This window comes from Thunnus thynnus, chromosome 12 (assembly GCF_963924715.1).
Source record: "Thunnus thynnus chromosome 12, fThuThy2.1, whole genome shotgun sequence".
NCBI classification, from domain to species: Eukaryota; Metazoa; Chordata; class Actinopteri; order Scombriformes; family Scombridae; genus Thunnus; species Thunnus thynnus.
Window position 1 is genome coordinate 7930306 of NC_089528.1, and position 259593 is coordinate 8189898.

At 40.4% G+C, this 259593-nt stretch overlaps 22 protein-coding genes and 1 long non-coding RNA gene across 37 annotated transcripts; 13 read left to right on the forward strand and 10 right to left on the reverse strand.

The window, feature by feature from the left end:
• Positions 1–1346: 1346 nt before the first annotated feature.
• Positions 1347–15742, reverse strand: mmp14b (matrix metallopeptidase 14b (membrane-inserted)). The gene is made up of 10 exons (XM_067605068.1): positions 15108–15742; positions 7311–7459; positions 7072–7194; positions 6439–6746; positions 5761–5922; positions 5264–5421; positions 5043–5181; positions 4743–4893; positions 3167–3282; positions 1347–3043 (listed from the first exon to the last, which is right to left on the reverse strand). The coding sequence occupies exons 1-10, from the start codon at positions 15204–15206 to the stop codon at positions 2541–2543; spliced, it is 1908 nt and encodes a 635-aa protein (XP_067461169.1). The 5' UTR covers positions 15207–15742; the 3' UTR covers positions 1347–2540.
• A 1068-nt stretch (positions 15743–16810) lies between these two features.
• sall2 (spalt-like transcription factor 2) lies at positions 16811–25320 on the reverse strand. The gene is made up of 3 exons (XM_067605069.1): positions 24668–25320; positions 18827–22707; positions 16811–18469 (listed from the first exon to the last, which is right to left on the reverse strand). Exons 1-3 carry the CDS (start codon positions 24741–24743, stop codon positions 18158–18160), a joined length of 4269 nt encoding a protein of 1422 aa, XP_067461170.1. The 5' UTR covers positions 24744–25320; the 3' UTR covers positions 16811–18157.
• Positions 25321–33728: 8408 nt separating this feature from the next.
• On the forward strand, positions 33729–41577 carry trim110 (tripartite motif containing 110). Its single transcript, XM_067605070.1, has 8 exons — positions 33729–35336; positions 36141–36677; positions 36770–36865; positions 37084–37317; positions 38580–38602; positions 38761–38906; positions 39245–39516; positions 39991–41577. The coding sequence occupies exons 2-8, from the start codon at positions 36189–36191 to the stop codon at positions 40258–40260; spliced, it is 1530 nt and encodes a 509-aa protein (XP_067461171.1). The 5' UTR covers positions 33729–35336; positions 36141–36188; the 3' UTR covers positions 40261–41577.
• cbln12 (cerebellin 12) lies at positions 41270–44629 on the forward strand. Its single transcript, XM_067605071.1, has 4 exons — positions 41270–41400; positions 42135–42921; positions 43630–43749; positions 43836–44629. Exons 2-4 carry the CDS (start codon positions 42649–42651, stop codon positions 44031–44033), a joined length of 591 nt encoding a protein of 196 aa, XP_067461172.1. The 5' UTR covers positions 41270–41400; positions 42135–42648; the 3' UTR covers positions 44034–44629.
• Positions 44630–45572: 943 nt separating this feature from the next.
• On the forward strand, positions 45573–64815 carry chd8 (chromodomain helicase DNA binding protein 8). Of its 7 annotated transcripts, none has more exons than XM_067605073.1 (40): positions 45573–46204; positions 47125–47187; positions 47272–48335; positions 48528–48839; positions 50040–50153; positions 50258–50757; positions 50867–50978; positions 51511–51717; positions 51891–51959; positions 52063–52118; positions 52221–52338; positions 52556–52639; positions 52803–52940; positions 53122–53243; positions 53514–53757; positions 53838–54014; positions 54215–54358; positions 54523–54621; positions 54911–55070; positions 56140–56350; positions 56541–56736; positions 56917–57087; positions 57227–57517; positions 57675–57895; positions 58075–58277; positions 58431–58587; positions 58684–58773; positions 58866–58969; positions 59176–59299; positions 59560–59635; positions 59835–60106; positions 60266–60498; positions 60810–61469; positions 61558–61664; positions 61794–62015; positions 62288–62383; positions 62498–62611; positions 62780–62881; positions 62963–63067; positions 63673–64815. In XM_067605073.1, the coding sequence occupies exons 3-40, from the start codon at positions 47373–47375 to the stop codon at positions 64042–64044; spliced, it is 7746 nt and encodes a 2581-aa protein (XP_067461174.1). In that variant the 5' UTR covers positions 45573–46204; positions 47125–47187; positions 47272–47372; the 3' UTR covers positions 64045–64815. The 7 variants fall into 7 exon arrangements, with proteins under 7 accessions (XP_067461174.1, XP_067461176.1, XP_067461177.1 ...); XM_067605075.1 differs by having other exon boundaries at positions 47275–48335; XM_067605076.1 differs by having other exon boundaries at positions 47125–47166.
• A 1346-nt stretch (positions 64816–66161) lies between these two features.
• Positions 66162–71968, forward strand: tox4a (TOX high mobility group box family member 4 a). The gene is made up of 9 exons (XM_067605080.1): positions 66162–66679; positions 66768–66833; positions 67262–67561; positions 67801–68046; positions 68134–68475; positions 68605–68685; positions 68770–69477; positions 70809–70951; positions 71068–71968. The coding sequence occupies exons 1-9, from the start codon at positions 66575–66577 to the stop codon at positions 71123–71125; spliced, it is 2049 nt and encodes a 682-aa protein (XP_067461181.1). The 5' UTR covers positions 66162–66574; the 3' UTR covers positions 71126–71968.
• A 508-nt stretch (positions 71969–72476) lies between these two features.
• On the reverse strand, positions 72477–78818 carry LOC137193729 (E3 ubiquitin/ISG15 ligase TRIM25-like). The gene is made up of 9 exons (XM_067605081.1): positions 78710–78818; positions 77370–77486; positions 76926–77198; positions 76481–76798; positions 75674–75763; positions 75433–75517; positions 75256–75345; positions 74761–74817; positions 72477–73414 (listed from the first exon to the last, which is right to left on the reverse strand). The coding sequence occupies exons 3-9, from the start codon at positions 77181–77183 to the stop codon at positions 72879–72881; spliced, it is 1434 nt and encodes a 477-aa protein (XP_067461182.1). The 5' UTR covers positions 77184–77198; positions 77370–77486; positions 78710–78818; the 3' UTR covers positions 72477–72878.
• Positions 78819–80226: 1408 nt separating this feature from the next.
• si:rp71-1g18.1 (uncharacterized protein LOC559922 homolog) lies at positions 80227–85018 on the reverse strand. Its single transcript, XM_067605082.1, has 4 exons — positions 84621–85018; positions 84042–84211; positions 83718–83808; positions 80227–82448 (listed from the first exon to the last, which is right to left on the reverse strand). The coding sequence occupies exons 1-4, from the start codon at positions 84868–84870 to the stop codon at positions 81508–81510; spliced, it is 1452 nt and encodes a 483-aa protein (XP_067461183.1). The 5' UTR covers positions 84871–85018; the 3' UTR covers positions 80227–81507.
• A 2994-nt stretch (positions 85019–88012) lies between these two features.
• LOC137193732 (calsequestrin-1-like) lies at positions 88013–97667 on the reverse strand. Its single transcript, XM_067605083.1, has 11 exons — positions 97234–97667; positions 93422–93515; positions 93067–93167; positions 92771–92882; positions 92415–92488; positions 90852–90982; positions 90205–90250; positions 90060–90114; positions 89765–89865; positions 89526–89600; positions 88013–89009 (listed from the first exon to the last, which is right to left on the reverse strand). The coding sequence occupies exons 1-11, from the start codon at positions 97468–97470 to the stop codon at positions 88713–88715; spliced, it is 1323 nt and encodes a 440-aa protein (XP_067461184.1). The 5' UTR covers positions 97471–97667; the 3' UTR covers positions 88013–88712.
• A 3368-nt stretch (positions 97668–101035) lies between these two features.
• Positions 101036–106214, forward strand: LOC137193734 (crystallin J1A-like). Its single transcript, XM_067605085.1, has 10 exons — positions 101036–101191; positions 101652–101718; positions 102033–102209; positions 102774–102872; positions 102959–103051; positions 103139–103295; positions 103737–103852; positions 104119–104196; positions 104355–104494; positions 104695–106214. Exons 2-10 carry the CDS (start codon positions 101652–101654, stop codon positions 104791–104793), a joined length of 1026 nt encoding a protein of 341 aa, XP_067461186.1. The 5' UTR covers positions 101036–101191; the 3' UTR covers positions 104794–106214.
• Positions 106215–106649: 435 nt separating this feature from the next.
• eif2b5 (eukaryotic translation initiation factor 2B, subunit 5 epsilon) lies at positions 106650–113654 on the forward strand. Its single transcript, XM_067605084.1, has 16 exons — positions 106650–106856; positions 107758–107882; positions 107971–108156; positions 108320–108497; positions 108933–109013; positions 109093–109170; positions 109278–109590; positions 109705–109850; positions 110623–110767; positions 110857–110958; positions 111060–111161; positions 111688–111778; positions 111874–111997; positions 112086–112211; positions 112404–112514; positions 113390–113654. The coding sequence occupies exons 1-16, from the start codon at positions 106665–106667 to the stop codon at positions 113450–113452; spliced, it is 2163 nt and encodes a 720-aa protein (XP_067461185.1). The 5' UTR covers positions 106650–106664; the 3' UTR covers positions 113453–113654.
• Positions 113655–113693: 39 nt separating this feature from the next.
• On the reverse strand, positions 113694–116990 carry mul3 (mitochondrial E3 ubiquitin protein ligase 3). Of its 2 annotated transcripts, none has more exons than XM_067605087.1 (5): positions 116905–116990; positions 116626–116749; positions 116434–116521; positions 116204–116324; positions 113694–116122 (listed from the first exon to the last, which is right to left on the reverse strand). In XM_067605087.1, the coding sequence occupies exons 2-5, from the start codon at positions 116740–116742 to the stop codon at positions 115636–115638; spliced, it is 813 nt and encodes a 270-aa protein (XP_067461188.1). In that variant the 5' UTR covers positions 116743–116749; positions 116905–116990; the 3' UTR covers positions 113694–115635. The 2 variants fall into 2 exon arrangements, with proteins under 2 accessions (XP_067461188.1, XP_067461189.1); XM_067605088.1 differs by having other exon boundaries at positions 116626–116744; positions 116905–116979.
• Positions 116991–124140: 7150 nt separating this feature from the next.
• LOC137193737 (vasoactive intestinal polypeptide receptor-like) lies at positions 124141–143089 on the forward strand. The gene is made up of 13 exons (XM_067605090.1): positions 124141–124375; positions 126034–126127; positions 127181–127291; positions 133654–133754; positions 133882–133979; positions 134956–135085; positions 137435–137588; positions 138617–138677; positions 139179–139245; positions 139326–139417; positions 139641–139770; positions 140210–140251; positions 140383–143089. The coding sequence occupies exons 1-13, from the start codon at positions 124316–124318 to the stop codon at positions 140572–140574; spliced, it is 1332 nt and encodes a 443-aa protein (XP_067461191.1). The 5' UTR covers positions 124141–124315; the 3' UTR covers positions 140575–143089.
• Positions 143090–143139: 50 nt separating this feature from the next.
• LOC137193736 (kelch-like protein 40a) lies at positions 143140–148557 on the reverse strand. The gene is made up of 6 exons (XM_067605089.1): positions 147282–148557; positions 146985–147145; positions 146145–146252; positions 145292–145477; positions 144915–145064; positions 143140–143526 (listed from the first exon to the last, which is right to left on the reverse strand). Exons 1-6 carry the CDS (start codon positions 148404–148406, stop codon positions 143415–143417), a joined length of 1842 nt encoding a protein of 613 aa, XP_067461190.1. The 5' UTR covers positions 148407–148557; the 3' UTR covers positions 143140–143414.
• Positions 148558–150920: 2363 nt separating this feature from the next.
• Positions 150921–158568, reverse strand: hhatla (hedgehog acyltransferase like, a). 2 transcript variants are annotated; one of them, XM_067605091.1, is made up of 13 exons: positions 158360–158568; positions 157113–157260; positions 155855–155922; positions 155618–155731; positions 155102–155122; positions 154675–154869; positions 154357–154566; positions 153802–153973; positions 153219–153363; positions 153066–153101; positions 152763–152964; positions 152497–152638; positions 150921–152204 (listed from the first exon to the last, which is right to left on the reverse strand). In XM_067605091.1, exons 2-13 carry the CDS (start codon positions 157216–157218, stop codon positions 152062–152064), a joined length of 1554 nt encoding a protein of 517 aa, XP_067461192.1. In that variant the 5' UTR covers positions 157219–157260; positions 158360–158568; the 3' UTR covers positions 150921–152061. The 2 variants fall into 2 exon arrangements, with proteins under 2 accessions (XP_067461192.1, XP_067461193.1); XM_067605092.1 differs by lacking the exon at positions 155102–155122 and having other exon boundaries at positions 158360–158567.
• Positions 158569–159468: 900 nt separating this feature from the next.
• On the forward strand, positions 159469–176240 carry LOC137193739 (CTD small phosphatase-like protein). Of its 2 annotated transcripts, XM_067605093.1 has the most exons (8): positions 159470–160481; positions 168622–168779; positions 169022–169054; positions 170179–170280; positions 171142–171198; positions 171674–171766; positions 172308–172493; positions 172942–176240. In XM_067605093.1, the coding sequence occupies exons 1-8, from the start codon at positions 160406–160408 to the stop codon at positions 173065–173067; spliced, it is 831 nt and encodes a 276-aa protein (XP_067461194.1). In that variant the 5' UTR covers positions 159470–160405; the 3' UTR covers positions 173068–176240. The 2 variants fall into 2 exon arrangements, with proteins under 2 accessions (XP_067461195.1, XP_067461194.1); XM_067605094.1 differs by lacking the exon at positions 169022–169054 and having other exon boundaries at positions 159469–160481.
• Positions 176241–178114: 1874 nt separating this feature from the next.
• plcd1b (phospholipase C, delta 1b) lies at positions 178115–187440 on the reverse strand. Of its 3 annotated transcripts, none has more exons than XM_067605098.1 (15): positions 187139–187440; positions 185508–185666; positions 184469–184697; positions 184188–184317; positions 183567–183795; positions 182642–182843; positions 181846–181990; positions 181590–181742; positions 181329–181481; positions 181059–181218; positions 180247–180363; positions 179930–180108; positions 179682–179814; positions 179005–179154; positions 178115–178795 (listed from the first exon to the last, which is right to left on the reverse strand). In XM_067605098.1, exons 1-15 carry the CDS (start codon positions 187167–187169, stop codon positions 178704–178706), a joined length of 2262 nt encoding a protein of 753 aa, XP_067461199.1. In that variant the 5' UTR covers positions 187170–187440; the 3' UTR covers positions 178115–178703. The 3 variants fall into 3 exon arrangements, with proteins under 3 accessions (XP_067461199.1, XP_067461198.1, XP_067461197.1); XM_067605097.1 differs by lacking the exon at positions 187139–187440 and adding an exon at positions 186037–186279 and having other exon boundaries at positions 181059–181215; XM_067605096.1 differs by lacking the exon at positions 187139–187440 and adding an exon at positions 186037–186277.
• Positions 187441–190500: 3060 nt separating this feature from the next.
• On the forward strand, positions 190501–203022 carry LOC137193742 (serine/threonine-protein kinase OSR1-like). 2 transcript variants are annotated; one of them, XM_067605103.1, is made up of 17 exons: positions 190502–190728; positions 191661–191773; positions 192850–192958; positions 194283–194424; positions 195284–195339; positions 195562–195671; positions 195765–195866; positions 196170–196303; positions 196451–196499; positions 196603–196668; positions 196916–197038; positions 197874–197909; positions 198077–198220; positions 198386–198491; positions 198577–198645; positions 199553–199617; positions 199710–203022. In XM_067605103.1, the coding sequence occupies exons 1-17, from the start codon at positions 190659–190661 to the stop codon at positions 199782–199784; spliced, it is 1569 nt and encodes a 522-aa protein (XP_067461204.1). In that variant the 5' UTR covers positions 190502–190658; the 3' UTR covers positions 199785–203022. The 2 variants fall into 2 exon arrangements, with proteins under 2 accessions (XP_067461203.1, XP_067461204.1); XM_067605102.1 differs by having other exon boundaries at positions 190501–190728; positions 195562–195866.
• Positions 203023–203394: 372 nt separating this feature from the next.
• Positions 203395–208221, forward strand: LOC137193743 (solute carrier family 22 member 13-like). Its single transcript, XM_067605105.1, has 10 exons — positions 203395–204010; positions 204087–204190; positions 204271–204425; positions 204558–204726; positions 204982–205102; positions 206205–206299; positions 206381–206595; positions 206687–206795; positions 207276–207482; positions 207663–208221. Exons 1-10 carry the CDS (start codon positions 203639–203641, stop codon positions 207733–207735), a joined length of 1620 nt encoding a protein of 539 aa, XP_067461206.1. The 5' UTR covers positions 203395–203638; the 3' UTR covers positions 207736–208221.
• A 462-nt stretch (positions 208222–208683) lies between these two features.
• On the forward strand, positions 208684–216151 carry LOC137193744 (solute carrier family 22 member 13-like). The gene is made up of 10 exons (XM_067605106.1): positions 208684–210205; positions 210303–210406; positions 210552–210706; positions 210992–211160; positions 211252–211372; positions 211807–211901; positions 212046–212260; positions 212675–212783; positions 213691–213897; positions 214724–216151. The coding sequence occupies exons 1-10, from the start codon at positions 209831–209833 to the stop codon at positions 214791–214793; spliced, it is 1620 nt and encodes a 539-aa protein (XP_067461207.1). The 5' UTR covers positions 208684–209830; the 3' UTR covers positions 214794–216151.
• A 2063-nt stretch (positions 216152–218214) lies between these two features.
• Positions 218215–219999, forward strand: LOC137193745 (uncharacterized). The gene is made up of 2 exons (XR_010930888.1): positions 218215–219257; positions 219366–219999. It is a non-coding gene; the product is annotated as an uncharacterized lncRNA (long non-coding RNA).
• Positions 220000–227317: 7318 nt separating this feature from the next.
• On the reverse strand, positions 227318–242595 carry xirp1 (xin actin binding repeat containing 1). 3 transcript variants are annotated; one of them, XM_067605101.1, is made up of 9 exons: positions 242512–242595; positions 241846–241990; positions 241190–241244; positions 240800–241105; positions 239691–239769; positions 235981–236132; positions 235709–235750; positions 230142–234605; positions 229603–229705 (listed from the first exon to the last, which is right to left on the reverse strand). In XM_067605101.1, the coding sequence occupies exons 2-9, from the start codon at positions 241959–241961 to the stop codon at positions 229703–229705; spliced, it is 5217 nt and encodes a 1738-aa protein (XP_067461202.1). In that variant the 5' UTR covers positions 241962–241990; positions 242512–242595; the 3' UTR covers positions 229603–229702. The 3 variants fall into 3 exon arrangements, with proteins under 3 accessions (XP_067461200.1, XP_067461201.1, XP_067461202.1); XM_067605099.1 differs by having other exon boundaries at positions 227318–234605; XM_067605100.1 differs by lacking the exons at positions 239691–239769; positions 240800–241105; positions 241190–241244; positions 241846–241990; positions 242512–242595 and adding an exon at positions 238370–238502 and having other exon boundaries at positions 227318–234605.
• Positions 242596–251540: 8945 nt separating this feature from the next.
• Positions 251541–258334, forward strand: LOC137193746 (cysteine/serine-rich nuclear protein 1-like). Its single transcript, XM_067605107.1, has 5 exons — positions 251541–251683; positions 254355–254554; positions 255551–255813; positions 255897–256199; positions 256611–258334. Exons 2-5 carry the CDS (start codon positions 254383–254385, stop codon positions 257574–257576), a joined length of 1704 nt encoding a protein of 567 aa, XP_067461208.1. The 5' UTR covers positions 251541–251683; positions 254355–254382; the 3' UTR covers positions 257577–258334.
• Positions 258335–259593: the final 1259 nt, after the last annotated feature.

Genomic DNA, 259593 nt, shown 5'->3' on the forward strand with positions numbered 1-259593 from the left:
CAGAAAACATCCCAATAGTGACCCAGTGCTAAATGTCTGACTTGTGTGCGGGTCACAGTGATGATGAGTTGAGCAAGGAAAACACGCTTGATCTGCAAAAACACATGATTCTTGCCTCACGTATAAGTTGTTGTGGCCTCGATTAAACAGATCCAAGCCCACTCCCATCCCCTACCCCCCCATTGCTGTATCCCGCTGTGCGTCTGGCCCTCATGATGCAGTTGGAATTCCAGATGTTGCTCATGGAATTCTGCTCCATCTCTGGCCTCCAAATGTGACTTAACCCTCCTCACTCCGCCTCCCCCCCACCCCCCCCACAAAAAGCCTCGTGACTGCTCTCCCCACCCCCAGCTCTTCAAAACACTGCAGGAAAGTGGAGACAAATGGGCGCCCTAAATCTTTTCAGCACAATAGGAAAATACCTCATCATTTTAATTGCATAAAACCCCATTGCTGTAATCATAACATATCATGGATTCGCTGACCCCCACCCACTCTCTTTCTCTCTTAGTCAAGTCATCTTTACAGTAAGTCTGATGTCTGTATGGCAGTTGTTCATTAGTGGGATCATTAAGGAGGAGGGAGACGCCTAAGCTCACTGTTTGAGCTTTTATTGGCTCATGGTGGAAGGGTGGGCACACATACACCGTGTATAATTCTCAAATAAAGGCATTTATAGCTGTGCAAAACATGCATGACAGCACACACACACACACACGCCTTTATTGCTCCACTTGTGAGGACCTGCATTGACCAGATTTACTGACTGAGCCCATGATGAAATCTTACATTTCTTCACTGTTTCTCTAATCCAACCTTTATCCCTCTAAGAAAAGGCGATGTCCTCACTTTGGATGATTTTTCTCCTCACCCTGCTCTACTGGAGGATCTCTGGTCCTTGTAAGTATGGAAATACTCAAGCACACACACACACATACTCCTTAACCGTAGTATAACTGAGATATGTTTTCCTGCTGTGCAGCAACGGGTTGACACAATCGTCTTCATCCCTGTTTCTACTTAAGCTTTGGATCCAGTCCGCGTTTTCCGACCCAGTTTCTAGCCTGCCAGTTTCCGAGCCCCAGTAACGCAGAGTGGTGCGGTCGGGGAACAAGAAACCTGGAGGTCCAGGAAGACTGGGGGAAGACCAGATGGAGGAGAGATATGATCAATAAGAGGGGTAAATTGAAGAGCCCAGCTGGGTTGTATGAAAGCAGGTAGGCCTAAGTTAAGATGTTGCAGCATTAAAGGAGGTGAGTGGTGCCACCAGCTCAAAGTATTGAGAGAAAGATGGCAGAGAAAAAGATGAAGTGAACGTCTACTAAGTGAAAATCAAAGCACAGAAATACTTTTGAAATTACTTTATTTTGTAGGAAAAGCTTAAAAAATAAGTAAATAAGGACACAGACACAATGTCAAGGAGAAAACTAGATCATTATCATTATCATCATCATCACTAGTATCATTATCATTGTTGTGCAACTACTTATAACCCCTGACTAGTAATGTAGCACCATGGTTTTAAAAACTGTAAACAAGTACAATGACAAAAAGGAGTCATTTTCAGATCTTCAATTTATTTTCATTTGAGATGGATTCAAGATAAAAAAAAAATAAGACAATCAAGTTTCAAGAATACATAACCCCCTTCCCCATTCACTGTCCCCACATATAAAATTAAGGCCACTTTCAAAACTGTATGTCACTGTCCAGCAGGACTTTTTAATGACAATGTACAAAAACACATTCTTTACACGGAGGACAACAACAATAATAGTAATAGTCATAATAATAATGACAACATCATTTATAATAATAATAATCACCATTAAAGACATTGATATAAAAAAAAGGAAACGACACAGCTGTATTTATTGCTTGACTCTGATGTGAGTGTATCATGCTTCAAAAGAACGTGGGCTAATGTTTTGTTTACCTTTTATGGTCCATACTGGCTCTGACGTGTTGCTTTACTGGAAGATTAAGAAACACAGTGACTCTGCCACTGTGGTTTTCAAATAATGTGTGCATCTGTGTGAGTTTATGTGAGTGTGTGCAAGATAACAAGAGGGGGGGGGGGGAGAACAAAGGATCAAACAACGCTGTTTGCTTACACGAAGGAACATGCTAGAATGGGCGTCGTGAAGATGCAGGTTTCGAAGCGGAAATTCACAAGGACACAAACACTGACCACTGACAAAAACTAAAAATAAGACATTGAAAAAGGCTAAAACAAACAGCAAAGAGCTGGCGTCAGTAACCACGAGGAGAGAGGCAGAGAGAGAAGGGAGAGAAAGTAAAAATGCAAGGACGGAGTGGTTGGGAGATAGAGCAAAAGGAATCTGGCAGTGGTAAGAATTTTTCTAAAAATGCATGTCTGGCGCTTTTCCTTCTGCTCTTTCCCCTTTTTTTTTTTTTTTTTTTTTTTGAAAATCTCTTTCTGTCCTGCTCAATTATCTGTGTTCAACATTACCTTCCACTTTTTTTTTTCTTTTTCTCTCCCTGTCTTTCTCTCCTCTCTTCCTCTCCTACTCCTCCGTCTACACCTTGTCCAGTAAAGATCGTTGGCAGTAGAGGAGTCGGCGTGGGGTACCGTACCGACGGAAAAATACCAAGGCTGCCAGGGTTGCAATCACACACACCAACAAGAAGAGCGGCACCACCACTGCCGCCGCTCCTGCGCTGCCACCTGCCCCTCCCTCCTCGTCAACTTCAATTATGATCACCTCTGTGTCCTCCTCCTTCTCCGTCTTTGTCTCCCTCTCCCTCTCTCTCTCCCTCTCCCTCTCCCTCTCTCTCTCTCTCTCCCTCTCCCTCTCTCTCTCTCTATCTCTAGTCCTGTCCTTATCCTCCCGCTCCTTGTCCTTCTCCTTCTCCTTGTCTTTGTCATGTCCGCCTCCACCTCTTCCTCCGTCTGTCTTGGGGTCTTCGTTGGGGCAGCCCATCCAGTCACGAAGGACTGATTTGGGGTATCCCGGCTCCACACGCATCATCTGGTTGTTGAACTTCCAGTACTTGTTGGCTTTGTAGAAGTAGGTGTACGCTGAGGAGTGAAACAAGGAAATGTCAGAAATAAACATGAACGCATAAAATAATCACATCTTAACATGTTAGAATGTAATCCAATCAATGAATAAGCAAGAAAGTTCGCACACACTACCCTTACCTTGATCTTTGCTCATGAAGGCTGCCCTGATGTTGTCAGGCACTCCCTGCCACACACTCACGGATTTTGGATAGCCACTGTCAACACTTCGCATGTCTTCATTGAAGCGATAATACCTAAACAAAGAATGAGAGAGAAAGGTGAAGGGAAGTAGAGCTAACGTGAGTTCAACACAGAACTGTAGACCTGAGATATGGACTTGATTCTGACTTAAACCAGACTTGGACTCCTGTGAGACTTCAGTTACTTCAGACTTGACATGAGACCAGAGAGCAAACGCTTTCAAGTGTCAAGTTTTGACCTGGCAAAATCCCCCAGAAAAAGACTTTGCATAGCCACACACCTCGAGTATTAAATTATTAGGCCCATGCATTTGGAAGGACTTGGCCTCAGTTATGCAAAAAACAGTTAACAGCACTTTGAAAGATAATATTCAAATGTAATGTCATTGGTCGGCAGAGACTTGACAGACTTGTGCTCTGACTTGCTCTTTGCAGATGAAGATTTGTGACTGAACTTGGACTTGTCTCAAATTACTTGAGACTTGACTTAAAAAGACTTGTCCCAAAGGACTTGAGTGTTGTTATTCTGACAGACTTGGGACTTGACTTGGACTAGTCTTGATTATTGAAGACTTGAGACTTGTTCTCATAAACTTAAGACTGATTTTTCCCCAGTTGTTTGAGACTTGATTTGGAACCGCCTTCAAGAACTTGAAATGTGACTTGAGACTTGTTCTAGCAGACTTCAGACATGACATCAGATTTTTTCTGGTAGACTAGACACTTGGACTTGTCTCTAATGACTTGTCACTCGACTTGAAACTGACAAATGTGAGACTTGACTTAGACTTGCCCTAAAGGACTTCAGACTTGTCTCAAAGGACTTTAAACGTGATTTGAAACTTGTTCTGACTTAAGACTTGACCTGAGACTTGCTCTAACAGTTTTGAGATTTGACTTAAGACTTGTTCCAACAGACTTGAGACTTGATTTGGACTTGACATTGAAAATTTGAGAGTTGTCTTGGACTTGCCTTAAAAGGCTTGAGACATAACTTGAGACTTGTTCTAACACTCTTGAGACTTGGATTTGACCCACAAAACATAAAAACCACTCTGCTTCAGCGTGCATGTTCCTGCTGAAGACTTGCACTTAGGCCATGTGTTTTCCCGAGTGTGTTTTTCTTCTCTTTTTTGTAATAAAAGCTTTTCTTGAAATGTCACTGACTTTTGTTTATGTGGGTGGCTGCCTACATTATGATAATCACTGACTGCCACGTTCTACCTTCCTTTTCATAACAAAGACTACGGTGTAACTACGGGGAAGCACAGCAAGCTTTCAAGTTCCCTAGAAGGTTTATTTTAATGTTTAAATGAGAAGCAGTTTCACAATTCAGGAAAGTAACTGAATCCAAGTGTGTCAACCTTATATGGTAATCATTAAAACATGTCTTTTCGTGAGGGTGACAAATAAATCTTTCCTTGAAATCATCAGTTTATAAACTTCAGCAAAGTGTCATCATGACATTTAAAACACACAAAAACACACACAGACACAGAGGACATATGACTAACTTGTTTGCTCGGAAGAAGAATGTCTGTCCGGTGGGGGTGTAGTAGAGAGCAGCGTCTATTCTGTCTTTGGGAAGCCCAGTGCCCATTTCCTGCAGATTCCTAGGGTAACCAGAATCCAGAATGGATTCACTGAACACCCAGTACCTGTCCCCTGTAGACATCCAGAGAAGTAGAGATCAAAAAGAGAGAATACATAGGGAACTGCAAAAAAAACAGCTGCTCGTCTGATGATGACTGCTATCCTTTTAAAATGGAAATCATGTAAATGTTTTTTTGTGAAAATACCAAAGCAAAACTTACCTTTAAAGAAAGCAAACTTCCCATCTTCCCTTTCAAAAGCGGCATTGATATGAGTGGGCATACCCCTCCAGAAGTGACCAATTGGCATGGGGTATCCATCCAACACATGGTTGTTACGCACTCGCCAGAACCATTTATCCTGAAAAGGAAAAACAAAAACAGATTACCAAAAGCTTCAGACAAACTCTTGTCAAAACTCCAGCGACGCCCACGATGTTTACCTTGAACACAAACATTTCTCCTCTGAGGATGGCAATGGTGTCGAAGTGTCCCTCACAGATGTTGGGGCCGAAGCGAGGCTTGTCTGGTGAATGGGTGGGCTGGGGGTTGTAAGGTGTATGAGGCTTGTCAGGAGGGGGCTGAGGGCCTGATCCAGACCCTATGGAAAGAAGGATAAGAAAATTCATTAGAAGATCTAATCCTAACTCTAGTTTTTAACTTTGACACATCTTCCAGTACTGGTCCTGTTAGATTAAATTAAACTCAATGATCCAGTATGGAGGTTGTTGTATTAGCAGACAACAGAGAGAAACAAACAGCAATCGTGGCGCAAGCTACATTTTCGGCAAAATTCAGTAAAGTTTAATATTCTGCATTCACCCTCCAAGTCTACAGTGGGTAAATGATTTCTACTATTGCTCCAAACACTTGCTAGTAAAACATGCAACCAGGAAATTAGGATTTTTTGATTTGGATAATAACTGTGTCGAGAACACACCGTAAAGTTGCTGAATGCCTCTGCGGTCGTCGTCAGGGAGTTGAAAGTTCTCTGTGTCCATCCACTGGTAGAAGGGAGCCATGATGGCTGAAGGGTCATTGGAGTGCTCCATACCCAGAGCATGGCCCAGTTCATGCACCGCCACCAGGAATATATCATTACCTGAAACCATGTCAACACCAAAACATCATTTAATATGATTTTTTTTTTTACTGAACAGGCAGTTTTGAGAGATTATACTGAATATACACAATTGTTTTTTAGATAGATCTTTATGTAGATATAGAAAACAAGGAAGTCATTGTGACTTTGAGTCACATTTTAAAGTGACTCAAAAGCACATGAATACTTGACCTGGCAGTGATTTAAAAATGTCATTTTCAGATCGTGTGAAGATGTGTTTGACTCAAAGAGCTGATTCTGCAAAACTATGTTTGCTGCAATCCAGAAATAAACACTTCTCCATTTCTGCAGTATCAACATACCCCGGGGCAATCACACCCTCAAACATACTGACACAAGACCGGACCTGTTGCTGCTATTTTGTTCACGACAACAAAATAAAGATTCCTGACTGCCAACACACAAAGAAACTTGTCATCAGGTTTAAATGAATTGCTAACTAAAGAAATCCCTTAGTTATCAAAATGTCAGTTCCAACATTCAACACAGCCTCACCCATCAGATTCCGGTTTCCAATCGTCCAGGGCTCAGCTGCATCAAAGTGGGTGTCTCCACCGATGCCATTCCCAGGGAAGTAGGCGTGTGCCAGGAAGCCTCCCTCACCATCGAACGGGCTGCTGTCGCCGTGGAAACCCTCGGCAAAGAAGATCATGATGTCGGCAAACTCCTCCACCTTGTCGCGTATGTGACTGTAGGGGATTTCCCGGAAACGGAGCGGGGTGACGCTCTCCCACACCTTGAAGGCCTTCCTGATGGCCTCGAAGGTCTCGAACTCGCCAACCTTTGGGGTGTAGTTCTGTATACTGAAGAGTGTGTAATTGTGTATGTGGGTGCACAGGGGTGGTGAGATAGGGAGAGACAAATTAGTTTGTGTGAGACAAGGAAGGTACTGGTTTTTATTTTCTTCTATTTACATCATCAATTGCTGGTATTAATTACTATTTATTTAGGCCTATAAAACCAATGCAGTTGTTCAATAGTTATCTCATTAATTTGGGTTTTCAAACATCAGTACATTTAGTACAAAGGTAGAATTGGGCAAAAAAATCATAGGTAAAATAGCCTTAGGTACTGTTCTATCATGTCCCTGTAGATGCAGCATGTTCACTTGGAGCGTTGCTGACTTACGAGAAAGTGATTTCATTCTTGTTCCACTTCAAGCCCTGGATGGCGTATCGCTTCCTCCTCAGGTTGGTCTTCAGCTCGGCACCAAACTTATCTGGCACACCGCAACGCGGTCGCTTCATGGCCCTGTCAGACACAAGACATACTTAGCTCACAACAAGGGACAAACTAGTAGCGTCAATCTGTTTGAGCCTGGCTGCATTTTCACTATGTGTATATAAAACAGTTTGTAGCTTCCTCACTCCATGGTCTTTGAGTCAAAGGTGCCGGTGACAGTGAGGCCGTAGAATCTCTGCATGGCGGCGATGGCTGAGGGCACAGAGTGAGGTGAGCGGAGGGCGTGAGTCCGCATGTCCCCTGGGGGCAGGTAACCATACTGCTGCAACCATGACTACAGAGGAAAGAAAAACAGTAATCAACGATGTGACTCATGAGAAATATTGCAAAATGATACCAAGGAAATTCCAGTTTCAGTATGGTGAAAGAAAAAGTTTAAATTAAAAACAGACACAGTACTCCATATCTACACTGATTGTTTGTTGTTCAACAAAATGAACCAAAGGAAAGGTACTATTTGGTCTGATTATCAGTTATGGGGACTAAAAGTCCAAGTATTAGGATATTTTTACACAACTGCAGCAAAAACACATTCCACATCGACAGAGAAAATAAGCTCTTAAATAATGTTTTTCTGTGTTTTGATATCTTGTAGCCAGCAGCAGCAACATTGTTTGAAGCACCTGGCATCTCTCCACTTAATGACTAAATACAAAAGCTATTCAACCATCAGCATTCAGCTCTCCAGTGAGCTAGTGGACTATGGTAATGAAACTAAGGTCAACATGAAACACTGTTGAGCTTGAGCCCAAATAACTTTACACAAAGACAGTTCAGGTTTTAACAAAAACCTTGCACAACAGAAACTCCACAAGGAAATTCCCTTCACAGAGTTAAAGATTAACAGCAGTTTCTACACTGAGTTTCTACTGATGCTGTTTGTCTTTCAGTGCAGAGTTATAATTGAATCCATCCCTGCTGTTCGAGTTTGTACATGATGAAAACATTTGTTTGAAGCGTTTCGAGCATATGCTCCAATGGTCACTGAGTTCTTCAGCCCTCCAGATCTCTCGGCCTCAGCTAGGCTTGACCTTACTTTCCCCTGGAAACCCATTTCACTGCAGTGCTGGTTTGACATCTGGACCGGTTCCAGTGGCTTTGCTCCGCACCTCTCCCACACTGCTTCTTCTAAACTCTTTCCCTCTCAAAGTAGAGCCGGGAAATAACACTGAGGGTATTGTGAGCACAGACTACTTTAATATACTGTTATACACAGTCACTTTTTGAGCTTTTCATGCATTTTTAGAACATGTTTTATGGTTTGGATATTCCGTGGCCCTGTCTGATAAAGGTTACATTGCACGCTAGGGCTTGATGTGACTTAAATTGATGTGATCTATTATTATAATTATTATTTGGTTTGGATGGTTTGGATTAAAAACCATAGGCACAGTGGGTGTATGTGCAGAGAAGGGGATTGAAAGTAGAGAGAGAGATAGGGAGTGTCCCAGGGTGAGTCTCAGGCCTTGGGCAACCTCAGCCAAAGTCTCCAGTCGAGTAGCAGCGTCAGTCAGTAATTTAACTGGGAATTTCTTCCTCATCGCATCCAAACCTCAAAGTCAAACTCTTCCCCCCACGTCCATGTCTCTGTCCTCGCTTCGTCACTCCACCCCTTCTCCTCTCTTCTCCCTCATCCCTCTCTTATGGAAAAGCCAGAGACTTGAGGATAAATACTTATGAACAACCACACCCAGAGCAGCTCAATTACTGCTCTTTAGCCTATCTGCTGCTGATAGTTGCTAGAAGGCAGAACATGCTTGACTGCTTTGTTTAACCATTTTCCCACTGAAAACGCACAGCACACAAAAATTTGCACATGGGCGTGTGCCGACATGCATTCTCTGACTCTGCACTCAGGTCTGTACGTTTATATTACACATGTATGGAAAGCCCTGATGCTCATCCAGCCTGGGTGAGTTTGGCCAGGAGTGAAAAGCAGAATGGCAGTTTAGGAGGCCCTTGAAGGTCTAATCTCTCCCTCTCTGTCTGTCTTTTGGAGACACGGAGGTCTAAGTGTTTAGACTTCACCTCTGAATGAGCCCTTTCTGGTTCTGACTCACCCATGGAGCTCCAGTGGACACATATAAAGACTCACTGTTTGCCACTGTTGCAGCACATCCACATGAGCGGGAAAGAGAGGAGGAAAGATGGGGGTTAGTTGGATCTAAAGGCTGTAATTAAGACTCATAATGAGACTCGGGCAGTTTGTGGATCCACTAATAATTATTAGTGTACGTTTCGCCTCTCCTGCAGTCAACATAACTGCCAATAATAGTCAAACACAGCCCCCGGCATCACAAACTGGGATGTAATTCACAGCTAATATAAGGAAAAGAGTGTTTAAGGCCTAATTTGACTGTGCTTTAAACCTTATTCTTCTCTTTCACACATTCACTGTTTTTTTTTTCTTCAGCTCAGTCAAAGGGCTGCTGTTGAGTGACACTGAACACTTGTTTTAGCTTTAAGGCTCCCACAACTCTTACATGGGTCCCTAAGGTGACTTGACAAAGTCTTATTCACCGTCGCACTCCGCTATTTTTGACCACACTAATGAGCTGAGTAACTGAAGCAGTAGCAGGAAGAGGAAATGGTCAGTATTTACAGTGGCAGGGGACATGACAGTCCAAGCTAACGCAGGCTTTTGATGTAGAATATATAAAACTTGCTGCATGGAAACATTTTTGGCTCCTTGTTTTTTAATGACACAAAGACGCAGAGCAAAGGTACTTTTAGTCTGGGATTTTGAGGTTTAAGGCACAGCTCGCCCACATGCAGTGATGTGAGTTTATTGTTTAATGGAAGATCTACAGGAATAAAGAAACGGTTGCTATGCATGTCAGGAGGCAGAGCGCTCGTTATGCATAGGATGAGAGGGAGAGGGAGGGATAGTGTTTCAGAAAAGAAAGAGAGTCAGTTGTTCCGTTTGGTGAGGGCCAGTGGAAAGAAACACTGGTCAACAGCGATGGGAGTCCAACTGAGGCATGCTGGGTATACAGCACGCACACGCACACACACACTGCTCCTAATTACACATCTACATCTGCACATCTGTCCAGAGAACTGCAGTTTTATGTCAGATGCCATAAACGTATGAAATTATTGCTCCCACTTCACTTATAGCTCGTTATTGGCTGTTAGCGTGTGACTGAGTGTGTGTGTGTGTGTGTGTGTGTGTGTGTGTGTGAGAGAGAGAGGGAATTTTGTTTTGAATTTGAGTTTTGAATTTGTGTTTAAGCGTTTTAAGTACAACACATTACAGCTTAACTTTTTTAAACCTTTTATTTGCCCGAGGCTATTGCTGATTTTTACTGTTGCAGGCATTTACAACCTCTCTGAATTCTCCATCCAGGAGCGTTTCAGCACACATGCAGAAATCTCTTTCACTGTGCATGTACGCGTACATGTGTGAGAGTGTAATCTCCAGCTGCTGTCTACTAAAACAACCATCCTCCAGCCAACAACAATAAGACCTGGTGACACAAGAAGAGTGGAAAAACGCTCATCGCTGCCAGTGTCTTTTGAGCAACAAATTAATCCTGAGCGAATCCTCCGATGCTGGCTTTTGTCTCTGATGAAAAAAAAAGTTTCCCCAAAGTCTGGCTCAATGCTCACTTCCTTTATGAACAGGAAATGAGGTAATGACTTTGCATATTACCATATTTCCTGTAACACCTCCTATCTTTCCTGAGGGACGCTGCCCTCAGGCCACCCACTGGTGATGATTAGGATGTGGCTTTGTCTAAAACCTGCGCACCCTTCCTTCCTTCTTTCTTATTTCCTTTGTTCCTCTTAATCAGAGATTCCAAACCAGGGACACATGTACCCCAGGGGGTACTTCTATAGTTGCAGCAAGGGTACAGCATGTGGAAATGACCTAAAATTAATGAATAAACTAAATGGCATCCATCCTCTGCTAATCCAAGAGTTAGAAGTACAAATGCTCGGTTTGTTGGTTTCAGTTTGCAAACTGACCTAAACATTGATAGTGTAATTGTTAGAATAAATTATTGTAACAATATCTGCTTTTAAATTGTTAAAAATGATAGTTAAACAACATTGAGTTTATAATCCCTTCCTAAGAACATGTTTGGAACATAACAGGTGGTGTCAATGATGGAGTGCAGTTGTGAAGGTATGTCTGACAAAAACTGGTGTAATGTTACCAGTTTAACCAATTCAAGTCCTCTTAAAGCAACACTTCTCATTAGGAGCAGAAGGGAAGAGACATACAGTACATTCATACATCTGTGCATGACAACTATGACTTACATCCTGTCCTATTCAACTGGATAACAGCTTCATTTTGCAGCTGTCCTTTTCCCAGATTGCATCACTTCCATCACCATAATGCCTTCCTTTCTGATCTGTAACAGTCTTCTCACTGTACTCTATGACTCGCTTTCATCCTCTCATGTCATGTCAATTTATCCTCCTTTGTAGTGAATGACCTCAGCTTGTACCCATTTCTGCATTTCTTTCTATGTGCATAAGAAAAGATCTGTTTGCGTGTGTGTGTGCGTGTGTGTGTTTGAGTCTGGTGGTTGCTGACACACCAAGGTGTTTAAGCGGTGAAGCATAAACCAGCTGCCCACTTCCTGTCTCTGCCACAGACCACAGGAAATGACTTCTGCGTCCATACAACCTCCAAGTGTTTATCTCACCAACACAGACACACTGACCAACATGCAGCCACTCACTAAATTAGACTTATTGTTAATTAAAACACAAACATCCCACTCATAGCGGAACTGAACACTGATAGATAATGGGGACATCTGGTTTTGTGGAGGCAACATATGAGATCACAAACACTTCTTAATCAAGTAAATAAAGAAGAAGTGGTTGCAACACTTATTACAATGTCATAAAAAACAGAGGAGTGAATCACTAAATGAATGCAAACTCGCTCAACCAACACACTGGTCAGGGCCGTCGCTGGGGCAAAAACTCAATAGCCTTTCCACTTAAAGGCCCAACCAGTACTTTTTGACCCTATAAATCTCAGGAATGCTGCTTATATAGCACTGAAAGTCCCACTTCCTCTGAGACAGACAGTTGGCATTTTCAATGCGGTTTGGTTGTTGAGTTATTAACTGTTCAATGGTCTTGATGTTGCTGTTCTTGGTGATGGAACACAAGTTTAACTCAAAATGAAAGTGAGTCAAACTATTTTCAAACCAGTAAAGCAAATAACTTGGTAATAACTTGCAAAATCATGTTACAACATTACGCTACATTAAACTTCACAGTTTAAAATCATTACGCTTTCAGATCATTTTCAGGCAAAAATCCTAACCTGTGTGACTACCTTTTTACTCTCTGGATGTGGTGATATATATATATATATATATATATATATATATATATATATATATATATATATATATATATATATATATATATATAATCACTTTATAGTGATTGCATCACCCTTCAGATGCACTTCAGCGCGTACATCAGTAAGTGAACGCATCACCATTCTTACTACTGAGAACAGTGGTACTTCAGTACACTGGTTTAAACTGTTAATTCAGTTTAATACAGTAGTATAGTAAGAGTAAAGTTAGGCCTATACAAGCACTGTTTATTAAATTAATTATTTGGAACAATCATCACTTCATGATTGTTTCTGTGGCTATCGCAGTCTTTCAGTAAGATTTTAACCAGGAAGTAATCGCAGCTGAGCTGATGACAGTGCTATCAGTCACCACTGATATTTAACTAAAAGCTACTGATTTGTTCAGTCACAATGTGAGTTCACTTTGAAAATTCAGTGTTAAAACTTCATTTGTTCACCTCTAATATTTTTAGGTTTTTCCTTTTATGGTAGCTTCTGGTTAAGCCACTAGCTTAGCTAGGTATGTGCTCCCCTGAGTACATATGAAAAAATACAAACTCTAACATATGTAATTTATGATTGTAATTCTACAATTTAATTTTAGATATAATAAACATATGTATTAGTTGAAAATATAGTCCTACAGTGTTTACAATATTGCTGATGTAAACAACCCTTTAATAGCATCAAAATATAAATAACTCTGATTTAATTGTTTTCTTGTGCAATACAATTGTAAATTGATCACTGGTTCTAATCCTGGGTTTTAAATTTTAGTGGTGGGCCTGCTCCTTTGTTTATATTTGAATCACAAATGCTGCCTTACAGTTGGCAGTCTAATGTAGGTCAATGGAACTCACTTTCTTCCACTAGCACAGCTGGAATTATAATTCAGAGTCCATCCGCAGGATACAATGATTAGAGAGACGTTTGGCGCCACCGTGTATGATCTAACAAAGTCATTCAGGCTGCGCTGTTCTGCGTGAATACATACAAACGTTCACACAGACACACACACACACACAGTATTTAATAATGATGCAATTCACACTGAAGGAAGCAGGTGTGAGGGGTATCCTAACAAAGTCACTTCCTGCAACATAAACAAAGAACTTCCTAAAACTGGCTGTAAGACTGGAAAACTGCTGATAATACAGAACAGATCCAACTGAACAAATCAGATCAGAACAGAAAAGAACAAAGTAGAACATAATATGACAGAACAGATCAGATCATAAAAATCTCTAAGCTAATTAAGCTCCTTAATCTACAACACTACTTAAGGCTGGTACTTCATCTTGGTGGGTTATTGGAAGTCTTTCATGTTAAGAGTTCAAACTGTGGTGAGTGTTTTTCCACAGCTGACTGTGGCTGAGATGCTGCAGAACCTCTCCGATTGTAAAACCCACCTCCCCCAGTCTGCTGAGCCATAACTCAGGACAGATGTCAACAATTACATCTCCCCATCCCTCTGAATATAACTGTACCCACAACTCTCAATCCCCCCTCCACTCCCACAAAAATTGCCTCCGCCTCTGCCCCAACCACAATACAAGCTCATGCATTTCTCCTCATTTGCTTTCTCTTGCTCTCCTTGCTTTTGCCCTCTCAGCATTTCTCAGTGTTTTGATGAGCGCTATCATCATTATGGGCTGCTTCCTCTTACCCAGGGTCAAAGCCCTTCCCATGTCTCTATGCCAACAACAGGCAACTGCTGAAATTATTATCCATCAGGATACACAGTTTTAAATAAGCTTTTATGGTTGTTGGTTTTGCATGAAACCAAACCAGTATATTATTATGTGCAGGACCATGAAAAACTGTTTTCTATCAGATCCTTCATGCTTGCATCTAGAGATACTCACCCATAATTAAAACCTTTCTATATATCCTCAACTCTTATGTATTTACATATCCTGTAAGAATTCTTAATCCTGTCTGTTTTACATTATCATTCTTCAAAGGTTACACTGTAGGAAAATGTTTGGATTTATTCATCACCAGTGAGTTTGTCCCTTAAATGTAGCTTTATTCCTCAACTCTGGATTTATTTATCTGGCTTTATTCCTCAACTCTGGATCTTGATTTATTCCACAAATCTGGATTAATTTATTTTACTTTATTCCTCTCTTCTGGGTTTTAAAATCTGTCTTTATTCCTCTAATCTGGCTTTATTTATCTCGCTTTATTCCTCTATTCTGGATTTTTAAAATCTGGCATTATTCCTCTATTCTGGATTCATTTATCTGACTTTATTCCTTAACTCTGGATTCATTTATCTCACTTTATTCCTCTATTCTGGAGTTTTGGAGTTCTGGGGTCTTTATTTCCCTAATATGGATTTATTTACTCCTTAACTCTGGATTTATGTGTGCTTTATTTCTTTATTTTGGATTAATTTATCTGGCTTTATTTCATAACTCTGGATTTATGTGTCGTGCTTTATTTCTTTGGATTCGTTTATCTGGCTTTATCACTCTTCTCTGTATTTTTTTCTCTAGCTTCCTCCTCTAGTCTAGATTAAGTCATCCGACAACCTTCAACACTTTTGGCTTAATTCTTCACCTCTGACTCAGTTACTCACCTCTGGATTGATTTGTCGCTCCGTCGCTCCTTGTGAACTCAGCGCCCACACCACCGCCAGGAGCAGCAGTCGGACAAGCGATTTCAGCCTTGGTGCCATCACTTGACTCTCCGAAAAAAAAAAAAACAATGAAAAACGCAGAGATCTCCCTGTAACAGTTCACGAAGTCTTCACTTTGCTATTTGTCAAAACATTATCTGTGGAAAAAAAACGTATCCCACGAAAATGAATTTCCGGGCGAGATCTACTTGGCGCAAAGCACAGAACGAGTTTCCAGATGATACGGAGCAGTGTGTCTCACTACTTGAGTAAGACTACTTAAAACATGAGAGGTGTTTGTTCAGTCTGTGCATTCTTTTCACGTTTTGGTGAATTTTTACCAAATTAGACGTTATTGGAAGCAGGAAGTCTGAAGGGGGGCTCTGAAGCTGGAGGCTGTGCGTATTTTAAGTCCAAATTCAAGATTACGTTTTGCTCCAGATGTTGCAGCCGACTTTGTTTTCATGAAGCAATCTTAACTCCTCGCTGTCTTTTCTTTCCTATCCTCCAGTCGGCTTATTTTGATCCCTCTCCTTTCTTTTCCCCCTCTCTCCTCGCTGCAGACGTGGTAGTTTGATACTCCCCGGAGAACTTCGCTGGAAAGTAGAGGGTTGTAAACCTCCCCCTCCTAAATCAGCCCGCCCCTCCGACATGGAGGGCTGGAATCAACTTGGTGACCTTGGCATCAGAATTGGCACCGTTAGCTCTTACCCTCAGGCAGAGATTAAATGCCTTAATGCTCCCTAAAATGCATGAAGCTGCAGGGAACAGGATGCAAAAACTATAATGAGTCAACAAATTACGCAGCTGTTAGGCCTGAGAGAATATAGCGTACAGTGATGCCATGGCGGATTTTAGAAAAAAGAATACTGGGATGATATTTCGTCAGTACATTGGAGAATTAATTATTTGTCTTTATGCCTTTAATGCAGTCATATATTTTATAGTTTAATTTGGGCTAATGATGATTGAAACGGACTCATCCCAATTCTTTGTGTTTTTATGCCTTTCCAAGCCTAAACTCAACAATAACCAAACATTGTTAAATGTTCTAGGTTTTAATCATCGAGCACTTATTACTAGTTTAATAGTCTGTTCTTAGATTTATGTATCATAAATTTAACAGATTAATACTCTTCTTTCACGCTGATTCTAAATCATACCCAAATAGGCCTGAACATATGGTAAAAATGTTTAAAAGGGGGAATTGCGCCCTCTAATGTACATACTGCACATACATTTAAACAGTTATCTGTGTCAGTTATATACAGTTATATGTCAGTTGAGGTATACAACCTCCCTTGATACCTTCATGATTCTGGTTTGCCATGGATTATTTTGCTTGCATGAGTCTTTCTGCTTTCTTCAAGAGGAAAATCTTTGCACTTTGGCTTAGTAAAATATGGGTCCCAAATCATTACTGTAGACTGCCACATGCACACAGCAGCTGGCTCTGTCCCCTGCATTGTGTTCATTTGGCAGCACTTGTTTGTTACTTGTAATGGCAACCACAGATTTCACATCATATAAGTCGAAGGGTGGCTGCTGTGGTCCTGATGCGCATTAGCAGCTATATACACATGCACAGAGAAACAAATTTATACATTCGTACCTGAGCAGAGTGACTGTTTAATTTTGAAGACTTGAGACACATGTTTCCCGTAACCTACAGCATGTGCTCCGCTGCTTTGTTGGCTATGGCTGAGAAAAGACAGCTGGCCTCCTCCACTCCCCTCAGCCTCTTGGTTGATGTGACACAAGAGAGGAGAGCTTTGATTGTCTTGGCAGGGAGCAGAGATCAGTGACATCTGTGTGAGAGGGATCATGGCATTTATGACCAGACACAAAAATGCCTGTATGCATTTATACACGCTATATTTATGGAAAGTAATATTAGTACATTTTGTTGTGCAAAATCCTCCCAAGCAAGACCAAGCAAGAATTTCTTTCCAAATGTGTTTTTAATATGGAGATACTTAAAGTACAGCTTACAACAAACAGACATAGACTTCTGATATATATAGTAACTTAAAGTATTAGTAACTTTAGTAACTGAAAGTGTGTTACAGATATTACTTTTGGACCAAACAACATTCATAATATTCACAAAGCTGAAGGTCAAAGGTCACATAAAGACCATGTCCTCACTGGGTTCACAAACACTGCAGCTGTGCTTCTGGTTTGACAGGACGATATAGTGAAAAGTAAATCACAATGACATGAGCGAGTAGTTTACCTGAACCACAAAATGGGAGACAAAAGACTTAATATTTCCCACAGAAACACATTCATATTGTTGGCCTTGTTTGCTATTGCAAAACAAAATTTCATCCTGCTTACCTCATTCATATCAGTTTCCTTTGTGACTGAAGGAACGAATTGTCTAGTTATAAAACAGACCTAAGTCGGGTAGCATGTGCAGATACATTTTCTTTTGGTTGTTTTGAGCCTCCTTTGGTGCCCACTGGGTTGGATTTGGTACATGGTACAACACAATGGTTTAGATCATGTTTAAATCATGACATACAATTATTTGAAACATTTTTTGTGTACTTTCTTGTTACTTGTTAGCTTTTAATATCAAATTTGTTCAAATGTGGTAAACCTTACCTATCTGCGCCTGATAAGTTGGAAAAAAAAAGTTATTTGACCCAGGTCTGATATGAAACACTGACACAAAAGGGATACTATTTTTTTGTTAGAATTTGCATCAAACTATTAACAACTCCAGCCAGACAACGTAGTGTCACAGCAATTACTGGACTCACTTTGTTACTTGAATATTTTTACCGTTATTTGTACAATAGCTGTCTCTTTTTTTAACACAAGACCAAGCTGATTGACTCACAACTTTCACATACAAACATATTACTTTGACTATCAAACTGACAGGCTACTTGAAATGTGTTAAGGAAGCAGTACTACGCAAAAGTCCATACTTTCCATACACCAAAAGGTGAACATTGATTGAAAACACCAGAACATCATTCAGCCAATCATGCTGACTTGAGTTATGGCCCTTCACTAGACTCTTCCGCAGCCTCCTCTGGAACTCTTGGATCCACCTGAGATCGAACGGGCGATTTTGCCGACCGTGCCGATTCATTCTCTCCTTTGCTGCCAGAGGTTGGGTCATCAGTTGACTCGGTACTGGTGTTGAGGAAGGCTTGGTACTGGTTCCAGAAACCTGCTGAGCTCCTGGTGGCAGGAATGTTCAAGGAAGTCGTAGATGTAGAAGAAGGAAGTTGGTCAGTGGAGGAACGACTACTCCGGGCTGGTGGACGCGTTGTTTTGGTCACTATACCATGGTGCTTCATGTGCCCCTGTGAATAAATAGAATTTTAAAAAATCATGTGTAAGAATAATTTTGATCTCAGTTATAACAACTATCAATTACACAGCAAACATATCCAAACATTTGTATTATTTCAGAGTAGTACCATACATACTACTGACCAAAAGAATCCAGTGGCTGTGCATTTTACTTTGTTTAAACATAATCCCTCTACACTAAAATACATTGAGATTGAACATGTGAAAACCTCCAGAAGGAGAAGGGACATCAATAGCATCACTCTTTGCTTTTTGAACCAGCACCTGTAGACATTTTATAAAAGTTAATGCTCTACACTCCATTTGTCCAAATTATTTTTACACCACATGAATGTCTTTTTCCTTACCTTCAGCCCACTGCGGCTAGCATACTCTTTTCCACATTCAGCACAGCAATAAGTTTTCTTCTCAGGGCGAGACATCGGAGATGGTAGAGTTGGGGCAAGGCTGATGGGAACATCTGGCACTTCACTTGAAGCAGATCCACTAATCTTCACTCCTTCCATTCGGTCTTCCCTTCCATATGAGCCAAAATTAAAGCTCTGACGTGTCTCCCTTACAAAAGTGGCAGCTCTATGTGATGCACCCCTTTCTTCAACACTGATAGTGTCTGCAGTCTCCAAAGTTGACGTCATTTTGGGATCTTCATCAGGCACAGTTGCTTGGTCTTGCTTTGGTGTTGCTGGTGGATGAGACTGATCTTTGTCTTCTTCCATGGGTTGTGGTGATTGAGGTCTGGGCGGGACTGAGTCTGATTCCAGGGTTGGTGTAGCAAGAGCATCAGGAACGTCTTGACTCAGGTTAGAGGAGGAAATAGTACTGGAACAGGTGTAAGCATGGGGGGCACCATGGGCAGGTGTGCTTTGTAAATTCTCCTGGTTTGATCTGGAAACAAGGAATGCATCAGAGCAGGTAGACACTTCATCCGCTCTGCAGTCCACTACCATAACATTAGGGGACACTGTGGATTTCGTAACAATGGAGGAAATAGGTGAGATGGATTCAGGAAGAGGGACATCAACAGTGGTTTGTTGTTCAACTTGATTATCTTCGCCAACAGGGGAAGCTTGATCTGTCTGCTGGGGGGCTGGCAAGGGGGCACTTACACAAAGGACTGGGGGGTCCACACTGCCTGGTGGTGGGGTCTGTGTGGTGGGATTCATAAAGGGGTCAGGACTAAGGTCAGAGGGGGGGATGAGGTCTGGGCTGGAGGACCCACACTTGCCGGGATTTTTGGTGTACTCAACCGATGTCATACTGCTAGAGACAGGGACTGAGCCAACTGCCGGAGTTTGAAATTGTGAACTTGGGGCTGGGCTCTTAGAGTGGCCAGCTTGAGGAGATGTTTTATTAGAGGCAGTATTTGAGTCAGTGGACTGGGATTGAGATTGTGACAAGGGTTTGGCATTAGATTCATCTGGTATTTCATGTGCAGAATCCTCTGTGCCATCTGGGGGCAGCTGTCCACCAAGGTGCATACGGATGTGGTGCTGAAGCACTAGGGCATTGGTGAACTTCCGCTGACACAGTGGGCAAGAGTTTTGCACACGTGCATTCGGGGGTCGGGCATGATGGGTGGCCAGATGTGACCGTAGGCTGCCTTTGGTAGAGAAGGATCGTCCACATATCTTACATGGAAAAGGGCGTTCTCCAAGGTGCGTTGCTTGGTGCAGACGGAGTGCTCTGGGACAGCTCAGCACCCGTAGACACATCCCACACTGATTGGTTGTCAGGTTACCAGCTGGACCTGTGATGCTCAGTGATGGTAACATGCCCCCCGCCATGGCACTTGCTCCATTGGCACTCATGCCCAGAGCAGCAATCATCTCACGGGTGAAGTTTGAAACAGAAGTGGTGACAAGAGTCGAGGATGGTGGGGACGCCATGACATAGGTGGCAGAAGTGCTGGTGTTTGTGAAACGATTGTTGGCTGAACTTGCTGAAGAGGTAGCAGTACTGCTGGATAACACCTCCAGCATAGAGGTGGCAGTAGAGGAGGAAGTCCATGGAGAAGTTGAACAGGAAGGTGCCTTCTCTAGCTTCTCCACCAACCTCTGCAGCTTGGAAGTTTCAGACGTAGGAGTGGAGTTAGCCATGGAGGAAGGCAGGGAGCATGGAGTGCTAGTGGGTGGACCTGGGACTTTAGGAAAGGAAGAGAAAGGGAAAGAGAGCTGAGAATGGCTGGAAGAAGCAATTTGGTGGGAGCTTGGAGTAGAGGGTAGCGGAGTGCGTAGCAACCCCAAGGCTGGATGGTTGTAGAGGGATGAATGTACAGCAGTGGTAGCAGAAGAAGTGGAGACGGATGGGAAAAGGAGCTTAGGCAGGTGGGCTAGCTGGGAGTAGGCTGCAGGAGAAAGCATGGGGCCATGAGGGGGAGTATTCTCATCAAAATGCTGTTGCTTGGTTCCCTTGAATAACCCTGTGATGGTGGAGGACGAAGACAAGGAAGGGTTGGAGAGGAGGGAGGTGGCCAGAGAAGAGGTGGAAGCTGAAGAGGAGGAGGACGAGTGGGAAGAGCCAGAGGCAATAGAGGCTGCAGCAGCTACAGCTGCAGCCCTATTGAGCTGCAGCAGAGAGTGGGAAATCAAAGCCAGATCCACACTAGGAGGTAGAGGTAGGGTAGAAGGGGTGGATCCCCCAGAAGCCCCCAGAGACAGCCCAGCGCTGGTACCACTGACCTCCAAATTATCTCCATATGGTTCATCTTCAGGTCTGCTTTTTCGCTTCTTCTGAATCATATTCATGCCAGTTGTACTACAACCACTGCTCACGGTCTGTCCCATATCTGATCCCCCAGTGGCACCTAATGCTACCCCAAACAAAGATGGTGGCAGGAGTGAAAGTGAGAGCTCTGGGTTTTGCTCACGGTGGCGTAAGAAATGCACCTTGAGATTGCCTCGTGTGGTGAAACGGCTGAGGCACACTGGACACTGGTAGGGCCGCTCCCCTGTGTGTGAGCGTAGATGTATCTGCAGGGCAGAGTCACTGCTGAACATTTTTCCACAAAAGCGGCAGGCATGGTGGAGACGGACAGTATTGTTGGAGCTGGATGTAGAGGAAGAGTCTGCTCCTCCAGAGACAGATTGCAGAGCATGTTGGGTGTTTGGGACAACAGATACTGATGTTGGGAGGGATGAGTTTAGGAAGGACAGGCCATTGTGCCCACTCACTGAAGTGGTATTTGGAGATTTCTCATGAAGATAACGGTTGGGCAGAGCTAAAGACAGGGCTAGCGGGTAGGTGGAAGAAGCCATTGAGATGGCAGCAGAGGAAGAGGTGGCAGGAGTTGAGGATTGAGAACTAACCCTCAGATAACCATGAGCCCCTGCAGTCCCTCCCGTGCCTTCCATCTGAGGCTTGTGGGGCTGCAGGATTTGAGACAAAGAACTGCTTGGCTTTGAGGGTTTGTTTGCTGCCTGAGAGGGGAGCAGGGAGGAGAAACACGCCAGGAGAGGAGCTGCAGAGGTGGAAGGCTGAGATGCACTTGGCTGGGTTGTTGGGCTGGCAGCCCTTTTGCTGCCTTCCAGACAGAGCTGAGGAAGGGGAGGGAGGAGATACTGGGAGGGTGTGTCTATAGTATAAGATGCTCCACCCAGGCGTAGTACCTGTCTACAGATCTCTTCTGTTATCTGCATCTGGTGGATCTGCCTTTGCTGCAGCACTCGCAACTCCTCTAGGATCAGGGCAATGCTCAGTTGGGCCCTAGAGGGTGCAGCTGAGGCTGATGTCACTCCTGGGCTGGGGGTGGGAGTAACAGGACTTGGGGGACCCTCAGGCACACGACTGGGGCTTCCGGGATGGGGTGGAGGACATAGGGAGGCAGAGGATGAAGAGGAGGAAGAAGAAGTGGTGGTGGTGGCTGACAGCCCTAATTTGGGAGAGGCCATGTGTGCACTTCGGGAAGGGTGGATGAGGGCACTTGCAGAAGATGCAGGTTTACAATCAGAAAGTCGAAGGGCAGGTGGATTTTGAGTTTGGGAAGAGAGAGAAAGGTAAGGGAAGTCAGGGGAGAGGGAGAGTTGTGGGTCTTTTAGGGGCTGGTGGGAGGGCTGGCTTGGTGAGCAGGACAGCAGTGGACCCTCAGTGGGTAGAGAGGGGGTCTGCAAGCCCTTGAAAGATAAGCGGAGAGCGAGGGGCAGCTGGGAGCTTTGAGGAGAGGAAGATGGAGAGCACAAGGGAGAATCCGGGATAAATGGATAGGAGTTTGACTTCACTGCCAAGTGGTCATCTAGGGAAATTGAAAGAAGAAAATCTGAATGTAATTTTATTATCATAAATCACGACAAAAAAAAGTCACGGTTTATTTTAAGGTCTACAATCTTTATTTATAAGATAGCTTAATTATAATCAACATTGTAGGACACATAGAAATAACTAACAAAAGTCAGTATTAAGATGTAGATGGTGTTATTAGGCGGCTACTTGATGTCTAGGAAATGATAGAGTTCAAGGATCTAAGAGGTGACTTTTAACATCTGGGTTTAATTTCAACCAGCTTATCATCCACCACTGCTTTCTTTTCCTCTTTGTCCTGTCTACCCTCATCAACTGCAGCCTCCCCACCACCGTGACCACACACACATACACACACACACATCATGCATGCAGACACACATGCTTCCACACACACATACGCAGAGATTCCACTGGTCTGCAAGAATACACTGCTCACCCGTAGAGGAGCCTACCTTGTTTCCAGGGCAACACGCACAAGACAATGGAGTTAACCCCCCCCCCCCAATAAAAAAGAAGCCACAGTCACACACCAAGACACTCTTCCATCCCTGCTTCTTTCTTTTTCTTTCTTCCTTCATTCAATCTTTCTTTTATCTCCTTAAGAGCCCTTCCCCCAGTAACCCAATGGGGTGCTAGGGGTCAGGTCCTGGTTGGGTACTGGACACTGTACTGGGTGCCTGATTGGCTAGCAGACTTGACCTTAAACACTGGGGTCGCATTCCTGATACGGTTTAGGGGCAGGCAGAGGAAGAGAGGTGGCGTGCAAAGAAAACAAACAGCCCGGCAGACAGACATGATGACTCACAGACTATCAACAAGCTAACGTAGGGCAGAAAAGTATCGAGGGACAGAGGTGAAAATGCACACACATAGCATATCTGTCAACACACAGGCACAAAAAAGGCTAACACTTTGTATGCAAAGGGTTGCTCATGCACACGTAGACACATATAGTACTTATTTCTGTTTGCTTGAAAGCTACAATTTTGTGACACAATGTGGCCCCTATTCCTGTAACTGGAGTGGACGGACAGACACAAATAGACACACAAGCATGCATGCACACACACACACACACACACACACACACACACACACACACACACATACACACACACTGTCAAATACACACACACACACACACACACACACTTCTTCATGGGTATGTTCATGCTCCAGTGCCCAGCAACAAAGCTCAAAGGGGACAATGAGGTCTAATGCTATTGCAGTTACAACACCTTATACAGTGCCTCGCAAAGTTTCCTTTTCCTTGACCTTCTCATGGTTAATCTTTACCAAATCCTTATCTTGGCTTTATAACACATTTCCAAATTCACCTTACATTCTTTTTTTCACAGATATTTCTCTGTGGATTTCTGTCCCTCTATTCTGGGTGGTCTGTGTCTTTGAACCTTAGAGTGAGGGGGAGTGAAGACACTTTGATTTTACAGGGCAGAGAAAGCAACTAATCACTGCAACCACAATGAAGGCCAATCATTTTAACATGCCCTCTTTCTCTTGAAGTGAAAATATAATATGCAACAAAACAAATTTTAAATTCAAATTAAACTGATTGAACTGTTGACCAATTCTGGCAAAAAACATTTACAAATATTTTTTTTGATTAAATGATTACCTCCTAATCAACAAAATTAAAAACAAGCCACAAGCCTATAATAGCCTATAATAATATTTCAGTTCAAATCCCAAACTGCTATTTTCCATATGAGGTTGGACAATTCATGCTAGATCAAAATTTACAATACAGTACAAAATGTATAATGATACAGTATGAGATATATCATCAAATCAGATATATCAGGCTACTATTCATTCATCCTCTGCATGTTGAAGAAAAGTGACTTCATTAGTGACTTTTAAAAGTCCCATCCAATCTTAATCGCATGATACTAAACAACCATTAATCTTTGGACATGTAGTCTATTTCTCACCATGCTCAAGTATCCGACAGGCACCGAGGGTCAAGCTCATAAGCTGCTGGGGTCGTTTCTGTTTCCGACGGGACATGCTTCTGCAGGACGGGACCGACGCAGGGGCGCACTGACCAACACACAACTTTTATTCTGTCTCCCTGCACACTGAAAAAAGTAAGTGTCTAAATAACTCAAATTGAAAAAAATGAAGAAAAACTAAAGTAGCCTATAATTTCCAAAAATATTACATTGGGTGCTCCGGGTCGATTAGTCATAATTAAGCGGATCCACGTTGGTGGCATTGTGGTGCAGAAAAAGAAAAACAGCACTAAAGTGCCAAAGAGGCATGTGTGACAGTTTCTCTCAACAAGTCTCCCTTTTCTCAAAAACTCACCGTTGGTCCTCCTTCTCTTCACACACACACACACACACACACACACACACACACACACACACACACACACACACACACACACACACACAGCTCACTTGTTCATCCACTACTTTGCATTCAAATGGCGAGTGAACACCCCTTCTTTTGAGCCAAGAGTCCACTGCCTCTCTTTAGTAAACCCTCATACATTGACGCTCAAGTTCATCACATAATGGCCCTTGTTGCTTATGCTTGCGATTAGTGATATGAAAAACTCAGGATGGCAGTCCTTTGGTAAGCCTTTACCTTATATATCTGCCTGTACGTAATAGGAGGAAACAGTGCGTGCAGGTGGGCGCATCAGCCAACCCTTCTCGGTTAAATGAATTCTGGTTAATTTCACATTTCACCAAAGCCTATAGTATGTCACAGGCCACATGGTCGCACATGAACACTACTCAAGGTGTGTATTTGCTATGTGGGATTGCATGATGCTCTCGCCGCCTCAACACACGCAGGCTCCTGTGTGAGCTCAGTCAACAACGCGGCTGAAATGAGGAGGAATTTGCAACAATGGCGTTGAGGGAGCACAGCTGAGTGAACATCACCCTCTCAGAGCCTCTCCAACACATAAGGCCACTGACTGGAGGCACAATGCTCCCTTTTCACCCTCATCCCGACTGCTTACCACGTGGAGAGAGGTAGGCTAGTGAAAGAAAGACACAGCCGGAGTGAGAAAGGAAATCATTTTTCACCCCGGGCCCTGTGACACCCCCCCAACACCCCTTCACCTCCCCTCTGTCTCTCTGAGGCTTGGATAGAATAATAAAATGCATCCGAGATTTGATGTAAAGTGTGAATGTTATAGTGCAGTCATCCAATCAGTTAATGACGTGAGTCTGAATTATTTAAAACATCTTCTTTTGTCGGACAGTGGAAGTCTTATTCATTCAACACTCTAATGCACAGTTTAACACCGGACTTATGTCCTTTCTATAGAGGGCCTGTGGACACTTTTGTCTATGCAAACCAAGCAGTGATTTCCGAACAATAACAATGATCGATAAGAAAAATCATTAGGCTATAAATGTATGCGTCACTGCGTAATCGATAATGTTTTGTCAGAGAAAAAGAAGTGTTAACTGTAATAGTTATCAAACAGTCAAAACAGAGAAAATCGTTGCTTTTTTTAAACCAGAAGTCTATTGTGCCAACAACGCATTCGTGTTTTTTCGTGCCATCTTGCCAACATGATCGCGTTATCGACGGTCGGACGTTTCTCAGAAATGTTTGGAAACAAGCGCAAAATAGATGCGCGTCCCCGCTACTGTACGGCGACCTGTTGCACGCCACGCGCGCTCCCACATCATAACAAGTTATGATTCATAAAATATTATGACTTCTCCAAAAAATACAGTCCCGGATGTGCATTTCCCCCACAGGCCGCTCGTCGCCGACACAACCCCTTTAATAATAACACAAAAACAACTTACCATGTTTGAAACGATGATTTTTGGCAGCGATATTGTGTAATGACAAGGGGGGAAAAAGCACCGGAGCTTATGTTGGGTAAGATCGGCTCCGTCTCTCAGCCGGGACACTGGCGCAGCATTTCCCTATTCACTCCCAGGGATGCGCAGTCGGACAGCCGCATTTTTTTCAATTATTTATCTCCGCCGCAAATCGCGTTTTTTTCTATCTTATGACAAAAGGGTTATTATGCCTGAATGTATTTACTCATAGTCCACTGGCAGTAGGAAAAGCAGGGGCGGTGCAGACAGCTGTAGTACTCGCTACAGGGGGAGGATTATTTTTCTTGGCCGTGCGTGCTCTTCCTCCTCTCTTTGTATTTGTCGGGGCCTGCTCCTGTCCGGCCTGTCTGCGCTCTCTGCGGTACTGTCTGTCTGTCTGTCTGGTTAGCTGGCTAGCTGTCTGTCTCCCTGTCTCTTATAATTAATGGCCCTCGCAGCCAGACGGTCCTCTGGGAAACAGGTTACCTCCACATTGGCTCTCAGTGTGCTGCTCACATAGGAGCGCAGGCCCGGTCACACACACTGAGTGATGGTGATTTAAGATTGGCACAGGTGTGGATGACTGTGGTTCCCGCCTTTGTCATAAAAATTCATATTTTTCATATTTTAATTAAAAATAGGTTATTTAGTTTCAGTGATAGCATTTTGTTGTAAAAGTTAGATTATTGGCATTGTTACCTGATATCCCAGTATAGCTGATGGGATGTCATTACACTCTTTAATGGTCTATTATGGGCCTTTGACTCTCAGTGAACAGGAAGCACATAGAGGTGCTCATAAATTATCTAACAGCCAACCAATGCAACCATCTCCACTGACAAAGACACGCATTTGGGCCACTTCACCATCTTAATTTGGTCATTTGGAGATAAAAATCTATAGAAACAAATCCATCAATCCAAATAAAATCCAATAGTAGCCTAGTCCTACATGGCATATTTCAACCTTATGTGTAACTATATAGTTTCTCTTGCATGTCTTAACGTGTGCTTTGTTGACTGGTGATCAAGTTGGCACTTACAGTATCATGGTTATAGTAGAAACCTCAAAGCACATGTTGTATAATTCATTTATTCATTCACTCACTCTGTTCCTGATGAACCACCATCTGTTACTGATAGGCTACAAACTATGAAGATATAGTAATGTAAACAGATGATATATTTAACCAAGATAATTCACCTCCTGGCTGCAGTACTGCTGATCTGTGTAGGGGTCTGCTAAAGCACCATTATGTCCCAGCTTCAGATTGTGACAGTATTTTGAGCAGGGTGTGTAGAAGGTCCACTGTGGCTGACAACACAACACTGAATTAGTCAGCTAATGATGGTGCTGTGGCCGGACAGTCTGTGTGGTTAGTGGTTACTTAACAAGATGTTCTGTTCTGTTCTCTTATTTTCCAAAACCACAAACGTCATGGATTAGGAAAAAATTAATTTGATGGCTCAGTATGATATCAGCTTTGGAATCAGGGGAATACAGGTTAAGGCTGAAGAAGAAAGCAACAACCTCAGTTTCTGCGCCGTACTGTACTGCCTGTGGGAATTCGTACATGTTCAGACTTTCTCAAGTGTGTGGTAGTGTTCGGGTACCATGTTGCTCATGTGTCATCTAGTTGCTCGAACAATTTCCCAGATTAACACTATTTTTTTTTCTTATCACCATCATACAGGTTAAGTATTGTGCTATCAATTCACAACCATGTCTCCTGGTAGCCCACACTGAAGCTGACAGGTGCTGTGGTTCATGTCTTACAATAATTATGCCACTAGGTGTCTCTCAGAGACAAAAGATTAGAGACACATTGCAATGAGGTTGAGCCCTGTGACATCATTTTAATAATAACATTCACTCCAAGTGTAGATAATGCACATATATTTAAAACAGGTAATAAAAACAGGTAAAAGGCAAATACATTTATATTCTATTTTACAGATCATGTCCTATAAAGACAGTGTCTTCAACTCAACTCAATACTCATAGGCATCTTCAGTTGGTCAGACAATGTGTGTGTGTGTGTGTATGTTTGTGTGTGTGTGTGAACCAGAACAGTAAAGTTGCAACTGAAAGATGCTAAAATGCTCTGTAGAGATGAGTTGGATGATAATAATTCAAGATCTTTATCATTTTACAAGACAAGGTTGCACATCGAAATGTAGTCTGTAGCCTCCAAATGCTACACACACAGAAAAAAATAAAATAAAATAATAATTGGTCTGTTCAGCTTTAATTTTAGTAACTTAATTATCTTACTTAACTTAACTTACCTTAACTTAGCTTTACATTAGTTAACTTTACTTATCTTAGCTTAACTGAATTTAACTTAAACTGTGCTTTACAGTCCTTATAATTCTATGCACTTATTAGTCAGCTATTATACACTGGGGTAGGTTTTGAATGGTTTAGTACACTTAAGAAATTTGTGTAGCATTACTGTTGTACTTGGAAAAGCACTGTTCTAATGTTTTGATGTTGGTCTTGACTTGAGCTACTCTGGTCTCTGGACTCTGACTTTGTGGACTTCGATGTTTCTTACTAGAAGTAATTACTGGGTTAACTGGATAATGGCACGGAAGAAAACAGTTTGACTTAAAAACCTGTTCCAGATTTGGAGTGGTTTAGTGTTTCTTTTTTCTCAGGACATTTTCCAGCTGACTTCCTATTTCCTACTTTGTGAGATAGACTTTGTAAGAATGGACAATTCTGGTTTGTGGTGTAATTCACAAATTCAGAAGCAGTTAGTGGTAGTGTGTGAGAAACAAATAACTCAGTCCAAGCAGAAATGCTACAGGTGTGATGAAAAACTCCTACATGCTCATTTTGTAGCCTTCAAGCTATAAAGCCGTATCTATCTGGGAAGTGTCTGTTAGCTTTTCCTGAAGCTCTTGAAGCTTCATCAGTGGTGTTCTGCAGCAGGCAAATGCTTCCATTGTGTCCTTTATGTCCCTCCTCATGAAAATATAGATTAAAGAGTCTATCATAGGACTAATGTAGACCAGGGCACTAGTCACAACAAGAGACCAATTCTTGACCAAGTCCCCTGCATCTGTGTCACCTTTGAGAGAGTAGTAAAGGTTCCTGAAACTGAAGGGGAAGAACAAAACTATATATGTCCCCAATACCAGACCCAGAACCCCCAAAACCCTCCTCCTGTTTTTCTTTTCACGTCTCATGGCTATACTCCTGCTGAGGGCTTTCCATGTGGCTGTGAAGAAACCCACAAGAAATGGAGCAGGGAGGAGGCAGATGATGGAGAATAGCAACAAGGAGACCCTTTTGTTGGTCAAGAAGACATAATCCAGAGAGCTGTAGGCCAGTGAGAGGGTCCACATGCAAACTGAGATCAGGATAGAAAACTTTGCATTGTTCTTTGTGTGGTACCACACTGGGAAAGCCACCAATAAATACCTCTCTGCAGAAATCAGCAGCATGAAACCCAAACTGGAGGTCAGGCCCAAGCGGACGAGCAGTCGTGCGATACAGCGGGCTCTGATGAAAGGCTGATAGGAAGCGTCAAAAAACCTACTTACGATAAAGACAATTGTGATCCCGATCTGAATTAGGTCTGACAGGAGCAAGTTTATGGCAAAGATTGGAGCTGCTGTTTCCTTCTTGAGTAGACACAGGAGAGCGTAGCCGGCAAGGCAGACTTCAGGTAATCCTACAAAGAATATGACCCAGTCCACCACAATGCCCATGATGTTTGTGTAGTAGAAAGAATCTTCACAATGGAGAAGTGAAGTATTTTGAGGTATCACAGTCATCTTGCTGTTGTTGGCAATCTGTGGAGCATCGACCTTGATGCTTTCAGCTGTGAAGTTATTCTTAGTAAAGTTGTAGTTTTTGCTGTTCTCTTTTATCAGTGTCCATCCATGGTAAGATAGCGTGACTGAGAGATTATCAGATATTACACTGTCACTTCCTCCAAACATCCTGACAAAAAAAAAAAAAGTAATAATCTCTAATAATCTCTAATAATCTGTGGGGTCAAATTCACAGGCTCATGTCATAGACTAAAAAGGACTAAATAAAAACACTGAAACATTTTATTTTTGTTATATCCATAAGATTATGCTTCCAAGTTAAATATTGGTATCTTTTTCCTTTTTACCACCAGGTATAAACTGATATTGCAAACTTAGAAGCCACCAAGAAAATGCCACATCAATTTTCATCAATTATTTCCCCAAGCTCTATGCTCTCACCTTTGCCTCTGTGTTTTCTTGCATTATTCCCAACTCTGTTTCCTGTTAGAGCAGTGTAGTTATACGCTGTCATTCAGTCATGCAGTCTGAAGTTTCAGTAACCTTTCAGCCACCTATTTCATGGAACAGGAATTATGCAAACCAGGAGTATCTCTCTAGGATAGAGATATTACCATATGAATATGTTGGAAAAGGCACGTCACGACCTATCCCATTGCGATAATATACAAAATAAATTCAAACAGGTGAGCAGGTGATGGAGACAGATGAGGCAGCAGTTTAAATTGTAACAAGATGTACTCACATCTCAATTAAAAAGGAAAAACTTTTTTTTTCAATTTTATTTGCCCAAAGGTTAAACATACACACAGACAGTATATACAAAATACACCTGAACAGTTAATGTAACCACATACAGTACATGCTTCCACACACAAATACAGAATAATACATTAAAGCAAGAAAATGCAATAAATGCTTAACTGTAGCTTTACAGTAGCACATGTAAAAAGAGTCAGAAAGTCAGTAATGTCTTTTAAACAACAGTATCTATGTAAAGACTAACATTAGCCACAGATAGCTACTGGTCATACCAGAGCAAGTAAGGCAAGAGTTGTATATTGTGTGTTATGTATTTATTTTTTCAAACATAATATGGTCTCACATTAAAACATTCATAATAAGGTACATTATAAGATATCATTGTTATAATACAAGCAACAAGTTAACTAGATAACATAATATAGTTGTTGTTAGGAATGTGGTCGGATCTTTCCCAGGTAATCTAGAAATGAACCTCAGATTACACTTAAACTTATTTCTTTGTCATATTAGCTAAAACATGTTTTTTTTCCCCACAAGTTGCTTTTTGTACTATTACATAAGTCCATATTTAAAAAGAAAGTTATTTACATTTCCATTGCCATCCATTCAGTTTAGCTTAGCATAAAGACTGGAAGCAGGGGGAAACAGCTAGCCTGGCTAGCCCCACCCTCCAGCATCTCTAAAGCTCAGTAATTAACACATTTTATTTTATTTGTTTAATCCGTATGAATACCGAACTGTAAAAACGATTAGCTGTGGTTTTACAGGGAGTTATGGACAGGATTATTTCGTGGTTAGGTAGGTTTTTCTTAGCTTTGGATAGAACTGGGCTAGCTTTTAAGCTAAGATAACTATTTCCTGATTCCAATCTACTTGCTGTTCAAACATATGAGGGGTATCAATACGCTTATTTCCCAGAATATAAAACTATTCCTTTAAAATAGAAAATAAAATAAAATAAAACTGTCTGGTCTATAAAAACATCTAAGATACCCATATTTGTGCTGACACTTTATAATACTTAAATTATATATACTATTATAATACTTAAAATTCAATACATTTTGCAGTATAAAACAATACAATTCAACAGCACCACAAACTTCATCCCACTAAATGACCATAAAGTTACAGTTGCACCAAAAATTGAAAATTATAACCTTCATGAATGTACTGCAAGACTGTTGTATTACACTACAATAGTCTTAGCTAAACTTACCTTATAAACCAACAACTGAGTGTATGAACAATGTTGTTTCACAATATTTAACATCAGTGCCAAAATAATCATAGTCATAGTCTAACTTGAATAAAAAGTATCCAATGCTGCAATAGATATAGGCCTATATGCTGCAATATACTGTACATCCCTTTATTAATTTAACTTCAGCTGCTGACACTACAGGTAGCTCCATGATGACTGAAGATCACAGTCATACTCAAACATATCGTCTCTCCCACACTGCTGCTCTCTCAGTCATGTAGAGACTTTCTTCTCATTGGACCTGTGCTCTTCATCCAACACTAGAAGAATATAAATATAAAGATGCACACACACACAAAATATTACATCTAATGTGTTTTTAAAATGAATAACCTCGGACTTTTCATATAAGACCAAATAACACAACAATTCTTCATCCTTTTTCAAGATTCTAGCCTTCCAGCTTTCCATAAAACATGTCTTCCTGATGTACAGAAACTCAGAGCTGAAGACATTAAAGTACTGAATATACTGTTTGATTGACAAGTGATGCCTGGAAGTATATTAGGCTACAACAGGACTTCATCCATGCTAGTGGCTCTGTAAGGCTGTTCTTAGTCATAGCGATGCTTTGAGCTAAATGCATGCTAACGTGCTAACACCAACAATGCTAAGCATGTATACTGTTTACCATATTCACCAGCTTATTCTAGCATGTTGAAAAAGTCAAGGCTCAGTAGGAAACCCCATTTGGAAACCATGAATGTCTGTGAAACATTTTGTGCCAATTCATCTATTCATCTCACACGATGAGTTAAGACCTGCTGGTGACACTAGAGGAAAAGTCAGGGAATCACCAAAGTTATTAGGATTCATGTCTGTAAAAACATTCATGGAAATCCATACAATTAGTCATTGAGATATTTAAATCTGAAACAAAGTGGTAGAGCCATGCTGCAAAATAAGAAACCAAGATTTTCGAAATGCACCACTTTAAATTAGCATATTTTATGAAGAAATGAAATACTCACTATATGGGGGTTCAGACATGCTGCTTGCCTTCTCTTTCCTGACTAGAATCCTCCCAATGCTCATCTCAAGTTCTTCATCTCCTTTAGCAAAAATCCTCAAAATCTCCCCAGGTGGTGACATGGTCTCTGCCGCAGTTTCCTCTTCCTCCCAGTTGTCTGTCTCACTTGCATTAAGACAGAGGACGCTGTTCTCCGCCACCTTCCACTTAATCTTTTCCAGAAGTCTTGTGACCTGAGCCGGATCATCTGCCTTTATGTTGAAGCTGTGGTACCTGTTGTTGCATTTCCTCACCAGCAACTGGAGAGTTCTGCCTCCACTTTCTATGGACTGCTCCACAGTGGTTTCTCCAATGCTGTCACACCAGCTGAAGAGTACAAGAGTGTGTCTCCAAACATCCAGAAGGCATCCATCGCCCCAGTTGGCTTTGTCTCCCCGTCCCAGCAGGACGCCCAGTCTCCCACCCAGGTTTTCCCAGGCAGGAACCAGCCAGCCAGCAAAAGCCTGATTTTCCGCTAAACAATAGGCCTACACCTCATCTGACAGTGAGATTAACAGAAAAAGTAGGAACTGGCTCTATTTACTGTCAAAAGATAAATACATGAGGTTTATCAAATCACTTCAATGATGAACCACTCACTGTGTAATTAAGATTACTCAGCATTTTCCACTTCAATACTCACACTTTTCATTTCTCTTGGGGTTTGCCAAAAAAGAAATTACCTTGAGGAAACTTTTAGTTTGTGATTCAACCTTGCTTGTTTTAGAAAAATGCTAGTGTTTGCACTACAGTAGGAATCCTCCTTGTTTACTATATAGTTATATTACTTTGACGCTTTGTGCACCCATTTTTTTTTAATCTTTCTGATCTGAAAAAGGTATGAGGAAAAACTGTCAAAGAAAAAGTACAAGCTCCTCCCTCTGGTATTCACATGGACAGTTGAAATAAACAAAATAGGCATCTATGAACCGCAAACCTGTGTTGAAGTGCAAATTATTTATTTACAGTATTTTTCCCCAAAACAGGGCTGATACCAGTACCAATACCAGTACCCTTAAAGTGACACCAATACCAATAGAGTACTTAATTTGATACATTTTTTTTCTACTTCATTCGATACCCATCATGTGATGGAAGCATTCAGTCATATTATCACCACAGACCTGTAGGGGTTGTAGCTGCTGTGGTAGTGGGCCAGTCACACATCGCATTAAAGAACGCTTGTGGTGATTGGCTGTGTGCAAAACTATACAAATAGCCATTTTTTTTCTAGATCTGGGTATAAAAGGATCAAATGCAGTTATCATTTGACTGCAGAAGTTCTGATACTACTTGGTACTGGGTTATTTTGGTTCATACCTTATTATTGAGGTATTGAGTACCGATACCCAGCCCCCTGCCCCAAAATAAAATAAACTCAGACATAAATCACATTCCTTGTTCCAGTTTTAGCACTTGATGGGTTATGATGAAGGAAAAATGTGAAGGAGAAATACTGGTTTATCAGGTATGTGAAATGCACTCATTTTGAACCTGTCAGTGAAATGGAAATTTACAATCAGAAAAGTTTTTTTTCCCCATACACACAGTCTGAATTCCCTTCATCTTGCAGTAATATTTGTTAAGTAGAACCAATGCCATACATTTCCATAAATAGGATCAACTAATGAGAAGAAGTTTAACTTGACAATATATAAAAAATGTAATGTGTTTCAGCCTTTTGCTCTAATAGAGCTGATGTCACTATTCAGCAGAAGAAAGTAAGACAAGCCCTCTGAGAACAATGGTTAATCTTTTAACTGTGACATTATTGGAAACCAGTTTACTTCAAAGTTACTTAATAAGTTTCCGTGCACCCCCCTCCCATCTCAGGGTCATGTGACCTCTCTGAATCCAGTGACATTGCTGAAGCAGACACTGCGAATCTGTTGGGATTAGCCTCCACAGTCAACATACTGACCAGACACAACACACACCCTCACCGATGGCCACTGCCCGCAAACACCAGCACATCAGTAGGTAAGGACACTTTTCTTCTATACCTTTCTCATTTACTTATTATTCTATTAAAATTCAGTTAATTTGAACATATATGAGTTGGTTAAAAGCAGAGCACATGTAGAGTAAATCAGGCCAATAAGCTGTCAAGGATGATCTCCTGATCCCTCCGCTGCAACAGCTTGGGACTGAGTCGAGTTAAAACTCATCAAGGGTCAGTGTTACAACCTAACTTACCGAGATAACCCTTACCCTTACTGAGATAACCAGAAAAGCATAGTTTTCTTTGATTATTTATCTACCGTAAACTATTGTTTACTGTGTGAATTCCTTAGTAAATATTTGACATGGAAGGAATTCTGCAGATGACCCTCTAAATTGTGTCTACAGAGAAATAAGTTTCATTTTGAGTAATTCAACTCTCATTTTTAGGCAGTAGTTTGTGGTGCTGGTGTATTGCTTAGACTATGAGCCGTCATTTTGTCCTCCTACTGCGAATTTTCCCAGTAATAGCGGTTAGTACGTTGTCAAGAATTCTATTCATAGAGCACAGGAGGCAAAAGCCCAGTAGAGGATTAGTGGTCTATAAGTGCACAGTTGGAGTGCAACAAGGACTTCCCACATGCCACCAGCTCAATACTTGTTGTGTCTTATTACCCTTCTGGGCATTAGTGCTTCTTACATGTAACAGGAGCACATAACTTGTGAAAATATTGTCTTTGTGGTTACATTTTTGGTTTACAGTTTTGTATGTGAATGTAATTTAATCAGTGTGCTTTTGATTCCTCTCCTCTGTATAAATCCTCTGTTTGAATGGTTGCGTAGTTAAGTAGCCTTGTGTGACACACATTAGGGACCTGTGATCCCCTCCCTATGGCATCCCTGGAGGAAGAGCTGACCTGCTCTGTTTGCAGAGATATCTTCAGCCAAGCACCCCCCCTGCCCTGCGGTCATAGCTTCTGCCCTGCCTGCATCCGTGAAGCCTGGAGCAACCCGGATGAGGGCAAGGGTCACTTTACCTGCCCCCAGTGCCAGGAGGAGCACGGCGAAGTGCTGTGTGACTGCTGCCCTCCCGAGGAAGATGAAGCATTGGCTCCCTTGGCTGTCAAGACTTGCCTGAGGTGTGAAGTGTCGTTGTGTGCTGAACACCTCCAGCCGCATTTGGAGAGACCGGCGTTTAGCACCCACTTGCTGGTGGATCCACTGGGGGACCTTTCTCAGCGAAGGTGCCCGACACACACAGAGATATTCCGCTACTACTGTGCCGATGAGAGGGCGTATTTGTGCGGTGACTGTCTGCTAGACGGAGCCCATGTTCAGCATAAAGTGAAGGCGCTGAGACAGGTGGAAGAGGATCTAAAGGTTAGTTGAAAAAAATATGCAGTATATATACAGTGTGTTTTTGTGTTTGTTTGAGCTTCAGTGTGGGGTTTCTTAAATATGTGTTTTCTCAGGTAATTCTGCAGACGCTGCTCCAAAAAGCAGAGGAGAAGCTGAAAGATGGAGAGCGAATCCTCAAAGAGCATGAAAATTTTGATTCCACCATGGCTGTGAGTAAAAATATTTAAACTGTGCAGATGAAATGCAACATAATGACTCTCAGTAGAAATTGGTCTTTATACGTCATCTGTGCAAGTTATGATCCGCAACGACTCAAAAATGTAAATCTTCAGATTCAGATTGACATTCCTATTCAGATTGATCAAATGGTTCGATTATCACTACTCACTCACTACACTGATCACCAATCACCAACTCCTGGTTGCAGGACTCTCTGAGGGAGGACAACACCCAGGTGGAGCGCCTGGGCTCAGACCTGCAGGTCCAGGTGAAGAATCTGGTGGTAGCCCTGAGGGAGATTACTAAGAAGGAGAGACAGCAGGTCACTGAACGTGTGTATGAGGACTACTTAAAGGTGAGAGAAGACTTGAGCGAGACGCTGAGCATCCAGCACTACCTGGCCTCACTGCTGGCAGAGACAGACCCCTTCCTGCTCATCTGGGTAAGACTTTGCTGAACAGAGAATCTGGTGAACATTACCAGTGTCAGATTTGTTGAGAGCTAGGTCACATGAATGAATACAATTTATGTATACAATGCAATGTATACAATGTATACAATTGTATTGCAATTAAATGTGATACAGAATTTCATGATCCCCAGAGGATCCTGATGACTTTCCTCTATTGCCATCATCAGGTCAAAATTTTAATTTGCCCAAGACTTTGGTTCATGTCCAAATACCTGCAAAACTGACATTCCCTTCAGTCTCAGCTGTACTTAGTGTTGTTGATTAGCAAAACTGGTGAACATGGGAAAGCTAGCTGTAGCATTTAGCTCAAAGCACCTCTGTGCATTAAGCTGCCAGTATGCTTCATCAGAACTGCTTGTCTGGCTTCAGTAATCCCCTCTCCTCACACATATCCAACATCGAAATTGGTGGAGGGCTGTGTCTGATTTAATTTTTGTAACTTGCCGAAACTGACAATGTGACATTTATGAGCCAGTTGGCCAGCTGTGTCTGGGTAAGAAAGGAGACAAGGATTGAACTTCTCTTTCTTGCTCTCTTTTGTCCTTGTTAAACAACAATTTCTGTCACTTTTTGTGTGAAAAAATGGGTGCAACACTACAATTACCTTCCAGTAGAAACTGTCTGAAATTGTCTGCCGTTATCTCTGTATTGACACAATATCATCTCCCCCCTCTTTATGATGGTCAGCTTTCCTCTCCGCCTTGTGGCCATTTGGAAAAGCTATAAATGCACTTGATCTCTGATGTGGTCGAACAATACATAGTACAAACTGAGATTGATCAAATTTGATTGACAGTTGCGAACAACTCACTGTCGTCAGATTCTCATTCAAAAGTGAACGTGACATCACCTTTTTTCCAGCTGAGCCCCGCCCACTTCAAACCAGTGAGAAGGGCACAGACAAAAGCACAAATACAGAAATCTCTCAAGTGTAATAACCAAACCTGCTCTAACTTTGGCACAAAATTGTGTGCTAATGCAGGATCTAATCACTCATAGTTAGAAGCTGACTGAGAAAATAGGTTTTTAGGGCCTTAAAACAGTCTATTATTAAAGCACAAAGCCAAGTGATCTTCTCAAAAAGGGGCAAAATGATTTTAGAAATAGCTGTGATAATGTTCTTCATGTATTTTACATTTTTAATCTTCCATGCTGTTCTTGATATAGAGATGTATAGATTGCCTTTCAGTGATAAATCACTGTATACATGACTTGTACTCCTCTTTCCTCAGGCCTTTCAATCAGATGATACAAAGTAAGTCCAGAACAAGTCAATGAAACTGTGTGAGGTTGTTCGGTGTGCTGATGTGAGGGATTGTTTCTATGTATGTGGGATGAATGTGTTTTTGTTTGGGTTTTTTTTCCTCATTAAAATGAGATCAGTTTCCTATGTGTTGTGTATTTGTATTGTAGGTTACTAGCAGACCTGAACAGCCCACTTTACACGCCTGATCCCGTCAGTCTGGACAGGAAGCACATCTTGGAGGACATAGAAAGCAAGTATCGAGAGTTCATCACCGCCACCCTCCGCTGTCTCAGTGACCTCAAGAGGGAGCTCTGTGAGTAGCAGATGGGTGATAAATGCCCACACTATTTATTTTACCTTTTTAACATCATCTTTCAAATTTGATCTGGCCTCACATAATTTAAGAATGATTTTTCTGACATCTGCTGATTTCATGTGGCAAAGAATGGTCTTCTATGTGTGGTAACTAGCACTGTGCAGATGCACGGATGCATTTCAGCAATACGTGGGTGTCAACTGGAAATATTTCTCAAGTTATAAAAAGCAAATAAAGCTGTTGTTATTTTTACAAGAGCTGCATCCTGCTGTAGGTTCTGCTTTACCCCCCACAAGTAACAACTTTTTTTTTTTTTTAATTTTCTCCTTATACAGTAACCAGTCCTTTGACTTTGGACACTAACACGGCCCATCCTCTTCTGAGCATCTCTGATGACCTGCGCTCAGTTACACGGGTTAAAAACCGCCTGCCTTGCGCTGCTCACCCCGACCGTTTCGACCACTGGCCACAAGTCCTCACGGCCCAGACCTTCTCAGCTGGGACTCACTACTGGGAGCTGCAGGCTGAGGGATTCTGGGATATCGGCGTCTCCTACAAAAGTATTGGACGGAAGGGGAAAGAAGGCAACGCCTTTGGGAACAACAAGGTATGTGTGCCACCCACATGGTTTAGCATTTTTAAGGTGGTGTATGTCACATTGTTTAGAAGTGATTTGTTGTTTTTGTTACCAGTGAGATGAATAGAAACCTACAGGTCAGTGTTTAGAACACATTTACCACCAGGTGTTGCTCTACATGGAAAAGTGATAAGTTTTATAAGTGTTTTTTTCTTTTTGACTCTACACTGCTCAAAAATACTGTAGTTCCCTTTAGCTGTTTTTCTGCCCTAAAACAAACTAATTCCATATTCTACAGATGCAGCCAAAATGTCCATAGATTAGATAGTTACATAAATGTTTTGAAATTGACATGGCACTGATATACTGATGTTGAATAGTTACATGTATAGTGTCCTTAAATATGATCAAACTGCCAACAGCACCCATCTTTATCTGCCACTGTAGGTTTCAACCTAAAAGAAAACATGTTCCTTGATTAAAATGCTTCTGTTAAATCTCCAGATGTCCTGGAGTTTGACGCAACAACATGACAGGAAGCTGGCTGCCTGGCACAACCGCAGGAAGATCCGCCTCACATACCAAATGACCGGCAACCGTGTTGCCGTAGCTGTGGACTACGGAGCAGGCACCATCACCTTCTCTGAGGTGGGGCCGTCTAACAACTTAACCCACCTCCACACTTTTTCGACCTTGTTCACTCAGCCGGTGTGCTTGGGCTTTGGACTTTACAAAGCTGAGCTCAACAGCCGCATCTCTATTGTAAAAGTCTGAGGTGAAATAAAGAAGGACCAAGGACACAACATTGATGAACACAGAGAAAGCCATGCCAAGACAAACTGGTGCTGATTTATTTCCCACCTCTTTAACCACACAAACCTGCGCTTGAACTTTTTTCATGAGCTTCTCTGATGTTTCTCTCCTGTCAGCTCTCAGGCTGAGCTCGTCTTCTCACTCAATAAAGAATCACCTAAAACTGTGATCAGGTGATACTGACATGGAAATGATTTCCAACAGGGAACAATGAAAATGGAGCTTTTAATGCATGATTATGAGTGGATCCTGGTGGGACAGCAGGACAATTGCAAGATTTTTACCTTTTATCTGCTATTTATTCAACAATTATTCAAAAATGTAAATGACTGACAACTAAAGATATTATTATTGTTGTTATGTAAAAGACGGTTGTGACTGTTAGCAACCGTTGATACCAGAAATTTTGAAATTTTGTCCGATGCTGTAAACAAGCCTACCTCAGCTTGACTGAAAGTTGTCCAGGTGTTCATGTGTGTCTACATTCTTCATCAGGCTGGTCAACACATGGACACTCTAGAGCAACTGATTCTTATAATCTGTTATTCCAACCCTTTAATATCTTATAAAAGAAGTTACCAAGTCACAGAGAGCACTGGCGCTGTAAATGTTTAAATTCACATGAAGGTGCACAAGCAACAAGCCGGAGCATTTGATCCCTTTTAACTCAGCTTGAAGCCACACAAGACACTTGTTTGATTAGATTTTAAAGAAAAAAGGAAAACAACTGCCACTCACTCGCCAACTTTGCTCTTTGAAGCGGCTCAGATACCCAATTATCTTCCTATTTTCTTTATGTCACTGTAAAGGTGAGTGGGCGGATGTAACAGAGAGAGTGAGAAAGAAGCAGGCGGAAAGGGGGCTGGCTGAGAGAGAGAGAGAGAGAGAGCGAGACACACAGAGAGAGAGCGAGACACAGAGAGAGAGAGAGAGAGAGAGAGATCATAGCATACTCTGGCTTGGTTACGATCTGACTGCTGTGAAATAATGTGATAAAGGAGCAAGAGAAAGAGGATTTTTGACCAGATTTTGGCACTCCAGCTGGGAGGAAACAGATCTTTTCACCTGATATGGAATACAAGATCGTTCAAATGGAAACAGGTGATAACTCATATTTTTATTCACTTATAACACTAGGATTGTACTGCACACTACAGCAAATAGATCATTTTAGGATACTTGTTTTAAGGTGTATAATAGATAATTTTGCATCAATGTGAATCATTTATTCAGTCAAAAACAGCTATATTTGTCTGTGTTGAAATAAGTTTCATTAAAGCTACAAATGAGATGTTTTTACACGTGCTGTCGCTCATCTTGATCAAAGACAAATGCCAAGTATTTAAACATTTACTGGACATCGCATGATTTTTAGAAATTGCTGATTAACATTTAATTTCAATTAGTCAAGATGACAGAAAAGCTACAAGATGAATGCAAAATCTGACATTTTTGTATGTGCAGCAACTCTACGTGCGTCTGTAAGTGTGAAACAAAAGCACAAGTGAGAGAGTGTGTCGTGTGTGTCGTGTGAGGAACTGCATGTAGAGCGGCGTCAGGTGGGAGGGGGGTATGTGTAAAAGACAGATGGTCACTCAGTGGAGTTGTTCCCCCACTCTCTCTCTCTTTCTCACTCCCTTCTGGGTCTCACATCCTTCCCTTGTCAGCGCTCCAAAATCTTACCTCATCTATCCCCCCTCCTCCTCCACCCACCCCCCACCTCTCCTTTGCATCTCTCACCATCATCCTCCTCTCCTTCACTTTAAAGTCTAACCTCAGACCCTCACTGACTTTGCTGTTCCTTATCTTTTCAAACTCCCTCTTCCCATCCCCAGATACTTCTCTTCTGCCTTCTTGTCAGGCTTTTTGCTGAAGAAATCAACTTGAAAAGTCCAAAAGGTCTATTTGTCATTGTCATTCTGGCCCCTTCTGACGCAGCAACTGACCAGCACGTAGTAAACTGAAGACATTTGGGATTTATGGGGGCAAACAAGACATCTTGACAGAAAAACAAAAAGGCAATGATTGACAGCTATGGCCAATGAACACTTCTGAGTATTGTCTGAATATTACGTGATTTTGAAACCCACCTGCTGGTTTTATTGCCGTATTGTATTGTACTTTGATGGTACAGGTCAAAACTGCATTAGTTGGAAAGGTTAGAACAGGTTTTCTGGTCTTTCTATTTAAACCCCACTTGTCAAGATTTGCTGTAATCAACTCTGCACTCAGAGAGCTGTTTGGACAATTTCTTTTACCGTAGCATGTTTATTTACATCTCAGGTTGTCCAAAGTGACACTTCTCCACAGTAGAATCAATCAGAGATATTTAACGTCTTAGCTTCAGTCATGCATCCGGGGTCAGAGCTCCCCATACTGCTGGGTGTGCTCCTGTTGTGGGGACCTCTGGGGTCCAGGGGGCAGAATGACACAGAGCCAATCATCCTTGAGGGGAAATGCTTGGTCGTGTGTGACTCCACACCTTCATCTGAGCCTGCTGGTAACGCCCTAGGCATGTCTGTCCGGTCCGGCAGCGGCCGGGTGGCCTTCTCCGCCAGCCGCCAGACCAACCATGAGCCCACAGACATGAGCAACCGCACCATGATCATCTACTTTGATAGTGTGAGTATATTACTGCTGATATGTGTCTTTAAATCAGGCTATTTTACAGTTTAACAAAAGCTTATTCTGGAGATGAGATGGCAAAATTAGTTCACACCAATATAAAAGTATACTGGAGTATCTGCTTGTTCCTGATAAATGTGAAAACTTTATTTAAGTTGGAAGACTCCCCTGTCCCCTTATTTCATCTCAGACCTCTCCCTAACTATTGAACAGAATGTCTTTTTACAGCTCCATTACAACTATGTAACAATGTCGATCAGTTTTCTCCAGACAACTGGTACAGAATAATCCTGGCATTTTGTCAGTCTTTAGCCAATAAGATGCACATATGATTAGACTGTTCTGACAGTAAGAAAAAATCATAATGAGGTAAATACTGAGCTTTGTGGACTATGCAGCTGTCTGTCCACAAAACCATTGGAACGTGATGCATGGGCTTCATTTTCATGGAAATTTTGGGCTTTTATGGAAATGGAAAATATGACTCAAAAGTCTGAGAGTCCATGGGGATAAAAACACCGTATGGTCTCCAAACGTCAGTGGATTTGCAAGTGACACAGAGTCGAGCAGGTGAAATCTTGGTTTTCACTCGTCTTCGAAGACTTTTTTTTTTTTTTGTTGCCATATCATTTATACTCCTTACAGATTCATGTCACATATCATCTTGCCTGTTTCATTCCTCTCCCTGTCATGCTGTCAATTCAGATCTTGGTGAACGTGGGAACTCACTTTGACCAAGAGAGCAGCGTCTTCCTGGCACCAAGAAGAGGGGTGTACAGCTTCAACTTCCATGTTGTAAAGGCTTACAACAGACAAACTATTCAGGTATGACAGCTCAGCTATGAAAGTTATATTTATGATTCCAGTGGATCAACATGCACACCCTTATCTCTTTATTTCCTCTCTTCTAGGTCAGCCTGATGGTGAATGGATGGCCGATGATTTCAGCTTTCGCTGGGGACCAGGATGTGACTAGAGAAGCTGCCACTAATGCCGGTCTGGTGATTATGGAAAAGGGGGACAAGGCCTACCTCAGATTGGAGAGAGGCAACCTGATGGGAGGCTGGAAGTACTCCACCTTCTCTGGGTTCCTGGTCTTCCCCTTGTGAGGGAGGTGGATGGAGAGCAGGTTGAAGTCTTGTAAGGGTGATATGAGGGAATTGGATGGAGCAGGAATGAGAATGGGTATAAGAAAAATGGGGAATAAAGTGGTAGGAGGAGAGAAAGGCTTCAATCTGTAACTCCTTATATAGCGCATGAAAGGATGTTTTTGTTTTTGCAAAAATGTAGAGAAAATTGTGCAAATTAAGATATTTCTCATCTGAGAGAAAAAGAAATGGCAGAAAGAGAGTAAAATATTGAATAAAAATAATTTGTCTGTGGATTTAATTTGCTGTTTCTGTGTATAAATATATATGTTGGGTTTGTATAAGAGATATTTAATTGTGACAAAATTATAAAGTAGCCATGTGCAATGTGGGCTTTTGTGCAAAGACTATGTGAAAACCTCTATTTTTTTTCTTTAATTCATAATGTTTGAAACACTGCTGTGCTCCACATGGCATCATGTGTAGCTTACAAACTTGCCAAACTTGCCCTTTATTCTGCTGTGTCTTATGACTGATGCTCCTCTATATGCCTGTTTGTCTCCTGCAACCAGATGTTTATTTACACAGAAATTTCTATTTAGGACAAAATATTAAAATAAAACCATCTAAAGTTCACTCAGTATTTCTTTTTTAATTGGTTTCCACAAATATATTATGAGACAATATTTTATGAATCAGTACTTCATCTGTAAACAAATCACGTTTTTGGCTCTATGCGATTTTGAAATAATTGACTTTACACTGTAATATGCTAGGGGTGTGACAGTTTAATCTGCTCATGCAAAACAGTATTTCGCCTCCCTCTCATGGTGGTCTACTCAGTGCCATGGCAGCTGTTTGTAAATATAGCTCTCACCAGCAGAGTTGGTGTTGGCATGGACCAAGCAAAGCAGCATGGGGCAGAGTATAAGTGTGGTGAATAGTGGATACTCTTCGCAGGGCCGCAGACAGATGGAGGCTCTGGCGAACAGGCCGGCTCATCTCTGCAGGGCTGCCATGGATAAAGTGTGGTGCACTGTCACATGTAGTCACTTACGCTTCTCTGGTTCATGACCACCATCTCTCTCTCTCTCTCTCCCTCCCTCTTTCTCTCATATACACTCCCACATAATCGGAATCATACCATTATGATTTTAGGACAAGCCTTTAAGTATTCGTTGGAAATAGATAACCAAGACAATAATTGTGTTGGTATATTCCTAAATTAATTTGTGTTTTATCAGTTTACCATACAGCATTGGGGCTGTACACAATGCACAAAGAGTGGAGGGAATAAGGGGGTTAACAGGGGCCTGTTTTTTGCTCAGGTGCCTCTATAGCAGGGTAATCTGACCATGTTTAGAATAAAAACTGAAAATGTAACAAATAAAACATTTATTTGTCACGAATAAAGCCATAACAGCTAATAATCATGTTTCAGTTTGGGGTCACTAGAGGGCACCAAATCACACACAAGTGAGTCACCCGTGCAAGCACGCCAATAATAATCACATTGGTACCCAGAGGAAAGCTGGCAATTAGGATCTAAAAACATAGTATGAAACGACTAAAATCCGTCAATGTGCTCACAGGAGGTGGATGTATATTTCTATGAAGTAACAGAGCAATATCACGAGGGGTCTCCATTCATTTTTATATCAATATGGACTAATTGTTGAGCTGCAGTCAGTGTAATAACACGGACGGTGTCATTCACAAATGGGCCTGTGGTGCTTGTGCCCTCCATTATACCTTCGAGATTATTGAAACACTCGTTTATTTTTTCTCCAGTCAGCTCTACAAGCCCTCGTGCTCTCTCATATATGAGCATATATCTCAGTTAAAAAAAAAAAAAAAAAGAAAAAAAAAAACATCGATGTTGAAGATCAACCCAAGTCAAATGAGCTCAGCTAGGCCGCATTTATTGTTTTCTCAACCCAACTACGGTACTCATCCCGCCCACAGTAGCGTCCGTATAACGTGACTGATAGCTGGTTCAGCCAATGAGATTGCCGTATGCTGCCGGCTGTGGAGATAACCGACCAATCAAAAAGGTTTGATAGCATTCGTAAGGAGGGGGCACGCTTTCTACGCTTTCTCTGGCAAGAATGTTAGTTCCTGCTCTTCCCTGGCCGTTTCCTGTAATCGTACAGTGTTGTGAGACGGAGAAAGCCATGTGTGTCGATGCAAAGGTAAATTTAGCACCCCGAAATTATTACTGAGAGACTTAAGGCAGTGGACATGATGGTTATTTACAGGTGTTTTTGCCGAAAAACAGACGCGGACCAACCGAAACAGCATTGCGGCCTAAGTCGTGTCTGAACGTTGACGGGGACGTGGTTATTGTGGCACGTTGCTTTGGTTTGGTCCGGTTTGTTGATGAGATTGAAGGAGTCCGGTAGGATGAATGGTTGGTAGTAAATGACAGAGAAGCGAGCTAGCGGCTCTAAAACACACAATACACCGTGTTTATGAGCCTGATGTGTTCGGAGCCACTCACGCTTTTGTAAGAGGCACATCTTGGTCGCGGTACAAGCTAATGCTAGCCGACGGGTTTTTGTGAGAAAGACTGCAATACGACCAGAGAGGAAAGCATCCTACCTCTCCAGCATCAGCACCCTTCTCATCTGACTTCACTACCAACTCTTTTCAGCTTTTCTGGTTTTATATATAACTGATAAAACTGCCTGCTTTTGTTTTTTTTAGTCATTTGTTTTTACCAGAATTAAACCTGTAACAGCACATTGATAGTTTGTCTGTACAAGGTGGCCACGAGTTAGTTGTTATATTCAGCCAAAACAAAATATGTGACAATGAAGTGAGTCTTTTAGTGTCCGTTAAACTTTTCTTCGCTTCGTTGCTGTTACATAAATTATTGGTATGATGTGAATTGACTCATAGAGAAAGTAAACTTGGTAAGAGCTCATAGCTCTTAAAAAGATGAATGTAAGTGTGTTTATATGAAAGTTGTGATTTAGGAAACTTAAGTGTGTTCTTTTCCATGCATTCAGAACTAAATTTAAATGAATAATGAGAGGTATACAGGGTTGCCTTATAGGGCCACTTTTGTAAAGCTTTCTGTTCTATTCTTTTTATCTTTGTACTCTTAAAGACCCTTGAACTGGCCATTGAATGAGACACACCAAACCTTCAGGTGTGAAACTGGCTGGAACTAGTAAGCAGTACAGCTTTTGTTCAAATAATGTCAAAGTCATGAAATTGTGCATCATTGACATCTGTGTTTCTCCTCTATTTCCAGCAGTTTGCTTAAATATTGAGAAGATCTGGACGACTACTATTTAGCTTCCATCTCGGAGTGTGTCTAACGTTGTGCCCGTCTCCCTGTGTGGAGGGGGCAAGATGGCAGATCCCATCATGGACCTCTTTGAGGACACACCCCTGTTTAACCTGGATGCCCTCCCGGATGACTCCTTTTCTCAGGGCTCCTCAGACCCTGTGGAGGAGGCACTTAAGCTGGCATTGGGCCAGGTGGACACACCAGCTGAGCCGGAGCCCACACCTGAGCTGACGGTCAGCGAAGGCCTTGGTGTTCCTGTAGCAGCCCCCGCCATCCCTGACCCTGCCCCGGTTCAAGTCCCCGCGCAGCAGCCGGTGCCAGTAGCGCCTGCTCAGACTGTTTCCATAGCTGCAGCTCCCACTGTAGTCCCTGCCCCTGTTGATACTGTACCTCAAATCCAAGCCCAGGCCACCATACCCATCGTCAGCAACGCAAGCGTGGTCACCAGTAGCACTGTCCTGCTGAGCTCACCTCTGACTGTTTCCACGTCCCCGGCCACCACCACCGCCCCCACACAGCAGCTCACACAGATAACTCACCAGCTCACTCCTCAGCAGTTAGCTGCCATCACACAGCAAGCTGGTGGTAAAATTGTCATTCTCAAAGGTCCCCAGGGTCAAGCCCAGGTGCTGCAGACTGTATCTGGAGCCGCAGGCCAGACCAGCGGAAAGGTCATCCGTGTGTTGTCTGGCACTCCTCTCAAACCTGGCATGTCCATATTACAGGGGGGAACAGTTTTGAACCAGGCGAGCCCAGGACAAAATCCAGTCAAGGTGGGTGCTGCAGGGGTGCAGCGGCTGCTACAGTCTCCCAACGGGCCAGTGAAACAGGTGCTGCTCACCTCCGTGCCCCAGCAGGTGCAGCAGACGCAAGGCCAGCAAGTTCAGGTGCAGATCCCAGCCCAAGCACAGATGACTCAAGGCCAGACTCAAGTCCAAGTCCAGCCCCAGGGCCAGGCTACTCCGATCCAGGTTCAAGCTCAAGGCCAGGTGCAGCTCCAGCCAGCCATGCAGGCACAAACACAGGTAAGCGCCACCTCCTCTGCCACCGCAGGCAGACCACAAGGTGTCACCATGACAGCTGCAGCACAACGGGTGATGTTTGGTGTGGTGTTATGGTTTTATATCAGGGTTGTAGCTGAGTTTCACAAGGTGTAAAATAAGGTCAGACTTTTCCTAACTGTCACAATGAGTCTAATTCTCTGTATATGATTCTAGGGTGGCGAAGCAAAACGGATCACTCTGGTTCTCCAGCAGCCCTCCCAGGCTGCCACTGCTGTGTCAGCGGGTCAAGCTGTTACAGCCCAGCCGCAGGTCACACAGGTTCAGACAGCCCAAGGGGGGCAACAGGCCCAAGCCCCAGCTAGACTAGTACTGGGTCAGCTCCCCGGGGGCAAACTGGTGCTCCAGGGAAGCCAGCTAGCAGCCCTGACCCAGGCCCGGGCTGCAGGCCAGGCTGGAGGGCAGCCCAAAGTCCTCACAATTCAGCTGCAGGTTCAGCAGCAGCCCAACCAACAAGGAGGAGTAAAGGTGAGAAAGTAATGTGTTACTGTTTGGATTAACCTGTTCCAGGTCATTTCTGAGGCACACTCTGTCTTGCTTTATTATTCTCTTGTTTGTGACAAATTTCTCTGAGCTCTGATATTCCCTTTTTTACATACTAATCTATGCTTGTCAAACATTGAACTGCCTGTTAGTTGGTAATGATGCAGTAAAAGGAGGCAACTGCTCTCCCAAGACTTTACTGCAAAGATGCAACACAAAGCATTTTGGGCTGCATCTCAGATTAAACCAATGCCCAGTAATATCACCAAACTGCCTTCCGCAATCTGACCCCCTGTGACACGATGCTGGTCACCAAAATTCCCCAGCTACCACAACAAATGTGTCTTTATGTGGCTAATATTTTAGTTGCTAACATTTGTGTTGGACTGGAGCAGTTGGTTCTACTTGTTTCAGATGTCCAATCACAATACTAAGCGATGACTACTAATGTATGGCCAGAACAGATCAGTCCAAATGATTTGATGATGAAAATTCCCACATTGGCTCTGCTAACTAGTAACCATGAGCAATTGATGTTAAAGCTAGATTCTTTGAATATCTGATGCAGTGTTTGGAGGGGGGGGCTCTCAACAAAGATGGAGATAAAGACGGCAGTAGAAATTGTGTTCCTTAGATCAGATTCAGCAGTTGAATGAATTATTGGCTTATCGGCTTTAAAAGTTACATGTCCTCAAAGTAATATTCCTTGTATCTTTGGATTTTTTTTTTTTTGCTAAATTGCTGATCTTAAAGTAATATGGCAGCAGTTTCAAAATATGCTTGTTTGCTATTTTACCTAGAGCTTGATGAAAAGATTAACATCAGCTTCATCTCTGTGCATCCAGAACAGAGATTGATCCAGGTTGTGTTTAGCCTGGCATGGCAGAAAGGCTTGATGCAGAGAGAAAAAAGTTAACCTATCTCTGTCAAAGGTGCTGTTAAAAAAACTGCAAAGCTGCATCCTGGGCTAATCTCCGCACTGGACACACAGTGATGAAATTCATATCACTCCTATCTGACTGTGGAGAAGATGCCAAACAAGCAGCTTTCCAAAAATGTCTTCTTGAAAATCCTGCCAAATTCCCAGATCACATAAATGCTTAACTGTGTTATCTAACCTGAAGTTAGCTTTTTAAGATCTTTCAAAAAGCAGATTGTGACCCGTCTCTTCTTTCACTCGTACAGTACCAACTGGTTTCAGGAGCTGGCAATACTGGCAGCCCCCAGGTGCTGCAGATCTCCCAAGGCCAAGGAGGACAGAGAGTTGCAGTGCCGCTCAAAATGCTTCTCCAGCCACAGGTAGACCTCTAGATGTGCATGGATATTTTCTATACATTAGAGAGAGACTAGAGTTTTATTTAAATACAATCCGACAAACTTAAAAAAACATTCTCCTCTCTCAGACAAGTGCAGCTTCTTCGGCTGGCGGAACAGTCTCAGTGGTGAAGGTCATCAACACGTCGACCGCAGGCCCTTCCACTACAACCACTCCATCCCAGGCCATCCGTATCACCAAGGCCCCTGGCGAGCCTGCCTCTGTGCGACGAGTGGAGATCCTGTGCAAACAAGAGAAGGCAAACCGTATTGTGGCTGAAGCTATTGCCCGAGCCAAAGCACGTGGCGAGAAGAACCTGCCCAGAGTCCTGAACCAGGATGAGCTTCCATCCACTCAGACCTCTCCAGAGATGGGGGGCACTTTGACTGTGGTGTCTGCTGCTAAGAAAAAGACCAGCGGAGGAGGGAGCAAGAAGAAAAGTCCTGTAGCTGGAGGGGTGACACCCAAAACCACAGGAGGGGCTGACAAAAAGAGCAAAGTGAAGACACCAGGAGGAACAGCCACAGTAGCTGGAGGCACAGTAATACCCGGGGCTGGGAACAAGAGCAAAAGCAAAACTAAGACAAAGTAAGTGATGCATGCTGGGAAAGGTAGTCTTGTAGAAAACTATATTTATCATCCTGTTGATGCTTATCTATCTCTTTGCCCTTCCTCTCTCCCTCCATCCTTCCGCCAGCACTATTACTCTAGTGGGGGCCAAGAAAAGAAAGAGGAATGCGTCCTCAGACCACTCTGATGGGGAGTTGAGCCCCGCCTCACCTGCTGCGCTGGAGGATGACATGACAATGGTACAAGAACATACATGGTCACACAATTAAGATCATTACACTTTTGGAAATTTCCCCCTGATCTTATTAATATTTAACGCAACAAATAACAGAGCATACAGCCATTTGTTTTGGAGGCTGATTGTCTTTTAAGCTCATCCTTTGTTAATACATGACAAGCTTTGATGTTTCTGCATAGCAATACATGCGGGTTGTATTCATTAGCAGCAAGTGTGTTCTTACCTTTGTAATGTCAAAACATTTCTAGTTTAACAAAGAATGGAAACGAGAAGGCTTTGTAGACTAGTTCTCCAGTGTAACCCTGCAGAAGCCAGTTTGGCAGGTAGTTGGCAAGGTCATTTTGGAGCCCTGTGAGAGTGTTTGCAGACTCCCATTTATCTGCTGGGACATGCTAATGGTTAGAAATCATGTTTCAATAAAAAAAGACCCTTCTCATTTTATGTAATTTGTCATGTGTGGATATATGGGTGTCTGCTGTTGCTTGAACGTAAGAGAGAAACAATTTTAACTGACACCTTTCTCCTCTGAGCAGAAGAGGCGCTCCAATCGTGTGGTGAAAAGGAAGAAGTACACAGAGGACTTGGATATCAAGATAACGGATGACGAGGATGAGCAGGAAGACGTAGATGTTACTACAACTGCGGTAGCCGTGGCGTCCATCAGTGGCGGAACAGCAGCGCAGCTAAAACAGGAAATGGAGTTGGATGGTGACGGACTGCCCAGCATGCAGTTCTTTGTGGTGAGAAACATAATTCTTTCTTCTGGGGTGAGATTGAATGAAGGACTATCATGAGATGGATGTTGGTTAGAATGGGTTGTTTAGTCATTTATACATGATTTTGTGTATTTGCATCAGATTGAAGGTGTGTATGTTTCAATCATTTTAAATGTATGATGTTTTTATTTTTACAGGAAAACCCAAGTGAAGAAGACGCCGCAATTGTAGACAAAGTTCTTTCTATGAGATTAACCAAGAAGGAAGTATGTTTATTCTATTTACATTATGTTCCAATGCTCTTCCTTAATTTATTTGATTTAATTCTGAGAATCATAAAAAAACAAAAAACTGTTTTTTCTCTTGAAGGTGTCCCAAGGCCAATACACCAATGTTGAGGAATTCTTTGTAAAATACAAGAACTAGTAAGTCTCAATATCTCAATCAATAACTTTGGCCATGGCACTTTTTTTTTAATTGCTTGAAGAGATGAGTACTCAACTAAAACATCACTCTTGTGTCCTCAGTTCATATTTACACTGTGAGTGGGCCACTTTGGAGCAGCTGGAGAAAGATAAGAGGATCCATCAAAAGATCAAGAGGTTCAAGACCAAGCACGCGCAGATGAGGCACCTGTTCCAGGAGGTGAGAGGGAAACACGGATTGAAACTTCAAATTTTTAAAAGCTTGATTGCAGAAAATGGCTCTGCAGTTTAACCACCACATGCACTTAAAGTTGTTCTACCTTAAGGTTTTTTAAGAGGATGTTTGAGTAGAACAGCACAATGAGGGTTCATACTGCTTTAGCTATTGTATAACTTTATACATATGGTATTTGTACTGACCCTGTGGTTCTTTTCAGGATGAGGAGCCATTCAATCCAGACTACATGGAGGTGGACAGGATCCTGGATGTATCCCATAGTGTGGACAAGGACAATGGCGAGGTGAGAGACCAGGCCTTTTACAACAGGATAAAGGAGATCAGCTGTTCTCTCTTGGCTATGTAGCTGAATTCTTGTGCATAATCTTAGAGAAATATGACCCATAGTAGCATGTTTGCAATAGTTAAATATTTGAGTTCATATTTCCCCCCCTCACTCCATCTAGCCTGTTATCTACTACCTGGTGAAGTGGTGCTCTCTGCCTTATGAAGACGCCACCTGGGAGCTGAAGGAGGATGTTGACGAGGGCAAGGTTGAAGAGTTCAGCAAAATCCAAGACCGACAACCTCGCCTGAAGAGAGCGGTGAGCGGTCAAGTGAAAGATAACCAGACGTAGTTTTTAATCACCTGTTTGTCTGCGCATTTTGAATCTAATGGGGGACAACTGGGGACCCTTGTGGCCTGTGTAACCTGACAAGCAGAGGTTTGTTTCCTGTGTCATCATGCATCCTATTCATTTTTTTCCCCCGTGTCCTTTTCATCAGGTGCGACCTCAAGCCAGTTCATGGAAGAAGTTGGAGGAGACCAGAGAGTACAAGAATGGCAACACTCTCAGAGAGTACCAGCTAGAGGGAGTCAACTGGCTGCTCTTCAACTGGTACAACAGGTATGTATCACACACATAAACGTACGTACGACACTTCATGGTCACATGTAGCAAAGTGCAAGAGCCACAGTCAAACAGCATGGTGCTGTGATTAAAGTAGTAGCAGTGGCAACTTTAGGATTGTAGCAGAGCACAATATGAGGTGGACAACATGAAGTAGGCATTGTGTCATCTATATTCTGGTAAAATCGAAAAGTCCACATTAAATGATGCTTTTTAATTGTTCCTCCCACTCTTCAGTACTCACACTTCCTGTTTCTTGTATCTCAGGCAGAACTGTATCCTGGCAGATGAGATGGGTCTGGGGAAGACCATCCAGTCCATCGCACTGCTGTCTGAGGTGTACGCTGCCGGCGTCCAAGGCCCCTTCCTGGTCATCGCTCCCCTCTCCACCATCACCAACTGGGAGAGGGAGTTCTCCACGTGGACCAGCATGAATGCCATCGTCTACCACGGCAGCCTGGCCAGCCGACAGATGATCCAGCAGTATGAGATGTACTGCAAGGATGAGAAGGTGGAGTTAATGATTGATTGTTGTTTGTTAACTTTAGTTACGTTGAACATGTGTAATGGAAATTGGCATTCTGTCTACAGGAACATTTGATCCCGGGTGCGTACAAGTTTGACGCCCTCATCACAACCTTTGAGATGGTTTTGTCTGACTGCCCGGAGCTGAGGGAGATCGCCTGGCGTTGTGTGATCATTGATGAGGCTCACCGCCTCAAGAATCGCAACTGCAAGCTGTTGGACAGCTTGAAGATGTTGGACCTGGTATGTTGATTGCAGCAGAATGTATACTTCAGAATAAAACTAATGATCAAATGTGCAAACATTTTGCTGAATAGTTAAGATCCTCCTCTCTGTTCTGTGCATCTTTCTCTTCCTGTTTTATAACTCTCCTCCTCCACTACTTCCTCTCCTCTCTCTTTGCATCTTCATTTTTTCATGTGTTCTGTGGTTTTTTTTCCCAGGAACACAAGGTGCTGTTGACGGGCACTCCTCTCCAGAACACTGTGGAGGAACTCTTCAGTTTGCTTCATTTCCTGGAGCCTACTCAGTTCCCCTCTGAGACTGAATTCCTCAGAGACTTTGGAGACCTCAAAACGGAGGAACAGGTACAAAATATACACTTATCTTGGCACTGATGAACTCAGATTCACACATGCCTATCAATCTGTTGTCTCTATGTCTTTAAATCTACACGACTCCTCTCATATCTGAACTTTTAACTTGTAATGTTCAGCTGTCACTGAGCATGTGCTTTGTATCGGCCCATCAGGTTCAGAAGCTGCAAGCCATCTTGAAACCCATGATGTTGCGAAGGCTCAAAGAGGATGTCGAGAAGAATTTGGCACCCAAACAGGAGACCATCATAGAGGTTTGTATAAATGGTGCATAATTCTCTGTAAAACTGTGCTATGTCTGGAGTTCTTCAGGACATAAATGAGATGACAGTTTGTCTTTCCCATCTTGCTAAAAGAGGATTGGAACACACTGATGGTCACCAGAACCGATGCATCAAGACAAATCTGAAAATGATACACACATATCAAAAGGCTTTAGAGGGCACCTTATTTCACAATAAATACTCAAAACACAAATACCTTTAACATACTGTGTGGTAAGATTTGTGGTGAATTGTAAAATCTGACTATTTTTCCTATCAGGTTGAGTTGACGGATGTCCAGAAGAAGTATTACCGGGCCATCCTGGAGAGGAACTTCAGTTTCCTCAGTTTAGGGGCAAACAGTAACAGCAATGTCCCCAACCTGCTCAACACTATGATGGAGCTGCGCAAGTGCTGCAACCACCCCTACCTCATCAATGGTATTGCATCTCAGTATTTACTCATGGTCTTCTTCAGCAATGTTAACTTTCAATTTATTGGCTGTGACCTCCTTCCTAAAGCATTAATGACAGTGGGTAGAAGATGTTTAGCTGCTTGTACTGAGCATCTTTGTGTCTGTGTTTTTGTTGTTATATTCAGGCTTAAATATGTACAGCTGTGCATGTATTTCCAAAAGTAACTGAATTGTGCTGTACTGTCCATATAATCTTTGGAACAGAGCAATTCCAGGAATGGTTGACAACAGTTTTTCGTAATGATGTATTTAGAGCCATTTCTCAGAATGAGCTGACATTAAATCAGAGGTTGAGTGTTCCTTTAAAGCTGCCTACACATAATAAGCAGTCTGAGCTGCACTCACTGCAGGTTTGGACAGTGCTGAGAGATCAACTTTCTAAGTCACTGCATCCTTTATCTGCTGTGTAACAAATTAATGCTGACAAAAAGCAATACACACTTACTTTTGAATTAACTAGTATATCTTTCTTTGGAAATGTTGGAGAGACAACCTTCATGATTAAAGCCTCTCGGTCAGCTAACATGATTGGATGTACTTTGAAAAGCCAGTGACCATGTAAAATCTGAGTGAGCGGAACGGATGTTGCTCAGTCTGTAGGAAAACAATGGCTAAAGTTGTAGCACAGTGATTCCTCTGGTGATCACATGTGAAAAGCCTAATCCAGACTTTTTACAGTAATGCATTATTCAGAGATAAATTAGATGTCATGCAGATTTGTTCTGGTACTTTTTGTTTTTGTCAGTTAACATTCAGCTTGACTGCTGTTAGGTGTAGCTACTTTTGAGAGACTAAGAGCTCAAACAATACACTTTATGATGACATGTTGTATCTGTGCCGCACTTCAGAAACATCAAAGTGAACTCTCAATGTCACTGTAATATTTTATACAAGCTGATGATGATGGGTTTCAGTAGCAAATGTGTATCACAATCCTGTGTAAGGCTCTTCAAGTGTTTAGTGCCATTCCTTCCTGTATCGGTAAAAGCTTGGATAGCATAATGAAATTATATCTGTTCCTCTGTCTTGTCCAGGCGCGGAGGAGAAGATCGTAGCGGAGTTGCGGGAGGTGTATGACCCCCTGGCCGCGGACTTCCATTTGCAGGCCCTGATTCGGTCGGCCGGCAAGCTGGTGCTACTGGACAAACTGCTGCCACGCCTCAAAGCTGGTGGCCACAAAGTGCTCATCTTCTCCCAGATGGTGCGCTGCTTAGACATTCTGGAGGACTACCTCATCAACAAAAGGTAGGAGGGTCCAGCTGTATTTGAATTTAAAACTGTAATTAACAATCAATATATATAATTATCTATTAAAGCCAAGTGCAATTGATGATTTAAAAAAAAAAAAAAAAAAACAACTTTACAAGTATTGGCATAATTGTCTTGAGCATATTACGTGGAGAAGTTAATGAGGTGTTTCAACTCATTTTTACAGATACCTTTATGAGCGAATTGATGGCAGGGTGCGTGGGAACTTACGACAGGCTGCCATCGATCGCTTTAGCAAGCCCGACTCAGACCGCTTTGTCTTCCTGCTGTGTACCCGTGCTGGCGGCCTGGGTATTAACCTCACTGCTGCCGACACCTGTGTTATATTTGACTCTGACTGGAACCCTCAGAATGACCTGCAGGTACAAGATTCAACTGTGCTAAATTAGGCCACAAGAACAACATGCATCTTTACATACACACAGCGTTTTTTACAGACTTATTCACATGTATGTTTTTACAATAAACAGCTCAACAATTTTTTTTTTTTAATGTTAGCAGCTGCATGTGATGCTCTTTTGACCCTTCTTTTCCTCTTTCAGGCTCAAGCACGGTGTCATCGTATTGGCCAGTCTAAGGCGGTCAAGGTCTACCGTCTGATCACCAGGAACTCGTATGAGAGGGAGATGCTGGATAAAGCAAGTCTCAAGCTTGGTCTGGACCGCGCTGTCCTGCAGAGCATGAGTGGCAACAAAGACAGCAACGTCAACGGGGTAAGAAAACCTACTAATCGTTAACTCATGAACTGCAAGGTCATGTTTTTAGCCTGGTCAATCATCTATTCTCAAAAAATTGTTCTCTTAATCCAGTTTGTACCTCTTGTGTAAATGACTTCCTGCTCACCTTCAACAGATCCAACAGTTCTCCAAGAAGGAGATCGAGGACTTGCTGAGGAAGGGTGCCTACGCAGCCATCATGGATGAGAATGATGAGGGCAGTCGCTTCTGCGAGGAGGACATTGACCAGATCCTTCAGCGAAGAGCCACCACCATCACCATCGAGAGCGAGGGCAAGGGCTCCACGTTCTCCAAGGCCAGCTTTGTGGCCTCTGAGAACCGTAATGACATTGCCCTCGATGACCCTGAATTCTGGCAGAAGTGGGCCAAGAAGGCTGACATAGACATGGACTCCATCAACCGAAAGGTAAATCTATGATGTTTATTTGTGAAGATCAACTTAGGGTTATTATGCATAATGTAGATTTTACTGGTGTTTGATCTAGTTCCTATATTAAATGTTATATATTGCTTGGAGTAATATTGAATTCACTACTATAAAAGAGTTACTCCTTCCCTCATAGAACACTCTGGTGATCGACACTCCCAGAGTACGTAAGCAGACCCGTCAGTATTCCAGTTTACGAGGTGAAGGAGGAGAACTGTCTGATCTGGACAGTGACGACGAGTATCCACCTGCCAATTCCAGACAGTCACGTTCTTCCCGGCGCTCCGACCGCCACAGCGGAGGTGGTTACGGCCGCACCGACTGTTTCCGGGTGGAAAAACACCTGCTTGTCTATGGGTATGTAGACTTTGTTAATAGTGAGTCACACCAGTTTTCTTACATCGTCGTTTTCTCAAGACTTAATATTTGTTTTAGCTTCCTCTTCTCCAAATCACATGCATCTTCCACCTAAACAATAAAATTGATTTAATGGGTTAAAGTCTGACTCTACATTTTTCACCCTTTTTCTTCTCCAGTTGGGGTCGCTGGAGGGACATCCTCTCCCACGCCAGGTGTAAGCGGCGTCTAAGCGAGCGTGACGTGGAGACGATCTGTCGTGTCATCTTGGTATTTTGTCTGCTCCATTACCGTGGAGATGAGAACATCAAGAGTTTCATCTGGGAGCTCATCACGCCGCCAGAGAATGGGCGTGAACCCCAAACACTACTTAACCACTCTGGTATGCAGCTGTGCATGGATTCGCTTGCATCTTAAATGCTACATGTGTGAATTAATGAAAGTCAGCCTTCTCAAACTACAGACATTTTAACTTGTGCAAGTGATATTTTCCATGGTTTATGTTGTTTGTTGACATTTTATTTTCTCTGCCCAGGTCTGTCCATCCCTGTTCCAAGAGGCAGGAAGGGTAAGAGGGTAAAAGCCCAGAGTACATTTGATGTACAGAAGGTGGAGTGGATCCGCAAGTACAACCCCGACACCCTGCTGCTTGATGACAGCTACCGCAAACACCTCAAGCACCAATGCAACAAGTCAGTGAAGGCCTCTCATCTTGTGTTTTTGCTATGTATGTCCATGTGTAATCTCATCCATGTATCTACGTTAAAACTCCTCCTCTCCTCCTTCAGGGTGTTGCTGAGGGTGCGTATGCTCTACTACCTGAAACAGGAGGTGATCGGCGAACATGCTGACTCTGTCCTGAAAGGGGCTGACATCAGGTATATAATACATTACATCAAGACAAGGCTCACTTTCTGAAAATCTCTGTAATATGCACTAACACACATTAAACCATGTTTTTTTTTCTCAGGGATGTTGATGTCTGGATGCCTGAGATGGAGCAGCAGGAGGTACCGGCAGCATGGTGGGATACTGAGGCAGACCGCTCACTGCTGGCGGGTGTATTTAAACATGGTAGGTAACGTTATAGGAGCAGGGTGAGGGCTTTTAATTCTTCTTCTTCTTGTCGGTGGTGGCCATGCTCACCACCACTGTCATATGTGATGCGTACACTATTTGTCAAGCCGCTCACATGGCCTTGCCTCAGATCTGGAAAATGTTTTTGCACAATCTGTAGAGCATGTCTTTGTATGTAACTGCTCTGTGTCTCTTGTTACTAGGTTATGAGATGTACACCACCATGCGTGCTGATCCCTGTCTCTGCTTCCTGGAGAGAGTTGGTCGGCCTGATGACAAAGCCATCGATGCCGAGCAGCACACTGGTGATGCCGAGCTTGGAGACGAGTGAGTGATGCTAACAGTGCCTTATTGTTTATTTCCTTTGTCCTTATTTACTACTTAACCTTATAACAAAAGTCGTAAATTGTTCAAATTGCAGACATTTTCACATTTATGCCAGTTCCAGACTTTGTCTTGTATGTCATTATAAGTTGAATTAAAATGGTCAACGTCTTAAATTTAAATTCATGACACATGCATGACATATACCGGACATGTCTCACCCTTTTCCTGCTTGATGATGATTTATTGTTTGTGTCATACAGAGCTGACTATGATAAATACTCAGAGGACCCTGAGTTCAAGCCTGCATCAAGACACGCCAAAGATCTTTACGAGGAGGTACGAATCTCAGCCACATTCAGTCAGCAGGGTTTTGTCAGCACTAGACTATTTGCATAGACATGGTGTAATATTTTGGAAATTATTTATCAGATCACTTGTACATGTTGCCATTACCTGTCTATAAATATGGCCTAGAGAGCAATGTAATAATCAGTTTCCATTCGATCTTGTTAATGCTGTTGTTGTCGTCCTCCAGCCTGACTCTATGAACGTGGACGATGAGATATCTGTTGAAGACAAGACAGGGCCGGTGATCACAGAAAGCATATCCAGCCAGAGTGGTGCGTGCGAATGGCCCTCCAGCTCATCGCTTACAGCGCGGTTACGGCGGCTGATCACAGCTTACCAGCGCAGCTACAGGCAGGAGCAGCTGAAGATTGAAGCTGAGGCAAAGGGTGACCGCAGGCGCAGGCGGTGCGAACAAGCCAGCAAGCTGAAGGAGATTGCACGGCAGGAGCGGCAGCAAAGGTATCCTGGCGTTACACTGTTTCTATAAAGGCTGTGTGTTCACACTCTGCCACCTATTCTAAGTTCACCGTATGCAAATTTCATGCCAAAAAGTGTGTGACCAGGTGATGCTCTCCATTCCAGCTCCAGTGTCAAAGAGTGTTGCTCTGTTTTTCACAGGTGGACACGTAGGGAGGAATGCGACTTCTACCGTGTGGTATCAACTTTTGGTGTAGAAAGGATGAAAAAGGAGCCAGGTCTTCCTGAGAGCGGAGAAGCTGATTTTGACTGGAACCGCTTCCGTACTTTTGCTCGTCTGGATAAAAAAACTGACGAGAGCCTCAGTCGATACTTCCGCTCTTTTGTTGCCATGTGCCGGAGGGTTTGTCATCTGCGTCCGGGCCGTAGTGAAGGTAACTACTGCTGCACCTTGTCAGTATAGGGTTGAATTATACTGTTTAACCGACAGTGACAGATGCTTCATTTTTGGTGATGTTGAATCCAACACTATGTTGGTAGGTGACTACAGTTTGTTCTTTTTACGCAAATTGATTTTAACCAGTGACTCCAATATTTAGGTATAGGTCTTTTTTGATAAATCCAGGTTTTGTATACTCTTAATATGTTCAATTACAGTTCTCCTTTTTTGGCAGTTTAATATAAGTGGAGCATGTTGACCGTACAGACACATAATTGTAACTGCTCTTACTCTGATCCTGTCCAGATACAGCAGAGACCCCCCAGACTGTGGCCCCCATCACTGAAGAGCGTGCCTCCCGTACACTTTACCGTATTAGCCTCCTGCGTCGCCTGCGTGAGCGAGTCTTGCCCCACCCCTCTCTGGAGGAACGCCTGTTGCTGGCCCCACCCAGCTCTGAGCTGCCCACTTGGTGGAATGTACCGGACCACGATCGTCAGCTGATGTTGGGCGCCGCGCTGCACGGTGTCAGCCGCACCGAGCTCTCCATCTTCTCAGACCCACAGTTCACCTTCAGTCAGGCCCGTGAAGAGTTCATCCAGAACCAGCAGGCCCCCCCACCACCTCCACCACTGGCGCAGCCCATCATGCCCCTCAGCCAACCAAAGACTGAGGAGGAAGTGCCCGGTGTGAAAGAGGAGGGACCTGAAGAGGTCGCCCACTTGCTTGGAGGTGAAATGGGTGTTACCCTGCAGAGCACGCCTTTGAGTCACCATGACGGCAAGGTGCGAGAGCCGGGCTGGAGCTTCAAGAGGAACCGGGCTAGGGGAGAACGAACAGAGGGAACAAAAGGCGGCGGAGAAGGAGGGTCGGATTCAGATTCAGATTCTGATTCAGGCTCATCGTCTTCTGAGCGATCAGGCAGCAGCGATGACAGCGGAGAGAGTGAGGAAGAGGGGGAAGGAGGTAAGCTGGCTGATAAAGAGAAAAAAACTCAACACTGCAAGTATGAAAACAAGTTTTAATTATTTTCCCTGTTTTGTCTCTTCTTCAGCAGGTATGAAGGTGTGTGACGTGGATGAAGATAACAGTTTACTCTCTATGACTCCATCTCAGGACGGCATTCCACCCCCGGATCCTCTCAGAGTGGATTGGCCCAAGGTAATTCATGTTCTTTTTACAGGATGTAAGTCTAGACTTGTGTAGGTGGCTTTGCCTAAAGGAGGAAACCATGTCTTGATCTTCTGGTGGTGAATGACTAACTTATGGGACTCTGTTTTTTTGTCTCAGGACCGTGTGTTGATCAACCGTTTGGACAGTTTGTGTACGCTGGTGCTGACTGGTCAGTGGCCCTCAGGTCGACGCTACGTGTCCGAGGCTCAGCTCAACCCCAGCTCAGAGCTGACGGGAGACGAGATGGCCTACACGAGGGTGATCCGTAAACCCACCGGCACACCTGGTGGCCCTGGGCCTGAGGGAGAAGACGGAGAGTTCACTGTCAAACTCCTCAAGGTGAGAATATACTGAACACTGGATTTGTAGGTCAGATTTTCTGTAGCAATTCTGTGAAAGATAATAATTGTTATACTTGGAAGCAAAACTAAATGTCACCCTTTAAAAAAAACTATGGGGAACTGAAAGTGAGTACATCTTAGAGGTTTTTAGTGCTACTTTTAGTACTGTTAAAATAATTTCATTTAGTGTTTAAAATCAAAAGTAGGCAGTATGAGATGCAGCTGCGGTGTGTACTTCATGGCTTAATTAGAGACCCCTCTGTCTCTCAGGAGGAGGGACTGAAGCTGACCTTCTCTAAGCAGGCCCTGATGCCAAATGGGTCAGGAGGAGAGAGCAGCAGCCGCAAGCGACGCAAGGACCAAGAGGTATTAGGTTTACATGTGTCTTTCGGTAGCACAGACACACTTGAATGCAATAACAAAACCACAGTGGATTTATTTTTCTAACTTTTTTCCGTCTGCCTCTTTTTTTTTTTTTAGTTATCAGACCCAGATGGACTCAATGATTCATTGGAGCGAACTCCTCGGCGCAGGGACCCTCCCACCTGGCTGAAGGAGAACCCAGACTATGAAGTGGAGGGAGACATGCTGGAGGTACTTTCATAACATTTATCGGTTATGGGATAGGACCAACTTTTCATCAAGTGTCAATTCATATTACCCTGGCTTGTAAACAGACATTTGTCTGAGGCTGATCAGGAAACAAAACATCAACAACTGAACTGTTTCTGCTTTATCACATCATTTGTTTTGTTTTCACAGCTTCTTGTGAACAGGAGCAAGAGGAAGAGGAGGAGGAGGGCGGATAAAGCCTTGACAGGCAGTGAGAAGGTCAAAATCATTAACATGAGGACAGGAAAGAAGGTGAGACTTGTAATTGGTATAATACACATTTTGATTGGACCTGTTGGCTGTGTGGTTGTTCAAACTGTTTCTCCGCTGCAGGTCGGAGCTGCTTTCTGTCCGATGCTGCAAGACCTGAGGGAATACCTGGAGGAGAATGCTGATAATGCTGTAGCACCCGACTGGTCTGAAACTGTTCGTAACTCTGTACGTACTCAAAACACTTCTTTGCCATGCAGTGTTTCTTCACTCTTCTTTCTAATCCTGTCTAGTAGAAAATGCTCTGCCTTTACATTTTGCATGAAAATGGACATTGGGCTGCGCGTCAGGCTTGAAGCTTTCTTGAAGCTGTCACTATCAAGAAAAAAGCTTTTGTGCAACAGGCTTGGCGGTGTCTTCAGTAGAGCAGCTGCCACCATGTTCAATGAGATGTAGCACAACAAAACCTTGTGCTCAGCAAGATCTGGCTATGAGAGCACAACGAGATCTTGTTGCCAGATCTCGTCGAACGTGGCGGGAGCTGCTCCACTGAAGGCATCACCAAGCCTAAAGGCCGATGTCTGGACTCATATCAGATTTAAAATCCACAGGAAAAGGCATAAATTAAAAGATCGATCTTGGACTTTGTGAATCAATATCAGAAAAATTAAATAAAGATTGATTTGAATTATCACTTTAAATATTGTTTCATTTCTCTTTAAGACCATGAAACTGCACCACAGCATCAGAAAATAGAAAAACTATGAAGAACACACAGTTCTTTTTTTACCCATCAACTTTCTCTGTCTAATAAAAAATGATCCTACTTGCAGGGCTTCCTGCCTGAGACTTTCTTCCACCGACTGCTGACCGAGCACTCGGAGATCCCTAAGAAAAGCCGGCGCCGCCATCACCACCACCACCATCACCACCATCATCACCACACTCCAGAGCCCACCCCTGAAGACCCCAACATGGACGGAGTTGAAGAGGAGACTCTGGTCTCAGATGGAGCCTACATGATGGATGAGGAGGACCTGGAGAACTCCCATCACTTCCTCACCAGTCCGGACTTTGATGTTAAAATGGAGGGTGGCGACAGCCTTTCCCAAGGTGACTATGACAGCTCGGATCAAGAAGCCCTATTGGACGATGTCATCATAGCACAGAAGGACTCTGACTCCTCATCTAGCTCAGAGGATTGACTGAACCCCCCAACACATCTGACTTAGTCCCCTTCTCAGAAATGAATTATGTTATTCCTCATCATTTATTTTTACCATATTATGTATCAAATTATGGATGAATGTGTTGTTTTGTTGCTACTTTTATTCATTTATTTTATATAGGATTTTTTTCCATGAAAGGAGCAGGTTTGCACCCATCTGTTTTCTTTTTCATCATTGAGAATCGTGTTCCATCTTTCTCTCCTTAGTCCTCCTCTCTAACCTCTGACAAAATGGCAAAAAGCTGAGCTTTCTTACTTCATGACTCGTCATTCTCCTCCTCTTCCTCCAAATCTATGAATTCCCATCACATTCCCAGCCGTGACCAAAAGGGGACTCCTGCTGTACAGATACCCTTTTCTTATCTAAGAACCTCAATACCAGTCCTCTTGCGCTACATGAAACTGGACATGTGTACTGAGCAGAGCCTGAATCCAGATCCCACAATCCCCTGATCTTGTTTGGTCATATCCTCTGTGTCCAGACGAGCCTGTGAACTACAAGGGGATCCAGTGTGTGGATGTACTGTTATTGTTTTCACTCTATGGGAGGGGCGGGGGTTGAGAGGGAGGGAGGGAGAGGGAAAGTGGCGTATTAGTTACTGAAGCAGTGCTAGGAGGATGGGTGTATTGTACAATGTAGAGCTGGTCAATTGTGTACTATGGTGCAAAGATGACAGCAATGAGTTACTATTCTTGTTTTATGATCTGACTGTATCTGTGATATGAATAACAGCAATCTACAGTGAAAGCAAGTTTGTGTGTATTATTGTGACTTTCACCAAGCAGGAGCGGTAAGGTTTGCTGTTTGGTTGTCTGTTTCTGTAATATTGTGTTAGAGCTTAAGTTTTTAAAATTTAGGCTTCAATTTTATCATCAACTACAAGTTGCAAACCTTACTGATTCATACTTCATAGGAACAGTACTACAAACAAATTTAGAATAAAGTTAAGGGAACAGAGGGGCCTGTCTTACAAAGCTACTGTTTCATTATGTATTTCATCACTTGATCTACCTTTTTTATTTGTAACCTTTCTGAAACATGGCAGCTGAGATGTTATTGATCTGTTTTTCTGAATTTTAGACTGAATTGGTATTAATCACTATACTTTTATGACAGCACATGTATATTAAAACCTAATTGGGGAGTGTAGTTAAATGCCAGAAAATAATTGTTTACTAGAAAATACAATAGTTGATACCCAGCGAGGCTAAATGTATAGAAAATGTAGTAAAGCAGTGGGGTTTAACTTCAACTTTAAGGTCTTTTATCTTTGGGGAAGGGTTGTGCCTTTATTCAAACGATGGGCCATGATAGGGATTTGTTTAAGTGTTTGTATACTGCACATCCTGAGAGGGGGTCCTACTGCCTGAAAGGCTTGACTCCGGGTAACACAATCCCACGTTTCACAAAAAAAAAAAAAAGATCATAATGATAAATTAAATGCTTTTGTTATTTGTTAGAAATGGCATGATACAACAAACTAAACCCTAAAGCTCGAGGTAAGACATTGTCCTCATAGTGCGATCCTGCTGGCGATGCAGATATTGCCGTTCATTCATATCCAAAGGTCCTCTAACCTGGTTTACGGCAGCCAGACTTTTATCAATTGAATGAAAATCCACGTCTTTAAAATCGCCACCCTTAAAAGTGTCGATCATTAGTTTAGAAATAAATTAAAATATTTTTTAAGTACCGTAACCCAATGAATACTGAGTTAAATGATTAAATATGTATGACACATGGCTCCGAGAGAGAATTGATTTGAACCGTGCTGCCTTCATGGCTTCTTTGTTTGCTCGTACTTCCCACATACAAAATAATTTAAGCATTTTTTCTCCATCTCTTTGGAAAAAATAACAAAGTAGATCATATATTGTAACAAACTACAAGAGTCATTTTAAACTACATGAAGATGCAAAAGAGCGCATGCAACATTGTGTTTGGCAGTTAAACAAACTGGCTAACAAAAAATAGGCAAAAATGTTGTGCACGCCATGTTTACGTACCTCCGTTGAGTAAGCACGGCTTTCTCGTCTGTTCACTGCTCACATTGACATTCAGTAGGTCACACCACGCGTTGGTATGGTTACTCAGTGGTTACAAGTGATGCTGGTACATTTTCCGACAGTCCTTGAACCCAGCAGTAGCTAATGTGCTCGGGTGCTTGCAATGAGCAGCTTTTGTTTTGGGCCTTCAGTAAACTATGCGCCCCGGGGGAGTTAATCGAAGCTAATACATAATACTTTGGCCACATTGTAATCATTTGGTTAACTGCTATCTGCCTAAAATCACCCCCATTATCCCAGTCCTTCCTAGGGCGTCAAAGCTAAGGTAACGTTAGCATCATCTCCTCGTCATGCTAGCCGGCAGCGATTAGCTAGTTAGCTCGATGCTAGCTGCTTTAGTCAGTGTTGGCCTAAATGGGTAGAAAACTAAGAAATTCCCCTTTTCAACTAACTACGTATACAACGTGTGGTATAGTTTGCTAAGAGGGAATTATTTCAAAATGGACCTTAATTTTTACTCGGACCTGTCGGACGGTTGTGCTCAAAATGTTGATTCGGAGTTTTTGGACACTCAAGCTTACGGTGGATACTCTGAGGAAAATAAGGTAAAACAAAGTTAAACCGGTATTTAATAGCAAAGCTTTTATGTGAAGTTTCACGTTAGTTAATTCAAAAACTAACGGTCTGTTTCAGTTTCCAGAGGGCAGCGACAGTTATCTGACTATTAGCGGACCGGGCCACCCTTTTCTGTCCGCCGAGGTGAGTTTCACGATTCAATATGTTTATTGTCACTCCAGTTATACAAGAATAATCGTGTGAAATACTGTGGCTGAGAGGCTCCAGTACAGAAAAACAGTAAATAAATGTATAAAAAACACATATTTTGAAAAATATGCACATTTAAAAAAAATCAAGGCACAAAAAGGTTGCATGTATAATCATTGGTCAGAATATTGCACAGAGGTTAGATTGCACTTTGTGTGTGTGTGTGTGTGTGTGTGTGTGTGTGTGTGTTATTTATTTAGTGGTCTTACAGCTGGAGGGGGTAAAAAAAAAACTGCTCCTCATTCATTATTCATCAGCTACACAGCAGTGCAGACAGTGTGAAACATCTTGATTATCTTCAGAAGTACACACACGTGTTTGAGTTACTGATCCTCAATCCTCCTCTCTTCCTCCAAATACAGCAGACATTTCATACTCCCAGTCTTGGGGATGAGGTTTTTGAGATCCCTCCCATCTCCCTTGACCCAGACCCATCCCTGAGCATCAGTGATGCCGTGTCCCACTTTGAGCTGTCTGACGGGTCAGATGGCACCGGGGGACCTCCAGGCTCCCGCAGCCTTGTCAGCAACCTGGTGGTGGAGGCTAACGACCCATCCTTTGCCTCCACCTTTGTGAACACTGGGTCCCAGGGATTGGAGCAGCTGAACCTCGGGGCCATGGGCCAGGCTGGAGGGGGAGCCCTGCTGAGCTCCTCTGCATTGGTAAGTGCTTCACCTGTGAACCCTCACATAGAATACTGATTGGTGTGGTCATATATTAGTTGTTGATGAACGCAGTTTAGAGTTGTTTGTAACTTTTTTTTGTTATTGCATTACTTGAATTATCTGTTACTTCAGGATTGACACAGTTGCTCCAAAAGTATCTGTGTGTCTCTATGACAACATTGTAAAAACATTTTCTCTAACCCTGCTCTCTTTCACCTCTTCTAATCCTTCTACAGGAACTGGGTAATACCAGTGGGTCACATTTTAGCAGTTCATCCCCCATGACCATTGATGTTCAACTTGGTGACATTGGTCACGGTCTGTTGGGAAGCAGTCAGCTCACTACTATTAACCAGTCAGAGCTAACAATGGGTCTCGGGGGTGAAAACATCGGACATCATTCAGGGACACCTGAGCAGCCGCTGTCAGCTACGCCGTCTCCAGCTGGCTCCCTACAGGATGAGGACATGGATGACTTTAAGGTGAGGGCTTAAACCTTACACGCATCACAGCCAGTTTCAAATAAATGCACGCAACTAAAACATGCTTTTCCCTCTCTCTTTGCTCAGAGGAGTGTGCTCGTAGACTCCCCCATGTCTCTCTCCTCCTCCTCCTCTGTCCTCTCCCACATGTCCTCCAACCAAGCTCTCCTGTCTTCTGTGTCACCGGCTACGGCGAGGAGGGGCGGGGGGAAGCCAGCCACATTGGCCTCGGTGAGTGGGGCAGTGGGCGCAAAGAAAGGAAGGAAGAAGAAAGACCCCAATGAGCCACAGAAGCCAGTTTCAGCGTATGCCCTGTTCTTCAGAGACACCCAGGCTGCCATCAAGGGCCAGAATCCCAACGCGTCGTTTGGTGAGGTGTCGAAGATTGTGGCCTCCATGTGGGACAGCCTGGCTGAGGAACAGAAACAGGTATATACACACATGTTTGCACATATAAATATTCTGTGTCAGTCTTGGGGGAGAAAAAGTAATTGTTGGTTGAAATGTACAGACAATTGGCGTCTATTTACAGCAGTGGTTCTTGTTTGTCTTCATTAGGTGTATAAGAGAAAGACAGAAGCAGCTAAAAAGGAGTATTTAAAAGCACTGGCAGCTTATAGAGCCAACCAGCTCTCACAGGTAAGATCATGTTGTTTTCTAAAGCAGTTAATGTGCTTTTCATTCATATTGCTTTTCTAATTTTTCCATCTGTCTTCACCACAGCCTGCCACTGAGGAGATGGACACGGCCCCTTCACCACCTCCACCAGTGGTCAACCCGACTCCTGCAGCCCTCCCCCCCGCAGGTCAACAGGCCATCCGCCCAGCTATCAACAACCTTGAAGAGAACACCATCACCAACATTTGCGCCTCCAACATCATCCTGGACGTCCCGGAGATGACCACACGTTCCCGCACAGGGGCAAACAAAACCACCACTACACCAGCAGCAGTCCTCCCAGCCCAGCCCATCACTAAGATTATAATCCCGAAGCACATGCTGCAGACGGGGGGCCAGGTGGTGACCGTCCTGCCCGGAGGGGTCCGCACTCTGCAGCCTGCGCTGGTGGTGTCGGGCGCCTCTCGTCAGCCACCACCACTGCAGCAGATGCAGAATGCGCCGCCTCCACCGCGACTCCAACAGATGGCACCAGCACCTCCACCCTTGCAGGCCAAGCCCCGAGAGGGGAGCACCACACCGGGCCTCCCTGTGTCTGTCACGGCCACACCTCCACCTCCACTCCAGATAAAAATAGTTCCAGCCTCCTTACCAGGAAAAGAAGCCCTGCCAATTATTGTCCCCACGACGGCGGCATCAGTGACTACATCTGGCCAATCTGCACCTGTTGTTGCAGTGCAGGTGGTGAATTCTGCCGACACATCAGGCAATCCCGACGAGGATGTAGTTGCAGAAGTGCTACCTTCAGAAGAGGTAAATGTTCCTCTTAATACATTTCTATTGTTTTTGGCAAGCTTAGCAGTAGGGCTATTTCTTTTCAAAAATTAAATAACTGACTTACTTTGATAAGATTTTTGGTTATTGACAGGATCTGCGATGTTTTGTTGTTTTTTGTTTTCTTTTAGGCTGGCTTATAATTTATTTTTAGACATAATCAATATGTTGTCATAGCAACAAATATCCAACATTCAGAAACGCAGATTTATTCAGTTACCTAGAGCTTGGGTTGCAACTAATAATTATCCATGACTGAGTAATCTACCTGTAATTTCTGGTATTGCTTTAAAATGTCAGCAAATACCAAAAAGTGCCAATCACGAGTTTCCAGAGCCCACAGTGATGTTTTAAAATGTTTCTTGTTCAACTAACAGTCCAAACTCAAAAAATATTCACTCAACTATCACAGAAGACTAAGAAAACCAGAAAATATTCACATTTGAGAAGCTGGAAGCAGTGAATGTTTGGCATTTTTACATAGAAGTGAGTAGTCGATCATCACAAACAGTAACAGATTAGTTATCTATTGATTAACTGACTAATTGTTTCAGCTCTAGCTGTGGCATGACCAAAGTTGAAGTTAAATCTTTACCATCTTCTTCTTTACAAATCAGGAGATGTTAAATGTGATCCATCTCCTTTGCCATTACAACAGTGCCTGTAAACTTTGGACTTTTGTTTTATGGATGTAATTAAGATGTTTTGAGGTAATTAAGTGTGCAGCGCCGTGATTTTAGATTACACATACTGACATGCTGAGATGGGAGACACTGTGCACACAAATACTGGTGCCAAGGTTTAACCAGTTTTCACCAGTTTCACAGCAGAGTGGCAAAAAGAAGGCCACTGTTGAAAACACTCACATGACATCTGGGGTGGTGAAAATTTGCTGTTCATTCAGCACATCATGTAAATTTATGGAGTTTCAGCAGTTTCAGTTTAGTAGTCACAAGGCTGTAACCACTAAAACTTGACTTGAAGGAGGGTGAAACAGTTATTTTGTGTTTTATATTTGTTTGCATGGACCAGATACATCTGTTAAGATTTGTTTTCATTTTGACATTGGATCTTATTCGCTTGATTAGAGCAAAAAAAAAATCTGAGTTACATCATCTGGTCTTCAGAGATGTGAAAGGAGCAAAACATGAAAGTCAAAGGTGTTGAATAGTTTTACAGGCTTTTTCTTTTCACTTGTGTTTGCTCCTTCACTTGTATGTCATCAGCACCTACTGTGACAAGCCTAGGTCAGTGTTCAGAAAGTCTTTGATATTAATTGTGCTTTTTCCAAATCTTTCCTAATCTTCCAGGATGAGATGGAGGTGAATGAGTGCAGTGAGACCAGCTCTGTGAAGAGCGTGTGTGTGAGGGCCGGCTGTAACAACCCAGCAGTTGAGAGTGACGACTGGGACAAAGAATACTGCAGCAACGAATGCGTGGCCACTCACTGCAGGTATGTACAGGTTTGACAGCTGCACATGCATCACAGTTAATGTATAATACATTTTCCAGCGGATATTTGAGAACTTTTCTAAACTAAGTATTTTCTGGTTTTTTTTTTTTTTTCAGAGATATATTCAAGGCTTGGTGCTCCATCAAGAATCAGACCATGGGGACAGTAAAATAAAGAGCAGCTTCCACCAGTCACTTCAAATGCTTGTTTTTAACTGGCGCTCAGTGTTACTAGATGACCAGATGACCAATGGAGGACAGAAACGTCAAAAATGCATTTCACTGAAGAAAAACCAAGTGTTATAGTTCTCACTATTTTGTACATGTACAGTACTGTAGGTTGGACATGGTTGCTGTTCAGGAGTTACGACAGAAATTCCCCGCTGGTATGTTTGGCATACAGACTATTCTAACAACAGAAATGTCCGCAGTGTGGATAATTATGTAGTGTTACGTTTGAGTATGTATACAGCTTTTATTCAGGCATCAAGGGACTTTGAGGCAGCTAGAGAGAAGAAAAACATCAGCACAATTAAGCAAGAAAGATGGCCAAGACGCCGGTGATCTCTGATTTTTTTTTTTTTTTTTTACTAAAGCCCACACAGGTCGATTTATACATGTTTACTGTAAATTATATCTTTGTAAAAGGCTGATACAGGCAAGCAAGGTCTGTTTCTCAAAGATCTGTGCTCTGATGAAGATGAAGATTTTAACATTTTGACAGCAGTTTAAGATTTCTGTCTGATTTGAAATCCATGCTTTGGATTTTTTTTGGTGTTTTCATGTTGTGTCAAGAGAAACTACAATTCCAACTCTATCTGCAGTTAGCTGAAAAACGCCTTAGTTTAAGTGGACAAACATTTGTATCACTGTATACCTGCTTTTTGTACTGAGGATAGTGGCCTTTCAAGGCTTAATTTTGCCTTCATTTTTTTTGTAAAACATTCTGTTCATTGTCAATTGTTAAAAAATGCTTGACTTTCATGTTTTCTTAATAAATGAGCAAAAAAATGCTCAATGTAGTGATTTGTCTTTTTGATATGTCCCTTAAAGTGAGACTATGTAACTTTTGAAAGAAGAAATAACTCATTCTTCCTCTGACTAATGAAAAGTTGGATTCAAAAGCTGTTATAGTTGTGTGTTTGCTGACTTTACGACTCTCTCTGCTGCTAATGTAAAGCTACATTTTGGTATTTAACATTATCTTGTGGCCAAAGTGTTCAGCAAAAGTTAACATTGTTTCACTTTAAAGCTCCTGAAAACTTGGTTTAAAATCTGTGAGAAGAGCACAGACAAAAACCTAAAAACAGAAAGCTCTGATGTGAAATAACCAAATCTGTGCTAAGATTGAGAAAATTAGTTTTTCAGGGCTGTAAAGTCCAGATTCAGGCTGTTCTCACTTCTTTCATCTCTGTGTGAAGAAAAGAGAAGCTGGAATGTTATTTGCTCCACATAGAGGTTAATCATTGAACACTGACCTATCAAGCTCAATGTTTCAACTCCTAAAACCAAGAAAAGCAGTTGGGCAAAGTCAAAGAGTTAAGACTCTTATGTGCAGATTTCTTTATGATTACAGCAGTAGATTACTGTAATGACAATCATATTTTTTTAAAAAGCCAACAAGAAAGCTGACAAGCTGGTAAATGCTATGTAGAAAATACAAATTTCACATTATGTACATGTAACATAATTCACATTTAACCTGAAATAAAGATCTACCATCAAAGACAAATCAGTTAATCACACACACACACACACACACACACAACATAAAAATATACCTGAGGCAAATGTTCCACTTTTTGGCTTTGGGCTACTCTCACCTCCACTTTCAGTGCAAATTAACATTAGTTCTTGTTGATCACCACTGGAGTAAAGGCAGTCTGGATCCAGTGTTAGCAGAATATTGTGACAGTCTGAAGAATCATTCATGAAGCTTTGATAATAGAGATTCTGCTGGGTGGATCCACACGGTAAAGCCCCAAACCCAGGCACAGCGGTTCAGTCAATTCAGCCTTGAACTCGTGCAGCTTTGTGGTGACGGTAGAGCCCACGGCACTGAATGTGATGTTGCCTTTCTCAAAGTTAAACATCACCGCTATCCGGTTGCTCTGCAAGGGTTTAGAGAGAGTGTATTTTCTATTGTTGTGGTATGCAAACAGCTTGCCTTTGCCAGTGTGCGTCAGGCTCCAGGACTCGGGGTTGTTTCCGAAGGCGCTGCTGCCTTTGCTCTTGCGTTTGATGCTCTTGTAGGACACAGCGATGTCCCAGTATCCCTCAGCCTCCACTTCCCACCTATGGGTACCGGTGGAGAAGCACTGGGTGGAAAGGACCTGTGGGGCTACATCAAAGCGGCTGCTCGTGCTGGGGAAGCCCCGCTTGGCTTCCACTCTCTCTACTGTCAGGAGGTCAGCGGAGACTCCGAGGAAGGGACTGGCAGTGTCCAGGTCCAGCGTGAGAGTTACTGAGAGACAGACAGACAGAAGTTTAATATAATACAGTAGCTTCATGGAAATTAAAAGGCTAATTAAAGACTAAGAATATGGGCTGCTCCAGTTATTACTGTGGCATCTTTGCACTGCCCTTACCTGAGATCATGGTGTTTTTTTGTCCTTGAACTCACCTTACTACCTTTGTTAAACGCTTTTGTCGACAACTGTGTCAGAGAGGTGGTCTTCTTGAGTATTATATAGGTTCAATTGTGTGCTGTCCTTCATGTTACATATTTTCTGGGCAGCAATGCAATGACTGTGTTCACATGCATGCTAGTGTCCCTGTTCTGATTGGGTATTTGAGTGTTTTTGTAAGTTCTTTCACATCAAAATCAGCAGTTTCCTGATAGAAACTGGGATGTTGTGGGATTGTAAAAAACCTTATCCAGGTTTCCATGCTTGCAGGAGTTTCCTCAACTCAAGTTATACAGTCAAAAAAATGCAAAAAATAAAAACATGATAATGAACAATGTGATGGTCAACATGCTGAAAGAAAAGCAAAAGTCAGACAGCCGTGATGCAGATGAGAGATTTTATTATCACTCTTCCATTACTGAAGATAAGATGGGGAAGTGAAATCTCGAGTGGTAAAAATGCAGCAGAGTCCAGGTAGTCAGAAACCAGACTGAGTTCATCCTCAACTGTTTAGTTAACGCAGTCAGCTCAGAAATGGCAGGTGGGCTGGATGTGGAGGAGTCACTGACAAAAACCTGCACTGATGCAGGTGATCAGATACCTGGATGATATTAGGATCATGTAAACAGGGACGTGAATAACCAAGTTTCTCTTTGTTCTGTGTTGACATCATATTTTGAATAAGATCAAAACTAGAGGAGTGTTTCATAAAGCAAGATTACCAGGCTTATTTTTAGGAACTTCAGTTATAAAGGATCTCAGTGGACTTGAGTTTATCTCTATATGCGTCAGTCTGAGCTTACTGTTGGCTAAAAGTTGACTTGCTGTTTATTGCAGTGGTTTTGTTCATTTTTTCCATGGCTGAAAACATCGGTGTTGTCCTTACATGTCAGATTTTTCCACTGTGAATTGATGTGATCTCACGTCTGTGTTTCTAAGTCATCAAAAAAAACAACAACAACAAAAAAACACCCATGCTTGATCCTATTAGCTCCGAGTTCCCTTTAACAAGCAGCTTAGATGTGGTTCAGTTTGTCAGGCTCATTCAAGACAGGCTTGCCAGAATAAGCCCGGCTTTTCTGAGCCACCTTTATGAAACACCTCTCAGGATAAGACTTGAGCCAGGATACTAGTGTGTATCTAAACATAGTAATAGTTTGCTTATCTGTCTTTATTGTGATACCTTCATCTTCTGTCTCTACTGGATTGAGGCTCTTCATTGGATGATCAACCAAGAGTTCTACATAGAAAAAAAAAAAAGAAAAAGATTATTTGAAGAAATGTCATCGGAATAAACTGAATGATTCTTGAAAAAGCCTCCACATGCTCCCTCACAACTCTTATTTAATACTAGTACAAAAAGTTGACAGCTCTTGTTTATGGTGTGTGTTTTACTCATTTCGGCTCAGCACCAAGAATAGAGATTGAAATTCTTGCACTATGTACTACCAGCAGGCTATTAACAGTCACATAAACACCAGCAAATATCCCGCTACATGTTGTAATGTGGAATGAATTCATTGTCCATTGTGTTGTGATGTGCTAAACACAATGAATAAAGATTGTGAGCTAAAATATGTCAGTATACCATCTAACTCTGCTCTGCAAATGTTGCTGAATTCCCTGTTTTTGATCTCATCAGCGGGCAGCAGTGGGGTCTTGAGGTCCGCTTTCTTACCTGCTATGGTAGAATAGATGTGATGCATACGGCTCTGCTGCTTGTTCAACGCTTCTGTTAGCGTCTGGTTTTCCACAGAGTAGTTGTAGGCTAGTAAGAGGAAAGACAGCATACTAGGGTTTGGTCATGGATATTTGTCAGAGAGCTAATTAAAGATAGCAGAAATGAATCTTTTACCATAATACAGAACGATAAACCACAGACAGAGCAGCACCACTGTGACGCTGTTGAGGGTCGAGTCGACTGGGTTCACTTTCTGCTTCTGACAGGAGAAAAATATATATTAGATCTGAAAAGTGTTAAAAACAAACTAAATCTTCAAAATTACATATTTGAGTGATTAGATAAAGTGTATGTATGTAAATCAAAAGTAGGTTTATTAATTATTTTATTATGCTAATGAGGATTTAGGGCTCACTTGTTGGATTTCTTTTTGCAGTTTTTTGACAGAGTCCGTGGATGCCGTAAGTTGCTCCTTGAGCGTGTTAAAGTGCTCGTCCATGTACTTCTGTTGAATGCACGCACGCACACACACACACACACACACACACACACACACACAAGTACCATTAAATACCCTGAAAACCTGGTTCCCAATCATACATATTTCATATAACTAAACATTTAAGTAAGCAACAATTAAAGTTAAAGTTTAAAAAATATATATCATTTGCTCTTACTTATGAGTTTATCACTGAAAAAAAGCTAATCTGCTTCATCAGGACTATGTGAGATGATTAGATTTGACTGACAAACCACCAACTTTACTCAGATTGTGCTTCAAATGTTGCTAAATCCAGACTAACATCTGCTTTGTCCAACAAAGCTTCACTCACTTCAAACTAGTAAGAAGAGCACAGATAAAACAAGAAATAAAAACCTCTCATGTGAAATAATCCAAACTGTTCTTACTTTGTGTTTATGTAAAACCCTGTTGGTTAGTTTTTCATGGTCTTTAAGGAGTTAATGAATGAAGTGGTGTGGGGACGGCAGGTGAGAGTCAGTCTCAGATTCTCAGGGACCAGAAAATCCTGTTTCTCCAAAGCAACAGAGCTACAGGCAGGCGTGTGGGTAATCCCTCTCCGTTTACAAGAAACTGCTGCTGCCACTTCCTTTTCTTGTGAATCCACCCTGATTTTTTATTGATATGATGTCCTGAAAATGCCACAGTTATTCCAGTTTGAAGAGGGTGATATATATTGTTATAAAAGAACTCTACACTCACAGTCAGTTGTCTCCGCAGGGCAGTGGAGGTCTCAGTAGCCAGGTTGAGCTGCTTGCTCTCCAGGGCGCACATATTGCAGATGTAGCGTCTGGACATGTTGCAGTAATACCTGAGCACCTCGTCCTCATGCTGCGGGCATTTCCTCTCCTGGAGGTCACCCAGGGGTGTGACCAGGGGGTGTCCCGTGAACACCGGCAGCCTCAGGTGGTCCTTGACGTGCTCTTCGCACAGCGACAACTCACACTTGAGACAAGTTTTCATAGCCAGCGTTGTTTTCTCTGGGCAGCAGTCACAGTACACATTTTTTGTGTGCTCTTCCTGCTCATAAAAATCAGACATTTAAGATGTGGGAAAATGTATGTTAGACACGTGTTCACTTTTATGGATTAGCTTTAAGATTCCTAAGCATCTTTTAAGTGTGATGATTGTAGTAAGATGTAAGTACCCTCCTCCTCCTGTTCAGCCTGAAGTCCTCAGCGATGCTGGCCAGTGCGTAGCTCTTCTGTACCCCTACGACCTGTCCAAAATATCCCCTGCAGTCGGGGCATCGGAAGGGAAGGTCTGAGGTGTGACCCACCATGCCCTCCAGACAGTCCATACACAGGCTGTGTCCACATGGCAGCTGCCGAGGATCCTTGAAGATGTCCTGACACACTGGACATGTCAGCATTTCCTCAAAGTGGGTTTTCTCTGTATTTGCCATTTTTGAGCCCAGCACCTTTTCAAAAGAGTTCCAGTGAGCATTAAAACAGCAAACAGGAAGGAGTTAAGTGCAAAGTATACACAGCACTCGGTTGCTGCCTTTGTGAACAATATCCTCTATTGTTTGTTTTGAGCCTAACATGGGATCTTAGGAACACATACAGTGTAAAGACGGATCATTTCATACCTTGAAAGCTAAAGTTGGGGAAAGCCCTCAGGATTGTCTGTCGTCTGTCTTCCATGCACCCAGCTCAAAGTGAAAGCACTGCTGGGTTTATATGTGTACTTCCTGTTGGGGCGGAGCCTGAGAGGAGGAGACTCAAGAGTCACTCGTATAAATATGAGATGACCAACTTTAAAGCGGAATATAAAACTACACAAACTACGTATCATTACTATATATTCCAAAATATGACAATTATTGTTAAAACTAATACTTTTTTGTTTGTTTGTTTTTTAAGTGAGAGGGAAGAAATAAAAGTAAACACCCATGTTTTCAGTTGTTTTGTCTGGTTAAACCTCCTCTGACGTTAAACTAGCTATTTTGAGACTTTGTTGAGGTCGAACTCTGTCAAGACTTTATGACTAAAGGACTCGTCAAGTCAGGTGTGTTTGTTAATATTAATTATGGCTCAGTCCATAAAAGTGTTCCAAGTCCACTGGCCTGCGCCACGAAGCAAGTTCACCATACCCAGGGTGTCTTTTCGGTAGTTGTCTTTGGCCGTCACGAGGCTCGTTATCAACCAGCTCAGTCAGCTCTGGGTTTTCTTATCAAGCGCGCTCATGTGAAAGAGGCGAGCGACACCATCAGACCATGAATGAAATATTTCATATGATATGAGATGAAACGGTGATACAAAGCACCTGCAGAAAACTTACGTTTTAGGGACAGCAAATATTAAATTCAACGAAGTGTAATGTAAACGAGCCTGTAATCATACAACAGAATAAGATGTAAAAACACTAGAAATAATTTCCACATATTAAATGTAGGCTAAGGCTTTGAATACATGAAGGAATTATTATATATGACTTCAGTATAGAGTGAGTGTGTTTTGCTATTTAGTTGGATGATGAAGAATCATTTTGAATAGGCCTATGTCACATAAAAAACGTAAAAGTAATGTCAGACTGTTTCTGCTACTGAAGCAAAGAGAGGAAAACTAGTTAATGTCTGTCTGACTTAAATGTTGCATTTCATGGGAGCTAAGTAACAGTGTGTGTTTATAATAAAAGACAATCTTTCGTTTTTATTTGAAGTTATCATCACACAGGTGTCTCATGTCATTATGAGTTGCATCCACACTGTCAGCTGACACTCCAGGGATAAAATCAACTTTGCACAATTACAATGCTGATAAAATCATCATTATGTGTTTAGAGTCGTAAACGATCTCTCCGTTTGTTAGAAGCTAAAAGTTTTAAAAACCAGGGTGGAAATACAAAGCCTGGAACAATAAAATGTTTCCACTGACCTATATAAATATATAATGCTCCTTTTTACTTGTCACTTTATTGTAAACTCACTTTCGTCCATGTCGGGATCCCGTAGAAATGATGACTCATTTTTATCCAGTGATATGATTGGTCAGTGGTCAGGGTGGTGACAGGTTGTGATCCTCTGAAGTAACCTGCTCCGGAGTAGGTTAAATGTTCAGCATTTGTTACCATGGTGATGTACCACCGTCATAACCCTGAAAACCCAGAGTTCAACCTGAAGTTACATCGCTAACCCCAAACCTGCTTCTTAGTACAGGCTTAGTACAGTTCCTGCTGTTTGGCTTACAGGAACAAATAAATGACACAGAGCCATCAGTAATATCATTGGTTTCGGTTTCTCCAGTGTGTTTGTTGCTAATCAGTACAATCACCCAAATCAAGTGGAAACATCTGTGTGTGCTGTTAAACTGTGACCTCATAGATTTGTGGACTTAACTAAACCTCTGGCACCACCATGAGGTTTACATGTGTAGTTTTGAGTGAACATCTCAACGGTTCAATAGATCGCAGTAAGATTTGTAAGATTAATTGTACTTTGTTCACACTCTTCTGACTCTGGAGCCATCATCAGGCAAAAATACTGTTGATTAATAACCAAATAACAGTCAAATTTTACAGGTTTCATCTGTAAAATGTTTAAATGTCCATCATCCTCATCTGTAGAGTAGTTCCTGTTTACTGCTAATTATCAACTTATCTAACATGATAAACTATTAGCATTTAGCTCAAAGCACCACTGTGCATAGGAGATAACACTGATACTAGGACAAATAGCTGTATATTAATAATATGACAGAGCATTTAAACAGAATAACAAAGTATATGCTAGTATCACCCACCTGAATATGTAACTGAACATGCAGCACACATGTTCTTCAAATCCTATTTAATAATAGGAGTGAGAAAATCAATGAAAATTAGCTTTTTTTGTTTTGCATTATTAGCACATTGCTGACTGCACAAACTTAAAACTTGGGCAGAAACGAAACCAACCAAGGTAATAAAGACACCTGTATGATTATATCAACTTCCTTCATAACCACTTTGTAACAAGGCACTTTTATGCAATGTATATAATTCTTTTATTAATGTCTAGTAAATTATTTACTTACAGTTCAGAGATCAGTTAGAAGCCAATTTACGAACAGCTTTCAGGTTGCCAGGTTGTCTCTAACTGGTGAAGCATTAATAAGGTCAAGTCACTAATAAATGCTCACTTTCTAATAAGCCATCAAGTCTCTAGTTAATAATTAATATATGGTATTAAACCATGGGTTCTGCTGTTGAACTAAATGATTTAATGAAATAATTAACAAAGGGTCATGAGTTTCTCACTTTCTAATAAGCCATTAGCAAATGTTATTAGATCATCTGCAGATAACTGGCAGCTGTTTTCCAGAAGGTCAGAGGTCAAATGTTCCATTGGATTTTTCTGATGAAATAAAGAGCTAAAAAGACAAAGTTTACAAGCTTAATAGAAAGCTGGTGGCCTTCCTGCATGCTGAGTGTAATGTGTTGAGGGTTCACACAACAATACAACTGCATTATCTTTTTTTTTTTAATAATACAGAGAGAACAGAAAAACATTTTGAGACAAAAGTTATCTAACATCAGAAGTTTAAAAAGGAAACAGAATAAAAAAAGTCTTATTTCAACTGTCTTTAAAAGTGGAATATGAGATAACATTGGTTTAACCTTTCACCTTAAAATCATTCATAAAAGTTTTAACATTTAAACCGGATTTCTTATAAAGTCTGCATAATTACATTTAAACATCTAGAACAGGAACAGAAAGAAGTTCAAATATATACAGTAACATGAATATAAAACAAAAGTTGAGAAAGAATAACAGGAATATAGAAATAAAAACCTACACCTGGTTAATGGTGCAAGGTGGGAGAACCTCCTTGCAAACATGTTGCGTTTTTCTCATAAGGTCTAATGCTAAGAAGTGTTGAGTAGTTGACACTCTTGCACTCTGTCCCAGTAATACTATTGGTCCACAATCACAGGAAGCAAAGATATGGCGAGGAATAAGAAACAAAGAAAAAACATCAGTAGTATGTGTTTCTGGAAAAAAAAAAAAAATCATCACACTGCAACCCTCCATATTTTTTATTAAAATAAAATCTTTCTGGAATGACTCAGAGTCTCAGGAATTACTCAGGATTGTGGTTTCTGTTTCTGTTCTTGCTTTAACTTTTCACCACAGTTTTCCACAATAGCCATAAGCCCCTTTCACACATGCACTGCAACCCTGAAATTTTCCAGCCATATTCTAGAGGAGCTGTATGTGTGAACACAAATGTCAACAAATGTCTGAATCAGTTGGACCAGAGTTCCGAAGAATTCACAGCGAGTGAGTGAGTGAGCGAGTGGGTGTTTTGATGACATTTCTATCATCCGGCTGCTGCCAGATAAACACAGCAGGCCGGATGAGCTGCATTGTTTTGACTGGGCCTGAACGCTCTGCTGTGAAGCTAGCGCTGATGGGAGTGAAGACTTCCTGTGAGTCTCATAAAATAAAAGCAGTTTTATTTTTGGTGAAAAGCTTAAAATGTTGAATTACAACTGCAGTGTACTTTACTTTTACATTTTGTGTCGTGCCTCCTGCACGCTCTCTCCAGGCGCCAACCCTCGCTAAAGCAAACAGAGTTTTTCCAGTAAGTGAGAACATGTCTGACACGGCAACTCCAGACAATGTCCGGACTTGATTCTCCAGACATTGCCTGGAGTTCATATGTGAAAACGGCTTTACAGTGTTTTGAGTCTGAGGTAGAAAATGGTGCAACCATCATGAGCAGCCACGAGCTGTTTTTTCACAGCTAAATGCCAGCAATCGTTCTGAATGACGGGACAAAGAATCCACACTGGCTGAGTTTGTGTTTCTCCAGATTTCTTGTGATCCTGAACATCTTGCCACATGTGGTGCAGCTGAAAGGCTTCTCTCCTGTGTGAAACCTCAGGTGTGCTTTCAGATTGTCTCGGAGACGGAAGCTTTTGCCACACTGCGTGCAGGTGTGAGGTCTCTCCCCCGTATGGAACCTCAAGTGACGGCGGAGGCTCTTTCTGAGTGCGAATGTCTTAGAGCACACTGAACACGGGTACGGTTTTTCACCTGTGTGGAAGCGCTCATGCCGCCGGAGAATCTTCCGCCGTTTGAACGTTTTTGTGCAGACGCTGCAAGTGTAGCCGTCACGGGAGTGGGTGACGACCTTCTGGAGCCGCCAGATTCCGTTTCCACATGAGGTGAAGCAGCAGAGGCGATGGCCAGTGTGAAGACCTTGGTGTCGACGGAGATCTTTGGGCAGAGGCCACGGTATTTTGCTGTTAGCGCCATCAAACTGAGATTTAACCTCCGTCTCAGGTACAGTGAGCACATTCACCAGTTGAACTGCACAGGGGCGCATCAGCTTTTTGTCAGGAGAGGTCAGCTTCAGTTTCATCTGGAGATGGTTTTTCATGTCTTTTGGCGTGTGGGTCAATTCCCAAACCTTAACCTGTGCTGGAGTCACAGCTCCATCAGATGGGGACGGACTGTAGGCAGTACCCTTAGCGGTGCTGACACAGGCTTGCTGAGGCTCTGCTTGAACTGGCTTCTCTGTATTTTCAGGTTTTGCTGCAGGAGACTCTGGCTTAAGGATCAACGGGCAAACAAACTTCACCTTGTCCCCTGAAGTAACGTCACTTGTGTCTGGCTGGATCACAAGAAGCTTCTGTTTAGCTGGAGAGCTTTGTGAAGATCCATGTCTTACATCTGCAGAGACTAAAAGAAGATTGCTTTTAATTACACTGTGCATTCCCACCATTTGTTGCTCATTTAGTTAACCGGCCCCTTCATTATTTTTCCAGAAAGCTTTTTGCTTAGGTGTAATCTGACTGAATACGTCTGGATTGGGTTTATTGATTCCAAATGCAGCAGAAAGATACAGAAATCTCAGTCATTTGCATGATATCTTGTTGAACAGGTGTAGTTAAATTTTGAGGTGTAGCAAATCAAGTCAGCTCAACACAGCAGCACTATCTAACAAACATCCAATTATATTCTCACTGTGCCTCATCTTGCCATGTGTGTATGAGATTACACAGATTAAATATGTATAGATAAAACTCTGAATTAAGTTAGTGCCACCAGTTTTTCAGTAGTGGAAATGTGGGTACTTTTGTGTGAAAGGTAAAAAACCTTGGTTAGATACAATGAGGACTGTTTTGATGTGCAGCCTTACTTCTTATCTCTGTGCTAATTGACCAAATGGGTGCCAAATTCAAATTGATAAGCAGAGTCTCAACATAAAACGTGCTCGCTTGAGTTTGTAGGTGTTGTAGTTTCCAACAGCTGCCAACAGGTGTTAGTAAATAGACACATTTTACTGCTAGCACCTTTAAACGGAACAATCTGTGGCACTTGTGTAATTTTTATTCTTATTCATTTCGGGAAGCTGAAACTGAACTTTACATTATGTGAAATGCAATGAGTGGGACTTGAGCCTATCCCAGAATGCATTGGGAGAGTCGCCAGTCTATCACATGACTATGTTATGTTCACATTTGCTCGTTTACCTCCAACAGCGTTTTGCACATTTGCAAATTTCTGATCATCTGTATCACTCTTTTTGTTAGAATTTTTACTGTTATGATCAATATTACATTGTCAACTCCTGTGATGAAAAACCTGACAAGCATATATATTTTAGACCCAAAAATGTTTTCTTGTCTTGTTATTGCTTTTATGTAAAAGTACAAACCATACAGAAGACAACGGTTTCTTCAGTTCTAGTTGGTAATGACAAGACCAGACCTCAGTGTCTAATGTCTCTTATATGGAACTTCCTCTTGTAAAAATTGCGCATTGTCATCCAAACTAACTGATGTCAGTGTGTTCCTAGTAGTTTTCCTGTATTTGTTCAGGAATTCAATCCTCGGCAGATAAAAACCCAACAATGTCTGATTTGCATGAACTCTCTACTCGTCACACTTTGGCTGTGAGTTTTAGTCTTGGGCTGAAAATAGTTTATCTCACAGCCTTGTTCCTTACCATGCAAATCTTCAGTTTGTGGATCACTATCTGTTGAGGACCCCGTTTCAAGGACGCTGATCCCCGCCATATCCACAGTCTCTGCCACAACCTGATTAAACAGGAAATACCACAAAAGAACAATGGAGTTTTGAATTATGCTCGTATCATGGTTTATTGAACAGCCATTGAAAAGTCATTCCAACAACTTCCATATGATGACATGCAGCTATAAAACAAACCAGGCAGCACCAACACCCTAATACATATGCTGCGCTCACAGTATCGCTCTGCGTGTCACTCTCATTTCACTGCTGATTTACATCCCTGTAAATCCTCACTGACCTGTTCCTTCAGGGGCGACCACTCGGGGTCATCATGGCCATTATCTTCAGTAAGGAGGATGTCTGGTGGAATGAGGCACCCCTCCTCCTCCTCCTCCTCCTCCTCATCATCATCCCCCTCCTCCTCCCTGTACTCTCTCATACAATCCCCATCTGAGGGGAGTGGGGAACCTGTGGAGAAGAGGGGGGAGGGGTTAAGACCCTAACAGAGGCACATACATTCCTTTACACTGGGTCTGCAGTAACAACAGTTCTCAACTACACATTGACAAATGCACACGGAGCATGCAATGATTATGTGCATACACAGTAACAGTCAAAAGTTGCTTCCTAATCATTTGAATGAGAAATGTGTCCAAACTTTTGACTGGTAACATCACTGTTTGCATCAAACTTCAAATATCCAGACTGCATGAAAATCTGCTAGACATTGTTGCCGATTGACTAGTGTAGTCAAGATTCTTAAAATCAACTAGTCTCTCTAGCCTCTAGACTGCAACCCCCCTCATGCATCTGTTTCTGCAGCCTAGCCATGGACCCAAACAGGAAGTCATAGCATTTAAATGTCCAGAACACATACCAGAAAGCTGTAACTGCGGATTAATGTCTTCGTCCACTTGCACGCCGATGCTGCGTTTTCTGTTTCCTTTCGATAAACTCTCCACGGTTTCATTTTCCTTTCCGTCCTCGGTGCGGCCCAGCTGCACATCCAGAGCCGAGGCTCGGTATCTGCTCTCGAACAGTTTGGTTAACTCCACCGAGGCGACTTTGACCAGCGCAGCCAGAACAGACTCCACCTGCGCCTGGATGTCCACGACGCCTGCCGACATTTTTGGCTGCCGTTGTCGTGCAGGAGTCCGCAACGTTTATGTAAAAAAAACTGAATAAAAAGGAAGTTGAAATCTGCAGAGACCTTTATTTAGCTTCCGTCGACAGCCACATGGCTTGCAGAAAGAAGGGGCGTGTCACGCGCAGGCGCGCCAAACTGAAGAGCTGGGACGGGCGGGGCTAAGAAGATGAGACGAACCGACATAAACAAAGATGAAGCTCATTGATGTTGTTTTTCGATCGCTAAAAAATCCCGTATGTCTCACGTTCTCCATTTTTGTCCTTAATTTCTTGTCTCCATCTCTTTTTATTTGGATTTTTTTCAAATCATGGAAGTGTTTGAGATGTCTTACTGTTTTAAGTGTTTTTAAATCCTAACCAAAACAAAGAAAGTGAGGCACAAGAATGCAAATACTTTCATTGTTGGAGGGTACAACAGTTTGAAGAGCAAAACTGTGGCTATTATTATACATGAAAATAGCCATAGTTACATATCCCCTCCAGACATGTATAAAGACAGACAAAAATACTCTGCTTGGAACAATAATGTGTGTCTGACATGTTTTTCCACATATAGCCTATATAATTACCACATTAGAATGGGCCTACTTAAAGTAAGTTGAATATTGGGCCACAATCGACTTGCAAACTAGTTTTGATGTCACAAATAATACTCATAGGCCCACCCCTTAAAATCTGGAAATGTGTAGATGTCTTTTAAAAGTGACAGAAATTACAGGTGGCCATGTTAAGGGTTAAAAAAAAGACAACACAAACCTATCAAAGGTGGAAGTGTCTTTAATACAATTTGCAAAATGTGTCTTCTCCCACTGTAACTTAAGGGCTTCCAGCTGGTGGAGATGTCTTCTGATAAACAGACCCATGACCTCATTAGTTAGCAACTCCGTACACACAAGACTGTATTTATGCTTGACAGATGTGTACACCATTTTCCACAGAAACGTTGGGATTTATGTGCACAGTTCATTGGGAAAATGTGTCCACATCTACAGTATGAGACTGCTTGAGGAAGAACACTAAGCTTTAAAAATATGTCGCAACCTGAACCAGCTGCTATTTCAAACCACATGTGTGTTCTTTTTTGCCTTAGGACCGGTATTTGTGTGCAAATTGATGATTAAAGGATAGGTTCACCATTTTTCAAGTCTGTCTTAAAACAATAGTCAGATGCCCATATGAACATTAAAAGAGGTTTTCCTCACTGTAATCATTCCTCCTGTTCATACTGGCTGTTAAAAGAAGTGATGGGGGCCAAAATCCAGTGTGTCCACCAGGCCAAGAGCCAGTAATGGGCCTGGGCAGCACTGGTTCACCCAGCCAAGTTTGATCAAAAAACATTTTGTAACAATAAATATAAAACATATGTAGGGAAATAAATAAATATAAACTTGATTCATTGCTGACTTGTTGTGTGTGTTGAATTTGTCTTCTGATTAAAAGTGTTGAAATAAGTCGTAGGAAGTCCCCGGACTGTAATTGGTTACTCTGGGTCTGACACGCAGACCTTCCTGAGCTGCCTTTAGCCAACTAGCTAACTGGTTTTTCAGGTGATGTAACATTAACACTACAACAATGGCTAAACAAAGTTTTTAATGTATATTTTTTAATAAGTAAGAGTTGAGGAAGAAGAAACGCCACTGGCTCCATTGACTGAGTCCACCAGACTCATCAGCCCACAATGAGGTCAGCCTGGTCGCTTGCTCCCTGGTGGTATAGCGCTTTTGTCCTTGTCAGCCTATTGCGGGGTCACCCACCAATTTATGTGCAATTTGTGAACCACATTCACAGCCGAATTTGTAGGTGTTTCCCTGCACAGTCAAGAATGGAAAACTGAGATGCTTCTCATCAAAGTGATATGGATAGTTTTCTTGGTTGGAATAGAGTGTAAGGATGCGGTTTTCTGTAAAATGTGCAGGCTGGTTATTTGTGAACTGAGCGGTACTGAGCCAACAATGACTTAAGGCTATAATGGAGGCATGAAGGATATGCTACATGTACAACTTCTGTCTAAGGGAACACCTTCTCTGCTGTGGGGATTCATGTTTAGTTGCCACTTTGTGCAGTAAACTTGTTAATGAACAGTGTGCTGCGGAGCTGTTGGGCAGCTGTATATTGTAGCCTATTTTAGGTGGGATGGGCTGTAAGAGATTGCAGTTTGTCTGTACTATTGTGTACAGCCTTTATAGACTGATGCTCTATTGATTGAACATTTTGGATAGGCGGTGTTTTGCTGTTATTGCCTTTTTGATGCAGAATGTTGCAAAGTAAACTGGTTGCTGTTTTTTCAGTTTGTGTATATTTGTTTGTTTTGGATGGTGGATGGCCCATCCACTTTTGTATTTGCCCACCCAAATTACAATTTCTGCCTACGCCACTAGTGTCCACACAGTCATTTTGTGCAAAAACACATTTAAAAGCTTATCTGAGGCTTCAGCAGTCTGAGTTAATCATACCAAGTGGATATCTGTCACATTTATAGTCTTTTTAGCTTCAGATTCCCTCTTTGTGTTTCCTCAGACAGTGTTTTTCTGTTGAGCTGTGGTGGAAGTATAGTAACAAAAAGAGGAACTTTAGATCTAAAAAGACTGTAATGTTGAAAGATATCTACTTGATTTGACTCATTTGGATGGCTGAAGCTTAATATTAGCTTCAGATAAACTTATAAAGTGCACAGAAGGAGGCTTGTGGATTTTGGCCCCCATCTATTACATTGTAAGTGCATTATGAAGGGATCCTCTAATAGTCAGTATGAACAGAAGAGAAACCTATTTCAATGTTCATTTGGGCACCTGACTATTGTTTTAAGACAGATTTGAAAAATTGTGAACCTGCCCTTTAAATTACTTCCCTTTTTGCTTTGTGATACTGTAAATCTTTTTGGGTGGGGACCCGTCTTTCCCTCCCTCTCTGTGTGGATTCTTGAATGACACAGACACCACTTTCCATATAAAAGCTGGGATTTATATACCCAATGCAGTGACTAACACGTACTGGCTTTAAGTGTGTAACTCTGTCAGACATTGATCGGGGCACACACAGTTTTGGAACTGTGTGTGTCCTGATCTGAAGCACATTTAGCCTTTACTACACGACAGTGGGGAAATAAATAAATAATAAAATAAATAATGTCCAAGCTGTCATTTATTTAAGACTTTACAGTAAGTAAATTCTCTTGTTACAAAAATAGAATATGGCTGTTGTTATATTTCATCATCGTAGAAAACATCCATATGATGTACAGCACTTTCAGTGTACAGCGTTACATTGATTTCACAGAGTAGGCTGGTGATACTTAAGACCCATCAGAAAAACCTGCTAGCACCTTTGGATTTGACTTCAGTTGTTTCGATACTGGGGCAAACAAGAAAATAAGTGAACATAAAGAAAACACATTTAAACTGCAACAGACTTCACAGATGGACTCAGACATAATGCATACAACATTACAACCCTCCAGTACTTTGGAAAATAAAAACTCTCATAATATAAAAATCACTAGCAGTAGATGGCAAGGTTTTGAAATAATTTCTTTTTTTTATTGTACCAGACAGTGTTACATGTGGGAATAGAGTCACTGTGGGATCTTAGAACGTACTTTGTTACATGGAGGATTAGTGAATAAGTCGGGGGAGAGGGATAAACGAGAAATGGAATATTGTTCTGGCGAGATGCAGCGTGAGGATGATGAAAAGATGAGATATCAAAATGAACTGACGAATTCAACGTAAGAACTAGTTACAAAAGAGGATGATTTGACACGGTTAATGATGTTGACTCTTGAAACTGCATTGGTCAGACTTATAGTAAATTATGACTCAATGATTTAGAAATCATCGTCGTCATCATCATCGTCGTCATCATCATCATCATCGTCATCATCGTCGTCGTCATCATCGTCGTCATCATCATCGTCATCATCGTCATCATCATCATCGTCGTCGTCATCATCGTCGTCGTCGTCATCGTCGTCGTCATCGTCGTCATCATCATCGTCATCATCATCATCATCATCATCATCGGGATCGATTTCACCTGACAGAACATCTTCAATCCAGTCCTCCAGCTCGTCTACGGTTGGCAAGTCTTCGCCATCTTCCATGTCCATCCACACGCTGTCAGCCTGCAGAGCGAGGAAGAACATATAAAACCAACCAGCTCAGCTGTAGATTTTCTGCCTTAAAGGTGCTTCTTCTTCACTGCCCGCAAAAGCATTATATGTTTTGCAAGCTGGCAAAGCATAGTGCGGTTTGAAATGTAAAAAACTGGCTTTGCAAATGTTTTATGAGGAAGGAAATGCAGTCAACATGTTGTTAGACGTCAAGGATAAACACAATTTGCTTTGGTGAGAAACACTGAATGTAAACTTTTGTTGTACAAAAAAACTCCACCAGGTACCTTTAAAGAGACAGTTTTTGAGAAGGGTTGTAGCTTTTGAGGTCGATTCAGCGGGCTAAAAACAAACATGTAGATACAGCGTTGACGTACCCACATACTCAATGACATATACAGGGCTGAATTAACCTGCTAGGGGTAACCATTTGGAAATCCAGCCCATGGTACATATGTACAACAGAGTGCAGCAAAACACACAAATGCATGAACCATCTATTAATAAAGTACCAAGAATATAACTCACATCGTCAGCATCAACAACACCAATCTGAGGGTGGGACAGGTCAATTCCAAAAGTCTTCTCCCAGTGTGGCAGGAGCTGCAGGGAAAATGAACATGAATTTTGTGAAAAATATGTTTTATTGTGCTTTATAAACTTTCTCATCTTCATCATTAAATCTTAGTTCTCAGTTGATTGTCAGTTTAACCTCTCCAAAGCAATCGCTCTGGTTTCTGCATATTGCACTGTGGTCATATTCTTACCAGGGGGAAGTCATCAGGGTCAATCCAGACGATGCTGAGGTCAGGGTTGTGTGTGTTATCCTCTGCAACTTGCTTCAGGATCTCCAGGAACTCAAAGCCATCTGAAGAGCGGAGACAAAGACCACATTGAAAATAAAACCAAACAATTGTAATTTGCTTTAACGGGGCGGTAGAGGTGAATGTTATATTTGCTGATTCTTTATTACTGATTTATTCTAGATTTGCAGATGTTGATTAGTCATATTAGTAGGGGCTCCTCATGTCCATATTTACATTTAATGTAGGGTTCCTTTACCTAGGTCAGACTCCTCTGCAAAAGCAACAATGTGTTCACCATCAACATCGTCATCCTGTGGAAACATTAAAGACAAAATGAACACACATGGGAAAACTTAATCTGCAGTCATCCATGATGTTGTGTTTAAAGTTAAAGTTCTTACCCAGATCTCATACATATTGTGTGGTTGCAGCTTCCTCAGGGTTGGTCTTCAAAAACAAAGAGGAATTATATTATATGCATTTTGCTTTTCATTCTGGAAGGTTAAAGAGACCTTCCAGACATGTTTTAGGACATAAATATCCTCTGCTTGGAATAATAAATTCTCTCTGACATGTTTTTTTACATGAAAATGTTCAGTTACCTTGTGAAAAACGCTATGACTCTAACTCTATACTCTACTCCTTCACCCTCATGGAAAAATCCAGAATCTATGAATATGCAAATATTTTTCATTTCAGAAGTTTAACTGCTGGACACAAGATGTCTTCTACTTCACTGTAGGATTCAGGTTTTCACATCATGCCAGTTGTATACTGGCCCTTGATTGGCTCAAAACTAGTTGGAATGTCAAATATCATGCTCATAGGTTTTGTCTTAAACTCAGATTTAAGGTGAGCACAGAGAAACTTTCCTCTTTCAGCAGATGAATGTGAAAACAGCCTTCTAGTCTCAAACTGCACATACATCATTCTGCAAAGTGAAGCTCAGACATCCAACTGAAGTAACAAGAGGAAAAACATGTTTTTGACTGGAGGGGGACTTTAAGCTTTTCCCTCATGAGATCATTTTAGCACAAACGGGACTCACCTGTCATTATCTTCAATGAACTTCACCAGCTCCTCCTCAGTGTAAGGTTTTCCAGGGATGGCCACTGGATCGTCACAGAAGGATTCATAGAAGTCCACCTCATTAGGCTTCAGGTCCAGAGCCTTAGCAACCTGTAACACAGGATCAAAAGGATTGGACCAAGAATAAAACACCAGAGAATCATATGATATGGTGTGATGATGGTTAAATTGAAATGAAATGAAAAATGCCTTTTTAACCATTTTAGATCACATCCCTGGTCACACTGTGCACCTGTTTAACAATATATGCCCCAAAGATGACAAAAAATCAATTTCTTCATATTTTTCAAAATCCAATCATCATCCATCATGGATGGAATGCAACATGGAATTGAACTGCAGACATTGTGATTATGTGGCATGCATGAATCTTAACCAGTAACCTACCAGAGCATGTCAGGAAATTTTTACTGAGGAAGATATACAGTACAGCAATAAAAACGTGGTCATGTAGATACTATATGTATTGTGTGTGTTTTAATTCAATAAAGAGAAAGAGTGATAAAACTTTTAACAGACACATCAATTTGTTTTGAATGTTCAGCCTCCAGAACTAGACAATGTGTAGATCAGTTTTTTTTCAGAATTTCTTATCTAGAAAAACTGATCTACAAACTGTACTTCTAACCCTTATATAAGAATGAGCAATCAATCTTGAAAATGACTACTTTTCAAAGGTCTGAGCATCTCCCTGGGGTACCTCAAGGCTCGATTCATGGCCCATTGCTTTTTTAAAAAAAAGACTAAGATATTTTTTTTGAGCCATGTGTAGGAATAACACCACACTGGTTAATGTAAAATAAATCACATGCAATAATATGTATGACATATGATTAACACATTTTTGAAACAGAGTTTGAATTTCCATAATATCAAATGAACTTTTACGGAGTTTACGCATTTAGTACCATTTTATGACTAATTCAGACACTTATTGTGCACTAAAAAAAGAGTGGAGGAGAGTGAGGGACTCAAAGGAATGCAGCCTCTACTAAAATTTATGACTTAAGAGATAGTGAGCTAGCAGAAGGGAGGGTGGCCCATCCAGTTTGGGGCAGTCTGATTGTATGTGAAAAGAGAAACAAAGTTGTTAATTTCCAAAATTGTCCATTTTCCTCCCATGGCTATGGAGGAAGGCACAGGTTTTTAGTCCTGTTTATGTCTCATTGACATCCTTATGCCTTTAGGTCAGAGGTCATTCAGTTCCTGCACCTACATAGACAGACTGGTACATTGGTGCTTTTAGCTAAATGCTATTGTATATGTGTACATGTACATTTATATATATAAACACAATGATATGTTCACCACACACACATGTATACAGTTTACACTTATTTTTTGTGTTTTGGATTTAGTTTGGTTTTTAGTTTTTCCTATATTTGAGGTTGTTCAGTCTTGAGTACATGATGTTTCCTTCGTCCCTTGCACATATTATTGTTCAGTTTTACTATGCTGTATGTATTTATGATTTTTAAGTGTGTCTGATTTACTTAACCATAAATAAACCATAATTACTCACCTTGGGATTGAAGGTGGCAAAGAACAGGATGTGAGGATGGAACTCTTCAGCAGCGTCGGCAAAAGCCTCAAAATCTGAAATTTTATAGGCATCCATCAAGTTGTTTCAGTAGATCGGCCCCTGTATGAAATATCTAAGAATGTAGACTTGTTGCTCTCAGCATTAATGTAACTCTTTGTATGCTCACTTGAAAACCATTTTAAAATAAAATCAGTCTGCACAAAATCAACATTAAATCAAGCAGCCTGAGCCGGATCATGGTTACATTTGCCTGATATGCAGCAATTATATTGAAAATCAACTGTAAGCAAAAAGATTGAAACAAGTTATCATGCTATCACAGTGCAGATTCTTACGTTCTGACTTGTGACTCTTAAAGTAGCCCACCAATTTGATCTCCTCGTCGATGTTTTTAAAGCCTTTCAGTTCCCTACTATTGTCAATAATTTCCACTGGGTCTTCAAGAACCTATGAAGGAAATAAGGGGCCGTGGTGGAGAGGGTAGGAGACAGTAGAGATAGGTGAGATAGAAAAGAAGAATCCAGAGTAAGGTCATGTGGGTTACATGAAAAGAACTCAAATTTGTATTTAGACACTCTTTTTTTTGCTAAAAACTGGGAGCTATTAACTGGGAGATTATATCCTCACGAACATCATAGATGAACTCCACAAGAGTGTCTGCTGCAAGCTCTCCATCATACTCTATGACTTCATCTGGTGTGAAGATGTAGATGCTGTCGGACTCCTCAAGGCCTGAGGGGAAAAAGAACATAATAAGTGTTTAACCTAAAGTTTCGACCGGACCAAATGTCTGACATTTTAATTGGCCTCATCCTTGCCATATCTTTTATATTTATCATGCGTAAGAATATGAAAGTAAACAGGTTAGTTTAAATTATTACACACGACAGATTAATAGTCAAGAGGCTGAGATAGTGATACCGGTGAGTCTCATTTTGCATATTGACCAAAACTCTGCAGCTGTGTTTATTTCATTGAGTGTTTACCTAATTTCTTTGCAACAGCCTTATCTTGCTTTGCATCAAGGAGGCCGACTCCAATTTCCTCATCATCAAACTCATCCAGGACCTGGGCTGCAAGCTGTGAAACAAAGACACTGTCACAGCACTGAAGACATAATCCTGACAGTTTAGTATATAAAACATGGGAAACACATGCCTGTGTGAGTGTGCTTAACGTTCGTGTCCATATCTTATGCATTTGAAAGCATTCAACACTGTCATTTACACCTTTTTCACAAAGTTGTCTCACTCCGTGGTTTCATTACCATAAAAGCCTGCTTTTCAGAGCGCTGCTTATGCACTTTCTAAATCTGTATGAAACTTGAACCTCATGACTGACAGTTAGTTTCACCAATGGCGATTCCACATTCACAGGCCGACTGCACTGAGGAAGTAGTTTGAGGGTTGTCTCAGTGTATTTGGAGGATAAAAAGTACGCACACACACACACACACATACACACTGGTGGCAGAGATCTTGAGCAGCTGCTTTTACTGGCATAAATAGTGTGACTAACCAGACTGTCTTGCAGTTTGTTGTGCAGATAATTCTGAACATTTCTTTTAACTTGAAATTGCAGAAGGGTGGGGCACAGTGGAGCGATTCAGAAATCGCAGCTTAGCAGCAGTTAAGTTGCAAAGTATGAAAAATAATATCTTTTAAGTAATATATATCGTAAAGCTATACACAATTTAAATAATGTATGATTTATAAATGCAAATTAAATGTTTTGCTGTGGTAACTTTAGCTTTTTTGGTGAGTCATTGGTACATTTTGTTGCAGACTCCACCCTTTTGGTATTTAAGTAGGCTAAAATAACCATTTGAAGGGCAAATGATTAAGGCGAGTAAGGCTTCATGTGCAAATAACTGAAGGATACATTTGAGGATCGATTGCAATCTACTTTTAAAATTACTTTCCATTTTCCTGGAACTACTTAAATAGAACTAATAAATTACTATATTAATAACAAATCTGTTTTTTTTCCATTCAACATTTTCAATTTAACAAGGGCATTTTCTGCAGGTATTCCTTAGAGATAAATGTGTATTTGCATAGATCAACTAGAAGTTAGATGTTTATCTTGATTTAAACGTATCATATGAAAATACATTATCTCTGACAAGTAATCTGTAACAATCTTCAGATTTCATAGCTTTATATCTGCTGCAAAGTTGTTTTTGGGCATTGATGTTCTGAATGTATATGTGCAGTAATATGGCTGATATCATCTTTTAAGGGTAACTGAACCTCCCAAACTACATGTAAAGTAAAACCAACAGCCTCTGTATGTGGGATGGCATTTCACAGCTTGACATCTGCATGTTTTTCAACTACACAACATGCATAATGACCTGCCGCTATACACTATTTCATTTTTAAATACTATAATTTTGTGCCTGTTCACTGAACTATACATATACCAAACAACATTTGATAAAAATTCAATTTTTCACCATAATAATGAGATAGTTATTACTGGTGTGGATCCAAATTATTTTCCCATTTTGATATCCCAAGTGTTTAAGGAGGAAATATATAGATCTTTATGTACTAATCTATGTCTGTTTTAATAGACAGTGAGAAGTTCAACAGGTCAGTGCATTTAGCCTCACATTATCCTCTAATCTAAATAGAAAAGTGACAAAATTATCGAGTATTAGGTCTAAAGTACATTCCTAAACAACACAGAGGTATGCCATCTTAACAGTTAATTTCCTATGACTGAGGGATAAAACAGAGATTTTGATTTCCTCCCTCACACCAAGTCAGTAACTTTTTTGACTTTTACTGACCCCAGGAGCATTCCTCCTCAACCTCTGACATTGTGAGCCTTTGCTGTTGTATGTTACTAATAATAAACCTTATTAAATGTAAATCATAATGCATTCATAAGGAGAAACACAAGCCTTCAGGGAGCTCAACACACCACAAAAGCAGCTCGGGATAAATATAGCGCCAGAGCCACACCAGCCCAGGGACTATTTTGGCGAGGTGGCGGTGATGCTCAGCGCTCTGGGATCCGCTGACAAGTACAGTACTGCAAGTGCCAATCACAGTGCAGAGCTGAGCCGGCACAACTGGAGCCAGAACCTCCAGAGCTGGCCTGCAGCCCCGACAGTGAGCCTTAACGCCTCATACAGAGACACCAGAGGCCGTCGAGACGATGTGATACGCTAAGGAGAGCAGCCTCTCTGTCTGTCTGGTTATTAATGTTTTCCTTTCTATTATTATATTACTATTATTTTTGTCCCCCATCATCTCCCTTCATTTATTTGATGACAAGATAGACCCATTATTTGTTGATTGGTGGATCTAGGTGTTGTATGAAAATTCTTGCACAAAATTTCTGCCACGTTAATATAATAATAAAAAAACAGATCTTGAAGGCATCATTCAGTTTTACTTAAACTGGATTTGTATGTGCATATGTAAAGTGAAGTTATATGATAACAGCTGTAAATAATGAGGCAGAGAAAGTACTTGAATGTCTCATAGGGACTGTTGGTCCTCAGTGTCATCCCATTCACTGATTCTCAATTTGGTTGCAATTGCCAAGACTGTTTTTTTCTGCTGTTTAGTGTGTAAGTTCTTAAAGGAGCCACCAACAGCTCTCCTCAAAATATAATAATGTTCCAAACAAGTGTGTAAGGTGTTAACTCTAAACTGTGCAGTGTCAACATTAAATGCCATATAATATGGTTAACACATGATCCAGTGTATTTATTCCATAGACCAATCATCACCCCTATCACTTTTTTTATAGAACTGCAACTTTCACTGCAGACATTAGTATCCAGTATTTCTTCAAATGATATCAAGTGTCTGTCTAAAATATCATTTGAGAACCAGTTAGGTCCATATTGTGTGCGATGTCTAAGATTTCATGTCTGCTCTCCATCAGCTGTAACTTTCATTTTGTGTTCTGTTTTTGGTCCAGTTTAAAATGACTGCAGGATATCTGGGCGACTATAAATGTGTAATTAACTTTAATTGGCAAGAACACAAAATGAAAAATTAAGTTTCTCCTGGAAAACGTGCTTTGGCAGTTTGCAGCATTTGATATACAGATATTTTCTTGGTAAATCGCTGTTTGACACTGAAGCTTTGTGCTGAGTGATGACGTCATGTGTCTCTGTGAGGAATGTGGTGAAACCTCAGAGTATCATGGTGTGACAGGCATATGGAGGTGTTTTCAGTGCATCAGATCCCACACACACACATACACTTCCATATATTATACACCAGCTCAGCCTTTGCCAGAATAAATGATATCCTGGGTCCTCACAGCTCAGCTCTTTGCCTCGGGTGGACGACACTGATGACACACCGCAGACTTGTGACTTCACCTATCAGCATTTCTGAGTCCAGAGAAGCTATTTTCCACCTCGCAGCATCGCTTTCTCATGATAACTCCCCCTGTGTTCAATTTCACGTTTAACACATTTCAAATCTTTCAAAAAAATATACGTCTGTTTTTACTTTCTCTTTCTACATTCTTCCAACTTTCCTTCCTTTACTGTTTTTAAATATTTGATTTACATCTTAAGCTTATATATATAATTAAAGTTCCTCTCTCAACACCGCTCTGTCTCACCTAAATTGAATTCAACAATATCAAAACACAAACTCTGCTAGATCCTCAAACCAAACTCTTAATAGCATCCTAGAATATCAAAGCAATGTGATATTTCTGTGTGCTGTACATTATGAATCCAGTAGGTCTACTAGCTGTGCTGCTTCCTTATCAGTATGCTATCCTCCTTATTCTATCCATAGTTCCCATCTCAACCCACCTCAAGGGCCAGTTCCTCAATCTCAAACTGTTTCTGGGCGACGCGGCTTGATCCGGGATGGTCATGGTAGTACACCACCATAATATCATACTTCTTCATCACAGACTTATAGTTCTTGGCGTGGAGGTCGTGGACGCGGTCCTTGCCATCATACATAGGGAAGTCCAAGCTCTCCTTGCCCAATGATATCCCTGCAAAGGACAGCAGGACTGCCACAAGCACCCAGGTCCACTTCATGGCTCCTCTCTATGAGACTGTGGATGTATTTTCAGTTTCAGAAAGTAAACGAAGATGAGTAAAAATAAAAGAAAAAAGTTTGATGAAAGTGTGAAGAATCCCTTCCAATCCGCGTCACCCAGAAGAGAGCAAGACCAACTCCTGAATCCACCTTATTAAAAACTCCACATGGGCAACTGGCAGTGGGGCACAGGGTGCAAGAGGGGTTGGGCTAAGTTTGACATAGGTGTGAGTGTGTGACATCTATGTGGGGTGTAATCGAGTATGGGGGGCCAGTGCGGTTGCTGGGGTGACAGCTTTGTGTGTAGGTGTGTATATGTGTGTGTGTGTATGTGCATGCACCCATTTGAGTGTGTGTTACAGACATGTCAAAGTGGGTGGAGAGATGAAATGAGGACCAACCTGCTCTCTGTCTCTATCGAGGCTGAGAGCAGAGGAAGACCAGTGATGGAGGTGGAGGGAGATGGTGCATGAGCGAGGAATAAAGAGATAAAGAAGGACAGGATGTGTGTGTGTGTGTGTGTGTGTGTGTGAGTCGGGGGCTTTGAAAGTCTGAGCCCCAAACGAAGAAAGAGTGATATGATGGATTTAGATGTGGTTGCGAATATGAGGGACTCTTTTCCCATATTAAGTGTAGATGGATCCCAGCTAAAAATAATGGATGTGGGACAGAGAAGTACATATCAGGAGGGGGTGCTGGTGTCTAATTTGCTGCTACTGGCACCGGTGCAGCGCTAGAATGTGGCACTGGGTCACTCTGGGACATGGAGGAGAGGAGAGGAAAGGGTGGTGCACCTGCTTAGGACTCAGTAGATTTACATAGGTGTCACTTAGCTCTGACTCAAGAAATTTTTTTTATATTTTTGCATGGTGACCGTGTGCTCATTTTGTCCGATCTTTTTGAGTCTGCTCCACTTGTGCAGATGGTACACGTGTGTCCTGTGCAATGTGTACACGCATGCCTGAGATAATCATCTGCGATATTACTTTACAAATTGAAAGGGAAGAGGTAAGCTATAAATAAATACGTGGTATCATAATACTCTGTCTGACCCCCCAACACACACACACACTCACACACACACACACACACACACACACACACACACACACACACACACATACACACACACACACACACGTCACACCCCTCTTTTCAGTAGCAAGACATGCAAGCTTACAGTATTAAAGATTTAGTCTAAGGGGAAGGGTTGAAAGGTGCACCATTTGTATGAATGTGTGAGTGTGTGGTGTTGCTGATGGAGTGGAGTAAGCTGTAATACAGTATATCAGTAATGTGTGGTGTCAGTGATTATGGAGAATCAAGCTGAGCTGTTGCTCACTGTAACTGTAAACATTTTAGAAAATGAGTCACAGGCAAGTGGGTTTCATTTCCACATCATGAGGTGACATTAGGTCTTCCATAACAGTTTCTATATAAACATTTACACCACAAAAGAATTCATCACAGGTGAATTTATTAATAGATTAGGAAGTATTTCATTCAGTTCAGTTCGGACAGAGTATCTCATCAATGCATACTTTTGATTTTACTCAAACTGCTTACAGCCTGAATGTGCTTTTACATCAATCAGCTACTGCATCTCTGTGTTATTCACATTTAAATCTACTCTGAATCACGTAGAGCAGAAAGCGCCTGCTCTGCTGCTCTCTAGGGCCTGACAATTTAAAGGATGTCATACTTTTGGCCATATCCCAATTAGAGAGGTCACAGCAGGTGTTTTAACTTTGATGATGACGGGAAACACATGCTGTGACATCACTGATTGAAGCGGGGCCAGAGGTATGACCTATACCCTTTTCAACAGACATTAATGATGGCTGCAGTACATTTAGGTGAACCAGTTCTAGGGCTCTGTTATTGTGCATGCTCACTCACTGACACGGCTCACGGGGAGAATTAATAGGACGGAGCCATCGTTAATATTATTATTTACAGCTGTGCTTTTGACAAGTTAAATGTCTGCTGAGAAAAGGGCCCATTGAGGGAAGAGCAGCAAAAGTTTTCTGCTATAGGCATTTTTCACAGCAGACATTTTGGCATGTCACAGAAGGAAAAGCACAGGTGTAAATAGTAAAATTAATAATGACTGAATTCCATTTAGCTGCTTCGGTTTCAGGGTCCTGGTGATGTACATGCTGGCTCACTGTCAAATTACCATGACTTACTGAGACATTTGATAAGAGCAGAGCCATCGTTAATGTTATTAGTAACACCTGTGCTTTTCCTACTACGACGAGCCAAAATGTCTGCTGTGAAAAAAGGTCTATTCCTTGTGGATCTATCCTTCAATGTACAGAACACTGAGGCTGCAGGGAATATCAAATTCATAGTATTACTCACTTTTTTCCAGGTTTAACAAACGACACACATACTTACTGATTATTGTGCTCTCAGTAGGTCATGACTTCCCATTACATCTATCTAGAAAATTCAGGTCTGCTTTCATTCTCATCTTCCATTAACTGCCATAAACATGAATTTCTGCATTCAATGTTATTCTGCTGTACAAATGATTTAATGGAAATAGCTAAGGTAGTAAATGGGAGGATAGAGGTAAAGTGTAGGTAAGGTGACTTATAAACAGTAAACTATAATATTTTAAAAATTTCCTTCAATTCCTCGATACATTTTTGAATCGCTTTTCCTCAAGTGTTCTCTGGAAGGCCTCACTGAACATACTCGTTTAGTCCAACGTACTGTGACAAATTTTTTCTTCAAAAATGGAAATGGCCCTTTATTCCTTGGAGGTCAGTTCTTTGTCATCCTATGAATTAATAAAGTAATTCATGCTTTTGCAACCATGAATCTGTTTACATTGGTACAATGTGTATTATACAATTGGTGGAGAGCCTAATGGTTTGTCCAAATGAGGGAACTTTCAATTTAGTTCAATCATGTCTGCAGCAGTTACCGCTCGGTAGATGACGCTCTGTACTCACCAGTAGATCCACACTGTCACCTAACTCTCAAACGAGCTTTGCTGTGGCTTTGAGCCATTCCAAATAAATGCTGAAATGGGAACTTTAATAAAATTTTAAAGGTCTACTGAAAATTGATAGGCCTATATTAGGGTTTACTTTACATTAATTAGCTTTACAGACTAGGCCTACCTAGTCAATTTGTCTGTATTTTAGGTACTTTTTATGTGTAGTTTAGTCTATCTTTAACTATGCCTATTTTGAATACATGTATTTTTAATATATGCATGTTACATGGTTATAATGAAAGGGAATAAAGTTTGTGGGCATGTCCATCTTACATAACAGCTCTGACAATGGCACATGTAATATATTGGACCGAGGCCAATTTTTTTTCCTAGGATGGCGAAATCATGACCCGCCCTACTCTGCCTCTGATTGGCTAGCACTCGTTGCTTTCGTTGGTTAGATTGGTTAGGTTTATGCATGAAGTACGATATTGGTTAGGGTTAGAGTAGGAGTATTAGGATAAGCCAATCAGAGGCAGAGTAGGGCGGGTCATGTCTTCGCCATCCTAGGCAAAAATATATCGCGGACCGGAGGGGGGCGGGGTTATACTGTTGCTTCCCTGTGGGCGGTGCTAAAGAGCTGCATCTTTTCATAACATATCGCCATGTATTGTATTATGTATTGAGTGAAATCAGGAGGTGCTGAGTGTTGTAACCTATTGTTGAAACAAACTACAATACGACCTGTGGATACATAAACGGAGTCTAAGGTAAGACTTCTCAATGTTAGCCTAAACTAGCTGCTCGGACTACGTATCGGTCTGATATTAGCCTAACTTACAATGTTTAAAAGTAGCTAAGTACCACTACTGTACGCGTAATTGGAGGGTCATTAACGTTATTGAAACTGAAACTGTCACATTCACTACTCGTCAGATTAATGCTCGACGGAAACACCAACCTGCTAACATGTTTCATCTCTACAGTCTTTGTTCCTCTAAGCTTTCAGCCTTTAAGCTCTCTGGTTGTTACTCTATTTAAGGAAAAGCAATAGAGTGCAGATAAAACAAGCTGCCTCCACAGTCAGTTACTAATGAGGAATTATATGACCAATTTATATTAACTAGGTCGGCTGTCATTCCAGCCAGTGAACTGTAAACATGACAATAATCATTAAATCTCATCCTCAAATATAACTACCTTCTAAAATCCAATAATACTGTTTTACAGATGGCTGCAGCTCTGGCCAACAGAGCGATAGGAGCCATTGTGGGATCAGCAGTTGCAGATGCAGCAGGTAATAATAAGAAAAGTCTGTCTGTAGGGTTATGTTGCACATTGTCTAGCCAGTAGTAAACACTGAGATGGAAATGAGTTTCCTTGACCCACTTCTTGTTTATAATAAATATAAAGCTATAAAGGTGTAATTTTTTACAAGGGTAACTTCTACAAGGTTCTACCTATCTGCTATTATCTGAGTCTTTACCTGTAAAGACAACTTTTACTACAAATCATGTTTAATTTTAATAATCTGTCATTTTAATTACAAAGCTAGAAGATCTCTTAAGTCCTGATCAGATTTAATATGACCTGATGACTCGCCCCCAACAGCGCAGCCCCTTCACTGGGTGTATGACCTCCAGAAGCTGCAGGGGATTCTGGCTCAGGATCCAAACCCTGAATTTCGCACAGAGTCGGCCAACCCGTTCTACAGGAGGCAGACGGGCCAGCAGAGCTGCTACGGAGACCAGGCATATGTCTTGCTGGAGTCCTTGTCCGAATGTGGAGGTGGGCATTTACATTTATAACTCATGAAACTGTTCAGTGTGTTAGTTAAGACAAACACCCATGTGCAAACCCAGCGTGCCATTTGATAAAACAGTGGTTGTTGATTGTGGTTTCCATCATAATTGACACTATAATTAGACACGTGACACTTACAGATGGCTCTGTAGCCATGTGATGAGCTCTACATCTGCTGTGGACATGTAGCCCACACATCCTCACTTCCCCTGAGTTATCCAACAATTACACCTGCAAGAGAACAATTAAAAGAATGGATTACTAAACATTTCATTAAAAAATATATGTTGAAAATTATATTTATATTGCAGACTTTTCTACTCAAGCTTTTAACACGGTATGTAAGTGTCTCCTGTGGCACAGTATGAACTTATTATTGTTACTTCACCATATCGTGAAGTAGAGGCATTTACATATGAAAGGAAAGTATTAGATGAGATATAACACATCATCTTATATTTCCATCAGAGACAGTAAGAAGCAGCCTAAACCTGGTGACTTTCCAGGTTAAGTTTGTCGTTGTCTAAGCTGTTTGGTCTATCTGCCCAGGTCTAAATGTTGATGATCTGAAGCAGCGCACACTGAAATTCTTTGGGCCTGGATCAGAGTATGATACACCTATCAATGATCCTTACAGAGAGAGAGGAGGTAAGAAAACTATCCGGTAGAAGTGGATAAAGATCTTTTATGTTTTTGACGAGGAACAGCCGACAAGTCTTTTCTGTGTGTGCTAGGACCCAGACCTCAGCTGCCTATTGAGGGACCATGGAGACATGGGAGTTTGAAGAACTTCCTGAAGAACGTGGATGCGGGCAAAGAGGAGACAGGTGAAGCTCCGCTGTTCAATCCCAGTTATGATAACTATGACATTATCAAGAGAAACAAAACTAACTAATGTGTCTTGGTTTCTACAGGCTGTGAGAACGACTGTCAGATTGATGGAATAACCAAACTGGCTCCAGTAGTGGCTTTTTACGCAGGAAAGCCAGACATGCTGGAGAAGGTTGAGCAGGCTGTCCGTGTCACCCAGAACAACGATGCATGTGTGGCAGAGACTCTGGCAGCTGCAAGGTCAGTACATCAGACCACTCAAACTTTAGTATTTCCACTTACTGTTACTGATGACAGTACCACTGAATCTGAGAGTTGAACTATTAAATGAGAAGAAAATCATGATTCTTTTAATTGCAAGGCACACCGGCTGTTTTAATACTGACAGTTTTGGTTAGTTTTCATTAATTTTGTAGCATCCTCTCCATCTCCACTCACTTCCTGTCACCTCTCTACTGTCTGCTACCAGAATGAAGTTACAAATGCAGAAATACTTAAAAAATGTATGAAGTGAAATATAATATATATAAATAAGGGATCTGCTTACACAGAGATGGGTTAGATTAATTAATTTATTCATTAAACTTTTTGTAGAGAAAGAAACCCAGCATGAATTCTATTTGGGTGCCAAACTGAGATTAAATTAAAATAATAGATTGTACATGGAATTATTTCTCCCAGGTTCCTGGAGCATTTCATCCTGAATGGTTCTGATCCAAAAGCCTTGGACACAGTGCTCCATCAGCTTAATGACCCGAACAGAAAGCAGCCACAGGATCTGGACAAAGCGGTCATTGGTATGTGAAGCCTGCAGCATTGTTGCTTCACTACAGCAAAGTCACGAGGTTGAATCATGGGATTAAAGGGTCTATTTAGTCTTCCTCTTTTTGTGCCAGAAATGGTTTCTAATTAAGAGTTAAAGATACCAAATAGTTACTATGTTTGTAATAATTTGAGCAGAACTTTCAATGTGAGGATAAATGAACAAAAAGATGTGTGTTTTATAAGACTTTTCATCTATATGTTTGACTGATCAGTGGATCAAATTCTTTTCTGATTTCAGGGCACATTCTTCAGGTGAAGGAGAATTTATCCAAGACTCCCAAAGAGCTAATCCCCACTGTGTTTCCAAACACATGAGGTATCTTTTCAAAACTCCCAGTAACCTCTATCTTCTCTGTGTCGCTCTTTTAGTAAGCAAAGAACAGTAACAGGTAGTTTTCAATGACTCAACAAATTATGTGACGTTAAGTTAAAATGCCGACGTGTCGTTCACTTCCGGTGTTTATGTTCTTTCAGGTTTGCCAGGTGCGTTCCAAGCAGCGCTGCACGGAGTCCTGACAGCCAAGCAGTACGAGCAGGCTGTCAGAGACACCATGAGCTGTGGGGGATGCACCTGTAGCAGAGGATCCTTCATCGGGGCCTGTCTTGGTGCTCAGGTACGACTGTCTGCCAATCCTTCATTCATTAAACACTTCTTCAGTAAGTCAGGAACTTCATGTAAATGGTGCTCTTTTGTTCAACCATGATAGCTCTCACTACTCATGATAGTGTATCTACCCAGCTGTCCATTTATTCTGAATAATCATTGTTTTGTATGTCTGATGATTCATAAAATGTTTCATTTTAATTCCCCCAGATTGGATTTGAGGGAATTCCATCTTCCTGGGCATCCAAAACTCTGCGATATGACTCAGTGTTGGAGCACGCCAAGAAGATAACTAAACACCACCAGTAGTTATTCTTTCTCTGGCAGTTAATGAGTTTAACCATCTAAGGTGGTTCAGAACATCATGAACAACTGTTGAGCTTCGACAGAACAGTGAATGAAGGTTTTTGTCTAAACTGTTAGACGGCAGGAGCCAGATGTTTTTGTCTCTGTTAAAGTGAAACATGTTGGTTCAGATGTTCTGTACATGTGTTTTTTAGCATTTAAGTAATTCTCAAAAAAAATCCTTTTGTCTGATATTTAGATGAACTGAACTATGATGCACTGATGGATCAACTGATTTTTCTAACTTGGAGTTACATGTTACTCAATTAACACTTAAAAAAAAAAGGACGGAAGTACCAAATTAGATTCACTCCTGTCACTGCAAATATTTCATTTTTGATAAAATAGTATACAATGCTACATTTGAAATCACATCCCTTCAGCTTCAGGAAGTTGACAAGAGCCATACAAAGGGTCAGTGAACAAGAGAAGACTTGTCATGTGCACTAAGTAATTTCCTTTTTTTCTCATGAGTCTGTCTTCTCTTCCATTTAGAATCAAATAGGAAATAACACACCCAACTATGTTCTCTGCTTCAAAAAGTATCTCTGATTTTACACGGAAATGTTCACCAGAACATTACCTCTATATGACCTCAATAATGGTCAAATACTGCATGAACGGTAGGATGTTGTAGTTTCCACCTTTGTGACCAAGGCCAGATTAACCACCAAATTTGAGCTGTGGATGGCTATTGACCACTTTGCATTAGGTATTGAATAGCTCCTGTTGCCTTTAAGCACAATTACACTGCAAACACCACACTACACATGTCAGTGCCATTACATTTAATATTGAGCCTAGAGACCAACAGGTATTACTGATATAATAAAGGTAGAAACCAGCGGTACTAAATATAAAGGTTAATATATTTTAAAAAATGAAGAACCTGCCTTAAGTCCCCTGTCATTTGTATATTAGTGGTGCATATTTACATATTTGCAGCCAAACAGAGTAACTGCTATCGACTCCTGAGTTATTAGTCATGGATCAAAGAATTTCCACAACTACACTGGTACAGAAGTCAGACATTTAATCTCTTTGCATTATAAATTGGACTTCTAAAATATTTTCATTAATTTCTCATTGTTGTATAGATTGATTAACTGGAATTTTAACATTTGTACTGATGGTGGTGGGCAAAGATTGATGCAGGGAAAGCAGTCATTGTATACACGGTACTTTATCCCTGTCAGGACTGGTGGTATAGGCTTCTGCTCATTTAAGTATTTTTGGGAAAAATTAACATTGTAAAAGAAAAATGTGATAAGAGACCTAACAGACTCAAGAGCATTATTTCTCCATCACATAAGTACTGTACTGTCTGCTGTTTTCAATTGAATAAAAAGTCACAAAGCTGGGAATATTTGTGATAAACACTGTAAGATCAAATCATCGTCATATATGACACAACGTTGAATTTAATCTGTGAAAAAATGTACTTCAAACACTTAATACTAATATGGGTTGTGGTTGTGTAGTTTTGTGGATTGCAGGTAATCACACGACTTATTTTTTCAGTGTCTGTACTCCACAAAAGCTGAATAAAAGCATTTTTATTTTCATTTCCATTGTTTATCTTACATGGAAAACGATTCAGAAAGCAAAATACTCAAATTCCAAGCCATTAAAAATATTATAGATTTAAATATCACAGCAAATCTGTGTTAAATTAATGGTGTAAAAAATCAAACATAAGTCATAGAAATGCAGTTGAGCATAAGACTGTGATGTGTAATCCATCCCTGACACTGTGATGATTGTGTTGTCATTTTCACTTCACTACAAACTCGAAAATCGGAATTGTCCCACCGCCGCCACCGTAGGTTTTTCTGATGACAGAGTTGGTTAGCATCAGGACGTCAAACATGGCCGGTAAAGGGGGAAAACAGAGTCGCTCAGGCTCTGGCCTCCCAGGTAGAAAAGGTGCAGGTGAGCAGGAAGAAGAAGAGCAGCCGCTGCAGGCTGTTTTAGTCGCTGACAGCTTCAACCGGAGGTTTTTCCCGGTGACTAAAGACCAGCCGCGGGTAAGCAGCGAGCTAAGCTAACTGGAAAGCTAACAGTGGCTAACATGTCCATGCTGTAAACAGTGACAGGGCTGCAGTGACACTGACGAAACCACGTTAACACATTTAAACCTGCAACATTCATATAGGATGACATTTTTTCATTTGTACAGCGACATATAAAGCAGACAGCTAAATCCTGACAGTCTCTCTGTGATTTCGGGTTTCTCCAACTACTCTTTGACTCTTCAAACAACAAGCCCTCATGTCTGGTATAATCATAGCAAAGAGGGTTATACTGAGGGAGTGGAAATCAGTTTCTGCTTTAAAATGGCTAAATTACATAGTTTCTTGTCTATACCTTGAAGAAATTCAAAATATTCTGTCCAATACTCATCCTAAGTTAATTAAGATCTGGGGATCCTCTATTGAACATATTAGGAAGGTGAAGTGTCAACTTGGGAACTGATTGTATCCGACTGTATTGTACTGTATTTTATAGTATGTAGATTTGATCCGCAGGATTTTAGTTGTAAAGCCTTTGTCTGAGGCCTTCCTCGACCTCACTTGGTCTTGGTTCTTCTATGGACTCTATGTGTGATCCTCAATCCACCTAAAGACATTTCAGTCATTGTGGGGAGTGACATGCATGTGTGTACTTTTTTCTGTGAGCTGATTTTGTTCTACTTTGTCATGTCCACTTGTTTGTTTTTGTTTTTTTGTGTTGTAAAAAAGGCAAAATTTCATAAATAAACTATATACAGTATATTTAAAAAACCCAGCAGCATTCAAGCCTTTTGATTGAACGGTTTGTTCTGTTTCATAATGCCTGTGGAGATAGTTTCAGCCTCCATCATGAGGCTGTACAGTTACTTCACTAGTCTTGCTGACTTGTCTTCTGTCTCATTTCCTCTGGTGACAGGCTTTGCTGCCGCTGGGTAATGCTGCCATGATCGACTACACCCTGGAGTTCCTCACTTCCACCGGGGTGCAGGAAACATTTGTCTTCTGCTGCTGGATGTCCAGCAAGATCAAGGAACACTTACTGTAAGTTTCACTCATGCTTTGTGAGGAGCCACCTCTGTGCATATTATGCTCAGTGAGAAAGGTTTTAATCTGTCTCTGTGTCTGACAGGAAGTCAAAGTGGTGTCGACCAACCTCTCCAAACACAGTCCACATCATCACCTCAGAGCTGTACCGCTCCCTTGGGGATGTGCTAAGAGATGTTGACGCAAAGTCCCTTGTGCGCTCAGACTTTGTGTTGGTCTACGGAGATGTGGTATCGAATATTGACATCAGCCAGGCACTGCAGGAGCACAGGTAAGACACCATCTGATCTGACTTATATAAAGTTGAAAGAGATGATGATGTAAATGATCTCCTGTACTACCTTTAAGCTCTGTTCTGTCGCTTGGTGTGAGACACCGTAAACAACTTAAATGACTGGATCTTTTTTCATTAAGTCTTTTTTTTTGCACTTCAGGCATCGTCGAAAGATGGAGAAGAACGTCTCAGTGATGACGATGATGTTCAAAGAATCATCACCAGGTCACAGGTCTCGCTGTGAGGAAGACGATGTAATTATTGCTATGGACAGCAAGAGCCAGCGGATTTTACACTACCAGAAGACACAGGGGCTGAAGAAGCTGCAGTTCCCCATGGTAACTGAGAGTTTTATAATCACATTTTTAAAGGTGCACTCTTGCGATTTTGCACATTTAGTGAACTTGTCATGGGGAATACTATTGAGCCTGTGCAAACAGAATATCTTCTGTGGCTCTGGGGGAGTCAAGTCTAAGAAAATTCTCTGCTTGGGCTTGGAGACTACAACTTTTTGATAGAAAGCCTGAGTTACAACTGGATTTGTGGTGTTTAAAATGTAAGGCATTAACAGGCAGAAAGAATTCAGTAAAATAAACTATTGCGTTCCAATGAGTTTAGGATTTAGCTCGACACATTCTGTGGACTAAAAATAAGAATATCTCTGAGTCTGCTGCATTCATTTTGACTTTTCTTTTTTAATCTGATTGTCACAAGTCTACTAGTATATGGAAGTGCAATACTGAATCACTGTTGCTCCTCCTTGTGTTTTACAGAACATTTTCCACAGTGCCAGTGATGAGTTTGAAATCAGACATGACCTCCTGGACTGCCACATCAGTATCTGCTCGCCACAGGTCAGTTTACAGCCAGAGACAAGAACTGTTGAGCTCCTACTTTTTAATGTGCTAACAGCGTTTTGTCCTCATTTCTCAGGTTGCTGAGCTCTTCACTGACAATTTTGACTACCAGACTAGGAATGACTTTGTCAGAGGGATGTTGGTCAATGAAGAGGTATTAAACTGCAATAGTTATTTTTATTTAAATCTGGATTACGTAAATGCAACAAATGACATTTAGTGCAGCTCATGTCACAATTTATTTTCTTTCATTCAATTCAGATTATGGGAAACCAGATACACATGCATGTCACCAGGGATGGTTACGGTGTCCGAGTGTCCAACTTGCTCATGTATGATTCAGTGTCATCGGACCTCGTGCGGCGGTGGGTTTACCCCCTCACCCCCGAGTCCAATTTTACAGACCAGAAAGGACGGAACTGCACGTACTCTCGCCACAATGTCTACAGAGGGTCAGGGGTCAGCCTGGGCCACGGCAGCCAGATGGAGGAGAACGTTCTCATTGGCTGTGACACCAGCATCGGCGCCAACTGTTGCATCTCCAACAGTGTCATCGGTAACAACTGCACCATAGGTATGCTCGCTGGCCAGCAAGATCTGAAACTAAAAGTGTTTGAAAAGAATAGATTTGAAATATGTTGGTTGATAAAAGTGAAGTTAAAAACTCTTTCTTTTTTTATTTTAATAGGTGACAATGTAATCTTGGACCATGCCTACATCTGGAACAATGTCCACATTGCTAGTAATGTGAAGATCAGCCAGTCCGTGGTCTGCGACAATGTTGAGGTCAAAGTAGGCGTGACGCTTAATAAACAGTGTGTCCTGGCATACAATGTAAGTAAAGCATATATTGTCATCAATTTTTCTGATTTTAAATAACCATGTCAGCTAAATGTACAGGTTTTGAGCACTGTATTTAGTGTTATTGGTTCCTATGTTTTGGCAGCAGATTTAAAAATAGTTGATTATACCATAAAACAGAAATTAAAGAAATACTTTGACATTTTGGGAAATTCTTCCTTTCTTGCAGAGAGTTAGATAAGATAATTGATACCACTCTCATATGTGTAAAGCAGCTGGTTATTTATTTATTATTTCTTGGCCGGGCACAGTGACCTCCTGAAGTCCTGTCATCACTGTGAGGTTGCCAGGCAACCAGGAGAGAATTATTTTGGCACATAGACAGAGCCAGGCTAGCTGTTTCCTGTCTTTGTGCTAAGCTAAGCTAACCCGCTGCTGGCTGTTGCTACATATTTACTGTACAGGCATGAGACTGATATTGATCTTCTCATCTAGATCTTGACAAGACAACAAATAGGAGTATTTCTCAAAAATTTGATTGAGTCATTTATGGTTAAAAGTAGCTCCTCCTTGGCCAAGTAAGGGAGAATGTGAAGAGCATGTCACTTAAAGTAGCTCCTAAGTCTGTGAGAAGTTAGAGGTAGTCCAGAAGACTCCTTTGTTGCTAAGACCTACTCACTTGCATCTCACTGTGTCAGTATTTTAAAATGTTCTGGCTTAACTGTGAGGGTGTTTCGATGGTGGTGGAGCTACAATATAACTAGAACTATCTCCACACTTCATTTGCCTGTGAACTGTTTTCAAGGTGGTGATTGGACCAAACATCTCTCTACCAGAAGCCACTGTGGTGTCCATGCACCACCCAGAGGAGGAGGAGGAAGAGGATGACGATGAATTCCTCAGTGACGATGCTGAGGTCGGGCACAATAAAGACAAGACCAAACAGAAAGGTGTGTATTGATTCAGTATTGATACATTTAAAAAAAAAAAACTGCTTAAATGTGTCTGGTAGTGAGCTCTATTTTCTTCCGTCCTCCAGTTTTCAACCCAGCAGAGGTGGGAGCAGAGGGAAAAGGCTACATCTGGAAGGCCAGTAGTCTGGATGACACGGAGGACGAAGAGCTGTCGCAGTGTCTCTGGGGTAGGGGCTGTTAAGTCAATCCATGAGTCTGTAAAACGGCAATTCCCACAATGCTGCTGTCCTGAGTTCCAACAGCCTGTGTTTTATTTCTTGTCCTCCAGGCTTGGTGTTGAACCCTGACCCTGAGAGCGAAAGCGAGGACAGTGAGCCGGATGGTCCTGACGATCCAGTGATCCCCTCCCCTGAGATGGATGATGTCAAAGGTGGGATTCAAGTTGTTGAGCTCACCTGCTTGCGGAACCATGTGACTGACTGCCCCCTGCTGGCCAATGACACAAAACCAATTATGATAGCCTACCTCTCAGTAGTCTAATTAGGCTGTCACTTAAGCTGATAGAGGCCACAAGCTGAAACATTGGGGTCTCATAATAAAGTTCACTTAAGTCATCTAATCGACTTGTTTTAGAACTTACAGTATACACACATGTATTGCATTAGATGGTGGTTCTCAGTGGCAGCAGTTTACCCCTTAAGATGATATCATTCAAGTTTTAATTTCTTGTTCTAGTGGTTCTCCCTGCAATGATCACTATGTGCTCACAAGAACACATCTGTGCATTTGTATTCATCTTTCGTTGCCTGTGTTTTAGGTGATTAATGAACATAACCTTTTTACACTTATCTACAGATGGCCATCTATGATTTCAATGAGGACTTAAATCTCCTCAATGTGTAGAGAGTCTAGACTTCCTCCCCTCTGACTCTCGTCCCTCTTCTGTTCATGTTCAGTCTTCCAGATGGAGGTGTTGGGGACTCTGCAGAGAGGCTTGGAAGAAAATATCAGCTGTGACAACCTTGTACTCGAGATCAACTCTCTGAAGTAAGGAGTCACTAATAATTGCTCACATTTAAGTCGCTCACTCTTAAAGAGATTGATGTCTCACGTTGAGTTTGACGTGCTTTCTTTCTTTCAAGGTACGCCTACAATATCAGTCTGAAGGAGGTGATGCAGATTTTAACCAGAGTGCTGTTGGAGTTCCCGTTCCAGCAGCAAGGCCCCCAACTCACCCCATCCCAATATGTTGCTCTCCTCCTGCCGGTGATTATTTTCTCATGTTACCGTACACTTGACAGAAAGGATGCAGGGAAGACAAATACTTTACTTTTTTTCTTTGTTCTCCTCTTAGTTATTGAAGAAATGGGCTCCAGTGTTTAAGAATTATGTGAAGAGAGCACAGGACCATCTGGACTGTCTGGCTGCCTTCGAGGAGCACTTCCTGGAGCAGGAGAGCCACTGGCCTGCTATGGTCAAGGTCAGGCTCAATCAACACTATCATGTATAATCAGGAATCTGCTGAGATGTAACAGTTTATTGTTAAAGTCATCTCAGATTACCAGACATGATATTGGTTGTTTACTAGCCACTGGGATGCTTATAACTGTGCAGTGTTTCCTGTGTGTTCATCAAGCCTAAAGCTGAAAATGCTGCATTATTTTTAATCCAGGTCCTGATGAACATGTACCAGCTGGAGATCCTGGAGGAGGACATGATACTACGCTGGTTTTCCCAGGGAGCTACCTCTGACAAGAGCAGACAGCTGCGCAAGAACCAAGGGGTAGGTGCTAGGTATAGTGATAGCAGGCTCAGTGAAGACACAGGACTCACCATTATATAATAAACAAGTTGAGTGTTCAGTTGCTGGGGTAGGAAACCAATGTAAAAACATAATATTAAAGGAGCCCTGTGGAGTTTTCTTCTAAACAAACAAAAGTTATGTGTAGTAAGTTCCCAACTTGTCCCAGTGCAGCACAAATAGAAATAACTTTGATGTGGGTAGAAATCATTTGTTATAATATACATACTTTTACCCTTTCTAAAATAAGGCAGACAGAAATTGAATAAAAATAGACAAAGAAATATTAGTTAAAAATAGTTATTTCCGTTCTTCCTGGACATTTAATCTGTTAATATTTTCAGTTTTTTTCCTGTAGTTTTGCCTTTTACTAGACTATTCTCATAGAAAAAAAAGCAAAACTATAGTTGTACGTGTATGAAACCTGACCTAATGATAATTAATTACTAATTAAAATGGTCTAAGAGAAATATAGAGATTGGTTATTAAGGTTTTTATACACTAAACAATCTAACTATATCATTAAATGGAAGAACCTTCTGACACAACTGTAGTGAATCAGTGATACCTATGAACAGTATCCCTGCATTGAAGCAAGTCTAAGTACACACGCTGGACCTTTTCAGCAGCTGTGTGTTTAGCTGTATGTTTTAGAAAGCCCATGAAGTGTCTGCTCTATCACACCCTGAAATGTATTTTATTTATTCGTGTCAATATTTGTTTTTAGAGAGAGTTCGTCCTCCATACCTGAACATGAGCATGTGTAAACCGCACTTGTTCACCTAAACTAACCTGATGTCTCTTTCAGTAATGCTGAATTTATGACGGCCCTGTTTGTATTTATTCTCTCTCAACAGCTTCAGAAGTTCATCCAGTGGTTGGAGGAGGCTGAGGAGTCTTCAGAGGAGGAAGGAGAATAACAAGGAGCATTTATGAAAGGACAAAGATGACTTTGTTAAACTTGGTCAAGAAATTTGCTCTATCCTCTACAACAGCTTTCTGCTCCTAATAAACACCAGGATCTGCTCTGTACAGCTGACATACATCTTATCACATAGTGCCTCGTCATGTGACGGCTGTGTGCTGTGAATGTCACTATCCAAATAAAGGAAATATGTTGAAGCCACGTTTGTCTCAGTCACAGGATAAAGTATTGCAACACAGTTTTGAAAAGCAGTTTAATTAAGTACAAGACTAAAATCATTAACTTTTTTAAAATATTGTGTACAAGTGGTTTTATTTTCTACAACACTGACTGCAGTTCATAAAATTATACTGTAAAAACACCATGATCTAAGAGGTAGAAGATTACCAGCTAAACTGATTCAGTCCAATTTGATTTTCATGTCATCTTGTCAAAACAACAGGAAACTTCAATCATGAAATAATATTTCTTTGATCAGGTTCACAGTTAAAATCTTAAAAACAAAAACAAAAGATTATGAAAATAAAAGCTTGATTGGATTTTGACAGCATGTAACACAAACTTTCATCTAAAATTATAAAAATTCTCTTTGATTACAAAAACATAACGTTCCCATGATTAAGTAACTGACCTTCTTTTACTCCTATAATTAATTAATTAGTTAAACATCCTGCATTTAAAGCCTCTCTGAGTTGTTACATCTCTTGTCACATGCCTCTTATGACATTTATGGTCCAGTGACTGAAGAAAAAATAATTTAATCACAGCTTAGAGGCTACGATCAGGCTTTAACCTTATTTTCATTTGTCATAGCTTAACACAAATCTTTCACTTTCACTCCAATTTAAGAATAAAAGCTTTGAAGTTGAGTAATTCCTCGATGACTACAGTATAGAAACAGCTGAGCACACAACTCTGAGACAGGTGTGGGAGTGACTGTACAAAATATCATTGACCATGAGTAATGAGATAATATGTGATATGTAGTATAATTCAGGTAAGGGTACTTTCAGTCTAATATTTGAATTTGGTTTTAACATTTGAAACCACTTTGTTCTGTCTGTATTTGTCATTGTGGTACTAAATGATCCCAATCTGTTTAATCTGGTGTAGCAGAATTTCTTTTCCTGCTCCACTTCGGGGTTCAATTTTGTTTCCATTTCAGTCAATCTCCTATTATTTCATCCCTATTTATCTCTATTTTTAAATTATTTGGGGGGCACGTATGGCTTTATCAGATAGCGATAGTGGAGAGATGACAGGAAATGAGAGAGATTCATTCAAATCTTCAGTCAGATGAAGGGGACGTTACAGGTCATGGTCGACATCTTAACCCAGAGTCACAGTGCTGCACATTATCCCTATTAATATACTGTTATTATAAATAGATTGTTATTAATTATTACTGGAGATATTAGGGATTTCACACAAGGAAAATCACGTTTTTGCAGAATAAGTAAAATGTAAGATTTTTTCTAAAAAAGTAACAATATGGCAGATGTACAGATATATGCTGTATGTATAAATCCTCTAATTCTGTTGTGAACATACATGTGATTAAACAAGTTTTTACTCTTAGGTTGGTTCTTTAAAACAGTGGTTCTCAACCTGGGGTCTGGGGACCCCCAGTGGTCCTTGAGGGGACTCCAGGGGATCCCCAGAAAAATGGGAAATATTTTAATTTCACCATTTTATGGATTTCTAGTCAATAAAATGTATAAGAATGACGATTCTGTTCATAGGTTTCACACTCTTCATTGTTAATCTGCCAATCTACAGTTTAGACAGTTATGGAATAACTCAATCTAATCAGATGGGGATCCCTGAGACTACATCTTATCAAATACAGGTCCGCGGCCTGATGGATATCAATTTGGGCGTCCTTGAGAACCACTCACAACCACAAGCATTCTTACTTCTTACTTCAAGATAGATCAAGTTTGACAAGTGGTTTAATCTGTGAACTGGTCTTTTAGGGCGTTGCTACATTTTGCAACATAAAGAAATACCTGTCAGCAGTGAAACACATCAAGACATGCAACTGATTCCTCTTAGCATCAAGACTGCAATATGGAGTCTGTTGACAAAACACCTGAGGCAGTATTGAGACACTCAAAAGGCTGCATGACAGCCTTTGAAGCCATTAAACCTGCAGGCTCCGATTCTTCAGGTCTACTTCTATTTGTCATCCTGTTTTTTGACCAGGTTGTAAATGACTCGAGCTAAAAGAGAAGCTCCAGTGATGCCAGTAACTGCAGTCAGCGTCTTCCACATGCTGGCTGAACTCTCGTGCCCGTCTATGAAGCTCCTGTAGTCAGTGGGCACCAGGATGTACTTGCGGCCATCCTGAGGGGCCTGCAGCCTCATCACCTGGCCTCCCTCCAGCACCACCTCCCCAAACCCAGTCAGGGTGGTACCCACCCGCAGCAGCTCCTCGCTCTCCTCCATCGCCACAGGTTTCTCCCCGCTCAGGCCCTGCATCACCACGTTCACCAAGCCCTCCTCAGCGCGTCTCACTCGGTGGTAAACCCTCTCCAAGTAGCACCCAGAGGCCTCCAGAGGGTTCTGCACCTTCACATACAAGTCAGTGAAGTAGACCCCGGGGCTGACCAGACTGAAGGGCACAGAGTTTTTGGTTTCTTTCGAGTTCATTGTCCGAGAGTTCCTGGAGAAGGAATAACACTGTTATTAATGGGCTTGTAGATTGATAAATACTTTTTAAATTTTATTTCTTAGTCTTATATACCATGTCCTGGTGAGGGTGTTCCAGTATTTCCAGTGTTCCTCTGCTGCTATCCTTTGAATCACACCAAAGCATCGTGGGACAAACTGGCTGGCCAGAGGCTCCCCGTCTGCCTGGACCAGACCTTGAAACAGACATGAAGAGATCTGTCAGTTATCTCAATGACAGGAAGCTGTGTACTAAAATGCATTTAGAAAAAAAAAAAAGTTTTAATTTTCTAGACATATTTGTACCTTCTACAGCAACATACTGGAGCCTCTTGTGGGGAGACGCTTTCAGTACCCTGACCAAATGTTGATCTGGTTTGAAAATGGGTATTTCCTGAAATGAGGAAGTGTTTAAATCAGTGTAAAAAACAAACAAACAAACAAAAAAACAGAGTTGTATTGATAGTTGAAAAGTCCTTAAGACAATGATGTACTTGCCTTCAGCTTTTTCAACTCTTTCTTCTTTTCTTGGTATAAATGATAGAACAGGCCAGAAAAGGCGAAGCTGGATCCTACACCGATTATAACCAGAGGGTTTACAGGAAAGTCACCCATATCTGTGCTGATGTGAGGAAATAAGGAATATAAGGGAAACATGCAGCCAGCACAGGTCAATGCAAACTACTGTACGCACAGTAAGTATCAGTGTGAAAGTACGTCGTATGTTTTTGAAGAATAATTAGATAAAGGACGGATAATAAATTTAACCAAACTTACCTGTTACAATTGCAGGTGAAATCGGCACGGTCACATTAATCGAAAACAAAAGCTACAATTACATGGTTTCCTGGTTTGCCCGTTGCATCACGTTTCATCAGCCAATAGGATGCAAGCAGGATTTTAATTATGAGTTTTGTGACCACTAGGTGGCGGCAGTGTCCTTCTGTATAACTTTCTTGCACCCAAGTATTTATTTAATGTAATTTAATATTATAGTATAATACAAGATTTTTTTTTTCCTTTGGGTTTCAGTAGGCTTCTCAAACTGTCAATTGTATTACGCCTAAAATCACTTAAAACCGAGGGTGGAAGAAGTTTTCCAATCATTTTCTTAAAATTCCTCCCCAGGCATGTTTTATGACATACAGCAATATGCTGCTTAACATTATATTTGATGTCTGATATGGTTTTTACTACAAAAAAGTCACATAACCTCCTAAAAATAAATCTTAAAATTACATATTTTCCTTCTCTCTGATTATAAAATCCAGAATCTATGGATATGAAAATATATATTTCACTCAAAAGTTCATTCTCAGTGTAGGTGCACTGCAGGATTCAATTTCCTCATCACACTCACTATTGAACCACTATTGGTTTCCAAACTAGTTGTGATAATCACAAATCATGCTCGTGTGTAAACTCCATTAAACATAGAAGCTGAACACAGAGAAACTTTCCCCCTTCAGCAGATGAATGTGAAAACAGCCTTCTGGTGTCAAACTCTGCATATACATCATTCTTCACAGTGAAGCTCATATGGGGGGAATTTTAAGTAAAAGTATCAATAACACACATAAAAGTCCTGCATTCAAAATTTCACTCAAGAAAAAGTACAAAAGAAGAAATGCACTTAGATACAAAAGTAAAAGTGTTCAATCTGCAGGATCACCCATCAGTATTATGTAATTGGACCATTATTTTTGATACATTAACATGTCAGCAGTACTTTAATGTTGTAGATGGTCGAGTATCATTTTAATTGAAGAATATACTTTGGGGTAGTTTAATCTGTAATGAGGCATCATATTTTATAAACTGATTATATGTTTTGTATGTAAAATCTTAACCTGTAAGTTAACTAGTAGCTATAGCTGTGAAATGTATATTTTCCTTTAGATGGGGAATAATGAATGAAGACACTGGAACAAGTCAAATCAGCTTTATTTGTATAGCCCAAATTTTACTGTTTGTACAATGTCTCAATAGGCTTTACAGACCCACAGCATGTAGGGCAGTGGGACAAGGACCCCTCTATTCTCCACAACACCTGCTGGACTCTGTACAAACCTGAAAATGTACTTTAGTTTTAACTCTCTTGTAGCAGCAGATGATTACTGGGATAGGAAACAAGAAATGCTAAATTACTTGGCTATTTCTTGTGGAATACTGTGTAGTTTAAAATCAAACATTTTGAGAAAGGGAATATCACTCTGTACTTCCTTTAACTAAACTGTTAACAACTCATATCCATGCCTCCTGTGATGAGGGACCCATGTGTGTATTGCTTGGTAATAAGGGGTAAAAAGCACTAATGTGTGGCTCCTGACTTGGCCCAGGCTCCCCGAGGAGACTCACTCTGACTTTTATGTCTTGAACGTTTCACACCGGTTTAATAGGTTGACTGCTTGTTATCATGATGTGATACTGATTTATGTTGCCAATCAGAATGACGCAGTCATGACATGAGTCATGAGCAGTTATCTGAAGGCTCAGTGATGCTGCTTTTATGTCACAAGCTATAGCCTTACTGCCACAGGTTACATATATCTAGCAGCAAAGAAAATTTTCCTTTGAAACCTTCTCAGGTTGCTTCATTTGAATAACTGTTAGAAGCCTGGTAAGGTCAATCTAACCTGTATTTCACAAAACAAAACAAAGATTCAAAGAATGTAATTTTGTGCAACAGAATGACATTTTTCCATCTTTCCTATCCTACTGATCATCTTGTGACCTCTCAATTTTACTTTGTGATCCCCTGGACAGAAGGTCCAGAAGGTTGGGAACCACTGTCATGCTGCTGACATCACAACATCACCTGCTAAACAGACTCACTTCTGCAGAAGCTAATCCACTGATTATGTTTTTACTGTAGGCTGCTCTGACCAGCGTTGGCTGATGTAACACATTCATGAATCAAACAGTAAAGCATCACTGACTTTGCCAGCTTCCTTTTTCTCTCCCTCTGTCTGTGTGTGCTGAATAGCAGATGACAGTCTCTTGGCAAACAGTGTTTGACTGTGAATACACACCTGTTTTACATGTGCACTCATATTTTCTCCTGTCATTTGAATGCTGTCTTCATCTGTTGTTTTCAGCTCTTCTTTATTTTTCAGTCTGTGAAAAAGAGTTGGTGACATAGAAATCTACATTGGTGTATCCATTTCCACAAATAGCAGTGAAGAGAAGAGAAGAGAAGAGAAGAGAAGAGAAGAGAAGAGAAGAGAAGAGAAGAGAAGAGAAGAGAAAATACCACCAAAGAATACAAGACACCTTTAACTGGAGCTGCCTTTGTCTCTTTCTTATACTTAGTGCTTGCACTGATGATGTGTGTTGCTTCATTCCTTCAGTCTGTCCTTGACTGCTCGCTGAAAGCAGAATGGTTTTCAGTTCAAAATAATAAGTTTTCAGTTTTCTTATTGTTGGAACACTTTTCACTCAAACATACATGAACATTTCCTCCAAACCTGCATGGAACAAACTTCTCTGATGACATTGACAGGGCTAACAGTCTTATATGTCTATAGATAAATTAACAACAGACCAGTTACTGTAATGCTACCTAGTTGGAAAGCAGCTGTGAACTCCAGAACTGTGCTATCTACATGGGAATGCAGTGGTTATAGAAGTGAATTAGTGCAAAAGAGAGAGAGAAGAAGAAATCAAAACAAAAAGAGATATCTTGCATTATATTTTCTTTGGATGAGTCATTGTTATTCTTATTGCAACAGCAAAAAATGTTACTGAATCCGTCTTTCTGATCCTCACTGCTCTAAAGGCGCTCATATTTGTTTCAAAGATGCACACTCCCTTTGGCGCTGCCTCTCAGTGATGAGTGAGAGTGGATACAAGACACACGGTGTCAGAGCAGCAGGCCTGGATTTTTATGCCAAAGGTTCCATGTGTTATTTCTCTACTGGAAAGACAGTAGAGGACGGGTGGCTTAGGTTGTCCAATAATAAGGGATGATTAACACATGTCTGCATTTTAGGTTCCTGACATGAGGAGAATTTGTGGCCCTGAAAATGTGAGGTTGAGTGTTCGGCATTTCAGACAAAAAGATCCATTTCATGTCACTTGTGAGATCACATGACAGATCTTTACATGTGACCTCAGTAAGATGTTTGGTAGTGTTAAATAAACACTATGCTATGCTATGCCAGCAGCTGCGTGGGCACAGTGGTGCTGTGAGCTAAATGCTAACATGCTCACAATGCCAGTGCTAACATGATGATGTTTAGCAGGTTTAATGTTTATCATGATGTTCAATATCTTAGTTTAGCATCTTTTAATTCATCCTAATTAGCACTAAAAACAAAGTACAGCTGAAGCTGATGGGAATGTGATTTGTTGTGAAAACAGTGGAGGAATGTAACTAAGTACATTAACTTTACAGATTTAAATTTTAAATAATGATGAGCTTATACATTACACTGCATTAGATTAAATCAGTGGTTCCCAAACTTTTTAGCTTGTTGCCCCTCACAAAAAAAACAATGTGTAGTTATGTCTCCTTGTCATGTTTCAGATTTTGGACTTGCTGGCAGCTCCACCAAAAAGACATTTCCCCTCTAAATTTCCCCTCACATGGTTTCAAATAAGTAACAGTTTGAGGCCCAAAGAGGTAAAACTCTCCAATATTTCACAAAAACACAAAGATTAAAGAAAAGTTCTGAAAATTTCAGAAATGTGTGTAGTTTTTTCTTCTTTCCTACCCAATCCATCATCTTAAGACCCCTCAGATTTATCTGTGACTCTTATAAAGTGGTTCAAACTAGCTCCACCTCAACCAGCTATAAAATGCTCCTTATGCATTGACTTTTAAATTTATTTGATATATAAGTCACAACCCAATTTTCTGCAAAATGAATACTTTTACTTTAGTACTTTAAGTATATTTAGCTGGTAGTCTAATACTTCTGTACTTTTACTTAAGTAGGATGTTAAATGCAGGACATTTATTTGTAATTAAGTATTTTCATTGTGGTATTGATAGGCTACTTGTACTTAAGTAAAGGATTTGAGTACTTCTTCCACCACTGTTGGAAGTCAGGGCTAACCAAAGTGATTACAATTCATCCTGAGGGAGATATGAATGTTGAGGAGATATTTCACTCAGAATCACAAATGTCAATCTCAATGAGGTACTAGAGGAAAAGTCAGGGAGACACCAAAGTCAATAGGATTCTTTCTCTGGGGAACATGAATTTCTGCTCAAACTTTCATGGCAATCAATCCAATAGTTGTTGACATACTTCAATCTGACCCAAGCTGTGGACCGACCAGATGACAGATAAGACAAAGTGATCCCTCGAGCCACACCGCTAGCACGACTAAAAATGAGCTGCATGACTCAAATCATTCAAAAGTCCTCTGAGTTCAGGTGGTAAATCCATTTATGTGTGTCCATGCAGGAAGCTGCTGCTAAAACACTAAACACTAAAACATATCGTCACTGTTGGGTGCAGGCTGCTTTCCTGCAGTTTTTTTGATTTACGTGTTTTCATTTTAATTAATGGATGACATGGTTGAGAAAACACATTCAAATAATTCCAACACCCACGAGATAACACCAAAAATAGCCTTTTTTTTAACAAACCAATGTTGTATGGTTTATCTCAATGTTTTATCAAGATTTATGGACATTCTTATCAGTGCACTCACAAACAGATTAATATTGCTCTGAGTTTCCCTGCTGGGAAGATAATTTCACTCTCTGATCTTCATTTCAGTTTGATGCACCTTCATACGTACCATCGTTGCCTCTATTAAAGATATGTGGGGTGTTTTTTGCATGACTCTTCGGTCGATTCCTCAACTCATATCATCATCTCAGAGCTCATGTATCTCAATGAACTCACAGGTTGATTCTGAGGAGGTAGAGAGAAGATTGAATTTGTGTGTTTAAGGTGAGATACGTAGCAATTTACTACAATAAATAATACAAGTTCAGATTTTGTAAATGATGCTTTGTGGCACAAAACAGGAAGAATTTCACTGACCTTACAGTGCAAACTGAGACAGATGGTACATAGAAAACAAAATGTCAACATGTTTGTCTTTTTTTGGCAGAGAAAAAGAAAACCTTTGACCAAAGAAGCAAAGATCATCTTTATGGCAGAGGTTATATGAGAAATGTGTTCTTAATTTTGAGACACAGTGGCAAAAAAGCACTGCTCCAACAGGCATGAGAGAGTGACAAACACATGGTGTCAAATGTCTGCAGTAATTACACCTACGTGTCATAATTACCTTGACAGAGACACTATTAATCTCCAGCAAATTAACTCTTTCTGAAACACTATGTCATTGTACGCTATCACAGGCAATGTTATAAAAGTGTGCATATCATTAACCTTTGAAAACGTTGTCAAAAAAGACCTCAGACAGCAGCAAACATCTTTATGGATGAACCAAAAAAGAAAAAACTGAGAATGGAAAGAAGCTTTCTGTCTCTCCTGAAATTCCACAAGATTTATCCAGCTGAACGCAAGAGCTCAAACATTTGACTTTCCTCCCAGTGGAAGGTTACTCTGACATCCATCAAAGCTCTCATAAGCCTCGGTGAGTCACCCGCTGATAGTAAAACCAGAGCAGTAAAGCACATGTTGAAGCATATGCATAGTGCCACAGGAGGAGTCAGTGTATGGTGAAACAAAGACTGATTCTGTGCATTGTTATCAGTTTGGTTGGAAGTAAATTAACACAATCCTCATCTTTTCAGTCTTATGCACATTGGTGCACAATGACAGAGCAACCACCTGACCGGTGACACACAAATGCATGTTTTTTCACTCGCATTGTGAGGAAATTCCAGAGGGAGCAGAAACATTTGGCAATCCTATATACATTTGGCTATACTGTTTTTGATTTGCTTCACTTCTCACTATTTGTTGCAACATTCATATCTGCACTATTCATCACTCTCTGAGTTTATAGCATTATCTTATCTTTGATCAGTGTGTTCGCTCTATATCCGGGAAACAGACCAAGAAACAAATGTAACTACATAATTCACCCCAATGTCTATATGGTCTTCTGTATGGTCTGAAGCAATAAATCAAAACAAATGTCCTCCCAGTGCTAAAAATGTCACTGAAAATAGTTCAGCATTGTAAAAATCTAAACACCTACTGTTGCATCTCAAAGCTATTCTGCTTCTTTCCAGTACACGATCTTAAAGATACAGTAAATATTGTGTTACAGAGGTGTTGCTTCAACTTTATGGCACTTTTAGGGGATTTAACTGGAAGGCAATATGATGTGAGGTATGTTTGGCCACCACGAGATGTCAGAACAGTTTCACTGCTCCTTGTCATAAATTCTCCAGCATTCTTCCAAAATATATTCCCTCATTTGGCGTTTTGATGATGATGATGATGATGATGATGATGATGGTGGTGGTGGTGGTGGTGGTGTCTGACATGTCGCTCCAAGATCTCCTGCAGGTGGTCAGTAAAGTTGATATGTGTTGAATGTGAAGGCTGCAGCGTGTGATTCACATCTATCTCATACTCATAAAACCTTTCAGTGTGCTGTATGAAACAACTGCATATCCACTCATCTGTATGCACTGAAGAGGCAAGTCTGTGGTACCAGTGGTGGAATATAACTCTGTATATTTACTCAAGCAGTGTACATACTGTATGTAGACATTTGATGTACTTCGTCATTTCATGCTACACCTCTAGTCCACTACTCTAGTTGCTACTTTTAAAATAGATGTAACTGTAACAGATTAAACTATCAAACTGTATATAAAATAGTTCAAATTAGCTCCACTTTGACCAACAACAACACTAAAATGCTACTTAAACATTAATGCACCAACAATAATAATAGTATGACAATCGATTTATTTGTAATCAATTATATTGTCGAAAAATGGCACAAAAGGATCAGTCGAGTCTTGAATTTACACATAGTTCCTCTTTCCTTTGTATGCGTTTACGCCCTCATAATGACGTTCACAGATGATGTTTGATTGGTTAGTTGTTAGTTGTTCAAGGTAAACCCGAGAGGGAGGAGGAGGATTTCAGGACCGGAGCGATTCACTCTCCGCTCAAAGCGCAAAAACGCACAGAGTCAGCAAGTGGATACGTACCAACCTGCGGCCGATTATCAGCCTGTTTCCAACTCTTTCACTTCATTCCCCCACTGTTTTAACGGAGCATCTACTGTAAAGGATATGTTGATGGAAGTTTCAAAGTGCATTTTCATTCTTCTATCCTGCATGCTGCTGGAACCAGTGAGTATATTTTAAACGCTCTGACTTTTTCTCATGACTTGAACTTGGGCTCGTTTTCAAGAATGCGACAGTTGCTCGCCTAATTTGGCCATGTAAGGGTTGACCACATGGCTCTTTTCTAATAGAGAGTTGCCCGCATGAATAAGTGGATGTGCACGTGGGTGATCTCTGAAGTCAGTTTTGGATGCAGGGCGCACCAATGTGGGCCAAAGAGCTGCTTGGTCCATCATGTGTGGAGACTTAGAGAAGCTGTGGAGAAAAAAAATTTCATTGTTAATTGTTAATGATGCCAGATGCTCATTAAAAATGTTAGTTTAGTTTGGGTTTTCATCAATATGATTTTATTGAAGACATTTAAGAACAAATACATTTCCAACTTGAGCTAATTTTCTGTTTTGTTTTGTTTTTTAAATTCCAACCACTTTTTTTTTTCTTTTTTTTTAAACTTTTTAAAATTGATAATGCTGATGACCTCCACTCTCCTCCCTCAGACACAGACTCAGCCTCCCTTTCCTGTGTTGATCTCCTCACTTCCTCTGGCACCACAGACAAAACCTGCAGCCTCTCACTGACGCTGTGTCCCAAGCTGTGTTTGTTTTTTTTAGTGACACTCATGTGTTTTTATGCCCTCGATGATCTCTTTTCATGACTAAGGTTAAGGTGAATTACCAGGAGAAACCACAGGGTGCTGTTGGTGCATGTTGGTCTTCCCAGCAGGACACCATGGCAACAGCCTCCTTTGTCTGTCTGTCTCTCTGTGGTATCCAGCGTCCTTATCCACAACTGTCTCCTGTAGAGAAGCATGTATGATTCATGCTGGGATTCAGTTGGAGGTCAAAGCCCTTATGAGTTCAGTCTTAATATCTGCATTTGTACAAAATCAAAGATTGTTTCAGCGCCTCAGTGCTGAAAATTGTGTAAAAGAAAAGATGATGCTTTGCTATTGTCGCTGGGGAAGGCAAAAGTGGTGATCATGATCATGATGATGGCGTGCAGGAAGTTTTCTCCTGATACTCCAACTTGTGTGCTGATCCATCACTGACAACATGTTCTCCTGTCATAGTCCAGAGGTGCACTGTGGGTGAAGTAATGCAGGAGGGACGTGCTGCATAGCCTGAGGAGCGAGAAAATCATAACCTAAATGGGGGAGTCACCTTGTTGCGGGAGAGGCTGGAGTTATATGGGCTCATTTTGTGGCTAACAATAGCCACATACTACCAGTCTGATTAATGCCTACAGAGAGGAGACTCATCCACCTAAGTAACAGCAATAAATCTTCAGGTCTTGCAGAGGGTCTGTGTAGTCTCTGGCAGTAAACCTCCATGGATTCATGTTGAACCAATTCATGGCTGAAAATTCCCTCCATGTGTCCAAGACACGCAGAAACATGCAACTATAAGGACTGTGTTGGTTGAATCACAGTCAAAAGACTGATTTAGTGTCAGATGCCCAGGTCAGGCTCATCTCAGGAAGACCGCAGTGGAGACGATAGATGTGTCTGCCTCGATATGTGTAGCGCTGCTGAAGGAGCACACGCAGTATAACTCATGCAGTCTCCTACACTTGACTAATAGGCAGGTGACCTCTAACTGACGCTGTTTTGAAGCTGTATGTTGCTGTAGCGCAGAGAAACCATGAGCAAACTGTTCTCTCCACAGGTGTGTTCAGTGCAGAGTCAGATGTGTGACCTGATGAGGGAAATAGACAAGGAGAGGGAGATGTGCGAGGCTCAGATTAAGAACAAAACGACAGGTATGTAGCCTTTGTCTTCAACACGCCTTCACTGTGCCGGCTGCACTTACTCTGTCTCATCCTAATTTGCTAAATCCACAATTGGGTTGTGATTGAAGTGACACAACAAGCTCTAAAGACAACACAAGCTGTTGAAGCCTCCCCTCTGGCTTTAGATTACACCTTGCATGGTTGAACACTGTTTTCCACCTATTGCCCCTTGATACATGTGCTTTGGTTCAATTTGAAAGAAAACCCTCTTATTGATCCTTTCGTTTTCATTGAACACTATTAAGAAAAATAATGAGCATTATTATTATTATTATGAAACCTATTATGAAACTCACTTAATTTACCCTTTCAATATATTGTTGATGAGGCTTCAATTACATGTCGCCAAGTGGGATGTTGCACACTCACAGCATGTAGCACATAATTATATTCTACTGAGAGCCTCTGCTACCTCTTTGTTTAATTGAAACCTCCTTACTGCAGGTATCAGCAGACTCTTTTCTGTCATACAATGTAAAAGTCATTAAACACTCATCTTTTTAATTTAGATGTCATTTATCTTGCTATGGATTCCATCAAATGTAAATGCTGCTAAATCCTTAAAGAGATGTTGTAAATTCTACCTATCAAACTGAAGTTTTCATAGTAATAAATTGGCAGGCAGGTGTTGATTTAGAAGTGCTGTGACCTGATTCTGCATCCGGAGACCAAACACACTGTGGAAAGTCATAGTGATCTGTTGAATTCAAATAACAGTGTGTAACGAAGGACGGGGAGCTGTTTCATTAGTCATGGTGGCAGCATGTTGACTAAGGTCATCTGCTGTTATAGACTCAGGGCTGTAACATCAGCTGACCAGAGCTCATATGTTTTGGCTGCCATGGGAACTCCGATGCTCCACCTTCACAGATTGCTGTTTGTCACTGGAGTAGATTCACGTCACAGCAAGCATCTTCTGTTTAAAAGTCTACATTTGTTCTCTTTGTATATGTGATATTTCCATGTTTAACATGTGGAACACACATTGTTTGGCCCCTCTCTCCTCCTCTCTGTTTCTTTCAGGTTGCAATGGGACATGGGACAAGATCACCTGTTGGCCCAGTGCCGATGTCGGAGAAGTGGTCACCATCCGGTGCCCAAAATATCTCTACTTCTCCAAGAACGTTCCTGCACGTAAGCCTACATAATAGGTTGTGTGTTTGTGTGTGTGTGTGTACTGAATGTGTGTGGAAGAAAGGGGGGGTAGGAAGTGCATATACAGATATGTTTGTTTTTGTGACAGTCAGCAGTCACACAAGTTTGTGTGGTCTTTTGGCTGAAGAGTTTGACAATGATGCTTCAAGGAGATATATGGACTTAAGTACACATATGAAACAAAGACACACAAAACAAAGTAAATGACCAATGACACGTTTTGCCCAGGAGGTTGACTCAAAGACTTTTTATCAAAATAATAATATATTGGTAATAAATAAAGATTGAGCATATTCCAGCAAATGTCCAATAGCTTCTTAAATGTATCCATTAATATTTAAAAAATGTTTTCAAAAAACTTAAAAAAAGATTGGTTAAAGCTGCTCTAAGACATTATTATTATTATTATTATTATTATTATTTAGCATTTTAGCATCGTTCAGCTCATTGTTTTGGTTCTATGGCCCACAACTTTACTTTTTTTACTATATGCTGCCTTCGCAACACCAAATGGCATATGGACTGATTTGCAACTTGCTTGTGAACATTAATGGAGCATTTCACCACCAAAGAGTCAGATATTTTAACTTACTTACTACTGACTTACTGTAAGTTTGCCATATCGACTTAATGAAGTGATAATATGTCAGTGTTGTCTTTACAGATTGTTGTGCTGCCACCAAAGTGGCAAAAAAATCAACTACTGCAGGTTTAACTTTCAGATTTGACAGCTCTGGATCCAATCCTGTAATATCCTCCAATGTCAAAACTGGAACTGGTACCCAGTCCTGAAACATAATCATGAAAATATCTACTTTGAAATTGTCAAATTTGATCCACCTCACCATAATTGTGATAGGGCTAAGCGTATTAAGATATTTTCTAAAAACAAAATCCCACTGAGGATTACTATATATCTCAACATGTAAATCCTGTAGATCCATATCCTTGAGTATAAGATTAACTTGAAGTTCATTGTATAGGATGCTTGTCTATGGAGGTATGACTAATGTACAGGATATTTAAAAAGATGACAGAGATGCTGCTCATCTCGATCTGATCTTGACCTCTCATTTGTTGTTGATGTTCCAAATGTTTCCTGCTGCTGAGTCTTAGTCGCTATCATCACGCTCCACATTTGTGACCAGAAATAGGAATCATGATATCATTCTGGCCCATGATCACCTGTTGTCTTTATCTTTCCTGTTACCCGTCTCATTTATCACAAAGAATAAAGTAAAACTCAAAAGACATGGTGCAGCTGAGTCAGAGAAAGATAAACACCTTGTCTCACTTCCTTGGACCATCCACTGATCAAAGATACGCTCTGATTATTTGTCCTCCTTTAATCTACGAGAAGCCTCACAGGGAAGTAGTTTTAATTATGTATAAGGGAAACCATTGTCTTGGGATTTTACAGGCTTAACTGTAGTGTGTTTGTAAAGTAGTCTCTGAGATTATTCCCCTCTGAGTTACCCTGTATATCACAATTTGTCATTAATTACCACAGCGAATCCTCAGTGTAATTATGCTGTAAGAGTTGATGGAGTTGTTTATTTGCATTAATCTGGCAGAGAGGCCTCACTTTCAACTTGGAGCCTTGAGAAATGCTTTTACATCAGACTTAAAGCAGCTTGAAATTAGCTTTTAAAAACACGTTTAAAGCTGCACTATTATTTTTTCATTAACAATGAATCAAATGACTTTGTGTACTATTGGTCGTAGTGGTGAACCAACAGAGAATTGCAACAGAGACTGCAGCTTCTCTCAGATCTACAGAGCTTTTTTTAGCTTTTTAGCCTCTTTTAGCTCATGGTTTTGTTTTGTTTTGATTGTCGTGTTGCTTTGCTAAAGAATCAATTAGCGCTGCTTTAAAGCTCAAATTATCATGTCACTTGTCATTTCATATCCAACTATTTTGTTGATAGAAATACATATCCATCACTTCCTTATTGCATGTAGAACTCCTCATCAGGTCTGTCAGGTTGCATCCGTCTTTGATCATTTGTGTGATACCTCATTGGTCAACAACATTTTCACTGCACATCAACAACAACATTGCACGCACACAACTTCACAAACTCAACACTAGATGCTCCACCACCTTTGCTGTAGCAGTCACAGGTTTCAGCTGTAAGAGCTTTTACACTTACCCTGTGTGCAGGGGTGGTGAAGGAAGGGGTCCCTGCCCCTCTAATCCATCCAGTATTTCCCTGTCATATCCAGAACATGAGAGGAATTCCAACCAAAAGATTTACCATCAGCATGTGAAAGGTTCATTACAGCGAAGAAGGGTTTTCTGGGAAGCTGTGATGTGACCCAGATGCTCCCATCTAGTGTGACCGAAAGAGGAGAACACTCCTGGGGAAACAAGGAAAGAGTGAGGGAACACATGAAGAATCACCAGATTTGTGGGGTTGAGGGCGGTGGAGGTATATTTCACTGATATGTCAGAGGTTCACAGCATCAACTGGCCCCCACTGTGCAGGGACCAAGATTAAGTGAAGGGACCTTAAAAGAAAGCGAGGGGATTATAAGTGACCTGTGCTGCACTGATGTGCATGATATCAATTATGCGTTAAATCAACACATCAGTGCAGGTCTCTGCTGGTTAAACCGACTCTGTTCTCAGGTCATCTAAGAAGGACTTCATTAAGGGATGATTAACTGTCTTGGACTTGGTGCATAGTAAATTACTGAGTCAGTTGGGTGAGAACCTTGTATCTCCAAATGTGTACATTAGAGGAAGCAAGAAAAACAGCCTTGTTTGTGTAGCTTGACCGCTGTGCATTTTTCAGTTTATTCATTTGATTTTGAAAAGGTTTCATAACCTTGAGAGGTTAGAGAAATAAGAAACAAATAACAGTTATGATGTATAATATTTAAGAATTTGCCCCTTTCGTGGATGTATTACGGTGTCAGAAAAGTCATTTTAGCTTCTTTTCAAATGTATTCACTGTCAATAACCGTTGCGAAAGGCTCAACTTATTGACACATGCTGAGCCATTCATTTGTAAGCCTCACACACAAAAAAACAAGCATTACGAAACATGGCGCCAAAGAGATTCAGGGGCCAAGTCATAAATTTAGTTGAGATAGAGGTTGCCATTCTCATGAACTTTTTACCTAGTTGATCTAACACACAGTCATTCATCTCTTTTAATAACATGGCCACTCACCCTCTCTCAAAGCTCTGAGTGACGGAGTGCCTGGCTGTCAGTGTTGTCACCTACATGCTATAATGTACAGCTGAGCTAATCGTTGCATGCTAATAAGAATCTTCTGCCAAGATATAATTAGGGAGGATAAAGTGCAATAATATACAACACGGACAGAAAAGCTGAGATAAAAAAAGCCTCGAAATCAAAACGATGACGGGGTGATTAACTCGTTTGAGCTCTCCTTGTTGTCGTGCATGACACTGAAAATCCTTGCAGTCATGTTTTGGGGGATGATGAAAGCATTCTTCTGGCAATCCCTCAAACAAGCCAAATCCAGTAGTGGCATGGGCTGAAACAGCAGGGGCTTATCATCGCCTTTGTGTCTTGTCATGTTGTTTGAGGAGACTAAGCCTCCGTCTTCTCTGCAATACGCCACTCAGGTATTTGTGAGCTGACCATATTTTAATGCCAAATACATTCTAAGACTTTAGATTGTTGGTCATTTCCCAACTCAGTCTTGATTTGATAGTGGCTGTGGAGTGATACGGTTGGGAAATGTGTGGAATGTCCTACATTTAGATTTCAACAGCAGCATTCAGCACACGGATTAATTTGTCGCCAACACGCGCAGCTTTCTTTCTTTATTGACAGGAAAGGAGATGAGGAAATGCTACAAATAAATATTACACAACAAGAGACTGAATAAAATCACATGGATGTCAATCTGTGCTTCTCACTGCTGGTTATAGGATTAGATCTGTCTCATGAATGTTGTAAGAAGGGTTTTCAGTCTAATTAATGATTAGTGCCTCATCTGAACACTGATGCATTTATACTGGATTTGTGAAAAAATCTATCTTACTGTCTAAAAGTAAGTTAATATGACCTAAAAATTAAATGCGTTTTTAAAGGATTTGATTTGGATAATGCAACATTTATGAAGAACTTCGGTGCACTCAGGTCAGGTTTTTCACCTGCGTCATTCATTCTATTATTTAAAGGTCTTTTTTTTTTTTTTTTACATTTTAGCCTCTATTGACAGATTAGCAGAGACAGTAAATATGAGGTAAGCATCTTAACCAATAGGCTACCAGGAAGCGCCGCCCCAATACATTTAACTTGGTGAAGTGATGCACATTTTCTGAAAATGCTCTTTGAACATAAACAGTCTACTTTGAATTTCTTTAAAAGCATGAAAACAGAGTAGAAAAAAGAGCATTAATCTGATTTTGATGTTGCTTAAGTGACGTAAATACTAAATAATACTGTGTGTAATGCAAATGTGAGTAATAATACCCGTACATAGTTTTTGTAACATGCAATTATCAGTTCATGTATTGTAAGAGAGTAACACCACACATAAAATCGATTCACTTTGTTCACTTTTTGGCTGGACTGCAAGGGTCAGCTCTATAAATGCTAAAGTCTGCGACTGACTGACGGAGTGATGAAGTCACACCATTGGTCGGCCGGCTGAGTGTCACCAGTCTTGTATTTGTCATTGCAAATTAAAAGCCCTCTAGCGTTTCATACACAGTCCAGCCATATACTAGGTTTTGACTTAATCTTGTTCTCTACTCATCTCTACACTACTCTACACTACTATACTGTGCTCTACAGAGCTCTACTCTACTATATGCCACTCTACTGATCTTAAGTCTACTATATTCTAATGTACTCTACTGAGCTCTACTGTTCTCTACTCCAGTGGTTCCCAACCTTTTTGTCTTGTGACTCCTTAAAATAAAGCAAATTCTACCTGGGACCTCTCATCACACATTGCATTGTACACCACTTAAATGGACTGATTTTGTTTTATTATAATATCTTTCAGAGGCTTGAGGAGATCAAATACAGTAATTCATAAAAATGAAGAAAAAATTTGAGGAAAGTTTTAAAAAGGTGTCAGAAAAATGTTTTGTGACCCCTTAGAGTCCCCCAGTGACTTCTTGGGTGGGTCCTGACCCCCAGGTTGGGAACCACTGCTTTACTCCACTCTACTTTACTGAGCTCTGGCCCTATGTGCTCTACAGAGCTCTACTTAAGTGAGCACAAGGTGCTGTGTACTGTCTATTTTTACTTTACTGAGCTTAAGTCTAATGTACTCCACTGTACTTCACTAAGCCGTAGTCTACTCTACAGAGCTCTACTCTGCTCTACTGAGCTCTATTCTACTGTACTCTACTCCAGTCTACTAGTGTACTGTACTCTCTAGAGCTCTATTATCCCCAACTGAGCTCTAGTAAGTTAATCTACAGAGTTCTGCTCTATTGAACTCGAGTCTACTCTACAGAGCTTCCTCTGCTCTTCTGAGTTTAGCCTACTGAACTTTTCCACAGAGCTCTACTTTACTCAGTCAAGCTCTAGCCTCAGAGATCTACTCTAGTTTACTTTACTCTTTTCTACTACTACTACTGCTCTAGTCTACTGCACTTTACTCTACAGAACTTCACTGTTCTCTACTAAGCTTCAGCCTACTGTACTTTGTGAGCTTTAGTTTTGTGTACTCTACCATGCTCTACTGTACTCTACTGAACTCTAGATTTCTGTACTATGCTGAGCTCAAGTCTGCTGCAATTTACAGAACTCTATACTGCTCTACTGTACTCTGCGTATTCTCCTCTACTTTACTAAGCTCTAGTCTGCTGTGCTGTACTCTACAGAGCTGTACGCAGCTCCTTTAATCTCATCTCAGATGAGAACACTCTCTCTTCTCTTTATGGGCAGTCAAATGCACTTGGACCTTTCACTTCTGCCCTCATGGGCAGGGCAGAGTAAAAAATATCTCAGTGCTTGACTGACTGTTGGCCTGGTGTGTGTGTGCAGCCTGAGAGTAATTAAGAAACATATGGAGGCAAATACACATGGGAACTCTCTGAGCTAGTGGGACAACTGATCCCCTTCAGTCATTCCTTCCATTTCCTTTTAGTATTTGGAAGTATTCCAGTGAGACACATACATCTCATCGTGACATAATTAAGTGTGAGTAAATGTAGGGGAAGTTTTGCCTTGCGGCTCATACAATAACCCCCCCCCCAACAACACACACAATATTATGATACATTACTTTCAATGTGAGCAGTATGTTAAATGAAACGCAGTGAAGCCGCCACAGCAATGGATTGTAAGGCATCTTGTATGAGTAATGTTCAATATTCCCTCTATCCCTCTGCTCATTAGGTAACCTGTCAAAAACTTGCACCAAGGATGGCTGGACCTCAATCAGCTACACAATGGACTGTGGATATGATCTCAACAGCACCATGGATGATAATATGTCGGTATGGCAACCACAGTTCGAAACTCTTCGAGCCCTATGTTGCTACTGCTGCTGGGGCGTCATGTTAAATGTCAGACTTAGTAAACATGAACTGTTTTCAGTGAGTATAACTGAATATGTTTTTGCAGGGAGAATTCTTTGACGCTATCAAGGTGGGTTACACCATCGGTCACAGCGTGTCGCTCATTTCTCTGACGATCGCCATCATCATACTGTGTGTCTTTCGGTAAGGAGATCCATCAAAATGCTACTTAATGCCCCTGCATAATGGCAATCAAACACTTTTTTCCAGCATATAAAGCGATAAAACCCTGTCAATCTCTCATTTCATACCATATTTCCTTCATTTTATAGAGGTTTTACAGTGTTTTTCAGACAGTAATGTGACTCCAGGACACATTTTGTGGGACAAGTCGTCCAAATTTGACATTATCAGCTGTTGCAACATTTCTCAAACAAAGCAGTCAACTGCAAGCAGCCATAAAGTCAAACCACTTAGGCTGCTATTGGTCACAGCATGTTAAGTGGTCAGTGTATGAGGCTCTAATAAACAACATCCAGCAGCAACAACTGGTTTATATTGTGTGTCCTGTCCTCCAGTCCTTTTGGGATGACTCGTCTGTTGGGTTTGCACAATTCACCCCCAATCATAAGCTCAATGGGGAAGCATTTGTTGGAAAACATGTAGAAGACAGAATTGACATTTTCTCTGTAAAAACTCCAGATTTGATCTTGTTCACTTCTGTGCTGAGTGTAGATCGGAATTTTTTCACATTTGTTTCTGCCTGATAAATATTGGTTTCACTGGAAAACTATACAGTAAAACAGATACATATAGCTTGTCTTGACAATCGCTGGTTTATATGTAGATGGACATTTAGATAACAGCACAGTATAGTTCAACAGTCAGTGCTTATAATGTCCTCTCTCCTCAGCTAAAACACACATTTTTCTGTGCATGTTTGCCCTCATAAATTAAGTCAGTGAAGTCCAGCATATTTCTTTGGTATTTATTCTGATTGCGTGCTTTGGTGACATAAACACACACTTTATCAGATGTTTTTTGGGATAGGTCATGTAAACAGTTCATTTGAAGTCTTTAATCAGTAGGATTTCATTAGGAGCATTCTGCACACTGCCCTCTCTTCTTGATTTTAACCTCAGCTTAAATCATCTCACAGTTAATTTGTGTTCTTTTACAGGAAGCTACACTGCACAAGAAACTACATCCACATGCATCTGTTTGTGTCATTCATACTGAAAGCCGTAACAGTTTTCATTAAGGATGTGGTTTTGTATGATGTCGGGGAGATAGACAATTGTCAGCCAACTGTAAGTACAGCTCAGTCTCTTCTCTCTGTGCTCCCATCTCTCTCACCAACACGTCCATTCTATTAGAGAAGCCTCACAGTCTATTGATTTTCTTCCTTGCAGAATCAAAAGTCTTGCATCGTAGATCAAGTTAACTTGTCCGTCTGATGTATGAGCAGCAGCCGACTGTTAGTTTCTGTCCTTGGCTGAGGCAAACTGCATCTATTTTAATTACTCACTCAGACTTTACTGACTTTAAAGCTTTGTCTCAGAGTTTACTTAATGTGTGAGTGCTCAAGTGCTCCTGGGTGTAGCAGTGTTTGCCAAGTCCCTTCCACTCCTGAAACGACATTTCCCCATTCGTCGGTCCAACAGGATGTTGTGAGAGTTAGTGTTTGCCAAACATTAAGCCTGAACTACAGAGAGCTTTGTCAATAAATCACATTCAGAGTTTGGATATCTAGTTTGAATTGTTTTGTCTCGATAACATGATCATAGCGACAATAGCAAAACAGATATAATTGCTCGGGTAAGATAAGGTATTAAATAAGCCACTGTTACAATCTCATATAATAAGGCTATTATTTTATTTTTATTTGATTGATCAAGTCACCAATGTCAGTAGTGGTATCTGATCTTGCTCCAGCTGAATCCACCACTTTATTGCCAGAGAGGATTAGATCAGTAGACTGTAAATTACCTGCTTTACTATCTCTAAGTGCTGACTGTTGATGGCTGAGTATAGATATTTCCTCTGAAGGGTACACAGATTGTCCTGGTCCAAACACAGCTGCTAAAACTCTCAACTAATAGAAAACAACACAGAGATCAGTTTACTTGTCATGAGGAGTTCTCAACCTGTTAAAACAGCTGGATAGAGAGCCAAAGTCAAACTGGAAAGGTTAATTTAAGTCACATTGACATCTGTAATAATACAAATGACTAAAACCAGGTTATGATGATGCAAGTACACATGCTGTGATGCTGGTAAATATTTTCATGGGAACTGTTGGTCTTTTGTATGCTAACATATCAGTCGTTGTTAACTTTATTAGGCTCATAAAGGTTTCCACTTATTAGTTAATCCAAGGAAGAAGTTTGACATTTCACACAGGAAGAATGATGAAAGAAACCTTCAGTGAGAGACTGGGTTGAGTTACAGGCTAGTAGAACAAAGGCTAGCTACATAGTGCATCTGGACTTTGGCTCTCTATGATGTCTCTTTGGAGGGAGATTTTTAATGTATATGAAAATAACCCTGGAGATGTCATCGGGGTTAGCTTGGCTTAGGCTTGGTGACTACAAAACTGAAGGGAAAAGCTTGTATAACACACTGGGGCCGTCGAGTTTGAAAGTCATGGGAATTTACCAGACGTCTAATGAAAGATGCCATCGAGTTGCATTATATGGAGTATAGCATCCAATGCTTTTGGAGCTTGACCCATATTGGTGACTAAAAGTCAAGAAATCTCAACCTGCTGCTGAATTTGACCATTCTTTTAAAAACATCTGTTTCTTGGATCCCCCAGCTATGGAAGCACAGTAATTATTTGATAAAGAAGAAGAAAGTAACACAATTTTCCTCTTCAAAAGTTGATTTTATAAGCAAAAAAGATATTTGCTCAAGTCAGTACTCTCAGAGTCTTACTTGGTCTGGTATGACCAGCCGCTTATGATAGCTAATGTTGGCCAGTGTCATCAAAATTAAGCTAGATGCTGCTTGCTTTATAACTGACTACTCAGTCAGTTGGCTGACTGTCTCTACTTGTGTTACTGTTACACTGTGTTTTATAGTTTGTATAGTTTACCCTAACCACACAATTCTCACTTGTGGTCACTTGTGGCCACAAGTGAGAATTGTTCAGCAAAAATGAGTCTTACTTTATTCAGGAGCCATTTCAGAGGATCAGTGTACTACTCACCATGTATCTGTGATTTTACACCACTGAACCACCAACAACAGGATCTTCCCATGGTACAGTGAGATGATTTAGATGTAACCATTAACGTGAATCTCAAACACACTTTAATTGCTGGTTTAATTATTCTGGCAGTCATACTGAGTATAATTAGCACTGTAAGATAGCCCCTCTAGAATTTTCTCTAATTATGTAATGCTCATATTCATTTTGAAAGTGACTATTTCCTCACTGCTGCTTTTGATAAGTGATATGCCAACAAACAACACTATAGTCTAGCAGAATTGTTTCCTTATACAGTAAGTGGGTCACCAGTACAGATTTGTGAGTCATTAAAATAAAAAAAGAAATTCTCTGTGTATAGCCTCTTCCACTGGCAACAAATTTTTCTTTATCATTTGAATCATAATGGAATTGACCACTAACTAATAACATCGTGGTTGTTTTGTAGGTGGGCTGTAAGGCAGTGGTGGTATTCTTCCATTACGGGATCATGGCGAGTTACTTCTGGCTGCTGGTGGAAGGCCTCTATCTCCACGCTTTGTTGGCCGTCTCCTTCTTCTCTGAGAGGAAGTACTTCTGGTGGTACATCCTGATTGGTTGGGGTGCGTGCCAGAGTTTATACCTTATGTTGATGAATACACATAGCTCACAGAAGCTCATTTTCAAGATTTGACATGTCCACTTAACCAGAAGTCATCAAACACTCATCAGGTTTCAAGTTGTTTTGTCTTTAGTACAACAGACACAATATACAATATGTGATCATATGTAAATTGATTTATAAGTGTCGTTCCTACAGAGAAATGGTGTGCCTTTCCATCTGTATATGAATGAGTCTTGCCTCAGTTGCAACTCTGCTCTTGTCGTTATAATTCAGTCTGACTCCTGCCTTGCTTTTGCTGCTTTTGATGGGAAATCAGCTCATTTAACGAATTCATACATCCATGGCAGACAATAATTACCGAACTAAGGGATCCACTTGGCTGCAAAAGATGCTCTTTTGACAGTTTTATCAGAACACACACACATGTGTATATTTATATATATATATATATATATATATATATATATATATATATATATATATATATATATATATATATTCATACAGAAGTACAAGCTGAGCACTCAGTGCTTTCATCTTTTTTTTTTGACCCTACATTTTCATCTTTCAAACACTTATTATTGGCCTTTTGCTCCTAAAATTCCAATGTTACTTGCCTTTGAAATGTATATTCATTAAGCAAGTTCTGATGTTATTTTCTGCAACACCAATAAAGTAACTCTATAAATAGGCCTGTCATGTTGCGTCTGCCAGCAGGAGAATGGAAATAGGCCTGTGACTTTCCTGCAGATACTCAAGATGAACTAATATTGGCACAGAGCACATATGGTTCCTGTTAAAAATGATAAGCATACCCAAAATGCATTATTACTTTTCCCAGCTATAAAATCGTCCAAAAGATTAATAGTGTACACGAGCTAAAGCTTCACTATTTGCTTGTTTGGAGTCAGTGCCGTGTTTGTTTGGACACATTGGACATAACTGATAGTTTCTCTGTGTGACATAGAGATTATTTTAATGTTGAAATAACTTACAACTAATTCTGTTTATATTGCTTGTTTATAGTGGCTCCAACCATCTTTATCTCAGCGTGGGTGATTACTAAGGCTTATTTAAATGATCCTGGGTGAGTTAATCATTTGTATTTGTTCTAATGTCATTAATTACATTACCAGAAAAAAAATTGTAAATACACATTTAGGCGTAAAAAAAACCCCCAAAACAACAACCTTTGGGCTAGTGTGGTGATTAATAGCTGGTCTCATTGGTGGTCTATGGTGAACTTTTAATCTACTACACATGCAAGAGCTGCATTTCATGGCTATGCCCTACAGCCAAAATGCTGACCTACAATCTGATTATTTGACTTTCCAATAAAAAAAAAAAAAAATGCATGAGGAATTGTGTAATTATCCCCACTAACATTGATGGTGAGCATGGTAAACATTATACCTGCTCAACATCAGCAGGTTTGCATTGTCATTGTGAGCATGTTAGCATGAGGACGTTAGCATGTGGCTCAAAGCTTTGTACAGCCTCATGGAGCCGCTAGCGTTGTTATAGACCCTTAACTTCACTTTATTTTGTTCAAAGTTCTTTGCTCTGATTCTCAAGTCTCTTCTGACAGATGCTGGGATATAATTGATGACAATCCGTGGTGGATCATCAAAACACCTATTTTAGCAACCATACTTGTGAGTCACGTCATTCATTAGCAACATCTACAGATCTGCATGATGCAATGACATTAAGTAGCCTGTTATTTTCACGGCAGGTGAACTTTTTCCTCTTCATCTGTATAATCCGGATTTTGCGACAGAAGATGAACTGTCCCGACATTGGAAGAAAGGAGTCCAATCAGTACTCGTAGGTTTTTAAGTGCAAAATATGAACATCTCTTTCACAGGATGTTTACAGTCATTTCTTATCAGATGACATGGAATAAAATTATTTTGCAGCTACCATTATGTTGTTGGTGGTGGACAGTCATAGTGCATAGTGACAAGTATTACCTAGATTCTACATTCTCTTGTGGGTTTTTACAAGGATGAACACTAAACCTTCTTATTTTCTCATTTTTTTTTAACAGGAGACTGGCTAAATCCACACTGCTGTTGATACCTCTCTTTGGGATAAACTACATCATTTTTGCCTTCATCCCTGACCACATCCACTCGCAATTGAGACTGGTGTTTGATCTTATTCTGGGGTCATTTCAGGTAAAGTTCCATATTATATTTTATAATTTACATGCAAACAGTTTGTAGCATGAAGACAGTTTGTAAGATCGAGCCAGCAAGTGGTTTGTTTAGATGACATGTTTAATTTTGTATGCTTTGAATAATGAGGTTGCTGATTTGCTGAGTATTTAATTGAATGTAAACGCTGAGAGCCAAGTGCAGTGATGGAAACCTAGAGATGGAAAGTATTTCTAATTTATAATCGTTTTAGCTCAGAGTAATATCTCCAGGGAAAATTTCCCAGCAATCCAAATGATGAACCTCCTGTCTGATCTTGGAGTTGGTCGTAATCTTCCGATCATTATTCATATGCAAACATTTCAAGTGTTTCCCCAGCTGTACTATCATATTGGTATTTCTTTTCAACAGCTCTTACTGGGCAATATGTTTTATCTGGTTTTACTTCTCTCTTCTCCAGGGTTTTGTTGTTGCAGTCTTGTACTGTTTTATGAACGGAGAGGTCAGTAAATTCAAAGCTCTCTAAGATGTTTACCGTCCTTTTATGTCACTGAACCTCCAAATCTTGTGTGTAACACCCACTTAAGGCCCCCCTCTTCATCCTGTTTGTCTACCTCCTCGTCTCTCCTGCAGGTACAGGCGGAGATTAAGCGTAAGTGGCGCAGATGGATGCTGCAGCGCTTCCTGGGTGCTGACACTAAGTACCAGCAGCCCTCCACAGGCAGCAACGGCAACAACTTCAGCACCCAGATCACCGTGCTCACCAAATGGAGCCCTACTACACGCCGGGCATCTGCTTGTGAGGAGCACCTCTCTGCCATCTGAAACCCATCAAGTGAACTCCGCTCTCTGTTTTTATCATCACATACTGAATGCATGATACACTGAAGGTCAAGATGACATTTTAGAACTGAAGCTAACATTTGTCTGTTGTAATTTTATCTATTACCTGTCAAAAATGACAAGTCCTCAGTGTTTTTCTTATTGCCATGCAGGGTAAAAACATTATGGACACACTCCACTTATTCAAAGAATTCGTTAAATAATTATCTTTACTTAATGTTTTTGAACAATTAAATTGATAACAGTACAAAAAAAGATCATTGTCATTTTCACAGACTGTTCTTAGGTACAGTAGCTTTGATCAGGGAGGAACTTCCATTGTACTGGAGGTTGACAGCAAGGACAGGTATCTGATATGTGCGTAAAGGCCAGTATCACACTGATATTTAGGCAAACGGATTAGTTTCTACCACAGTGTGACTCTGTGCTGAGATCACAGGATAAGTCAAACAGAAATAGTTAATGGCAAGTTATTGAGAATCACCTCTCAGAATAACATTGACCAAGTGTTTTGTAATTGACACACTTCAGAATACTGCAGGGAAAGAGATCTTCACGGCCAACGTGTGAATTAAAAGGAAATGGGATATTTGGCGAGCATTTTCCATCTGATGTTATGCAATAGATGGATGGAGGCAGAGATGAGCTGAGTCCTATAAGAAGCAAGATGTTTATTAAAAGGGTGTGTTACACAAGACGGCTCCAAGCACTTAACCTAATGGCCCATGTTGCTTAGGGGACCAATGGTAACAACATTTCTGACAGTGTCAGGCTGTCACCAGCAGTAGTCAGAGGAGGAATCTATATCATAACCAATGTACTGGACGTTCCTGTCCTGTCTATGACAGTTTTATATGAGGCAAAGACTCTGCTGAATTACTGCCGGATAACATTCCAGAGAAGAGACTAAAGCTCCTGCTTGTGAAATTTATCTCTGATTACAGAGGCTTTTAGTTTTGTCTGAGTGCGTAGACTTTCATTTTGACTGTTTCTGCAACTCATGGACCAGATGTATTCCATTATTAGTCCACAATACACAACATAGTGAATTATTATCAGGCAACAGTGATTAACTGCCATTAACTGGATTGCACTGACAATTCATTTCATTGCATCAAATGTTAGTTTTCTATTCTATTCTATTCTATTCTGTATTCACAATATAATATATATGTTATTGTACCAAACTGTTTTTTAGACATGCAAGTGGCAGGGCTCTATGTTTTACATCATCAGCTGGTCAGTCTGTCAGTGCACAGAGTGGCCAGAGTTAAATATATAGGCAACCATTGGATAGAAATTTTGTACAGACATTTATGTTCCCCAAAAGATAAATCTTAATGACTCTGGTGACCCCCCAGCTTTTCATCTTGCACCACCAGCAGGTAAAAGTTTTCACTTATCTCGTAAAATATCTCAGCATCTACAAGATGGATTGACATAAAACTTTGTACAGACATTCATGGTCCCCAGAAGATGAATCTTGATGACTTTGGTGGTCGTGTGACTTCTTTTCTATTGCCACTATGAAGTTCACAATTGTGGTTCTGAGTGAAATGTCTTAACTTGTAAGGGATGGATTGTCATGAAATTTAGTACACACATTTATTCCCCCTCAGGATGAATTATAACTTAAATTTTTCATGTAGAGCCATCATCAGGTCAAAGTTTAATTTTTTCCAACAGTGTTCAGTGACCAAATACCTGCAAAACTAATGGCATTGCCATCAGCCTCAGCTGTACTGTGTGTTTAGTGCTAATTAGTTTGCATGTTTACACACTATAGATGCTGATGGCTAACATGATAAACATTATACCTGAAAAACATCAGCATATTAGCAGCATCATTGTGAGCATGCTAACGTTAGCATTTAACTCAAAGCGTTATGCACCATTAAGTACAAGCTTACAGGATTCAAAGTCCTATCAGATGTAATATGATTTATCACGCTTTATCTATTCTGACATGTTTTCAAACATTTATTTGAAGCGACATCCTCCTCGGAAAGGTATATCAGATGTTTATATGTACAGACAGTGAAAGTGTCACATTTCATGTGGGAGTAATGTTGGAGTATGATGTTCACTTCACTTCCCTTTCCTGTTGCCCTAGTGTGTGTGTGTGTGTGTGTGTGTGTGTGTGTGTGTGCGCGTGTGTGCATGCGTGTGTGTGTGTGTTGAACTGTAACTAACTCAAAGTACCTCAGACTAAATGTTGTTGACTAAATTGTACATAATGTGAACCTGTAAATATGGATGAAGAATTGGTTCATGGTGATGACTTATAGTGCTCAGGTGTCAACTAGAAATTGATGTTTACATTTAAAACTGTATGCTCCTCACTCATGGTATTTGCATAATGTCAATAATGTGTCTACTATTCGTTGCCATGTAAATGTTGTGTAAATATTATGCACTGTACAGTATGTGAAATCAGATGTAAAGATGTTATTGAACAAATTGTCAGATGAAGATGAATAAAACCATTTGCACTTTGGATCGGCCCTCTGTTTTTGTAGGAATGTGAGACTCACCACTGAAAACAACTCAATCAGCCATTATCTTTATTTCTGCTTTCAATAAAGCAGACAAGTGATAATGAAAATTTATGAAATAATATAACAAGAACAAAAAAACAGATATACAAATCAACATTTTAGGTTTTTATAAAAGAAATTTGGTGTGATAGTTGAACTCATGTCCTTTATCTATAGCCTCCTCCTGCTGTAAAATATGAGATAAAGCAACGTGATGCTGGTATAATAACACTTTTTCATCTCCAGAGACCAAGTTCAGTTATTACCCTGAAACATATAACTTTGTTATAACTTTGTGAGACGCAGAGTGTTGAGACGCACTGGAAGAATAGTGGATCCCTCCGCATAGCTGATCTCTCGTAGAATCCCATTCCAACACTTCTCTGACTCATCATATCTGTGGGAAAAATAAACACGTTAGTGTTGGGTGGCTCCATAGCATACAATATCATTGCCCATCATTTGCAAAGAATGATTTTGCAATGATCCATTAATATTCTATGTGAAGTTGAATTTATTGAGTCAAAAATTAATTTTATTTTCTACTTAAGACCCGCATTGTCTTCATGTATAAATATTTATTTATGGAAAAAGAACTTTTTCACAGCGGAAATGTTGAGAAATTACTTGTGATAGCAGGAGAAGCACAGGCACTAATAACATCAATAATGGTTCATTTCCATTTGGGTATGTCAGTATGATATGACAAGCATGCACAGTCTTATTATCTTATCTTTCTCTCTCTGCTAGGTGGTTTCCTGTACTTCTTTTTCCGCTGTGTGGTGGAATGGTGTGATGGGCATTTCCCCTATCTGTATGTCCTCTCTAAATCTTTAAAAGTAGGCCATAAATATATAGTCTCTTTTTTTTTTTTTTTTTTTTTTTTTTTAAAAAAAAAAGGGTTCAGTAATTACCTAAAAAAGTTGGTCACTACTGTTTTTAGCAAACATCACTCAAACTCATTATTCAAACTCAGACAGGAGGTAATACTGCATTGTCTGGGGACTATTTTCTGCTCTTGTTCACATGTGATGATCTATTGAGTATTAAAGTAACCAGTATGGGGTGCATGGGATTGCCTCAAAATAAACTACAGTACCCGGTAAAGGATCATGTGAGTTGGTGCATTGTTATTGGCTCATTCATGTGTATTTAATAGTTTTTTGGACAACAGTGTAGGGCTGTGGGTCAGAGAAATAAGCTATATCAAGCTTTGGCCAACAGGCAATGAATAATATAATACTTGCTCATGAAATCTGATGACAATTAGAAAAACATAGAATATCACGATTTATACTGTAGGGTCGTTAAAGATCCTCCCCACACAAGTTTTAAGACAAATTTAAGAAAAACACCCTGCTTTGAATCACAAATTGTGTCTGATATGATTTTTCCACAAAGAACGTTTGATTAATGGGTTCAAATTCTTAAAATTACACCTTCTCCTTCTTTTCCACTGAAAAATCCAGAAGCTATGAATATTTCTCATTTCAAAAGTTTAACTACTGGACACAAGAAGACTCCTACTTGTCTGAAAAGTCCATTCTCGGTGTATGTTGACTGAAAGCTCCAAGTCTCCATATCACACTTGTGTAATTTGCATACTGGACAGCAATTGGTCACAAAACATGCAAATCAAACAACTTCCTCATGTCCTGACTATGATAAACAATACAACACTAAATAAAAAAGGAAAATTATTGGGTGTTTCTTTTTTACTTAAGCCAATGAGGACACATTATTATCACTCTTTAGGCATATTGAGATAATGTAGTGGGCTCTTACCTCCAGATGTCAGTCATCTCTGTTGGGACAGACTCCTCACTGGTCTCACTGGGCATCATGGCAAAGCCTCCCACAGCGTACAGGAAGCCTCCCATTGACATCAGATTGAGGGAACTGCGCTCCTGAGGAAACTCTGTGAATTCTGACCAGCTGGAGCATAACAGGACAATAACCCCCACACACACACAAAAGGAAGTGATGAAGGCGTTAAATAAGCTGTTATATTACTGTATGATACACACAGCAGTACCACCAGTGCTATTTTAAGACCTAATGATGTGCTGTTCATGTTCACTGAGTCATTTCACTACTGTGGACAGATGCTTCACCTCATAACGATGAGATAAAGTGGTCATATAAAACAACTGTTGTCTTACCTGTTGCTGGCAATGTCATAGACCTCCACAGAGCTGGTGAGGCCTGCGTCTGTGACCCCCGTCACAACATAGATCTGGTCTTTGTGGACAGTGATACCAAACAGGGAGCGGGCCTTCTTCAAAGGAGCCAAGTCCTTCCACTCAAACTTAGTGGGGTTGTAGACACAGACTCTCCTCATGCATTTCCTGCATAGAAACACAACAAAAGGGCTCTCCACTGATTTTGTACATGAAGCTCAGTTATATCACAAGGAGTCCTACTCAGCCTGTGAAAACATGGCAACATATTATGTCTGCTGTGGAAGTTTCAAAAATAACTTCTATCTTAGTTTGGGATTGAGACTTTAGCGTTTTAACAGAAAGCCTGTGTTACAAACTGAAGGTGTGGGGTTTTAAAGAAGTAGGCAAAGAGGGCCAAATGAAAAATGCAGTTGAGTTACATTATGGGACTTGTAGGATCAAGTGTTTTTGGCACTTAACCCATACTAGAGACTAAAAGTCAGGATACCTCAGCCTCTGCTGCTTTGATTTGGAGCGTTCTTTTTGAAATCTGTCATTTCTGAGTTCTCTAACTTCATGAAAGTGCAATAATAAATAGCTGGAGCAGTCCTTTAAATACTGATCAGTAACCATAGTGATACCTGCTGTTACATAATAAGTAAAAGAACAAAATTAGATGAATACTTTAAGTTCGCAAAATGATGGCACTATCATGTAATGACATGAGTGAGGAATGTCAAATAATGAACTTTTTCCATCTGGGTCCACAGTGTTCAGACACACTCCTGAGGTGTAATCAAACGATTCAATACCAGGTTATAGTTCAAGTTATATCATCTGGAATGGCACGTACTTGCTCTCAGACTTTCCTCCAATTACGTAGACAAGACCTTTGTGTGATACTGTTCCATGTCCGTACACTTCATAAGGCAGAGGGTCCGACTCTCCCCATTTGAATGACCTGTGTACACAGAAAGAGTAAATAACATCATGAGCAGTGACTCTATAGATGGTAGAGGTGATTCTACAGACAAATGCAGGAATAACTCTGATAAAGAAAATGATTGGAAGGCTCAGGAATTCAAGGGGACATAAATATTCCTTCCATATGTCCTTCTGCTAGAACTATAGAAATATTATGTAATTCCTTCGATGGGACCATGAGAAAGATGGTTGTACACTTTATTATTTTCAATGGACTATTCGAATGTAGTAAAAGCAGGCTTGATTTATAATCAATGGGATACATTTCTGAAAAAAGACTTCCTTTGTTTTGTCTGAGAGCATTTTCATTTAGATAATGGATACAGCATGGATTATCTTTTTGTTTTAGAAATATACTTTATTGAATATTAATTAAATTCATTGACAGTGTCTGTACTGTGTTTGTAGCCCCAATTAATCATGTTTTAATTGTTATAGATGCTACAGTATAGTGAGTCTAATCATCATAAATATTCATAGCAGTAATACAATAGAAAAAATAGATAAAAATACATTTAATAAAAATAATGTGTTCTTTATACATTGAAGCCCAATAAGCATTTACATTAATGCATCAGGAAAGACAGAAGAAGTGATTTTCTCCACACTTTTAATGTGCTCCACTTGTTCTTTCCAATTCTTGTTATTACTTTGACAGCATGGATCTTCATTGGTACAGCGCCGTGTTAAATTCGGTATCTGTACTCACTGTCTGTCATAGATCATGACTGAGTTCAGCGCGTGCTCTCCCTCCTTCAGTTCCTTGCCTCCAACAACAAAAATGGAGTTCTCAGCTTCAGTCAGCCCAAACAGGCAGCGAGGGTTGGGTTGTGAGGGCATCCCTAACCACTCTGAACTTACTGGGTCGAACTGGGGATGAAGGGAACGATAGGTCAGTGAGGAATGAGACACACAAGAAATCTGCATTTCAAGATGCATGTTCAAAGCATTCTTTGAGTTTCACAGGATAAAGAGCTATTGATGGTCTTCATGATTGATACTCTACCTGTAGGAAGTAAGAGCTGAACGGTTCGTCTTTATCCTCCTCGTTGTAGAGAAGCCCCCCGACAACAAACACCTGGTTCTGATTGGTCACCAGGCTGCAGTGGTTCTTGGGAATTTCTGTGGATTCTGAGACCACAAAGCATTCATTTCCTACCGGGTCATAGGCCACGGTCCCTGTGTCACTGATCATAAGTAACAGGTCCATCTCAAACATCCCAAAACGAGGGTTGTTGTTGAGTATACCCGGCAGGTACCCCTCCTCATCTTCCTCTTCCTCCTCCTCACCACTTTCTCCTCCCTTTGCCCCTTCACTGCTGTGCTTTTTGGGCTTTGGGAGACGACCTTTGTGAGCATCCTTGACCAGATCCAGATCCTTCTTGATCTCCTGGTTGAACCGCATGTACTGGTGGCGCTCCACTTTTTCTTTGAAGTAATCCAAAGGTATCAGCCTTAAACGGACGCAGTGCAACAGTTCTGCCAGGTCCTTAACTCGGTTTTTCTCATCATGTCTGACCCAGTCCATCAGGGATTCAAACACCAGCTCCTCCCGCTCCACGTTAAGGGCGTCTGAGGTGATGATGATGGCCAGCTCGCTCGGGGCCAGCTCCAGGAAGTCCTGGTCTCTTACAACAACCTGGAAGCGTTCACAGATGAAATCCCGAGCAGCTAAAGCGAGCCTGGGACAATCCAGCAGCAGCCCAAGCCTGAAGATAGCCAAGCAGTTGCCCAGCACCAGCTTCTCTTGGAGGTAGGACACACAAACAGAGAAGATGGAGGGGATCTGGTACATGTTAGCAACCATGAAGATATCCTGGACGTTCTGTTCTGTTAAATTAATTTCAGAGGTGTATAGGTAGCGCAGGATCATCCCCATAACACCAGGCTCCACATCTTTGAGTACTATCTCACGCTTCTTGCTCTCCTCCAGGTCAGACAGGAACATGGCCTTGAAGAAGGGACTACTGGCTGCCAAAACCAAGCGGTGGCAGGGGAACTCCTTGTCCTGGACTTTGAGGACGCAGTCCACAAACTTGTCATTCTCCAAGAGGTCAAACAGTCCGTCCTGAAGCAGGGTCTGCTGGTACATGCGAGGCTGCTCCATCGGGTCTATAGTCATGGCAGCCATTTTGTTCTGCCACCTTGTCCTGGTTGGGTTTTGTGGGAGGGATAGACGTAGAAGAGGGGCACCGCACTTACTCTCCACAACAGAGCGGGACTGTCAGCGTTCACAGTGCTGGTCAGATTGCTGTGGATAGTCTCTACGGGTTGGCTGCTCACTGCAGCTGTCTGTGACTGTCAGTCACTCTGTAAGTCCGGGTTATTTATAGACAGGGCCCTCACAAAGCGGAGGAATCCATTTTGGTGGACATAGGAAAGAGGACCCACACACTCCTGCACCACACAGACCCCACAAACAGCTGAGTGACTAAGCACAGCAGTGACGGCATGTTAAATCCAGCAGAACATCTCACCAGGCAGCTTGACAAGGTTTTCCCTCACTTTTACCGAGTGTTTTCCTCTATGTAATCCAACACTGTCTTGAATAGTGGAAGTGAGTACTCAGGCTACATTGACATTAATGAAGGATATACTGTATATACAGTGTATAGGAAATAGTGGTGCCTGGAAGATTAACATGTTACAAAATAAACATCTCCTGACACCAGAGCAAGAGACACACTTCACTATTCAAGTGACACACTGTACACCGTTATTGTCCATTATATATACATATATATATATATATATATATATATATTATTTTACAATTGTTTAAATAGTATTAAAGCACTTTTTAGAGAGAAGTCAAATATCATGAAACATCAATACAAAATTCTAAAGGTGAAAAAGTTGGAAAATACGCTGTAATCCTGTCCATCCAAGTCATAAAAATGATTAATTATCAAACAAATCATCCTCCAGGAAACAGGCTACATTGTTCTAATCTTTCATTATATATGGAATTAATGAAGATTATGATGCATAACCACTTTTATAGATCCAGGGATACACCCTAAGTGTGAGTGATTAACAAACACTGGCACCTACTGGCTGAAAAGAACAGACTGGGGAGTGAGCAAGAAAACAAACCACAGATGTGTGTTATGAGCTTGTTTCCATCAGAAATTAAAAATAAAAGCCAAGTCTTGGTTTGTTAATAAGGTGTGGGGTAATACCTTATCAGAATTTGTGGAAGATTAAATCTTCTACCTTCAATCATTTAAATCAAAATACTTAATAATTTTATAACAACTGAAAATGATTAAATACTTGTATCTTGTATTGACATGGTATATAATCAAGCTGCGACTTTAGAGTGCTTCTAGCAATTACACTTTATAAAGCAACAGCAAAGTGATTGGGTTTATTTCTTGCAGCTGTGAGCACCTCCTTCAATTCCTTTGAGAATTGCATTCTGGGAGTGTCCATTGACAACACTCTCAAAAATGAAGTTCTTCATTTTGGTACGCATACTGGCTGTTTTTAGTATACTTTATATTGTAACTTTTCCTGTGTGAACACATTACATACTTAAAACCTGCATAGAATTACTGTGTAAGTATGGATTTTGTATCCAACCTTTATCCAACTGGTGACTGAAGAAAAAACACTGGAATCCAAAATTTGCCATCAGGGAGACCATATAAAATTAATGAATCTCATTGGATTTTTATGATTGCTTATTTCTAAATTTGGAATTATGAAATAATAATTTCTTAATTTATTTTTCTACTTTTTGCCCTTATATTTTTAAGGTTTTACTGTAATTAAAGATACTACCTCAAGTGTTTGAGTCATATTTTGTGGTAACCTAATATGAAAGGAACAATAATGGTATAGAGAGTGTGTCACCTGTTGATTAGTAATTAGGAACACCTGTGTCAGGTTACATGTTATGAACACAGACTAACACTCTTTTTCACACTAGGCATTTTGAGTTGATACAGAGGGAAAAGTACAGGTGAAGCTAATAACACTGAGGCGTGGAAGCAGCACACAAGTGGTTCAAGTGTTATACCCAAGATTGATTACTTGGTTATTTATCAGCTGAGGAGTTTTGGGAATTCATCTGTTGGCCACCTTAAATTGTGAATTGCCAATAGAACTGTTTAAAAAAAACCAAGATATATTTTGTCAACACTGAAGTTGAGGGAGTTGTGCATCGAAGTTACATAATGTCACCCAACAACATGTGCAAATAAGAATGGTCAAAGACAAAGAAATAGGTTGTCCCAGTCTAACAGATGAAACAAAACTAACTGGAGAAGTCAATCAAATTCAGACTACACACACCCACAAAGTCCTGAGAATTCTATTAAGTCTATTAAGCATGAAAAATGGGTGAAAAAACACCTGTGTGATTTAACCATGGGTTTGTTGGGCCTTTAATGCTTTTTATTCATAATGTAATCATGCAACTGTTGAAGTAATAGTGGTTAACAATCAACTTTGGTCAAACTGGGCCATCTTGTGGTGAGAGATGATAATGTCTCACTATCAGACAAATCAACATGGTCATATGTAACTTATTAAAGCATTTCAATCTGTTTAAACACAATGAAATGATTAAAATGTTTTAATGCAGACCATGCTTATCCATTTTAACCTCCTCTTCAAACTGCAACAAAACAAACACACGTCTGGATGAAAGAAAACTTTATTTCAAGTCAAACCATTGAAATAAACACTTTTGAATAAAAACCCTACATTGAGAGAAGGCATTACAGTCCACATAAACATTCTCCAGCTGCCTGCTGCACTGACTACACACAGCAGGTTTCAGTGACAGGCAGGGTAAGACTGACCCATATTCCCTGCTGGGCCTATTGCCTTTCATAGCCAACTGAGGGCCTCGGTCTCATCTCGGTATGCTCACAGCCTGGATCATGTGAGAGAGGGTGGGGGAAAGATATGCTGAAATGTCACACCTACTGTAATCTCCTGTGGACAATGTGGTAGTGGAGTAAAGCAGTCATTCTCTGTTTTTCAAGTGTGGACGGCTCTCTGTTTGAACTACAATCGATTTTTTAACATTATAATAGATGTAATACATTCTCAATCAACACTAACAACAGACTATTCAATACATTGTGACTTGTGTTTTTGCTCAATGACAGTAGAGCAAATATACAGTACATCACAATCAGCTGCAAGCAATGTGGAGTCTCCACAGCACCCTTTGTTTAGTTTTTTTTCATTGCACTCCATATGTGGCTCCCTGATTTCAAGTTTTTTTCAAGTTTTAACCCTTTCAGATATTGTGATGATTAGGTTCCAAGGTGTCTGATGCAAAATTAAGACACCATCTGACTAAAAATAATAAAAATCATGATGGTTAAAAAGAAAGGAAGAATGTCCAAATTTGAGGAAAAATCAAAAATGAACACAGGAGACAACCACACAGAGCAAAGTAGTCGTTCCTTTACAATACTGTATGCTACTAAATATACTATTAGGTATAACATCATAAAATATTTGGCAGGCTCTTCATTTGCTAAACAATCTCTGGTTCAGATAATATACAAATACAAAATGCATCATCGGTGGGTTTGTGCCTAAGGACGTGGCGATTATCTACAGCAAGTGCACTTGAGGATATTTCACAGTTCAAAACATTGCCTCGCTTCTGACAAACGAAAGCAAGAACACAGGCATGTGAACAATATAGGTGGTGACTGGCTCTTACAGTCCAGGCGGTTCAGGCCGACGATGGAGCAGAGTGAGTGTGTTGACCATGAAGTCCGTGAAACTGACTTTGTTTTTTTTTCTTTTCTGTCTGCTTATTCTGCTTTTTCTTTGCCACCATCTACTGGCTTCACTGGCTCCGCGTCCTCAAGCAGGGCCTGTTGTCGCTCCCTTTCCTTCACCAGCTGCACACCACAGTAGGTCACCAGTAACACTGAGAGGGTGGACAGAGGAAATCCTGGAGGAAGTGGAGCAGGAGAAAAAAAGGGAAAAAGTATGACTTTAAAGGAATGTAGGTTTCTTTGCACTGTGGTATGAGTGCAAGTTCAACTTGAGATTATCTTGTCAACAACTTCTCAGTTTGCCAATGCTCTGTTGTTAAGATTTATTATGTGAAAAAAAGTGATCTCTTGAAGATGGAGCTTTTTGGGATCCAGTTTCTTTTGATATCTGTCTGTGTTCTTCTCGTTTTTACTGGAACTGACAGAGAAGCCTTAGTTGATATACTCCATACCATTGTTGTTCCCTACCTTTGAAAATCAGTCTTCTTCCCACCAGTTTGGCAAACTCCAAACTGTTGAGAGAGAGAACGTTGTAGAGGATGATAGCCCAGAAGTTGGCGGCATTGAACACACCACGGATCCTGCGTGACATGGCTTCACCCATAGCACCCTAAAAACAGAAGACACAGATACACATAAGGGATCTGGCACAAATTATACCTAGCATATTTACATATGTTGATTGTAGGTTAAATGAGTTGAAAGAGAATGCTTTTTATCTTAATGTTTCTCACCTCTATGGTAGAAAATGGTGGAAAAGAGAAGAGCTTGGCCACCCACAGCTCAAAGTTCAGGCCGAAGCAGTTGAAAAAGGACCAGATGTAAACCAGCTCACATGGGCCCAGCCACAGAGTGGTGATTGCGAAGGTGCAGAGAGTCGCCAGGAGCTCCTTGAATATTTTATCATGATCCCCACCGATGTAGTCATAAACATACCTGCAAGATTTCAACTCAGATTGAACTCAATGAAGAATCAAAATCTTTATATACTGAGGCTTCTGTAATATAAACCGGTGAATTTAAATTCAAACACTCACTTGCACAGCCAGTCATTGATGCCTCTATCAAAGTGCCTGAACAAGAGAGAAGTGTCCCATGTAAATCTTTTTACACAAGTTCAAGGTTTAATGAGGTCAATGAAAAAAAATTACACTGTACAGTGATTTCTTAAGAGTGCAAATCACACTTACGTCTCAGAGAAGACGTAGAGCATGGTGATACACTTGGGCGGCTGAGGAGGGTCCAGGTGGTCCAGTGTAGCCACAGTGTTGATGACACCAAACATCACAGCTGCTTTCACCCAGTCGTACACCAGGTTGGAATAAGCCAGACCACCTGCAAAGGTAGACATGGAAACAAAGCAAGTTTAATGTTTGATAAAATACATAATGCTTCAAATGTGCAACATAGAAAGTAGAAACTGATGTATGGAGCCAATATTGGATATTAGCCCTTTAGTAAATATTGGATGTCAGCCAGTCATAATGCCCAATACAGACCATAGCTACATGAAAAATATGGAAAGCCTGTAGGAAAAATGTATTTTATTTGCAATTTTAGGTATTTATTAAAATGTAGGTTTTAAACTATCCCAAAGATTAACCAAGCGTCTAAAAGAAAAGCTGAACAAATGGTATGAAATTTGAACAGTTGATACTGAAAGATGCTGAATAATGTTAGTTATTGATGTCAACTATCAGCATTTAGAAACAAAAATACAAGCATCAGTACCAGATGCGCATGACACATTATTATTATACAAATCTCACTCACCCAAACACCAGTCAGACAGCTTGGTGACAAGCTTCATGTCATTGGGGATTGTCAAGATGTACAGATAGTGGAAGAAGACGTCCACCACCAGAATAACTCCCAGGTGCAACAAGGCTTTGGTGGTGATGTTCCACATCTCCCTCTCCTTACGGGTCAGTTTGGTGTTGTTGGCCTGTGGAATCAAACCAGTTTTGTGAACAAACCTTTGTTGTTTCATAGAATTAGTTGTGTTTAATATGGTTTGATATGCCACCCGAACATATCATACACGTTTGTTGGAATGATACTCTCTGTTAATTCAGATGTTTGACAATTGTTCTTATTAAGTAATAATAGTATGCCCCATGAATTTCAAATTGCATTATGTAAACACATTAGCATCTTATATACATGAATCAGCTTTCCTAAAATGACATTATGTGTGGGTCTTACATACAGCCTTTACAGCCTTTTTCAATGTGCCATCATGAGTGACTGACAAAATCTGCCAAATCTCAGAGTGCTGTTCAGTTTTACTAATTTGTCCTGACAGTCAGTTTGACCTTTAAACCTCACCTCAGCATGATACTTGTCGAAAGTCATGATAGGTCCAAAGAAGAAGAAGGGGAGGTAGAAGTTGTATTTCAGCAGGTCAGAGAACGTGTAGTTGCCGTCCTCCTTCTCACAGTTCTCTAAGGCAAAGCTCATACAGCGCATGATGCTGAAGCCGCAGCCTCCGTAGAACAAGATGTCTTGCAGGTCAAAAGAGCCCGTCACCAAGGATTCCTACAGGAAGAGTTATCCTGAGCATCAAACATTGTCGCCTGCAGGCTACTTCCACGCATTAGTTTATGAAAAGTTAAACCTGAAAGCTTACAGTAAGTGAACCCTCACCTGCCAGGAGTTATAAGGCTCCAGCTTGATTGAGGCAAGCGTGGCCAGACCCGCTGCAAAACATGCCCACTTCTTCTTGACCATGGCGACGCTGTAGAGTATGATGCAGTGAGACAGAACCAGAGCAATAAAGGTCCAGCCCATCGTGACCAGGACTGCCAAACCACCGTACACACCAAAGATCAAGGATCTGTGCTGTGAGTAAAGAGGGGCCAGCGTCAGTGTGAAGCAATGGCAGTATCTTTGTACTATTTATAATTTAATACAACACACATTAAGAGTGGTGTTAGCACAATAACACGTGAATCTACAACAATGGATATACAGTGTATTAGGATGGAAATAAGATTAGATTGTGTGAAAAAAACAGATATAACGTCCAAGTATCAATGATTTAAATGAAACATGACAAGTTTATTAATGTTACCTTACATCCATCTATACCAATCTTCATTGTAAGCATGAAACAAGATAGAAACATGTTTAAAACATATTGAACTGTTTTAAATATGCCAAAAAATATTCATAGAATCACAACAATTACTTGTGCATTCAGATACGAACCCAACAGCATTCAACTCATGCTCATGCATCAAGTCAATAATGTCTTGGGTACAAATATAGTATTTCATTATATTTTTGGTTAAGAGAATTGAATACAATGAAATTTAATTGAATTATTTGTATAAACCTACTATTAGTAATCAGTACAATTAAGCTTTGCATTTAACATGTTTAAACCACATATCAATTTGATGTATGGCCTTGACTGGAGCAAAGCTTGTTTTCAAACACACACACACACTCACACACACATACATAAAAAAAAATTCAATACATACAGACATATAGAAAAGAGACAAGCAATTATACCTGTATGCAGTCAGAATGCAGTACTATCTCATGGACATTCACACCTTCTCTACGACACATATGCACGCACCTTTGGAGCGAGCAGGGTGAATATCTTGGCAAAGATCACGTGACCGGTGAGAGCAAAAAGGATATGATTGCGGAATGTAGAGAACCACATCATCCATTCGAAGTCTGCAACATCCTGTGACAAAGGTAGATGCACTAGTAACACATGACAAGCTCTCTCTGTCAGTGTCTTGCTTCATAAAATCCAATTATAGAATACAGAGAGGTACATATAGAAAATTATAAATGAGCAGCTCACCATTTTCCTGCCAAAGTAATGCCATCCTGGTTTCACACTTGCTTTGAAGGCCTTTCTGTTTACATTCTCTGAATAAAGAAGAAAAAATACAGGAAAATCACCAAACAATAAGTAAGAGATTGTGCACTGGAAATAATGTTTAATAAATAAAGTATTCAGATTTGAACTCATGGCAGTATATGGTAAACCTGTCCAGGCTTTAGGCAGCTTTATTTTTGAGCTTCTGTGTGAACACTGAACATTATTTAAATAATCTTCTTGATAAAAAGGTCAAACTTTGACCAGCTTTGGTACAATTGTTGGATTATTTGGTGAATTTAGGGTGTGAGAGCACATTCAGTCCATTTGATAACATCAGATATTACATAATATACTCATTGTGAAGCTTTCTATTTTTGAGGCTGACTGCTACACTCATGCATCATAATCTGTAGGAGATTACCGTAGTTCACTGCACAACCTGAATTAAATGCTACAACACAAAATAACAATAAAAATAAGAATAAGCATGATAATAATCAGAATCATATCAGTGATGTTGAGATATTAAGTATACGGCAACAAATGCAGTTGGCGTGCAGCCTCATAGTAGTTCCTACAGCGTCGCCTGCTTACACTAATGGCTGTGAAAAGGGATATCAAAATGTGAGGGTCAGTGAGGGAAAGCCTCTTACGTCTGGGAACACAGCCAGATTTCTATTACCAGGATTCAGTGTTACTGCAGCATGCACACCCGAGCATTACAAATACCTCCGGACTGAGCAGCCAAAAATGACCATTTCTAGAGACAGACGGTATCAAGAGAAAAACAAACCAAAGAAGTTAGACGAAAGGACTCTGCCTTTGCCAATCTGGCAGCACTGACTGTGACAGACAGTGCCATCCACCAGATTACACTCAGCCCATTCAGATCAGTGTGTGAAGAGGCTAGTTTTAGCATTTTACAGTTTGTATATACAAATATTTGGCATTATTTCAGGATGAAAAGTGTGGAATAGGTCGGCTGAGTGTAACTGTTCTACGGCGTGGATCTTAGTCTGACATGTCTCCATCAGGAAAGTAATTAGCAAGTAATTAGACCATCTTTAAATTGTCCTTATATTAATAGGACATGCAGAAATTCCTCAAGGGAAGGGGGATCCCTCTTAATCTGCTAAATTTACTTTCTATGCAGTTTAAGGTTAGATAGAACAGTGTTACAGGTAGGGATCTTGTTTTTTTGGCAGCAGATTTCACTATTAAATGTACAGTAACTCACCGCTTGAAGCTTCAAATATCCAACTGCCTGCCCATATCAAGGCCACAGAGAGTACAGCTGTGTAGAGATAGAGCTCATATCTGGGGAGGGCAGCCTTGATCCCCATGGTCAATCTATGCACAGGAAGCCTAACGGGTTGAAAAGAGACCTGCCACACACACATTAGACCTTACTAGAGGCAAAAACTATGAGTATGAAAAAAACAATACATGGCAGACCATTATGAAAATGTGAGCAAGATCGTTAAAGGATTTGCTGAGGTTTATTGAACCACTGTTTGTAATGTTCATCAATGATTATGCAGAAGTTTTAGTTAAGCCTGCATGATGTAAGCATGCACTTTGACAGTTTGGCCTTAGGAACACTGTGTGGGCTTTGACATGGAAATGTGACTAAGAAGACAGGACTTTATATGGTAAAGTATATCACTGTATATTGTTCAATTTAATAATCAGTATCACTCGTGTAGTTTCCTTGGCAACACTGATTTTATAATACAACCCAGTGAAAAACACCTCAACGACTCTAGGCTAGACTATATGCATATAAAACACATGATAGTGTTTAAATGTTCAGTATATACTCTGTGCCAACACCGATCAGCACATGTTCATCATGTTAAATACAGACTGTGTGGTGTTTTAAAGAGGCGACATTTTGCTTATAAGCCTTTAGGATCAGGGCAGTGACTTAAATAGGACTGCAGAGCTCTGGCTCCTCGGAATCAGCATCGTCAGCTGCGCAACCCTACCTCTCCTTCCTATTATAGCTCTTGCAGTTGGTCTGCTGTACAGCCGGGCAGCTGCAGTGCTATGTGATCTGAGGGGCGCCAGGGACTCACTTCACAGAATAATTAGCTACTGACTGGAATGACCAAGAATGGTGCATCGGAGTGACAAAACAGATTTCGTCGCAAGATAGATACTTTCCAGTGGAGCATAACGCACTTGTACCTGGTTGAGTGTGTGCGTGCGTGTGCGTGCGTGCACCTGTGTGTGTGTGTGTGTGAGAGTGAGTGTGTGTTTGAGTTGAAGTTAAAGGAGTTGGACTAATAAGTCCTTTGGTCTGCCATGCCAAGATGTAACCATGGCTGAGCAGGACCCCAGCAAAGCGTCCTGCATACAAATTTGACTGTTTCACTGCTCTATGCACACAGAGCCGAAAACACACAGGCCTTCTGCATTGATTTGATGTTTAATCTTATATTTAACCCTATGCACAAATAAAAGAGACTTGTTTTTACTAACCTTGTATCCGCCTCACACTGTCAAGATGAGGGCAATAGTATGTGCGGCCCGTCTCTTCAGAAATAGAAAGTAAATAAATGAAAAGGGGGTGGCGGTGGTTACAGCAGGTTTTCTAATTCATCCGTCTTGTAGGGGCTTGCCGCTGCCGCTGCCTGCGATCAGCCTCGGCAAGTCAGGATGTTGCGGACTCAACGAAAGGAGGAGGAGGAGGTGGAGGAAGAGGAGGAGGGGGATATATTTATCCTTCACTACTGCACCGCAGTGAGGGGTGGTCCACACTGTGCCCATCAGATCTTACTGGAGCGCAAAACCCCTCTCCGTGACAATGGTTAAAATGAAGAGGAAAGCAGGTGCATCAGTCATAACAGCATCTACACTGACTGCATCTGACAATATCAAAGACACACCATGTTTCTCTAGTCTAACATATCATAGACTAGACTTGAGGAGAATGTCACAGAATGTACCAAATGAAATATGACTACTTCTCAAATTATTTAAAATATTAAAAATAATATATATTTCTGTTCTTGGCAGCGACAAAGGCAATTACTTAAAGTGTTTGTTTTTTTATTTTTTTATTTATATAGAAGCTTTGGCACATTATTCAAAGTGCCTTACATAAGTGAAGAAATGCATTTGAACGACATTAAAAACAAACAAACAAACAAACAAACAAAAAAAGCAATAAAAACCAAAATAAAATGAATAAAAACAGAATAATCAATGTTGAATAAAAGAATGTTTTCGTATACTCTGTAAGATAATACCAGAATAGGCGACCATGTTATGAGGTGAAAATATTTGAGGAATTGATTGAAATGATTTTTCATAGTTGTCAGTCTTTTTTATCATAAAGTGACTGAGTTGTTTTGAAATCCTAAATTAAATCAGTTCTGTGATTTAAAAAAAACAAAACAGCTTAATTACAGCAAATATCAATTTGTCTCACTCCGTATCTTTCTCTCAGACACACCCACACAAAATAAACCAAGGCATCTGGCCAGAAACTATCCAACACTGCGATGTGATTGTAAATGCAGGAGGTGTATTTTTGTTTTATCATTATGAGTGCAGGGTATCCTTGAAGCATGCTTTCCTAATGTAGACACTAGGTGGCGATCTCGACCTTTCAAACCACTCACTAACAGGGAATTAAAAAAACACACACACACACACACACACACACATACACATACACACAGGGTTTTTTTGGATTAACATCAACTATTTGCTTGGATTCGTAAATTCTCGGGTACATACGAATACTTGGTCATACATAAACATGAAGTGCATTATGTTTAAACATATGCTGTGTTTTTTAAAATGTTAATAATAAAGAGCTATAATTTGTTGCGTGCGCCCCACAGTAATTATAGAGAGGAAGCTTGAGAAAGCCGGAGTCCAGCCAGCTGCATGGGTTGAGCAATGTAGTGCTGAGAATCCATCACAGAAACAAACCGCCCCCTCCCACTCCGATGCCCCCGCTTCAGATGCAACTCTAAATACATGAAGCCTCCATGTTGCACAGGGAATGTAGGGCCAGCTGATGTGAACTGTTTGCCTGAAAGTGGACGCTAACTTTACCGTTGTACAACTTGCGTCTGATTCATGTTTTTCGGGACAAGAAGAACAACCCTCTGACCGACGGGGCTAACCTGGTGTTTGCACCGTTGTTCCAGACGCGGCCTCACGGAGCTTTACAGCTAACTCGCTAACCCAGGCTACCTGCTAACTTCAGCTAGTGAGCGACTCAGCGGCGGTTGTTTTTTATTTTTGTTTTTTTGCTTTTTTTTGTCGTTGTTACCCACAAAAAATACTTGTCTGCAGCGATGGTATTTTTTTGCGGAGAGCCGTAAATGACAGCCGCTCATTGGCTTCCATTCACCACCGTGCTAGCTGGCTGGCTACCCCCGCTGCCACAGCGCCTCGCCTCGGACGGTTGCCGGGCTTTGTGGGCTAGCTGGTCATCTTAAACAGCTAGCTAACTGTAGCTAGCAAGCGAAGCAAGCCGACAAAACAAAAGAGGAATAACCACCCGTCTAAATGGACCACATGTCCATAATAACCCAAGTTTCCAACCCCAAGGAGGAGGAAATAATATCCTATAACCAGGAGAAAGGTAAGGGAAAGTCGAACTACTTTTCTCGACTGACGTTAGCTGTTAGCTCGCTGCTGTAGTAGTTGTGGACACTGGTTGCCTGCGTGTGATGGTCACATTAAAGGCTGAAAACAACCAGCGTTAGTTAAACTCTTTAGCAAGCAACAAGTTTATCAGAGGGGGCTTGTGCTGAATAAGTTATCGGTCTAGTTTAACGTTTGTATGCTGCTCAATACGAAGAGAGCTCCAGTGTCATGTCAATTTTATATTTGTGTAGCACTTTTCATACACAATGGCAGTTCAAGGTGCTTAACGTCAGCATAAACGCTATTGATCGACATGATAAAGTCGTTTTAAAGCAAAATTTAAACAATACAGAAATACAACAATTATAAATGAGCACCAAAATCAAACACACACACTCACACAAATAAATAATAATAAAAACATAATATTAAAAACGATAAAGAGTTGGAAAACCACACACAGTCAGGTAGGAAATTGGCTACACATAAGCCTGAGAAAACAGAAAGGTTTAAAGGTTTCTTTTAAACGTGGTAAGCGTTAAGTGTCTTCAGGTTTATCCCATTAACACTGGCTGAATTAAAGGTAGCTAACACATTTGTTGTCAAACAGTAACACTTGTTGTCCACACTGAGCTAAACCCAGTAATACCAAGTCTTTGCCTCTCAGTGATTGTGTTTTACACTTTTCTATGTGCGCTTTGGCTGAGTAATTGGACTATATGATTTGACAGGTAATTCCCCTGATGAATCATTACCACAAGAAGCTAGTAAAAAGTTCTTTGTGGTTTGGTCTGAGGGGAAGCAAAAACTTCACTGGGACGAAGCAAGTATGCGCAGAGAGAACTGTATCTGCTGCTAGTGTGTAAAATGTCAAGTGGATTATCACAGCATCTTCGTCCAGACGTGTGACTTTGTTGATGGAAAGCCACCAGGACTGTGATCAACTTGTTGGATGCACAGATTTACATTGCCATACGTTTGTCGTTTCCTGTTGATTACATCATATATATCAAATAAGACTGTGATGTATTTTGTGTCTTGTGTATTAATCAGTTCAATTAATTACCAGTTAAGCTCGTGTTTTCTTATTTTCTTATTTTAGCATAAATAGACTCCTAATAATGATTCACATGGGTGTGATCTCGGGATCCAAAATGGTTGTCATTTTCACTTAAAGTACATCTGTCATTGCTCTTGAAGTCTCCAGCCACACTTGAGCATAATGCAGCGGAGGTCAAAACTCTCCTTCAAGACACTAGCTGCTAATGTCCATTCATGCCCCCTCTCCGGGCTACTGTGACAGTTTCTGGGTCGCTCATACCCATGGGATGTGTATTAGTATCACATCTCAAACCCCACTTGTAATGTGAGAACTTGAGTCTTTCGAGAACAACAATGCCTTCTCCTCTGAGGGTAAAAGTAACCTCTATGGATTTTGTGTGACTTGAACATATGCAGGCGTCATGGGAGACTATCATTGCGGGTTTATGGGAGTTATAGGAGAATATAATTGCAGTGGTAGTAAAATATTCTGATTACTCTGCTATTACCCACAGTTTATAAACATCTTGATATATATTATATATATGAGACTATGTTCTTGTAAAAATATAAGTCGACATACAGCTGATTGTCTGAAAGGTATAGTAAGTGTTTTTTTTAGGGCTTGTTTGCATTGTATGAATCATAATTTGGCACTGGGAGTTTTGTGGTTGTGCTGGGAAAAGTGATGGTGAACTCATTTAGGGTTGCTGGATATGAGTAGTACTGAAATAATTAGTTAAGTGGTTAGTCGATAGGAAAAATCCTCTGCTAATGGTTAAAATGAATGAATGGTCTAAGTAACTTTTCCATGTAAATATGCCAGGCACTGGCAGGCTATGGCTTCATGAAAGCAGATTTTTCCTTTTTTTCATTTGTAAATATCTTTTTCTTTCCTTTTTGGTTGTAAGTCAGAAAAAAATAAGCAAATGTAAAGCGTCATTTGGCCTCAGGTAACTTTTGATGTACACTTGTGATTACTGTATAGACTAAATGAAAACATTGAAAGGTCAACACATGAATTGATAGTTTGATCTAGTGAGCAAGTAGAGTTTTATGTAGGGAGAAAACATTTGGTTTGTCTTCTTGAGATGAGGATTTGTAGCGTAGTGCTAGTTAAGGATGCACTTTAGCTCTTGTAAATGTCAGTAAACTCTTTCTAAAGGTTTTATTCTGTAATGACAATTTATCATGTCTTGGCTAGAGATAATGGGCCTACATTTAAAGTCTTGTTGATAGCAAACCTGACTCTGGTAGTGTTTAGTAATATCTCAAATTGTTTACAAACAGAGAAGTTTGAGTGGCACCACACACATAGTGGGGATTCATGACGTGACACCTAATGTTGGTCATGAGTAAGAGTGGTCTCGCAGGACACAGTTGAGTTTGAGGACAAAGTAGAGCAGTGATGTGTACTGTTTATTTCATTTTCTCTTAAGAATGAGTCAGAATCCCTCCCTTGGGGCTAAGCCAGATATTACCATCATTACAGGGATTGTATTGCCATCTCCATTCTTCAGTATGTTCTGGATATATTGAAAATGTCAAGGTTTGATTCTGAGGGGCATTGTCCTGGGCTCTGATATGAACAGGAATTTGAGAAGATCCAGATTTTTTTTGAACAGGTGCAATATTTCTGTCCACTCTGTCACAATCTGAGTTTACAACAGGATTCTCAGCTTTATTCCCTGAATTCAATATACAGTCAGCCAATGGTTTGACTGTCCTTGTTTATTACAGATCTTTTGACATGTAGCCTATCTAAGCAGCTGTCTTAGAGGAATTTAACAGGTAGTCTTCCATTGCTTGGAAAGGCTCCAAACTGTCTGGACAAAAATTGACCACCTTTGCTCTCAGTGTTCCTCCACTAGAAGTCTTACGACATGTGCCTGCCTTTTGCACTGTGTCGGCTGCCAAGCAGCAGCCTAAATATAGACTCGCTGCCCTGTTGGCCAGGGCACCACTGACCTCGAGGCCAAGTATAACTACTTGCAAAGATGACAATGATCATTTTCTTCATGCTGGCAGATATACTAGGCTTTAGTTTGGAAAAACAACTTTATTTTCAGAATAAGATAGTTGGGGCTGTGGTCTTAGTGGGTCTTTTTTTTTTCTTGTAGGGATTTTGGAGACTGATGTTGAAGGGGAGGTAGGGGTCAACTATTTAAAGTTGTCACTCGACTCAGAGTGGTTCACTTGGACCTTAATGTATCTGTGAGGTGAACTGGTGCCTCTTACATGATCCCTTCACCCTTATGAAAAATACTCCTCCATGGTCACGTAATCCTGGATGTTTGTGATGATTGATTTAAAGGAGAGTAATAAGCACTGAGCAACACAGTTGTTTATTGGCTTTCACTGCAATTTCAACCAGACAGTTTTTGTTATCTCTCAAACATATTAGTCTGTGGGAATATGAAGCCCCTCTGGCGCTTCTCTTAAAACAGTGATTTACAAAATTTATGGGATGTCATTGGGAAAGTAGTTATTTTCATTCAAACATACAAAGATGAGCAGGTTAATTGAGAGAATTAGTTAAATAAAATGTTCAAGTATAATTGTATGTATTGTTCTTCATTGCTATGAAAACATTTTTTTCAACTGGAAATGTTAGGTCAGTGCTGTCATGTCACAGCAAGAAGTCCTTGGGTTTAAAGCCACAGGCCAGCAGGGGCCTCCCTGTGTGGAGTCTGCATGTTCTCCCCATGACTGCATAGGTTTCCTCGGGGTATTCTGGGTTTTCCTCCAACAGCCCAAAGACATGGAGGTTAAGTAAACAAGTGGTTCTAAGTTGCCTGTAGGTGTGAATGTTAGTGGAAAATGTTGTTTGTCTTTATGATCCAGCCCTGTGACAGATTGACGACCTCTTGTCCAGCGTGTGTTATGTTGGGCTCCAGCCCCCTGCATCCTGTGCAGTGTTAGTATGTATAGAAAATGAACGGATGGATGAATGTGTTACTATCAAATGCATGATTTACTATCAGATTTATGTTTACAGTTTTTTTGCCCCATTTTTCTCCATGTTTTGAATTAATAATCAATTTTTGGGATTGTCGCAATGTTAGATGTTGTCTGGGGTCAATAAGTGTATTAAAACACCTTTCAATGGTTGTGGGAATAATGACAGGCTCCAATCATGTCTTTTGATTCTAGTTAGTTGAGGCCACTGTTTTGTTAACATTGCACAGTGAATTGTATCTTCTAAAACTTTTGACGATTGATATACTTTACATTGGTTGTGGAGTTAAAAGTTTCACACATGATGGACTTTAAGAGCTTATTATCTCACTGCAGAGCTGAGGCCTGCTCTGATAGCTGCTGGTGTCGTAGCCAGACCTCATTCTCAAACATTCCTCATACTTGTGGACATGTTTTGTTTAGAGGTGATAAAAGAGGTTGCTTGCATTGCTTCCTCTTGAAACAACAGTTGCCCTGTATAGTCTGCAGATACTTGTATTCTGCTTGATATCAGACTTTTTAAAAGCAAACTATTTACATTGTAGATGAAACACCGTCTTCTGAAGTCGTCTTTGTTTGGTCCTGTGCTGTTGGGCCCATTTCTTTGCAAACCTTTTCATACTAAGCAACTGTGTGTTTGTGATGCCGATGGGATGCTTAACTCCATGATTTGCAGATTGAGTAGATTTTTTTGTAGGTACTGTACTCTACTGAATGTGTGTATTTACTCAACATATTAACATTAACATGTGGAGAACAAGTCTGCTTTAAGATTTTGTAGTCTTGCTTAGATAAATGCTCATTGCACCACCTGGCCCAAGTAGAAAGTGTTAAGATTGTACTACGCTGCTGACAGCAGGCGCTGTGGAAGTGATTAAGCTTCTCACTGTGCAGGGCTAGCCTTTATCTAAAGCTATATGATGTGTCAACAACCATGAGTCTAGGACACAACATTCAGTCCTTGGCAACAGAGAGAGGTGGCTAACACTTTTCCTGGTCAGACCCCTGCTAAAAGTTGTTGTCACACCTACTGATTAATGATTTACAGTGTGTTGGTGTGTGTGTTGTCAGTGTAGAGCTGAATATAGCTGAAAGGCACAAGACCAAGAAGAATCATAGCAGGGGATATTTTGCTGTGTCACATAAAGGCTTAATGTTGTTTGTTGAGCTTTGAAACATATTGTGGGAAAGATGTTGATAATGCAACTGAACTCTGACTTGTAACTTAATGTTTTTTACCCTCTGATCAGTGAACTGTTACCCTCCGTTCATCCAACCCAGGTGTTTTAGGCCCAGTTCTGCTTGGTGCATGACTCAGTAGTCCTGGGTGTTTTCTTTGGGTCTTTTGTGCAGGAATCAGTACTACGGCCGGTTGTAGTGATGAGTCACAGGAAACTGACAAATGCCTCACTGTCCTATTTTTACTGTAGTACAGAGCTAAAATGACAAGATGAAGTCCGGTTTCATGAAAAGAATTTGTGTGGTGCTGCTGATTGGGTTATTTTTAGATTGAAACCAAGCTTACTGTGGCAGATATCTCAGTGTCACTCTCTAACTAAAGCAAGGGCATCAGAGAGAGAAATCTGGTTAGTTTTCCTTTGAGGTTATTTCAGAGTTCCTAGAAGAAAGCATTTTTATAATTTTATGCTCTGGTGATATCTCCAAACAAATCTCTAAATCAGTTTATTGCTTTGGTATTTGGTGGTTTATGCAGTGTTTTCTGATGGATTATGTCAGATGGGGGCCTTTGTGCTTATTGGTATAAAAGCAACATTGGCGGTGTCAGGATTTTTTTCTGTATCGTTGCTGTTTCTTTCTTCTTTGTTAGCACTTGCAGTATACAATATTGTTTTGGACACTAAGAAAATGGGATACAGTTTTCCTGAAAGATTTCTTTAGGATTTAGTGATGGGTGTGGGCTGTTTCTTCTGAGACTTATCTGATGTCACTCTGTTCACTAAAAGTTGCTTATATGTGTGATGATTCTTTCCAGAAAGGTGTGGATATTGTCAGAGTCAGAAACATTTAAAAAACAAAACCTTCGACTAAACAAATAATACACTAGTACTGAACAATTAATCAAAATATGATCAAAATCGCAAATTGGCCAAGTGCAGTATCCAGATCGCAGGAGCTGCAATTTTTTGATTAAAAGTAAAATGTGTCACAACATAGCATTTCTAAATGAAGCGTTGTGGCCCACAAATCATGTTCACCAGACGTAAGTGAACATGCTTGTCTGGTACAGACCCCAGTAGAATCACATCATCATCATCATCATCATTTTCATACACATATATATATATATATATATATATATATATATATATATATATATATATATATATATATATATATATATATATATATATATATATATATATATATTTGTTGTTGTTGTTGTTGTTGTTTGTTTGTTTGTTTTTTGTGAAAATGAAATGCTAAAATTACCATTTCCACTAAAATCATGACTCGTATTGCAATTGCAATATCTGTCAAAATAATTGCAATATGATTTTTTTTTTGTTGCATCGTTCTGTCCTATAATACACCCAAAAAAACAAATAAATAAAAGATCAGTTCTGCAAAAACTGCAGAGTAATTCAACCAACAATCAATGCAAGTTAGCCTGTTCGATACTGTAATAACGGTGTCACTAATAGCCAGATGAGTCATACAACTCTGTCACTAGTGAATGTGTGCAATTCCCTGCATTTAGTTTTATGTTACTTTAGTCACTAAATGCTTTAATGTTATTTCCTCGTTGATGGATGCATATTGTACTCAATGTGTCTTGGGTTGAAGGAGCTTGTGTCAGTGATAAGATATTTTCTAAATACCCAGCACAGTGTGCTTTCACTCAAGAAGTAATTAATTTGACTGGAAGCCAGCGATGGAGGGAAATGACTGAGATTGGGGAGTGCAGAAAGTGTTTTATGTAGCATGCCATCGCTCTGTCAGTGTCTGATACCTTTCCTGCACTTAGGAGTATTTATAGCTGTAGAATATAGTATTTAAGTAATCTTCTTAAAACAAATAATGTGTTGACTCCACATTAAGCTGTTGCATGACATGATATGATGCTCAGGCTGCCTTTTTGGCCTCTAGATACCGTGATATGCAGGAATGTTTAGTAGGAAAAATACTTGACACAGCTGGAATGAATTAAAAATAATTCTTGTATATGTAAGTTGTCAAAGTTGTGTTGTTTACTGATAAATGTTGTGGTAGCTTGCCTTTATGAGAAGTCAGTTGCCGTATTCATCATTTGCTGTATTTCATCAGGCATAGCATTTCCAATGAAGAAATGTCTGATGGGTATTTGTTTAAGGTCAGGAGTACAAAGTGGCACGATACCAAGATGCCAAAAGACATGACATAATGCTATTTGCTCTTTGCTGGTCTTCAGTTGCAAAAGCATTCTGGTTGTGTGAGCCGAGGGGTTGAGCAGGGGGGACTAATGGGTGGAGAGGAATGCAGCCTTGTATAGGCTCTGCAGGGTCGGAGAGCCTCCCACCTCCTCCTCCCTCCCCTCGTCTCTTGTGCGTGTCCAGGGCTGCTTCAGTCACTCACCTGCCAGCTGAAACATGGGAGGGAAACATAAGCAAGCTTTCGAAATGGAGACTTGTAGGCCAATCAGGGACAGGCGCGATGGCAGGGCTAAAAGGAAGAGGGCGGGGTGTGCAGCTTCCAACTTGTCACTATTAATAAAAGCTCAGTGTCTCATTTAGGCCCTGCTCCGTAGTCCTGGAATGAGAGGCGATGAGCAATCAGAGCAGAGTGTGCTCTGAACTGTCACTATGTGTGACCGATGAAGTCACCCGGCAAGCCAAGTTATTTTCTGATCAGTGGTTCTGCCAGGCCTGGTCAACAAGACCTGCACTTAATGCCATTTAATCACAATGTCAAGGTCTTCAGGTGATTCAGTGCAGCTCACAGCATTGTGGTCACTGAGGAGAATTGTAATGAACACATAACAGTTTTGTCCTAGAAGCAGCGTCCACAGCTTAGCATGCAAATGACAATAAATGCTTTCTAGCTTCAGCCTGCTCCATTTTTTATGACAGAACAGTTTCGATTTGCATGTTCGCTTGTTCACTCTCCGCTCTCCCAACCCCCTCCTGTTGTTTTGACAGCATCCCAGTCCAACAGCAGCCTAAAGAAGCAGAGGAGCCGCAGCATCTTCAGCTCATTCTTCTGCTGCTTCCGCAACTACAATGTGGAGCCGCCAGCCACCAATACCAACACCAGCTCCCTGCCTCCACCTGTTGAGGAGAACGGATCGCCTCCCAAGGTGAGCTGCTGCTCCACTGAACACATGATAATTGTATTATGAAACTCCAGGAATATTACAGTCTGCATATGTTTGGAAGTGTTTTTATTTGTTGTAAAGTGTCTCTTTGTGTGAATATTGTTTTTCTTTTCTTTTTCTTTTCTTTATCTTCGTGGATCCTTTGTTTTTTTTGCCCTTTTTATTCTCCTTCCTACCCCTCACCCTGTTTTTGTATGTGCGTGTCTATCTCTTTTGTGTTGTAGTGTGACCAGGTCGAGGTCATCCCTGTCCCTAGTGTATGTATCGCCTTTTTTCTTTTCCTTTGCATGCAGGCTGAGTGGGCTGGTGCTGGCACATCCTGTCTGTGTGGGCTCCAGTGCTCCTCAGAGAGCTTTAGCTCTGCTACCATACTGCGGTTCATTTTCAGCCGATCGTAGCACTGGCTGTGTGGAAGGTGCATATGCACCTATGGGTTGAAATGGTGCCTCAATGCCTGATCTGCATGAGTGACACTTGGTGGTTTGTATGCCTTCAGAAATACTGTGACACTAACTGTCTAACAAGTTAAAAGCAAAACTGTTTTCAATTAATCGCTTCAGGTGCTTCCATGCAAGAAGTAATCCACTTCTTATGCTGCTTATCCGTTGTAATTGAATAAAAATGAGAGTTAAGCTCCACAGAAGCTCCTAGTCTTTAGCTTTGCTCTCATAAAGAAGGGGTGAAACTAATTTATCCTATCACTCAAGGAGTTAGATGTGATCTTGTTATCTGATGGTCTAAACAACATACCAGTCAAATCACACATAAGTGACCCTATAAAGCTCAACTCCTCCCATCCATTAAATGTGAATGAATTTTTAATACAGCACCGTTCCTGCGCTGATTCATAGTTCCCACAAGAGCTCATCATATCATGTTCACACATAATGCATATTGGCGTTTTTAAAGTGGTTCTGTTTAAATTTGAGTGATTTCAATGACACTGGGACTGCTCTACCGCAGCAACTGCTAACCTTTGCATGGCCTTTGTCTGCCAGAATGTATAAAAAGTTGTATTCAATCTCCACAGATCTGACAAAAATCTAAGGGGATTTAAGGCATCATTACTTTCTGAGTAGGTGGCTGCAGCAGAGGAATGTCCAGTGTTGAAAAATCCCAGGTCTTGTCATCTTGAAGCTATGGGCCCATGAAACGCTCCATTTCAGACATCTCAGCTGCATTGTGACTCATGAAAATACTCCTTCTTGACATGGTGTTTGCTTTTTTGCTCAGCCTCACACCCTAATTTATGCAAAGTATATGTTTTCTGTCAGTCTTTCTCTCTCTTGCTGTCTCTGCCTGTCCTTCTCACTGTGTCTTTTGTTAAAACCCCCGCCCTCTCTCCATACATCTGACATTATCTGCTTTGTCTACCCCGCAGCCACCAGCCAAATACCTCCTACCAGAGATGAAAATATCTGACTATGGCAAAAAGTGTGTTGTGATTGACTTGGATGAAACGCTCGTCCATAGCTCATTCAAGGTAAGCAGAGGTTAAAGCTCAAATTGAGGATTACTAATGATGTGTGGCACAGTTGTGAACCGGATAAGACCCTCCATGTTAGAAAAATGCAGTCTATAGTTGGTGTGACTATGGACATTTTTACTCAGAAAATACAATTTGTGATTTGGAAAAAATCATAACTTTAACTACCCTGAGAACATTTAAGTGCTTTTTATATGAGCATTGTATGCCTTGCCCTGAGAGTAATACATACTGTATATCTATCTTTATAATTGACTACATATCTAAAGCTCAGCCAATAACTCGCAGGAGTTAAAAGCTGTGTTAAATCCATTAGATCGGCGTGTAAACAAAGCCAGGAGAGGAGCAGGTGGTGGAGAATGTGCTGTAGTAAGAACAAGGTTGATAAAACAGCATTGATTGTTCCTAAGAGTAAGAGCAGGATGGTAATATGAAAGTCTGAAGGCAGACTGCATTTAATACAGCACGTTCTTTAACCTTAACAAGCATCATAACCTGTCAAAACTTTATAAAGAATAGTAGTAGTAGTAACCTACGTGGCTTTTGTGTTGCACATAATATCTTCTTCCTGTTTACTCTTCTCCTTTTTCTTTTACCTTAACTCATCCTCCCGCTGTTCACTTCCTGTCTGAGGGCGACCACTTCATTGTCTGTTGAGTTAGATTACCAGAGACTTTTCAGAAGAATGAGGAGGAATTTGTTTTGGCAAAAAGGGGACTGATTATTTTCTTCACTCTGCCAGAAATTTTACAATCTGAGTTTTAGTGTTCCTAGCAGGACCTCTGCTGGTCAGCTGTAGTACTGCACCAACAGTTTGAATGACAAGGATGTGCTTCTGTGATGTGTTTCTTCTTACAGCCCATCAGCAATGCTGATTTCATAGTTCCAGTGGAGATCGATGGTACCGTTCATCAGGTATTGTACACACACACACACACACACACACAAAACCTTTTCATTTAAGTTCACGTTTTTATCAGGATGCCACTTTGTTCCTATGAGAAGATCCTGAAGAGAATGGCTGTGATCCAGTTCAAGTAATCCAGGATAGGCTGTGTGTATCCTGGTTGGCCTATTCAAGATTACTTGCACTGGATGGCAGCCACTGGACTGGTGAGGGGACAAAAGAGAGGATGACATCTAAATTGTGAGTGAGAATGATGATATTCAGAGTTGGTGGTCTTTTTAAAGAAATTAAATAACAGGCAACTTTCAGGGGCAATCCTCAAAAGACAATTATTGTACAGAACATCACCCTGTCTTGATATATCAATAAGTCACTTGGTGAAGGTTGTAGTAAATTTCACTCCCCTCATTATTAATCTGTTTGTGTGTTGCTCATGTTGCATCATATATCCTGTATCTCTCTAACCTGTGGTGTGTCCTGCAGGTGTATGTGCTGAAACGACCCCACGTGGATGAGTTTCTTCAAAAGATGGGAGAGCTATTTGAATGTGTGCTGTTTACAGCCAGTCTTGCCAAGGTGTGTTAAGACTCATACAGGTTTCCAGTTCTGACATGTGTTTTGCTTACAAGCCAGTGACAGCTAAGTTCTGGTCTGTAATTTTTATCTGCTCCTGCTGTCTAAACTTTTTACACTTCCTCTGCTTCACTGTCCATCTGTCTCTCACATCTTTGCCAATAAAATGGGGGTAAGTTTAAAGAATGAGACAGAAATAACCACGTTAAGGGCCTGATGTCTGTGTAGTGTCAAACATTGTTCATGCTGAGTTAAAAGCTAGACGTCAGCGGTGCTTGTTGTGTAAGTAGTATTTCCTGAGGCGTCTTCCCTGTCAGGTAAACACAACCGTTAAGGATAACCTGCTCTGCTTCCTTTAGGAAGTCTAGCGTTTAGCCTCTGCAGGTTGTTTTATTAGTGCTGTAGTTTAGGTGTATGATTGCGAAATCCAGCACTACCTATTGATTGTGTCGTTTGCAGTTATATGGCAGTGAAATTCAGGATAAATATAACATTTGTCTTTACAGCACAGTAACAGTTCTCTGTTTTTGTTTGGCTTGGACAGTATGCAGACCCTGTGGCAGACCTGCTGGACCAGTGGGGTGTGTTTCGAGCACGACTCTTCAGAGAATCCTGCGTTTTTCACAGAGGGAACTATGTTAAAGACCTCAGCCGGCTGGGACGAGAGCTCAGCAACGTCATCATTGTTGACAATTCACCCGCCTCTTACATTTTCCACCCAGAAAACGCTGTGAGTTCCTTTGGCAAAAACAGAGGCTTTAGCACCATGTCGGTATTAATAAAAGTTCATGTAACATTTTGTTGACACTACTTCTGTTACACTCTGGATGTGTCTTGCCACCAAGGAGTCACAGGCTTCTACAGTTTGCTGCTAAACTAAAATCCATGATCTTATAATATGTGTATTATACTTTTCCTATCATTACTTTATAATGCAACTTCATCAGAACTGAAAGTGAAGGGTATCTGCGTGGCCTGTGGTATTGCTGCAATGACAGTCTGGCAGATTAAAATGCTAAAAGAAGGAAATCATTGATATCACTGGCTGAATAATAACATGTCAGTTATATTAAAAAAGCTGTTCCTGTGTTTGCTTGAGCACTGTGGTAATTTTGGTGGCAGAATCTTACTCGCTAGTAAACAAACGCTAACTTCAGGTGGTTTTCTGGTCTCCTCAGGTCCCAGTCCAGTCCTGGTTTGACGATATGAATGACACAGAGCTCCTGGACCTGCTGCCTTTCTTTGAGGGACTCAGCAAAGAAGAAGAGGTTTACGGAGTCCTTCAGAATCTAAGAAGCAGGTAGCAGGACACACCACAGCACCGCCTGTGCTCTCCATCCTCCTCTCTGTCGATCTCTGCCCCTCTCCACACCACGTCTCTCAGACTCAGGCAGATCCTCCCACACGCGCCCCTCTTGTCTCTGCCCCAAGGGGACGCCTCGGAGTCTCACTGTGGAAACCTTCTGTCCCCCCGTCTCCGCTCTCATCTCCTGGTGACTGGCTGCCTTCTGAGTGCCATCAGAAAAAAAACAAACAAACACTTAATATCCCAGGAGCACTGTGTTTCACAAAAACCACATCAGAAAGTGTACAGAGCATCCTAAGTTGATAGTATTGGGGACAAAATGCTAAGAGGAATGAACTCTGGTCTTTATTTTCAAACCAACAAAGTTTTACTATTTGGTGAAGTGCTTATTTTAAAACCAAAAAAAAAAAAAAAACAACTTTTCGTCTCAAACTTCTTTTGTGGTACCACACAAAAGTCTGAAAAGATTTTGTCCTTGTATTGTTGCTATGCAGGCAGTTTCTGGTAGTAGAAAGGACTGTGATTCTCTTTTCTTACTGAATGAAGTGCCTTGTGTGAATGTTGTTTATATGGGGAGATATTTTGTACATGGCATATTTCCAGAGTACTTCAGTCTTTTCACACACAATATGCTTTAAAGTGGACACAGAAGTATCTACATAAAAGTTTTACTTTTGTTTATTTTTTTGATCATCAAACGCTGGGTAAATGTCTCCATATTATTCTTTTTTTCCCAGTATGCTTGTGCCATTATATAGATGTGACTTTGTTTCTTTCTGCTTTCATTATGCATAGAACTAGTTAATTTGTTTTAGGCAAAGGAGTACGTTTGCAATTGTGAACCTTAAACCCCACCTACAAGTCATTCTTTACACTTGATGGTTTTGATCTGAAAGCTCAGATAAAATGTGCCATTTATTTTTCTGTCTCTCCCACTTTACTCCCCCTTTTCTCATTTTATTATTTGCCAAATAAGGACGATATTTTTTAACAGGCTTCATATCTTTAACAGGGGTTCAGCTACAACTGTTAAACCATTAGTAGTGAGTATAGCATTATAGGTTTTATTAATTTGACAAATAGGTGTCAAATTCATGTGTATGTTTTTAATGTTTTGAGGTTCTTTGTCATGTCATGCTTATCATACGGCTAGCTTTAAGCCTACATTTAAAGTTTTTTTTTGTTTTGTTCTTGTTTTTTGGCACACATAAGTGGTGCAGCTTCACCCACAGGGGATGATCTTTCTCCAGAATTGTGCACAGTTGCAAAGGTATCCCTTTTGTTGTTTCAAATGGTCTGGGATCTTACAGTGAGTGGGTCGAGTGCCATGCTTCTTCTTTTTTTTTTTTTTTTCTTCATGAGGTTAGTGTCTTTAGGGAATATAGAATAGTGTCGGATCGAGTCTGGACAGAGTTAAAATCACACCACGCTCCTCCTGATTTACATCCAGTGATGGTCTGGCCTCGTCCAGCCCTGGTATGAAACCAGTGGAGACGACGTGTGTGGTGTTTACCTTCCCAGACTCTTTTTAACTGCTCTTCACCTCAGTGCCTATGTTTGAGAGGAGCCACGCAAACCGAATGCTGCAACATTTGCTACCATGGCAATAACCTTTTTGGGGGGAGATCTCCATCCTAAGTGTTTGGTTTGGGTGTCTAGAGCACTTCACAAGGATAGCCAGTATACCAGTAGTTTGGTCGACAGTAGGGCTGGCCCAGTTAACACAGCGATTGTCAGTGTTCGCGTATGAACCTTCAAACTCACATTTTTCAAATTGTTTGATACAAAAACTGGATAATTTAGTCCTTTAGTCATTTTTTAGAATAAAATATAAATTATTAGAATGTCAAAATTTTTTTTTTTTTTTTTCAAAATAAAATACTGAAACAACTTGAATGTTGCTCGGTCAATTTCCGCAACAGCAGCCAAACGACCTTGTATAGTTACCTTGTAGTTTTCAGCTTGTGTTGTGGAAGAAAGTAAAAAAAAAAAAGGACGCCTTCCAAACCTACAGATGGGTGCTGAGTCCCGGCCCATCCAAATGTTAGGGGCCAGCTCTAAATGAAACACTACTGGGACACTGCAAAACACTGAAGAACCTCATCATGGCATTGATGCCTTACTGCCTGCACAGGCACAAAGCAATGTTTCTTCATTAATTCCAAGGTTACAACTACAGGTTTCAGCATTGTCTCATTAGTATTTTCTTTACAGAGTGTAGAACCGGTTCGGCCGTATATGTAGACCGTATATGGTCAGGTGCGTTAACATTGTGAAACAATAAAATAAAGCAATGAAGCACGAAAAATCTGCGGTGCCATCTCGGGATTGTACACTCAACAAACCTCATTTGCTTTGTTGCTTGGTTTATGGGTCATGATGTTATATTAAAAAGACCTTCACTACTTCATAATTTCCACCTTTTTTTCTAGTTGAAAGGCTACTGCTGCTGCTTCAGGCGTATTAGAATATTTTCTTTCTTTTGCATAAGCATTTTGAAAACATTTGTGTTGGTAGTGAGCGTTCTGCTCATGATGATGGTTTCAGTGCAATGTCCTTTTTATAAGAAGTGTTTGACCGACTCTTCTCGACCTCTCAATGATTACCTTTCTCTGAAGATGTTTGTATCATTGTGATATTTTTCTACCTACCTTTTGTCAGTATTTGGTTTAAAAAGTTGCATATTACCCATTGTATCCAGCTTTTTTTTTTTTTCTCCCTCTTCCTTTTAGATCTGTAATGTCCCCCTCTTGCCTTTGGTAAGAATTCTCAGTCAGGTCTCGTCTTTCCTATCAGGGGACATGTGTGTGTGTGTGTGTGTGTGTGTGTGTGTGTGTGTGCGTGTGTGTGTGTGTGTGCGCGTGCACAGGCATCTTGTTTGTGCTTCCTTACAGGTTTTCTTTGTGTATCACCTCACTCATAATCACACATTCATCATTTTGTATTGATTTTAACACCAAAGTTCTAAAACACTTGAGTTTAAGTCACTGTGCTTTTTCTTTGGTTAGTTTTATTATTTTGGGGGGGGGGGTCAGGTTCTTCACTTTTTTTTTTTTTTTTTTTTTTTAAACACTTGTCAGGTCTTGTTGGCTTACTTTGAGCGTTGGCAGTGTGTTGTCATCCTGAGCATCAGTTTTTTCTTTCTTTCCATAATAAAAGGCTTCATTGAAACTATTTTGTCATGTCTATTTTTTTTTTTTTTTTTATCAACGTCTATTGTGATACATGAATTAAGGCCAAAGATCATCACTTTAAACTGGTGTGATTGAGGTTTCCACTATCTCTGTACCTGATAGGATCTATTAACTCCAAAAATCATGAGAGAATGTTATGTGTCCTTTTAATACATGTTATAGTGAACTTCATCATTTGTTTTTGCCACAGTTCCTTCATGTCACAATAAAGCACATTTTTATGGAAAAATGTTGCTGTCTTCTGTCAGCAGAGCAGTGCAGCCAACTCAGTGAGTTCATGTCATCTTAGAACGAGCATGATCCGCCTCTCTGTATGTCAAAATTGGCCTTTAATACAACAAACTTAAAGATCCCCTCAAGACATGTTTTAAGACGTAGAAACACTCAGTTTTAAATAATTATTTGTCTGACATTTTTCTTTCCACTTTGCTAAAAATTCTTAAAATTACATTCTTTTATTTCTAAACTAGTTGTGAGGTCACAAATGATCATATGTACACGGCTTAAATTCAAATTGAAAGTCAGCACAGAGAAATGTTCCCTCTTCAGCAGATGAAAACAGCCTTCTGGCGTCAAACTTGGCAAATACATTATTCTGCACAGTGAAGCTCAAACATTCAAAAGAAGGAACAAGAAGACAAACACATTTTTGAGGGAAGGGGGACTTGAAACTTGCAGTAACTGATTTTTTTGGGTGCAGTGGACTCAATTTGTAAACCAAACACCAAGCTGGTCTGGCAAACGTGTTGGTAAACAGTTACTTATTTACACATAGAGCAGACATGGAGAAACATTTATTCGGAGTCGTGTTTGTGGTTACCTAATGAAGTCCAATATTCGCTCTCCTTTAAGCTCTTAGTTTTGGTTTTCAATAACTCCTGAGGGACATAAATAGCCGCAAACACTGATGAGGGAACAGCAAAAAAGTTATAAAATAATGTAAGAAAGTTGCTGTAAAACTAAAACAATAAGCCCTTTCACATACAGTCGTGTGATTAATTATTAATATAAAAATGCTGATTATAGCTGCTTTAAGACATGTAAAAATATTCTGCTTGGAATAATGTGTCTGATATGGCTTTTCCACGATAATAAAAATACAATTACTACATTAAAATCCTTAAAATGGCATCTACTCCTTCTCTCTCATTAAGAAAAACAAAATCTATGAATATGTAAATAGTTTTCAAAAGTTTTCCTGTTGGACACAAGATGTCTCCAACTTCCCTGTAAAGTCCATTCTCAGTGTTTGTGTACTGGAGGCTCCAAGTTTCCACGTCACACTTGGCAAAGTAGTCTATCGGACCATGATTGGCTCCAATCAGAAGCTGTGATGTCACAAATCATACTCATAGGTACACGTCTTGTTGTCCGAATTAAGGTGAGGCAGAGAAACTTTCCTTCTTCAGCAGCAGAATGTGAGATCGGTCTCCTCTGCACATACATCATCTCACAGTGAAGCTCAAACAACAGAGGGAACAAGAAGGAAAACACATGTTTGAGTGGAGGGCGACTTTAAGTAAATATGATTAAAGGTTATTATGCAATTCAACCATAAGCTAACCTATCTGCATGCATCTTCTCCCTGACCTCCTTTTGATTGTTGGACTCTGTGTACCGAGGGTGTGTCCATCCAAAGTTCATTGGGTAATGATTTTATTCCATGGAACAGTTAAAGTGGCTCAGCCTGTGTGGGTAGTTCAAAGTGGTTAAATATCCTATTGTATGCACTGCAGACTATTACACTTTGTTATGCCATTGTTATATATTATTGAACAGAAGTAATTACTTGGTACCACTGGATTAATAGTCTGGGGATTAAGTTAATAATAAAATACACTGAGACAGGTGTTCATGTTGAAAACTTTTATCTTCATCTTGATTCATAAAAAGATAAAGAAATAGTCAATATCATGTTACACAAAAGATGAATCATACTTGACTGAAAGTACTGCTTACGTGTATCTAGAAACTGGTCATTTGAATAAAAAGATTTAAATACACAATACATTAACTGACCGGAAATGAGGGACACAAGTTGTCTACAAAAGAAGAAAAAAACAACCAATGCCATCACCATCTGAACACGGTACAAAACTAGTGCAACTCATACAAACCAATTAAAAACAGTTTGTATAATAGTCCCTGTAATGTGATTCATATGCAGCATTATGAAGTGTATATGTACAGAATTTGCCTCCCAGCACAACTCATTTCCAGTTGCAGATGGTTTAGTTAAAACTGGCACTACCGTCCCATGAGAAGAATGTGGTCTTTATCTGCTTAAACTACTGGAATTAAGCCAATAAGTTAATCACGAACTACAGCTAAAGAGCGTTTTAAAAAAAAGAATATAAAATCCAGTTAAAAACAGCTAAAACATGGCTGTGTGATGAAAGTCCTAGTGTCCTGTAGAGAGACAAAGCCAGGCGGTAACATCTTATTCAGCATCCGTGACCATGATGTGCATGAAGAGTCCAGCTGAGGGGAGAAGGTCTCCGTTTTTATTGAGCAGAGGCACATGTCTGTATCCTGTGTGGGAGCACAAAGCGGTTGCAGTCAGAAAGAGGAGAATATGAAGAGCTCTTTGTGCAGCATGTGAATTGAGTTCTCTATGCTTGACCAGAGAAGAGATAGTTCCCGTCTCTGTTCATTTATGAAGTAAGAAAACATCAAGCTATCAATGCTTTTGCATCATCGGGTTACAGTGTGAAAAAGGTTTCAAACGTCCATGAACTCACCCATTTTTAAGCTGTTGAATGGAAGTGTGTACTGTGCAACAAACTCATTATCAGACGTGGAGTCATAGTCTTCCACGACAAAGCGCACCATTGCCAGCTCTGGCACGTACACGTCAAACTGGAAGTTTTCGTTCCACTGTGGGTTAAAACCTGCAGCAGAAAGAAACCGTCAGTAATCTAACATCTGACGGATGTTCTGCGTCATTAATTTCTCATGTTCAGCGCATTCCAGGAGTTATTTTGTGATCCTTTAACCTGCCTCGTCTACCAGAGTGCCTTTCCACTACACCCAGGGGGCGAGCAACAGTCACAAAACTAAAGATGCAATATTTGTTTTATGTGCACCATTGCATTGTGTACACTGTTGCATTCTGGTCTATTGAGGCTATTATCAGTAGATGACATGTATTAGCATGGCTCTGGAAAAAAACTGTGCTGTTAAATCCTAAGAAAGTCATTTGATATTTTCAGTTTATGTTTAAGAAAAATACTGAACTTCATTGTAGCTGTGTTAAAAATCAGTGTTGTGGCTATGTTCAGCTAATGATCAGCTAGAATTAGGAAAATACTACACTAAAAGTATAAAATAGATGCAGAAACACAAGACATGTATATGACAGTTATCTTCCTTTTGTAAACTGCATTGAAAAATAATGTTTTAAAATTAAAATAAGTACCATTGTTTTCAAGATGACCAGTCTCTTTCACAGCGACGTCAGCCGGCACTCCGTAGACCTCCACCTTAACTAGCGGGTCAACGATGGAGGATTTCTTCTGGTTCACTTTGGGGAGCTGTTGGGCTGATATAACCTGGTGACAGGTGGAGATAATACAGATCCTTCTTGATATGAAGTCTTTACTGAGCAGGACACACATGTTTGGAAATAAGGCCTACAGGTGTATCTCTTCACAATAAAAGCCTCACCATGACATGGAGCGTCTTGTGCTTCAGCCAGTCTCCTCGGGTCAGGGTGATGGGGTCGAACTCTGAGGCTCTGTCCCTCATGTAGGCCGGTTTCAGGATGTAGCCGCTCTTACCGTTAATCAGGAATCTGCCCTGGTTCACATCCATGTCCGTGCAGGATGTCTGGAAGTTTAAGGCCACTGGGAAGGAATGAATAAGATGATGCAGGGACAGTGAAAAATACATAACTGTCTCATTTTCCACTGGTGAGTGCTGTATTATCAGACAGGACAGTATATGTGACAGTTTGTAATCTCCTCCAGTGTAGTATTATGTACCTATTTGACAGCCAGCGTTCCACAGGGGCACTGGGTTGTAGTTGGATGAGTCAGTCCTGGTGCCTCCTGGATAGATGCGGCTCAGCTTGTCCACATTATGATGGATGTAGGCATTCGCTGTAGAAAACAAGACCAAAGAACAGAGTTATCTACTCAGCTGAAACTAAGTTTCTATTTTTCTATCAACACAATATACAGCTTACCCACACTTGACCCTGAGAAAGACACCATTATAACTGGAATCACCACAGAAGGACAACAACTGTTTATCAGTGTTTCTTTCTTAAGTATATTTAGAGTTGATGGTGTATGAGTGGAAATATGAGTTGAAGTAGAAAGGAAAGGAAAATGTTAGACTCCATTTCTTTTTTGACAGCAACACTTGATATTTATCAAAATATTAATTTTTAATGAAAATGAAACATTTAAAAGCCTAATTCTCAAATTTAGGATAAATTTCCACTTGTATATTATTAGAAATGTTGTTAACACATATTTAAATAATTAGGCAGGCTTTAAAAATTTAGATTTTCCATACTGCAGATTACATTTTATTGTTGTGTAACTTTTTTAGTTTACTAAGGGATTCTAAAAGGAGGAAATTGTGTTTAAATCATGTTTACATGGTTGTTTCCAGCTCAGCCATATTCATGAGCTTCATAATAAATCAAAACAGGGCTTTCAAGAGTCAAATTTACAGGAATTTTACAAAGCACCGATAAGAAATTTATAAAATATCCTCACTGGTACCTTCTTAAAATAAATCATGGGACTAAAACACCTGACTGAATTCAGCACAGCGTTTTCCTCACCTGACTCCTCTGCCAGATTCACGGCCTTTCCTTCTTTGAAGGACGACATCTCGTAGAAGCTCTGGTTCTCTCTGGCGTCCTCAAAGCTGTGGAAGTGGACGCTCTTACAGTAGATCACCATGTCGGACAGCTCCTTCGCTAGTTTCAGCTTCTTTTTCTTCTACACATGAAATGGAGGATAAAGGTGGTACAAAAATAAATATCTCATAGTTCTAAAAAAAATAAGTTAACTAAGCTAATTCATTTACTTTCCCTTGATGTCACCCTCACCTTGCTCTTCTCTTCCTCCTTCTGTTCATCCTCATCATTGGACTCTTCCTCCTCTGTCACGTCGGGGTCATCGGCAGCGGCCTCCTCAGCAGCAAAGCTGGCCTCCAGTTTGTTTAACCTCTTCCCTTTGATCAGGATCTTCCCCTTTAACTCCTGAAGGCACACAAGCACATAAAAACATTGCAGCTCTGTGAGTAACTGATGTCATCTCAACCAGTCTTGACAAGTAACGAAGGACAACATAAAATGAAAAAAAAAAACCTCAGGAGAAGGGAAGTTTGTGGGCATCCCGTCCCCGAGGGGAGACGTGACGAGTGCACTGCCCAGGATGGAGCTCATATGGCGGGCCATGACTGCCTGCTGCTCCACGCAGCAGTGGTTCTCCAGGGAGAGGATCACTGGGTAATCGGACGTCTGGGATAGAAAGACCAGACACACAGAGAGAGCAGAGGAGTATTCACTGGAAACTTTATGATAACATACTGGATACTACTGGACACTATAGAGATAAACTCACCTTAAAGGCATACTCCTTGATGGCTGTGATCACATCTTTGAAGAGGATCTTGGAGGTGAGCGTGTAGCCGTGGTAGATCACTGGCTCGTCATCTGATCCGTCCCAGCAGTCCAGCTCCACACATCGGCAGCCCTTCAGCAGAGCCCTGAGAGAGTCACACCTAGCATTAGTGACTGAACATCTGAACTAAAAATGGTTCGATAAAGCAGTCACCATTTTTACTCTGCCAACTTGATTTTAAGATGGATTATAGAGGAAATTATATCTTACTACAAAATAATACCTCACACGAACACTGCATGCAAATGCGAAAAAAAAGTAAGAGTGAATTACTTTACTTTCAATCATATAAACCTCAAATCTCATACTTGGCTCCCATTGGTGGAATATAGAGGTAGGTTTCTCTACATCTCACACACCTCTGATATAGGGTTAGGGTTAGCTGGGTTTTTTTTTGTGATGCAGTGGTTTGTTTCTGACAGGCATTTTCTACTGATTCAGGATGTTTCTGATGTAAACCAGTTGAAATGCAGCGAAGAGAACACTGCTAATCACTAGAAGACATTTCTTTGCATGAACTAAACTGTGTCCTCAAACTGCATTGAGACAGATGTTGTGCTCAATCTGAGACATCCTGCAGCTCTCACCCTCCTCCTACAGAGCGATAACCAGAGTGCAAATGTTGGATAAGTATCTGCAGACTGCAACAATTTTATCAGTATATAACAGCTGCAGCAGCTGAAACGACTGGGAGACTTCAAGGACAGATTCTTAAAGGTGCAATGAAAGCTGTTACCTGACATAAGCCTCAGTGCTGCTGGGCCCTTTGAGCTGATCCTCCATGAGGTAGGTGTTGTGTGAGGAGGAGATGAAGTAGTGGTTGAGGGGCTGGCTCATGTCCTGATACACATCCTTGTGCTCTGAATTTAGGACCAAGGCCTCTGGATTGTGCAGGTACATGAGGAAGCCATCTTTGGACAGCAGCTTCTTCTCCTTGGCTGAATGAGGACAAAGCGGAACAATAGTAACCAGGCGGGTAGACTCAAAGTATGTCGTACACATACTGTCTCCCTGTAGAGGATGTGATTTTCCCCTGTGCTTGTTTCATATTGGAGTTTAAGATAACAGATCCTTGTTGAAGAGATGGTACGCATTAAAAAGTGAAAGAGCACAAGAGGCTCTGCAAACCTGACTTAACATGTGTCCAGCATGTATGTAAAACAGACATATAATACATTACTTATTCCTCAGAGCACTGACATCACTGAATAGAGTGTTATATTTCCCATTTTGCATAGTTTGTAAGTTTATCTTGAAGGTTAAAATTAATAGCTGCTATCCTGTCTAACTGGTTAGCTGGCTCCCCAGTGTGATATTTGACTTGGAAAACTGCTAATGTTATACATCAGTCCTTACAGTCAATTTCTAACTTACAGCAGCACATTAGCATCAACCTACTGAAGTTACATGTTACTCACCAGTGCATCACCCATTTTTCATTTTTTTTAGACACCAGATTGATGCTGCAAAGCTCACATTATAGGTACACAGAACAAAGCAAGATTTTAAAGTCTTTAAATATCATAACAGTTTTAAAAATCACCTAAACAAATGATTCATTATTTATAAGAATTGAAATACAAAATGTAAAGAAAACAAAGCCCCCATTACGTCCTAATAATCAGAAACAAAAACGTGTGATTTCAAAATACGTTTCTGACCTTTTTGATCCGGCTCAAACTTCTCAATAATCTTGTGTGCGTCAGCCAGCGTTGTTTTCTCTCTCTGTTCTTTCATCAGGAACTCTACCAGGTTTTCAGGGCTCATGAAGTCCGTGGTTTTAGCGTACTCCCCGAAGATCACGTCAATTTCCTCCCGATGGGTCAACAGGCTATAGAAGTGTTCGATCTCTTTTCCAGACAGGTATCCAGATTTTGATTTGTCGCAGTCCTGTACAATGGAAATAGAATATGAAAGTCAGTCCACACTTTACATTTAACTTGCTATAAACTTTATATTAAAAGGTGACTATTTTATTCATATTAAGAGGGTACGGTTTAAGGTGACTATCTACTAATCACAGTGTTAAATTCATTCCTTCTCTACATTTATCTACAAGTACAGCCTGGCCAAAGGCTAAAATATCAACTTAACACTGGTTTGCTTTTCATTGAGAGCTCAACCTAGCCACTTTCAAACAGATTGGATCAGTTTAGGTGAGAAGGCTTAAAACATAATTTGGTGTTAAATTACATCCACTCACTGACCCTGCAGAAATGACTTATCTGTTTTTAGAGTGATTTTGATCATTAGGAAGCATCAAAAAGCTCTGAGGGCTTCACCTTGAAGAGCATTTCTGCATAGTTGTCATCCACTTCGATGTTGATCAGACGCAGGAAGTTCTTGACCTCCGAATGACTCAGCTTGTCATCTTTGTTCTTGTCTGCCTTCACCAGGCAGCTGAAGATCCAGCTGAAAAGTTTTTAATGTAAGGAATGGATATATGCATGTACAAATAGATTGTCATTCACCTCACATGGCACTTATGGTCGCTGAGGACTGATACCAAGATTGTAAATCAGTCGGATTCATAGAATAACTTCCACTGTCATGACAAGGATACTGCTCTGTCTTCTGCTGGCTGCTGAGGTTGTTCATGTTGGAGACCATTTTCTGCAGACTGTTGACCCACTGCTTGGCCTCCTCCTCTGAGCTGGCGATGAGGTCCAGGTTCTTGCGGCGGCCCTTGAAGATGATGGAGAAACAGCGACCATCCACCTGCTCCTCTGTGTACTTCCTCAAGCCTTCCGACTGACGGCCCACTCGAACCGCTGAGATGTCATCAAGTGAAACTGAGGACAGAAGAAAGGCCATTAATCATATTTTAGGGTTATAGTATTTCATTCGGTAAATGAATTTCCTGCAGTTACACACATAAAGTCTGTTTACTTCTGCTGAAACAGCTTTGCTGTTGTACTTTTGGTGTCCTCAGGTATGAGGCATCACAGACCAGCCTGCTCGGTAAACATATACCTGCTGTTTGCAGTTTACTGACGTCACTTTACAGGTTTCTGGGACCTGAATTTCACCATTTTCAAACAGCTGCTGTTTAAGTTTTAAGTCACTAATGTAAAAACTTATTAGATGCATGTTATTGCACATGGCAAAGGTAATAAAAGTATCGTCATACTTCAGTTATCAGAGTGTTATAAGAACAGTTGATGGATGTAATCCAAGTGAAAACATAGCCAGGCCTATTTTAAACCACTCCTCCATGCACTATAAAAAATAAAAAAAAATCACTATCTCCATAAACACACCCATAAAACTTATCAGTGCTATCATGAGCAACCCAGTCATGTGTGATACCAAGGCCTTTCCGACAGAAATAATCTTTTATAGCTCTATGATCAGTCCTCCACTTTTATAATCCATGAAGGCAAAACCCAACTTTCCTGAGAAAACATATCAAAGATGGTTTTAGTTGTATCAGAAGGCAAATTTGTGTTGGATGTTGTTAGGTAATAATTATATGTGTAAGTCACAGGTAAAGAAGAGATTAAGTGAGACGTATATCCACCACAACACCAGACAGATGTGTCTAAGAGGTTTTGCTGGTGGGTCTCACACACATGTAGCTGGGATGCTGGGACAGCACTCACAGGTCTGCTTTGTCCTGAAGGTTTTCTTCGATTCGTGCCACATGGTCTTGCAATCCTCCTGAAGTCTGTAGTAACGGGTCTTCTTCCAGGATGGGGAGCGGACCTTGAGGAGGTCTCCCCCCTGCAGGAGGAACTGGAGGTCCGGGTCACCCTCCATACCTGAGAAACAGGGGAGCAGGGAGCAAAGTTCAACAGGTCATACACTAGATGACTGCAAAGCTGCTCAGCTGAAAGCCATTTTACACGATCCATATGTCAGTTGACTCAAACCTTAAACATGACTCTCTTGCCTCCTATTTAACCTGCATTTATCTCATCAGACAACTCAGTGTGGTCAAACCATACCATGTTTTTGTCAGCCATCTATAACCATGGCAGACTGTGTAAAAGCCCCGCAACATGTTTCAAAGCTTTAAACATAAATACAAGTCGAGGTCTACGCTGTGACACCAAAGCATGCAGTCTGACACCGCACAACCTTATGGTCACATCTGTAACAAGATATCCCGCAAATAAGTGTGCCGCCTACCTAGGAGCTGTACGTTCATGTGCATCACCTCTTGGTTCCTGGCATAACGAAGCATTTCCTCAGATCTGCTGGTTTTTGGTTGTCTTTGTGTGCAATCCATGGTGACCACGGGTGCTGAGACACTACCAGACTGTGTTCACAAGGCGTCGGAACAGACCAATGTGCTAAAGGGCGTGAACCAGTCCCACTCAAAGTTCACTTATCATCTGTGTCAGGACGCAGCTGACAGACAGACACGAACTAGAGCTACTACTGTTTGTCAAGTGTGCGTAACGCTGGTAGGGATGGTTTACAACCTCTGTACGGTTTCAATGGTGGTATATACATTTCATTTTAAATAGCATTTTTCGGAAAAAAATGTTACTTTTTTGAAAATTCAAATATATCCTGTTGTTTACATTATAAACAGGATACAAAAACACAGTTTAATGACTTTAAAGTTTGCCTGACCAGACAGAAGTTCAAAGTGTGACCGTGTGATGGTATTCCAGTTAATGTAATGCTTAACTTTACAAAATATTACGTTTAAACAGAACATTTGTGTGAGACTGTATATGGTGTTCATTGGTTAGTTTACGGGCTCCACTTAGTGGTGACATGGTGGTACTGTCAAGTGCTGTGATTTAGTCATTCAAAGCGACAATACTGACTGATATAAAAAAAAAAACGTATAATCAACAAATACATTAAAAGCTATAAGGGCAGAGGATTATAACAGTAGGTCTCGGTAACAGTGCTTGTGATGAGGGTGTTTTTGCTCTGTGGTTTATATGAGGGCTGTGCGCTGTTTTGGTTTTGGTCAGGCAACATTTGTTTCTGTTTGCAGCAAGGTGAAACTATATCAACTGGATGAGAGTGGCCACACCTTTTAGCAGAATTTCAAACAATTTTAATAATCCTGCGGGTGATCGTATCCCAATACATAAATATGAAATACAGAGGAAAAATGAACGGTATCAATTAAATTGTAAGATAAATGAGTGAAAGACACTCTAGTTTGCTGGTTTCATTTTTGCCTGAAGATAATTGGGATAATCTGGTGGGAAATACTTACAAGACTCGCAAAACGTTTATTTAAAACAGAACATGTGAATTGTCCTACCGTATTGCTTTTCGAGTCCATTCGTTTCCATCTTCTTTGATTTGTTTTTGTTTTTTTCTTCCTTTTTTCGCAGTCAGCTCTCTCCTCGTTTCACTGAATGCACCTTTTCATCCACAGCTGCTCTTTCTTTCCATGTGCGCAATTAAATAAGAAAACTTGACTTCGGGATTGTTTCAACCGAGTTTGAAGACAACACACCCAAAGGCGGTAACAGGTGGGTTTCTCCTGCCAGTCTGAATGGTGTCAGCACTCCTGTAGGCTCCAACACCGGTTTGACAAGCCTGCCATGCAATCTGCACTGCTGATGTCACAACAGGGCAGGTTACACCTTAACACTAGATTTTGCCATCAGGCATATGGGACTGGTTAACATATACTGCATGACAAATGTAGCCAGTATTTAGAGCATGTCACATTATTAAGTTGCAACCAAAGTGAAAAATACCCATATTTTTTAATCCATTTTTTGTAATCCTGTTTTCTTCGCAGACTCTAAAACACTTTCAGTTCCTGAGATCTAATTCCTCACCAAGAGGAAACACTAGATGTGACTAAACAGGGAGGGGACAGTCACCTGAGAAAACATTCATAAGCCTCAAGATACTGTAATCATGTTTGATAAGTCTATAAGTCTTATTTACATAATGTGGAAATTTCCCATTGACTCATGTCTGTGGTCAACTTCTGCAAAAACCTTTGGTAATTCTATTTTCATGTGGCCACCTGTTCCTCTTTTGAACAAAAAGTAAACATGACCAAGAAGGCTGAATAGCAGAATTGGCTCACTGCCCATCGGCATAGTTCACGGTCAGTTTGAGCATATTGGTTACACTGAATTGCAGAGATGAAGTCTTTGCTTCCCTTTTCATGTGCAGCTTAGCCTTGGCAGGATAATAGCACTGCAATCACTGGTGCGTTGGGGCTCTTGTGGCTCTCAGCACTTCCCTTTCAGCCCTGGCTTACCCTCAGCGCACTGTCAGCATCAGGATGAGTGAGCTTTAATGCAGCATCAGGGGAGAGCTTCCGGGCCAGGGCCGACCATTTCCAAAATCCACAAGGTTCAGGGAAACAGGCAGGAAAACAAAGTGCAGTATGGCCTTTATATTTGTATCAGTGTCACAAGTGCATATTTGTGAACACAAGATGTAGATTATTTTGTTAAATGCACAGAAAACTATCACTGCAGATGTGTATTTTTATTACCATTAATTATTCCCAGACACCAGAAAACATGCTCTTTATTTCAGTTTCATACTTCATGCACTTGCACACCTTCACCTGGGAGCTTAGGGTGGAGCAACTTGCTGAAGGGCATCTTGAAGTACTTGACGAGGCAGGAGACGGTGTTACAGTACATATTCATGTTCTCCGGTCAGATTGTTTGACCATTTATTGCCTTTTTTTCAGCCACTTTATTCATTAAAGCATCTGCTTATTTAACAAAATATTCATCAGTTGTTATGAGTCAATTTTTCAGTATCTCTGTGATCATTTTTACATTCTCAGAGTTATGTGAACAATGACTGCTTTACAGCATTTCTGAAGTAGTTACAATACATCATACTATCCCTGATTTCTATGGACAGAATACCTAATGAATAAATGGAAAATCATCAGTTAGTCCAGGCAATGTCCTTTTACAGCAAAGATGTATCTGTATCAAAAGCTATACCTGGCTGTATAAGGTGCCATGCAACTAACCAATTAACAGAGACTCCATCTAAATCAGTGAATTTGTGGAGTGGATAATTATGGACAGTATCAAATAAAGCTTATCTTTATTTCAACACACAGTGAACAGGAGGAAGCAAATAACTTCTCTAGTCTGTGTCTTTGCTTGGTATCTGTGTCTGTTGAACAAGCAAGAACAGGCCCTGCTGTTTCCTCACATACCACTGATACCATCCATAGTTTTGCTTCTTTTCCCCAAAACATCCTTGTGTCTCAGGTCACTGTTTCACTGACATAGATTATGTAATATCCTGAATTAACACAGGACATAACCAGAAGAAGAATTTAGAAAGGGAACTATAACTAAAATGACATGTAAACAACTGTCTAATGTGTGTATTTGCTGCAAATATTTTTAAAAATGCATTTAGTTCAGAATACTGCAGTTTTACCGCTGTGGATGTGTGCTTTTCATGAAACATCTTTGCAAGAGTAGATTAGTGTTAAAATTTTTATTCACCATTTCCAACATAGAGATTAGGAGAATACCCAACTAGAGATCTCAAAGTAGCCCAAAAATAAACCCTAAACATACTGTAGACTGTGCTATTTTACTCAGCTACTGCAGTTAACTTGAATATTTGCATTTCATGCTACTTTATACTTTTGCTCCTCTGCATTTTAGAGGGAAATGTTGTATATTTTACTCCAGTGCATTTATTGAATAGCTGCAGACCCTGTGACTAGCTACTTGTCATATTAATATCGTACATAAAAACCTTTGATGAGTTTATATAGATGATGCATTGTTAAAGATTTAACTAACCAGCAATATTCGAGTCAGTTAAAATTAGCTCCACCTTAAGCAGCTACAACATTTAAGTAATACTTACATGTTAATGCATCAATATGAATGATTCAGTGGCCTAACCATAACTATCTGGGGGCAGCACAGACCCTAGACTCTTTTTTTAAAAAAGGCCTAAAATAAACCTTTCTATTAAGGAAGGCTTTTCATCTTTTTCATCTTAACTCTTATTATTATTTTCTTTATGTTGTGTTCTATTTTATCAATACTGTAGCACTTTGAGTTTCACTATGTATTAAAAGTGCAATACAAATTAAATTTATTATTATTATTATTATTATTATTATTATTATTATTATTATTATTATTATTATTATTATTATCATCATCATCATCATCATTATTATTATCATTATTATTATCATGGTCATTTTACATGAGTACTTTCACTTTTGTTGCCAATGTAGTTTTTTTTATTAGTTGTATAGTGTAGTATTGCTACTTTAACTTGAGTAAATGATCTGCTGCTCTTGTGCTGTTTCCTGAACAGGTTTTTCACTGAACACGACTAAGCAAAAAGTTGTGCAACAAAAAAGCACAAAGAGCTAACGCTTTGTAGATGCATTAGCGCCCTCTACTGGGTGTACTGAACACATTTTTATAATCATTTCCAGGGTAACATATTAAATATCTCTTTTGTAAAGACTAAAACACTTCAACAATGACATGGCCCATGATATATTACTTATTACTGTGTGCTACTTCAGTTTGCTGTCTGTTTTCGAGTTGTTTGATTTAACAGCCGTGTTTAGCAGCATTGCCACACTCAAGATGGCGACACCTTATTTCCGCCTCCTGAGGTCATACGTAACACGACGCGTCAGTCGCGCGTAAAGTTGTGTGTTGACAGGAGCGGCAGAAGTTGTCAGCGGAACAGCAGCAGCAGGAGCCGAATGGAGTAATCACAAAGATATTATCCCCAGACGACGTCTTCATTATTATTTAGACGCAGTGCTTTAACAACACTCAAACGACGACGCCATGGCAGACGAGCAGTCCTCTCAACCTTGGTCAATTGATAGGGATGATTATGTTCTCCATGAGGTGATCGGTGAGTCTTTAGCTTAGCGTGCTAATGTTAGCATCCAGGCTGGCAACCGCCACCAGTTAACCCAGCGTTGCATGTCTGGAGCTAACAGAAGGCCAGTTATAACCCCACGGCTACACTGCAGGAAGGTGAACAGCTGAGTAGAGTTTTCTTGTGACTAGGCCAAATTAATTAACCGTTTCTGCTAGTTGGCGAGCTAAGGTGAGACAGCTTCTTAGCAGGACAGGGTGAAGCTAAACGGCTAGTTCCCAAGTTAGCCGACAGTGCGGCGAAGAGCCGTCAGATGCTGGAGTGGGTGGTGCTCTTTATCTGGATATATACGGCCTGAAGTAAGGCATTCACAGTTCACACTAGTCCAGATAACGTGACTGATTATTATAAGCAGGAAAGTTGGTCTGTTGTGGCACCTAACTGTTAGATTCCTAACTGATTCCGTGAAATTGTGGATGGATGCTGTGTGTTACAGTACTGTAAAACACTGCAAATGACCTCAGTCATCTATCTTACAAACCAGTTTTTATTCAGAGAGCTTCGTCTCACATTGCACACTGTGTAATGTAGTGGAGCTGTCATATCCTTACTGTTGACTTCCTCTGCTCTTGAGCAGTGAGATGACACACAAACTCTCTTCCCTACTACTCCACATTTTTCTCAGTAGTATTTATCACCCATAACTTATGTGCAATACACTTATTTATCTATTTGCTACTTAATGTGCAATACCACACCTGCGCACCAATGTGCAATATAATATATATTTTAATTTTGCTCTCTCTTTATCTTTCTCTTGTCTCTCATTTTATTATATACTCTAATTGGAACAAGGGCATGAAGAAGCCATATCTCACTGCCTTCAATGTTGCCATCTGCTGTGTTGCTGTGCATGTGACAATAAAATTGTTTCACTCTAAATCTTGTCGTTATATTCTTCTCAGGGAGTGGAGCCACTGCAGTGGTCCAGGCAGCATATTGCAACCCCAGAAAGGAGAAGGTGGCCATAAAACGCATCAACCTGGAAAAATGTCAAACTAGCATGGATGAGCTCCTGGTAAGAGACTGTAGCAATATGTGAGACAATATGTGCAGTCCAGATGTTATTCATGTGCGTGTCTGTGTGATGGGAGTGGTGTGGGGTGGTCGGGTTCACACCAGTCAGGAGAGGATCAAAAGCTTGATGCCGCGACTACCTTGAGAGTTGAGTAAAATCAATAAGACACATCTTGAAGACGAATGAAATGCGAATAGATGATATGTTCCTGCGCAACAATGTGTCTCGTAATGACACTGAATTATTATGTTTTCTTCAGATTATTTCACAACATGCGAATGTTAACGAATAATTTTGACACAACAGCAAAACACCCAGATGAGATAAGAATAAAGTCAGTTTCGTACACACACACACACGTCATCAATGAGTCATGTTCAAGTGCAACAGAAAGTTCCAGTAAAGCTTTGATTGATGCTTGTGCACAGTGGACATGCGGATTTTGCAGCAGCATGTTGCAATGTCAAGAGAAAAAAAAGAACATATTTTAACAGGTTAGTCAAAGTACAAACAGTCCGATTATTCACAACGAGGTGTGATTATGTGAGGAAAGAAACTCACCGCTACACTTTCGCCAATCACCACACGTTTCTTCCTCATATTAGGACAATTATTTTGCTTTTCAAGCACTGTCAAATATTCAACGATGCCAATTGTTTTTGTAAATACTTAATTTCATTGCCCTATCTCTCAGGACTTTACCTATCCAGGGCTTACGTAATGCATCAAGGACCTGAATCCACCTGTGTCTGTCTTCTAGGTTAAAAATGTCTTGGCTTGGTGGCTCAGTGGTGATGTAACCCAGGTTACTCCACTGTCTCTAGTCAGAGGCACTGTGCACTTCTGATTTAAGTCTGGGCTGTTTTAACAGGATTGGTTTTTAATTTGAAGGAAGAGGGACAGGAGGAGGAGGATGTGTCATTCAAACCACACTTTCAAATTTTATTGAATGAAGTTCAAAACAAAAGAAGACAAAGGAAAACAAATCCTACGTAAGATACAGTCTGACTGTCTGAGCTTCAGAGTGTTTGCTCCTCTTGTGATCTTTTATTCCAATTTTTTTTTTCCCTGTGCAGAAAGAGATCCAAGCTATGAGCCAGTGCCACCATCCCAACATCGTGTCTTATTACACCTCCTTTGTGGTGAAGGATGAACTGTGGCTGGTGATGAAGCTGCTCAGTGGTGGTAAGTGCTGAGGTGTTGAAGAAACTCTGCTTCTGACTCGACTTGCTCTTGGTTAGCGCTTATCTTCACCTTGATCTCGACTTGACTTTCTTTGTCATAGCTCTCTATTTTTATCTCAAACAAGCTCAGGTTTTTCACCTTGACTGAATGTTTGGATTAAGTCCTCATGAGGCCAGTTGTGCTGGTTCAGTATTAGGTTGTGTTGTTTTTGCCCTCACATACTTAAAAAAAGTTAAAAACAGCTAGTGACTATACAGTATATTTATCAATTCTGCATCGGTTTGAACTACATCAATAGACCTGTTATAATCAGTAGATGTCATTTAATAGATGACTTTTTCACTAATAAATAAACATTAAAATGTGGCTGGTAATCTTATTTTGTTTTAAGGGTTGTAGTATAAAATGTGTGTTTCTCGCTAAATATTAAAGAAGTAGTTTGACGTTTTGGGCAATATGCTTATTTTCTCTCTTGCTGAGAGTTAGATGTGAAGATTCATATCACTCTCATATCTGTACATTAATCTGAGGCTACAGCCAGCAGATGGTTAGTTTAGCTTAGCATAAAGACTGGAAACAGTAGGAAACAGCTAGCCTGGCTCCTTCCCAAAGGCCAAAGTATGAGGCTGCCAGCACCTCTAAAACTCATTAATTAATAGGCTACACGTACTTTGTTTAATCTGTACAGAAAACAAATGTGTTTCTTTTTCCGTACGCAGTAACTTCCTGAAGTCTCCGCTGGTTGCCTGGCAACCTCACAGTGACGACAGGGCTCCCAAAATTTCAAACTAATCCCTTAAAATCTGAGTGTAAAGCCAACCTTCTCTGTCTTATAACATTTCCTCAGTGCAGCCAAAGTGAAGCCCTTAAAAAGTTGGTTGTTCTTGAAGAATTTCCAGCTTTGAAAAAGCTTATTTTTTAATCTCTATTATTGTTAGTTATTATTCCTGAATGTTTGGGACATTTCCGAGTGTCAACTGAACTGGGTAAGGCAGGGTTTTTTCACTTATAGCTACCAGTCCATTCATAGACAAACAGTAAACAACATAAAAACATTACTTCATTATAGATAATTATAGCTACATATCTGTATGCATCATCATGCTCGTTCACTCTTCCAGAGGTTTAGGAGGTCTGGTGCTGCAGCACTCTGCTGACTTTTGGCAAGCTGGGTTATGTTTAGTTATGGAGCAGGACCCAACTTGGCAGGTTTTGTTTACAGTACAAATCTTTACCAAATAAATGCCACTCAATGTGCTTTTAATTACTTGCCTACTATTGTACAGTCAGCATGTCTTGTGACAAGCCTCTGGCTCTCTCTCAGGCTCAGTGTTGGACATCATCAAGCATATCATCTCTCGCGGCGAGCACAAGACCGGCGTGTTGGATGAGGCCAGCATCGCCACCATCCTGAAGGAAGTGTTGGAGGGGCTGGAGTACCTTCACAAAAACGGACAGATTCATCGGTGAGACACATGATAAGAGTTATGGTGACGCATCGCTGTCGATCTCTGTACACTGGGCATGAGTCCTGGTCAGCAGTATGTCTCATCATCTACTCCTGTGTCGGCTCACTCTGACACTGAGCCTTTCATCTCCGTACATGAGCGTGCAGTTTGAACTCGCCTGGGCTCCTTCAATATTTAATACACTGAAAATGCATAATTGAGGAGGTTTGTTTTACATAAAAGTTCCTCCTTAGAACACTGTGAACCACCACTGAAAGAAAGGCCTCTCTATATCCTCTGTGCCTTGTTGTATGACAAGAGTAATTGTTTTAAATTAACAGACTCTTCATTCATGCCCATGTCTCTAACAAATAGGGGTTTCTTTAGTTGCATTGACTGACTTAAAAAGAATTAAAAATTTTTGAAAGATGGATTGATTTTGTGATGTGCTGCTGCGTTATCAGGATTTAAGTCCAACAGAATAATCATTTGACTTGAGAGTGAATGAAACCTATCAGGGGCTACAGTTTCAGTGAGCGGAGACAGTATTTCATTAGGGAGGTAGAGCGGCGGCTGATTGAACTCAGATGCTGTGGCTAATTCACTTACACCTAATCAGAAAGGGGAAGGAGGGCATTTAGAGAACAGAACATTTGTGAACTGCGCCCGGTGCAGAGTAAATCCACTCCCTTTCTCATATGCAAACAGAAATCGGGTGGATTAAGATGAAGCAGATCAAAGGTGCAGTTTTAACTTGTGGTGCGTTTGTTTATTTGCAAAGTCAGCATTCAGCGTAGCCACTCCTGTCGGTGCAGTAACAGACTTGTTGTATTTTAATCGTTCATCTTGTTTTAATCTTTCTTGTCTTCACACACAGGGATCTAAAGGCTGGAAATATTCTTCTCGGGGACGACGGCTCGGTGCAAATCGCTGGTACAGTGTTTCTGTTTTCTCTTCATCTTCTGTCGTCTCTGAAATGACAGGAAGGTTTTAATATCTTGTCAGCTTATTCGCCCATGGTTTTAATTCCCGATAGATGATCTAGCTAGACAGACTACTCCTACATAAAACAAAAAAAAAAAACACTTTTGAATCATCTATTCCTTTTTCTCTCACTCTGTCTTACACACATGCTGCTGGTTGTCCTCCCACCAGATTTTGGTGTGAGTGCCTTTCTAGCAGCAGGAGGAGACATGACCAGGACCAAGGTTCGGAAGACATTTGTGGGGACACCGTGCTGGATGGCCCCGGAGGTCATGGAGCAGGTGCGAGGCTTGTTTTTTGTAGACGGTGTAGATGGTGTCTTTTCTTTCCCTCTGTTAGCACTCTGCTCACGTGGTTGTGTTTTTAATCCACAGGTCCGCGGCTATGACTTCAAAGCTGACATCTGGAGTTTTGGGATAACAGCCATCGAACTGGCCACCGGGGCCGCACCGTATCACAAATATCCACCCATGAAGGTAACTATGTGTGCACTTATGGTATCTGTATGTAATTAGTACAAATTCTCTGAAATGTTCTGTTTTGTTAGGTACAGCTGTCTATCTCTCATGATCTTAATTTCACCACTTTGCTCAAACAAAACAAATTGAGATAATTTTCGCTGAGCTCTGCAGCCTGTCGCAATATCCGGTGCTTCGTATAAAAATGTTGATGTCTTCAATATTAAGAAACTTTTGGAGTACATTTGTTTCCCTCATTACAGAACACAGAGTTGATTTTATTCTGTTTACTGACTGAAGCTGATCTGTGTGTGTTTGTAGGTGTTGATGCTGACTCTGCAGAACGACCCTCCTTGTCTGGAGACGGGCATCACAGACAAGGAAATGGTGAAGAAATACGGCAAGTCCTTCAGGAAGATGATCACCCTGTGTTTACAGAAAGATCCAGAAAAAAGGTCAGTTCCTAAACCCTCTTTGTAATGGTGGCATGATTATTTTAAGACAGATTTAGGTTGGTTTTATTTTGCTTTTACCTTCCATTAGATTCCCCAGTTGTTTTATGAATACAGTGAAGAGACCTGTGTCTTTTTTTTCCTTATTAGGCCAACTGCCGCTGAGTTGCTGAAGCACAAATTCTTCACAAAAGCCAAGGTAAGCCGTCATTGCTATTATAAAAATATAATGAAAATATTTAATGTTGTTTAAAAGAGGATTTTTATCGACCTTGTAAGAAATGTTTGTCTCTCTCTTACAGAACAATGAGTACTTGCAGGAGAAGCTACTACAGAAAGGTCCAACAATAACAGAGCGATCAAAAAAGGTTTGACAGCCATCGCTTAGTAATGTGAATGTAGACTAGTAGATCTCATGTCTATCTACAGTATAATATTGTGTTGTTGTGCGCTGGTGTGCTGTCTTGTCATGGCTACGTCTCAGTTTGCTAACTTTTTACTTCATGCGTGCTGGGATTCGCTCAATCCCCCTGCAACCCTGAGGATTAACCAGGAGAGTTACATGTTTTGTTTTTTGTTTTGTTTTGTTTTTTCCTTTATAATTGAACTGTGTAGGTGCGACGTGTGCCGGGCTCCAGCGGCCGCCTCCACAAGACGGAAGACGGCGGTTGGGAATGGAGCGACGATGAGCTGGATGAAGAGAGTGAGGAGGGCAAAGCTGCTGTGGCAGCTCTGCGGGTGAGACCCTGCATGACCGTGTCTTGCAAAACTATCAATCCAGTTTGGTTTATAAGGCCATTATTCTGTATTTCTCATTGAACACAGTATTCTTCTGGTCAGCAGATGGTGCTGTTGGACTGTTGGTCTGAACATTTTGTAGCCGAACTAGAGTTTGCTTCTGTTGAGGCCTGTTGCTTCAGTGACTATGTTTACATGCACAAAGGATTCAGGTTTTTGCCCTTTTTCCGAAAAAGACAATATTCCCACTAATCTGTTTACATGGCTAATGAAAATGAATATTCCACTAATATTCCCGTTAAAATGCAGCTGGGCATACTCTGTTTATCACAACAAAATATGGAAAAGTGAAACGGCATCCACGTACCCACAATTTGTCGTGACCACACAGATTTGTCCGCACCAGTCTGCACAGTTACAACGCTGTCTTCTTGTAGACACCGATCTACTTACTAGTTTGTCTAAAGATATAATGCACGGCTTCAGTTTGAGAAGAATTGTATCTACACATGTAACACTGATTTAGCCTTTCAGAGAGGACATAAAAAGACATAAATGTAGAAAAAACTAGACCAGACACCTGCTCAGATCACCTGTTCCACTTATTTTCCAGTGTGTGTGTTCACGCTGATGCTAAATTCATGTGTGGTTGTGGGGTTTTACTCTCCTGTCATCTTAACTGTGATTTCAGTTAAGTTGTGTTGTGTTTAAAGTCAACTACCTTGTGTCAATTTTCCTTCAATCCTATCATACTCCCTTTAGTACATACATTGGGGGGAATAAAGGGAGAATTGCATGTTTTTAATCCTGACAATCTGTCATGTCCATTCTGCAGTCACCCAGAGTGAAGGACGGGTCCCAGAATTTGGAGGTGAGTTCATTTGTAGTGGACATGACCTGAAAATCTTGATTTATCGTAATGCCTTGACAGAGCGATCTGCATGACTGTCTTACGTGTTTCCTCTTTTATTTTGCTTCTCACCCATTCATGTAAAACCAAAAACACCCGTCGATTTACTTGCGTGTCGTGCCTCTTAGATTTTCCCACCAACAGATGGTGCTGCAGGTCATCTGCAGCCAACTGGTCCAGCACAGGAGAGCCCTGCGAATGTGGGACAAACAGGAGAAGACATTCCATCACAGGCTCAAACAGCGAGCCCCTCACATGGACCCACTGCTCAGGTAAAAACGTGTTAACAACATACCTGCTGCAGAGGGCAGAAATAACTGAAGACAGTAAAGTTCAATACTGCATATGACTGTGCTGGTGCTTTATGTCACTTACCTCCTCCTGCATTCAAAGCACAAGTGCTGTACAGTAATCCCGTCACTGCTGTACTGTTGCAGGATCCGGCTGCAGCCAATGCCAGCATCCCCATCAGTCTCGTCCTGAGACTGAGGAATCCTAAGAAAGAGCTCAATGACATCAGATTTGAGTTCATGCAAGGCAGAGGTAAGAAGCGTCAGCTAGCTTCTTCTCTTCTCTCATGTGCTAAGAGACTCTGGTCTGATGTTTTCCTCTCCTCTTGTCCTCTCAGACTCTGCTGACGGAGTCTCTCAGGAGTTGGTCTCCGCAGGTCTGGTTGATGGGAGGGACTTGGTCATCGGTAAGTAAGAGCTGTAGCACTGCATTATGGGATATTCACAGTTGTTGTGATAATCTGATGAAGTCAGTTCACTGCTTTGGTTTAATTTTATCTCACCATGGTATGAAAACTTTCTTGAGATTCATCACAAAGGCAAGAAGCTTCATGTTACTGTTTCCACCACCTCAGTTTACTTGTCATCTGGGTTTAGTTTCATAGCATCTGAACAGAGTTCTTGATGTTATTTTGAGTAAGTTTCAAGTTAATATATTATGCAACACTGAAATCAGTAGGAAGAAGGCAAAATTAATAGGAAAATCAAAAATGTTTTGGAAAAATGTTAAGTATACAGTACAAAACAAAAGTTTGGATCCACTTTCTCATTTAACTGAATGGGAGGTTGTGTCCAAACTGTTGACCAGTAGTGATAGGGCTGCTCTCAAACGATGATGATCTGAGTAATTGGTGGAGAAGCCCCCCCAAGTCGACTCACTTCTCAATTGTACTTCCGTTTTTAAAAAATGTTTTGTGTCACTGAATACAGAGCAACACAGGATAACAGCATGGCAGTCTATAAACCGACTGCTTTGCTAAACTTGTTTTGAACCATATGTTTGTTCAGCTGGGTAGAGGCCATTAATAATACATGTCTCCTAATTGTTGAATATTCAGCCTTAACTGGCGACTCCGAGCCAACTTGGAAAATTCTGATGCGGGTACAGCCCTAACATGTGATTTGCAGTAAATGTATTAAAGCACGCAGAACTACTGGTGCAACATTTTCTGAATACAGAATTCAGTTTCTGATTTTCTAATGTTCCAAAACCAGTTATTTCCTGTTTTCACCAGTGGTCAGGATGGAAAAGTCTTGTCATCTCTTTTTACATCAGCTGGTCATCTGACATGGTTCCTTTTATCTTCTTTCTAGTTGCTGCCAATTTGCAAAAGATTGTTGATGATCCTCACAGTAACAGAAATGTGACCTTTAAACTGGTAAGCACACAGACCATTTATGAAATAATACAATGGACGATACAATGGTCATAATACTAAATACAGATCATGATGTTGTTCTCTTTTCTTAGGCATCTGGTGTGGAGGAGTCTGAAATTCCTGATGATGTTAAACTCATTGGATTTGCGCAGCTCAGCATCAGTTAAGTCAAACAGAGCGAGCAGCAAAAGACAGCAACTCAAGGTATTGCACAGCTGCATTGTAGTCAATTCCAAGAAACCACTACTGCCAAAGAGAGGAGGAGCAAGAGGAAAACTAGGAGGAGCTGACATGAAGCTGGCAGGAGTGTGACACTACTGCAGGACGCATGAGGACCACATTGAGAAGGGGCTCAGTTCATCACAGGAATCACACTTGAAACGTTTACAGTGCGCTTATAAATGGGAGAAGAGATGCAATCAACTATATCAACTCCTGATTTCTTTCTTTTTTCTTCTTCATATGTTTTCTTCCTCTTCATACATAAGCACAATCCAAACCATCTCCTGCCAGTACTGGAAGTGATTGCCTTTTTTGTTTCTTTTTAATCAACTGTGCCACAAAACTCACAAGAGTGTCGTGCCACCTTTATATGGCACTTTATACTACACTGAATTTGAAAAGTGTAAATTCAGCCTTAGTTATATAGTTAGTTTACTATAGATTTTACCAGTGCGATTGGTGAAAAATTAAGTCTATCTGTGATTATTGGGTATATTCTATGTACGCATATCTAAAGAAATCTAAGAAAATCCCTCTCAAGAGAGAGAACCATAGTTATAGTTTAGTTAACTTTGTAAATTCAGATGGTTTTTACTACCAGATTCTTGTATAAAGCAGTGCGCTGACTTCTTCTCTCCACAGTATCAGTGTATGGTGATTTTTGTCAAAACATAACCAAAGAGTTTAGGCTCTGATTGCACTGTTGAAATCATTGAGATACACATAAATCAGCTGTAACTGCTCTGTCCCATTACTGCAGTTGCGACACTTTGTCAGATGATGTTTTCCTGAGGTATTTAAAGACAGGATTATTTTCACAGATTGAGACCTGCCTGATATTCTTATACTATGCAATAGTTGTTTTCTGTTGACCGCATGTGACCTCTGGTTGTTAATGATATTTCTCTTGGGTTGGAAAAAAAAACAAAACTACATTTTGTGCTTGTACCTCAATAGAAGTTCATAAAGAGTCAACCAGCAAAACAGGCAGCTTCAGAATTTACTGTTTTTCACAAGCATGGTGATAAAGCGCTTTACACACCTACAGAAAAACACAGGTAATTGGTAATTTCCTTTTTTTTTCTATGTCCCTGAAGAACCTTGTAAGAGGTAACTCGGCCTGTTTATCATTAATGATCTAACAGCGCGGAGGAATCCTGAATGCTGGTGATGTGTGTTGAGCCCGGGGCAGCTCGTTACAGGCTGACTGCTAATGAACTTCTGTGGAGATGTGCATGCTCAAAAAGTATTCCACCAAAGTGAAATTTGGCTTAATGGGGCAGTTCATCCAAATTGCAAGAAATATGTTTTCTCACTTGCCATAAGTGGCATGTAGCCATGCAGATAGGTTCGGTTTTATTTTCCACATCTATCAGAGATTCATGCAAACAAACCAATATAATTGAGATGAATGGAATTTTGTTTTTTGTGGTCCCAGCGTTGAAAATTAAATTTGTAAAACTCTTTAACTAACATGTCCTTGCAGACTTGGTGTCTCCACTACTCTGGATAATCCACAGACCCGCTGCGAACAGTTTTCATTGGAACTACTTTCTACAGAAGAAAAAGTCCCTTTGACAGGGTTGACAGTGTGAATTATTCAAAGTAACGGTGACAGTGTGTTTTGAAAGAAATATTACTGCTAGATTTGTAGCCATGCTAAGGCTGCGGCTCTATGGATGGTGATCCCCTCACTTTTCCTCCAGCGCCACCACGAGGTTGATATTTTTGATTATTGCTGTGGAATTTAATACATACATTAATGTTCCCCTCAGATTTAATTGTAGTCACTTTGGTTATCCCTAAACTATTTAAAAAATAATTAAATATAAAAATATATATAATTTGTCCCACAGCTGCAAAACTAATGACATTCCCATTAGCCTCAGTTGTATTTTGTGTTACAAGGTGGCTGTACTCACGTTATAAACACAAAGAAAATTCCACTCACCCATTCATTGTATTGAGTTGACAGATATCTCACATTTTCAATACATAAAACCAAAACTATCTGCATGGCTGGACACTAGTAGAGATAAGTCTTTGTTTTGTTTTTTTTTGTGTATTGGGTGAACTGACCCTTTACATTTTTCCAGAGGCCAGCTATTTAGTTTTTTTTTGTGACTAGACAAGTTGTTTTGACATTACTGTAGTGTCTGTGCTTTCTAAACACTCACCCACAAGTCACTGTCGTCACTCCCAGTGTAGCTGTATGGTTGTTTTGTACCACATGCAAGGGCTGTGATATAGCTCCTAGTTCAGGTACTGATGTAAATGGTGTATGTAAACATGTTGTAAATGTACGTATGATGACAACTCCATGCACTGTCACACAAACATCATGAGGTTTGTATGTAATGATGTAGATGCATTCAATACATGTCGGATAAAAGGAACATTTTACTTGTAAATATTGATTTAGGCAAACGGCTGGTGAACCTGATCGGTGACTCATCTTCTTCACTACACAGAATTTAAATTGTTTTGTAGACTTTTCCACTGTTGGCCTTTGTCAGAGCATCACTAATCATGCACAAATTATTTGTTCGATTGGCACCTTATTGATGTGTTAACATGAGTATTTTGGAATTACATGGGGCTTGTGATCACACACTCTGTGCTTTGATGTCAAGATATGCAGTTTTTCTCACTGAAACCTGCCCAAAGCTAATGGATACAAAAAAAGCTTTTTATTATTTTGACAAGTCGGATGGCACAGGTTACACTTTCCTCTCTGGTGTGTGTGCGCGAGCATGTGTGTGCGTGTGTGTGTGTGTGTGTGTGTGTGTGTGTGATTTTGGTGATAAATGATTGATCAACAAAGACTTTGTGCTGAAAGTCACCTAGATTTCTAAATTTCTTTCCCATTAATTGTTTACTCATCATCAAAACCACATCATTCTGCCTCTTCATGAGGTCACTGAATGATTAGTATTAATTTAATCAGATGATTGGCAAGTACATTTTTCTGTTGTAAACTTTTTTTTTTTTTTTTTACAAATCATTACATATATTTTTAAAATATGCTTAATCATAAAATGTATACATCAACAAATGCATAATTTAAAGTGGAAAATTTGTGAAAAGAGATTCCTTGACAAATTATATACATTGTTGGAAAATGTCAACACATGCAAAATGATTTTTAGTAGCTGAATAAAGTCACATGGTGGAGTTAAAAGAGTGAGGACAATGTTTAATTGAAATATGATGTCTTAAAGGTGCAGTGTGTAGAATTTAGTGGCATCTAGCAAAACAGACTTGGCAGATGTGGAATATAATATTCATAAGTATGTTTTAATTGGTGTATAATCACCTGAAAATAAGAATTGTGTTTTGTTACTTTAGAATGAACCCTTTTTATCTGCATAGTGAGCAGGTCTTCTTCCATTGAGCCCACTATGTTTCTACAGTAGCCCAGAATAGATAAACCAAACACTGGCTCTAGAGAGGGACTTTCATGTTTTTTGTGAGTTTCATGGCCACCATAGGTTCTCCTACATGCTTGGAAAGGGAAAGGGAGAGGGAGGGGAGGGTCCTCAATTGGTTGCAATCTGCATCCTCATTGCGAGATGCCACTAAATCCTACACACTGGTCCTTCAAATCCCATTTTTCATCATTCATACTCTTGCATGTCAACCATTACTAAACAAAGTTTATGTTTTGCCCTGAGATGTGTGCTCATCAGACATTAAGTTACTGACTAAAGTCAGGTGGTTAAACATTTATTTGCTCTATCGCCTGACGCTTAATAAACCAGTCTGCCTGAGTTTTTGTTTCACACACTGCTGTGCGAATATGGATTTTGGAGAGATTCTGAGGGTCATCGGAGACTTTGGATTGTTCCAGAAGCTTATCCTCCTTGGGTTAGCCTTTCCACATTTTTTACTGCCTTTTTTCTTCTGTAGTTTTCTTTTTATCCAGTCAGATCCAGAGCAGTACTGTAACACAGACTGGATCCTCAGGACTGATCCTAACCTGACCACAGATGAGCAACTGAACCTGACTCTGCCCCGGGAGGAGGATGGGACCTTCAGCAGGTGTCGGATGTTTGTCCCTGTGGACTGGAACATCAGTGCCATCAGGGAGTATGGACTCAATGACACCACAGGGTGCCAGAATGGATGGGTGTACGGCAACACCATGTATGAGGCCACCATAGTCACTGATGTAGGTTAAGTATGATGGATAATTTCTTCTTCTTTCTTTGACAAACCAACTGATCTTGCAAGTTCTTGTTTTGCAGTTTGATCTCGTCTGTGACAAGTCAAACATGGCTGGAGTTGCACAGACAGTTCTAATGTCTGGTATACTTGCTGGTTCATTAGTCTTCGGACCTACAGCTGAATCGTGAGTGTGAAATGTGAAATGTTATGAACTATAAACCTTCAAAGCCTTCGTCTGACTGTCACTCACTCTCTAAACTTTAGGTGCGGCCGCAGGAGAACCACCCAGCTACCAGCTGTCCTTCTGCTAATATCCTCTATAGTTGCTGGTGTGTCTCCAAACATCTATGTATACATGGTGTCACAATTCATAGTTGGAGCTGCACTTGGAGGATACAGAATTAATTCCACTGTATTAGGTATGACTTCTTTCTAAACTTATTTTCTTTGATCTTTAAGGGCATTATCACAAGCAGGGATTGTCCTGTTCTTAACCTAGATTCATCTCTCTTGCTCTGCAGTAATTTTGGTGTTTAAAATTCTGTTTGTAGCTACTGAGTGGATTGGGGTCACTAAAAGGTCATTTGCCTCCTGCGTGAGCCAGATGTTTGCAAGTCTTGGACAGTGTACCATGGCTGGTCTAGTCTATGTTATTCGTGACTGGAGAAAAGCACAGTATGTCATGGCAGGAGCGCAGATGATTGTATCCATATACATATGGTATGTAATGTAAATAAAACTACCTTTCTTTGCATGATTAACTATTAATAATTCTGTATTGTATTGTATCTGTAATTCTAACACACTTTGTGGTCATACCTTTCCATCTTATGTTACTTCACATAACAAGATATCCAGCCAGTTTGAATACAGTGTGTTCTCCAATTAATCCTTGTTGGTAGCTCAGTTTCTAATTAAAACTCTGACCCACTGACAGTTTATGGGTGACATTTGGATTGTGATTAATCTTTGAAGGTGGATTCCTGAGTCTGCGAGGTGGTTGCTGGGACAGGGAAGAGTTGAAGAAGCTAAAAAGTTGATACGTAAAGTTGCAGCAATCAATAAACAGAAAATCCCAGAGAATCTGCTGAACGAGGTAAGTCGGATTCAATTTTAAATTAATTAGAACAGAACAGACTTTCATAATCCGCCTGATGTTAATTGTAGCAAAATGATTCATTAATCAGTATAAGCCAGGATTTGATGTTACAGGCCTTTGTGCTAGATTCCAAGCTGAGGAATCCTACAGAGGCCCACTGCAGGTGATAAGAGCAATTTACTCCCCCGTACATGAAGACTGTAGAGGGCATCTGGCTACCATAAATCTAACAGGACTGTCACACAAACAGTGGGACCAATACGATTTCATTTTAGAAATGAAACAGCTCAGGATTTCTATTTGGAGCTGCAAACCAAATTAAATCAGTCATTGTTGTTGTTAACTTCCTAATTCTCGCTCTTATCATAGAGCATCATCATATCAGTGGTTTAAAAAATACTAGCCAAAACACTTAAGGGCAACATGCTAAAGTAATTGAAGTTTAAATAGCTAAACTCTACCCCACTGAGAAATAAACCAGCTCTTGATAACCAGTCTCGAGGCCTGGTCCCATTGCTTTAGATTTTTGCCAATTCATGCTGACAACTGTGAAAAAGTGTTAAAAGGCAACTGCACACATTTTACACATAGCGTAACAGTAAGGGTAATATAGGCCACCCTTCTTTTATGCCTCTGCCTTTTTGAAATGATAATGATCTCATGTTGATAGTGATCACTGCTGACATAGGTTGCTTTTATATTAATTTGATCCTGTTTTGAAACCAGGATCCAACTCCAGATATATTCTAAGCATTGAATATATAACTAACTTCCTTGCTCACTCGCTCTCTCAGCGTTTAAAGTCAGTGCTGCTACTGAGGTGGTGTAGTCTCAACGCTTCCATATAATGTGTAAACCATCTGAGATTATCTGAGGATTTATAAATCAATCCTGGTCCCTGTGGTTAGTGTTTTATTCAGTAAATTGGTTATGATTTAATAGAAAAATTGGACGATAATGACCACAATTGTGTAGCTCTGCACTCTTTTTCAGAGTTTGCTCTGCTTCATTCGTTACTTGCTACAGTATTAACTGCAAAATCACTGCTAGTAGTTATATTAGTGTAATTGTTTCCCCCTGTATAACATTTGCTCTTCAGGTAACTGAGGAAAGACCCATCCAAAATGGGGGAATCAAAGACATTTTTACCTCAGCAGTCCTGATGAAATATTTATGTATCATATCTTTTGCCTGGTAAGTTAAGCGCATTTTGGAATATCGTTTTGAATTTAATTGAATTTAATTGTTAATTGTTTGTGTTTTTGTGGTATAAAGGTTTTCATTAAATCTGGGCTACTTGTCCCTTGTTTTGAATGTGGGTAAGTTTGGTCTGAACATCTTCTTGGTTCAGTTCTTGTTTGGAATCACTGAGACGCCGGCACATCTCCTCTGTATCTTGGTTCTGGAGCTGTTGGGGAGAAAAATATCGCTGATATCAACCCTCCTGACAGCTGGGTTTGTTTGCCTCTTAACCCTGGCTTTCCCTCAAGGTGAATTTCCTGTCCTTCACATTCAGTACATGACGATACATCCATCTGACTGTCAGTGCTTTAATATATTGTGCTTGTATTTTAATTCCAGACAACGCTGTTGTTATCACAGCCCTTGTAACCACAGGAAAGTTCTTTTTGAACTCAGCTTGTTCAATATGTATGGTCTACATACAGGAGTTGTTTCCCACCTCTGTTAGGTATATAAAATATATAATTATAGATATTCTATATATAGTACCAGTCAAAAGTTTGGATACGCCCACTCATTCAAGGATTTTTTCTTTATTTTTACTATTTTCTACATCGTAGAACAATACTGAAGAAATCAAAACTATAAAATAATACATATGGAATTATGTAGTAAACAAAAAGGTGACGACCTCATGGAGCTGGTTAAGATATTGTCAATTGTGTGCAAAGCTGTCATCAAGGTTAACAGTGACTACTTTGAGAAATTTAAAATATAAAATATTTTGGTTTGTTTAACACTGTTTTTTTTTAATACTACATAATTCCATATGTGTTGTTTTATAGTTTTGATGTCTTCAGTATTGTTCTAAAATGTAGAAAATGGTAAAAATAAAGAAAAATCATTGAATGAGTAGGTGTGTCCAAACTTTTGACGGGTACTTTATGTATGCTGTAAATATTGGAAAGTGAATTCTCCACTCTTTCAGGCAAACCGCTATTGGCTTAGGCTCCATAGCTTCCAGAGTGGCAGGGTTGCTGTCTCCGTTGCTCAACATGCTGGCCATATTCCACTGGTCCATACCCATCATAGTCTTCAGCAGCCTTACACTGATTAGTGGAGCTCTTATCTTCCTCCTTCCTGAGACCAGGAGAAAAGAGCTGCCTGAGTCAACCATGGAGGCTGTGGGGAACAGGTGAGCAATCTGCATGGAGAAGACCGATTTATTGGAATGGTTTACCGAGGAAGTGTTGCAATATTTTTATGAGTGAAATCGAAAATAAAAAATATGTAATCAAATTTATGGCCCATCTGACGCTTTTTCCATGTAAACAAATGCATTGATATTATTATTCTGTGTTCATTTTCATTATAGAAATATGACCACAAAGAAGACTGAAAGTGACTCCAACATGGCTGAACTCAGCGGAAAATCAACCAAACTCTAGCTGAAATCTATTTTTTACAGATGTTTTTGTTGTGTGTTACAGCACATTGTACATTGCTGAGTAGAATATTTTTAACTGGACAGTCTTGTACCTTCAGTGTTGCTGTGTCACTCAGTGTCTTTACTCATGTACTGTATCTGACTCACTTGACTCTTTTTACTGCTGTCATTACTGCTCTGTCAGAAAAATAGAACACTGAGACAGAGATTGTACTTCTGAGAACCTGCAACAAATCTCTTTTGATTTCATAAGCTCTGTCAGGCCAGCAATCAAACCTTTGAAGTACACTGCAGAAATCCAGCAAAAAAAAAGAAGCATCTAGCACCAAGATCTGGTCCTAAGAAAGAATGAGACACAATATATATAGCAATCAGCTCACAGGTTTTGCACTCCATCAAATACAGTCAGTCCTAATGTGTCTTATTTAGGTTTAGTTGCAGAGGGAGTGGGGACCCTGCACAGCAGGAGCAAACGAGAGCAAAATAATGTCAGTGGAGGATAAAGACATGAGCTGAACAACAAACCAGTTTGGACAGACGTTTTAGCAGCATTGAGTGTGCAAGAGAGGACGTTGCACCTTCAGTTCAGTTTTCATCTACTTCTTGATACAAATGTGTGGCTTCAAAAGAAAACATAAATCAAATAATCTGTTAGAAATTAAACAAAAAATGCATTTGACAAGTTTGCACATAATAAATGTTACAGTTTACAAAAATATGAGTTATGACCTCTAGCTGCTCTTTTTATCAGTCTGAAAACAAGCTGGTATCTCTTAATGATTGGCTATCTGTCAGAAAATACAGCCTTGGGTTTCTATGAAGTATAAATTTCCATGTTGGCTAACACATCTCTTTCATGGTATAAAGCAGTGGCTCCCAAATGTTTTGCTTGTGATCCCTTAACACAAAGCAATTTCATAATAATAATAATAATAATAATAATAATAATAATAATAATAATAATAATAATAATAATAATAATAATAGAAGAATAATAGAAGATTAGAAAAAAGTAAATTCAGTTTTTTTTTGTATTTCCCATGGTGGTAATCATCTTGTAACCCTTGTGGGTTTTTGGTTCCATAGAGTGGTTCTGTCATAACTACAGAGTCTGAGGTCTGAGCAACAAGCATCATTCAGATGACACATTGTTCCTGTGTATGTAAGACATGGTGAAATGAGGGATTAATTGTTGACTCACTGAGCAATTCTTATAATGATTAATCAAATGTGCAGAAAGCTGTAGAAGTCATGGGGTGTAATAATTTTCACATTTTTGTTTCTTTTGAGCACTGAGTAATAATATGATCTCAACATAACCCGAACCCAAAACATAACATAGAGTCTGTGGTGAAAATTAGTCAGAAACAAGGCAGCATTTATGAATAAGTCAAAATAGGCAGAACTCGAAAAGCTGAAATACGTCAGAAAACAAGTTGCATTTTCCTTTAAGATGATCCTCTTTTCTGCAGACCTGCAGTAAGCATGATAAGACAACTTTAGTATCCTTTACAGCATACACTAACACTCTGTAACTGCTTCACTAACATAGCAATGACATTATGTAACAGGTTTACCTGTCATACACTGTAAGAGTGGTGGTGGAGAAGGTTTCATAAGTCAGCATATTATAGAGTAAGTGAAAGATCAACTTCACTTTCTGTGTGAGCAAAAGTTATAGTATGCTGTCATCAGTTTAGCAGCACAGTCACGTTGTGCTTTTATTAGTAGTCATGGTGGAAATAAAAGACTGAGGTATGACATCCTAACATTCAAAACCTATTTGTATTTTGCAAGATTACTGCAATGCTTTTGGTATGTGCAATTTGAAAAAAAAAAGTTGGTGAAAGTTATTGATCAACGAATATTAAGGCCAATTTTACTCAGGACAAAGAGCATATTGTGAAGACTGAAAAGGTACAAGAGTGAAATATCTGGTTAAATAATCAGTGGAGCTCTCTCTATGTAACAAAATACTCATTTAAATGCTGTCTCGTCTGTCCTGAAATATACTGTCTAGGGTTTAAACATTAATAGACATTGTTTAAAGGTCATCTGCTGGCAGCATCTCTACACTGAAAGCCAGCTCCCTGAACATGGCTGATTTTGGAGAGATCCTGCGGAATATTGGAGAATTTGGATCATTTCAGAAGATCACCCTTTTTGCTCTTTGTTTCCCAAATGTTATTCTGCCTTTTCACTTTGCCAGCCTATTTTTTATCCAGTCAGATCCAGAGCGGCACTGTAACACAGACTGGATCCTCAGGACTGATCCTAACCTGACCACAGATGAGCAGCTGAACCTGACTCTGCCCCTGGAGGACGATGGAACCTTCAGCAGGTGTCGGATGTTTGTCCCTGTGGACTGGAACATCAGTGCCATCAGGGAGTATGGACTCAATAAGACCACAGGGTGCCAGAATGGATGGGTGTACGGCAACACCATGTATGAGGCCACCATAGTCACTGATGTAAGTGATGACTATGACTCTGAGTAATATGTAATACAAATATTGCATCTTTATAAAAAGTCTCCTTTATTAACAATTTGGTTTCATTTTTCTAAAGTTTGATCTAGTTTGTGACCAGGCTAATTTGTTAGAAGTGGCACAAGCAGTGTTGATGGCTGGAATTCTTGTTGGTTGTCTCTTATTTGGACCGTTTGCTGAATCGTAAGTATACTTGAAATTGTAAAAAATATATGTTCTCGGGGCTGTATTATGTTTTTCATTTTTTGTCAAAATACACCACATACACACAAGAACAGTGTTGTAAATGTGTTATATAATCTGACCAGAGCTGTTTTAACTTCTCCAGGTTTGGTCGTAAACGGGCAGCTCAGATTCCAGTCATTGTGATGCTCATATTTACTGTAACAACTGGAATATGTCCCACCTACCCCTTATATTTGACATCCCAATTTATGGTGGGCATTGGCTACGGAGGTTATCGACTTAACGGTGTTATACTGGGTAAGGTATATTGCATTATTTTGCATTTGAGAACACTGGTTTTGGTAAATTTTGCTAAAGGCAGGTATTTAACTATTTATTTAGGATGCAAATTTGGAAGGTGTTTTCATCCCTGTGTGTCAAGACTGGAAGATAATTTAGTAGTGAATTTTATACCTGCAACAGAGGGATTCTGATAACCTTTTACTACATCTTATCAGTTCTGGGGCTTCATATTTCCTGGTAGGAGCAGGGATGTTAGAATAATGAATTTAGGATTAACTATTGTTGATTTTCTGTTTCTAGCCACTGAGTGGATTGGGGTGTCCAGAAGATCATGGGGAGCATGTGTTACTCAGCTATTTGGTGCAGTTGGACAGTGCATACTCGCTGTTATGATCTACTTCATCAGAGACTGGAGACTGGCTCAACTAATTACAGCAGCTCCACTTGCAGTGGTTGCTATTTACATATGGTGTGCATGAACTCTTTTTATTGCCCTCTTGTATTTTAATGGTAAATTACAGGTTATTATTATTACATGTCACTGTCCTTGTTTCTATCAGGTTTATTCCAGAGTCAGCCAGGTGGTTGTTGGACAGAGGGAGGACAGAAGAGGCTAAACAGCTGCTTGTAAAGGTGGCAGCTATTAACAAACGTACTGTTCCAGACTCTCTGCTGGAAAAGGTATTGATCCCTCACAAGAAATTACGTTTTTACCAGTGTATCAACATTTGACTGGAATGTTTTACCAGTAATAGCAAACACTTGGTGTGTATTTCTAGAGGGGAAAAAACTATTACATAAGATAATATACAATACAACTGTTCAACTGCAACTACATAGATTGTGTCAGAGTGATGTTGATTCAGCTCAGTTAACTGTAGATTGGAAACCGCACAGTCCATTGCAAACATGAGCTGTACTGGATTGTAATACACAAATTATTTAGGACAAAATGTCAGAACATCTTACATAAAAAGTTAACAATATAACAGACAGAGCTCATCACCCCTCAGACACAGTGAACACAAACTGAATACTTTTTTTGTATTAGATTATGACTTGCTAACATTAGCAAATGTTAGCATGATGTTGTGTCCATCCCCTGTGCATTACAGATTGTTGTCAAAGAAACTGAGAAAAAGGGAGGCATAATAATTCTTATCCAATCACCTGTGCTTAGGAAGTATTTCTTTACCATAATATTGGCATGGTAAGTTACATTTTACAATATATGTAAATAATACTTCTCTAAGCCCATAAATTTTTGATTAAATGAGATACTAAAGTAATATTCAGTTATATAATTTGTTGTTAAATTTCAGTTCACTTTGCTTGACGAATTCTTTTTTTTCAGGTTCTCATTGAATGTTACCTACTACTGCCTTTCATTCAATGTGGGAAATTTTGGCTTGGACATCTTCCTGACACAGCTTATTTTTGGTCTGACTGAACTACCAGCTCATATACTTTGCATCTGGCTGTTAGAAGTATTGGGGAGAAAAGTATCACTCATGGGAACCCTTCTGATCGGGGGATTCTTGTGCATCTTAATGCTAGCTTTTAATCAAGGTAAAGAAGATGTCTGAAATGAAATTGCATGTTTTTTGTCTGCTACAGGATACATATCTGTGCCGTGTTCTTCATTTTAAACAATATTTCCATAAAGCTGTAATGTCACCATTCTGTCATAAACAGAGTAGATGGTCACACTGAGCCTGATTGCATCCTGCTACACAAGAGCCACAGAATGTGAACAACAACCAATATTGGCTTTCCTGCTCCTCATTGTCTAACTTAGAGAACACAAACACACGTCTTGACCTGCACATTGTCAATGTGAGAATGTTAGCATGCTAGTATTAGCATTTAGCTCAAAGTAATGCTGTTTTTAAATACAGCCTCACAGAGTCATTAGTATAACTAAAGAATCTAAGTCTTGTCTGTGGTTCTTCCTTCAGCTGAAATTGTGTTTTTCTGTTTAAGACGATGCTGTTGCTGTTACTACTTTGGCAACCTCAGGACGTTTTTTCATTAACTGGGCAGGATCCATATGTAATGTGTATGTTCAGGAGTTGTTCCCAACATCTTTCCGGTAAGCTGAATCTCTTCATCTCACTGAACTGAACAATTCCCTTCATCTCAAGTTACACCAGCTATACTGTTAGTTTAGGTCTGTGCCTACAGGTGAAAAACTACTAAGTCAGAACATAGTGATATAGTACTTCATTCTGATTGGTTGTGACATTACCAATAGACATCAACATGTTTGCTGTTGGTTTACTTTATGTTAATTTTGTTGTCTTTAAAGGATAAACTATTCAGTCCAGGATTAAATATTAAACTTTGTAACCATTTTGACCTGGTTTAGTCTAAGGAGAAGCCAAATGTGATAATGTGTGGGTGAGACAGTCTGACACACATATGATCTAAACAATAATTTTCACTGACCTGATCATACCTGACACTAGCACCAGGATTAACTGACATGTTTGTTTAAATGTTAATTAACTCTTGCAGTCAAATTGGTCAAACGTACACAGAAAAAAAAGTCTCCCAGGTACTAAATGATGTTGCGTTCTAATTAGTCACTTTACGTTGGACAGATTAAATGTTTCTATTAAAAGGAGATGATAAAGATCACAATTACAATTACACAAAATGATTGTACACAATTACAATCACTATTGTACTGTTGTACTAATTATGTTGTTACTTATTTAAGCTATTGAGAAAGCTTTGTGAGATTTCAGTAAATTCAGAAAGATACACCTTTTCTTATTCAATATTCCATCACTTCATAGACGCTTAAAGCACTGAATATATGATACATACTCGCCCCATAATTTTTAACATTTTAACAGAGATAAGACAAAGATTTTTTTCTGTGTAGCAGCAGAACCACCCATTCTCTTAGTTCATAAAATGGTTAATAAAACCACGAGGAAATACTTAGAGCTTGCAAACTGTGCTCATATGAGCTGTGTACTTTCCTGTTTCAGACAAACTGCTTCTGGTTTGGGCTCCATTGCAAGCAGGGCTGGTGGGTTGCTTTCTCCATTGCTCAACATGTTGGCCATATACCACTGGTCCATACCAATCATAGTCTTCAGCAGCCTTACACTTATCAGTGGAGCTCTTGGCTTCCTGCTTCCTGAGACCAGGAGAAAAGAGCTCCCTGACTCAACCGATGAGGCCGAGGGCAACAGGTAAGCAATCTTCAGCCTGACAGCTTCTCCTGATAACACCTTCATCAAGGCCACAACCTTGACCAATCAATACATTCTTGTCAGTGACGTGTATAGTAACAGCCCCTGAAGATGTGTGAATTAGATAAGTCGGTAAATCTACTTGTGGTGTAGGCTTCACTGGTTAAGCAGGAAAGAGCTTTGGGACCCATTTCTGTAAAAGCCAGCCTCCTGATGGCAAACTTTATCTGAATGACTGCAGCAGTTATCATCATTAAGGATACTGCATTCATTGCCCATTTTAAATCAAACATGTTATAAAAATGTAAACATCTGACTGCAAGAGTTTTAGTTTTTAGTTCAATATGAATAACTGTCTATTAGCATCTCCAAATGACAAGTGAATCAGTTTATCCATACTGTAGATATTCACCTTTTTGAAATTCAGTTTTTCTGTTGCTTATGTTCTACAATAGATACTTTAAATGTATTGAAGTTTTACTCATTTAGTTGTGTCCTTCAAATGGTATCACTATCCTGACTGGATAGTGCTGATAAGATAATCAGGTGGGCTGGAGGCACAGTGAAAGGGGTCAGTGTTCTCTACTGATTTGTGTGCATCGTCCATAATCATAGTTTGTTTCTTTAGAGTCAACTGCCAGTTTGAGTATTTTTATAGGACTGCCCAACCAGAACCAAATATATTTCTGTAGTTTTGTGGACAATGATATCTAAATGAAATACACTACAATGTGCCATTGAACAATTTTGTCCAACATTGTGACACATTCACTGTCCTTGTTCAATTGAACTAATATGTACTTTTTTGTATTCCTTTATCCCACAGAAACAAGAGCACCATGAAGAAACAAAGTGAATCAAACATGCATCTACACAACAAATCAACCAAACTATAGTCTGATTAATCCTATTACTGATTTTTCTGCTCCACTGTCGGCAGCAATTCAGGATGGTATTGTAGGTTGATCTAAAGATATAAAAGTTTAATTGGAAGATTACCATGAAACTTACTGAGCAAATTCATACCTTCCATTTTGGATAATGCATGAATTTTCTTGTAGCACCTTCCTCATTCCAAAGTGACAAGATATCTCAATATTTAATGAGCACAGCCAATAAAATTACTGACCACATTTGTGCTCCCATGAGGACAAACCCTCCATGATCCGACCTCTTGTGCCACTTCAGGAAAATCTTAAGAATAGCAATCATTTTTAGTCTGTTGAGGGTATGTACTCAGTATCATTATCAGTGCAATTCAAAACCAAAAAGTATTAAATTGGCCGTTTTCACAAAAGACATTTTGACATGTCACAGTAGGAAAAGCACAGGTGTAAGTAATAAAATGAATGATGGCTGAATTCCATTTAGCTGCTTCAGTTTCAGGGTCCTGGTATAGTGCATGCTGGCTCACTGTCATACTGTCATGACTTACTGGGACACTTGACTAGAACAGAGCCATTGTTAATGTTACAAGTAACACCTGCGCTTCTATGCTTCTATATGAAACAGAGAAAGTCGCAAATCCTCACATTTAAGAAGCTGTAACAAGAAATCTTTTGGTGTTTTTGCTTGTTCGGTGACATAAAATCAGTAATCAAAATTGTTTTTCTAATGATTGATTAATTGACTAATCATGTAAGCATTGATTGTATTGCTTCTACAGTCACTCTATGCAGTGGCTTTCTTGGCTGTCATACATTCAAACTGTGCGCACTCAGTTTTTTATAAATACCAGTTGACTGGTGGGAAACGGCCTGGACGTCCCAGATGAACAACCTCCTCCTTTACCTACAACATATAGATATTGCCATCAAACAGCTTTTATTGTTTCACCCTAAAAAGATTACTTAATGGTTTATCTCATGCTTAGTTTTTGTTGTTGTTTTTTTTTTTTTACCTTGAACTAACACAGTAGCGTGATACATAAATTATTAGCTGTTAATAGTTATATGAGACTGACTTTCTACTGAAATATGATTGCCTAGTTCTCAATAAAAAATGTTCACAGTTGTGTCTTTGGATTATTCTGAAGGATGTCCTTGTCTCTGGAAAAACTGTGTTTGATTATTTAAAAGCCACAAACCAAATGCTGTTTACCTCCATTATGTTGAGGTGGTGGTAGAAACAAATTAAATAAAGTATCAAAAGTGATTATTGCATGAAAGGCACAAGGTGTAGCTAAAAGCACATTGAGATTACACCTGTTGTATGAAATGTGCTATATAAATAAATTTGACTTGACTTGACATGAATACAATGAAAACCTGGAGAGAATCCCCTCCCAGCAGTTTGTGGCCAGCACTACTTGAAACATTTCATACTCACAGCTTACAAAAACTGTAATTATATGCTTCATAAAAGTAGGATTTATTTCTTCAATAGATTGAACATCATGTATCTCATAAACTCAGTGTAGGTTTTCAATCATTGTACTCTATGTATCCTGTTAAAATTATATTTCATACAGCCTGTCAGACAAAGTGCCGTTTCCCCTTTCAGGATACATACAATGCAGGAATTATTCTAATTGTACAGTCAAAAAAAAGTAGATTTTTTTTTCTTATTAAATATCTGTTTGTTTGCGGACAGAAATGTCAGGAAATTGATATTAGTGTGAATTTAGTGTGCACATTGAGAGTACGGTGACTGTCTGCATTTCATCTACTCTCCATTTATGTACAGAAATTACAAGAAAATTTTAGCTGTTACTGTTGTTGTTACAATGAACCAGGAGGACTTCCAGTCTAGAAGACTCTTTGGCAGGAGACTTAATGCATGATGAGATTATGAGACAATGACCTCCTCCTAATTACTGATAAAACAAAGGGCCAAAACAATACAAACAAGTCAATCTTAAAAACTAAAAGTAAACTCTTAAAAAAGATGAGCTTTTCAATGAATGTATAATGTTCTTGAACAGCATGCACTGTACTCTGATGACTCTGCATGAAATATTAAGTACTTAACTTAAAACCCACATTGAGTTTATGAGGTGTATGTTGTAGACCTGCTATTGCAATTCAGCAAAATAACCTTGTAATAAGTTTCAGTTTTTGAATGTTTTCCAAACTAATTACATTAAGCCTCTGGCCTCAGCTGACAGTGTGAGAGATACTTTACATAATGACCTCTTTGCAAACTAGGTTGTTAGCTAGCATTCACTCTAAATACTAGAAAACTGAAGCACTCTTGATATAATAAAGGAATAGTTTACCATTTTTGGAAACACAGCTCACACCATTATTCTTTCAGACAGCAAGATGAAAATATTATATCTCACATTTGTGTCTTGCCACGTTCACATGATAAATGACATGATAAATGGTAACGTTAGAAGTGGGAATGATTTCCATGTTTACAGCTCAGTATGGTTGCATGACTTGCTATTAGCTGTGTGGGGGTTAAAAGTACTGTGCATTGCCAAATTAGCACTAAATTCATGAAGTTGGCTAACTAGCTAGCAACTCTAAAGCTGTGTAAACACACTGTATCTTGTTTAACTTGCTCACACAAAGATCCAAAACCACCTGCCTTTGCAGTAGGACTTTTCTATTGTGAAGTTATGAGTGAAGTGAATTTGTAGTTTAAAAGTAGCATTTTTTATTTTTAATAAATGCATTATTTATTGACAGCAAACCTTGACACAACCACATGTACACATAGAGGCAACCAGTGTCCAAGCTGACCTACCTGATGAGCTCCCTCAAAGAATTAATGCTTCTTTCACGTTGACTATATTTATATGAGATTAGCACTAAATTTATGATGATCATGTCTCTCATACACAAACCTGCAGCCAACTCATATTCATTTTCCTGGTGCTTAAATTGGAACTACTTGCACAAACTGATGATATAACTTATTTCATCCGAGACTGGAGACTGGCTCAGCTAATCATCATAGCCCCCTTACAGTGGTTGTAGTCTATTTATGGTGTACATTTGTTCTTTTTTTATTGACCTTTATTATTTTATTGGTAATAATGACTTAGGTAATAGGTAATTATACAGTATAAAAATATTAATTTTCTTGTTTCTGTCAGGTTTATTCCAGAGTCAGCCAGGTGGTTGTTAAACAGAGGAAGGACAGAAGAGGCTAAACAGCTGACTGTCAGGTCAGCAGCCATCAACAAACACACTGTTCCAGACTCTCTGCTGGAAAAAGTACTGACCCTTTTTTTCTATAACAGTTCATTCATAGTATTGAGTATTAATATGTGATCCCTAAAATGCTTTGCTAATACTTTTTTTTACACTGTCACTACTAGCAGGTTGTTTATGACACTTATGTACTGTATGATACCTGAGAAAAATGAGATGCCTGAGGAAACCATCTCCTATTATGCTTGTTTATCTCTGTCTATGATGCAAGAGCAGCACATCCAGATTCATCCTAAACTTATTTCTCAGTCTTCCAATCTTTAAAGTCTACTTCAATAATGTATTTTTTTTAAAAATAACACTATGGCTACATTTGCACGGCTTGTCCAGCCTCTTTTCGTACCTCAGACACCATCTGTTCCATCCAATCACTGCCTGAGTTTCAAACACTGCCTCCTCCCTTTTTTGCACCAGGTGCACCAACCACCAGGAAATTCCACCAATTTTACACATCAAGATGAGTTTACTACTCATGATGAGTAATACTCAGCCTGTGAAATCAGCACTATAATGCCTTATGGCTCTGGAATAGCATCTTTTAAAAGCCTGAGGAATAACTGCTAGTTGTTTCACAAATATCTCTTCAGACTACAGAAAGCTGCATTACACACGTTTTGAAAAGTGTGTTTGGTTGGTAAACTCTCCTCTGATATCACCAAATATCACTAAATAATATTTGTGTTACAGATTGCTGAGAAAGATTTTAAGTGCAAAGAAGGCATAAAAGTTATTTTCAGTTCTCCTGTACTGACCAAGTATTTCTTCATCATAACTGACATGGTGAGTTGAAATTTCTAAGAACTCCACTAACCTCCTAAAACTGCACTTATTAATATTTTTATATTAACAATGGATGAAATCACTGTGTGTAATGTTTAAAAAGTCGTTCATAGTGCACAGAGAATTACCACAGACTCTGCTGATAACTCTACTGAGCATTTTAGCACCCTTCAACTCATTGTTTTGGTTTTACAGACCTAACACTAAACTCACATCACCTTTGTTTTCAGCAGCAGCAGCAGGCAGCTGTTTTCAGCTTCACAGCAGAAGGTCCTTGCATGTTACATGTTACATGTTACACATACCCGTCACACTCTTTGGCAGCCTCACACTGGCCAGTGATGTATTTTGTTTCCTGTTTCCTGAGATGAGCAGAAAAGAGCTTCCTGACTCAACTGAGGAGATCAAGAACAACAGGTAACTATGGCCAATATGTTCATTATTATACATATCATTAGACAAGTTTATATCTCTTAGATTTCCTCATTTCTTGCTAATATCTCTCATCTGTCTTTTGTCTTTCAGAAATGGGACCTCCACAAACACAGCAAGTTGTCCAAATCCAGATTCAACTAAGCTGTAGACATGTTTCTGAGATGTGTTCAAAATGCACAATGACAACACATCAATAGACCAAAATCAGCTGTAGAAGTTCAGAATATAAAGTGAAGTACACACAGTTTGAATCCTGTGCTTTTTTCTTATGTTACTTAATTTCTTATTAACTGAGTGGTCATGATGTTGTCAGTAATGACCAATATGGTTTTTAGACTTGTTCTTTAAGACAGTTTTATTCTCAGTATGGCACACTGCATGTAAACAAGATAAAATCATTTTTTGACAATAAAATTCTACAGAATGAGCATTAAAATTACTCAAGAATAACATTTCTGTGCTTATGTTTACAATTAAAATAAATCAAACTTTCTTTTAAAGGTTGTGGATAAGCACTTAAGCACAATCGAGAACTCCTGACACCCGCCTGAAATTGCTACAATATAACTGGTTGATGCAAACATATATAACTCCAGAAAAGCTAAACAGATATAACAGCCTTATACCTCATATTTTTATTAAATGTGAGAAGGAAAAAGGTACTTTTTTCCATTGTACTTGGCAATGTACAGAAATACAAAAATTCTGGCAAGAAGTGAAACAATGTACTCAAAATATTTTACAGATTCAAGTACCCTTAATTCCACAGCTGTTTATATTAGGTTTACATCCAGATAATTTAAAACTTAAAAAGAATCAACGAATATTTGTAGACTTAAGTGTGTTAATGGCAAAAAGAGTAATAACTTTCTCATAGAAAAACACCAGGAGACCAAGTATAAGCAGGTGGTTGTCTGAGCTATCCATAACTCTCCCTTTAGAGAAAATTACCTATTCCATAAAACATCAACAACATAATTTTAATTTTCAGCAGATCTGGGACCCTTTCATTTACTATGTATCAAGAACAGACTTGTCAAGTGTGATGGAAGAACCTGGGGACGTGTGAACAGTGGCTCTTTGCAGTAAATAATATTGTAGAAATATATTTCTTTTTTTCTTCCTTTTTTACACAAGGTAATGCACTATAAAGCATTATCCTGACCCCCATCCAAGACCTGGAATAATGTGGGGGGTGGAGGGTGGGAGGTTGACATGATCGTTCAATGTATGTAACTGTATTACTTGATATTTCTTTATGTTGTGAGAACAATAAAAAGAATGTTGGTAAAAAAAGGTTGTGGATAAGACAGAATTACATCCATTTCCAAAGTAATTAACACAATATATCAGCATCCTATCACAAGACATCACTCTCTTTTTTACTTTATTACAAATTGGTCAGTTTACTTCTTTGTTTGATAGCTTGAGAGGGTAAAAAAAGAAAAAAAGAAAGTACGAAGAGCATGCACTTTCCAACTGAACAATTTCTCTATTTCCCCCTTATAGCACCAAACATACATAAATAGCATTTTTCCAGGAAGTGTCTGATGAATTTACAGTTACACCAACAAATTATTTGGAAGAATTTCCAGGAAATTAAAGAAATGGTTTGACATTTAGAGAAATACACTTAATTCAGTAAATATGAAGGTATTGTACAGCCACCAGCCAGTTTGGCACAAAGACTGTAAGTGTGTTATTGATTCTCCCATCTCACTCCTGACAAGAAAACAAATAAGTGTATTCCTCAAAATGTGTAATTGTTGCTTTAAGGGCCCCGAAAATAAAGGGTTGCCCAGGAGTAATGTTTGAACTACAGTTACCAAAATGCTACCTGGCATTTATAGTGTTTTATGAGCCAAAACTTCAAGGGGTCAGTAAAAAAAGTCCAATTACAGAAAGAAATTTCAAATTTGTAATGCTTAAAGTTTTAATTTTGTTACAGCTATTAATCAATTCATTCAGGAGAAAGAATTTTTGTATCAGCATATTTACAGTTTTTTACTGACAATTTACAGTTAGTCTTATTCTTGCCTCGTTTCATTTATTACCAATTTATTCACACAAAATCCCTTTAAATGTATTCAGCAAGTTACATTGCCTGCTTTTTCTGTGTTAACTTTGAAAGAAAATCATGTTCATGTCATAAAATACGTTGATTTTGCAGCTTGAATGTAAAGACACGTCTTTACTGCACACATTTGAAGTCACACCAGTCTCATAGGTTGAATTTGATACTTTTCATATTTCTAAATACAATGCAGTGGTAAATTAAAGCATTAAATTTATTTTTGTTAACTCATTAAATGTTTAGTGGCTTGTCATATCTATGGACTTCTTTCTTTATTTTTGCACTTTCCAATATTGTGTATTACATAATGGAAACACAGTGCTGCTTTCACCCGAGCAAATCATCCATCCAGCTACTGTCTGTGACAGCATTTTCTGCTGCCTGCTGAGTATTGTTGTTTTCAGAAACTAATAGACTGCCCACAAAGGAATTTGCATCACTTGGCTCGGACAGTGGTAGCAACTGTGGTTCTGATGCAAAGATGTCAACAGCAAAAAGATCTGCCTGAGCTGAAGGAGCAGCAGTAGAAATTGTATCTGAACCAAGAAAATCATTCAGTGAATTAGGAGTGGCTGGAGTGCACGGCAGCACTGTAAAAACATCTGCACTGCTTGAGATTTCGCTGACTCCAAAGATATCATCAGGAAAGGCGGACAGCTGGTTTGTGGAAGCATCAGCTCCTCCTTGATCAGACACACTAACGGCAGGTGACGGAGTGAACAGACTGCCATTTGAGCTGAATATGTCAAAATCAGTGTCCTGCTCTTTTGTCTGGCTATTTGCAGTGAAAGGACTTGGAGCTTGACTTTCATTTTGGTTGACAGGTGCTGAGTTGGGATCAATCAGCTGATCTGCCATGCCAAGTGTCACCTCACTTTTGACTGATCCAGGTTGAGAGTCAAGCAAGCTAAGACTTTCAGCAGAAGCCTCACTAACTGATCCAGGTGGAGGGTCGAGCAGGCTAACGCTTTCAGCAGAAGCCTCAGCAACTGATCCAGGTTGAGCGTCGAGCAGGCTAACACTTTCAGCAGAAGCATCAGCAACTGATCCAGGTTGAGCGTCAAGCAGGCTAACACTTTCAGCAGAAGCATCAGCAACTGATCCAGGTTGAGTGTCGAGCTGGCTAAGACTTTCAGCAGAAGCATCAGCAACTGATCCAGGTTGAGAGTCAAGCAGGCTAACACTTTCAGCAGAAGCATCAGCAACTGATCCAGGTTTAGAGCCGAGCAGGCTGAGACTTTCAGCAGAGGCATCAGCAACTGATCCAGGTTGAGAGGCAAGCAGGCTAACACTTTCAGCCGAAGCATCAGCAACTGATCCAGGTTGAGTGTCGTGCTGGCTAAGACTTTCAGCAGAAGCATCAGCAACTGATCCAGGTTTAGAGTCGAGCAGGCTGAGACTTTCAGCAGAGGTATCAGCAACTGATCCAGGTTGAGAGTCGAGCAGGCTAAAACTTTCAGTGGAAGCATCAGCAACTGATCCAGGTTGAGTGTCGAGCTGGCTAAGACTTTCAGCAGAAGCATCAGCAACTGATCCAGGTTTAGAGTCGAGCAGGCTGAGACTTTCAGCAGAAGCATCAGCAACTGTTCCAGGTTGAGAGTCAAGCAGGCTAAGACTTTCAGCAGAGGCATCAGCAACTGATCCAGGTTTAGAGTCGAGCGGGCTAAGACTTCCAGCAGAAGCATCTGCAACTGATCCAGGTTTAGAGTTGAGCAGGCTAACACTTTCGGCAGAAGCCTCAGCAACTGATCCAGGTTTAGAGTCAAGCAGGCTAACACTTTCGGCAGAAGCATCAGCAACTGATCCAGGTTTAGAGTTGAGCAGGCTAACACTTTCAGCAGAAGCATCAGCAACTGATCCAGGTTTAGAGTCGAGCAGGCTAACACTTTCAGCAGAAGCATCAGCAACTGATCCAAGTTTAGAGTCAAGCAGGCCAACACTTTCAGCAGAAGCATCAGCAGACAAAGCTGTATCCCTAACGGTAGCTGAAAATGCAGGGGTGTTCACAAAAATCTCCTGAGATTCGGATGGACCAAAAAGATCAGAGGAATCTAGTGGGGGTTCTTGGTTGAGATCGAAAAGTGCTCCATCATTAAGGTTTCTTCCTCCTATGTCAGGTGCATCAAGTAATTTATCTGGCTTTTGAACACATTCATCTGTATTTATCTGAATGACTTGTGGTTCAACAGAGACAGAACTGATGCTGTCTACAAAAATACTATCATTAAATGGGTCGCTCAAACTCGCATCAACACTTTTCTCAGCTGTTGACTGACAGACGGACTCCTCGGACACTTGGTTCTTTGATTGCACAGTAGAAGGAGGATCTTTAGAGTCAGCTATTCCAGGATCAGTGACAGACAGGCCTATAGTCTCCCTGCTCTGATCATCAGTTGGATTTATATCAGTTTGTGATGGACCTGTCAGGTCATCACCTATTTCACTAGTTGATGTCTGGTCCAGGTTGGATGGTTCTGTATATGTGATTATAGCCTCATCTTTGTTACTTTCCAATGTGTTGGGGTCAGAAGAAGCTGACTTGTCCTTCATATCTTCCCCAGATTCTTGTTCCAGAGGTGGGACTTGAAGTGTGTCGCCTTCCTTTTGCTTCTCTTTTGTAATGGCCTCCTTTACCTCCTCTGTTCTCTTGTCACCACCATGTATGTTGTCATTTCTTTTACCATGTGCTGTCGATTTCGTGGTGTCCTCAGTCTTCTCTGAGGATGACTGAAATAGTCTTCCTAGGAGTCCACCACTAGGTTTGGCTTCTGGTTTCTTGGCCTCTTTTGGTTCAACCTTGTTTGTTTTTTCATTTCCACTCGATGTAAAGAGTTTTGACAAAGGACTCTTTCCTTTGGACCAGGATCCCAGTTTGACCTTTGTCTTTTCAGCCTGTTTTACAGAACCCTTGAAAGAATTTGTTTTTGCAACAACCTTCTTCTGACTGCCATAATTTTCTTGCTCATTTGCTGAGTTGGGCTTTTCAAACTTATTTTCATCGCTTTGAAGACTGGCTTCCTCTTTGGTCATTTGTTTTGCAGGACTGTCTGGATCACCTCCATTTTCTGAGTTTCTTGGAATGACATCCAGTTTCTCAGATGGCTCTTGATGTGTCACACCTTCTTGAGCTGAATTGTCACTTGTCATTTTAGTAAAACTTTGGGTATGAAGTGATTCCTCAACCTTCTCTACAACTCCATTTAGAACTGTAAAACTATCTTTGTCACCGGTCTGTGGGATCTTTTGACTACCCTCCACCTTAACACCATGCTCTGTGTTTAATATATTGGTTGTCACTGCATGGCATTTATATTCAAGGGGTTCAAGGTTCACCTCACTTGCATGCTGTTCTTCGCTGAACTCAGATGACAAATGATCAAAGTTATTTTGTTCATTGATATCTTTTATCTCTTTTGATTTATCAAGTTGGCTAAGTTCAGTGTGGTCTGAAAATGGTTTACTGAGCTCCTCGTGTTTGGTTCTCGAGGTCAGTTGAGACGTCTGGTCATACTGAGCAACATCAACATTTGGGGCAAACCGTACAAACTTCTTAGCTTTATTTGAATAAGCATCCAGCCTGTTAGATGTTGGATTATAGCTTTTTTTTATGGTGGGTGCCACATTTGTCTGCTCTGTTTTTTTGCTTGTGACAGTGTTACCCTTTTCTAAGAAGGGGGAAGAAAAATTAGGCACTTTTTGAGAGATGCTGCCTTGGAAATGTCCAGCCTTGGTTGGATCACACCCAGGTTTTGGTTCTTCTGTGTGCAACTTCTCAGCTAAGTCATAATCTGTTGTCTTAGATTGTTCCTTGACGCCTGAAATGAAGGTGTTTGATAGTTTTTTCACATTATCTTTCATTTCTTCTCCCTGGCTGATCTTCAATTGAGTTTTGGGACTTTTCTGATGCTCTGAAGAGCTCATGCTGATTGTAGCTGCTTTGCCGAAGTCAGGTATTTTATTTTTCAGAGCAGGTGCATATGTCTGCTGTGGCAGGTTAACCCCTGTACTCTTCTTCTCTGGTGGCCAGCTCACTTTCAGTTTGCCCCTAATGTCAGCACCACTGACCATCTCTCTTGCAAATGACTTTGTAACAAACACACCAGCAGATGACTCTCTGGTGTTTATGTTGCTTTTTGTCATTTTGGGAGTGGACATGGGATCTGGCTCATCTATTCCTTTACTTTTCTGAAGCCAGCGGTCTTTATGTTGCTGGTGTCCAAATCCCTCATCATAATTTCCTTTTCTTTTAAAAAGCTGTTGGTAGTGAGACATGCAGTAGAACTCTCCATAAAGAGATGAATAGTTGTGAATGCTGTAATAAAACAAAACGCAGTCTTTTATGGTATAAAACAAAATTTTAAATGAAATATTGTGTAATTTGTCGAATGATTTGTTATTTGCACAATATCAGCTGCTTTGAATAATTTCAGTGCATCGGAGATTGGAAATAATCATGACTTCATTTCTAAAAACCTCCCTAACAATGATTTCATTCACACATTTCATTCTGGTCAATTATAGTGTAGTAGATAGGGTGAAATTGTTAATTTGCAATGGTTGATTTGAGTCATTCTTATTATGCCGTCAAAATATCTCACCTGAGCTTCTTCTTACAGTGTTTACAGCAGAAACAGTTCTTGTGCAGGATAAGTTTATTGGCCACCATTTTTTCCATTGGATACACAGGTGTCAAACAGGCAGAACACATTTCCTTGGCGGGTGACAGGAACTATGATGACGAAAACAAATGAAGTTTAAGGTACTGTATGTTTGACACAGCTTGACACAGCAACAGTTTGATCCTACAAGACCTATCTGCCATCCTTTTATTTCTCCAACCATATGTTTGTATTTGAATAATGATGATAATATTTTTTTGTAATACAAAATGTTATATCAATACTAATCTCAGCAATCTTGTTGTTGCAAAATGCTTGAAATAGCAATCCTGAGACATTATAGCATCTAAATTCGTACTGCTATCCTTACCATTATACCATGTACCTTTGAGAATTCTTGATTTTGATTGGCTGGCAGATGTGGATTAACTTTTAGTAACTGGACAGTATAACCACACACTTATGATGATGGTGTTTGTTTGCAGTTCTAAATCATTGCACCCATATTAGCAGTGATACTTGGTTAAAGTTTGTACTGTCTTATTTATGTAATCAATAAAATATAGATAAATGGGTTTCCAGTAAGAACCAGGCAAATTTTATTATAAATGTAGGTATTTAATATTTGCATGAATCTGGACATTCAAATCAATTGGATGGGGAGAAAAGAGAGGATTTTTGAAATAACATTAGCTACATTTGGTGTTTTAGGAGTAATATGCCTGCACATTTCCTGAATCCTGACCAACAACAGCTTAGCCCTGTGATCTCAGAAGCCCTGTTCTAATTTCACTACAGTTTACATGTGAGTGTTGGGCTGGTGGCTTTCTTGCTCACCACCACATACAACACGTAACTAAGACAGTTGTGGAGTTGTTGAAAGGCATATTTTTCTCTTTTGACAAAAGCTAATTGTTTCCCCATTCTTCCTTAACTCTTTGAGCTAAGCTAGGCTAAACACATCCTGGATGTATCACTGTAGTGCTTGCAGCGCATTGACATTAATATTGATGACATTGATATATAAGTTGAGATTTAAGGCTTTGAATTAATTCTACTGCCATGCCTTGATACAAACACGCAATGGTAATCTTCTGATTAGGTGGAAGATATGTCTGTCAACATATTTTCAGAAAATTTTTTTAGATATTTAATTTTTTTGTTGGAATCATTTAACAAGTTTATGAATATGGAGTATTTTGTCAATTAAAAATCTGACCATCCTTAGACAAATTTACAAGTAACATCGATGGTTGTAAGAGGGTCCATGATGATTTTCAGTATTTAATTTTAAGGTTTTACAAGTTGTGGAATAATGATGAGGAACAAGACTTCGGGAATAGAAATAATTTCTTTTAAGCTCATTTATTTAACAATTTACACAATAGAACATACAGTATCAACTATATTGCTTCGCTTTAATAACAGAATTTAACACTTTATCATGTGGTTACAGTATAAAATCTATAAGACAAATGTTTCTTAAATTAAAAGTCAACATTTTCATCATTTCATAGGATCAATTTTATGATTAACAAAACCTTTTTCATTAAAACATAATGTGATAAATACACAAATGGAATAACTGCTTTCCTAAGAACTGGGGAGAGCACTGTCTGATAACTGGCTTATTTATTGCTTTTCCATTGGTTGGCTAAATGTTACAAACACCTTCCCTTTCTCCTTGGCGTTGCTCAACACCTTATCTTCAAAAGGGCGACCAGATCTTCGCAGTAATGGGGATGTCACGACTTCATACCTGGCTGGACTCCCAACCACTTCAAACAGAGCAGATGACTTACTGTCAGACTGTTTGGTGACAAATGTTGATGTCACAGAGGAAACAAATACGTTTCCAAAGCCATCGGTCTCTTCATATGTTTCACTTACAGTCTTTGTGCCAATTATTCCAACAGGTTGCTCCGGAACTGTTTTGACCTCGAGCACACTGACCTTGCGCTGTGCAGGGGTGTGAGCATCTTTTGAAGACTCGGCAGCCGCAGACTCTTGTCCTAGATCACTATTTGCATTGTCTGTTTTTGGTTTAAACGTTGACATGGGTGACTTTGGTTGTTCGGCAGGCTTTCTAGCAGCTGAGTGAATGGAGATGAATGATGGGGAGGACTGGGAAGATGACTGTCTTATGAGTGGTTTATTGTGTACTTGTCTGGGAACTTCTTGCTTGGAAGAATTTGAATCTGAAACTGTCTGCAGATTCCCGTCTGTCATCTCTTTGATTTGACCTGATTTGGCCTTGCTTGACACAATACTTATTTTCCTGATGTTGTTTGCAGGTTGAAGATTTTGCTCTGATTTTAAAGATTCATCAAATAGTCCTGACAAGCCTGCAATGTCAGCCTCAGATTTCAGATTGGAGACAGAGTAAAGAGCTTTTTTAATTGCCTCTTCAATGTCAAGAAGTTTCGCTAAAGTCTGTTCCTTCAGATTCATTATTTCCTTGCTTGCTTTTTCCAAATCTTCAAATGCAGTCTCAACCGAGGAGATGCTTTCTAGATCATCATCCTGTGTCTCTACTTCAACTTTCTTTTCCTCCATTTTACTTTGCTTTGCATTTCTACTTGGTGTAGCTATCCAAGCAGGGACATTCTCATATAATGTCTTCAAGGAGCTAACGTCTACATCGCTGGTTTCTCCCTCCATCTCTTGCACCTGAGACAGGATTCCCTTGAGTTCCTCTCGTTTCCTTAAATTTTCAAAAATTTCCATGGCTGCCTTCACATTTCCTTTCATGATCTCCTCTTTGTGGACAGAGAGCCTCTGTCGTCGTTCATCCTCTGTCTCTGTCTCTGTCTTTACTTTCTTCTTTCTTAAAACAACTTTATCCTCATATTTTTGTTGCTTTTCATTGAAGTCATTTTGCCGTTTATGGCATGCTTCAACTGTACAGTTGGTCTCTGACATTTGCTCATCAGTCTTGCTGTGTTGTTTTTCGGTAGGTTTGGGATATGATTTTTGTTGTTGAGCAGTGGTTTTGTCAGTCCGTTTATTGTCTCCAAAATTTGTTACTTTTACCTTCTTGGACAACAAAGGAACTCTTTTGTCCAGAGGCTCACTGTCCTTTCTTTCAAAGTTCTGTAGAGCAGCCTGCAAGCTCATGTTCATTTCGTGTTTAGCGTCTTCTGCATAATTCTTCATGCACATCTGTATCTCCTCAGCTGCATTGATTTTCTGTATTACATTTCTCTCCATTTCCAATTCAGCACTGTTTGATGTCATTGTTCGGCTATTTGATTTGTTCCCTGTAGGCGGTGCTGTGTTCTTTTTCTTCTTGATTTCATGAGGCTTGGAGTCCATTGGTAGACATTCATTTGTTTGATTTGAGTCTTGAACTGCTTCATCTGCAAACCTTTGGTGGTATGTTTCATGTAAGGTGTCTTTATTGATTTTGCTATGTGTTGTGTTTTCTTGCAGTTTATATATAGGAAACTGATTGCTTTGTTTTGCATTTGGAGGAATCACTGCACTTTTTACATTGTCTTTAACAGGGCAAGAGACTTCCAGGGGTAGTGAAATATGCGGGTCTTCCACAACTACTGATTTTGTCCATTGTGGCTTTGGTGGTAAAGCTGGCTTCTGGTCCTGTAGTTTCTCACTTGTCTTTTGAGGAAGTGGAGGTGGAGTTACACCTTCAGAACCGGATGATTTAGAGTTTCCATTTGCTACAGGGTTGGGTGTTGAATTCTGTGTTGTAATGGTTGGTTGTCCTTCACAGGTTACTGAAATTGAAGGAGACAATTTTGTGTCAGATGGAGGCATAGACACCACAACACACTGCTTGCTCCTCTCTGAACAAGCCCTCCCTGAATTCCTGTATATCATTGCTGCTTTAAAGTCTCCTTTGGATACATTTACACTAGACTTCTCAAGAGATTGCAAAGCCAGTTGCACATTACCTCTTACAATATCTTCTTTATCTAGAAGCTTCTGCTCTGTTGCTGCACTCTGCAGAGACCTAATTGCTGCCTTCACATCTCCTCTAACAACATCTTCTGTCTCGTCTTCTGTTGTCAGACCATTACACTCACAACTTACAAAAGGTAGCAGTGAGACTGGTGCACAATTACTGACTATAGCTGCACTTTGTGATATTTCACCCTGTTGGCAAGCCTTAAACGAAACATGGCTGTCCTGATCTTTCACTGCACCACTGACCTTTGGATAAGTCTTGATTTGCTGGCATCTGGAGGAAGAAGAAGATTGGGTCACTGCTGAGGAGCTTTCCTCTTGTGCTGAGACATTCAGGTTGTATATTTTTCCGGGGACAATGACTTCCCGCTCCACATGCATGCTTTGCTGCTTAGCCATTTCAAGGGACTTTTTAGCTGCTTTCACATCTCCGGATATGATCATTTCTTTTTGTGCTTGGCTTCCTTCTGTTTCAGGACCTTTGGCTGACATGTCCATTTCATAGATAGTTCCAGGTATAATGATCTCCCTCTCCACACACATGCTTTGTTGCTTTGCACGTTCTAGTGACTGCAATGTTGCCTTGATGTCTCCAGCCACAATTTCCTCTTTTTCTACCATGATTGGTTGCTTCACTGCAAGTTGTTGCTTTGCTGATGAGATATCCCCAGGGATTATTTCTTCCTTTGGAATACAGTTTTCAACAGTGAGAGAGCAATCTGATGTAAAAACTCTTTTGGTGTTCTTTACATCCCCTGGCAAAACATCAGAAATGGTTCGCTCTACCTGCTCTTTTTGCTGACAGAGACTTCTCTTTGCTTCCCTCACATCACCCTGCACTATTTCAATGTGTTCCTTAGCCAGAAGGTTGTGATCAACTTCATCTCCTAATGCCTCAGCCTGAAGACTTTTCAGGTAGTGCAGATCTCCTTTCTCAATGCAACTTTTGTACAAGTTCACATTTCCCTTTTCATTTTCATCCACTCTACACGATGCTGCAGTCCTCTGGCTGTTGGCAGTAGCTAACAGGTTTCCGATAGTAGACTTTACATCTCCTTTTTCTATAACGTGACTCTCGGTTTTGGTTTCACAATGACAGATGAGTGAATACACTGACATCTCTGCTTGTCCATCAGCAGTCTCTTGCATTATGATTCCTTTCTTCAAATTCTTATCTTGAACAAGCAATTCATCAATCATTTGGACAATGTTTTGTATTCTTTGATCCCTCTCAAGGTTGATAGTTGAGGCAGACTGGTAGACTGGAAGTTCTACTACTGTGGTGTTCACTTTCCCCGTCTCCACTTCTCTGAGAAGAGTAACTTGAGTCTTTAGGGTTGGTTTGAGTAAGAGTTGCAACATGATGTTCCTGATGTTGCCCCCAACAACCTCCTCTTTCTGGATCTGCACACCTGTGTTGCTTTCAAGCTGATATTTTGCCATGCTAACATTCTTATTCTCGTTGGCTTCTATTATGATGCCACTTGAGTGAACAAAAGTCATTTGATATAGATATGACAGGGTATCAACAACACTGGTAGCGGTAATTTTATCCAGTGGCGTGGTCTCAAAGAGCCAGGTAGTGCACTTCACATCAGCTTTTGGTATCTCTTCCTCAACACCTTGCACTGAGGTATCTTCAGACTCCTTGATCTTGTCCAGTGGCTGTGATTCAAACAGCCAAGTGCAGCGTTTCACATCTCCTGTCTGGCTGTCTTCCCTATGGACTGTTTTTACTGGACTTTGCTCTTGAGGTTCCCCTCTCAGACTGTCGATGGGTTGATTCTCAAAGAGCCAGGTGGAGGTCCTGACATCACCGTGCTGGACATCAGTGACACTAACCATTCTCACAAACTTCTGGCATGACTGCTCAGATTCAAATATCTGTTTATTGAGCTGCACACTACTGCTTCCAAAGTCTTCAATGACCCTGACAGAAGGCTCATCTCGACTGGTAAGGGAGTCCAAAGGTTGTGTCTCAAACTTCCATCTGGCTGATTTGACATCTCCTTTCTTGACATCCTCTTGAGTGACAGCTCGGATTACATAAACTTCATTCTCTGCCTTGATGGCATCAAGAGGCTTTGTCTCAAACATCCACCTTGCTCCTCTCACGTCACCACTCATTACCTCCTCTTTTTTCACAGTTGTCACCTCATGAAACAGCCCCTCTTTGTCCTTGATGGCATACAGTGGCAAGGACTCAAACATCATGGTGCTTGACTTCACATCAACATCGCTCACAGGTTCTTCCTCACAGACTGACTGCTGTTCAAGCGGTTGGTCATGGATTTTGTCCAATGAGGAGGTTTCAAATATAAACTTCTTGTTTTGTACATCACCACTTTCAGCATCACTGACTCTCTGTATGTTTGCATCATCGTCATCCTTGTTAATCTTGTTCATGGAACAGTTCTCAAACAACCAAGTGAATTTATGTACTGATCCTTTCTGGATGTGTTCATCTTGATTCTGTTCATCGGATGTTGTCACCACTTCTGATCCAATTTCATCGAGGGACTGGGATTCAAAAAGTTCTTTGACTCGTGAGACATCTCCTGACTGAAAGTTAACTTGGCTGACACGTCTCACATCTTGTTCTGAGTTTGCGTCCTTTCTTATTCTGTCTAAGGTTTCTGTTTCAAAAAGATGCTTGACTGTTTGAACACCAACCTCTGATTTGAAAGAATCCTGTATGGTGCTGCAGAGCTTCAAGTTGTACTCTTCGCCATCTTTGATGCTGTCTAGAGGCTGTGATTCAAAAAGCCAAGTGATGGACTTGACGTTGGTATTGTCAATGGCTTCTTTATCATTCACTTTTTCTGATTTGTCATACAAAATGTCCATCGGTTGTGTCTCAAATAACCATTTACAGGTCTTGACATCACCTTTACGAGACTCCTCTTCAACAGAAGCGCTTTGCTCTGTTTGGTTGAACTTGGAATGGATCCCATCTATTGTCTGGGTTTCAAAAAGCCACTTTGCCATCTTGACATCACCTATTGTATCCTCCTGTCTGGTGATGCCTTTGATTACCTCAACATTTCCTTTTCCCTCTGCAACCTCGTCTAAAGGCTTGGTCTCGAACATCCACTTATAGTTTTGGACCCTCCCTTTGATGAATTCCTCTCGGCTGACTGTTGTGACTTTATGGAAATTGCCAGAGCTGTCTTTTATTGCATATAAAGGAGTAGCCTCAAACAAAGCTTTGTTGCCTTTTACATTTCCTGCTGAGATGTCATTTTCCTTCTCACAAATCTCCTCATCAGAACGGGCGATTTTACTCAGAGGAATTGTTTCAAAAAGATGTTTGAATCCCTTAACATCGCCCTTTTCAATTTCTTGTTCTTTGAATGAGGTGTTCTGTTGAATACTGCAGCTCTCAAATATTTGTTTTTTGCCTTTTACCGCTCCTTGTTCATCAGCTGAGAGGGTGATTTTCTTCAGACGCCCAACTTCATAGCTATCATTAAGAGTCTCCATGGGCTGAGTTTCAAACAGCCACATAGAAGTCTTGACATCTCCCCCAATTATTTCTTCCTTTTCCAAAGTCTTTTCTTCAGAGTCCCCTTTCAGTGCTGCCAGGGGTTGCATTTCAAAGAGCTTCCTCTTGTTGACAACATCGGCCTCTCCTGTGCAGTCAGCCACCATTCCTTCAAACTTGTCTACTCCCACAACTTCTTGTATTGTGTCAAGAGACTGAGTTTCAAACATCCACCTCTTTCGGTCAACTCCTCCGCCGTGCCCCTCTTCCAAAGATATACCCCGAATTATTTTCACTCCATCAGTTCCCTTATTAATCAGGTCCAAAGGCTGGGTTTCAAAAAGCCAACGGGCAGTGCTGGTGTTGCCGCTTTTGATCTCTTCCCTGCAGATGGATTTAATCTCATGGATATTGCCGCTTTTGTCTCTGATGGCACAGCAAGGTTCTGCCTGGAAGAGTTTCACAGTCTTCTGGACATCTCCTTTCTGTTCCTGGAGCTCAGACCTCAGTTTCAGGAAGTCATGGTCTTCTATGGAATTGCAGCGTCCCAAGTCACTCACTGTTTTTGACTCAAAAAGCAACCGAGTCCCACTCACATCTCCTGGCTGGATGGGCTCTTTCAGCACTGCTTCAACCAGTTCTCCTTCTTCTCTTTGTGATTTATTTAAGGAATCTAACGGCTGGGTCTCAAACAGCCATGTTGATGTTCTCACATCCCCTCTGACTGAGGTCTGTCTTTTAGCCCCTGAAATTTGCTGTGGGCTGTCAATGTGCTCAAACATGGAAGAGGTGCCTCTGACATCTCCACCAGTTAAGTCCTCCTCATCCAGCAGCTTCTTGGTTGAATGAGGATCCCCGATATTGTCCAGAGTCCAATTCTCAAAGATCCACCTCATTGACTGCACTTCACACTGATGAGCTGCATCTGCTGCCTGGGTGTTTTCTGACTGCACTGCTTTCATTATCTCATCATCCACAGCATCATCAAGACTTCCCCGAAGGTCTGGGTGGATGTGTTTAAAGAGCCTCTTCAGCTCACTCTTCTGCCGTTGCTGATAGAAGGTGGAGAAGGTTTCTTTAGGTGGAGGCACAGGGAGGCTACTTAATGATGAAGGAACTTCATAGTCAAGGGGTCTTGGTGGCACAGGAGGAGGTGGGGGGAGAGGTAGGTCGTCTTCATCATGAGATGATTGTGTAACTGTGATTTTCCTGGCTGCGTCAGCCATCTTAAAATGAAAAACAGATGGGAGTAACATTGTCAGGATTCAGTCACCAACGACAATATTAGAGTACATGCAAATATTTAGATGACATGCATTTAGTAAGCAAAGCTATACATTACCTTTCTCTATGATCGCTGAGGTTTTTCACCGCAAACCATCCTCTGTCACACCAGGGGTTAACAAAACACTTCATAGCTGTTAGTAGGCGGACATCACACAGACAGCTAGTCTATACTGTGAGTGCAGTAAGTTACTTTAATAAGTACATTTATGCCTCTCTTTTCTTATTTGAATATTTGTTGGACTGTCATAGTAAGTTTTATTTAAAAAATAAGGCTGGAGATATTCTATATTTTTGTTACAGCCAACAAATTCTGTTGAAAGACCAAAATCAGCAATGCATCAGTTTGTCTAGTAATGAAGGAAAATGTCATCCAGTGAAACAGTGTGGCACATTGATGTGTTTTTCAATAATTTGTGGACAAGAAAGGAGCTCAATGAAATAGAAGAATAAGTTATATATCAGACTTTTGGTGCACAGACAATGCTTGTTAATGGGATCTACATTGTTGGTTTTGATCTTTTCATGGGATCTGTTGACAATGATAAGAATGCGAAAAATCACTACTTATCATTAAATGTTTACACATGCTGTACTACCCATTGAGATTTTCCGTCTCAGGTTTCAAGACTGTGATGGTCTGCCAAAGGTGTGCTTTTTTGGCAATAGTGACACAGCAAATGAGCCAAAAACATGATTTTTACATACTCCAAGATGGTGTCCTATTCATGGCACTGTACCTAACTATTTCAAAGCATACAGTTCCCTCCCTATACAGAAATTAATGTAAAATTAATATAAAGCCTAAAATGCCATTTTAGCAACTGTTGATTGTAACATTTTGAACCAAAAGATTGTTGTACATTTGGCAGCATTATTTGCTCTGGTTCTTATGGTGTTATGTAATTTTATATACCAATGTGTTAAGTTATTGCATTTTAGGTCAAAGGTTAACCATGTCTTAAGTTATGCAAGCAAAGAGTCACCACACACAGTTAACAGCACCCACACTGTTGAAAGAGATTCAAAGTGAACAACACAGTACCTTACTGTTTTTAGTCCTCGTTCCTGGAGTACCAATGAATTCCTGTTGAACAACAGAAAAATTAAATGGGGATTAGATTGGTTTCTATTATTTCTGTAGACAATATACACAGTATACATATACTGTATTATCACTGTGTAACACATTTAGAGTATGCAACAGATTTATTGTAAAATTTTGAGTAGCTCCTATTTTTTCAGAGCACAGTCACCCCCCACTATTGAAGCCCTTGACCCCAATGGGGAGGAATGAGAGGCATTTCAGGAACTCACTGGCTGTGTTGAGGCTCCTGTGGAGTCGATAGCTGCTGCTCTTGACAGATAGAGAGCTGATCTGTCTCTAATGGAGGAGGAAGTAGATATCCTGTCTCTGGCTTGTCTTGTTGGGGTGCCCCCCTTAGTCAGTGATGGACTATATTTGTCATCTGCAAAAGAAAAGAAAAAATAAAGCATATATCCAATCCACTTAAAATATTAGTACAATTGCTCAGTAAAATAACACTGACTGAAATAACAATCGTCTGATCATATTGTTTTTGCTAGTTTAGATTCTTTGACATACACTTGTAAAAGTAGGACTCAGATATTCCTGTATCCCAAAATAAACAATGCAGAGTGTGTCTAGTGCCAGCAACAAGTATAATGATAACACTTTGTGTGAGTATTAATAGTGATGCTCATATTGTGTATATTTATAGTGATGTTGGAAACTTTCTTATCAGTGTGCTCTTGTTGCTCCCACTTAACTTATGGAAACTATTTAATCTACGACAGGCCCACATTGCACCTTAACTGAGCGGGTAAAATTGTGGTTTTGAATTGCTTAATATTCAAATGAGACTGCATATGATTCATTGTACTAAATAGAAACGTTGCAACAAACAAGCCAGTTTATGAAAGCTTTGATCTAACTAGCTGACAAGATAAATTGGCCCACGCAGCCTGCCTGCTGCCTCGGATCCTCAGTAAACTGCATGCCATTGACTGACCATGACGCCAAAGAAGGGAAAAAAAACAGCAACTGCTAGCTCAGCTGGAGTGACACAGATTGTTTGCACATTGTTTGTGTGAGCTCTCTGCCATCAAACCATCAACACCTGACCAAAGGAATGTGACAGACTGACCCCATGAAAGATGTGAAAATGATCTTACCTCTAACCTGCAGCTGAATTTTGCTGCTGTAATACTTCAAGTGATTTTTTATAGCAAAAATCAAAAAATTAAATAACAAACAGTGAAACTGTGGAACTGTTTGAGTTAGGAGTACAGTAGATACAGAATGATAAATTCGGGAAATATTTCAACAACAACAGCAGAGTGGACAATGTGGCCCGAGGTCAACAGCTCAGTGTGTTGCACAGGCCATCCAGCTGTAACTAATGGCCAGATTTGAACACACCTCCCCTTTTCACACAGTAAGCCCTCACCGGACAAAAGGATGGACCAGCAAGCTGGCGCCTCTCACGAGTCCGGACTTAAAGCATTTTCATAGATGGGTGAGCAGACAGAATGAGGCAACCGAGTGCCGTGTGTCCTGCTGAAGTCCTCACCCACTAAACTGAGAGGTCAACTCCACCACTTGTTATCACTGTACACACCACTATTGATAGTTGATGAAACACTGATTTGTAAAATCCGGTCGTTAGCAAATCAAAAGTGACTCACGTACAATAAGCTTAATTTCATGTCTGGTCTAAAGACTACATTAACTTCTGCTGATCTTTTTTTTTTTTTAAGACTGATACCTTTCTCTGTGATTCCCACACTTTCATAGTGAGGGGGAAAGCAAATTCTCCTGACATCTTTTTGATCTGGGTTAATTCTCCAGGAATGAAGAGGAGCTATTAGCGGCACAGTAATGTGAGGGTGTTCTGGGCCGCTGGCAGCTGTACAAATGATGGTGAAATGCAGTTGGTATTTGTTCTTCACCACCACCTTCACCACCATCAGCTGTCAGCGATTGTTGCCACATTCATAGACTGTAATGAAAACCAGCATGCCAAAAGGCTAGAGACCCCCCAAACAGCACATCACACATCACACAGTGTGTTACACAAGACAGTAAAAGTTATCTTCCATTTTCCTTATTGCTTTTATGACAGATGCTGCTTCTCATTGCATAGTTCATCATCAGAAAGGTATTGACTGAGTGATTAATTTGTCTGTCCTCCCATTCCAGACATTTTTAGGGATAAGGGGCTAAGAAATGATACCGACTTAAGACTTGATGAAGATGCCAGCAACATAGTCACAACCCTTTAATTTGCTCTGATATTACTCAGGAAAAACAGGCACAAATAGGGTCAAAATGGAAAACATTTGGATTTTTTTTGTCAAATTAAATAATTTGATTTTACATCATTGATTCTATGCTTGAAACTGTTTCTCAATGACATTCTCATTCTCATTGACATGCTGGCACCATATGAAACTTTAACTCAATATTTTGAATACTGTTTTGCTGAAATAGAAGCAAAGAGCATCCACTACACTCTATGTTCACTTTACTTATCATACAGAATATACTACTGTCATGTAAAACATACATTTATACAGTGCCTTTCTCATTAAAAAAAAAAAATTATAATAGCATTTTTTACAGCACCTATACAATAACATCAGTCTCCTCCATTTCAGTAAAGTTAATTCTCCTGATACTCACTAAAATGCCATCCGGCGTTGTTCTCGGTCACTTTCCTGTGTATCTCCGCTGTGTTCAATAACTGACTCTTAAGGCTCCTGTGATTTGTGATGCAGCCTGTCTCCTCTCTCGGTGCTCCTCTCTGTCTGTCACTTCACTTCACTGCGACTGAGCGCTTTCTAGTCCTCTGGCCTTGGTGACAGCTGATTTTTATCAGAGCCGCTGCCCCAGAGGAAGACTTTGGCTATTTTGGGAGGGTGGCTGGCGGCTGCTACTCGGCTGAGTCAATCACCTCTGTTAGTCACTGTGGGACTGGGGCACCCCCTCCACCTCCCTTTCCCATTGCTATATTGTCACCCCCTATAACAGGCACTGGGTGGGACCTGCACTATGTGTGTCAGTGGGTGTGTGGTGGGTAACATAAGAAAAAAAACACACAGCACCTCAATCATGGTGCTATTATGGTGCAGTGATAAAGCTGTTAAGGAAACTGGTGGTTGAAGTATAATTTGAGCTGAATTATTAAACTATTTTAATACCATAGTATTTTTACTATTTTTATTTTTAGTTTAGGAAAGTACACTATTGTTGTCAACACACTAACAAATCATGTCAGAAACTCTACAGGAGACACCACAGATGGCACCTCACATTCCTGTCTGTGTCTTATTTGCACCAGACTCATCACAGGGTCAAAGCGTCAACTACGGTACACCGGAGCGATATCATTTCCAGGACAGAGAGGCATAGCTCAGAGGGCCAAGGTCTGCGTCACAGTCAGAGCCGTCAGCAACAGTCTCACTCCTATCTTAAGCATGTGTGCCGAATGCATAGTTATGCATTTACACCGCTGCATCCTTGTCTTTATTTAGCTGTTTCCCTACAACTCCCAGAGCCAAAGAACACAGGGGTGACAACTTACCCATCTCTGCCAGGATTTACATGGTGACACTTAAAGTACTAGAGGCCTTGACCCTGACATTTCTGCTCTGTGGTAACTTTATATAGATCCATTTGATATTGTATTTGTGTGAATGCTCAAGCACTGTTTTTGTGACACAGACTGATGAATGTGGCTACGTACATATCTCATAATATCATCTGAGTATTCAGTCATGAACAAAGAACCAACAGGAACACAAACATTAAATAGCTCAAAGGGAAGTGACAGTGGTTTTGATTTCCTAGACACTTTTAATAGTTCGAGAACAACTGATAGTAAACTGTGGCACCACAATATATCAGTGACCTCGTGCCTTTGAGGAAGGAGCCCTGACACTATTCCCATCTGCCCTATCAGATCACTGTGACTGTAAACATGAAATTTAGCACCACTGCTCACCGTGTGAGTATCTGGATGGTCTGTCATAAGACTTGGGGAGCCCATTCGTGGCCTTTTCTCCCTCCAGCTGGGCGGTTCTCTGTAAAACAACAGCATAGTAACATGAAGAGAATTACAATACACTGTTTGTGGTGGTTCTAGTGTCACAGCACACAGTTGCCCTTTTTGTTTCTGTTTTGGGGCAATGGCCTGGCTAAGATTTTAAACAGTTGGAGCTTAAGCAAATTGTTTGATATTTTGGAAAATTCAATTTAGAAGATTGATATCACCTTCACTGTTAAAAACTGTATGAAGCTACAGCAAGGAGATGTTAGCTTGGCTTAGCATACAGACTGGAAACAGCTAGCTTGGCTCCATCCAAAGTTGTTTTTTTTTTTTTGTTGTTGTTTTTTTTTTTTTTTTTTTAAATCTTTCCTCTCTGTACAACCACACCTTGTTGTTTTTACATTTTAATATTAAAAGGATTAAACAAAAAAAGATGTTACAACTTATCTAGTTAGCTTAAATGGTGGTAGGATTGCTTAAAACTGTGGACAGAGCTAGGCTAGCTGTTTACTCCTGCTTTCAGTCTCAATGCTAAGCTAGGTATTTCCCAAAATGTCAAACTACTTTAAAAACATTAGTGTGCCAAAGTGACTTCAGAGAACATGTGTCTTCATCAGGAAATTAGGGTGCTGTGTTTCTCTCTGAAGTGGTGTACAATGTTACTACATGTTATCAAATGAAATGTGAAGTGGAGCATTGGGGACAAAGGCTACTGGGTGGGGTGGTGTGCCAGGACCAGGACCAGTTCGACCCTCACAACATATCACTGTGTGTATGTGGTCACAAAATCCTTCTAAGCACCTGGATGAGCAATGTTAAGTTAAGTTATGTTATGTTATGTTATGTTATGCTATGCTATGCTATGCTATGCTATGCTATGCTATGCTATGCTATGTTAAATGTTATGTGAACAATTTGTTAACATTATGTTTAACTAATCTGTGTTCCCAGGGTTGCTTTGTAGCTGTGACACTAGAATGTAAAGAATTAAAGAATGTGATTCATACATGAAACATTAAATAAAACAACAAAAAAAAGCTTGTGTAGGCACTGATCTCACACACCTGAATGGTTGTGTCCTTTAAAGGAGTGTTATGACTTCTCCAGTCCTGCAGAGGGCAGTCTCTTCCTGTCTTCTTGCCCGGAGCAGACGTGGAATTCAGCCGAGGGCTGCTGTTGAAGCTCTGCTGCAAGGTGGCCTTGGACTCAAACAGGGCACACAGCGCTCTGGTGCCTGAAGCCTCCCTCTGAGGCAGGACGTCCATGGAGCGACTCCTCGACAGGCCAAAGCTTCTAAAAGATCCCTGCAGGGCCACATTCTCCTTGCTCTCCAGCCTCCTCCATCGAGCCTCCACACAGCTTTCTGGCACCTAGAAGGCAGTGTTTGATTTTTATGTGTTCAATGGTTGTGATGTTTGTCACATTTAATGATTAAAAAAGAAAACATTTATTACCTGGAGTTTATGCTCTGCCTTTTCAGAACTCCTTAAATCGTCACAGCTTTGGTAACTGTTTGAACAAATTTATTGACAAATGTATTAACAATGATCCTTTTGACCAGGAAGTTGCTGATGTGAATTTAGGAAAAGCTTGGTGATTTGTGAGCAATAATCAAGTAACACTCTCTCTACTACTGTCTAGTTGCCCTTTAGACTCCTCTAATCAACATTTAATGACTGTGTAATGTGAAAGGAGTTGCTCGTATGACCTGAGAATTATCACACAAGTCTGCACTTTCCTTCAGCTCTGTGGAGCTATGTACTGTCTTTAAGTGCTTTGAGTGCCGTGAGAATGAATCACTGTAGTGGTTAATTCTCACTGCTTTCGTCAGTATCATTTCCAGCTACAACAGGCGGCTGTTTTCAGCAAAAATACTCTGATAAACTGTACACTACCTGCCCAGCTCCAAACCACAGATAAAGTTAGCAACTAGCTGCAGAATACAGTGGAGAATTTAACCGTGTACTGGGAATCTCCCACTGTGTGTAAATGTATGAACATGAAGCAATGCTTGGTAGGAAAACGCACCACTCAAGTATGCGCAGTCAACATGCTTGTTAATAGGTTAATGAACAAGTGTACATATACATATGTAAGGTGCAGAACTTACCGTTGCACCAGCTGAGACACAGACTTCCTGTCCCAGCGGGTGGGAGCTGGCATGACCCATGACCTCTCCTGAACCCCAGAAAGGTTCTTCAGGGACTGGGTCCTCCTCAGGCTCATCACCTCAATAGCAGACCCTCTATCAGCAGCTAGAACGAGGAAATTTTACTGATGTGTGACAACAGCCTTAAACAGTCTCAGTTGGAAACAGGATTTATGTGTTCATGTTTACAAATGATTCATACCAGACTATATAACATCTAAACAAAGATAAATCAATAAATACTTGATTGATCTTGTAGAATTCAAGCATGCAATGCTGAGGTTTAACTTCATGTGAGTTACTATATAACAGATTGTCACACTGACAGTCATATGACTCTGTTAATGTTTATGAACTCCTGCAAACCCAAACTATGACTGTTTACTATTGTACAAACAGTAAAGAGTTGTTGACAGGTACTCTCAAAAAAAAGAAAGAATAAAATTATAGATCTAAATTTTGAACAAAGAAATTTGTATTTTATAAATCCACGCAGGTAGAGACAAGTAATTCCCAGACAGCTTAAATCAGTGAGCGATAAAGAATAACACAGTCACAATACTATTATTACAAATAAAGGTTTACGCTGCTCTGTCTGCATAATTAAGACAATATTCAACCACATACTTGAAGAGAAGAAGAAGTCACCTGTGCATCTCCTGTCTTTGAGGCTGACTTGTGGTTTAGGAGCATCTCTCACAAGACACAGCAATTTCCTGTGGCCAAAGTCCTGAAACACCTTGTGATCTGCGGCTTCCGGATATGAGATTTGCTATCATCACATCACCTGATAAATGTCTCTGACAGATCAATAAAACACAAGTCTGCACAAGATGATTTTTATTATGTAAAGCAGACAACAAATTACATATTCTACCTTTTCATAACTACATGAAGTTTGTATTGAAATACTAATGACAGTGATGACAGAGTGAGGCAATAAAAAAACACGGAGAAACCAGACCTGTGTGTACTATGACAGCTGGTCCACTCAGATGTCAGCGTTGAGATGCCTGGCATAGCCCCTCTGTTACTGTATCTCATGCCAAAACTCCTAGCAGCAGCATTTTATCTGCACCTCACATGCTTACCATATAGCCACTTTATCACTGCAACATGAGTCACATTCGTTCACCCTGCACGCCATTATTCCTCAATGTGCTTAAACAGAAGATAATGTGTTAAATTGCTCCTGCTGGGAGATAATCTGCTGCGTGCCAACAGGACAGGAAAAGCTGACACTGCATGTAAATCTATGTGGCGCTCATTCCTGTTGATGATAACAGTCTGCTGATGCTCAAAGGCTGGAATTAAAATTCTGAAATGTTGGCACATGATTTTTATGCACCAATAAATCTAAGGGAACTTTATAATTTAATTTTCTTGAACACAGGAAACATGAGGTAACCATTAACTGTCATAAGTTTTTAATGTCGACAGACAGCTGATGGTGTTATTTTACAGATCCATCATAGAATCAGTGCTTACCTTCTCACTGAGCTGTTGGTCTGGGATTTTAAATGTACAAATCAGGAAATTAGGAAACATTATTAAGGCTGCATGCAAAATCATTGATGATACATTTATAACAGACAAATCACATGAAAAGCTAAATCCATCATATCAATATTCTCTCAAGGAATTTGACATGCTGCCCTCTGGTCAGAGATACAGATTTCCAAAAACTCAGTGCAGCAGGTTCAAGTTTTTGATTATACTATGTGCAATATGTGTGCTTAGTGCTAACACATTATAAACTGCTCCTTGATTCCTTACACAGCTTAGCAATTAATGTTCTCATATCTGTATTCTTCTTGTCACTGTCTGAATTGTATAGTAATAGTATAATAGTAGCATAATATCTGTCTGTGTTTTTGTTGTGTTTGTTTTTTCATGGTTTTGTGTTTTTATGCTGCCTCGCTGCAAAAAGAATTTCCTCATGTGGGACAATGAAGATCTGAACTGAACTGAACTGAACTGATAAGTGTTCAACACTGCAATGCACAAACTACAATCTAAAATCTAAGGATCAGAGTTCCTTCGAAACAAGGACAAAGCAGAAGAAATTAAAGAATAGTTGGAGAAGTGATGATTTAGAGGAAATCTGCTTTGTGTTTCATGGCTATTTACAACACTCTTTAAAACTCCACATCCATTTTGTTGCTTGAACTGAGAGATATCTATTTTTACTTATTTCTATTATTCATGTATAATTTTAATTGTATGTTCTGTCTGTATTACCTTTTTATATTCTTATGTATGTTATTGTTCTTCAGTATCCTGTATTGTTTTTTGAGTCTACTCAGGTCTCCTTTGACAATGAGATGTCAGTCTCAATGAGATTAAGTATAGGTTATACATTGTGTATGTTTTATACCATTATGCTGATAATATTTCTTATATGTAACCGCTAGCCAGATTAACCCACAAGGGGAACCTGGGTAGTAATGAAGTAGTAGTTAGTAATGAATAACTAGGATCCTGTTATCTCCCTGTGAACACATTCATTTGGGAAGATGCAACATAGAAGCACAAAACTGAAACTGAAATGAGATCAGGTAATAAACAAGGACTCAGAGTAAGGCCCTCATCATGTCACCTGGTGTGTGACATGATGAGGTCCACATTCACAAAAAAAAGTTGCAATTAAATAGCACAAACCAGCTGACACAAAATAAACAATAAGATTTTGGGGCTCCTGGAGTTTTGGGCCTTTTCGGGGCGAGTTGCCCTCTTTGCCCAGATGATTATCCAGCCTCAATCTGACTGCATTACTCTACCTGATCATTAACCTTGTCGACCTCCAGTGGAGAAGAGGGAGAAATGCTGCAGAGAGCCAGCCATTTTCTTATTCTCTTATTCATTAACATCTAACAGCCAGTAGATGGCACCAGAGCAACATACTTCCTCTTGTCTGTAACAAAAGTGGTTAAAGGGCAACATAACTGCATGCTTCTTGTCAGGACATTAGTTGTTGTATTTTACATTTTGCCTTTCAGTGCATATTCATGCATGGTAACTGTTTGCAATGCTGTAGGCTCGTTGGATTGCATTTGTTCACACACATGATGCACCTTTAAAGTATGCTTTGTACAAATGTTAAGAGTGACAGTGGAGTCAGAAAACAGTCAGGGGTCTAACAGTTGCGTTGTCAGGATTTAATGCAAGTGTTTTGCCAGCTGCAATGGAAGAAGAGAGAGGCGAGGGATTGAGCAAGAAGGGAGAGGGAGGGAGGGGGGGAGTCAGACAATCTCACCCACACAGCTCTACAGAACAGTCAGTACTGGCCTGAACAGCTGAGAACAGAGCAGGTCTCCTTCCTGCTGCTGCTGCTGCTGCGTGCTTCTACAAAGACTCACATGGAGCCACATGTGACAGCCAACACCAACAGCAGAGTACACTGTGCTGGAACTCTGAGAGCACAGGAGCTCCCACTGCACGGCTGAGAGCCAGACGCAATCAGTGGCAAGAAGAGAGGAGGAACACACACTGTGCATGCACGCACACACACACACACACACAAACACACACACACATACACACACATATACACACACACACACACACTCTGTTAGTCTGTAAATGTGAATGCATAATGAAACGGCCACAACAGAGGCATAAAGAGAAATACGTCCCTGCTCAGTGTCACATTTTACTACATTCCTTCAGGGAGAACGCCTTTTAGGTCCACATTGCATCACACAGGCCAGTTTGTAAGTTTGTAAGAAAGGTTGCCACTGATCTCTGGTTAATGTTGACAAGGGGCTCATTGTTGATGAGGGAATGTCAAACCCAATCACACAGCTGCTTTGCTGTTACAGCTTGTGCTGCTCACATGCAGCCACAGATAAGATCACTTCTGTTGAAAACTGTAGTTGTGTAACCTACTGTGGGCTGCAGCTGCACTTGCTTTTGCAGCAGTACTGTAAAGGTGATAATACATGCAAAGATAAAATAAAAGTTAAACATATTACTTAATAAAAGATATGTCTCCTGTACAATGCCTTAAAATATTACATTAGCATAGTAGCTTTTAGCCTTACTGTTCCTAGCAATGACAAGGCTCTTAAGTGAAGGCATTTGAATTATACATTGTAGTTCATCTCAGTGCATGCACTGTGTACTGTGCCAGGAGATCACTTTCAAATCAAGTTTTCAGCCTAGATGTTACATGGAAAGCATCCCACTAGCTCTGCTACAGAGATACGATATCACCCGTGGACCGGCCCCAAGATTAGGCAGCAGTACACTCGGCACAAGACCAGCTCTGGCCATTAGGGTGTCACAGGAAGTTCTCTGGTGTCACCGCCTAAACTGATACCACTGCACAGACAAAAGGATGGCAGATGACACATCACTTAAGGTGTCACTGTTGTGAAATCTTACCCCAAGTCTTTGTCTGATGGCATTTTACCACACAGGAGAAAGTGAGACTGGCGTCTCTTTGATGGACGTTTGGCTCACAGTTGAGTTTAAAGGTTCTGAAAACCTATTTTCTTAATCAACGTCTTACATTGAGGTCCCACATGAAGTTAGAATGGTTTTGGTTATTGAGTCAATCTTTCCATGCAAGTCTGTTTCTCTCTGCTGTAATCACACTTTTATCATTAAAGTCCATGTAAAGCAATGATAAATATGTGTTCTGAGTTCTGTACCACAGAAAAATGTGTAATTAGCCACCCAACCAAATTTGAAGGATTAAAAAAGTCGCCACGTATATAAAATTAGGTTTCAAAACTGTGGAAAAATAAGCAGTATTCTCTGCTCTGAAACACTGGGGGCGTGTTCACTGAGGGCGCTGACAGCATGGCCCAAATTAACAGTCTCTGAGTCAACAACGCTCATACCAAACAAATTTAGAATAGGCCTTGTTTGTAAGTGTAAGACAAGCAACATGGATGATATTTTACGAATAAAATGACGCTAGGAGCCACTTAAGTCAGCACATATTTTGTAGGTAAATGTGGACTTATTTCAGTAAAAATGTAACTTAAATGACTAGTTAATAAGTGACCCGTCACCAATCACCATTATGTTAAATTGTTGGGTTTTTCCAATGGAGTTCAGTGCACTTAATGTTTCATTTCACACCCACCTAAAAAATCCTGAACACAGAAATAGTGAAAAACAATTTAACACTCCAACTCCACAGTTCAGTACTACATAGTTCACAGTCCTTTCACATGCTTTTAGCAATTATTTTCTAGCATGTATAATGTCTTTAAAAAGAAATCTCTTGTTTTCCTTCACACAGACTTTAAAAATGTAAAAATATCAAATCCTGATCATGTAGGAATTGAATCTGCTTTGAATCACAGTGTATATAATCATTACATAGTTATTCGTGTCTCTTTTGTATCAGAACGTGGACTGTTTCTGTACAATATCATGTTGAATTGTCTGAAAGGGAGAAATACACACCTCTATTGTAGGGTTATGTGCTTATGGTACCAGCACTGTCAATCAAAATGATCATGATCTGAGTTTTTGAGTGTTAAACTCTTAATAAATGATAACTAACAATGTTTTTTTTCTTCCAAATTTTAACTTTGCTTGTTGCTTATTTAGTCATGGATATTTATAGTTTATTGAATATTTGTTGTTATAGAGATGCTTAAAGACCCCCTCCAATCAAAAATGTGTTTTACTTATTATTACTTCACTGGGATGTTTGAGCTTCACTATGCAGAATGATGCAAATTTATCTGCTGAAGGTGGGAAGTTTCTCTGTGCTCACCTTAGATCTGAGTTTAAGTTTAAGTGGTGGACCTACAAGCATGATTTGTGGCATCACAACTACTTTGAAGGCCAATCGCAGTCCAGTATGCAACTTACATAAGTGTCCAGCAATTAAACTGGATATCTGGCAATTCTGGATTTTTCAATGAGGGGGAAGGAGGAGATTGAATATTAAGGTTTCAATGAGGTAATTGTACTTTTTTGAGGAAAACAGAGTAGACGCATATCATAAGCAGAACATTTAATTTAATAATCAATATCAATAATCAATCATTTAATATCAAACCATTAATACTCATTGAATGCCTGCAGTTTCCCCTTAAATCTAGAAAACCTGATGACACTTCTTCAGACATAAAGACCAACAGATGAGTAAACCTGAAATCAAATAAAAAAGAACACCAGTGACGTGAAAAACGTTGACAGTAATGATTGCATAGATGTTGATGTTGATGATGATGGCAGTAATACTACTGCTGCTCATGATGATGAGGGCGACATAATGATTCACTCCATTTCCTGTAGAATAGAAACGGCTGAGCTATATTTGCACTTGCGACCATGGTGACAACTGTCAAAATATGACATCAGTGGCTATGAAAGAAAAGGAGCCAACTCATGTGTTCATGTGATATTTCCACAAGAGGAGCCGGAGTAAGACGTCAGCGATGTAGAGAGAGAACGTAGGAGTATATTCCCTGTCATGAGGGAGTGATTCATGTTTCTTTTTTATTTATCTATCTAATCTATCTAATTTATATATCTATCTATCTATCTATCTATCTATCTATCTATCTATCTATCTATCTATCTATCTATATATCTATCTGTCAGCAGGTTCCTCCAGTTGTCACTTTACATTAGCACCTCACTGGAGAACAACAACAATACACAGTATGACACTACCTGATACTTCCTGGTATGTCCAGGGAAACTGACAGCGGTCCTTAAAGGGGGCTAAATATCCGAGATAGAATCCACAGGAAGGATGGAACTAGGGCACAGTTTCACATGCCCGAAGCTTTGTCAAACTTCGTCAGTATGTGTCGCTGTATGTGGGCCATCGCTGGCACAGCTTGACTGAAAATGGGGCCACAAAAGCCAGTGGCAGCAACCTGAGAGGCTGCCAGAATGTAGGTTAACTATAAGTTACATAACGTGGGATCTGGACTGAAAGCAGAGTAATGGTTTGCTCTCACTGTGTCTGATAGTACGAGCAGATATGAGACAGGATCATCGGTCAGATGCAGATTATTGGCGGGTGACAATGTTGAAGAAAAACAGCTTTGAAATAATGAATCACAGAGGAGTTTTGTGCTGTGGCGCAATATGTCACCTCTTCATTGTTATTTACATGACATGTGAATGGCATTAAATCTGCCAGTTTCTTTAGTGGAACCTGCCACCTCGCTCTCCCTAATTCCAGTTCATCATGTCCGATACTGGATGTCCCTATAGGCTCCAGCCCTCTCCAACTAGGTTTTACCTGAAACAGTGACAGTGCCTGTGTATACACTGTACATGTTAATCTAAAAATGACTACTGCAGTGCAGTTTGAGTGAAATATTAATTTTCCCCCTTGACTCAGCTGCTTCTCTGTAAGTGCTGCATTAATGTTGCCTGGAAAAGGGAGGATCAACCTCCTGACACATTTAAGCACACTACGCGCATGCTTTGCGTGGTAACAGCCAGCAAAAGGAACAGGAAACTCCAACTGTAGCCTATTGCACACATTTATTTTTGGCCGGGCAGTGTGATTGTGCTATAAATAGGCATGAAGCCTCATGGAGCACTTTGATCATGTGTTATGGGTAAGTCACATCAAAATCTCAGGAAACACAGAATGATACACCTTCATTATTCAATATCAGTACACGTACTGATAAACAGTCCAATTTATAGCAGAGAATGAAAGGCAAATCCTGTTTTTTTTATGTGTTCTTTCACTAACTTAATCCTCCCTTCCCTGCTGCACAGTCTCCCTGGTGTTTACTCTCCACACAGGTCAGTAGAAAAGAAACACACACACGTATTAAAGCGATCCCAGCCAAAGTGGGTCACACTCTCATAACACACTTCCACTGAGTGCTGAGATCAGGACGAGCAGTCCTTCCCATGGCCAGAGTGTCTGGACCGACAGGTATTTAGGTATTAGAGCAGTTTTCAAACTGAAGCACTGTGTCACTGATGTGTATCAACATGGGGTCAAAGCTCAAGCGCAAGAGTATTTTCATCTTGTCTGTTCCTCCGTTCATCTGTCTGTCCATCTGTTAATCTGCCGGTCTGTTTGTCTGCCTCTCTGAGCTTCATTTTCCTCCCAGTCGGGGACATAGAGTAGCCTATGATTATCTTTAAAAGCAGAGACACTGGAATGTTAATCCAGTCACTTTAATTTTTCTCACTCCGTAGTTTCATGAAAACCACAGAGTCAACAGTCTGATGACTTCAAAGTAAGTGTGTGCATAGACAAACGTATATTCCTTACTTATGCCAACATCTGTTGATAAGAAACAGAGTATAATAGATAAGGGAAGAGGATTTCTCCTTGAGTAGAAGAGGCATAGCGCTTTACTCTCAAATCCATAATCCGTCCCATCTACAGCTCCTTTACGCTGCAGGGAGTTTCCTGGAGTTTAGGAGTGTCTGAATTACAATCAGCATCACAGAGGAACGCCAGTGAGTCATATAATGTAAAGTGAATACTTGGCAGCATGTGTCACCTTTATGTAACAGAGGACTTATCAGTTTTATAAGAGGTCTGAAGGCATTTTACAACAGACACAAAAAGCCAAGACAGTCTGGAAGCAACAGAAGACCATAAGAAACTGATCACCTAAGTGTGAAATTCAACCACTTCTGAATATTTAATGTCGAAATATGAATATCACCTAATTTGAAACTCGCCCACGTAAAAAGGTTTTTGCAAATTTTTTGTAACTTAAAATGAGAGTTTCAATTCAGTGGTATTTAAATGTCAATGCCTCCTGAATTTCTAGTATATCTGTCACAAACACTGCATATATATAATATCTGTAAGGAGAGATGTTTGAACAAGATACACAAACTATTAGATAACAACACAATAGCCTAAAAATAAAAATAGAAACAGACAATATTCACCTATTTTAATTTAGAGTATCTCTATCATTGTTAACCCTCTCGATATTATTCAGCTTTTTTCAAAAATGTATTTAACTAAAAATTATTAGGTAAATTACCTAATTTCTACAGAATTAAACATGACCAAGATGAGTACGTTTGTTCCAACTCGTTTATAATGGTGGCTGATTGCCGTCTGATAATCACCAGCTGAAGGTTTAAAGGTTATTTATTTAGCACCACATCACTAGTGGTTACAGTGCAGCGTGAGCACAACAGACAGGAATCTGTGGGCGGAAAGTCAGTCATGAGCGTCTCCTGCCTCTGCGTCTGTCCGTCCGCGTCAAGATGGTCAGGGGAGCCGCAGAGAGGAGCGAGAAGAGTCACTGCAACACACTTCCTGTTTCGTTTGGCAGATTATCTAGAAGTTTGGGCTCAGGCAAATATTAAAGTATAAGCCTTGAAGCGTTAACAATAGGGAGTAGAGATGGGAAAAGACTTAATTTAAAGCTGGAGTATAGTTGTTTTGGCACCAGGTTTAACTAATGTGACTAATCGTGACTAATCAGACTAGTGAAGGTGTTGTGAAATATATACATCCGTTTGAATCAGTTAGAAAATAGTTGCTGCTGTTTCACAAGGTGTACTATCATGTGAAAGTTATATTGACAACTTGTGTCTTATATTTCTTGCATAAACAACCAAAACAAATGGGTAGCCATGCGCATGCGCGAGGTATTCGTCGGTTTGATAGTTAACACGGGGGTGAAGTATCTTGCTCCTACGTTTGTGATCTTTGGGAGCTCCCAGCTGAGTCCTCTCATGTTCACACTGGTACTACAGTGCAGCTTCACTTGTACACTGAGGGACACACAATGCTCAGCTGGCCGGACTGTGGACAAGACCCATAAACTTCGTGTCACTTTCAGCCTTTTGTTATTATGCTGACTCTTAATTCTTGGTGAGTAACTGACAAAAGAAAATAAATCACTCTCCCGCTGTACGGTTTATTATGTGTTTGTCAATAATTAGTTCATGTTCTGACCTTTCTATGTTTTTAAGCTTAATGATGTTTACACTGTACTAGAGTGGCATGTTTCGGTTAAATTTTGGCAACTACTGGACTCGTTGTCGTTCTTTTTTTTTAGTGCGAGTTATAAATTCACATTTTAACACTGACATGGAGACTCAGTTTAAAATTAGTCTGAATGTTTTGGACAAACTCCGTGTGTGCGTGTGTGTTTGTGTGTATGCGCGCGCGCGTGTGTGTGTGTGTGGTGTGTGCTGTAAAGAAAAGCAGACAGGAGGGGAACAGTGTTGTCACTGTAGCTGACATGATCGCCGTGTGTCTCCACAAGGGGTGAAGAGGTCAGCTGCCTAATGACTGTTATTATGCCAAACAGGAAACGACTCCTGCGTAACATTCCTGAAGGGATTTAAAGTGTGACTGAACACAATGGCGTCATGGTATTTTTTTCACCCCCACTTTAAACAGCCATAATAACGTATACAACTACTACAAACTACTACATTAATACTGTGTGGTCTCCCCCCCCTCCCCAATCCCTCTGCTGCACGTGAACGCGTACTTGCCTCTGCTGTTTTGAACCTCTAAATTATTGATGTGGTCTCAGTGGAAACATGCATGTAACATCTTTCTGCTCTGTCGGATATTAAATGCAATAAATGTGGTATAATTGGGCCATATGCAGCTATAATGGCACTGCATTGCAGTATTAATTAGAAATGCAATCATTTGACTTTTAGGAATAGGCTACTTAACAGCTGTACAGATGTGTTTTGCAGGGAGAAATCCCTTTACATCTTACTGCCTATGCAGCAGAGTTCTACTGTGTAAACAGTGTAATGGCACAAGAGGCTGTCTCTTGTTTCACCTCTTATTTGCTGATGGATCCAGGAAGTTGCTCACTCTGAGTGCACACACACACACACACACACGCTGGCACACAAAGACATGCACACACAGCCTTGCTGGTCTAAGTATTTGCTTACTATAGACAATCAGAAAGCCCCTTGTCTTGTGGATTGTGAATGACTGTGTGGGTGCAGGGAAGTTGCAGAGTCCACTGGAGGAAAGCAGCGTGCCAATGCAGACATAAGTAGCCAGTAGTTTACATAGCCTGTTTTCTGAGCAGAAGCAATGCCACCTGGTGTACTTTATCTTTAAAAAAAACACACACACTGTACTGTGTAAGTGGCTGGTGTTAGGTTAAACACTCCCTAACTGTCTTTTTTATGGGACTTGAGGGGTGCTCAGTCTAAATCCTGGTCAGCTGCTGGATCGTGATGTTGTTTAAAGAACCCTAAATGTCAAGTTGTTCTTATTTTTTGAGCCATAAAGAAGAGTATAATTTTTATCAGTGAACATTCAGTTTGTAGGTTTGACTGTTTTATACCAATGTGTCCAAACTAGAGCTGAAATGATTAAGTGATTAGTCAATCAGCAGAAAAATAATAAGCAAAAGTTGTCAACAATCAATTGATTGTTTATGTCATTTTGTAAGGATAAAATGCCAAAAACTCTCTGATTCCAGCTTTCCAAAGAGAATAACACTAAACACTAGACTGAAAACCTTTGAGTTTTGGACTGTTGCTCAGAAAGAACAACATATTTGAATTTGTGAACTTGGGTTTTTAGGAAAATAGTGATGTGCGTTTTGACTATTTTCTGCCATTTTATGGACCAATTAATTACTAACTAAAATAATAATAATAATAGATTGTCGCAGCCCTAAATCAAATGATAAATTTGACACAGTCAAAAGCTACTAGCATACATCTAAGAGGTGATAATCTCCCTTTGTTTCCAAAAATGAATTCACAGCTTCTACACACATACTGGTAACTATGACAAACAACAGCACAACACTACTCTCTTTTCCAGCAAACTTCACTTTTACCCCTGCTAAAGTTTGTAACCCTGAAATTGCTCATGTTTGGATTTGTTTTCCATGTTCACATCCAAAAATAGCAGCCACTTGAACCACTGCCCCCCCCCACACCCCCCACCCACCCACTGCCTTTGGACAGTCCGTTTCCACATATTCTTCACAAAAAACTTGAGGAATCATTGGAATGTTAATTACTCTGCTGGGAAAAGAAAAAAAAGAGCTGTTGATTTTTTTTTTCTTTTACTCTCAAGTGCTCAGCTGGTAGTGAGCAAAAGTAGGATTTAAGTTCACATTTGTACACTTATGAAACACCAGTTTGAAGGATAATCACTATCAAGATGTAATTAGCCTAAACAAACTTGTGTCCTGAAACCGGCTCGACCAGCAGAGGTGCAGCTCTCTGCTCTTTACAGGAAAGACCTCTGATTCCTCCAAGTTGTCACTTTCAAAAGATGGATTATTTGGCGGTTGACATTTGGTCTCTCATACAGGAAAGGAAACACATCATTATTGCTGTGTTACTAAATTGTTATTCCATCATTTATTCATTGATTTACATTATGTCTCATTTTATGTTTCTGGGATAGAAATGCTGCTTTGGAGAAAGCCACACAATTCAGGACTGGTTTTTGTCCTCTAATAGTATTGATCTATACTATTATTACCACAGTATGATGAATATTTAAACCAATGTCGCTGTTTTTCTTTGTGTTCATACAGAATATACATCAACCACCGCAACCAAACCATGAGAGGCATCCTCAAGAGAAAGTTTGCAGAGGTAGATGACAATCCCTGCTACTCCTCCTCCTCACTCTCTTCCCCTGCCTCCTCAGAGTGGGAGTCTGACGGGGAGAGCAGCTCCTCTGACATCCAAGATTTCACACCGCAAGGCCCTTCTCCACCCACCAGCTTACCCAGTGAGTCTCCAAACCAACCGACCACTGTTTTATCCTCCCCTCTTTCAAATAATGCAAACCTCTTCCTTATCTGGCTATTCTCCCATCGGTGTTTTATAGGAGTGTCTCTTATCGCTCTGCAGCAGCCCTGTTATGACTTATAGATATGAAAATGCTAACCTTAGGGCCACTCTAGATAATGCAGTGAGAATGGCTCGCCTCTCGGCTGTCTGTCTGCTTGTGTAGAACATCATTTGCCTGAGCAATAGGATGTTGTGGAATCAATTTGAATAGCAAGGTCCCTTTTAAACGAGTGGCTTTATTCAGATATCAGAGCTGCACGCCACATAGCTCATCGTTTATTGTGCTTGCAATGACAAAAATATGCAATTATTGTTGTACAGTCTTAAACCTCAAATATTACATTTGTAATACAGCCTGTTATTTTGAGTTTCACAACTGAATCATGCTGCAAACAGTGCCCCGGTGTGGAGCATGCTTTTCAGACAGAGAGAGCAGCTGAGACAAGCTTAGCCAACTGGCTTCAGTTGTTTACTGACTTTTGGAACTAGAGTTCGTCCTCAGTTATGTGTGAAGGTCAGACAATTTGTTGTAACCAAACTGTTAAAGCAAACAGTCACCTGGTGGATATTAAAGACTTTGCTGGCAGACAGATTCTAATTATGTTCTTGCAAACCTTTAAAGAGCTGCAGGTTTACCTCCTTTCCCTCTCTGCTGTTGATCTGTCCACTGTTTGTCAACTCTATTCATGGTATTTCCTTTCCTCATTTATGTTCAACCATTGACTCGAGACACTGTAGTAAAGCACCTGTAGTGTGTCACCTAGTGGCTACTCAGAGATCTACACAACACAAAGTCTGTGTCAAAGTTCAGGGTCTGTATTTATAAAATAAATACAGGCAGTTATCCAGGTTTTAACCTGACAAAACCTGACAGCCTCATTTTTCTGATGGTTTTTGGTGTCTCTCTCTCTCTCTTTCTCTCTTATGTAACCAGTTCAGTCCATCCTGAAGAGGCCCAGGCTGACGAATAGGCAGAGTAATGTGCGCTTTGACCTGGTGACGGTGTTCAGTTTCCCACGTTGCCAGGGCTTCACCAGTGTGCCCAGCCGTGGAGGTGCCACCCTGGGCATGGTGCAGAGGCACAGCACCCTCCAAAGGTTCACGGTAGCGGAGCATGCAGTGGAGCAACGGCACAGACGCAGAGAGAAGCTCCGAGACAGACTGAGAGAACAGAGGCTTGAAGCGTTGAAACACAAAGTGAGTGCACTTGATTTCTACTGTGGTTAGCGTGCCTCATCTACACAGCAGTTTTCTTATTTAATCTGATGTGCTGATTGCAGTTGATCACCAGTGGAGCCATTGACCAGAGAGAAGCAGACAGGCTCACAGTGGATCAAGTCCCACATGAAGACATTGACGTCCACATCAGTGATTCTGAGCTGGAGGATGGGAGTTTCCTTCAGCCGTACTCCTCCAGACAGCGGCAGGCTCTCCTCCTGGCAGCGGGGGTGAAGCGCATTGACAAGGAGGAGAAGAGGCAACTTCATGCCTTGCGTGTCTCCAGGGAGGACTGTGGATGTGACTGCCAGGGCTTTTGTGAGCCAGAGACCTGTGCATGCAGTCTGGCAGGCATCAAGTGCCAGGTACGACACTTAGCCATACACTTAATTACTTCAACCTGGAATTTCCCTGCTGACAAATTTGCTGTGGCTCACTTTATCTTACGTGTGAGTCGGTTTAATGTTTTATTTTCTATCTATGAGCTAACTATCTCAGCCATTTATCCATTACTTTTAGCTATTTCATTACTGTAATAAGTAGCCAATCAGGAGCTTGTGTCTTAGAAAACAAGAGTAAAAGCTGTAAACAGTGAAGGAATTTTGCAGAAAACCTTTTGATTTATCACACATTTCAACACATCAACACATTTTCTCTACATTTGTTTCTCAGTGGTTGTTAACTTCAGGTGTTAACTTGGTGTCGAGACTTTTAACTGTATTGAGTAAACTAAACCCACTGTACTAATTTTCTCCTCCTGCTTTTTTGTCACACAGGTGGACCGTTTCAACTTCCCATGTGGCTGCACTAAGGACAGCTGTGGAAACGCTCAGGGACACATCAAGTTTGACTCCAGACGTGCACAGACCCATTACATCCACACTGTCATGAGACTGGAATTGGAGAGGCGCCTGCAAGATGAAACACTGAGCCGAGAGGACCAGACTGGACTTCCAGAGGACCTTGTAGAGTATGAGGACCAGGGTAAGACACACTCGGTGAACAGTGCACAGGACAAAACCTGCCCCTTTGGGTTTCCCCTGGAAGAAGATGGTCTTCCTCTCACCATGCCCGCTACTCCTTCCTTCCATTTCGACGCAGAGCGGTCAGTGGTGGAGGAGAACAGCTGCAGCAGTGACATGACTGAATCCTCCTGCTCCTCCACTGATTCTGATGCAGGAGGATGTCATACTGAGAGTCAGAATATCCAGGAAGTTGATGGAGGGTTGTCCCGTACCCTCAGCATCTGTGACTCTGAAAATAATAACTACTCTATGTGCAGCCAACTGAGACACATAAGAGAACCACTGACGCAGAACAACAACATTTCTGCCACTTACAGCACAACTACTGACAGTATGGAACCACTCACAGCCAACACATTCACAGACAATATAAGCAGGACCTCAGTGACAGCTTATCTGGATGAAAATGCAAACCAAGCCAGAGATTTATTTGACGATGACTCTCTTGAGGACTATCCCAACACTCCCTCCCCCACTGTGGACTATTCCTCAAGCAGGTACATGGACCTGAGTCTCTCCTCCGACTCCAACCTGGAGTTCTTCGACTGTGACTACCCCTCCGGACCACTGCACAGCTCCTTCAAAGGACACAGACACTCAGACAGCTTTCCCCATCTCCAGCTGTTTAGCTCTGTTCATTTGCCACAGAACGAGTCGAGCACCTACCTCCTGGAGTCTCTGATCGGCCTGACTGAACCGAGCCCAGAGCAGGTTTAAGATAATCAGCTCTTATAGGTGATTCAAAGAACTCTTGTGACATGACAAGAAGCCATGTGAGAGAATTATAAACAAAGTTAGCACTTCTTTTATGTATTTGTAATATTTCAATGTACAAAGGATGATTTATAAAATATTTTTTCCAAGCTGGATATTTTTTCTATTGCCTAAAAATAATTTGCCTTTGTTTCGGAGAAACCACACTTAAGTAATCTAATATATGTCCTTATTTTTTATTTTTTGAACCTTTTATAATGATCTTTGAAATGTTATTTAATTTCTTCTTATATATCATGGCCACAGAGAATATTGGATTCTGATTGGATGGAGGGTATGCATTATTTTCAAAGAACCACTTTGTTCTGATGCATCAGCCTTATCACTGCTCAAAGTGAAAACTCGTGTAGCTGGAACTAAATCTTCTTTTTGTTTTCTAGAGTAGAAGTTTAAAGTAATGTTCATCCCCAAATTAAGACAGGTAGCAGCTCCACAGAGATCTCATGTAAAGGTCATATTGCCTCAAAGTAATAAAAATACCTTTCATTTTGCTGGAAGCTGGTCATGGTATAAGCAGGATAATCCACTTTGACATATGCAGTTATGAAAAATAACACTCCTCTAGTTTTAGTCTCTAAATTGTAATATATTTTCCAATAACTGCCTGGCTCACTGTGAATTATCCCTTTCATGCTTAACAATATGTTTAGAATATCCCTGTATTGGAGTAATGAAATAAAAGATTTTTATTTATTAATTCACTGAGGTCTGAAATGTGTGTGATAATTTCTATGCATCAGCCCTTTTTAGGATGTATGTGAAGAAAACAAGACAAGGATGAAGTTATATGAGTTATAGTAACCTCAAAAATGTTAATAATGTTTATGGGATTTAGTGTTGTCTTTGGCTTCATGATAATTGGTGTGAAACACTTGCTTCTAGCTGACCCTAAGAGTAGATCTAACTCCTCAAAGTTTCCCTTGGTTTTCTGTTATCATACACAACAATTATCAATAGATTCAGTTCACACTCCAGTATCTAACTCAGTCCATACTGGTTTACAAATTACTGCTAAAGTTTATCGATTTACAGTCAGTATGATTAAAAGTAGCCTCACTGATTACTGGACTTAAATTATGCCATATTAGGCCTATTTCATGGTAGGCGTTGTGACTCGTAATGGCAGGAAACGCACAAGAGTAACTAATAAGATTAATGATGGTTCCCAGTGGTGTCCCAGTAAACCATTCCAATCAGCCAGTATATACAGTCCCAAGACCCAAGGAGCTGGCTCACCTACTCGTTATTAATGTTATCTATTACACCTGTGCTTTTCCTGTAATAACTTGTCAAAATGTCTGCCATGAGAATGGTCTGCTGTCCTGGTTGTTTTTATGTTCACTATTTTATCATTACATCATCACATTATTTTATCACATATGTTTTGAGCTTTGATGCAGATTTTACTTTATGGAGGTCATATCAACAGTAGAGGCGTCATGAGCACAACTGGTTGTGTTTAATTTATGAAGGCAAGGGGAGGACATGAAGTATACTAAGTATTCATTCTCACACTGAACGCTCCTACTACTATTACTGCTACTAAAAATAGTAATTTTACGTACAAATTAAACAATATTCAAGCAGTCTTTTAACATTACAGTCTTTTTAGTGCCAAAATCCCTCTTTTTGTTACTATACTTCCACCACACCTCAACAGGGAAACACTATATTATGTGATATGATTAATTCAGACTGCTGAAGCCTCATATAAGCTTCTGCTCATCTTTTAAATGCATTTTTGCACAAAATGACTGTGTGGACACACTGTGGATTTTGGCCTCCATCACTAACATCAAGGGTACATTTGAAGGGAATCTTTTAACATCCAGTATGAACAGGGGGAATGATTACAGCGAGGAAAACCTATTTCACTGTTCATATGGACACCTGACTGTTGTTTTAAAACACACTTGAAACTTACGTGTGTGTGTTTGTCTGACTTATTCTACTTTCAGGG

Excerpts from the sequence above, each read along its gene's own strand:
- mmp14b (XM_067605068.1), bottom strand. The coding sequence starts at position 15,206 with ATGGCACCAAGGCTGAAATCGCTTGTCCGACTGCTGCTCCTGGCGGTG. Across the intron at positions 6,747-7,071 it reads AAGAATGAAATCACTTTCTC|TATACAGAACTACACCCCAA; the intron begins GTAAGTCAGCAA and ends CACACTCTTCAG. Across the intron at positions 5,422-5,760 it reads AGGCATTCAGCAACTTTACG|GGTCTGGATCAGGCCCTCAG; the intron begins GTGTGTTCTCGA and ends TTCTTTCCATAG.
- sall2 (XM_067605069.1), bottom strand. The coding sequence starts at position 24,743 with ATGTCCCGTCGGAAACAGAAACGACCCCAGCAGCTTATGAGCTTGACC. Across the intron at positions 22,708-24,667 it reads CTGTCGGATACTTGAGCATG|ATGACCACTTGGCAGTGAAG; the intron begins GTGAGAAATAGA and ends CAATTTCCCTAG. Across the intron at positions 18,470-18,826 it reads CTAGCCGCAGTGGGCTGAAG|GGGCACATGAAGCACCATGG; the intron begins GTAAGGAAAAAG and ends ATTTATTCACAG.
- trim110 (XM_067605070.1), top strand. The coding sequence starts at position 36,189 with ATGGCATCCCTGGAGGAAGAGCTGACCTGCTCTGTTTGCAGAGATATC. Across the intron at positions 36,678-36,769 it reads AGGTGGAAGAGGATCTAAAG|GTAATTCTGCAGACGCTGCT; the intron begins GTTAGTTGAAAA and ends GTGTTTTCTCAG. Across the intron at positions 38,907-39,244 it reads TGACCTCAAGAGGGAGCTCT|TAACCAGTCCTTTGACTTTG; the intron begins GTGAGTAGCAGA and ends CTCCTTATACAG.
- cbln12 (XM_067605071.1), top strand. The coding sequence starts at position 42,649 with ATGCATCCGGGGTCAGAGCTCCCCATACTGCTGGGTGTGCTCCTGTTG. Across the intron at positions 42,922-43,629 it reads TGATCATCTACTTTGATAGT|ATCTTGGTGAACGTGGGAAC; the intron begins GTGAGTATATTA and ends CTGTCAATTCAG. Across the intron at positions 43,750-43,835 it reads ACAACAGACAAACTATTCAG|GTCAGCCTGATGGTGAATGG; the intron begins GTATGACAGCTC and ends CCTCTCTTCTAG.
- chd8 (XM_067605073.1), top strand. The coding sequence starts at position 47,373 with ATGGCAGATCCCATCATGGACCTCTTTGAGGACACACCCCTGTTTAAC. Across the intron at positions 54,015-54,214 it reads GCTTGAAGATGTTGGACCTG|GAACACAAGGTGCTGTTGAC; the intron begins GTATGTTGATTG and ends TTTTTTTCCCAG. Across the intron at positions 59,636-59,834 it reads CCAAAGATCTTTACGAGGAG|CCTGACTCTATGAACGTGGA; the intron begins GTACGAATCTCA and ends GTCGTCCTCCAG.
- tox4a (XM_067605080.1), top strand. The coding sequence starts at position 66,575 with ATGGACCTTAATTTTTACTCGGACCTGTCGGACGGTTGTGCTCAAAAT. Across the intron at positions 66,680-66,767 it reads GATACTCTGAGGAAAATAAG|TTTCCAGAGGGCAGCGACAG; the intron begins GTAAAACAAAGT and ends GGTCTGTTTCAG. Across the intron at positions 68,686-68,769 it reads GAGCCAACCAGCTCTCACAG|CCTGCCACTGAGGAGATGGA; the intron begins GTAAGATCATGT and ends TCTTCACCACAG.
- LOC137193729 (XM_067605081.1), bottom strand. The coding sequence starts at position 77,183 with ATGGCAAATACAGAGAAAACCCACTTTGAGGAAATGCTGACATGTCCA. Across the intron at positions 75,764-76,480 it reads CCCTGCGGAGACAACTGACT|AAGTACATGGACGAGCACTT; the intron begins GTGAGTGTAGAG and ends TGCATTCAACAG. Across the intron at positions 75,346-75,432 it reads GTTTATCGTTCTGTATTATG|CCTACAACTACTCTGTGGAA; the intron begins GTAAAAGATTCA and ends TCCTCTTACTAG.
- si:rp71-1g18.1 (XM_067605082.1), bottom strand. The coding sequence starts at position 84,870 with ATGTCGGCAGGCGTCGTGGACATCCAGGCGCAGGTGGAGTCTGTTCTG. Across the intron at positions 83,809-84,041 it reads GGTCGCCCCTGAAGGAACAG|GTTGTGGCAGAGACTGTGGA; the intron begins GTCAGTGAGGAT and ends CTGTTTAATCAG. Across the intron at positions 82,449-83,717 it reads ACAAACTGAAGATTTGCATG|TCTCTGCAGATGTAAGACAT; the intron begins GTAAGGAACAAG and ends ATCTTCTTTTAG.
- LOC137193732 (XM_067605083.1), bottom strand. The coding sequence starts at position 97,470 with ATGAAGTGGACCTGGGTGCTTGTGGCAGTCCTGCTGTCCTTTGCAGGG. Across the intron at positions 92,883-93,066 it reads TTGTGGAGTTCATCTATGAT|GTTCTTGAAGACCCAGTGGA; the intron begins GTTCGTGAGGAT and ends TTTCCTTCATAG. Across the intron at positions 89,866-90,059 it reads TGCAGAGGAGTCTGACCTAG|ATGGCTTTGAGTTCCTGGAG; the intron begins GTAAAGGAACCC and ends TCCGCTCTTCAG.
- eif2b5 (XM_067605084.1), top strand. The coding sequence starts at position 106,665 with ATGACAGAGTTGGTTAGCATCAGGACGTCAAACATGGCCGGTAAAGGG. Across the intron at positions 106,857-107,757 it reads TGACTAAAGACCAGCCGCGG|GCTTTGCTGCCGCTGGGTAA; the intron begins GTAAGCAGCGAG and ends CTCTGGTGACAG. Across the intron at positions 109,171-109,277 it reads GGATGTTGGTCAATGAAGAG|ATTATGGGAAACCAGATACA; the intron begins GTATTAAACTGC and ends CATTCAATTCAG.
- mul3 (XM_067605087.1), bottom strand. The coding sequence starts at position 116,742 with ATGGGTGACTTTCCTGTAAACCCTCTGGTTATAATCGGTGTAGGATCC. Across the intron at positions 116,522-116,625 it reads AAGAGTTGAAAAAGCTGAAG|GAAATACCCATTTTCAAACC; the intron begins GCAAGTACATCA and ends TCCTCATTTCAG. Across the intron at positions 116,325-116,433 it reads CCAGTATGTTGCTGTAGAAG|GTCTGGTCCAGGCAGACGGG; the intron begins GTACAAATATGT and ends GTCTGTTTCAAG.
- LOC137193737 (XM_067605090.1), top strand. The coding sequence starts at position 124,316 with ATGTTGATGGAAGTTTCAAAGTGCATTTTCATTCTTCTATCCTGCATG. Across the intron at positions 133,980-134,955 it reads ATCATACTGTGTGTCTTTCG|GAAGCTACACTGCACAAGAA; the intron begins GTAAGGAGATCC and ends GTTCTTTTACAG. Across the intron at positions 138,678-139,178 it reads GCTTATTTAAATGATCCTGG|ATGCTGGGATATAATTGATG; the intron begins GTGAGTTAATCA and ends CTCTTCTGACAG.
- LOC137193736 (XM_067605089.1), bottom strand. The coding sequence starts at position 148,406 with ATGGCTGCCATGACTATAGACCCGATGGAGCAGCCTCGCATGTACCAG. Across the intron at positions 146,253-146,984 it reads GTCATGATCTATGACAGACA|GTCATTCAAATGGGGAGAGT; the intron begins GTGAGTACAGAT and ends CTGTGTACACAG. Across the intron at positions 145,065-145,291 it reads TATGACATTGCCAGCAACAG|CTGGTCAGAATTCACAGAGT; the intron begins GTAAGACAACAG and ends GTTATGCTCCAG.
- hhatla (XM_067605091.1), bottom strand. The coding sequence starts at position 157,218 with ATGGGGATCAAGGCTGCCCTCCCCAGATATGAGCTCTATCTCTACACA. Across the intron at positions 154,567-154,674 it reads AGCCTTATAACTCCTGGCAG|GAATCCTTGGTGACGGGCTC; the intron begins GTGAGGGTTCAC and ends CTCTTCCTGTAG. Across the intron at positions 152,965-153,065 it reads ATCAATGACTGGCTGTGCAA|GTATGTTTATGACTACATCG; the intron begins GTGAGTGTTTGA and ends GAAATCTTGCAG.
- LOC137193739 (XM_067605093.1), top strand. The coding sequence starts at position 160,406 with ATGGACCACATGTCCATAATAACCCAAGTTTCCAACCCCAAGGAGGAG. Across the intron at positions 171,199-171,673 it reads TCGATGGTACCGTTCATCAG|GTGTATGTGCTGAAACGACC; the intron begins GTATTGTACACA and ends TGTGTCCTGCAG. Across the intron at positions 171,767-172,307 it reads TTACAGCCAGTCTTGCCAAG|TATGCAGACCCTGTGGCAGA; the intron begins GTGTGTTAAGAC and ends TGGCTTGGACAG.
- plcd1b (XM_067605096.1), bottom strand. The coding sequence starts at position 186,136 with ATGGATTGCACACAAAGACAACCAAAAACCAGCAGATCTGAGGAAATG. Across the intron at positions 181,482-181,589 it reads CAAACTTCCCTTCTCCTGAG|GAGTTAAAGGGGAAGATCCT; the intron begins GTTTTTTTTTTT and ends GTGTGCCTTCAG. Across the intron at positions 179,815-179,929 it reads ACAAGACGCTCCATGTCATG|GTTATATCAGCCCAACAGCT; the intron begins GTGAGGCTTTTA and ends ACCTGTCACCAG.
- LOC137193742 (XM_067605102.1), top strand. The coding sequence starts at position 190,659 with ATGGCAGACGAGCAGTCCTCTCAACCTTGGTCAATTGATAGGGATGAT. Across the intron at positions 196,669-196,915 it reads TAACAGAGCGATCAAAAAAG|GTGCGACGTGTGCCGGGCTC; the intron begins GTTTGACAGCCA and ends TGAACTGTGTAG. Across the intron at positions 199,618-199,709 it reads GAAATGTGACCTTTAAACTG|GCATCTGGTGTGGAGGAGTC; the intron begins GTAAGCACACAG and ends CTCTTTTCTTAG.
- LOC137193743 (XM_067605105.1), top strand. The coding sequence starts at position 203,639 with ATGGATTTTGGAGAGATTCTGAGGGTCATCGGAGACTTTGGATTGTTC. Across the intron at positions 204,727-204,981 it reads ATTGTATCCATATACATATG|GTGGATTCCTGAGTCTGCGA; the intron begins GTATGTAATGTA and ends TAATCTTTGAAG. Across the intron at positions 206,300-206,380 it reads TGTATCATATCTTTTGCCTG|GTTTTCATTAAATCTGGGCT; the intron begins GTAAGTTAAGCG and ends TGTGGTATAAAG.
- LOC137193744 (XM_067605106.1), top strand. The coding sequence starts at position 209,831 with ATGGCTGATTTTGGAGAGATCCTGCGGAATATTGGAGAATTTGGATCA. Across the intron at positions 210,206-210,302 it reads AGGCCACCATAGTCACTGAT|TTTGATCTAGTTTGTGACCA; the intron begins GTAAGTGATGAC and ends ATTTTTCTAAAG. Across the intron at positions 210,707-210,991 it reads ACTTAACGGTGTTATACTGG|CCACTGAGTGGATTGGGGTG; the intron begins GTAAGGTATATT and ends TTCTGTTTCTAG.
- xirp1 (XM_067605099.1), bottom strand. The coding sequence starts at position 241,961 with ATGAGCCTGAGGAGGACCCAGTCCCTGAAGAACCTTTCTGGGGTTCAG. Across the intron at positions 235,751-235,980 it reads CAGGAGCCTCAACACAGCCA|GAATTCATTGGTACTCCAGG; the intron begins GTGAGTTCCTGA and ends GTTGTTCAACAG. Across the intron at positions 234,606-235,708 it reads CGAGGACTAAAAACAGTAAG|ATGGCTGACGCAGCCAGGAA; the intron begins GTACTGTGTTGT and ends TTTCATTTTAAG.
- LOC137193746 (XM_067605107.1), top strand. The coding sequence starts at position 254,383 with ATGAGAGGCATCCTCAAGAGAAAGTTTGCAGAGGTAGATGACAATCCC. Across the intron at positions 254,555-255,550 it reads TCCACCCACCAGCTTACCCA|TTCAGTCCATCCTGAAGAGG; the intron begins GTGAGTCTCCAA and ends TTATGTAACCAG. Across the intron at positions 255,814-255,896 it reads TTGAAGCGTTGAAACACAAA|TTGATCACCAGTGGAGCCAT; the intron begins GTGAGTGCACTT and ends TGCTGATTGCAG.